Genomic DNA, 276,065 nt, shown 5'->3' with positions numbered 1-276,065 from the left:
CACAGCCTCTCCGCCCCCCTCCCCCCGGGACTGTGCTGTAGTCAGGGCCGGCTCTAGCTTTTTTGCTGCCCCAAACAGCAAAAGAAAGCGCCGCCCCCCAGCCCCCCCCCCCCAGCCGAGCGCCGCCGGAAACCCCCCCAGAGCGCCGCCCCACTGCCGAGCGCCGAGCCCCGCGACGCCGGAGCCCGCCCCCGCCCCCTGCCAAGCACCGCCGGAACCCCCCCTCCAGCGCCGCGCCTGCGCCGCTCCCCCCCCGAGCGCCGCCGGAGCCCGCCCCGCCCCCCGCCGAGCGCCGCTGGAACCCCCTTCCAGCGCCCGCGCCGCCCCTTCGCCGAGCCCCGCGCAACCGGAGCCCGCCCCCCAGCGCCGTGCCGCCGGAGCGGCCCCCCCCCGGAATGCCGCGCCGTGCTCCCCCCGCTGCCCCTTACCAGGTGCCGTCCCAAGCATGTGCTTGGGTGCCTGTTGCCGGCCCTGGCTGTAGTCCTCACTGGCTTCCCTAGCTTACCTTTATCAGGGTACAGGTTCTGCTCCAGGGAACTTCTCTCCAGCCTCCCCCCCCCCCCCCAATCTTTTTATCTGCTAATAATTGTAGGCATTTTATTAAAACACCTGGCCCCCATTCTGATGAAACACTTACCTTTAAAGAGGTTTACTTTGGCACAGGGGTTTGGCAGGCTCCTGGGCCTACCACCCCTTAAAGGGGACAGACCACATTGTTACAGTTAGGAAGAATCCTCTGCACGTGGCTGTAGACATGTAGGTGCACTGTAGTGGTTATATGCCTTCCTCTGAAGCATTGTCAACTATCTGGGTAGTATGCATTATTAAATGTATCATGTCTGTTCTAGTATGCCTTCTATTTGCTATCTATGGTGTTTATATAGCTCCCATTACTGTATGATCGGAGCACCTCATTGTCTGATGCATTTATCCTCAGTGCCTGGGAGACAGGAAAGTACTATTATCCCCATTTTACAAATGGGGAGAAGTCTGTGATGGAGCATGGAATTCATCTTAGGTCTCCCAAGTCCCAGGCTAGCACCCTATCCACGAGACAATCCATCCTCCTTTACTTCCACTTGGGCAGATGGACAGGATTTAGACCCAAAACATGACATTTTTCACTCTTCCAACATGTTGAGGAGTCTGGATTCTAGTATTGTCTGAGGTGGTCTCCCTTAGCCACATTGGGTTATTCCACCAAAATGCTAAATGTTGGGAACACATTGGTTAGGAGCGTCCAGAGATCTGTGGGCCTGCTTCCATTGACTTCAATGAGATCATGCCCCAGCAGAAAGAGGTTTCAATAATTTTGGGTGCATAGGTCATTAACTAGTTCAAAGGTGTAGAGTACAGGCTGCAGTTACTGTGTCATTCTGTGCCCAATTCATTCATCTGTGCCTCCAAGCTATTCACTCCCACCTACAAGCTGGTCTAATTTTGAGTGCACACACTTCACTGTGGATCAAATTAATGTAAGTGATTTATTTAGCCAGTTCATTACTTGCCCTCTCAGACCTCCCCAAAAGTTACCTTTTGTACACAAAGAGAAAGCTGTGTGTACCTCCTGAAAAGCAAATGCGGTAACAGTAATCACTGAAATCAGCATCCTCTGACAGGCATTAACATTTAGCTGTGATCGTGTGTCAAGTTGTCTCTTCTTTGTGGCAAAGGTCTAACTCTGATAGTAAGAACCACATTGTTCTGCCTGATTTTGCTTTTGAGCATTCCTGCAGTATGCAGGGGTGTGTACAATAAGTTTTTGTTTTTAAAGTGATTTTCAGGATCAAAATAGAAGTTAGATTTAAGCAGCCAGAGACAGAGTATTCCTACATGGTTAGTCTTCTCTCCCTCTCTGGGCCCCTCAATCCCCATTTTGTTGCAGCAACATTTACCCTAATGTGTACACTAAGAAGTTTTCCCTGATTTTTCCCATCAATGCTACCACCAATTCAGCTCTCACTATCCATAGACACGTTGCTGACAAATGCTGATGTTTAAAGCATCATGTCATGAAGACCATCCTGTACAGAATTAAGTGACATAGTGTTTAAATGCAGACTACTGCCTGTCTATACCGTCTGTCTCACTGGTGGATACTTTAAGACAAAGAGGGACTGTCGAGTCTAGGCTCCATATAGGCATATTTTATAGAGAGAAATGACCTTGCCTTGAGGCTCACATGTTGTGAAGCCTGAGAGATGAAGGAGAACTGATGGATTACTGGATCTGAACTCCTTCACCAATGAGAGTTGTCCATCATTACTACGTTGAAAGATGCAACTAGAACCACTGGGGAGTGATTCCAGACACAAACTTCCCTTCATCACCAAAGTACCACCACATGGTCCAGGGCTGGCCTTACCATGAGGCGAACTGAGGCAGCCACCTCAGGTGCCAGACTGTGGGGAGGTGCCACTAGGACCCAGAGTGTAGAAAATTGTGTCTGCTGCTGGTGCATGTATTCTCTCTGCTCTAGATGCACAGAGATGGTGGAGTGCTATGCTGGAGGAAGGAGGACACAAGAGACATAACAGGCAGGCAGGAGAAAAGGTGAGGGAATAACAGAAAGCAGCAGGAGCTGCAGGGAAAGAGGAGGAGCCGCCTCTTATGTACCTCTCTAGCACCCCCAGGAGCCTGGACTGATTAACACCATCTTCTCAGGGAGCTGTTTCCTGATACTTCCCTGAATCCACTTGAGGAGAACAGGCAGTCAACTGAAGTAGGAGCCAGTTAGGCCCTTAAGATGCTTATATGTTCCCTCACTTAGGCCCTGCTACTAGCCTGCTTATTTGTCCCCTTCAGTTGAGGGTTGAGAGCCACTATAGCTGGTATAGAACAGCAGTCATGAGTGAAAGAAGAAAACACCCCTGTGGGGCAGCATTCAGAAAAAGAAAGCAAGCAAAGGAAGCTTTTCTATCCAAGCAAAGGAAGCTTTTCTATCTAAGCAGGAAGGAGCTCTCCTGAGATACATAGACACAAGTGTTCACGGTGAGCCTTCCAGCCCCAGTGAGGATGAGAGTGGTAAGGAGATGCCTGATCTTCCACTTAGTCAGAGTGCAGGTGACCTGGCAGCTACTGCAGCATCCATATCTCCATCTCAAATGGATGTAACCATGCACATTCCTGAAGAAAAGTGTAGATCAGAGAAGAGTGTGGTGGAGGTGCAAGAAACAGCTGCTGCTGAGTTTAGTTCCTTAAGTCTAGATGATCCAGGACTGTGGACCCACTTGAGCAGTAGCCTGAGGGACTTCCTTGTACTGCCTGGGCCACAGCAAGTGAAAAACTTCCTGTACCCCAAAACAATGAAAATAGAAGTTTCCATCCAATATATTACTGACGTGAAATCCCCAATAGTGACAAAGTGGAGAGACCATGGCTTATGTACTCAAACTCAAAATGCTGCATACTGTTTTTGTTGCAAACTCTTCCAGTCTAGTGTTCCAGCCACATTAGGTTCTACAGGAACAAAGGACTGGAAAAATCTGGCATGCCATGAGAAGGCAGCAAATCACCAGAGAGCATTCTATAGGTGGAAAACTTGAGATGAGACACAGGTTAAAGGCCACCATTGATGATCAGCATCAAGAGAATATTGCATCAGAGTCTCTTTACTGGCAAAATGTTCTGAAAAGGCTCATTGCCATTAAGAGAATGCTTGCTACCCAAAACCTGGTACTGTGTGCCACTTCAGATCAGTTGTACGTGCCAACAATGGAAACAATTGTGGAGCTGATGGCGGAGTTTGATGCTGTACTCCAGGAGCATCTAAGAACAATCGCCACCCAAGAAATGTACACACACTACTACCTTGGAAAAACAATTCAAAATGAGATCATACAGTTCCTGGCAACAAAAGTCAAACAGAAGATTGTGGCAGATCTGAAGTCAGCAAGAGATTACTCTGTTATTCTGGACTGTACACCTGACATCAGCCATACAGAAAAATGACTTTAATGGTGCGTTTTGTAACAACAGAACCTAGTGAAAATGTCCCTGAAATGGTGTCTGTCAGAGCATTTTCTAGACTTTATTGACATTGATGATACTACAGGAGCTGGTATGACAAATGTGCTTCTTAAAAAGCTGGAAGATACGGGAATTGCGATAGCTGACATGAGAGGTCAGGGCTACGATAATGGTGCCAACATGAGAGGAAAGAACAAAGGAGTGCAGCCATGGATTGGAGAGTTAAACCCTCGAGCTTTTTGTCCCATGCAGTTCTCATTCATTGAACTCTGTGGTCAGTGATGCAGCATCAGCTTCTAGTGAGGCTGCTGAATTTTTTAATGTAATTCAAAGCATCTATGTATTTTTCTCTCCATCAATACATCAATGGCAAATTTTGAAGCAACATCTGGGAACATCCTCTCTGACACTGAAACCACTGAGTGCCACACGATGGGAAAGTTGAGTGGAGGCGATAAAGCCTATCAAACACTAAATTGGGAAGATAGATGATGCCATAGTTGCCATTATGGAGGATAATGCTATGACAGGAACTGTTCATGGGAGAACGGTGGCAGAGGGAAATGGAATCACCAGAAACATACATAACTCCAAATTTCTGTGTGGCTTAGTGTTGTGGCATGACATACTGTTTGAAATAAATGTTGTAAGCAAGAGACTCCAAGGTGTTGACCTCAATATATCTGGAGCAATGGAACAACTGGACAAAGCAAAGTCATACCTACAGTCTTACCGGTCAGATGAGAGATTTCAAAACGTTCTGAAGAGTGCACAGAAGTTGGCAGAGGAACTTCACACTGAAGCTATTTTCCCACCCATTCAAGAATACAAGAGTCACCGAAGAAGAAGACATTTTGATTATGAGGCACGGGATAATCCCATAAGAGACCCATGCTTTTTAAGGTCATAATCCATGCAGCTCTCCATGCTGGAATGACCATTCTGAAATTCTTTTGATCATAAAATCCTGACTTCTCCAATCTAAGTAAGGATATTCATATGTTCAATATTCTTCTTGAGCCAGTTAACATTTTATAATTTCTCTGCCAAGCTTTCTGAAGGAGCAAGCATGATGGGTCAAGAAATACCTGAGGATGCAGTTTACCCCCACCCCACACACGTGGGGCAAGAGAAGAGAATGGAACTTCTGTACCATCACCTTCTCTGCACCTTAGGCTGTAGAAACCTTTGCAATGTGCTTTGCTATGCCCGCCCTCAAATACTAGTCTTAGATTTCCTGGGGACTGATGATATTAAATGTGATCCAGAAATTTCACTGTGGATCCTACAGCTTCCCTTGTGCTTCTGGCAGCTCTAGTGGCTTAGAATCCTTTTGAGATACTAATGAAGGGGATGCTGACAGGCCCACAGCAGCTGAGAGGGTAATGGGGCGTTTTTCTTTTGGATAGCTTTTTTTTATTGATGTTTGCTCTCTGAAGAGCATTATTGTTGCTGGATAAGAGCCCAGCAGGGGCAAGAGTCCTTTCATCCTTATTTAAAAGGAAACAAACCTAAGCTTTCAAGTTAAATATTAATCCAAGTTTTACTCAAAATAAACCCCAGATTTTAATCACAAAATTTAAAAGTCAGCCTGTTTCTGCCGTGGCCCCAAAACTTGCAGTTGGTGGGTGGGTGGTGGTGGTGAACAAGTATAGGTCCCAATCCTGCAATGACCCTCAGCCTGCATGTAACCCCAGTGAGGCTCCAGATTTTTCCTGTTGGATATTTGGTGGTACTCTTTGTGATGTTATTGGACATGAACGGTCACTGTCTAGATCATTGTTGCAACCAAGGTCCAATAGTTGCACCAAATCTTGTACAAAGGAGGACAAGTAAGGTGTCTATAGTAAGGGTGTAATTTGCTGCTTATGATTATGCTCTCTGTATATGTGTATCATTTTTGTATTTGAAGTTATGAATATTGGCTATGTACTTGTATCTCAATGTGTTTGATTCTAAGTAGCCTCAGTGAAGCATTTGGTCAGCTTCTTGAGAAATGACTATTCTCAGTAAGTGCCCAATCAAGAAACATTTAACTGACAATGGACTTTGGGAGATGCCAATCCACATCTGAGCTTTCCTAGGAATGTTCAAACTAACATGCAAACAATGGCGTTGGCCTGCAAAAAGCTGAATCATTCATGGATGCATGACTTGCCCAGGTGGCTACAAACTCCATCTTGTTGCTGTGACTTTGCACAGAAGAACAAAGTTTTCCACCCACAAGAGAGAATATAAAAGGCCCTGGAAGCCTCTCCATTTTGATCTTCTGCTTGCTCAAGAAATGGCCTCTCCGCCCCAAAGAGATGACTGGAACAAAGGACAGTAACTATGCGGGGGGGTAAGTGATTGCTGGACCCAGGCCATAAGGCACAATGTTGATCTGAAAAGGATTGGGTCCAGACTAGGACGGAGTCTAGTCTGTGAAAGAAGCTTATTGGGACATCTCTGAGGGGGAGATTTACCTGTATTCAGTTTCCTATTATATTAGGCTTAGACTTGCATGTTTTGTTTTATTTTGCTTGGTAACTTACTTTATTCTGTCTGTTATTACTTGGAACCACTTAAATCCTACTTTTTATACTTAATAAAATCACTTTTGCTTATTAATTAACCCAGAGTTAGTGACTAATACCTGGGGAAGCAAACAGCAGTGCATCTCTCTCTATCAGTGTTAGAGAGGGCAGATAATTTATGAGTTTACCCTGTATAAGCTTTATACAGAGTATAACAGATTTATTTGGGATTTGGTCCCATTGGGAACTGGGTCTCTGAGTGCTAGAGACTGGAGCACTTGCTGAGCCGGTTTCAGTTACGTCTGCAGCTTTGGGGGTGTGGGTCAGACCCTGGATCTGTGTTGCAGCAGATTAGCATATCTGGCTCAACAAGATAGGGTTCTGGAGGCCCAAACTGGCAGAGAAAATGGGCTCAGAGATAGTCTCAGCATATCAGGTGACAGTCCCAAGGGGGTCTCTGTGACCGAACCCATCACTCTTCTCATACTGGAATTTTGAGATGTTTATACTATTTTACATTTGCTACCATTTCAGATTTTTTTATCATCCCAAAATAAAAATGAATAATACACATGATTTTAAAACACGAAGCAAAGTATTTATCATTTAGAAGTCAAAATTTTGATGCATACAATGTAGGCAACAAGATGACAGGTCTCAGCTTCCTAATTACTCACTGAGGAGCCAGAATAAGGTATAAGTTTAAGTGCACTTTCCATGTCAAAAAACCTCCATCACAACTGGTAATAACTGGCTCTTACCAGACTTGACTTTCCGTTACCAGGGCATAACTTATATCACACCTTACGCATCACCTTTACATAAGAACATAAGAATGGCCATACTGGGTCAGACCAAAGGTCCATCCAGCCCAGTATTCTGTCTACTGCAGTGGCCAATGCCAAGTACCCCAGAGGGAGCGAACTTAACAGGTAATGATCAAGTGATCTCTCTCCTGCCATCCATCTCCACCCTCTCACAAACAGAGGCTAGGGACACCATTCTTTACCCATCCTAGCTAATAGCCATTAATGGACTTAACCTCCATGAATTTATCTAGTTCTCTTTTAAACCCTGTTATAGTCCTAGCCTTCACAACCTCCTCCGGCAAGGAGTTCCACAGGTTGACTGTGCGCTGTGTGAAGAACTTCCTTTTATTTGTTTTAAACCTGCTGCCCATTCATTTCATTTGGTGACCCCTAGTTCTTATATTATGGGAACAAGTAAATAACTTCCTTATTCACTTTCTCCATAACACTCATAATTTTATACACCTCTATCATATCCCCCCTTAGTCTCCTCTTTTCCAAGCTGAAAAGTCCTAGCCTCTTTAATCTCTCCTCATATGGGAGGCATTCCAAACCCCTAACCATTTTAGTTGCCCTTTTCTGAACTTTTTCTAATGCCAATATATCTTTTTTGAGATGAGGAGACCACATCTGTATGCAGTATTCAAGATATGGGCATATCATGGATTTATATAAGGGCAATAAGATATTTGCCATCTTATTTTCTATCCCTTTTTTAATGATTTCCAACATCTTGTTTGCTTTTTTGACTGCCACCGCACACTGCGTGGATGTCTTCAGAGAACTATCCACGATGACTCCAAGATCTCTTTCCTGATTAGTTGTAGCTAAATTAGCCCCCCATCATATTGTTTGTATAGTTGGGGTTATTTTTTCCAATGTGCATTACTTTACATTTATCCACATTACATTTCATTTGTCATTTTGTTGCTCAATCACTTAGTTTTGTGAGATCTTTCTGAAGTTCTTCACAGTCTGCTTTGGTCTTAACTATCTTGAGGCATTTAGTATCATCTGGAAGCTTTGCCACCTCACTGTTTGCCCCTTTCTCCAGTTCATTTATGAATAAGTTGAACAGGATTGGTCCTAGGACTGACCCTTGGGGATCACCACTAGTTACCCCCTCCATTCGTTATATCTGGTCCACTAACTCAGAGGACAAGGGATCTAAATGGGTGATTAAGATTTCAATGCCTGAAGGAAGAAATGTAGCCAGGAGGAGAAGCAGCAAAACAAGAGTATAAGAAAGTGCACTTAAACTTCCAACTTCTTCTGGCTCCCCCACAAGTTACATTACACCAGTTTAGAGCCCCTTAGAGTTATGCATTGGTGAGTGGGTGCTAGTGAGACAAACTCTGAGGGAGGGATAGCTCAGTGGTTTGAGCATTGGCCTGTTAAACCCAGTATCATGAGTTCAATCCTTGAGGGGGCCACTTAGGGAATCTGGAGCAAAAATCAGTACTTGGTCCTGCTAGTCAAGGCTGGGGGCTGGTCTCGATGACCTTTCAAGGTCCCTTCCAGTTCTAGGAGATGGGATATCTCCATTATAAAAAAAAATTATTGTAAGGGAATCTAGTTTATAGCTTTTTGAACACCACTTCTGAATTTGGCTCATATTCTGGAGTGGTGTTGTGCTTATATCGGGCAATCCTTAGTGTCTCAGCCTGGCAGGTTGCTGTGCTCTCCTCAGCATGCCTTGGAGTGGTAGCAGCAGAGTCTGTGTTTAACTAGGAAGGTCTGTGACCTCACACCATCTTACAAACCAAACATTTTGGCACTTCTGCACATTAGTTACAGCACCTTAGACTAGTAAGCCAAATTTATAGATGCTACATAAGGAGTAAGAGCAGAGTAAGTTCTACATTTGTCAGGACCTGTAAACCTATGGGAATTTAAGTCAGTTTATAGGCTTCTGGAGGGGTCCTAAATTAGACACACTGAGAAGAGAAGAAGAAAGCATACATTACACTAACTTAGTTCTCCTCTAGATTTTCTTAGACTCCCCTCTAAATATGTCCCTGTAACAGGGTCCACAACCTGCCTCTTCCTGGAACCCTGGTGGGATAACGATCTATTTACAAGCTTTACAGGATTATTCAACCTCTTTTACATGCAGAGTCAGCCTTCAGCGAGAAGGCCTCAGTTCCCTCCCTGACTGACTTTTCCCTGGCTGCCCCCAGCCTTCTGGCTCCCCCCAGCCTTTATAGCCCTTGGCTTGTCAGGCCAGCATCAGGCCTTTTGCATCAGCCCCAATCGGTTTCCCCTGATTGGAGCTGACCAGGCAGGGGCTAATTAGGTGCTTTTGCACCAGCACCCTACTACATACCTCCCCCCTTAAGCCGATGCTGGGCCTGATCTTTCTTGGCCCCGCGTTCCTCGGTCTGGGGTTTTACTGTGGGGATGGCCCCCCTGCCCATCTGGGCGGTCCCCAGGCTCAATCCTGTGATGTTTTGGCATGCCCCATGGACAAAAAGTGCATTGGGTAGGGAGTGGGCCACTCCACAAGTCCACCTTCACCCAGAGGTTATCATACCAGTCGCAACCTTGGGCAGGTCGCCTCAGATGTTCTCTTTCCTTCCCTGGTGGGGGAGATGGATCAGAGCCAACTGCCCCGAGGCTACCCCCTGTCTCCGGTTCAGGCCCTCTACCCAGCGCCGTATTATTGCTTAGGCCGACAAATTTGCAGGGGCAGAAGCTCCCCTCTGCGCCCTGCCCCAGCTCACCTCCGCCTCCTCTGCAAGCACGCTGCCGCATCCTGTTTCTCTACCCTCCCAGCGCTTGCGCCGCGAAACAGCTGTTTCGTGGGGGAGGGAGGGGGGAGGAGGGGTAACGCCGTGCTGGGGGAAGAGGCGGGGCCAGGGGTGGGGATTTGGGAAAGGGATCCAATAGGGGAAGGGAGGGAGTTGGAATGGGGGCGGGAAAAGGGCGGAGTCAGGACAGGGCCAGGGTGGCAATTATTTCCCGGCCTAGGGGCGGCAAAATTATTAATCCACCACTGCCTCTACCTCCTGGAGTTTGGGCCTCCCCTTTTTGGGTTTCTACACTCTGATCTTTCTTTAGCTTCTCTGCCTCTATCACAGGGATTCCCTCCCCTGTGGGGTCCCATCCTGGGATGTTTGTTCCTTCATCGGTCTCTCCCGTAGGGTCCCTATCCTGCTTGTGTTGTCTAGGGTTTGCATCTTTCTCTCCTGGAGGTTGTGGGAACTCCCCTTTCTCAGGGTCCAACCCCGTAGGCGCCTGGCCCCCTCCCTCCAGAGTTCTCTCTCTCGTCTCTGTTGGTTTCCTCCCGGTGCCCTCTTTCCCTGTTGGGGAAGGGTTCCAGTCCAACCCCAGGGGGTAGGGCAACCCCTCTATTACCGCCACCCGCTTCCAGGCAAACCTTCCCTGCACCTCCAGGTGTACTTGGGCCACAGAACAATACTTCCCATCCCCGTGGATGCATTCCACCAGCATCCTTTCTCCAGGGATAAGTCAATGCGGCTTCACTAAGCACTGCTGTATGAGGGAGCAGGCTGAGGCCGTATCCACTAGAACGCTCTGGGGCTTTCTCCCCACCCGCATGGGGATGGTGGCTATTCCACACCTCTTCTTCTGCCCCCCCAACCTTGGTCCAACCACAGAATTTGGCCACCCCCCAGTCCATTGCCGGGCAGTCACAGCTCTTATGCCCTGGCTGTCCTCAGCACCAGCATACAAGCTAGGGGTTCCCTTGTGCTCCTCCCGATGTTTGTCTACCAGCTTCCCAGAGGGATGCTCATAGGGTTTCTTGCCTCCCTCTGTCTCTCGCAGGGTCCAATGCTCCCTCAGGGGGAAGTCTGCCTCTGCATATTCCTCCATCCTTTTGATGGCAGCTTCGACAGTGGCCGGCTGATGTCACTGCACCCAAACCCGCATGCTATCTGGGAGGCACTGCACAAATTGTTTGAGGATCACCTGATCCATGATCTGCCCCACAGTTTGGGCTTCGGGCCTCAACCACCGTGTCGCCAAGTCCATCAATCTCTGGGCAAAGGCCCAGGGCTGCATGCCCCCTGCCCACTGGGCTGCCCGAATCTTTTACCGGTATTTCTCTGATGAAAGCCCCAGGCGGTCCAAGATGGCTGCCTTCACTGTGTCATAGTCCCTAGCCTGGGCATCCATCAGGGCCATATATGCCACTTGAGCCTCCCCAGCAAGATATAGGGCTAGTCACAGGGCCCAGGTTGTACTGTCCCATCCCACACCCAGGGCCACCTGCTCAAAGGTGCCCAAAAAGGCATCAGGGTCATCCGCCAGGGCCTCTTACAGAGGCCGAGGCCCAGGTGCTATCCCCCCCACAGGGCTCACCAGTTTCTGCAGGAGCTGATGATGCACCCTCACCTGTTCCTTGATAAAGTCCTGCAAAGTCTGTTGTTGCTCAGCCTGCCAAGCCAGTAAAGGTTGCCTTTCCAGCTGCTGGGACTGCTGAAAGCCCTGCAGGGTCTTCTGCATCTCCCCACATTGCAGTGGCTCACAGAGCAGAGTGCCCTCTATCTCCAGGTTGCCAAACTGTGTCTCTGGCAAAGGATCCCAGACAAGCCCCCCACTTGTAACAGGGTCCATGACCTACCCCTCTTCCTGGGGTCTGCTTGCTGCCCCCAACAAGGTTCAGAGAGGTTTCAGGGTTGTCCAACACCTGTGTCTTTATTTACTTACAGTTATCCCACTACCAGTGGGTATCTATTTACAAGCTTTACGGGATTATTCAACCTCTTACAGGCAGAGTCAGCCTTCAGCAAGGAGACCTCCAGTTCACTATCTGACTTCTCCCTAGTTGGCCCCCAATCTTCTAGCTCCCTCCCAGGCTTTATAGTCCTTGGCTTGTCAGGCCAGCAGGTGTTGCCAATCCTCAGGCTGGCATCAGGCCTTTTCCATCAGTCCCAATCTGTTTCCCTTGATTGGAGCTGACCGGGCAGGGGCTAATTAGGTGCTTTTGCACCAGCACCCTGCTAAAGCCCCACTATTTACATTTTTTCACAGGTTTTGTTTTTTTTAAATATCTGAGTGCTCAGTTTTGTGCACTTTCTTCTGAGTTGATCGTTATTGTAGATGGGTGAGTGATTGGATACAGGAATTGGTGTGGGAGTGTCCAATTAGAGTTCATCTAGGTTTACATGGAGGCAATAATATTTAAACAGAAGAAGGGTGGAGGGCTAACTTTGGCTATCATACATTGCAGGTCCCTTTCAGCAGGCAATATCCATTCAGTGATTCTTGAGAAACATCTGTGCTCTCCACCTGTTCAGACACTGTGCTCTTTTCAAGAAAAGAAATGAGATCTCATCCCACAATCATCTGGAAAGCCAGGAGATTTAAAGTCATCATGTCTTCCTCCTCTTATGCAAACTCTGAAGTCATCTTGGTCTTTATGTCTACAAATGGTGAATTATTCAGAAATTTATCCTTCAGTGTCAAGTTCCTGAGGGGATAATGGTAGTTTCAATAAAGAAAACACCAACGGAAGAAAACATATTGACTTGTTTCTTTCTAATATCACCTGCTCTGAGCAATCGCTGTATTTTTTTGTCTTGTGGGAAATCCACTATCTAGGCTGTGTGATGTAGGCTGTCAGTAGGCAGCTGATACACTCTATTTTTTGGGATCAAGTGAGGACAGATCTTTGGCTGTCTGGGCAATTACTATATCCTTGTTAAACTTTCTCAGAAGGTTCTTCGGGAACCAATGCATCTATGATGGCTGTAAATAGTGACAAAGATTCTCTCTCTGCAAAAATATGTTTTTTCACTACGAAGGTCGACAGAAGTGTCCCCGTGGAAAAACAGGTACATTCAGTGCCGTCCTTACCCATATGCAAAGTACGCAGCTGCATAGGAGACCAGGAAATTTTGGGCCTCTTCCTCGCCCCCACCCTGCCTCTTTCTGCCCCTGCTCTGCCCCAGCCCCACCCCCACTCCCGTGAGGAATGCAGTAGGGTCAGGCCTGCACTCACAGGCGGTAGGAAGTGCAGCGGCCCATCCCCAGCTGCGCCACCAGTGAGTGCTGGGGGGTGGTTCCCCCCGTCTCCCAAGCCAGCCCCGCCCCCCCTCACAGAGGCCTGGGGCCAGCCCCACCCCCACGGAGGCCTGCCGCCCTCTCCCTTCCATCCCCCCCCCGTGGAGGGGCTGCATAGGGCCCTAGAATAGCTAGAGGCGGCCCTGGTTACATCTCAGGCCTTGTCTACACTACCACTTAAGTTGATGTAAGTTACGTAGCTCAGGGGTGTGAAAAAACCACCCCCCTGAGCAACATAACTTATGTCGTCTTAACGCAGTGTCTACAGCACGCTATGTCGGCAGGAGACGCTCCCTCGCCAGCTTCTGACTCTCATTGAGGTGGATTAATTACACCGATGGGAGAGCTTGCTCCTGTCCTGTCTTCACCAGATGCGCTAATCGTCACCACTGCATCAATCACCGTGGCGCCGATTTAGCGCGGTAGTGAAGACAAGCCCTCAGTCATTAGATCATTAAACAATTCACAACTTTTTTTAAATCTAGCATTTTGAAAAAACAGCAACTTTTCAAAACTACACTATCTACTGCCTCAGCACCCTCCACATGACTTGCTCAATATTTAGCCAGTCAGAGGCCATGTGATCTAATACAATGAAATCTTCTGCACCCATCCTTAGGAACAGCAAAAGTCAGTTGCCTCACTAAACTGAGTCTTCAACTGGATGGCAAAAAATTTGTACTGGAAATCATGAGTATATTTTAAAATGGTCTCTTAAGATAGGATATTGCCTTTTGGAAGTCATCTTAAGTGCAGGTCCCTAAGGTCTGTGCATTTTCATATACTCTGTATCATAATCCATACGTTAGGCCTTGTCTACACTACGAGAGTAGTTCGATTTTACTTAAATCGAATTTTTGGAATCGATATTGCAAAGTCGAACGTGTGTGTCCACACTAAGGACAGTAATTCGACTTTGTGAGTCCACACTAACGGGGAAAGCGTCGACATTGGAAGCTGTGCACTGTGGGCAGCTATCCCACAGTTCCTGGAGTCCCCGCTGCCCATTGGAATTCTGGGTGGAGCCGCAAATGCCTTCTGGGTAAAAAAAATGTGTCCAGGGTGCTTTTGGGTAACTGTCGTCATCCGTCCATCACTCCCGCCCTCCCTCCCTGAAAGCGCCGGCGGGAAATCAGTTTGCGCACTTTTCTAGTCAGTGACAGCGCGGACGCCACAGCACTGCGAGCATGGAGCACACTGCGACCATCGCTGCAGTTGTGGCCGCTCTCAACGCCTCGCAGCTTATCATACACCTTTCCCTGAGGCAGATGCAGATAAGTCAGGCGAGGAGGCTACGTCACCGCGGTGATGGCCTGAAGTCTGAGAGTAGCACAGACCTCTCAGAAAGCAGGGGACCCAGCGCCGAGGACATCACGGTGGCAATGGGTCATGTTGATGCCGTGGAACGGCGATTCTGGGCACGGGAAACAAGCACTGAGTGGTGGGACCGCATAGTGCTGCAGGTCTGGGATGAATCCCAGTGGCTGCGAAACTTTCGCATGCGGAAGGGAACTTTCCTGGAACTTTGTGAGTTGCTGCCCCTGCCCTGAAGCGCAATGACACCCGGATGCGAGCAGCCCTGACTGTCCAGAAGCGAGTGGCCATAGCCCTCTGGAAGCTTGCAACGCCAGACAGCTACCGGTCAGTCGCGAACCAGTTTGGGGTGGGCAAATCTACCGTGGGGGTTGTTGTGATGCAAGTAGCCAAGGCAATCGTTGATGTACTGCTGTCAAAGGTAGTGACCCTGGGAAACGTGGAGGCGATCATAGATGGCTTCGCAGCGATGGGATTCCCAAACTGCGGTGGGGCCATAGATGGAACTCACATCCCTATCCTGGCACCGGACCACCAGGCCAGCCAGTACATTAACAGAAAGGGCTACTTTTCCATGGTGCTGCAAGCACTGGTGGACCACAGGGGACGTTTTACCAACATCTACGTCGGATGGCCGGGCAAGGTTCATGACGCTCGTGTTTTCAGGAACTCTGGTCTGTTTAGACGGCTGCAGCAAGGTATTTACTTCCCGGACCACAAAATAACTGTTGGGGATGTGGAGATGCCTATAGTCATCCTCGGGGACCCAGCCTACCCGCTAATGCCCTGGCTCATGAAGCCCTATACTGGCGCCCTGGACAGTGAAAAAGAACTCTTCAACTACCGGCTGAGCAAGTGCAGAATGGTGGTGGAGTGTGCTTTTGGCCGTCTCAAGGGGAGATGGAGAAGCTTGCTGACTCGCTGTGATCTCAGCGAAACCAATATCCCCATTGTTATAGCAGCTTGCTGTGTGCTCCACAATCTCTGTGAGAGCAAGGGGGAGACCTTTATGGCGGGGTGGGAGGTTGAGGCAAATAGCCTGGCTTCTGATTACGCACAGCCAGACAGCCGGGCGATTAGAAGAGACCAGCGGGACGCGCTGTGCATCCGGGAGGCTTTGAAAGCTAGGTTCCTGAGTGAGCAGGGTAACCTGTGACTGTAAAGTTTGTGTACAGAGAAGCCGAACCTGCCCCCGTTTCTTTACCCAGTTAATGTTGACTATCCTCTCCAGTTACATACCCCCTTCACCCCCCCTTCCAACACACGTTTCGAAATAAAATCAGTTCTACTTTGTTAATGAACACCGTTTTCTTTACTACTGTTTTCGCGGGAATTTTTTAAAACTGGGACGCAGATTGTGGTGCGGAGCGGGTGTAGTGTAGTGACGCAAAGAAAGCTTCTAAACTCAAGGATTGACAGGCTCCGCTGTGGTGGGCTGGTTCTTTCAACGGAGCCTGTCACCCCTCCTGATCGGGACTGTGTGTATGGGGGGGCTATGTGACTTTGTGGCAGGGGGAGGACGGTTACAGATCTGCTGCGTGGCTCTGTGATCCTGCATAAGGACCGCCGCTTAAGATCTGTAACTGCCCTCCCCCGCCACAAAGTCACAGAGCAACCCACCCCCCACTACAGAACATGAAAACCACCTCCCAGACTGACCAGGGCAACTAGTCACTGCACTGTGTATGTGCCCTGCTGCTGTACCTGCCCCCGCCTATGTACCCTGCCAAAGGTGACTGTCCTGTCCAATTACCATCCCCCTTTCCCCCCCTCCTCCAAAAGAACATGATGGAAACATTAGTTAACAGAAACATATTTTTTATTATCAACTACACATGGAACTGGGAGGTGAAACTTGGACGGGGGCTTGTGTCAGGCGGGAAGGAAAGAACTTGTCAAATTTTGGGGAATGAGAGCCTTCTGCTACTAGAGCTCTCTGCAGGGGTGGAGTGAGAGTTTGCATGGACTCTGCCGCCTCTCCTTCTGTGCACTTTGGGTGAGGGGGGTATGGGACTTGGTGGTGGGGGAGGGCGGTTAGAGATGGACTGCAGTGGGGCTCTGTCCTCCTGCCTCCGTTCCTGCAGAACATCCACAAGGCGCCGGAGTGTGTCCGTTTGCTCCCTCAGTAGTCCAAGCAGGGTTTGAGTCGCCTGCTGGTCTTCCTGCCGCCACCTCTCCTCCCGATCCATGTTTGCTTGGTGCATTTGGGACAAGTTCTCCCACCACTGGGTCTGCTGTGCTGCCTGGGCTCGGGAGCAGGCCATAAGCTCTGAGAACATGTCCTCCCGTGTCCTCTTCTTCCTATGCCTAATCCTCGCTAGCCTCTGGGAGTGTGATGCCAGGCTAGGTTGTGAGACAGTCGCAGATGGGGCTGTGGGAATGGGAAAAAGGGAGTGAATTCCTCAGAAAGATAAATGTAGTTGTGAACAAAGAACATAGTCTTTCTCTGTGAACAAGACCATGCACAGCACCTATCACATGCGCACTCAGCACAAGGTCGAATTCTCGGCCTTTGCATTCAGTGCCTGGGGTCTTGCACAGCACATTTGAGAAGCGTGTCAGGACAACGGAATTTCTGTTGCAGGCAGACATGGTAAGCCGTAGACTTGTGGCAGCTTAAAACTTTAATATTAGCAATGGCCTCATTTCACATTGAAATCAATGTCGGTCCCTGCTGCCAGCAATCCGGCAAGCAGGAACTCTGCTCCTGTCCCACACCCTCGCGGCTGTCCCCGGGAACGATCCCTTTCAGCTGCCCCTCTCCCGCCTCCACCGCGTGGCTGCAAACCAGCGGTTACAGTTCTGTAAAGGAACGGTAAAGCAGTCCCAACACTAACATTCCCCTACCTCATTCAAAGCAGGTCACCATGAGCGACATCACCCTCATGAGGATCTCTGACAGCGAGAAAGAGAGAATGCTCCGGGAAAGCCTCCAAAGACCAGGGCCGTATGCCGCCCTGCTGTGCAGAGCAATGATTCCCGAGTACTTGCTTGTCTCGTGGCGCGGCAACGTGTCGTACTACGGAGGACCCAATAAGGCCGCTCTCCCCAGGAACCTAATGCAACGGATTTCCAATTACCTACAGGAGAGCTTCCTCGAGATGTCACAGGAGGATTTCTGCTCCATCCCCGGACATATAGACCGCATTTTACTCTAGCTGCTGTAGCAGTGACTAAACAGTAGAGCGGCTTGGGCAGGACAATCATGCAAAACTGGACATTGCTAGATTTTTTTTCAATAGTTGCACTGCCCATGACTGAACCGTTAAGCGCCTAGGGCAAACTAATCATGAGAAACCCATTTTTTTAATTGTTAATATTCCTGTTATGTTAAAAATAAATGTTTAGATGTTTACAACACTTACTGGCTGATCCTTCCCCAGATTCTGTGTCCGGGGTAACGGCTGGGGACGGTTGGTAGGGGATCTCTGTAAGGGTGATGAAGAGATCCTGGCTGTCGGGGAAATCAGCGTTGTGAGCGCTGTCGACTGCCTCGTCCTCCTCTTCTCCTTCCTCATCTTCCCCGTCCGCTAAAATGTCTGAGGATCCGGCCGTGGACAATATCCCATCCTCAGAGTCCACGGTCACTGGTGGGGTAGTGGTGGCGGCCGCACCTAGGATGGAATGCAGTGCCTCGTAGAAACGGGATGTCTGGGGATGGGATCCGGAGCATCCGTTTGCCTCTTTGGTCTTCTGGTAGCCTTGTCTCAGCTCCTTGATTTTCACGCGGCACTGCGTTGCATCCCGGCTGTATCCTCTCTCTGACATGTCTTTAGAGATCTTCTCGTAGATCTTTGCATTCTGTTTCTTGGAGCGCAGCTCGGAAAGCACGGACTCATCGCCCCACACAGCGATGAGATCCAAGACTTCCCGATCAGTCCATGCTGGGGCCCTCTTTCTATTCTGAGATTGCACGGCCATCACTGCTGGAGAGCTCTGCATCATTGCCAGTGCTGCTGAGCTCGCCACAATGTCCAGACAGGAAATGAGATTCAAACTGGCCAGACAGGAAAAGGAATTCAAATTCAAATTTTCCCAGGGCTTTTCCTGTGTGGCTGTTCAGAGCATCCGAGCTCGTACTGCTGTCCAGAGCGTCAACAGAGTGGTGCACTGTGGGATAGCTCCCGGAGCTATTAGCGTCGATTTCCATCCACACCTAGCCTAATTCGACATGGCCATGTCGAATTTAGCGCTACTCCCCTCGTCGGGGAGGAGTACAGAAGTCGAATTAAAGAGACCTCTATGTCGAACTAAATACCTTCGCGGTGTGGACGGGTGCAGGGTTAATTCGATGTAACGGCGCTAACTTCGACATAAACGCCTAGTGTAGACCAGGCCTTAGACACCCTGTGCCAAGTATTGCAATCCCATGCACTATCTTTGGGGATCATATTGTATTAAATTTGTGCATCTCTGTGAGTCAGGGATTGTATGCAACTCGATGGGGGGAAGGGGAAATGGTTATCACAGCTCCTCCAGGAACCAAAAAAACCCAGTGTGTTAGGGAGTGATTAAGGTGAGTCATTTAGGTTGTAACCACCTCCAGAGAGGTGCCCCTCCTTGCCCAGCTTGCATATACTGGTTCAAAGTGGGTTTTCCCAGACCAACACACAAAAAAAGAGTATTATATATATAAAAAGCTAGGTTTAAATGGACTCAGGCAAACAGACAGGACCTTCTGTGCAAGGGTGCTTCCCCAACCTTTGCAGAGGGATGGAAAAAATTTGGCCTGCTAGGGCCCCATAAGACTGAAGGGTGACTCCTAGTATGTTTAGTGTGTGGTTAAGGCTGTTTATTGTTTGTTTTCTCTGTAATGCTTTTACCTCAAGAATAAATGTGCTTGCTTGGAAAGAGCTGTGTGGGAACTTGCAACTGCTGGCAATACACTGTTCATAGCCCTCAGTGAGAAAGCAACAGATAAGCATGGACCTTTAGGCAGACTGACTTGCTGTGGATACTACAGAAGCCTTAAAACTTCCCGTTCAGAAAGGAATGAGAAAAACAGGTGATGGCTGGAGACCTGACTGGGCCCTCCTGGAGTGGAGCCAAGGGGAGGGAGAGAAGAGAGAAACAGAGAGATACAGATGCAGTTATCTTGAAACTATGACACAACCTTCCAGAAGAAGGGGCAGGACAGCCTGATGGTCAATAACCCCCTTCAGTTCTGATGTCTTTGGGAACCAATCTATCCTCATCTTATCTTCACAGGGGCCAAACAATAGACCTGTTGCTATCCACTCCTAATGCAGGAGAGGCTTTCTTAAAGGCAGGTGTTTTATGGGGTGTGAGGGGAGGGAGGTATAGGGGAAGGTGGGCAAGGGGAAGTAGAATTTATAAAAACAGGAAAAAAAGCCTTTTGCTGCCTGGGATCTTCTTTTCCAGTCTATCCTAGATAGAAAAAATTTCCGCATGTGCCTCAAACTCTTTACAAAGACAAGAAAAAATAAAACAAAAAACCAAAGCAAGTAGTTTCTCTTACCCACAGCTTCCAAGAAAGCCTATCAGCAGAGCCTGACCCCACTTCTGTTCAGTGGTAGTAACATAGCTGCTGAGGTTGATCTGATGCAAAAATCTTAGCTAACTGGAAAATTTATACCCTTCCCAGCATGCCTGGCCCTGGACTAGGTCTATGTTTCCTGGGATCTCAGGGAAGACACTAACTGGAAACTGAGGAGAGTCAGGAATGCCAGCCTACTGAATTCTAGCCTTTTGTCCTAAAAACAAAGGATCAGCACAAGCTGTTTTATGAACTCCACACTGCTTCCTCCTGACCACTTCCTCCCCATCAGTGTCCATATTCACATTCACACAGCTATTTGTCACAGGCTCACCTGAGCCAGTGGAGCATCTCCCAAAGTATGCTTCCCTAGTCATACAACAGTCAAATGAATATTCAACTCAGGATGGCACACCTAGGCCTTTCCTTCCACCAAGTAGTCTTTCACTGAATGAAACAAAGGTGCAGTCAGAGATTAGCCCTAACTAGGCCAGGCTTCTTTGGTTAATGGGGAACAAGCCTTCCTCCCTGGTCCTAGCTTTGCTGAGAACTCATCCCTTAGAAGAAGCAGCCAGCCCTTTTTATCCTGCATGCTGGGCCCTGATTGGCCTCTGCCTGCTCCCAGTCCTTCTAGTCCCTGGAGGACCAATTCTCATTGGTTCCACTTACATCTGTCCTGGGTGGCCTTCTTAGGCAACTCCTAAACTCAGGGAGTTTTCCCCCCTAAAAGACACTTTTGGGTAGGATGCATGAAGGGGAGGAAAGACACCTGGTAGATGGCATCACAATATTATTCTAGGAAAACCTAAGGCAGGGTGGTACTAGCTTAGGAGATTTCCCTTTATAACTCTGGGCTCATACACCTTATTAAAGGCAGGCCCACTAGTCATCCATAAGGCTCTAATATTTCCCACTCTTGCTCCTCTATTGATGGCTACCCCATTCTGAGGTCAAAGATGTCTCACACAAACTGCAACATTTGTGAGGTAGCTATCTCATGTGGTTGGGTTGTGGGGCTACCGTGCTGACATGGACTTGCACCTGTGATCACGCTAGTGTTCACACCTTGCCGCAAAAGTTGTGGGACCTGGAAAGGCAACTGTACCATGGCAGTCACACACATCTAGCCAGCAGTACTGGTAATGGAAATGCCAGTACTCGGCATAGAAGGAGGCCTGAGTGTTCAGTTCAGAAACACCACCAAGGAGGACAGCATAACAAGCTGGCCTTCTGCCCCACTGGCAAAGGGCCCAGTACCGTACCCAGAGTCTCTTTCCGTGCAGTTTTATTTTCCTCAATACAGGCAAAGTTAACAAGTTCCTCAGTCCACCCTGGGCTACGGCTCCCAGGAGGTTTTCCCTGTACCACTCAGCCCTTCCTGGAGGAAGTTTCAATGTTCTGTTCACACAGCCCCCATCCCCAGGGCTCTCCACCTAGAAGCTCCTTTCCCCCATTGCCTGAACTCCCTTCTGCTTCCTGCAGCAGCCTTCCTCTGATTCACCAGGTCTCTCTCAACAGGCTCCCACTGCTTCACCTCCCAGGGGGCTCTGGCAGTCACTTCAGGGAATTTTTCAGACCTGTCTCCCAATTCCCAGGGAGCTGGCAATTAGCAGCCCCTCAGCCACTCTCTCAGATATAATTCACCCACACTTCCCCTCTGCAAGGCCCAGATGCCTTCTCTTATAGCCCAACCAGGGATCAGCTGGCCAGGCACAGGAGTAGTATAAGGGCCCTACCATCAATCAAACCCTAACCCCGCCCCTTGACCCCTTGGCCCCTCCCATCTGTCACCGGAAATCCCACCCCATGGGGGTATTACTTCCGGGGTCGAGGTGCCACCTGGCCGGAAGCTAGGTGTGTCATGTGACCCCTCTAAGAACTCCCCCCACCACCCTCTACCAATCAGGAGGGGTTTCGTCCCGATAGGACCGCCCCGAGAGGAGATTTTGACCAATCAGAGGGACTTCCGGGGCGGGGGTGACCCGTCTGGAAGTGGGTCGTGTGACCCCTCTAAGAACTTCCCCCACTGCCCTCTACCAATTAGGAGGGGTTTTGTGCTGAAAGGACCGCCCCGAGAGGAGATTTTGACCAATTAGGGTGACTTTTGGGTTGGGGTGACCCCTCCGAAAGGGAGTTGTGTGACCCCGCTAAGAACGCCCCAAGGCCCTCCGCCAATCAGAGTGCAGCACCATTACCCCATAAGTTCCAGCACCAGACAGAGGAGGCGGCCATCTCTTACCAAGGACACGTGTTTTCGAAAGCGCGGAAAGGCTGCTGAGAGGAAACATGGACTCCTTTACCACTCCCGTGAGAACTTCGGACTTTGTTTTACCCCCGAGGGTCTTTGACCGTCCGCGGAGAAAGCGCTACATCAGCGACAGTTCCGAGGAGGAGGGAGCGACCGAAGGGAGCCCTTTGGCCCAGCCGTTGATGGATACGCCGGAACCCGACCCCGAAACCCTTGTGAGGCAGACCGGTGAGTGTGACGGCCTCTCTTTGTCCACCCCCTTAGAGGTGGAAGGCGATTGCGGCTCGGGGGAGTCACCGGCGGACAAAGCGAACGGAAAAGACGGCGCTCAGGTAAATGAATGCTTAAGAAGCGGCGGTCGAGGAGGGGTGGGTAATGGGTTAGGAACCGGGGTTGCGTAAATTAAAAAACAAGCAGCGGGGGTGCTTACACGTTTTCTTTTTTGAAAATTTTTAACAGCTCGACGATGCCTTTCTAGAGGACCCGGACAGCGATGCATCAAGCAGCGAAGATGAACTGGGCCCACCATGTTTTTGCTCAACGCCAATACGAGTTGTTGAAGAGGACTCTGAGGATGATGGCTATGAGGAGTTTAGGAGGCGGCTTGGCATAGAACTAATTGAGCCAGTGCCACATCGTGAGCGTAAAAAAGTCATGAGGACTATTGTACGCGTTGCTGTTTATGCTATCCTTAAACACTGCCTTAGGGAAAAGCTTTTTGAAGATTGTGAGGGCTGTGTCATAGATGCGCCAGGCCAAAGGCACCATGATTGTGTGACTTGGACTTCAGTGGATATAAACTGCAAGCTCCGGGGCCTGTGTGCTGAGCTGTGTTTGGAAAGCTTATTAAACACTGTTGTTGCCATAGGCTATGGTATGCAATGTTTGTGCCTAACCCAAGAACATTTAGCGCAAGGGGTGACCTTGATAAATGCTGTGCAATTTAGTGCAGACCCTGACCGTGTTCTAAGGAAAATGACCAAACCGGAAGATGCCTGCTTAGAGCGTTATATTGACCGTCTAGTTCGCACAAAGAGTTACAAAACCCTGCTTAAGAAAAAAACTCTTTGTAAGAAATCTAAAAGGATTAAGTTAGAGAATGGTGAGGGGACAAACATGCGGTATAAAACTTGGTAGCTGTAATTTTTTTTTTTAAAAGGGGGGGGCTCTAAGTTCCAGCGCCAGACAGAGGAGGCTTATACTCACAGGTGCAATGGCCCTGCTCCCTCTTACAGTGCCACTCCATGATAATTTACATGGGAGAAGAAAAACGGGGGTCAGGAATTGAAAGTAAGGGTCATACCTCTCCATTGCCTCCTGTTTTCCTGCCTGAGGTGACCCAAGGGTTAATGCAAGCAAAACTTGGCCTCCTGTTACCAGGATCAAGATTTAAATGTACAATCTGATATACCCCCATCCTTCACCCACTTGCCCTAAATGCCAATGCCAGCTGAGGAGTTTTAATCCCATGGGGGCAGGAACAGGGGGAGACAAGCTGCAATACGTGTCCAGCAGCATCTCTAGAGGAAAGGGCCCTGGATTATAAATCAGGAGACGTGGGTTCGGTGCCTGCCTCTGCTCCATGGTACTGTCTAACCTTTAGCAAATCACTGACTCTCTTTCCCTTCACTTTATCTTGTCTATTTAGACTCAAACCTCTTTGGGGCAGGGACTGTCTCTCACAGTGTGTGTACAGCGCCTAGCACGCTGAGGCCCCAATCTCAGGTGGGGTCACTGGGCGCTACCATAGCAAAATGTGTATGTGTGTTCATGGAACGAGCTGGGGTAGAGGTGAGGGCACTATACAGTTCCAGTTAAAAAGAAGGAGCAGCTGGGAAACCAGCAATAAAGGGGAAACTTTCCTCAGGGGTCTCAAATGATCCTCACAAAGCTCGCAGGCAAACCGTAGCAGCTTGTGCGCCACACCACACACCAATGGACCATGAGCAGTGACTCACAGCAGCATCAGCCTGCCCCTGATGGAGAGGGGCTATTTGGCTCCATGGGTCTGTACAACTGCAGGTATGGCAGCACTGTCTGAACAGGCTTGGCATGGCATTCTGCATCACTCCTGAATTGGTTTCTTTAGAAGCTGTGATTCTTGTATGGGATTAACAAGAGGAAAAGTTTCTGGAGGAGTGGTTTCTGTCATTTCTGGTGTCGCCAGCAGCATCTCTCCCGATTTCTGTCTCCTTGGATTTTACTCTGCCTCTAACCTCTTTTTGTCTTGCTTTGATATGTCCTCTCTTATCTCCTCCTCCAATTGCCACCTCACCTCACTACCTTGTCTCCAACCCATATAATGGGGGTGGCCAAACTTACTGACCCTACAAGCAGCATTCAACAATCTTCAGAAGTTTGAGAGCTGGGGCGTGCCCCATGAGGCTGAAGCCCCAATACCCCCCTCCCCACTGGGCAGAAGCCCCTACTCCACTACCCTGCTGCAAGGCAGAGGTCCTGAGCTCCCTTACCCCCAAGTCTGGTAGGTGGAGAATAGATGGGGGCCAGAGCAGCTCCAGGCACCAGCGCAGCAAGCGTGTGCCTGGGGCGGCAAGCCGCAGGGGGCGGTGTGCTGGTCACCGTGAGGCCTTCGGCAGCATGCCTGTGGGAGGCCCGCTGGTCTTGCGGCTTTGATGGCAATTCTGCGGCGAGTATGCTGAAGGCGCGGGACCGGCAGATCACCCGCAGAAACGCTGCCGAATCCGCATGATCAGCGGACTGCCTGAAGGCGTGCTGCCGAAGGCCACCTGACTGCCGTGCTTCGGACGGCAAAAAACATAGAGCAACCCCTAGTGGGGGCCCTCTCCGTGAGCCGCATTTTAACTGTAAAATAGCTACATGCGGCTCGCAAGTCACAGTTTGGACACCCCTGCCATATAATGTTAGTGGTGTTTTTAACAGCGGACAATAGCAGCACACTGCTGTCATCTCTCAGATTACATTGTATGCCAAGCTCGCCCAGAGGAACTGAATGTAAGTTCTGCACGGATGGCTGTGGCACAATCCAGTAGGCTGAAATGACCCAGTTCCTGTGACTGAGATCGCACACTCATAACCTGCAGGGATGCTCTGCATCACAGAGAGACATCTGTGAGCAGGCTGCCAAACATGTATATGCGTCTATCATGTCCAGAGCTGTACTAACATGCAGAGGCCTCCATCTCCTTGCCACCTCACATTGCTAGACCACATGGCAAATGTGCTGACCTAGAGAGCCAGCTGACACTTTTGGCATCTGCCACACTTAGCCTGCAGGACTTTTGTGCTGGCTCCAGCTAGCCTCAGTGTAGTGGCTGTCTCACATCATCATCTGCAGAGCCATTGGACAGGCAAGAAACTCAAACAAATGGGATTCTGTTCTCATTGTCTGACAGGACAACTATTACGGAGTGACAGCTATTCACTCCACAGTTATGGTTGCAGCTAAGTTTCTGTTTAAAGCTGAATTTTTGCACCCTCTCTCAAATCCACAGGAAATTTAAAATCAGCTTGAAAATTGGTAGGTCGGGTCTGGACCAAGGGAAACTTTGAAGTCCTTTGACCAAGAGGTTCCCAAGATAAGGCACCCTATAAATCAGCTGTTTATAGTTACAAAATTATTTGAACACTTTTTGTGAACAGCTATGGAAAAAACAATGAGTAGGAACACAGCAAACATATCTCATTAGATTCCCCTTGATACGATCCAGTGTGTGGTTGCAAAAGCAAGGTTTACCATTTGAAATATAAAAACCTATCAGACCTTGGTTTTGGAACTAAAAAGCAGCATAATTAGGGGAACTACACAAAAATGAGGAGGTTAGTGAAACAGAAATTAAAAGGTACAGCACCCAAAGTGAAATCCCTGCAAGCTGCATGGAAATGGTTTAAAGACACCATAATAGAGGCTCAATTTAAATGTATACCCCAAATTAAAAAAACATAGTAAGAGAACCAAAAAAGTGCCACCCTGGCTAAACAACAAAGTAAAAGATGAAGTGAAAGGCAAAAAGGCATCCTTTAAACAGTGGAAGTTAAGTCCTAGTGAGGTGCATAAACTCTGGCAAATGAAGTATAAAAATATAATTAGGAAGGCCAAAAAAGAATTTGAAGGACAGCTAGCCAAAGACTCAAAAAGTAATAGCAAACATTTTTTTAAGTACATCAGAAGCAAGAAGCCTGCTAACCAACCAGTGGGGCTACTGGACGATCAAGATGCTACAGGAGCACTCAAGGATGATAAGGCCATTGCAGAGAAACTAAATGAATTCTTTGCATCAGTCTTCACGGCTGAGGCTATGAGGGAGATTCCCAAACCTAAGGCATTCTTTTTAGGTGACATATCTGAGGAACTGTTCCAGACTGAGGTGTCATTAGAGGAATTTTTTGAACAAATTGATAAACTAAACAGTGGGGCTGTCAAGCAATTAAAAAAATGAATTGCACGATTAATCGCACTGTTAAACAATAACGGAATACCATTTATTTAAATATTTTTGGATGTTTTCTACATTTTCAAATATATTGATTTAAATTACAACACAGAATACAAAGTGTATAGTACTCACTTTATATTTATTTTTATTACAAGTATTTGCACTGGAAAAAACAAAAGAAATAGTATATTTCAATTCACCTAATACAAGTACTGTTGTGCAATCTCTTTGTAATAAAAGTTGAACTTACAAATGTAGAATTATGTACTACAAATAACTGCATTCAAAAATAAAACAACGTAAAACTTTAGAACCTACAAGTTCACTCAGTCCTTCTTCAGCCAATTGCTCAGACAAACAAGTTTCTTTATATTTGCAGGAGATAATGCTGCCCAAGTCTTTTGCATGGCGTTCGCGTGGCACTGTTGTAGCTGGCATTGCAAGATATTTACATGCCAGATGCACTAAAGATTCATATGTCCCTTCATCCTTTAACCACCTTTCCAGAATACATGCGTCCATGCTGATGACGGATTCTGCTCGATAACGATCCAAAGCAGAGCGGACTGACACATATTCATTTTCATCATCTGAATCAGATGCCACCAGGAGAAGGTTGATTTCTTTTTTGGTGGTTTGGGTTCTGTAGATTTGGCATCAGAGTGCTGCTCTTTTAAGACATTTGAAAGCATTCTCCACAACTCGTCACTCTGAGATTTTGGAAGGCACTTCAGATTCTTAAGCCTTGGGTCGAGTGCTGTATCTATCCTTAGAAATCTCACATTGGTACCTTCTTTGCATTTTGTCAAATCTGCTGTGAAAGTGTTCTTAAAACGAATATGTGCTGGGTCATCATCCGAGACTGCTATAACATGAAATATATGGCAGAATGCAGGTAAAACTGAACAGGAGACATACAATTCTCCCCCAAGGAGTTCGGTTACAAATTTAATTAATGCATTATTTTTTTAACGAGCATCATCAGCATGGAAGCATGTCCTCCGGAATGGTGGCTGAAGCATGAAGGGGCATATGAATGTTTAGCATATCTGGCACGAAAATACCTTGCAACACTGGCTACAAAAGTGCCATGCAAATGCCCGTTCTCACTTTCAGGTGACATTGTAAATAAGAAGCAGTCAGCAGTATCTCCCATAAATGTAAACAACCTTGTTTGTTTTAGCAATTGGCTGAACAAGAAGTAGGACTGAGTAGACTTGTAGGCTCTAAAGTTTTACATTGTTTTGTTTTTGAGTGCAGTTATTTAACAAAAAAAATCTTAATTTGTAAGTTACACTTTCACAATAAAGAGATTGCACTACAGTACTTGTATGAGGTGAAATGAAAAATACTATTTCTTTTGTTTATCATATTTACAGTGCAAATATTTGTAATAAAAAATAATGATATAAAGTGAGCACTGTACAGTTTGTATTCTGTGTTGTAATAGAAATCAATATATTTGAAAATGTAGAAAAACATCCAAAATATTTAATAAATTTAAATTGGTATTCTATTGTTTAACAGTGCGATTAACTGCAATTAATTGTTTTTAATCGAGGTTAATTTTTTGAGTTAATCGCATGAGTTAACTGTGATTAATCAACAGCCCTACTAGACAATAATAAGTTACCAAGACCAGATGGTATTCACCCAAGAATTCTGAAGGAACTCAAATGTGAAATTGCAGAACTACTAACTGTAGTCTGTAACCTATCATTTAAATCAGCTTCTGTACCAAATGACTGGAGGATGGCTAATGTGATGCCAATTTTTAAAAAGGTCTCCAGAGGTGACCCTGGCAATTACAGTAAGCCTGACTTCGGTAGCGGGCAAACTGGTTGAAATGATAGTAAAGAACAATATTGTCAGACACATAGATTAACATAATTTTGGGGGGAAGAGCCAACATGGTTTTTGTAAAGGGAAATCATGCCTCACCAATCTACTAGAATTCTTTGAGGGGGTCAACAAGCATGTGAACAAGAGGGATCCAGTGGATATAGTGTACTTAGATTTTCAGAAAACCTTTAACAAGTTCTCTCACCAAAGGCTCTTAAGAAAGTAAGCTGTCATGGGATAAGAGGGAAGGTCCTCTCATGGATCAGTAACTGGTTAAAAGATAGGAAACAAAGGGTAGGAATAAATGGTCAGTTTTCAGAATGGAGAGAGGTAAATCGTGGTGTCCCCCAGGGTTCTGTACTGGGCCCAGTCCTTTTCAATATATTCATAAATTATCTGGAAAAGGGGGTAAATAGTGAGGTGGCAAAATTTGCTGATGATACAAAATTGATCAAGATAGTTAAGTCCCAGGCAGACTGTGAAGAACAACAAAAGGGTCTCAAAATTGGGTGACGGGGCAACAAAATGGCAGATGAAATTCAATTTTGATAAATGCAAAATAATGTACACTGGAAAACATAATCCCAACGATATATATAAAATGATGGGGTCTAAACTGGCTGTTACAACTCAAGAAAGAGATCTTGGAGCATTGTGGATAGTTCTCTGAAAACATCCACTCAATGTGCAACAGCAGTCAAAAAAGCAAACAGAATGTTGGGAATCATTAAGAAAGGAATAGATAATAAGACAGAAAATATCATATTGCCTCTATATAAATCCATGGTACGCCCACATCTTGAATACTGTGCGCAGATGTGGTCGCCCCATCTCAAAAAAGATATATTGGACTTGGAAAAGGTTCAGAAAAGGGCAACAACTATGATTAGGGGTATGGAATGGCTGCGATAAGAGGAGAGCTTAATAAAACTGGGACTTTTCAGCTTGTAAAAGAGATGACTAAGGGGAAATATGATAGAGGGCTATAAAATCATGACTGGTGTGGAGAAAGTAAATAAGGTAGTGTTATTTCTCCTTCTCATAACACAAGAACTAGGGGTCACCAAATAAAATTAATAGGCAGCAAGTTTAAAACAAACAAAAGGAAGTAATTTTTCACACAATACACAGTCAACTTGTGGAACTCTTTGCCAGAACATAAGAACAGCCATACTGGGTCAGATCAAAAGTCCATGTAGCCCACTATCCTGTCTTCCGACAGTGGCCAATGCTTGGTGCCCCAGAGGGAATGAACAGAACAGGTAATCATCAAGTGATCCATCCCCTGTCGCCCATTCCCAGCTTCTGGCAAACAGAGGCTAGGGACACCATTCCTGTCCATCTTGGCTAATAGCCATTGATGGTCCTATCCAAAAGAGCTAGATAAGTTCACGTATTAAGTCAATGTTCAGTTGTAAACTTTGGAAAGAACAACCCTAATAATTTATTCAGAGTTATGAACATTTCAGAGTTATGAACAACCTCCATTCCCGGTTCTACTGTATATAAGAATGATATTATATGTGGTGCAAGCAGTGATGCCTATAGTTAAGGTTACCTGACACTTTCCATTTTAAGACCTCATTTTTCAAATCCTTATAATTTTGTTAAATTTAAACCATTCAGGCTCAAAGTTTCCATGCCAGGTGTCTGCCTAAGGCTGAATTTTTGGGGAAATTTTAAGCTAAAATGGTTCTGCCATATCTGAGAACGAAGTTAGGGAAAAATACATTATTTTGCCCACATGAAAATATCTTTACAACTGTTTAGCTGAGAAGATCTACCACCTCTATCCTTTGGCGTAGGGACTTGATATTTGGCATAGTGTCAGTTATATGCCTTTTGTCATCCCCATTAAAATTCATTACAGTAGGCCAAGTTATCAGCCTCTGAAAAATCTCAGCTTGCACATGCTCAGTAGAGACTCATTAGTTTGGCAGTTACATTCTCTAAAGATTCCACCTGCATGGAACATCCTCCCTCCCCTTGCATCTCTTACATACCAGCGGGACTGCACATGTGCCAAAAGTGCCATCCTTACACAGCGACTGAGTATGCTCCATCCTGGGACTGCAGGAACTTAGCAGGGCTTTCCCTGCAATTGATTCCACAGGCTGCCAGGCCTGCTGTGGCATCAGGCACCAGAACTGAGAGCAGGGAAACAAATCTCTTCTGTGCTCTTAATGCTCCCCCTGCTGGCACCCAGGTGGCATGGAGAAGGGGAATTCAGCCTGATTCCCTAATGCAGAGGAATGAAGAAGACGGTGACAAGGGTGAAGAAATGAGCGGGAGAGGCAGGAACGTGAACCCTGGGGGAGGAAGTAAGATAGGAATCTGGGGAAAGGGAGTTAGGAGCAGGAGGCAGGGACAGAAATTAGTGGGTGCTAAGCCAAGCTTCCCGCTCCTCACTCCCTCTCCTCCCAGCGCCTCTCCCCGGCCCACGTGATCAGCTGTTCCGCCGTGTGCAGGAGGTGCTGGGAGGAAGGGGAAGGAGCGGGGATGGGGCACACTCACAGGAGAGGGTGGAAAGAGGCAGGGCGGAGTGGGGGTGGGAAAGGTGGGGCATGGGCTTGAGGAAAGGGATGGACTGGGGCAGGGCCTGGGGCAGAGGGGAGGGGTCGAGCACCCTCCCCCCAGTAGAAAGGAAGTCAGTGCCTATGAGTACAGATACAAGGTAGCAGGGCCAGCTCTAACTTTTTTGTCGCCCCAGGCAAAAAAGAAGAGCACCGCCCCGCCGTAACACCCTCCCCTGAGCGCCGTGCCGCCAACCCGCCCCCCCAGTGCTGCGCCGCCGAAACCCCTGCCCCCCACCGAGCGCTGCACTGGGCTGACCAAACCCCACCCCCCTGAAGCGCCGCGCCGGACCGCCAAACCCCCGGAGTGCCGGGTCGGGCCGGCCAAACCTCCGCCCCCCCCCAAGCACCGGGCTGGGCTGGGCCCCCCAAACTCCCGGTGCGGCGCGCCGCACCAGGCCGCCGAAGCCCCCGCCCTCCTCCCCAGTGCCACGCTGCCGAAACACTCCCCGCGCTGCCCGGCCGAAACAAAACAAACAAACAAACAAAAAACCCCTCGAGTGGTGCCCCACCGAACAAAAAAACCAACAACAAAAACACCGTGAGCACCCCCCGCCACCTCAACATTTGCCACCCCTTCTAAGGTGCCGCCCCAAGCACGTGCTTGGTCGGCTGGTGCCTGGATCCCACCCTGAAAGGTAGAGAGAGGGGCAGGCGCAGAGGAAGGGAATAGGAGTCAGGTGAAGGGACAGAGGCAACTTTTCCTATGTCATATAATCCATATAGTCTAACTGAGTGCAGTATGATATATTTCTGTATCTGCTCATTGGTCACCCATATCTATAAGATAAACATTTGCTGACTAGCAGGTCAGCTTCCAAAGTGTTCTGTGGCCTTATTATTGAAACAATCCATCACAGCTCAAGCATAAGAATGGTCTTCCAACAATGGCTAGTGCCAGATGCTTCAGAGGGACTGAATAGAACAGGACAATTCTGAGTGATCCATCCCCTGTCGTCCAGTCCCAGCTTCTGGCAGTTGGAGGTGGGATTGCATCCCGGACCATCTTGGCTAACAGCCATTGATGGACCTATCCTCCATAAACTTAGCTAATATTTTTTTAAATCCAGTTATAGTTTTGGCCTTCACAACATCCCCTGGCAACAAGTTCCACAGGTTGACTGTGCATTGTGTGAAGAAATATTTCCTTTTGTTTGTTTTAAACCTGCTGCCTATTAATTTCATTTGGTGACCCCTAGTTCTTGTGTTATGAGAAGGGGTAAATAACACTTCCTTATTCACTTTCTCCACACCAGTCATAATTCTATAGCCCGCTCTCATATACCCCTTTAGTCATCTCTTTTCTAACCCAAATAGTCCAACTCTTTTTAATCTCTCCCCTTATGGAAGCTATTCCATAACCCTGATAATTTTTGTTGCCCTTCTCTGTACCTTTTCCAGTTCTAATATTTCTTTTTTGAGATGGGGTGACCAGAACTGCATGCAGCATTCAAGGTGTGGGTGTATCATGCATTTATACAATGGCATTATGATATTTACTGTCTTATCATTAAGGCTGCATGTCTGTCACCTAAAGGTTGCGGAACTCATGGATTCCATGACTTTCTGTGACCTCCGTGACCTCTGCAGCGGCCAGTGTGGCTTACCCCAGGGCTACCCAAGCAATTGGCCCTGGGGCCAGCTGATCAGGTGACCCCAGGGACAGCCACACAAGCCGCTGCTGGAGCGGTCCCGCAGCCAGCCATTCAGGTGGCCCCAGGCAGCTGGCCCTGGGGACCGCCCAAGCAGCGGCTGGTGCGGTCGGCCCTGGGGATCGCATGAGCAGTGGTCCCAGAGGTAGCCGGAGCAGTGGCCCCGAGGGCGGCAGCACCAGCCACTGCTCGGCAGCCTCTGGCTCCAGGGACTGCTCGAGTAGCAGTCAGTGGGGCTGGCCTTGGGGGCCTCCCAGAGCAGCGGCACCCAGGGGCCCCCCCAACTAAGATTTAGTCAGGGGTATTTCTAGTAAAGGTCACAAATCGGTCATGGGCCTTGAATTTTTGTTTATTGCCCATGACCTATCCATGACTTTTACTAGAAATACCCAGGACTAAATTGTAGCCTTACTTATCATCTGTATCTTTCCTAATGGTTGCTAACATTCTGTTAGTTTTTCTGACTGCTGCTGCACATTAAGCAGATGTTTTCAGAGAACTATCCATGATGACTCCAAGATTTGTTTCTTGAATGGTAACAGATAATTTACACCCCATCATTTTGCATGTATAGTTGGGATTATGTTTTCCGGTGTGCATTACTTTGCACTTACCAACATTGAATTTTACCAGCCATTTTGTTGCCCAGTCACCCAGTTTTGTGAGATCTCTTTGTAACTCCTTGCAATCAGCTTTGGACTTAAGTATCTTGAGTTATTTTGTATTGTCTGCAAACTTTGTCCCCTCACTGTTCACACCCTTTTCCAGATCATTTATGAATAGATGGAACAGCACAGGTCTCAATAAGGACCCCACTATATACCTCTCTGCAACTTGAAAACTGACCATTTATTCCGACCCTTTGTTTCCTATCTTTTAACGAGTTACTGGTCCATGAGAAGATGTTCCCTCTTAGCCCATGACTCCTTACTCTGCTTAAGAGCCTTTGGTGAGGGACCTTGTCAAAGGCTTTCTGAAAGTCCAAGTACACTATATCCACTATCAGAGAGGTAGCCGTGTTAGTCTGTATCTGTAGAAAGCGACAAAGAGTCCTGTGGCACCTTATAAACTAACAGACGTATTGGAGTATAAGTTTTCGTGGATGAATACTCACTTTGTCAGATGCAATACATCTGTTAGTCTATAAGGTGCCACAGGACTCTTTGTCACTTTCTACTATATCCACTGGATCACCTTTGTCCACATGTTTGTTGACACCCTCAAAGAATTCTAATAGATTGGTGAGGTATGATTTCCCTTTATAAAAGCTGGATTGACTCTTCCCCAACATATTGTGTTAATCTATGTGTCTGATAATTGTGTTCTTTCCTATAATTTCAACCAATGATCTGGAGAAAGGGGTAAAAAGTGAGGTGGCAAAGTTTGCAGATGATACTAAACTGCTCAAGATAGTTAAGACCAAAGCAGACTGTGAAAAACTTCAAAAAGATCTCACAAAACTAAGTGATTGGGCAACAAAATGGCAAATGAAATTTAATGTGGATAAATGTAAAGTAATGCACATTGGAAAAAATAACCCCAACTATACATACAATATGATGGGGGCTAATTTAGCTACAACTAATCAGGAAAAAGATCTTGGAGTCATCGTGGATAGTTCTCTGAAGACATCCATGCTGTGTGCAGCGGCAGTCAAAAAAGCAAACAGGATGTTAGAAATCATTAAAAAGGGGATAGAGAATAAGACCAAGAATATCTTATTGCCCTTATATAAATCCATGGTACGCCCACATCTTGAATACTGCATACAGATGTGGTCTCCTCATCTCAAAAAAGATATACTGGCATTAGAAAAGGTTCAGAGAAGGGCAACTAAAATGATTAGGGGTTTGGAACGGGTCCCATATGAGGAGAGATTAAAGAGGCTAGGACTTTTCCGCTTGGAAAAGAGGAGACTAAGGAGGGATATAATAGAGGTATATAAAATCATGAGTTATGTGGAGAAAGTGAGTAAGGAAAAGTTATTTACTTGTTCCCATAATATAAGAACTAGGGGCCACCAAATGAAATGAATGGGCAGCAGGTTTAAAACAAATAAAATAAAAGGAAGTTCTTCTTCACACAGCGCACAGTCAACTTGTGGAACTCCTTGCCTGAGGAGGTTGTGAAGGCTAGGACTATAACCGGAATTAAAAGAGAACTGGATAAATTCATGGAGGTTAAGCCATTAATGGCTATTACCAGGATGGGTAAAGAATGGTGTCCCTAGCCTCTGTCTGTCAGAGGGTGGTGTTGGACGGCAGGAGAGAGATGACTTGATCATTACCAGTTAGGTTCACTCCCTCTGGGGTACCTGGCATTGGCCACTGTCGGTAGACAGGATACTGGGCTGGATGGACCTTTGGTCTGACCCAGTACGGCCATTCTTACGTTCTTATGTACTGAAATTAGTCTTACCAGCCTATAACTGCCAGGATTGCCTCTGGAGCCTTTTTTAAAATTAGCTGTTACATTAGCTACCCTCCAGTCATCAGATAGAGGGGCTGATTTAAGTGATTGGTTACACACCACAATTAGTAGTTCTGCTATTTCATTTTTGAATTCCTTCAGAACTCTTGGGTGAATACCATCTGGCCCTGGTGACTTATTATTGTTTAATTTATCAATTTGTTCCAAAACCACCTCAATCTGGGCCAGTTCCTCAGATGTGTCACCTAAAAAGAATGGCTCAAGTTTGGGAATCTCCCTCAGATACTCTGCAGTGAAGACTGATGCAAAGAATTCATTTAGCTCTTAATCGGCTAGTGGCTCCACTGACTGGCTGGCTGGCTTCCTGCTCTTGATATACTTAAAAAAAAATTGCTGTTACTTTTTGTATCTTTTGCTACTTGATCTTCACATTCTTTTTTGGCCTGCCTAATTATACTTTACACTGGACTTGCCAGAGTTTATTCTATTTTCCTCGGTTGGCTTTGCCTTCCAATTTTTAAAGGATGACTTTTTGCCTCTAACCACCTCTTGTACTCTGTGATTTAGTCATAGTGGCATTTTTTTGATCCTCTTACAGTGTTTTTTTAATTTGGGGTAAATATTTAGTTTGAGTCCTAAATAGTTTCCATGCAGTTTTCAAACATTTCACCCTTGTGACTGTTCCTTCTAATTTCTGTTTAACTTGCTTCCTCATTTTTGTGTAGTTCCACTTTTTGAAGTGAAATGCTTGGTGAGTTTCTTTGGTATTTTCCGCCCCCCATAAGGATGTTAAATTTAATTACAATATAGTGGCTATAACTGAGTGGTTCCACTATATACACAATGTGGATCAGATCCTGCCCTTCACTTGGGAGTAAATCAAGAATTGTCTCTCCTCTTGTGGGTTCCAGGACAAGCTGCTCCAAGAAGCAGTCATTAATGGTGTCTAGAAATGTTATCTCTGCAACAGATATGGCAATAGTTGAAATCCCCTGTTATTACGGAGTTTTCAGTTTTTGTAGCCTCTCTAATTTCCCTGAGCATTTCACAATCACTGTCATCATCCTGGGCAGGTGGTCAGTAGTATATTCCTACTGCTATAGTCTTAATATTCAATCATGGAATTTCTATCTATACAGTTTGTATCGTACAGTTTGAGTCATTTAGGATTTTTACTATATTTGACTCTCTGCTTTCTTTCACGTACACCTCTAACCCGATATAACGCGACCCAATATAACATGATTCAGATATAACACAGTAAAGCAGCGCTCCGGGGGGCAGGGCTGTGCACTCCGGCAGATCAAAGCAAGTTCGATATAACGCAGTTTCACCTATAACACGGTAAGATTTTTTGGCTCCCGAGGACAGCGTTCTATCGGGATAGAGGTGTATAGTGTTACATTTCCCACCAGCGTGACCTACGCTGTCATTCTTACATATTTTGTACGCTGGTATTTCTGTGTCCCATTGATTATCATCATTCCACCAAGTTTCTTTGATACCTATTACATCCATATCCTCATTTTATACCAGGCACTCAAGTTCCTCCATCTTAGTATTTATATTTCTAGCATTTGAACACAAGTGCTTAGTTGTCTGCCTTCATGTGATGCAACTGAATTGGACTCTTTTTCATTTGACTGTTTCTCTTCAGTTCCTACTGTACTTTATCGACTTCCATTCTCTCCTCTTTACTAGGATACAGAGAATCCCCTTTAATAATTCCTCGCCTAAGGGATATGTCTGTCTGAACCATGGGCTCCTCCACACCAGTTGGCTTTCCCTCCACCCCTTAGTTTAAAAACTCCTCTATGACCGTCTCAAATTTACATGCCAGCCATCTAGTTTTGTTTTGTTTTAGGTGGAGCCTCTTTCCTGTACAGGCTCCTCCTTTCCCAAAAGGTTCCTAATAAACTTACATCATTCCTCTCAGCACCCCGTCTCATCCACACATTGAGACCCTGCTGTTCTGCCTGTTTAACTGGCTCTGCGCATGGGACTGGAAGCATTTCAGAGAATGCTACCATGGAGGTCCTGGACTTTAATCTCTTACCTAGCAGCCTAAATTTGGCCTCCACAACCTCTCTCCTAACTTTCCCTACATGTACCACAACCGCCAGCTCCTCCCCATCAGCACTACACATAAGTCTGTCCAGGTGCCTTGAGAGATCTACAACCTTCACACCTGGCAGGAAATTCACCATGTGGGTCTCCTGGTCATCATAAACCCAGCTATCTATATTTCTAATAATCGAATTCCCCGTTACTACTACCTGTCTCTTCCTAATAACTGGGGTTCCCTCCCCCAGGAGGAGAATCCTCAGTGCAAGAGGATACAATGACATCATCTGGGATCATTTCCCTCCGTGCCAGCTTGATGTTCTCCTTCCCTGAGACTTCCATTGTCCTCAACAGCAGAGAGGCTGTCAGACTGGGGGTCGGACCACTCTACTGTGTCCCTGAAAGTCTCATCTACGTGCATCTCTGTCTCCCTTAGCTCCTCCAGTTCAACCACTCTGGTCTCAAGAGCCAGTACTCAGTCTCTGAGGGCCATGAGTTGATCGCATCAAATGTTCACATATGCCACCTGCTCACAAGGCAGGAAATTGTACATGCTGCATTCGGTGCAATGAACTGGATAGCCCCCATCTGCTGTTGGATTTCTGCCTGCATTATTTTTACTATTGTGGGGTTTTTTTGTTTGTTCTTTGTTTTGGGGGGGATTATTGGCCTAAATTTAGAGTGTGTTTGTTGGACGTGTCTGGCTCTCATGCTCCCTCGCAAAACTCTGCTCTTTCCTGCTCCTGTTCGCTAGGTCCTCTGATGGCTTAGGAGGTGGCTTGTTAAACTTGAGTTCTCCCTCAGTTAGCTCTGCCCCCTTGTCGAGGGATCCTATAAGGATTAGGGATGAAATGATAGCAGACTTGAGCAGTTGGGTTAGACTTAAGGCTGTTGTGAAAACCTGACCTACGAATTTCCTGTCCTTTGTGGGTATAACATTTTACATTTTGGGGTAAATCTAGCACATGAAATATTTCTGGGCCTGATTCTCATTTACAATAAGGCCAATTTACACCCCTCTGGCAGTGTGAAGGGACTTTAAAGTGGGCAACAATTATATTTAAACCCACTTTAAGGGCCATTTGCACGACTAGTGAAAGTGTCAGTGAAAAGGAGCGTCAAGCCCATTTATCTTTTTGTATATACAGGCATTTACCAGTAGATGGTGATAGTGCATTGGTGGAATTTTGTAAGGGACGCTGTCATCTTATTCACTTCTATATTTTGTACTTCCCATTATCATTACTGTAAATCCTCCCAGAGCTTTGAAATCCTTTGAAATTCTCTCTTAAACAAATTCTCTTCCATTTGGTCAGCAGTAAGTAATGCTGTGTCTTTTAAGTCTCAATTCAAAGTCCTTCTTCTCCATTGACTTGTACCTTCTGCAGACATTTACACAGGGAACGCAAAGAGGATATAGAATGCTACCTACTCGGAATGGCAGTGGGTTTGCACAGGGTAGATGACTACACAAGGTGAAGGACAATGGTGAATCAGATGCTCTGTTTTGTTTATTATCTTTTTTGTGCATTGGTGCAAGCATCAGGGATGTCAGGAGTGGGAATGATAGGCAAGATTCTCAGCTGATGTACCATGATGTAGAGCTATTGAAGTCAATGGAACTTTGAGGCTCTGCCCCACCATCTGTAAGTTAAACACAGACAGAAGAAGAGTGTGTGTAGATCTGACTAAAATGTAGCTGTTCTCTTTCCATATTTCGGTGACAGGTTTTAGTAATAGATCCAGTACTTAGAAACAGGACATTCACTGGAACACATTCACCCACCACCTCTCAGGGGATTACCAAGCTGAGTTATATATACACACCAGTACACTTCTTTACTGATGTGCACACCACATACCACCACTCACTGAGTTATCGAATTGAGTGCATTTGTTGATTTTTGGCTTTTGCCACTCAGTACTTAGTTATGTACTCCTGCTCCTCGAAGAGAGAAGTGTTTTTCAGAAAATGACCACTAGATAGAGCCTGATTACAAATCTAAGAAATCTGTGAAGATGCCTTTTCCATGTCCCTACTGAGCTGCTGTGCTCCTGCCTAAGATATAATAACTCTATTACCTCAGTGAACTCCCCTTCATAACTGAAGAGGAAGATGCACTGTGAACGTAAAGGTTAATTAGCCATTGCCAGAGACTACTACCTGGAAAGTCAGGAAGATACACATGGAATTTTTTGGCAGCTTGTAGGGGTCCTGCTCTGTTCTCTCCTCCACACCCCCGCCCCACCCCACACCCCGAGGCCACATGTCTATGTAAAAGTGACTCTGAAGGTAGGGGGAATCACTGGTTTTATAAACCTTATCCAGAGGCTAGGATGGCCTTCAAAGACTAAGAGATTCCCAGGTTACGAGGGCACTTGGCCACCCTACATAGCCCAGTGTTTAGTGTTCAGCTGTCTTTCTGAGTATGAGATTCCTCACTGGCACTCTTGTAGACAGTCCCAGTGGTAGGGTTACCATACGTCCGGATTTTCCCGGACATGTCCGGCTTTTTGGGCTCCAAATCCCCGTCCGGGGGGAAATCCCAAAAAGCCGGACATGTCCGGGAAAATCGGGACATGCGGGGTTGGCGGTGCTGGGCCGGGGGCTGGGCCGGGGGCCGGCGGTGCCGAGCGCTGGGGGCCGGCAGTGCCGGGGGCCAGCGGTGCCGAGCGCCGGGGGCCGGCAGTGCCGAGCGCCGGGGGCCGGCGGTGCCGGGGGCTGGGGGCAGGGAGTGCCCAGGGCCGGGGGCCAGCGGTGCTGAGCGCCGGGGGCCGGCGGGGCCGGCGGGGCCGGGGCCGAGCGATGGGGGCCGGCGGGGCCGGGGGCCAGTGGGGCCGGCGGGGCCGGGGGATGCTGAGCGGCCGGGGGTGCTTGGCCGGGGGCCCGGAGGCTGGGCCGGGGACCGGCAGTGCTGGGCGGGCCAGGGGCCGGGGGGTGCTGAGCGGGCCGGGGGTGCTCGGCCGGGGGCCGGGCCCGGGCCCGGCACCCCAGGGCCCAAGCCGACCCAGGCTGGAGACGCCGGGGGAGGCCAGACTGGGCCGCGCCTCCTCCCCCCACAGCCCCCTTACCTGCTTCAGGCTTCCCACGAATCAAATGTTCGCGGGAAGCAGGGGAGGGGGCGGGGTGGGGGCGGGGCGGGGCCCCATGGACTGTCCTCCTTTTGGAGGCTCAAAATATGGTAACCCTACCCAGTGGAGGTTCCAAGGATTCCATTTCTCTAGAGCAGAGGTCCTCTGGGGGGCACGGAGGAACATTTGTGGGGGGGGGAGGGTGTGGCTGGGGCCAAGCCAGCCCTCACCGGGGGGGGGGGTGCACCACCTAGCTCCACTTCTAGCCCTGGCCCTGGTCCATGCCTGAGGCTACTCACCCTCCTTCACCCTCAGCTGTGGCCCCAGCCATGGCCCTCTTACTCCTGTCTGCTTCCTCCCCACCTCCAAGAGCTGTGGCCCCGCTCCCAGCCCTGGCCAGGCCCGGCTCTAGCGTTTTTGCCGCCCCATGCACGCGCGCGCACACACACACACACACACACACACAAGCTGCAATCAGCTGCAATTCGGTGGCAGGTCCTTCGCTCCAAGAGGGAGCGACGGCCCCGCCGCCGAATCGCTGCTGGACGTGCCGCCCCCTTCTTCATTGGCCGACCCAGGCACCTGCTTGCTACGCTGGTGCCTGGAGCCAGCCCTGGTCCTGGCTCTGGGGGAGGGGCGCAGACAGGAGTAAAGGGGAGCGTGAGGTAAAAAGTTTGGGGACCACTGCTCTAGAGCTCAGCCTGCTCACTGTCTTATCCCTTAAGGTGGTCCTTACAGGTCAGTGACTGAGATGCATTGGCCTGGGTGGTATGGAATTTATTCATTTACCCATTAATAAATCTAAGTGGGAAAATAGAAAAAGGTTTCTAACCATCAGAGGAGTGAGGCTCTGGAACAGCATCCCAGTAGGAGGAATGGGGGCAAACAACCTAACTAGTTTGAAGAGGGAACTTGATAAATTTATGAATGGGATTATAGGATGGGCTTGCCTGCAATAATAGGAACTGGACTCAATGACTCGGGAAGTCCCTTCCAGTCCTACCTTCCATGTTCCTTGGAAGGCGTTTGCTCAGCTGTTGCCCCTGCAGTCCTTGTTCTGTGAATTAAAGAGGAATTATCTCTGGGGCTCTCAACTCAGCACCTTTCACATTCACCAAATCCACTTGGAAAACCTGATTCTCAGTGTTGAAATCTCAGCCTGTCTGGCCAGACACTGCCGGGTTGGTGAGGAAAGGGAAAGATTGTTTATTTTTATGAGAAAGCAGGGGGAATTGGCAAGTTTGATGCTGCAAGTTAAAGCTAGAGGAGGGGAATTTCCTTTATCCCAGCCTTGTGGTACAAAGCCTAACAAGGAGGCCACTTGCTGATATTTGGAGCAGGGGTGCATTACAGCTGCTCTCTGGTTTCACATAGCCATCTGGGAATGGTCAGCGAGGTTTCTAATCTCGCTCTTTCCTAGTCACATGGTTAAAGGGCCCCTGGCGATTACAACTGCTGCCTGCATTTCCCTCCCTATTTTCTGACGTGTGCGTGTGTTTCTCTGTGGCTGTGGGGGCTGGGCTCATTGCAGCTTGCAGCGTCAGCCCAGCCTCATTCGCCTCTGATTGGCAGACCTCTGAGGTCCAGCCCAGCCTCGGTTTGCTCTGATTGGCAGAGCTCTGTGGTTCAGCCCAGCTTTCCTGGAAAGTTCTTGGAAATCTATCAAAGGTATTTCTTTGAACACACAGAGAGACAGCAGCCAAATGCTTTATAAAACAGAAAACAACTTACAACTTTTTAGCTGGGTCCCTGGAAGGAGATGACCAATCTGACCTGACCCTGCCTTTTTCCTTGGGGATTTTGGTATATTTTGGAGGGTCTTCCCCCCCCGCCCCCAAATTCTCTGGAGTGCAGTGCTGACATCAAGATGTCCATTATGGACACATCTATTTATACTTTTTGTTTTTTAATGTCAGAACAGTGATGTGAATACAATACAATTCCAGGAATCCGTCACTTCCTGGAACAGATTAAAAGGGACAAACAAAAGATTACTTAGTTGTGTTTTTTCCCAGAGCTTCATTACTCCTGGAGCCAGCGTCCAAGTAGGTTGCCGTTCTCCCAGCTCTACATTCAGGGAGAGATTATTTATTGATACCTATTTATTGTTATTTCGGAGGTGCTTTAAATCCTGACTTGAAAGGTCGTTCTGAAGGAGATTTCATTCCTTCTTTTAAAATCCTTTTTCCTTTTCTCTGGTCATTTTTATTTTATTTTATTTTTTTAATCAGAGCAAGAATATATTTTCTTATCTTCAAAAGCACCAAGACTGCGCACATTTTCCTAGCTAAAGTTGCTGAAAAATCTGTAAAGTCTTTCTCTGGGCAGCCTGATTTGCTTTCTGCTTGGCTTCTCCCGGTGTGTGAACTCCACAGTGCCGTGGAAGAGGTTTGTTGGGAGCAGTCCAGTCTTTTTCTTCCTGTGAATTCCTAACTAAAGATTTGTCCTAACTCCTCTGGGGAACAAAGAAGGCGGCAAGAAAAGGGGGAAGACCATTTTCCCATCCCATTGAAGACTTAATGCGTTTTTCTTGGTCCTGGAGTGACATGATCATCTGTGTTCAGGGGTAAGATTCCTTGCAGCCTTCATTTTAAACACGATTTGAGAATTGTCAATCACAGACTCTGGGGCAGATCCTCAGCTGGTATAAACTGGTGTAGGTCTATTCAGGTTAATGGGGCTATGCTGATTTACACCAGCTGAGTATCTGGCCCTCAGTACATGTGAGTGTCTTGTGTTTCTGGGGTTTTTATATCCTTTGTCCAAGAAGGGCATGAACAGACACCCTGATATCCATGCTCTCTCTATAGCTGAGAAATCACATGGCACTCAAGGTTCTTACAGGTCAAATTAGTTAGAGGAAAATTCTGTCTATGCTATACAATATATCATATGTAAAACTACAGAGGACAGAAGCACAGAATATTAGGAGCTATCCGATTTCTCCATAGAAACAAACTACTTACAGGGAAAAGCTTTCAGGAATTTTTTTTAAAACTGTCTATGTCTAATTCCAAATGAATGTATAGAATTAATGTATATTTCTTCTTGCATAGTTTTTCTGTACAAGATTATGTGTGTATGTGTGTACACATGCATGTGTATACTCACAGTGCATTATAAAAATTAAAGATGGGGAAAAGCCCTAGTGCCCCAGATATCCAATAAGGTGCAAATAAATTCTTCTGCATGCCTAATTGTATCATAATTAGTGCGTGCATATTGGCATTTGCATGCTCACATGGTCAGTTAGGCACTACATAGGTCTTCTACATATATACGGTACCTTATCTGCATGAATATATCAGGCATTTGTGCTCTTGGAAATATTTGCAAGCTCGCACCTTCATTAATGTCTGGCCATGATGTCATTTTAACCATCCTGTCTGCCACTAGAAGATTTTCCTCACAGTGTTATACTTCTGCTCTGTCTACTTTTAAGTGACTCAAGTGTGGGGATTTCCACCAGTTCCCCTGAGAGTCCCCAACATCTCATAGAACTCACTATTACAAATATTTTCCTGCTGCTCAACCTATGTCTTCTTTGCTTGGTTTCACCCATGTTTTCAGCCCACATGATAGTGCTCATAGCCAAGCTGCTTGGAATTAATTTTTCAGTTTAGGCTTTGCAGGACACTATCATATGCTTTACTGAAGTGCAAATATATCATATCTACAGCCTACCTATCATCCATTAATAACCTGTTCTTCATTCAAACGGGGGAATTTGTCCACTGTTTGTCTTTATAAAGCTGCTTGTTCCATTGTCCTCTAAGATTGTATGCATTTTGGACCCAATCCTGCCCTTCTTACTCAGGCAAAAGTCCTGTGGGAGCTGATGGGAGTTTGCCAATATAAGGAGTGTAGGACTGGACCCTTCTTCCTGTACTGTTTCACTATGTGTGTCATTATGAAGTTTGACTTATCACAGAGGAAATGGCAAAGATCACTCTACTTGGCACTGCCTGTGACTGCGCTCTTGTATCTTCTCAGTTTTCCAGGGCTTTTCTCGAGGGGTCAGAAAAAGTTTGCTTGCTGCTTCTTTTAGTACAAAAAGATGCACATCAACTGGACCTGCTGATTTTTATAAATACACTTTCTTCCACATAGTTCTTTATCTGGTTCATAATAGCAGCTATAGTCACACGTATTCTGTTCATTCCTGATCCTTGACCTCTTTTCTATATTTGTCTTGTTTAGTAGCTCAGGCACTTTTGAATCATCATTAATTAGACTCCATTAATGGGTCCACGTTCCTGCCACACACAGATTTTAAAACTTTCTTTCACTGCACTGTATTCATTAGAGGCTGTGTCACCCCAGGCTTGTTTATATGTATGAAAGGGGAGCAAAATCTATGCAGCATCCCCTGTGACCTTTCCCTGGATATTGTGGAAGAACCCCCACTGGAAATGCACGGGGGTTGGGCTCCACAGGTTTTAGGTGGCAGGATAGTCAGGGAGTATATGGGAGCCAGGGGATGACCACTGTAGGTGAACTCATCTTTCTCCTATCCACACTGGCCCCACTTCACAAGAGCTCTTGTGACTACGGAGAGGGGATTGTACACAGTGGTGCTGGAACAAGTTTTATAGTGGAGGTCCTGTCCTGAGAGCCATTGAACCGAACTGTAAATCCTGTATATAATGGAAACCACTTCAAGCCAGAGGGTGCGACAGCACCCCCTGCACTCCTAGTTCCAGCACCTATGATTGTACATAGAGTTTAAAGACTTGAGCCCTTTCTACATCTCTGAAGTGAAATGTGAATTGATTCACAGCTTCCTTTAGTGAAAGGGGAATGGCCTCACCAGGGTGGCTTCAAGATGAGTCCTGGAGGTTCCGAGACCGCATTCCATAAGACAATGGAAGTTACAGACGCAGCATAGTGAAAGCAGGAGCAGAACTTTCTAATAAATTATCAGTTAAGGTACCTAGTGATTGTCTAAAGATTCCATTCAAAACCGCTTCCTGGTCTCTCCATCTCCCCCAGACAAATCTTAATCCCCTTCCCAAATCAGGTGTCTAAAAAGCAAAATGGTTCTCATGCTAGCAACAAGAAAACATTTCTTTAAACAAGACTTTGCCTGAGGGCGTAGCAGAAACATTGCCAAGAAGCAGCAAGCTCAATTTTGGAATCCAAGCTGCAGCATTATTTTTCTCAAGCTGGGAATGAGACCTTTGCACCGTGGGACTCCTTCTCCCCTACCTTTCACCTTTGGCAGTCATTTATATCTGTGCAATGCAAACTGCTGGTGTTGAAAGCTACCAAAACTGAATCCTCCACTGAGGGCAGCATTTGACACCCACTTTGCACAGTGATTACACAAGGTGCAAGGCAGTGGAGGATCAGGCCCGTACTATCTCTTTTTGAAAAAGCACAGGCAGTGCCCAAAAGCTACTGAATATAACCCAGGTCAGACTTTCCTTGGAGAAAGTGTCTGGGCTTCCTTCACGACAGTGCTACCATGGAAGGGAATCTTATCCAGAACCGTTGCCTGCAAAGAAGAGCCACAGAGAAACGCTTTGTATACTAGATATCAGAGAATACTGGTGAAAACTAGGGGCTAGAACAAAGATTTAGCAGGTGAAGTCTTCTAGGATAGAAATTAATAGGCAGGATTCAAAGTCCCTGCATATCATATCTTGCTTTTCCTAAAGTAGGGATTGGCTGAAGAAGACCAGGGATGTATTTGGCTGATGTTTTAACTCACAACAGTCTCTTCTGAAAGTCTGTGGAGCATTTGATTTTGTGGGATCAGTGTGTCCTCCTTGACTGCCCTTCATTGTTTGAGAATACTGAGTGTCCCTCACTTTAGAGCCAGATTTACCTATGGCCCCATAAATGCAGAACCATGGAACTCTGACTGCAGCTTGCTCTTTCTCTTAAAGGAAAAACTCCCCTTCAATCTCCTCTGTGCTATTGTTCTTCATATGTCTCTCCTTTTGATGTCTTTGTCCCACAATTGGGACACAGCAGGGCGAGAGGGCTGGAGAGAGGAGTGGGCCAAGCCAGGGTAGGGTGGGGAAGATCAGTCTGTAACCTTATCCTTGCCTCATCCACATTTGTGTGCCCATTAAATGTCACTGTCTATACAAAGGACAAAGTTGATAAGATTGGAGGAGAAACGCCAGGGACATCCGTCTTCTCTCCCCCTCTTTTTCCTGTGACGTGGGAGAATGCTGCAGCTGCCTTTTTAATCTGCATTAGCTTCAGGCTGTCCCTAGGTCTCAAGTTGGGGATTGTATTGCATTTCCCTGGGAACACATTTACCTTATATTTTTTGACCCTAGAGAGATCACCTTGGTGCCAGGTGCAATAGGAATAAACATTTGAGATGTGCTGCAGCACAGGGTTGAGTGAAGGTGAAGAGTGTCAGAAGACGAAAGGCCTGAGCCAGGCCCAGTCAGACCATGCTGTGATGGCATTTCAAGATCAGCACACACTTAGCTTCTAACAGACATGACAAGATCAGGCCAACCTGTAGTGACAGGAGGATAACTTGGGGGGTCTGATTCTCCTCTCAGACACACTTTCATAAATCTGGAGTAACTCCACTGAAGTTTACACCAGTGAAACAGAATCAGGCCCACTGCATGTCATCAGGAATCCTATCTTTATCTCCTCCCCACAGCCTTATTAGAAATGCAGTATCCTATATATTAGAGCAGTGGCTCTCAACCTTTCCAGACTACTGTACCCCTTCCTTGAAGGAGTCTGATTTGTCTTGCATACCCTGAAGTTTCACCTCACTTAAAAACTACTTGCTTACAAAATCAGACATAAAAATGCCAAAGTGTCACAGCACATTACTACTGAAAAATTGCTGACTTTCTCATTTTTACCATATAATTATAAAATAAATCAACTGGAATATAAATATTGCACTTACATTACAGTGTATAGTATATAGAGCAGTATAAACAAGCCCTTGTCTGTATGAAATTGTAGTTTGTACTGACTTCGCTAGTGCTTTTTATGTAGCCTGGTGTAAAACTCGGCAAATATCTAGATGAGTTGATGTACCCCCTGGAAAACTCTGCGTATCCCTCAGAGGTATGCATACCCTGGATTGAGAACCAATGGATTAGAGGAATGTCAGACTCTTGGTGGAGTTACAAGGTGTTTGAACTAGTGTCCCTTCCAAGGTGGAAAAAGCCACCCATCCCTCCCTGCATCGAGGGGTTTATATTTAGCTCTGTGATGTTTGTTTCTTCCTTTTCTACTTCTGTTGGAAACATAACCATAGTGAGGATCTGTTTACAGAACACGTGCTGTAGCACAGCAGAGCAGACGCTGAGCTGATAATGCAACCCTAGGCAAGGCAAGCTAAAAATCATACAATACATCCTTCATTTCAGACCCCATCCTTTGCTGGCAGAGGAGAAGTTCAGGAGACAGTCGCTCAGAGGCATTGCAGTGGATTTGTCCGAGCAGATCATGCAACCTCGCTCCGTTACGGTCTTCCAGGGAGAATCTGCTCCTGCCTTCATGGCACCTGCTCCTGAGAATAACCTGCCTCGGATGCGAGATCCTGAAGAAGACCTGCTATGCATTGCAAAAACCTTCTCCTATCTGCGAGAATCTGGTAAGGCTCTACCCACTAGCATGAGGTCACTGGGTGAGGTGGCCACAGGATGTGGGGAAGAACTCTCTGTGAACCACCTCCAAGAAGAATCTCCTCTCCTAGGGAGGTCGCTGGGCACTAAAGGTTGGTCTGCTGTAAGTGTCTTGCCCCAGAAGCTGTTACAGCAGAAACTTATCAGTGCAAGGAGTGGTCCTGGTCTCAGCCACCACACAGCCAGTGTTTATATCACAAAGTAGCCTACTACTAGCATACACAGGAGCTTTGCCTTTAATAGCTCAATTGACAGAAAGGGGAACTGGCTCCTCTGTCTCTGTAAGCTCCACACACTGCAGCAGTGGCCTCCCCTCCCCCAGCCTAAGCACACTGATGAAAAACGTAGGCTGGAAACCCTGCAGGGCTTGGCTATGCTGTCTCTACTGTATTTCCCATGAAGCCTGCTCCTGCCTCCCTGATATGAGCAGCCTGTGTTTTCAGTCTTGTGATGATTCTTTCTTTCTAAATGAACTCTCTTTTTGGGATTACTTTCCAGGCTGGTATTGGGGGTCTATCACAGCTAGTGAGGCCAAGCAGCATCTTCAGAAGATGCCTGAGGGTACCTTCCTGGTACGGGACAGTACCCACCCCAGCTACCTGTTCACACTCTCCGTCAAGACCAACCGGGGTCCCACCAATGTGCGCATTGAATATGCCGACAGCAAGTTCCGGCTCGACTCAAACTGCCTGTCCAAACCCCGCATCCTGGCCTTCCCAGATGTGGTCAGCCTTATCCAGCACTACGTCATGTCCTGCACAGTGGAGAACAAGAATGAGGCCCCTTACACACCGCCCTCGCCCCTGTCCTCCATGCAAAAGGAGATGGTGGCTGCAGCAGTGCACTTGAAGCTGATACGGCCACTCAGCCGCAAGGACAGCGTCCCCAGCCTACAGCACCTGTGCCGGCTACAGATCAACAAGTCAACAGAGGAGGTGGACCAGCTGCCCCTGCCCAGGAGGATGGGGGACTATTTGAAGCAATATCCCTTCCAGCTCTGAGGTGCAGCCAACTGGCTTCAGACCAACAGACTAGAATCTTGATGTCTTTTTGTCTCGCTGAAGCATGGCATCAAGGGGGTACAGTAAAGACATGGTCATCAGCAGTGATTGCATCCACTTTTCCTCTCCCCTCCCCCAATTCCATGTCTACACCAGGGAGGGGCTGGTTGTACCTGTGAACTGTGGGACACAATCCGACTTCCGAGCCGCAGAGGCTTGAAGGAAATGCTCTTGACACGTGCACACTACTTGAATTTTAGAGCTGCCGTGACGTTAGGAGTATTACCAGTGTTTTCATCACTATTTATTTCCTTGGTAGCCTCTCTCCTGATATTTTAAAGCACCTTTTAGTCCATTGTTTTTGTTTCTTTTCCTTTCAAGAAATTAGGGATGGACCTGGGCTGGAATAAAGGATCCCAACCCAGACCAAACCCGAAACTCCAGGGCAGTTTGGATCTGGATTCAGATCTGGATTTGAGTGTCACCTCTTTGACCCTGTCTTTGTAGTAGGCCACTCTAAATTCAACATCCAAACACCCCTGGCAGCATGGGGGAAACTGAGATTCAGATGAGAGTTTGGATCCAAACTTTGGCACCTGGGCCCTATCTCTGAAACATATGGTCTATTTCCTTTCTTCACAAACTAAGAAAGGGCTGGAAATGCTGTGACCTCCGAGTGGTATGTATGGCAGGCATCTGTATATCTCACTGGGATGTCACCAAGGTTGGAAGAATTTTTGGACAAAAACACCTCTCCTCTGCAAATTCACAGGTTCTGGATGTTGAGTTTGGGATAAGGAAGCCCCGCTCTGTTCCCCTCTCTGCCCCCATACTCTTTCCCATTTCAAAAGGAAGTTCCCAGTAACACTTTAAAATCAAGTCCTTGGCAATCCAAGTCCCAGGCTGATTATTTTCAGGCAGTGGGGGGTCGTGGGCATCTCTCCCACATGGCTTGTTTTTTCTTTCCATCAATGTTAATCTCTTGACACTGCCCTTGCCTTGGTGAAGCAAGGAGAAGGTTGGTGGCATCCTGGCCTTGGCTCAAAGCTGGCTCTGCTGAGCTGCACTGATGACACATGGTTTGAGGTTATTTATTTATTTATTCTTTCAGCGGCACAGGAAAAAAAACACACCTGTCCCTGCTCCATCATCACCATGCTGCCAAATAACCAGCCCCTCTGCCCCATTCAGCACTAAATAACTAGCCAACCACCACCAGGCAGCTTCAATCAGAACTGGGTATGATATTATCCCCTGTTTAATTTGCTGGTAGCATCTTCTCACTTGAACAAGACTTAATCTAATTGACGCCAGTATTGCTTTTGCATCCTATAGTAGAAACAGCACTTGAGCTTCCTCCCCTTTGCCAGTATCCACACCCTACAGCCCTGCCTTCTCTCTCCCCCAGACCGCTATCTGTGGAATCTTTGATCAATGTCTGTTCTGACCCTTGGGTGCCAAAATGAAGCTGTTACCCCCCAGTCCCCTGCCTCTGCCCCCATACAGCAAATCGGTCACAATGGGCCACATCATCCCCTGCAGAAGGAGGAGACATAGAGTGGGTGGATTCTGCCCAGCAATGAGCATGGAAGGGGGAAGACTGCCTCCTCTGAACCATCATTATCTCCCACCACTTGCCCAACCTCATGGAGACCAGTCCACAGGGCTGTGTGGGGGTGTGTGTGAGGAAGATGCAGCTAGGCAGGGGACACATGGGTCTAGGGGGGCTTCTCCTCTCCACAGCATCTTCAATCACCGCTGAACCCTCAGGACTTTAGCAGGCAGTAGGCCCTGGCCTTCATAGGTCCCAGGGCTGGGTGTATTTGAGGAGAGAAATCCCAGCTTGTTCAGAGAGCTGGAAGGGGAGGAAGAGACAGGACAATGCCCCAGGGGATAATAGTCTGAAGGAAACCAGTGGAGTTTCCTCTCCCCTAGATAGGAGCATCCTGCCTAAGGGGCGACATGGCCCAGTTTATTTAGTCAACGCCCATTTCTTGTCACATTTTTACACACTGGTAGTATTGTTGGCTTTGTTTGCCATACTTTGATGATTGACAGCGTGCGTGTGTGAGGTCAGGTTTCCCTGTTACTGCACCCCTGCCCCCACACAGGGGCTGTGGAAAGGCAATCAAATGAGAATAGAAAATTAAAAAACAAATAGAAAATACATTAAAAAAACCCATAAGACCACTGAACAAGGCTTCCTTTTAGACAAGTTCATCTGTCTGCTGGGGGCGAGGGGGAGGGGAGATCAGGAAACCCCAGATATGAAACGCACAATAATGATCTTGGGACACCCATATGACTTGCCAAGCAGAGCTGTATATATGGCAGCTCTCTGGGAGAGACTCAATCACTATAGTAGTGTGTAGGGAGTGGGTAGGTGGCTCCGTTTTCTGAACCATCCCCTGGTGACCCCCATTCAACTGTGTCCCAACAGCCGACCTTTTTTCTTTGTGGGGCTGGTGCGGGAATTGAACCTGCAGGTTTCTGAGCTCTTGCCCAAAGAACTCCTGGGTAGGAAGAGTGGGTGGGAGACAAGGGTAACAATGTGGCATGCTTGATCTATCTGACAGTGAGTGGATGCACAGGGAGAGCTGGAGGCTGTAAGCTCTTATGGGCAACGGCTCTCTGTGATGTTTGTACAGCACCTAACACATGGGGCCTCTGGGTTCTACTGCAATATAAATAATAATATACATAGACTCCAAAAAGTCACTTCCTTCTACCTTGAAACAGTTTTTTTTTTAAATCATTTGACCCAGATTTTAAATAAAAGTCTGATATTTTAAAGCCATTCAATCTAAAAAATCTCTGGTCATATCCAAGTGAGATCATCAAACAGTGACTCTTCATTTAATCTTTTCAAAAACCGAGTCTGAGAACAAGGGTCAAGCTCTTAGGCAGCCTCCCCATCCTGCCAAATACACACAAACCCAAGTTTTTATTTTGTAGATCTCAGGAGAGTTCATAGTTTTAGAATATTCTGAGCTGAACATCACAATGTAGGTGAATAGGAATCTGATTGCTACTCCTTATACACTAGTTACGGGCAGCAAACTCACAGGTGTCCAGTTGCCATGGAGGGAAGGAACGCTCTCAAATAGTTTATGAAAGCATCTCACCCATCTTAATATTGCTAGTACCTGGGAGAGAAAACCCTCCAGAGGCTAAAATCTGGGTGTAAGTAGGTGCAATGCAACTAGAAGTCTTTTGAAGTGCACCTGTTTACACCAGTTTTGAATTTGGTCCTACTGTAGGCTATACACCTCTAGCACTCCCTTGGGGAGATGGTAGGCTCCTCTTCTGTATTGGAGTCTGGGGCATAGCCCTCTGGCAGTGCTGTCAGGGTCTCTGCTTCCTTGCAGGGGATCTAAAGTAATCCAAACAAAAAGTCATCATGCTTTCGCAGCCCACAGAGAGCAGAGTCCTAGGCCTTAGGGAAGCCAAAGAGGAAAAAAAAAAAAAAAAAAGCACCAGCCCTTCTTTCTGAGGTGGCCAATGCTCTCAAGGCGTTTCCCTTGTCAGCAACCCGTGCTTCCAGGGGCAGGGGGAGCTCTGACTTACAGTCCTGCTCCAGAGAGCTACCCTGCACCAAGCAGGGACCCTTCCTTTTAGGGTATGTCTACACTGCAGCTAGGCGGTGTTGTTCCTAGCATGGGTAGACAGACTCATGCTAGCTCAGATGGAGCTAGTGCACTAAAATAGCAGTGGGGACGTTGCAGTGCAAGTGCTGGCTCAGGCTAGCTGCCCAGGCTTGGCCCCAGGAGCCTGGCCAGGCTTGGGCTAGCTAGTCTGAGCCACAGCCCTTACCATAATGTCCGTACTGCTCTTCTCAATGCACTACCTTGAGCTGAAATGGCACACGTTTGCCTGCATCTGCTGGGAATCGCATCTCCCAACTGCAGTGCACACATACACTTCAGGACCTGCCCATCTCCAGGCTTGACAAGAGTCACAGGCATGCCGGGCTGAGACTGACTGTGCCTAGAGGAGCTTTTTAACTCCTTCCTGATGAGGGTGGGGACCTGCCCCACCACAGGCCCCAAGGATAAAACTCTGCTCTCAGTTACATTGATACTGATCTGGAATAGCTGCATGCACTTAAATGGAGTTACAGTAGAACCTCGCAACACCTCAGAATGGAGGTTGTTTGTAACTCTGACAAAACATTAGGGTTAGGGACAAAAGTTTACTACTGAACATTGACTTAATACATCTTTGAAACTTCACCATGCAGAAGAAAAATGCTGCTTTCCCTTTTTATTTTTAGTAGTTTACCTTTAACGCAGTACTGTACTGTATTTGCTTTTTTTTTTTTTTTTGGTCTGCTACCTGATTGTGTACTTCTGGTTCCAAATGAGGTGCGTGGTTGACTAGTTAGTTCATAACTCTGGTGTTCATAACTCTGAGGTTCTGTTGTACTCCAGATTCACCCCCGTGTAAGGGAGGAGAATTTGGATCTCAATCTGGGATTTTTTTCTTTTTAAAATCCACTGTTTGAAAGCCGAGAATATTGGCTTCAGTTTTCATGGGGCCCTGAAAATCCACACTTTATTCTCTCTACACTGGCCCTGGAATGGGCATTCACTAAAGAACACTCCTGCCAGTACCACACGCATGAGGAGACTTCCACCGCACACTGAGGATATGTGGGCAGGATAATGCTGCTTCTCAAGCTGAAGTTGTTGTTAAACACAAACAGACGTGTCTCTGTTGGTTCCATTGGAGGGATGGAGGGGTGGGGAAATCAAGGCAAGTCAAATGGAAAAATAAAATCAGTAGGGAAGTTGTGAACAGACTTGGAAGAAATATTTGCAAACAATGGAGAGCATTAAAAAGAAAGAAGAAAAGCGCTAAGAAATTACTTTAATATGATTTTAAATACTCTGAAGTCAAATTCTTCCCTCATTTACATGTATGCAACCCCTTGAAGTTGGAGGTAGGTCATCTGGAGTATGCATATGGCCAGCTAACACACAAAGGTAGTCATGGGTGGTTTTGCTGACAGGTGTTTTTACTGACACCCTATGTTATCGTAATTATTATTTCGCACTCCTGCATCTTCAGGACATTTTGCCAACGAAAATGTGTTCATGCTCTGAGAGCCTGGGTGCCAAGTTTCGACCCAGATTTAATATATTTTTACAGCTGAGTTATACATCTCTGAAAATAGGGGTGTGAATGAAAACACAGACAGCACTTTAATTATAACATCATGAAAAGCACTGCTTTAATATCTCTCCCTGAGATGCTTATGTAGTGTGCTAAGTATCATTGCTGCCGGGCCAGTGTACGGCATTCTTTCTGCATGCACGTTATTTCTGGCTAGATGCATACAAATGCACACAGAGCGTTTGAAGCAGACCTCTAAGCAGGCCGGAAGGGTATGTGACAGATCCTCCAATCCATGTCTGAAAATGTGCTACAGAGATGCCCTGCAGTGCTTCACAGTGAAATAAGCAGGTAAAGTGTGTTCCACACTAGCCCCTACAGTCTCACTTCATGCCTTAAGAAATCACCCTTCTGAGCAGACAGCATGTGTGTGTGAGCAAACGCCTTTCCCACCCTGCTCTCAAACGCAGTGAAATCTAACCCCTTCTCCTGGGGTTTAGCTTTATTATTAACCAGGGAGCCAATTATACATGAATGTGGTTTAGTTTCAACCTTCTTTCTGGGTTTCGCTGTTCAAGGGTTCCTTTCCCTGGACTGCTCAGCCCATGCCCAGGATCCTCTCTCTGAAGACGCACTCCCTTATAGTCAGATGGGTTAATTAGTCAGCAAAATTCTCAGTGAATCACCACAATCCACTTAACCCTTTTGCAGCAGAACCAACACCCGCAGATGTGGTGGGGTGTTTCTAGCAAACCTTGCTGGCCTGTTGCACTGCATTTCTGGGCCACTGTCCATCACTATTTTCACCAGTTATCAGAGGAAATGGAGACTCAAAAAGCAAAATAACTGGATACTCCACATACAGTTCTTCCACTTGGCCCAGCAATTTACTAATGCTCAAGTCCATGGAAAGCCTGTCTATCACTGCTGCTTCCCATATCCCCTTAGCCATCACTGGCAGATATACAATGGATGGCACCACCATTAATGTCTCCCTCCCCCACTTCACCTGCTGTCCAAGGGACTGGAATATGGGGGAGGGGAATAGAGAGTAGAAGTGGGTCTGAACAACCCCCAGCTTTGGATGAAGATCAGAATTTTGCATCTGATCTCTATCCTAATTGCAAAATTAAAATGTTTTATGCATCAACTTTAACAAGCCCTGCCCCCTAGCACCACAGGTGGGAATTTTTTAAAACCATTAAACTTGGCAGCCCCTAATTAGAGGAACCAGCCAAGAGCGAAAAATGAGAGATAATTAAAAAATAAGATCAAATCTTCCTAAATGTGTAATTATCCAAGGAATGGAGCCTTCCCATTGCAGCTCCTTGCCAGTGCTTCATTTCCAGGGCTACATTCCCAGAGTATGCCCTGCCATTCTGCAGAGCACCTGGGCACCTCTTGGCTTGTTAGATTAGCAGCAGCATGGTGTTTCATGTATAAGAGCCAGACAGGATGTGATTTGCAGCACAGGGAGAGCAGGGCAACCTGATGCTGCTGTCCTGCACCAAGTAACTTTTCCCTCATAACAGGATACCAAAAATGGGGCCATGGAGCTAAAGGTCTTGATAATACGTTGAGGATCCTGCTCAAACCCATTTTTTCTCAGACACATCCATTCTCCACCCACACCCCAGTCCCACATCTTTTTTACCAAGTGCACTTCAGTGTAGGGGAGCGGGAATGAAAGGAGGCTTGAAACATACTCTCAGTTACTGTGGAACATCATGGTTAACCTCACTTGAGCCTCATGTGGATCCTCCACTCACAACTGTGCTGGAACAACAAACCTTGTCCTTCATGCTGCATGCTAGGCAAGGAAAGAGGCCATTGGAAAGGGAGTAGGTGTGAAGTTGCAAAACAGCTGGAAGAGACAGAGGAGGAGAAAGACCTGGGTGTATTGGCTAATCAGAAGATGACTATGAGCCACCAGTGTGATGTGGCTTTGAAAAAAGGCTAATGTGATCCTAAGATGCATCAGGCAAGGTATTTCTGGTAGAGACAGGGAAGTGTTAGTACCATTATACAAGGCACTGGTGAGACCTCATCTGGAATACTTGTGCAATTCTGGTCTCCCATGTTTAAGAAAGATGAATTCAAACTGGAACATGTGCAGAGAAGGACTACTAGGATGATCAGAGGAATGTAGAACCTAGCTTACGAGAGGAGACTCAAGGAGCTTGGCTTGTTTAGCCTAACAAAACAAAGGCTGAAGGGAGATATGATTGCTCGCTATAGAAACATCGTAGGAATAAACATCAAGGAGGGAGAGGAGTTATTTAAGTTAAGCGCCAATGCTGACACAAGAACAAATGGATATAAACTGGCCATCAGCAAGTTTAGGTTTGAAATTAGATGAAAGTTTGTAACCATCAGAGAAGAGAAGTTCTGGAACAGCCTTCCAAGGGGAGCAGTGTGTGGGGGGGAGAACCCTAACTGGCTTCAAGACTGAGCTTGATAAGTTTATGGAGGGGATGGTATGATGGGACTGCCTATGATGGCATGTGGCTTATCGCTGACTGCTTGTAGCAATATCCCCACCGGCCAGAGATAGGACACTAGGTGGGGAGGACTCTAAGTTACTACAGAGAATTCTTTCCCAGCCCAGGTGACTGGCTGAAGGGTCTTGGCCACATGCTCAGGGTCCAACTGATCACCATATTGGGGTCGGGAAGGTATTTTCTATGGGGTCAGATTGCCAGACACCCTGGGGGATTTTCACCTTCCTCTGCAGGTCATGGGTCACTTGCAGGTTTAAAATGTAAATGGTGGATTCTCTGTCACTTGACGTCTTTAAATCATGATTTGAGGACTTCAGTAACTCAGCCAGAAGTTAGGGGTCTGTTACAGGTGAGGTTCTGTGGCCTGCAATGTGCAGGAGGTCAGACTAGATGATCATAATGGTCCCTTCTGGCATTAAAATCTATGAGTCTAAGGGCATGTCTACACTATGAAAGTAGGTCAATTTAATAGAAGTCAATTTTTTACAAATTCATTGGCCACTGGATGATTAAGGTGCTAAAGGAGCATTCAGAAAGACAAGGTGGTTGCAGAGAAACTAAACAAATTCTTTGAATCAGGTCTTCAATGCAGAGGATGTGAGGAAGATCCCACACTTGAGCCATTCTTTTTACATGAGAAATCTGAGGAACTATCCCAGACTGAGGTCAAAAAGGAGGTTTGGGAACAAATTGATAAATTCAACAGCAATAAGTCACCAGGACCAGATGGCATTCACCCAAGAGTTCTAAAGGAACTCAAATATGAAATTGTAGACTACTAACTGTGGTATGTAACCAATCACTTAAATCAGCCTCTCATAGAATCATAGAATATCAGGGTTGGAAAGGACCTCAGGAGGTCATCTAGTCCAATCCCCTGCTCAAAGCAGGACCAATTCCCAACTAAATCATCCCAGCCAGGGCTTTGTCAAGCCTGACCTTAAAAACCACTATGTACCAGAGGATTGGAGGACAGCTAATGTAACACCTAATTTAAAAAAAAAAGAGGCGATCCTGGCAGTTACAGGCTGGTAAGCCTAACTTCAGTAACAGGCAAACTGGTTGAAACTACATATATGAACACGATATGTTGGGGAAGAGTCAACATGTTTTTTGTAAAGGGAAATCATGCCTCGCCAACCTATTAAAATTATTTGAGGGGGGTCAACAAACATGTGGACAAGGGTGATCCAGTGGATATAGTGTACTTGGACTTTCAGAAAGCCTTTGACAAGGTCCCTCAACAAAAGCTCTTAAGCAAAGGAAGCAGTCTTGGGCTAAGAGGGAAGGGCCTCTTATGGATCAGCAACTGGTTAAAAGACAGGAAACAGAGAGTAGGGATAAACTATCAGAATGAAGATTTAAAAATAGCAATATCCTCCTCCCAGTGGCACATTAGAAAAAAAAAAGAGTACTGGATGCTACTGGATGTGCAGATCATCTGGCTACGTTCTGTGATTGTCTGGCACATAGATTCTCAATGCACAGCAAAACCTTGCTCTTAAAGCAGAGCCAAGCCAACAGACTGTGCCTGGATTGCTGCCTGGAGGTGCATGAAGGATTCAACATGTGTCAGATGGGTGTGAGCTGGGTGGAGCTGGGTAATAGGCAGTGCAGAGCGATTTGTGGAAGTAATTTATTAGATCTGGTCTGTGCCACCACAGTGATTGTCACCGAACGTGAAACGTAAAATAAATACGGTGCATCTTTTCAGCTGTGTATTTTACAACAACATCAACATCTTCTGTAACAGGGTGCTTCACTGCTACTTTAATGACCAAACTACTCTTCCCAGCTAGTTCACACACCCTGAGGCACTGAGGGTATTACATCAGCTCAGAACGCTATGTGAGCGCCCCGGGTCAAAAGCCTGTCACATCACTCTATAATACTCTGCCCTTCTGTAGTAAGGACTGGATGATAGATCCTTGCATACTGAGGAAGGACTTAGATGCTCTCTGTTAGCTTATTCCTCAGTGTCTAAAATGGATTAAAGGTAGTGTGGAGGCAGCATACTCAGCTGCCTCCACACTGGTGAGAACTTCACATTTCTTAGGGGTATTCTACCCAGCCCCACTGCGCCAGAAGGACAGCCTCCATGACACAGGGCGGGGAATAAGCTACAAGCAAATGGGAGGTGGGTGAAGGGCAAAAGGATCCTTGGGGTCTGGGAGGCATGTGAACAACAACCTGAAGACAAGAGTGTTAAAGCATTTGTTTTGAAACTACGCCCTGCCCCTTGTGCATCTTTCACATACCTTCATATAAAGCGTTACCTGGATTGTGCAAAAAAAGAGACAAGAAAATAATGAAAGTCAGTCACATTTTAGGTTTTCCCAGAAGGGCAGTGTCCCAGTCTGATAGGTACCACAACAGCGTGTTTGATAATAGTTAAGTATTTCAGACATATGCTCTCTAACACACACCACATCTGCTGTGCCAAGTGCCAGAAATAAGTGCATATGGGCTTACATGTAGCACTTTGAACTCTGTCTCTCCAAGGTTTAGCATCTGGCAATGAATGTTAAGAGGTTTACATGATGGGAGGGATAAATGTTTATTCTGATGTTCAGTGTATGTATTTGTGTAGCCACCGCTGTATTCCTGGCAAATTAACCCAGAGTAAAGAATAAACTACACACGGTAAAGAGATCATTTTTATCAGATTTCTGAATACCATGAGTCATAAGAACGTAACAACGGCCATACTGGGTCAGACCACTGGTCCATGTAGCCCAGTGTCCTGTATTCCAACAGTGGCCAGCACCAGAAGATTCAGAGAGAATGAACAGAATCAGGTGATCCAGCCCGTTGCCTATTACCAGCTTCTGGCAGTGGGGAGTTTAGGGACACTTAGAGCATGGGGTTGCGTTCCTGACCATCTTGGCTAACTGAACTAAGTTATAGCTTTGGCCTTCACAACATGCCATGGCAATGAGTTCCACAGGTTGACTGTGTGATGTGTGAAAAAATACTTCCTTTTGTTTCTTTTAAAATCAGCTACCTATTAATTTAATCAGGTGATATCTAGTTCTTGTGTTATGTCAATGGGCAAATAACACTTCTCTACTCACTTTTCCCATACCATAATGATTTTATAGCCCTCTATCATATCCCCCCTTAGTCATCTCTGTTCTAAGATGAACAGTCCCAGGCTTTTTAATCTCTTCTAGTATGAGCTGATGTTTTCAGAGAACCTTCTACGATGACTCCAAGATCTCTTTCTTGACTGGTAACAGCTAATTTAGACCTCATCATTTTGTACATATAGTTGGGATTATATTTTCCAATGTGCATTATTACTTTGTACTTATCAACACTGAATTTCATCTGCCATTTTGTTGCCCAGTCACCCAGTTTAGTGAGATCCCTTTGTAACTCTTCGCAGTCAGCTTTGAACGTAACTATCTTGAGTAATTGTGTATGGTCCGCAAATTTTGCCACCTCACAGTTCACCCCCTTCATAATATCATTTATTAATATGTTGAACAGTACAGGTCCCAGTACAGATCCTTCGGGGACCCTGCTATTTACCCCTCTCCGTTGTGGAAACTGACCATTTATTCCTACCCTTTGTTTCCTGTCTTTTAGTCAGTTACTGATCCATGAGAGGGCTTTCCCTCTTGTCCCATGACTGTTTAGTTTGCTTAAGAGCCTTTGATGTGGGACACCTGTCAACAGCTTTCTGAAAGTCCAAGTACACTATATCCACTGGATCAACCTTGTCCACATGTTTGCTGATACCCTCAATGACTTCTAATAGCTTGGTGAGACATGATTTCCTTTTATAAAAGCCATGTTGACTCTTCCCCAACATATCATATTCATATATGTGTCTGATAATCATGTTCTTTACTATAGTTTCAACCAAGTACGTTTTAAATCAATCCTATGTTGCAAGTGGATTAATCTGACACAGGTGTGTTTGGAGGGTAGAGGATAGAGGGGCCTGGATTTATATGATTCACACCTTTTAGCTACAAACAGAGGAAAAACTAAAAAAAATTTTAACGGGATGAGATCATGTCCTTTTCCAACTCTATCAGCATTGTGGCTACATGGTGTCCAGATTCTGCCGGGTCAACCTTCTCTAACTGACAGAACCTAACTCCTTAATGTGGAAGACCTCCATCCAAGCCAACAGTATGGATCTAGGAAACCAGTTACTCTTCCTGGAGGATCTCTTTGGCTTGAGTATACCTTCCAGGCCAGGCCCTAGCTGTTCTCTTGGGTCCCTGTGAGCAGAATGCCTGCTGAGAATAAGTGGGGATCTCACCTAGCTAGAGGGTGGCTGACAAAATACAACTAAGCTTCTTATGGCCTAGTTGAGAAAGGTAGACATCCTTACTGAATTAAATAAACCATCAAAATATATAAGTGATTGTCTCTCCTCTTAACAGCAGCAAAGAGGAGAAAGAGAAGGGTATGCTCTAGGAATTAATTCAGGGAAGTTCTATGGCCTGATTTATGCAGGAGGTCAGACAATATGATCACAATAATCTCTTCTGACTTTATAGTCTACAAATCTAGGGCATGGTTGATGAGCGATAAGTAGCAGGGGCAACTGTGTCTGCTAGTGTTAAAGAGGTGCTATTTGCATAAAGAAGAACCTAGCTTTGAGTCTTTGGACAAAAAATATTCTTAAAAATAGATTAAATAAGTAAATAAATAAAAATACCAGCAAAAATAAGCTTTCATTTCTGCACAGATGAGTGGTGCTTGGACCTTCTACAACTGAACAGGGTACACATTGCATCCCTTTGCATGTCCTGGAACTCAGGAATACCAATAGATAACAAAAGCTTGTTCCATTATCCATCGGAGTCAGAGTGATGCAGGAGCTTCAGTTGGGGAGATAAAAACCAATATGAGGATTGAATGTACATCTTCCACGTACTAATGTGAAGCGATGCAGAGATGGGGTGAGGTTTCATGTCATGCATTGTCCGTGTCTCCTGCACTGGTAATCTGTCTCTGCATTTTTAGAAAATGATCTGAGAGATTTACCCATCCAAATTTCTCATCTGGTGGCCTGCTTCATTTCAGCCTGACCTTGAGATGCTACAAAATTGAACAACTGAGAAGGAAGCAGAAATATTAAGGTGCCTAGAGTTACCAAGTATCAATTTAACAACATGTTTGCTTTAAAATGACAGCTCTCTCTGCAGAAAGTAGGTCATTTCTTCAACATCAATTTCAGTGCGACGCAGAGCATAGCTATGTTTGTTTTAACTGGTTATTCCAGTTACTAGGCAATTCCTATTTTGTTTTAAATAAAATAATCCTTTGCAGTGACTAATCCTGGAACAAAGGGTGCGGTTAAATCATTCCTTTACCTAAACAGGTAACATACGTCTAAGCTGGCAATTCATATTTCATCTATTTAATATAATACAGAACATAGACTAGGGCCAGTGAAAGGATTACAACCAGCACATTTCATATCCTACACCAATCACTACCAGCTGCAAAGGCCAGGAACCTCCAGATTCTTGATATATTGCACATTTGTCAGACACCAAACAAATGGATGGAGGGGACCTGGGGATGGCTAAAATATATGGGGGCATCTCCAGCCCCTGCAGCAGCTCAGGCTTGGGAGAGTTCCAGGGTGGCTTGAAGGCTCCCTATACCCTTACTCCTGGGCTATGAGTTCTGTGCTGTTCCGAGTCTAAGGGTATGTCTACACAGCAAATAAAAAACAAACCCCACAGCAGCAGATCTCAGTGCGTGGGTCAGCTGACTTGGGCTCGTGGGGCTCAAGCTGTGAGTCTAAATAGAGCAGTGTAGAGGTTTCCACTCGGGCTGGAGCCTGGGTTCTGAGACCCACCCCCTTTTACCGGGTTTCAGAGCCTGGGCCTCAGTCCAAGCCTGAACATCTACACTGCTATTTTTAGCCCTGCAGCACAAGTCCCGTGAACCCAAGTTCCTGCGGCAGGTTTGTTTGTTTTTTGGCTTTTTTTTTGGCTGTGTAGACGTACCCTAAGAAGCTCAGCACAGCATCCCACCCAGAGATTTGGGCTGGGAGCAAGATAAGAACTGAAGCAACTGGGACACTTTCTGAACATACTGGTCCAGATCTCTAGCTGGCATAAACCAGCCTGGCTCCTGTGAAGTCACTGAAGCTATATCAATGTACATCAGCTCAGGGTATGCCCCAGTGCAACCTAAAAACAATCTAATTCTCAAGGAAGGATTCAGTTTAGCAGAGTAAAACAGAGGGTCCAATATTCCACCTTGTTCCATTTGTTTTATGCCAATGGAACTCCACTGATATGAAATGGGCAAAAGACAGGGCAACAGGATGTAGAGTCAGGCATAAAGCATTCTACGTCAAGGTGAATACCTCTGTAGCCCTTTACCAAACGAACACCTAGGGCCACTGGCTCAGATCCTAGTGGGAATTATTCATTGTAGAACCTCTGGACCCCGTTTCTATCCTTGGTTACACCTGGTCCAAGCCCACTGAAGGGGAACAAGGGAGCAAAGGGACGGAAGAGGAAAGAGAGAGCACAAGGGACTTTGCTAAATTTTGTCCTCCCTTCTTGCTGAAGGAATCTGCTGCATATCACATGGAGAAAAAGTCACTCTCTCCAGCAATGGCTTTAGAATATTCATGCAGTAAAGCTGCCACAATGGCTTCCTTAAACACAGGGTTTGCTTCTGGTTCTTTCCCCTAGAATGGGGAGAAAAATCAGGTGGTGCCTCTCCTCTGTTAGGCAATCAGACCATGAGTTGCTATGATTACTTCATGAGCCCTTCTCTTAATTGAGTCTTAAACTCAGCCCTGCAATCCCCAATCTTTTGGCAGCTAAGAGCTGAATACAATAAAATGTAATTGCTGGTTGGTAATCCATTATTACACGAGGTGGCTGGAGCAGCACTCCCTGTTTACAGCAACAAAATTCCTGAACAGGGTTAATACGTATGCTGGCTAATGAGCTTTTCGTGGAAAACTGGTCCTAGCTACACCCTTTGGTCCTAGCTACACCCTTTTTATATGAGACAGAGAACACCTATTCCAACATGCCTTTAACTGCTAAATGGGATCACTGCAAGGTAGTCAGGTACACTGGAGTCTCTTCCTCCTGCTGTTTATGTTGCAACAGATTAGTTTCAATTAACTGAGGTGTTAAATGTCAACTTTGTTATTTACATATTTATATTTGGAGTCTCTGAGACCTGTTGCAATAGCCAGTAAAGAGACTTGGAATGAACATTTCTCTTTTTATTGTGTTTGACCTTGTCTACTTGGCAAACATTCTTTTTCTCTTTCTTATGGCATGGAAGCCTATTTTAATCCCCTGTTGAATACCTTGAACCTCAATCCCCTCTCATGTATACCAGTGTAAATCAGAAGCGGCTCCACAGAAGATGGTGGAGCTTCACGGATATGAAACTAGGGTGAGTGAGAGGCGAGTCAGTCCTCTGAGTATGCACCACAGTCAACAATGACTGTGGGAACAGGAGAGCCAGCAGGGTGAACTCATGCATTGCTGGGTGCTAGTGTAATCTATGGGAGAAAGAAGTGTGTACCTTTTTCAGATTTCTCAGTGGCTAAGTGGAGAATTAATATTTGGTATTGAGAAAATTTTTTGGCTTGACAGCCCTGAAGCTCTTTATCCATAAATGAGGTATAACATAAGTATTGGCATGTTGCTCACACTAAATCTGGAGGGAACACCTCTGGAGGCAAGAAGATAATTTCATCTTTTATTCCATTTAGTCCTTGACCAGAGACTAACAGCGACGATATTGACACCAGATTGCTAGGAATAGGAATGAGCTCACCAAGTAACTTCTGAAACAGCCTTTGCTCGGGTGGTGACAGCTTTCAGTCACTACCAGCCTAGTTGTGCTCTCCAGGAAAAATGCTTCATGCACCATAGCCTCAGAGCCAGAGAGTGCCTCAGTTTTGGTTTTGAAATACTGTACAATCAGTGAGCCAAATTAATCCCTGATATAACTTCACTGATGTCAATGGGAGGTTCACCAGGGATGAATATGACCTGCTGTATTTAGACTCCAGCTGGATTCCTAAAGTGAGTCTAAGTAAGGGAGCCCAAATTGTAGGTGCCAGCTGTTTGATCACTTCCTCATAAGCCACACAGCATTCTGAGTCATGACTCAAAAATGAGAGGAGTTTGCTTTGGAAGCAGGAGAAGAGAACGGCTTCCATCATTCCCTGTAGTTCCCCCACAGGGACTAGGGAAGATAAAGATGCAAGATGTGCTTGGCAAGAACATAAAGAGACAGCATGTAGGCTAGAGAGCAGGTTTCAGCTCCCCAATTCCATCTGCCTGTAATTCCAAAACCAGAGTGTATATTGCTTTGTTATTTAATGTTACATTTCACATACCTGCCCAGCCCTCAGATGAGGGGCTATTTCTCCATTCTCTGAAATGACAGGTGGAATTTGTCTCAACCCACCAGTTAAGAGACATTTGGATTTTAGAAACAAGAAACTTGATATGTGCCTGAACCATCCCTCGCCCCCCATATCCCAGCATTCATCAAAGTCTGGGTGCTGGTGAGGGTGGAAACCAAATCCTCTTTCCATAATGGGCCAGATTCAACCCTATGATCAGAACACCTCAAAAGTATAAGGACAGTAGGGGCTGAAAGTTGCAATTCAAAGTCTGTCTGTTAGCGAACCAAAGATAAACACGTGAAGAGAAATATCCCAAAGACAGGAACAAAATTGATGGTGTAGGTAAGAAAGAGAGAATGTGGGGTGGGGTAAGGAGTGTGTGACCTACAGGTTTAAGATGGTCAGAGCCAAGCTGAAGTATCTCTTGGATCCCCTCCAAGAATACCCCTGATACAATGTCTTTATTGAAACACGGAGTGGTTAGCTGGTGCCTTTGACAAGCAGGAGGCTGGGAGCTCCAGGAATCAGATGATGAGTGACCTGGCAGAAGCTGTGTGCAGCTTTCCTCTTCCCTCCCTTTCTCTGTCAGGCTGCAGAAAGGAAACAAAATGAGCTTCAAGATCTCTCTCCTCTCAGTCAGCTCTTTCTGCTACCGCCCATTCCTCCCTGGAGTCATTTTCACTGGCAACTCGGCTTATTCCAGGAACCCAGACATGCAGCAGGCCGAGTCACTCCTCTGCCAGCAGCCCAATCAGATGGCAGGGAGTGGAGATTTTTGAGAGGAAGCTAATTAAACATGTTTTATTAAAAAATCCTCTTGTTTTATGAGTGATTTAGGTGACGCATGAGAAACAAACACAATACAGGGAGTTGCCTGGGCATGAGGGTAGTGCAGGCATTGTTCTGATGAACAACGGTGCTCTCTCTTTCAGAAAGGGATTAGGGACATATTCTTGGCCTGCATTCTACAGCTCGTCTGTTGGATCTCAGTTGAAGACCTGGGAAAATGGTGGTGGAGTTTTACTTGTAGGCTTCATTGTGGACTTTCGGGGTGGGAATAATTCTTGAGTTCACACTGGGAGAGGGGTTGCTGTTGCACGTACACCTCAGTGGTGAGCACATCTCAGCCCCCACTCTCCCTGGGCTTAGAGGCACAGCACAGAATCGCACTCCTAATGTTTTGTCAGACACAAAAAGCAGCCATATACATTCAGTCTCAATGACTTCTTATTTGACATTAAGGTAAAACCAACAAAGGAAAATCTCTCTGAGACAGCAAAGTGTGCATCTCTCCAGGGGCGGCTCTAGCTTTTTTGCCGCCCCAAGCACAGCAGGCAGGCTGCCTTCGGCGGCATGCCTGAGGGAGGTCCCCGGTCCTGCAGATTCAGTGGCATGCCTGCAGGAGGTCCACTGCTGTTAACGCAGATTCGGCGGCATGCCTGCGGGAGGTCCGCCGGTCCCGAGGCTTCGGTGTACCTGCCGCCGAATTGCCGCTGAAACTGCGGGACCGGTGGACCTCCTGCAGGCAAGCCGCTGAAGCCTGCCTGACTGCCACCCTCGCAGGGACTGGCAGGATGCCCGCCGCGGTTTGCTGCCCCAGGCACGTGCTTGGGAGCACTGGTGCCTGGAGCCGCCACTGCATCTCTCCCCTCTGTAGCATGATGCATCTGGACTCAAAACAAAATAGCAGATGCCTGCTGGAGATACCTAGAAATATAAAGATGGAGTAGATAGGGCATATGGTCATAGCTATGATACACACCACATAGCTCATTCTAGTAGGGGGAGGTAGCTCCAGTGTCCTGGTCAAATTCCCCTGTACTTAATGTTCTGTCCTTCTATGGAGCCTTTCAGCTGAGGATCTCAAAAGGCTTCACAAAATATGGACCAAATTCATCCTTAATGTAACTCCTCCATAGTTTGAATGACCCAGCCAACCAGTTCAGGGGGTGGCACCTCTCTAGCACTGTTTTGTCTCAGTGACTCACCTTAATTACGCCCCACTGTTTTTAGCTCCTGTAGGTGCTATGGTAACCCCCTCTCCATGGAACAGAATGCAATTACATATTCATAGATTCCAAGGACAGAAGGGACCATTGTGACCTCCCGTATCACACAGATCATAGAATATCTCCAAGAACTGATCCCTGAGGGACCACACTGACAACATACCCACTCAATGATGATTCCTCATTTACAATTACACACTAAGACCCATCAGCCAGTTTTGAATCCATTAAAACCATTTTGAACCATTCATAACCGCAATATAGTTGGTCCCTAAAGACACTGCATGGGATTGCAACATCTGTCACATCGGCCCATAAAGAAGTGGGTGTAACTAGGGGGCTTGACTGCCAACCAAGGGGAACCCAGTGGTTTATTCCCTGGGTTGTGCGACAGCCAGCACCTTTTATAATTTCCAGTAACTACCAAGCAAGCAAATTGCAAAAGAATTTAAAATGTGCATGCAGGGGATGAGCCACTTCCTTATTTTGTGCTAATTTAAAATCAGATGGAAGCTTCATATGGCAGAACGGAGGGGGAAGCTCATGTTCCTTGCTCCTGGCATAGGTCACAACAAAGACAGGGGACTTTTCAGTGTTGTGCTGCCACCAATATTCACTTCTTTCTAGCTGCCAAAATTCCTCCCTGTGCCACCACTATGTTCACATTGTCAAGGGGTCCTGTCACCAGTGTGCAAGTGCCATTACACACATTGGGTGAAATTCTGTGTTGCGTCTCCTGCTATGCTCTAAGCAGAATGCAGAGCATAGCAGGAAGTAGGTCAAAGGCAGTGTCACTCCACATTTGATCCCTGTGCCCCACAAATTCCAGGCTGCTCCAGGGACTGAGAGGGTCCATGGAATACTTTAGTCAGCTCAAGGGGCTCCTCTGAGTTATGTAGCCCAACCCAGGTTGCCTACAGAATGTTACAGTGCCCATCCCCTATTCAATGCAATGCCAGTGAAAGAGGAATGCTCCCCTGGCTGCCCAAGGTGCTTTTATAACAGGGTAGAGGGTGAATCCTTGCCATTTCGAACATCTGTTCCTTGTAGGAAAGGACGCAAGCTCTCCTCTGCTTTCTCTGAGATTAAGCCATTTACTTTGGAGATGTTCACTCTGTAATCCCAGGAATCACTGCACAGCTCGTTGTAAGAACCTGCAGAAAGAGCAGAGTTTTGCTAAGTGCTCTGCACATCATCTCCTCCCAAAGCAGGCTACATATATCCTTCATACTGTATCCTTCCTATGAGGGACTCATGCATTTGGTGATATACGGTAAACATAAGAACAATCCCAGCTTTCCCTCTCCTGAGTGCGAGCCATATGCCAGGTTCAGGTGTCCATCCTGGCCTTCATCCCTGAGGGGGCCAAACTACCATCCTTTCAGTTAAGAGCCAACCGTGTAGAACAATTTCACCAATGCCATGTCCAAGATTTAGCACACTCGATTCATACAGAATTAAAGGAAGGTAATATAATTAATACCAATCAATATGGGTTTATGGAAAATAGATCCTGTCAAACTAATTTGATATCGTTTTTTGATGAGATTACAAGTTTGGCTGATAAAGGTTATAGTGTTGACATAATATACTTAGACTTGGTACCACATGCCATTTTGATTAAGAACCATGAAGATATAAAATAAACATGGCAGACATTATATGGATTAAAAGCTGGCTAACTGATGGCTCTCAAAATATAATTGCAAATGGCGAATCAGCATAGAATGAGTGTGTTTCTAATGGGGTCCCACAGAGATCAGTTCTTGGCCCTAGGCTATTTAACATTTTTATTAATGACCCGGAAGAAAACATAAAATCAACACTGATAAAGGTTGCAGATGACACAAAAATTGGGGAAATGGTAAATAGGAAGTTCACTGATTCAGAGCTATCTCAATTTCTTGGTAAACTTGGCACAAGCAAACAATTTTAATACGGCTAAATGTACATGTATACATCTAGAAACAAAGAATGTAGGTTACTTGCAAGATAGGGAACTCTGTCCTAGGAAGCAGTGACTCTGAAAAAGATTGGGGGTTGTGGTGGATCATCAGCTAAACACAAGCTCACAGTGCTATGCTGCAGCCAAAACGGTTAATGCGATCTGTGGATATATAAACAGGGGAATCTTGAGTGAGCAGCAGAACTGGACATAGTTCACTGGAGAGTAAACTGGAGAGGTTTCAGAGAAGAGCCATGAGACTGATTAAAGGATTAGAAAACATGCCTTATAGTGACACACTCTAAGAGCTCAATTTGGGTTAACAAAAATAAGGTTAAGGGGTGACTTGATTACAGGCTATATGTACCTACATGGGAAACAAGGATTTCATAATGGGCTCTTCAATCTAGCAGAGAAAGGTATAACATGATTTAATGGCTGGAAGTTGAAGCTAGCAAAATTCAGATTGGAAATAAGGTGTAAATTTTTAACAGCGAGGGTAATTAGCACTGGAAGAATTTATCAAGAGTTGTGGTGGATTTTCCATCACTTATAACTTTTAAATCAAGATTGAATGATTTCCTAAAAGATCTACTCTAGGAATTATTTTGGGGGAGTTCTATGGCCTGTGTTATACAGGAGGTCAGACTAGATGATCACACTGGTTCCTTCCAGCCTTGGAATATATGAATTCATCACACTGACTGTCACTTCATAGCTTCTATCTGTTTTTAGTTTGCCATAAAGGCAAAAAGTTTTCCTTTAAAAAAATCACTATTGGAGACTTTCTTGCATGTAAATATCTGAAGCCTTGATGGGCTCTTCACCAACATGAGCATTAGCTGCTAATAACTTTGCATTCTACTGAGCAGATTTGTAAAATGTGCCACCTGCACCTACTTACACTAGCAAAAGGAACTGAAACACAAAGAAACCTGGGTTTGGTTTGCTTTTAAACTCAGTATGAAATTGTTTGACTGGCCTGATCTCCATCCTGTTCTTTTCTCAAAAGGAAAGAAACAAGCAGCAAAGGCAAATTATTTTAAACACCCCCCCCCCCCACACACACACACAGGAGAAAAAAAGAGAAGAACAAAGAAAAGAGGGTGAGGGAAATGCAGAGAAAAAACTGGGGTAAGAAATGAAAATAAAGACGCTTGAAGCCAGGAGGATATGAAAGGAGATAGAGGAGAGGTTACAGATCTACAAATTAACAATTAAGGGGTAACTTTATGGGAGATATTCTTTCTCCTGCTTTGACCCATGTACACCATTACAGCCGCATACATGCACTGTGAGGGCCCTAGAAACAATTTCCCTAGCACGAGCATCCCTACTTGCCTGTCTCACAAACAGGAGTATCGGGGGTTTGCTGGGAGGGAGGGGCCATGCCAGGGATGGAATGAAGATTGTAGTCTAACACAGTCCACCAACAGCTTTTGTGATATAGGTGAAAGCAGCCCCTTATACTGGGCATTGCACCAACTCAGCAGCAGCACAGACTCGGGAGAGGTGTGCCACAAAGGAGGTGCGCCACAGCATCGTTATCAATCAAGCTCACATCACTGTGGTATCTGAGCACATTAGGGAGAAAATAATGAAGGGGAAAGAGTGAAGACCCAGAATGCATGAGCTGCTTCTCCTGACAGCAGCTCAGCATGGCTCCTGCTGGCTTGGCCAATGGGAGGGTGCCCTTTGGTTCACCTAGTAGAACTGCTGCCTAGGATGCCACAAGGAGCCTGGGTTCTCATTTAGCTGCAGTGAAATGCAATTCCAAGGCCAGAAGGGACCGCTCTGATCATCCAGTCTGACCTTCTGTATAGCACAGGACTTCCCCATAATAATTCATTTCAAACTAGAGCAGATCTTTTTTTTTTTTAAATCCAATTTTAATTTAAAAATTGCAAGTGATGGAGAATCCACCACGATCCTGGTTAAGTTGTTCCAATGATTAATTACCTTCACTGTTACAAATGTATACCTTATTTCCAGCCCGAGTTTGTCTAGTGTCAGTTGCCATCTCATAGCAAACCCATCCCATTATGTACAGACACACAATGAAATGCAAGAAGGGGGTTAAGGTCTCGGTTTGGATGTGAAGTCCCCAAAATCTATCATCTGACCCACAAAGGGTGACTGGGGGCAAATGTAAACTAAGGAACAAGTGCTGAGTGGAAACAGCCAGGTTAAATGAATAGATCCTTTGATATTAAGGCTGGAAGGGACTATTCTGAGCATCTAGTTTGACCTCTTGCATAACATAGGCCAGAGAATTTCAAACCGTAATTCCTGCCTCAAGCTCAATAACCTATGGCAGAGCTAAAGTATCTCTTTCAGAATCTGTTAAGAGGGGCTGCCGACCCTTTGGGAGTTAAAACTTGTAAGAGAAGAAAAATAGGTACTAATGTGTACACTTGTAACAGGGCTGCATGTAACCTATGACAGTGCTTTTGAGCTGAATGCCCACTTGTCAAACTTTTCCCCCCTAATGCCGCTGCTGATTTTAAGTCAAACATGGTGTCTACGTGGTGCTGCACAGAAGGGAGATGGACTATTAAAATAACTCAGGATGGTGAGAACACTCCTCCCCCAGACTGAGGAGCAGATGTGCGTATGGCTGCCGACAGTGAGGAAAACAGGGTTACTTTGTACATGCCATGCTGAGTCTGTTTCCTTAATTGCTCTGCACGGTTACTGGAGAAATCTCCCCATCATTTCCTGTTTGGAGAGAGCAAGTGACAAATCCCTGACTGGGCTCAGAATGGGTGAACAATTAACAGAGGCAACATAGTGCCAGGTGGCACCTGCTGTCTTGAGTTACAGCTTACACAACAGCACCATTTTCTGTTGGTGGCTTTCTGAGTCCTTTTATTCATGGCCCTGTGGTTGTGTGAGGTTGGTTATGGGTGTCTCCCAGGTCTGACACAGACACTGACCTTTCACAAAGAGGTTGTGGCTGATGACTGAAAACTCTGACCTTTTTACCGTACCTCCCTTTTAAAAATTCCTGTGGTCACTACAGCTATCTTCTTCTGTCTGTGGCGCGAGCTCTCTTGCTCGCTTTCTCATGCCAGTTGCCCTGACATTAAATAAAGTACAAAAGCCAAACAACCTACTGAATTACAGGAGAAAAATATTAACCCTTTCTATCTCTGCTGCCTCCAAACTCTTGCTCCTAAGTCTCTGGGAGTTTAAGGTCACTGAAATAGTTATTTTGCTTTCCTTCGAATGGCAGAGAGAATTCCAGGAAGTTTCCACCAGGACCCACAACTGCAATTCCTAGAACTGGAATTCACAGCTGCTGACTCGACTTGTACTTTTCCTAGAACAGCTGGGCCTCTCGTCGCCTCATTCTAAAGGAGGGAAGAAAAAAAAAAGATTTTAGAAGTCAGGGGCTCGGGGGCTGGAAGTGGAGACAGAGAAGAATGACAGAAAACAGGCAGCATTTCCCTTACCCCTTCACCACGCCATGTTCCAAGGATACCAGAACCTCTCTCTCCCTTTTTATTCAAATCCCAGCAGGATTATTTTCATTTTATTTTTAAATATCAGAGAGTGCATGAACCTGAGCAGTGAGCCCAGCTGTGGCCTGTCTGGGCCATCCGCTCATGCAGGCTGCCCCCCATTCCCACTCTTCCCATGCTGGAAGGAATTCCTCCAGTTGGCTTTGCTCCCCACTGCTGGCATGTCTTGGAGATTGCTTTCAGTAATCACGTCTCTCAAATTTAAGAATGACTAAGGGACAGGAGGCAGCAATATCTGGGTGTTGATGGCCTCTCAAACCAGATTTTATTCTCAGTGTTCAAAGGACATTATGCAAAGTGATGTCTTGGGTATGAATAGTTTTGGGTGAAACAGACCCCAATGAAGCAGGGTTTAAACTGTGTGTTCGGGCCTGTGTGGAAGATCTGCGCTGGGATGGATTTCCCGCAAGGGATGATATGCTTTATCAGCTTTCACTTGCTGGCATGTTTCATGGCTAATGCCTGTGATGTGTGTTAAAGGAAACCTGTGATTAACACATTGAAAATCAACTGTTTTATAGAACAAACTTCCTGGCTTTTTAAAGTAACCACTTTCCCATATTTTGTGTCTATATTGTGACAGATATGGCAATCTCCTGCAATATCCTCAGAAGACCTTATTGTATTAAGTTTATGTATTAAGGTGGGCCAGGATTGTATGTAACTTCCCTGGGGGGAGACGTGACAGATCTGGGAAGTGTAAAGGAGTTCAAAAAACTATTCTGAAAATGTGCCAGACAGGTGTGGGCTTCTGGGATAGTAAGTGTTAAGTGGATTTCCTGGGGAAGCCCCAGGGAGAGGTTAATGCAAATTCCCCAATTCCGGTGATGAAAAAACCTAGCTTTTTGAAGCTATACCATCAGGAGAGGGTCATTGTCTTCTGATTTACCTGTCACAAGAGGCCAAAATCAAAGGCCCAAGCAGTATAAAATAATGGCTGATCTGCCCAGCCTTTGCTCTGGTTGTGGATCTAAAACAGCTGAATTTGTAACCATGGGGAAAACCCAGCTGGGGGTTCTGAGGGACTAAAACTTACCAGAGCCCTAGATTGGAGATGGAAGTGACCTCTGGTAAGCCTTCTAGCATATGTGCAGGATCTTTTATTGTTTTAATGTTTTCTCTTTAATGCTTTTACCTTAAGAATATTAGAAGGAGCAGTGTGGTAACATATGACTACAGATCATACACTAGTCATAGCCCTTGGAAAGAAGGCAAAGTGCAGGCGCTAGCCATTTTAGGCAGTCTGGCTTGCTGGGGATATCACAGTATAAGGGAGGGAGCTGTGCAGACTTAAAATCCCCAATCAAGAGGGAGGGAGACATGGATTTATTCCGCCCAAGAGAGGTGAGAGCTGGGAGTCAGAGGAGTAAACTGGGTGCCCTTGGGGACCATGGACGGGGAAAATAAGTGCAGTTGCCCTGAGACTGTGACATACATATGTGTGAATCAGAAACCAACCCAATAGAATGCTGGGAAATAAACTGGACTGTGGGCCAAATTCTCTTCTCCACTACACTGGTACAACTTCATGAAAATGAGGGAGGGAGCATGTGAGAGCAAAGAGAAGAATTTGTCCCCAGATGTGACTGGCTAATGTTGTAGACATTTATTCCCTAGAAATGCACTTTACAGCCAAATGTATAATGGGATATACATCCAACTTCTATGAGTAGGGCTAAGAGGAGGCAGCTCCCATTTGAATATATTGGAAAGCATTTATATATATATATAGACAAAGTTCCTCCTCTATCTTGGTGGGTCCTGAGCTTTTTGGCGGATTTTCTTGCCTCAGAGATTCACCATGGGTTGGGGAACAGCCCAGAGACCTTCCCCTCTGGTAGAACCCACAGTCCAGGTCAACTGGGAGGTTTGCGGGGAACCCGGTCCCGCCCTCTACTCCAGGTTCCAGCCCAGGGCCCTGTGGACTGCAGCTGTCTAGAGTGCCTCCTGGAACAGCTGCACGACAGCTACAACTCCCTGGGCTACTTCCCCATGGCCTCCTCCCAACACCTTCTTTAGCCTCACCACAGGACCTTCCTCCTGATGTCTGTTAATGCTTATACTCCTCAGTCCTCCAGCAGCACATCCTCTCACTCCCAGCTCCTTACACCCACACCTCACTAACTGGAGTGAGATTCTTTTTATACCAGGTGACCTGATTAGCCAGTCTGTCCTAATTGATTCTAGCAGCTTCTTCTTAATTGGCTCCGGGTGTCCTAATTAGCCTGCCTGCCTTAATTGGTTCCAGCAAGCTCCTGCTTGTTCTGGAACTGCCCCTGTTACCTTACCCAGGGGAAAAGGGATCTACTTAATCTGGGACTAATATATCTGCCTTCTACCACTCTTCTGTAGCCATCTGGCCTGACCCTGTCACATATTCCCCCCACCCCCACACACACTCAACACTACAGGGTTGGGCAACTTGGGACTTCAGGCAGTGTACCCGCGACAAGCCATCTGCATTGCCATGGTGGCTTCCGGCCCGGTGTTGTATGGTGAATTGGAAAGGTTGTAGGGACAGGAACCATCTGGTCACTCTTGCATTCTTCTCTTTATTTCGCTGCATCCACTGAAGGGGTGCGTGGTCGGGCACAAGGGTAAACTGTCGTCCCAGTAGGTAATACCGAAGTGTTTCCATGGCCCATTTTACAGCAAGGCACTCTCTTTCAACCACTGCATACTTCTGCTCTCTCGGGAGGAGTTTCCTGCTGAGGTAGAGAATCGGGTGTTCTTCGCCTCCAATCATCTGCGAGAGGACAGCTCCCAATCCTACTTCAGATGCATCTGTTTGTAGAATAAACTCTTTGTTGAAGTCTGGGGCTATAAGCACGGGGTTACTGCAGACAGGGCTGGTGCTTCCATTTAGGTGATCTAGGCGGTTGCCTAGGGTGCCAGGATTTAGGGGGCAGCAATTCGGCGGCGGAGGGGTCCTTCCGCGCTCCGGGGTATGGAGTATGCATCGAATTTGGATATCTTGTTCAGTCGGCGAAAGTCATTACAAAACATAGTGGTGCCATCGGGTTTGGGCACCAACACAATCGGGCTCAACCATTGACTGTGGGACTCTTTGATGACTCCCAGCTCCAACATCCTTTTTACCTCCGCCTTGATCTCCTCCCTTTTCGCTGCTGGGACCCGGTAGGGTCTTAAAGTTACCTTTGCCCCAAGGTCTGTGATAATGTGGTGATATGTTTCAGTGGTCCGACCTGGTTTGATTGAAAACACGTCCTGGTATCGGTTGATCATCTCAGTTACTTCCTTCTTCTGGTTTGGTATCAGATCAGTGGATATCCTGATCTGGTCCAGCAGGTTATTTCCCTGGATTGGGGTCTCTTGGACCACTACACATGCCTCTCACTGGTGCCAAGGCTTTAAGAGGTTAATGTGATAGATCTGTTCCTGTTTCCGGTGTCCTGGCTGCCACACCTTGTACGTTACATCCCCCACGGGTTCAACCACCTCATAGGGCCCCTGCCATTGGGCCAAAAGCTTGCTTTCTGTCGTGGGTACCAACACCATCACCCGATTCCCTGGTTGGAACTGTTGGACTTTTGCCTGGTGATTGTAATGGATTCGCTGGGCCTCCTGAGTCTTTTCCAAATGTTCCCGTACAATAGGGGTGACCCGGGCAATCCAGTCTCGCATCTGCACTACATGCTCTATTAGATTTCTCCCCTCATTGGGTTCTTCTTCCCAGATCTCTTTGGCGATATCTAATATGCCACGGGGGTGGCACCCATATAATAATTCAAAGGGTGAAAGCCCAGGTGAGGGCTGAGGTACCTCCTGAGTGGCGAGCATAAGGTAAGGTAGTAGGGTGTCCCAATCCTTCCTGTCCCGACTTACCACCTTCCTTATCATAGCCTTGAGGGTTCGGTTAACCAGCCCATCGGTCTGCGGATGATAGACTGAAGTTCTGAGGGTGTGAATATGGAGCAGCGTACAGAGGTCCTTCATTAGCTTTGACATAAATGGGGTTCCTTGGTCTGTTAATATCTCCTTTGGTAGCCCCACGCGGGCAAAGATCCCTACCAGCTCTTTAGCTATTGTTTTAGAGGCTGTGTTCCGCAGGAGGACGGCTTCTGGGTAGCGAGTAGCATAGTACAAAACAACAAGTATATATTGGTGGCCCCGAGCTGTCTTCTCCAGGGGTCCCACTAGGTCCATCGCTATTCGCTCAAAGGGGACCTCTATGATGGGAAGGGGTACTAAAGGTGCCCTCAAGTGGGGACGGGGACTGTGCAGCTGACATTCCGGGCAGGAGGCACAGTACCTCCGCACTTCTTCATGTACTCCGGGCCAGAAGAACTGTCGAAGGACCCGTGCCAGGGTCTTCGCTACTCCCAAATGTCCCCCAAAAAGACGACTAAGGGCAAGACTTAATACAGCGTTCTGGTGTTTTTTAGGTACTAGGATCTGCTGTACTTTCTGCCCCTGTACTGGTGCAACCCGATATAAGAGATCCTTCTTCATTATGAAGTAGGGTCCTGGTCCCTGGGTTTTTCCTTCCACGGGGACCCCATCTATTTCGGTCACCTCCTTCCTAATGTTGTCGTACCTTGGGTCTTCAGCCTGGTCCCATCCAAAATTTACTCTTCCAGGGCTAATCTGCCCGAGAGCTAGAGGCCCAGTCTCTTTGCCTCTACTGGTCCAGAGGCGTTAGGGTGGGGGTCAGACTCGAGTGCTTCTCCCTCCTGGGCGGCCTCCTTTTCAGCTGCTCGGGTTCGCCTACTACGAGAGCGACCTTCTGGCTTTGGGTCAGTATTCAGGTTCCCAAGGCCTTAGCTGCCCTTCGTTCCCTTTTTGTCTTTCTACCCTGTCTGGCAGTGGAGAACAAACCTGGGGATATTTCAGAGAAGACTGGGGGTTGACAATCTACTGTGGATGCCTCATTAACTTCAGGGTTCTCCTCTTTCTCCAATCCTCCTACTGGGAGTAAGTCTCCAAACCCTGGGAAGTCCCTCCCTATGAGCACCGGGTATGGGAGTTTAGGGACTACACCTGCTGCTGCACCTCAGTAGTGTTCCCCTGGATTTCAATTTTTACTGGGATGGTCGGGTAGTAACTAACTGTCCCATGGACGCATGTTATCCCCGTATGTTTAGCCTTTAGCAGCGGACAACGCTTCACGAACTTCCCTGAGATAAGCATGATAGCACTCCCCGAATCAACCAGTGCCATGGTCTCTACCCAATTTAGTTTCACTGATCTGGTGTACATATGTGGGGTTAGCGAGATCCCTACAAGGTGGATTAGGGAGCATGGATCTGCCCAGTTCCCCAGGTTACACTGCATAGGCTCCTTGGCATTGGGACACTGTGCAGCTATGTGTTCCCACTCCCCACAGGCATAACATCTGTATGGAGCCCTAGGCGTTCCCCGGTCTCTTGGCTTGGGCAGTCTAACATCCCGATCCTCTTCTCCCTCAGTGCTCCGACTCTTTGTGGCTTCTGGTGGGCCTTCAGCTCCTCTCTTTTTCCACCTGGGCTCTCCTGGTGGCCCAGTCACCTGAGCTCTAGGGCTTGGTGCTGCTAGTTTAACTCAGGGTGCCTCTTCCTTAACTGGTCGGGTCAGCTCCCTTGCTGTCCTTCGCCTCTCTATCAGTGCGACAACCTCATCATAGGTGAAGGGTTCGTTCTGGCTTACCCAGGCACGAAAGTCTGGTGGTAGCCCCCTCATGTATCGGTCGATGACCAGAACTTCTAATATCTTTTCCAGACTCCAGGACTCAGTTTGCAACCACTTCCATGCGAGATGGATGAGGTCATACAATTGGGACTGCGGGGTTTTGTTTTCCTGGTACCTCCACTCGTGATACCGCTGGGCCCGCACTGCTGTCGTTACCCCAGATCTGGCCAGGATCTCTGCTTTCAGCTGGGGGTAGTCTGCCGCAGCCTCTTCAGGCAGATCACAGTAGGCCTTCTGGGAATGGGGCGAGGATGCCAGACCACTGATCTCGAGTCCAAGCCTCCCGTAGGGCTGTCCTCTCAAAGGCCAGAAGGTATGCCTCTACATCATCCTCCCGCGTCATTTTCTGCAGCCAATGGCTGACCCGTATGATCTGCATCCCATCATGGCCGCGGTTCAGCTCTGTAAAGGTCTTTACCTGGCTTACCAGTTCCCGCAACATAGCACGGTCCTGAGCAGCCTGGTCCATTAGCAAGCGATTAGTCTCTTGCTGCAGCCGTACTGCCTCCTGTTGGGAGGCTGCCTGGACACGGGTAGCCTCCTGCTGGGACGTCGTGGCTTGTATCAGTGCCCGCACTACGTCATCCATTGTGGTGAAAAAAATAAATAACCCCTCTCCTTTTTTTTTTTTTTTTTAATCACCCTCTTTCTTCCGCCACGCTGTACAAACCAAAATCCCACCCCCGACACCAGTTGTGACAAAGTTCCTCCTCTATCTTGGAGGGTCCTGAGCTTTTTGGCAGATTTTCTTGCCTCAGAGATTCACCATGTGGGTTGGGGAACAGCCCAGAGACCTTCCCCTCTGGTAGAACCCACAGTCCAGGTCAATTGGGAGGTTTGGGGGGAACCCAGTCCCGCCCTCTACTCCAGGTTCCAGCCCAGAGCCCTGTGGATTGCAGCTGTCTAGAGTGCCTCCTGGAATAGCTGCACGACAGCTACAACTCCCTGGGCTACTTCCCCATGGCCTCCTCCCAACACCTTCTTTAGCCTCACCACAGGACCTTCCTCCTGATGTCTGTTAATGCTTATACTCCTCAGTCCTCCAGCAACACGTCCTCTCACTCCCAGCTCCTTACACCCACACCTCACTAACTGGAGTGAGAGCCTTTTTATACCAGGTGACCTGATTAGCCAGTCTGTCCTAATTGATTCTAGCAGCTTCTTCTTAATTGGCTCCAGGTGTCCTAATTAGCCTACCTGCCTTAACTGGTTCCAGCAAGTTCCTGCTTGTTCTGGAACTGCCCTTGTTACCTTACCCAGGGAAAAGGGATCTAATTCATCTGGGACTAATATATCTGCCTTCTACCGCTCTTCTGTAGATCTTTTATTAGTTGTCCCCCGTAATTTTTTGGTCTCCAGGTCCTGTGGACCCCCCCACACACACTTAGGCTGGCGGGGGGATCCTTTAGCAGTGGGCAGGCAAAGCCCGCCCACTTCCTGGATCCCAATAGGACCACTCTTCTGTAGCCATCTGGCCTGACCCTGTCACAATACATATAAATACAAAAGCGTTGATGCACCTGCTGATGGGTTTGAGGTTACCAGAAAAAGGCAGTCTTGGAAGGGAAGAGCTTTTAAAATAATTAACTGACTGAAAAATAAAAGCAAAAGATGTGGGAGGAGCCAAGAAATTAGACTGGGAAAGACAGTAATAAGATAAATGGATTTCCTTGCCCCTCCATTACCAATTTCTCTTTCCAATTGTGTGCATGGTGGTGGAAGGTGACAATTCAGTTCCATTTCCTGGCCTGTCCCCAAGGTCACAATCCCGTGTGTTTATTTGGTTTACAAAAGGTTGAGAGAGGATGTTTGTGTAGCAGAGAGAAATTACTATGGACTTTCACCCTCAGGATCTCCAACTGAGTGTGCCAGTGTCCAGGAAAAATATTTATTGTTGCTCAAGTACATTGAACAGGGGCTATGAAAGGGGATAGGGAGGAGAGCTCTCATGCTCTCTCTCTAACTTCTCTCCTACCTGGGCCCTAGCCATTTGGTTTCTGCAGGGCCAGGGAAATGAAAAAAAGAAGAGGAAATTATTCCGATCTATAGCATGAGAATATTTTCAGGCCATGCTATTGAACCTATCCAGCCACTGGTGTTATAGACAACAGGGAAGTAGTCAGCAGTATGAATTATTATGTACCTAAAAGGCTAAATTGTGGCTTTGGCACAACTCTTGGGCAAGGAGCAGTACTTAGTTTCATTACCCTTAGTGTAGATCAGGAACCAGATAGTAACTCAGACAGTCACATTCTGGCCTCCAGTTCCCCTTTGCTCTGGGAGTTGCCATTATCCACTGTCAAATACTGACAAACGCTGAACCGTTGTAAATGCATTTTAGGCTTCAGAAAATAAATATACATTTTTAAAGACAGGAATCCAATGGCAATAACAACAACGAGAGGCTTCAAGATTATTTTGTGTATCCTAAAGCCTTTTAGGTCCAAAAGACAGGTCCTCTCCTCTCCCCACCAGACTCCCACTGCCAGTTTAGTTATAGTCCTTTGCCCATTTGGAGTGGCCACTGGGGTAGTCGACCATGAGAAGCAGGATTAGGAACCTGGCATTGCTCCACATCTAGTCCCCACTCTTCCTATGGGAACCAATGCAAAGTTAGTTTAAACCAACAGATGGAAAAGCCTGTACCCTTGGGCCTCCAGAGGCCAGTATCAGGTGACTTCCTGTAAGGGAAGAACATGTAGCCACATGCTGGTCCCAGAGCTTGAGTCATGTCCTCTCTGGGTAGAATGGCACTTCCACCTAACACAGGCCACTGCGGTCACTGTCAGGATGTGATGCAGACAAAGTTTTGGAGACTGAGTCACCTACTCCCCACCAGTCAATCCCCTCTCTTCATACAAAATGGAAGAGGGCAAAAGAGAAGGGGAACAGGAAACAGTGAAAAGCCACGCTGATGTCACCAGAGGCAGCATCAGACAGAATGAGCATCCCCCTGTCTGTAGCCTCTCTCACAGGTTCTGCTAAATGATGGAGCAAGACAGGACTTCCTACAGTCTATGCCCACAGTACTGGTGCTGGGTTTCCAGGAGGGTAGAGCTTAGCACATCTTCATCATCTCCTTACAATGAGACAGAATGATATAAACAACCCTTTTCTGGAGCAGCAAAAGGAGATTATCAGGAGGGCTGGTCTACGGTGTTACGAAGTTCCTTTACTCTACAGGGTACTACAATTGGCAGTGATCAGCTCTACCTACATATGCTGTTCTCTCTATGATCGGTCACCCTTACACAGCAAGTACTCCTTGCTTGGTTCCGCCACAGATTCAGACTGACATTGCCTCTTTAAGACCACATCCTTGAGCCTGTCTCCTTCCAGGGTTTTCCTGATTGTTACACATCTACAAACTAGATACAAATTAAGAATGTAAGAGCAAAATGAACCACACCTCAGGAAAATGGTTTCATCAGGTTGGCTGACTGAGGAGGAAAAGGATGGATGGGGCAGCCCAGAAATGATTATTCATCCATTGTAGAAAACAGCTATTTTTCTCACTCTTTGATCAGATTTGGCTTAAGTACTGAGTCCCAGCTGTAAAAGGCTCAGAAATACAAAACAGATTTTTTTTCATATGAAGCAAATTGCACAAACAAAACTGAAATCTGACCTTTCTGTAAAGAGCTCCTAATATGCTCTGTACAGCCCATTGCCAATACCAGTTCACCCAATCAACTCAACTTTTTGTGGAAGCTGCAGTCCTCCATAATCCCCTATTTCTGGCCTTTATTCCTTCTTATAGCCCTGGTAGCGGCAACACTCCTTCCAGACTCACACAACTGAACGGGCTTCCATTCTTAGCCTGTGCATGTGGTTCTGAGGGATTGGGCGAGATCCCTCTTTCCTTCCAGCTGGCACTGCATGTGCTGCTTCTGCAGCACTCCTAGCCCGGGATCAATATTTAATTCAAATCTACATGGCGGTGGCAGCATTGCCCATCTGCTACTACATGGTTGGGCCAACCAGAAACTTACATGTTATACCATTCCTACGGGAGTAAGATTCCCAGCAGTATGGAGATAGGAGAGCAGGTGCTTAAGGTTTATAGCAACAGAGGGTCCTGTGGCACCTTTGAGACTAACAGAAGAATTGGGAGCATAAGCTTTCGTGGGTAAGAATCTCACTTCTTCAGATGCAAGCCTTGCATCTGAAGAAGTGAGGTTCTTACCCACGAAAGCTTATGCTCCCAGTACTTCTGTTAGTCTCAAAGGTGCCACAGGACCCTCTGTTGCTTTTTACAGATTCAGACTAACACGGCTACCCCTCTGATACTTAAGGTTTATAGGTGGCTTTAAAGATCACACAATGAATTGTAGAAGCGATAGTCAAGATCTCATGGCCAAAGGGAGAGCATGGGAATACTCAGCCCTAACCCAGCACTGTACAGATCTGACATGTTTTAGGCAAAGGCTGTTTTTTCTATCCCTCTCCCACTTTCATTCTCTCCTTTCACTGTTTCTTTTTTCTTTCTTTGTTTATCACTCTCTGTACCATTTTCTCATTCTCTGGAAAGCAGTATCTCCTTCCCTCTTATTCTTTGCAGCCTTCCAGTCCTGTCTCTCAATTCTCTCCCTATGTGTACAATACCTCCTCAATTGCCCCATGTTTCATTCTCATCCCATCTTGCTTACCTCTGCCCTGGGATCTTCACCTTCTTCTATTTCCCCAGCCCTCTTTTCTTCTGGCCTTAACACATATGCACCCATCAGTGGAAAATGACTCATACATTTTAAATTAAGTTGAATAACAAGACAGCCATTTGCTTGACATCAGATGTACCTACAGAAAGATAGTGTCTGGACTGTAAAGAAGTATCTTTTCCCTTTTTTGCTGATTTCGCTTTCTTCTAAATGTTTCTGTAGAGCTCTCTTCTCCTTCACAGTATGGCCACAGGGCGGGACAGCACAATGCTTGGTCCAGCCAGCTACAGAGTCAGGGAGCTGTTTTTCGCCACCAAGATTGCCTTTACTACCACTCAGAGATTCTGTTTCCCTCTCACAGCTTAGTCTTCATCCTCTCCTGATTCTATTCAAGGCCTGTGTGTACCACAATCCTGCAGCCACAAAATTTGCCATCCAATCCACCCCCTCCCACAGAACTATGCGCCCAGATTTAAGCATTTATTAAAACAAAAGTGTTACTAGCCCCTATGGCTGAGAAGAAAATCTCAAAAACCATGAGCTAAGCGTAATCTGATGCAATGCTGTTTGTCTGAGTCTGCAGAGAGCCTGAAACAACAGTGTTGTAAACTGCAGTGTTCACACTGAAACTTAAATATGACAATGTAAATGCCAGTGGTAAATATCTCACTGTTGATGGTTTAAACAACCAGCTCATGTGTTCATCTCACAATCCCAAACTATGTCCCCAGGTGCCAAAAGCCCCAAATGTACCCTATCCAGCTGCCAAAACATCTGGATTTCCCCCCTTCCTTGATGGCAATATGGTCTGAGTTACATCAATGAGGGAAAGGTTTCAAAAGACAAGAATAAAATATGTGGGGCAGAGAAAACATAGTGAAAATGGAATGGGAGGCAGAGGGGTAATAGGTCCGTGACTTACAGTGTTGAAAGATGCCCAGAGCTGATGCCTTTAAGAGCCAGACTGGAGTGTCTCCTCCATGAGGATCCTCTGGTATAGATTCTCAAATGAGACTTGGAAGCCCTGAGCTAGTGCCTATTTGGGGAGACTGTAGGGGGCTCTAACAGTGTGATGATGAATGACCTAGCACAGCCTGTGTGCAGCATTCTTTCCCCTTTCTCCGTCAGACTGTGGCAATATAATGTAATGAGCTCTAAGAAATATGTCCTATCAGTCAGCCCCCGCTATGCCATCAGCTTTCTGCAGAACAACCTGTCCCTCCCCTCTTCTCCCCATAGTCATTTTAGCCAATAGCTGGAATCTTCCAGGAAATCAGACAAGACAAGAGCCGAGTCACTCCTCTGCCAGCTGCCCAATCACACAGAAGGATGAGGAGATTTTTAAGAGGAAACTTCAAAAAAAAACTTTTTTGAAAAAAAAAAAAAGCAGCTCTTTGCTTTTTCTCAGGACCTGGCTTCTGTGTAGCATGACACACACAAAAAAACAACCACTTGGATGACGCCATCCAAATGAAAACCAGGCAGAAGTAAGATGGGGGACAGGGTTGTGCAAAGCTCTGAATTAGGATTGGAACATGCACAGCCCAAAGTGCATGTCAGAACACGAGTTAAAGGCTTGCTTCAAGAACCCAAGAGAAATCCAGTCCCCTCCCCTGTCATGCTCCTGTTCTCAGACACAGACTGACTACAGAGCTTTTACTTCTACGGAAGATACATACCAGGCGTGTTCGTCATAAGATCCTTTAATGCTCTGCCAGGTATGGCTGAGGTTAGCTTAAATGAGGTATTTTACACACAGTGCCACCTAGTGGCTGAACAGTACAATACAGTTTCACATTCCATTACATCTCTCCATTTAAGTTCTACATTCCTACCATTTACAATATTTACACTATCACACTGTCTTTGAAGTTCAGGATATATCAGTCTGTTAAGTGTCTCTGAATTGTACTTGTTTTCCAATTAAACAACCTAAACACACAACCACTTAGCCATCTGGCTGTCCATTAGTTGCAATGACTGGCTGTGGTTGGTCCCGAATCCTTGAGTCTTCTTCTTCTGTTCTCCATCCACCATCTGTAGAGTTTGCTCTGTTCATTGTTCTCTCTGAGGAACAAACTGTAGATGTCAATGGTTTCCGTTTAACTCTCCACCATCAATCACATATGATCTGGGCACTGAATTCTTTTTCTTTACGACAGCTGGAGTTGTCCACACCTTTTCTCCACCCAATTTGATATGAACATAGTCACTAGGTTCTAGACCCAGCAGTTCTCTAACTGAATGAAATCTGTTGCAAAAGCATTCATAAGCTCTTTAAGCCTTTTTATCCAATTTGGCAACTCTCTTCGTGTCTGGCCACTTTGGAGCTGGATTCTTTTCCAAAGTTGGAACAGTAGTTCTGAGTTGTCTTCCCATCAGGAGTTGTGCTGGGTTATGCCCAGTAGCTGCTGTTGGTGTTGATCTGTAACTCAGAAGAGCAAGGAATGGATTTTCCTGTTGTAGGATTTTCTTGGCTGTCTATATAGCTCTCTCAGCCTCTCCATTTGCTTGTGGATAATGTGGGCTGTTAGTAATATGATCAAAATCTTATTTTGTTTGGAATGACAAATTCTGCTGCAATGAATTGTGGTCCATTGCCCACCACTAGCTGTTATGGAATAATGAAGCGTACTTCAGTTTCTCGGTAACACTGTGACATGTTATGTCTTTCAAGCACATTATTTCTATATACCTGGAAAAATAGTCCACGATGACCAGGTAATGATGATCTCTGAATTTGCATAAATCTGCAGCTAGTCTCTTTAAACATCTCTCTGGTAGAGGTGTTATTATTAAAGTTTCTTTGTGTTGTGTTGGTCTGTTAGTTCTGCAGTGTTCACATACAGATACTTTATTCTTTATATTTTTGCTGATTCCTAGCTACTACACTAACTAGTTGGTCCATTAGCAGCATTTAGTTAATCCTTGATGTCCTTCATGGATGAGGTTTAGGATTTCTCCTCTCATTTTGTTTGGAATTAAGATGCAATTGCCTTTAATTGTAAGTCCATTTTGATTCACTTAATTGTCCACGCATTGCAAAGCACTCTCTTGTCACTTCCTCATTGTCCTTTAGATAGTTGGGCCAGCTGGCTCTAATGTAACTTAGAACTTCCTAAAGTAGCGAGTCTGTCAAGGTTGTTTTCTATAGCTGGTGTAGTCTCTTTTCTGACACTGGTCTGTATGCATCCAGAGCATCCATGTAAGCCTTTATGTAATCTTCAAGCTCACAGGTAGATGAGTGTGATGCTGGGCTCCATGACAGAGTGTCTGCTACTACCAGATTTTTCCCAGGATCATATTTAGCAAAATTTAAATCACATTAACCCAAACAATAGATGTTATCATCTCAGTGGTGCTTGATTCAAGTCTTTTCCATTGTTGAGGGTTAAAAACGGCTAGTAGTCTATCATCAGTATAAACCAGGGATTCTCAAACTGGGGGTTGGGAACTCTCAGGGGGTCGTGAAGTTATTACATGGGGGGTAGTGAGCTGTCAGCCTCCACCCCAAACCCTGCTTTGCCTCCAGCATTTTTAATGGTGTTAAATATATTTAAAAGTGTTTTTAATTTATAAGGGGGGTCGCACTCAGAGGTTTTCTATGTGAAAGGGGTCATCAGTACAAAAGTTTGAGAACCACTGGTATAAATGAATCCAATCCACACAGATATCTGTAATGTATGCCCATACGCTTGCCAGGCACTCCTTTTCAGTCTGTGCATATCGTTTTTCTGCTTCTGTGAGTATGTGAAAGCAAAATGCAATTGGCTTCCACTCAGAGACATGTTGTTGCAACAATACACCCCCTGCTATGGCCTATAGCTGCTTGCACTTACATTGACCATGGTGGGTTTGTTCACAACATAATACTTAAGAGCTGGAGTTGCTGAGATAATTTCACTTACCCTTTTGAAGGCAATGTCTTGATTTGGCCCCCACACCCAAGATGTGTGGGACTTTAACCATTCATTCAATGGTTTTGTCACCATAGAAAGGTCTTGTGGGTATTGACCAAGGTAATTTACCATCCCCAGGATGTGTCTCAATTCTGGTACAACAGTTGGTGCATTCAATTCTCAAATTGCTTTTACTTTTTCAGGGCTGGTACTGATTCCATCTTTGTTTATTGTCTGTCCCAAAAAGTCGCTTTGGGGTAGGTGGAAAATGCATTTTTCCTGGTTTAGCTTCAGTCTACACTGACTGATTAGTCTTAGGACTTTGTTGATGGTTTTGTTATGTTTTTCCATCGAAGATCCATATAGCAAAATATCATCCATGAAAACTACAATTCCATTTGTGTCTGATAACAGTTCTGCCTTCATTCTTTGGAAAATGTCACGTGCACTGGTAATCCCAAATGGTGATCTTTGAAAGCAAACTCTCCCAAACGGTGTGATAAAGCACTAAACTGACTGCATTTCTTTGGCTAAAGGAATTTCTCAGAATCCACTTGAGGCATCCAGCTTGGAAAATACTGTAGCTCCTTTCACTTTGGGGAGGAAGTCGTCCAGTGTTGGGAGGATATAGCTTTCTCTCAAAACTGCTTCATTAAGTCTTTTAAGATCCACATAGATTTGTATTTTCCCATTTGTCTTTATAACTGGTACCATTGTGGCACTCTATGCTATTGGCAGAGATTTTCTCGATTATGCCAATCCATTCCATTCTCTTTAACTCAGTTTTTCTGCTTTATTAAGTACTGGGATTGAAGTCCTGTGAGGTATATGTACACTATATGATTCAGCATTGCCTCTTTAGGTTATTTGTACTGGATCTCCTTTCAAAAGTTCAATATCACTGAATATTTCATTGAGTTCTTCCACCTTTCTCACTAAGCCCATCATGGCTGCCACACTGTGTCTGAGAAGTCTGTTGTTTTAATCATAGAATTATAGAATATCAGGGTTGGAAGGGACCTGAGGAGGTCATCTAGTCCAGGGGTTCTCAAACTGGGGGTCAGGACCCCTCAGGGGGTTGCAAGGTTATTACATGGGGAGTCATAAGCTATCAGCCTCCACCGCAAACCCCACTACATGGCCAGCATTTATAATGGTGTTAAATATATTAAAAAGTGTTTTTAATTTATAAGGGGGGGGTCACACTCAGAGGCTTGCTATCTGAAAGGGATCACCAGTACAAAAGTTTGAGAACCACTGATCTAGTCTAACCCCCTGCTCAAAGCAGGACCAATCCCCAACTAAATCATCCCAGACAGGGCTTTGTCAAGCCTGACCTTAAAAACCTCTAAGAAAGGAGATTCCACCACCTCCCTAGGTAACCCATTCCAGTGCTTTACCACCTTCCTAATTTTTTTCCTAATATCCAACTGAAACCTTCCCCGCCCTCCCCGCCGCAACTTGAGACCATTACTCCTTGTTCTGTCATCTGCTGAGAACAGTCTAGATCTATCCTCTTTGGAACCCCCTTTCAGGTAGTTGAAAGCAGCTATCAAATCCCCCCTCATTCTTCTCTTTTGCAGACTAAATAATCCCAGTTCCCTCAGCCTCTCCTCATAAGCCCCCTAATAATTTTTGTTGCCTTTGCTGGACTCTTTCCAATTTTTCCACATCCTTCTTGTCGTGTGGGACCCATAACTGGACACAGTACTCCAGATGAGGCCTCACCAATGCCAAATAGAGGGGAATGATCATGTCCCTTGATCTGCTGACAATGCTCCTACTTATACAGCCCAAAATGCTGTTAGCCTTCTTGGCAACAAGGGCACACTGTTGACTCATATCCAGCTTCTCATCCACTGTAACCCCTAGTGTGGGGTTCCAGGCGGAGCGGATAAAGCACACGACCACTGTGGTTGCAGGCTGAATCCGAATCCTGTTTATTGCAAGCTTTCTTTTATAGTTTTTCTCAACATTACATAACACAATTAGGCTATAATAACACATCTACGGATTGGACAAGAAGGAGAATCATGTGTTTATCACATGTATAGCCCCACACCGATTGGTTCAACTGTTCCTTACATAAGGCCATGATTTATCACCTTGTTTACCTCATCTTATATAATCCTAGACCACCAGGGGGCCTTACATAAGGCCATGATCATCTTATATAATCCTAGACCACCAGTGGGTCTTACATAAGGCCATGATCATCTTATATAATCCTAGACCACCAGGGGGTCTTACATAAGGCCATGATCATCTTATATAATCCTAGACCACCAGGGGGTCTTACATAAGGCCATGATCATCTTATATAATCCTAGACCACCAGGGGGGCCTTACATAAGGCCATGATTTATTACCTTGCAAGTGTCCCATCGTGACCCTTACCTCCTCATGGAACTTTTCATTAGGTTGGTGTAGGGATAATACATCCCCACACCTCCCCCCTTTTTCTTAAATAAGGCCTATAGGAGGGTTCAACTAACATTAGGACAATTACTAGCCACCTGACTACTTTTTTTGAACCTATAAAACTGACGACAGGTGACATTTAACAACTGGGAAATATATGGAGAACTATTAAAAAACATAACATTACATAAATACCCACGAAAACCATTGGGGTGTAAATAAGGATAGCCAATAAGACATGTTCTAAAGGGATCCGATGGGGTGGCCATGGACAAGCAAAAAGGGCTTCTTGGCCAGTTTGGTTCGCCCAGGTGATCCAAACATTTTGTCGTGGGTTAACAAAAGGTACAGAGTTTGGACATACAAAGACCCCTGCTCCTATAATAAGGAGTCCGAACAAATAGAAGCACAGCATTATCAGGTGTCTAGGTTGTAGCAAACAACAAGTGCAGGTCCGGTGTTGCGGGGCCGTTGTTTGGCTTCTGTGTGGCGGCATGGTGTTCGGGTGGATCTTATCCGGTGGTTTTTTCCTATATGTCCTTTCAAAGTTAGATAAGCCTGGCTCCGCCATTCTTTCCAACCTATTCTGCAACTGCTTACCCTGCCCCGGGAACTCCGCCCAGAACTCTGGGGTACAAACATCATTGGTGACAGGAAAGCCGGGCTGGTTCAGGGCTCGCAATGTGTGGGACTGCGGGGGATGGCTCTCACCGGCCAAATGGGACAACTGATTCAGCATGTCCTGTAGCTGAAGGCCCTGTTTGTACATTCCCGCGTTTCTGCCCCCATTTCAACAAACGGGACAACGCGTCAGAGGGAAGCTTTTCTCCCCGCTTTTTAGCGATGCGTAATAAAAAATCATGCACCGTCTCCTCCTCTGCAGACAAAGCAGAGCCCATTTTATTAAAAGCAGCCGCTTACCTGTGAGCTCACGAACGTCTCTCTCGGACGACCAGGAGCCGGTATCCTCCGGTACCTCCTGCCGCGGCTGCCACCTCCGCCTTTTCTTACCGAACGCTTTAGTCGGCTGTGAGCTCACGAACGTCTCTCTCGGACGACCAGGAGCCGGTATTCTCCGGTACCTCCTGCCGCGGCTACCATCTCCGCCTTTCCTCACCGAACGCTTTCGTTGGCTGTGAGCTCACGAACGTCTCTCTCGGACGACCAGGAGCCGGTATCCTCCGGTACCTCCTGCCGCGGCTACCATCTCCGCCTTTCCTCACCGAACGCTTTAGTCGGCTGTGAGCTCACGAACGTCTCTCTCGGACGACCAGGAGCCGGTATCCTCTGGTACCTCCTGCCGCGGCTACCATCTCCGCCTTTCCTCACCGAACGCTTCCGTCGGCTGTGAGCTCACGAACGTCTCTCTCGGACGACCAGGAGCCGGTATCCTCCGGTACCTCCTGCCGCGGCTGCCACCTCCGCCTTTTCTCAAACCATGTTCAGTTTTTGGTCGTGCTCCAGTTGACACTGAGCTTGGCAAACCATTTAAATCTTGGTACCCTGCCCTCTTATTCCCACAGATTCCCTTTATCTCTGTGAAGAAGGCCTGTCTCCACCTTAACAGGGCATGGCTGTTTGCGCTTTTTGGAAGAAGGAGTTCTGGAAGGAGAAGAGCCAGCACTGAGAGCCTCTTCAATATCTAAATTCAATTGTTCCAGTTTCTTCATGAGAGATGACATAGAGTCTGACCTCTCAGATCCTTTTTCTGGTTGGATCTGCTTTCTCTTTGCTTAGCTTCTGAGACAACACCTGTTGGGTCTACTGTCTGAGAACATTGATCCCTTCTCCACTGGCGGCTGTGTCTAGTATGATTTCTGCTAGCTTACTCTGGGCAAAGTCCTAGCTGCCTTGATGTTCAAGCCGAATCACGTCAGGGTCACCATTTGTGGGGTTCCAGGCGGAGCAGATAAAACGCACGACCAATGTGGTTGCAGGCTGAATCCGAATCCTGTTTATTGCAAGCTTTCTTTTATAGTTTTTCTCAACATTACATAACACAATTAGGCTATAATAACACATCTACGGATTGGACAAGAAGGAGAATCATGTGTTTATCACATGTATAGCCCCACACCGATTGGTTCAACTGTTCCTTACATAAGGCCATGATTTATCACCTTGTTTACCTCATCTTATATAATCCTAGACCACCAGGGGGCCTTACATAAGGCCATGATCATCTTATATAATCCTAGACCACCAGTGGGTCTTACATAAGGCCATGATCATCTTATATAATCCTAGACCACCAGGGGGGCCTTACATAAGGCCATGATTTATTACCTTGCAAGTGTCCCATCGTGACCCTTACCTCCTCATGGAACTTTTCATTAGGTTGGTGTAGGGATGATACATCCCCACACCCTAGGTCCTTCTCTGCTGAACTGCTGCCTAGCCACTCGGTCCTTAGTCTGTAGCAGTGCATGGGATTCTTCCATCCTAAGTGCAGGACTCTGTGCGCCTTGTTGAACCTTATCTGATTTCTTTTGGCCCAATCCTCTAATTTGTCTAGGTCCCTCTGTATCCTATCTCTACCCTCCAGCATATCTACCATTCCTCCCAGTTTAGCGTCATCTGCAAACTTGCTGAGGCTGCAATCCACACCATCCTCCAGATCATTAATGAAAATACTGAACAAAACCGACCCCAGAACTGACCCTTGGGACATTCCGCTTGATACCAGCTGCCAACTAGACATGGAGCCATTGATCACTACCCGTTGAGCCCAATGATCTAGCCAGCTTTCTATCCACCTTATAGTCCATTCCTCCAGCCCATACTTCTTTAACTTGCTGACAAGAATACTGTGGGAGACCATATCGAAAGCTTTGCTAAAGTCAAGGAATAACACGTCCACTGCTTTCCCCTCATCCACAGAGCCAGTTATCTCATCATAGAAGGCAATTAGGTTAGTCAGGCATGACTTGCCCTTGGTGAATCCATGCTGACTGTTCATGATCACTTTCCTCTCCTTAAAGTGCTTCAAAATTGATTTCTTGAGGACTTGCTCTATGATTTTTCCAGGGACTGAGGTGAGGCTAACTGGTCTGTAGTTCCCCGGATCCTCCTCCTTCCCTTTTTTAAAGATGGGCACTACATTAGCCTTTTTCCAGTCATCCGGGACCTCCCCCGATCGCCATGAGTTTTCAAAGATCCTTTGATCATGTACACTCTGAATGCATAGCTTTTGCAAGTTGTTTCTGTGATGAACTGGCCCACACAGTTCAGGATACGTCCAGGGCTAGTCAGAGCTGTATTAGGTGACTTCAGCTCTAGGAGGGGTTGATGATTATTGTAAGTCCCGTTTGAGATGACTGTTAAATTTGCTCCTGAGCCAATTTTAAAGTCAATAATCTTGCCATGAGTATTCAGTTTCACTCTCCAGGCAGGCTCTGTGTCATTGCAAGTGACAGATCGCAGAAAAAATGGCTCTTGATTGTCTGTAATATGAGTCAACTTCCTGACTGCTTCAGTGCAGCAAACAGCTGAAAAATGTCCATATTTCATTCATTTATTACACTGTGTATCTCTGGCTGAACATGCATCATCTCTGGGGGCATGACCTCTTCCATACCTTGTGCATGTAGGGTGAAATTTGTCCCTATTAGTCTGGGCAGTCTCTCTTCTTGCCTCAGGGATTTTATGATAATGTCTTTTAACACTCAAATATCTGTTTATAGCATCTAAGCTAGTTTCAGGTTTTTCAAGTTGCTCCTGCCTTTTGTTCTGTTGTTTGACTAATTCAGACTGCTTTTCTTTCTGTACTTCTGTGGCTAGGATTAAGTCTGACTTCAATTGTAACTGCTGTGAAAGATTTTTATATGTTAACCCAATAACTAGCCTGTCTCTTATATTTTCATAATTTGCATTCCCAAAAATCACAGTTTTCAGCCAATGTATGCAGAGCTCTTATAAACATTCATTATTTCCCCTGGTTCTTGAATTCTCTGGTGAAAACATGCTTTTTCACAGACCAAATTTCTCTGAGGTACAAAGCATGCATCAAACACAACCAAAACCCTTTCAAAGTCATCTTTGTGACTGTCTTCTGTAAAGTCAAAGAATTCAAAGATATGCACTGCCTGCTTCTGCATAGCATAAATTAAAGAATACAGCCATATATTTCCAGTTTCTTTGTGGAGCTTATTTGCAATGTGAAACCTTGAAATCTTGCTTCCAGTATGTTCATTGAGAAAGTTTGTCAATGCTGAAATTCTCTGGATCACTGAAGAATGGCATGCTGATGAGATCCGGCAACCTTTGTTGCTTTGTTCCTCCTGTTTGCAACCTTTGTTGCTGTTTTCCTTCTGTTTCTCTTCTTAGTTTACTTCTGACACCATGCCATGCTCTTGTATCAGATACAGACTGGCTACAGAGCTTACTTCTGAGGGAGATATGCATCAGATGTGTTTATCATAAGATTCTTTAGTGCTCTGCTAGGTGTGGCTGAGGTTAGTTTAAATAAGGTATTTTACACACAGCACTATCCAGTGGCCAAATACAGTTATACAGTAAATACTATACAGTTTAGCATTCCAATCTACTTGAAGAGTTGTAGAACTCCCAGTCAAGAGCCTGATTGGCCTATGCTTTTAAAATATGTACACTCCATAAACTTACCTTAAATTCAGCCCTGACACTGGCACCAGAACCCTTTCCCTTGGGGCAAGAGGAGAAGGTGCCTCTAAACAAAGAAGGCCTGATTCTGATCCCACCAGAGTGAATGTGGAATGACTCCACTGAAGACAATGGTGTAAATCCAATGCAAGTGAGAGCAGAAACAGGTCCAATATTTTTAAGGGAGGCATTTGGCTCTAAAGGGGCTATAGGTCCCTAAATATGCCACCTGTTCCTTATGGCCCATATGGGTGTAGGTAGCACTGTGGCTCATGCTCCACTGAAACTATTAAAAGACAGAACCTATTTTCAGCATTTCTCATTGGTGGTATACATGTTCATGTGAAGGCAGCAGTAGAGAACTACTATGATTCTTTAAGGTTAGGGAAGTTAGATAAAAGCTAGTGAGAAAATGCTTAATTATAGCGGTATGAGCAGTGCTGCTACCATGCACAGTGCTGTGTGTGTAGATCTCTATCTAGAGATGGTGTTGTCTGCTGCTGAGAGCAAGGGCTTGTGGATTATGACTCCTGGAATGTATTTATAGATTCTAAGGCCAGAAGTAATCAGTGTGATCATCTATTCTAGTCTGTCCCCCTGCATAATATGGGCCATAAAAATTCCCTGAATTACCTCCTGTTTGAACTAGATCAGATCTTTTAGAAGACCATCCAATTCTGATTTAAAAATTGCCAGTGATGGAGAATCCACCACAACCCTTGGTAAATTGTACCAGTGGTTAATCTGTTAATATATGCACTTTACGTCTGGTCCAAATTTATCTAGCTTCAACCTCCAGTCATCGGATCTTGTTATATCTTTGTCTACTAAATTAAATAGCCCAATAGCAAATATTTGTTCCCCAAGTAGGCACTTGTAGATTGAGATCAAGTCACCCCTTATATGCTTCTGTTTAAGATAAACAGATTGCACTCCTTGAGTTTATCATTAGTTTTAAGACATCTTTTCCAATCCTTTAATCATTTCCCATGGCTCTTCTCTAACCCTCTCCAATTTGTCAATATCTTTTTTGAATTGTGGACACCAGAACTGGACACAGTATTCCAACAGCATTCCAACCAGTGCCAAAAACAGAGGTAAAAGAACCTCTCTACTACTCCTACTCATTTATGCATCTAGGATTGCATTAACCCTTTTGACCTCAGCATTACACTGGGAGCTCATGTTTAACTGATTATCCCCCATGATTCCCAAATCTTTTTCAGAGTCACTACTTCCCAGAATAATTCAACCCCCCACATCCCATCCTGTAAGTGTGGCCTGCATTCTTTGTTCCTAGATGTCTGACTTCACATTTAGCTGTATTCAAATTCATATTGTTTGTCTGCACCCAGTTAATCAAGTGATCCAGATCGCTCTGTATCAGTGACCTGTCCTCTTTCTTATTTACCACTCCCCCAATTTTTGCGTAATCTGCAAACTTCATCAATGATGATTTTATGTTTTCTTCCAGATCATCCATAAAAATGTTAAATAGCATAGGATCAAGAACCTATCCCCGTGGGACCCCACTAGAAACACATTTATTTGATGAGTCTCCATTTACAGTTATATTTTGAGATCAGTTAGCCAGCTTTTAATCAATTTTCTGCCATGTTTATTTTATATCTTTCTAGCTTTTTAATCAAGATGTCATGCACTATGAAGTCTAATGCTTTACAGAAGTCTAAGTGTATTACCTCAACACCATTATCTTTTATCAACCAAATTTGTAATTTCATTAAAAAAAGGTATTTTGAAAATATTTTCCCTTATAATGTGTTATAGTAGTTAAGAATGGCTGAGAGACCTACCCTTAATTCACAGAGTAAGCCACAATGTTCTCACTGATGAAGGTTCCACCGCCTCTTTGGTCCTATATGGACTAAAATAGTAATCTCACATTACTAATCTAAAAAGCAGTAACAGTCAAACAGGATGGAACTGGTGAGTTCTCATGGCAAGGGAAACTCAAGATCAGAGTACAAAATAGAATACATGACAGGACAGTATATTCATCACCATTCCAAGAATACTAGGGAGAGTGGGCCAAACTATACCTACTTCTACTAATTTCAATACATAAATTCAGCCAATGGCAGTGCTCAGCCCAGAACATTTATCTTGTCAAATATATCACCAGCATCAATCCAGTATGTATTCTATTTGCTACCCAAGATCCATAAACCTGGAAATCCTGGACGCCCCATCATCTCAGGCATTGACACCCTAACATCAGGCTTGTCTGGTTATGTAGACTCTCTCCTCAGACCCTACACTACCAGCACTCCTAGCTATCTTCGAGACACCACTGACTTCCTGAGGAAACTACAATCCATCGGTGATCTTCCAGAAAACACCATCCTGGCCACTATGGACATAGAAGCCCTCTACACCAACATTCCACACAAAGATGGACTACAAGCTATCAGGAACAGTATCCCCGATAATGTCACAGCTAACCTGGTGACTGAACTCTGTGACTTTGTCCTCACCCACAACTATTTCACATTTGGGGACAATATATACCTTCAAGTCAGCGGCACTGCTATGGGTACCCGCATGGCCCCACAATATGCCAACATTTTTATGGCTGACTTAGAACAACGCTTCCTTAGCTCTCGTCCCCTAACACCCCTACTCTACTTGCGCTACATTGATGACATCTTCATCATCTGGACCCATGGAAAAGAAGCCCTTGAGGAATTCCACCATGATTTCAATAATTTCCATCCCACCATCAACCTCAGCCTAGATCAATCCACACAAGCGGTCCATTTCCTGGACACTACTGTGCTAATAAGCGATGGTCACATAAATACCACCCTATACTGGAAACCTACTGACCGCTACATTTACCTACATGCCTCCAGCTTCCATCCAGGACACACCACACGGTCCATTGTCTACAGCCAAGCTCTAAGATATAACCGCATTTGCTCTAATCCCTCAGATAGAGACAAGCACCTACAAGATCTCTATCAAGCATTCTTAAAACTACAATACCCACCTGCTGAAGTGAAAAAACAGATTGACAGAGCCAGACGAGTACCCAGAAGTCACCTCCTACAAAGACAGGGCCAACAAAGAAAATAACAGAACACCACTAGCTGTCACCTTCAGCCCCCAACTAAAACCTCTCCAGCGCATCATCAGAGAACTACAACCTATCCTGAAAAATGATCCTTTACTCTCACAGATCTTGGGAGACAGACCTGTCCTCGCTTACAGACAACCCCCCAACCTAAAGCAAATACTCACCAGTAACCACACATCACTGAACAAAGACACTGACCCAGGAACCTATCCTTGTAACAAAGCCCGATGTCAACTCTGTCCACATATCTATTCAAGTGACATCATCATAGGGCCTAATCACATCAGCCATACCATCAGGGGCTCGTTCACCTGCACATCTACCAATGTGATATATGCCATCATGTGCCAGCAATGCCCCTCTGCCATGTACATTGGCCAAACCGGACAGTCTCTACGCAAAAGAATTAATGGACACAAATCTGACATCAGGAATCATAATACTCAAAAACCAGTGGGAGAACACTTTAACCTGTCTGGTCATTCTATGACAGATCTGCGGGTGGCTATCTTAAAACAGAAAAACTTCAAAAACAGACTCCAACGAGAGACTGCTGAGCTGGAATTGATATGCAAACTAGACACAATCAACTCAGGATTAAATAAGGACTGGGAATGGCTGAGCCATTACAAACATTGAATCTATCTCTCCTTGTAAGTATTCTCACACTTGCTTCTTATCAAACTGTCTGTACTGAGCTACCTTGATTATCACTTCAAAAGTTTTTTTCTCTTACTTAATTGGCCTCTCAGAGTTGGTAAGACAACTCCCACCTGTTCATGCTCTCTGTATGTGTGTATATATTTCTCCTCAATATATGTTTCACTCTATATGCATCCGAAGAAGTGGGTTGTAGCTCACGAAAGCTTATGCTCTAATAAATTTGTTAGTCTCTAAGGTGCCACAAGTACTCCTGTTCTTTTTCCAGTATGTATGTTTCATTAAAAATGGTGCAGCCATTTGTCCAATATAACTTCTCGGTTTTGCTCTGTGCTAGAACATAGGTTAGGAACATTTTACATCCTTACAGTACAGCTAGCAGTGCGTCCCCACTGGGTACTTTGAATATCTATCCTTAGAATTAAAAAAAAAAAAATTTTTTTTACCTCAACAAATATTGCTGAGTCCATGACATTGGCCAATCAGAGCCACCACTGGGAGTTCTCTAACTATTCAAATAGACAGGCAAGTTCATCTATGGTTAGGGGACACTTCCTTTCAATAATGCCGATGGCAATTTTATGGATTTTTTTGACCGTGTCATATCAGCTATTTAAGGGCAAACATTAAGTAAATAAATGAAAAATGCACTTGTTTTTCCTCCTGGCCCAAAATCAAAAGGCAGGAAATTCCCAGGGAAGAACAACCTTAGCTTGCTCCCCTTTACCTATATACAGCACTGGACTGGGTAAACATGTGAGGAGGGTCTGCATACTATCTTTATTCTATACTTAGAATCAACAAAGTGAATTGAGGACAGGGTAGCAGTGAGTGAACAACAGACTCCGGGTTTAACCTTAAATATCCTGGCTTCCATGCAGCCATGCAGAATTGCATCTTAAGGTGCCTTTGCCATATGGTGGCAGATTCTAAAGTGCAGTGGGCCTGAACCATGGAGTTCAGATTCAGGGCATCTTGTCCAGGGGGACCGGACAGGGAACCATTATTCACTGATTCTCAGGGATCTGTGCAGAGATGGGAAAGGAAAGTACGAAACAAACTACACTCCAGCTTCATGAGGGTTTGGTCCAGCCTTAGTAATTTTAAAGTTTGCCTGAGAGTGGCAGGGTGAGAGTGGCAGGGACTTTTCAACTGCATTTTAATGTAAAGCAGTACATGTACTGTAACAAATCCACAGCTTCCCATAACTTCAGTATTGTCACTGTGTTACACAGTGGCCATTCGGAACTTCGCAAGGACAAAACTCTCGTCCACAGGGCACTGCCATTTGAGTTAAGAGAGAATCTCCTTTAGCTGTTAGCAGTACAGGGACAACATACACGCAACTGAACAGTTCTGATTCTATCCAGCAGAGAGCTGTTGTACACACATGTGCACTGCAGTTCATTACAACACATTCTTCCAACAAAAGCTCGATTGAGATAATGCTACAATCACGTCAAACAAACTGATCAAAGCCAGGAAAGGAACAATGACATGCACAGTTGCTTAGTGGAAAGGAGTGTGGGGGATGGGGGATGTGGGTTAGAGCGGTGGTTCTCAACCTTTCCAGATTACTGTACCCCTTTCAGGAGTCTGATTTGTCTGGTGTATTCCCCAAGTTTCACCTCCCTTAAAAACTACTTGCTTACAAAATCAGGCATAAAAATACAAGTGTCACAGCACGCTATTACTGAAAAATTGCTGACTTTCCATATAATTTTACCATATAATTATAAAATAAATCAATTGGAACATAAATATTGTGAAAAGCAACAGAGGGTCCTGTGGCACCTTTGAGACTAACAGAAGTACTGGGAGCATAAGCTTTCGTGGGTAAGAACCTCACTTCTTCAGATGCAAGTAATGGAAATCTCCAGAGGCAGGTATATATATTGTGTTTACATTTCAGTGTATAGTATATAGAGCAGTATAAACAAGTCATTGTCTGCATGAAATTTTAGTTTGTACTGACTTTGCTAGTGCTTTTTATGTAGCCTGTTGTAAAACTAGACAAATATCTAGATGAGTTGATGTACCCCCTGGAAGACCTCTGCATACCCCCAGGGGTATGCGTACCACTGGGAGTTTGGAAATACAAAGCAGGGTTCTCAACCTTTTTGGGCTTAGGACCCATTTGTCTATGTTTATGGCCTGTCACAATCAGTAAATAGTCTGGGGGTGGAGGCCCTGGGGTGGTTTCAGTCAGGTCCTGTCCCCCGAGGGGGTTGGGCCCTGCCCAGCACTCCCCCCACAGTGACAGCTCCTGTGCCGCGGGGCCAGCTGGGCTTGGATCTCCACTCTGAGCATTGCAACCTCCAGGGTTGCAGCACTGCTCAGGTTTGGTCCCACCCTCAGACTGGACCAGATTTGTGAGAGTGGAGTTTTGACCTGGCTCATGGGGTTGCAGTGCCATTCTCTCAAATTTGGCCTATCCGGACTCTTGTCATCATGACATCTGGGCTAAACCTCAGTGGTGCTGAGACCCCAGAGGTTGCAGTGCCTGGAGCAAGGAGGAAAGCCCAGCCAGCCCTGTGGGACAGGAGTCACAGGAGCTGCCACACCACCCTTTGAAACATTCTAGCAACCCAATTTTGGGTCCCGACTTACAGGTTGAGAAACCTGAGGTTAGAGCTTGCCAGGACTACTGACTTTATTGTGGGGGCAGGTGAATTGAAACTTGATCCAGGGAAAATTATAAATAATAATAGGAGATATCCTATCTCCTGGAACTGGAATGGACCTTGAAAGGTCATTGAGTCTAGCCCTCTGCCTTCACTAGCAGGACCAAGTACTGATTTTGCCCCAGATCCCTAAGTGGCCCCCTTAAGGATTGAATTCATAACCCTGGGTTTAGCAGGCCAATGCTCAAACCACTGAGCTATCCCTCCCCCAAAAGTAACACAGAAATAATCTATTATTCCTAGAAACTAGGGGCAATTGCTGTCCTTCTGCCAAAGTACACTCCAGTCCAGAGCCTATTAACTGCAGATTCCTTCCCCTGCTCCACCTTCCATTGTCAGGGCAACACTCCCCGGCGTTGACGTCAAAGCTGCCTTTTGTTCGCTTGAACAGTCTTTCCCTTCTGCTGGCTTGTCGGGCTGAGACACAGAGACAGCTGTGCAGCAAACTCTAATTTGGATTGTATTTCCAAACACATCCCAGTGCTTGGGAGAAAAGTCTCCTTCCCACCCCAAGAATTTCAAGATTTCCAATTGAAAATTCGAAGTGTCTCTCCACCTGTATAAATGATCTCCCACCCGCTCTTTGCAACTTTAATCATCCCCTTACCACCCCCTCCTGTATTCTTGCCCTGTATCTTATCTAGTGTTCATTTGTCTTGAATTATTTAGATGGCAAGATCTGCAGGGCAGGAACGGTCTCTCTTTCCTGGCGTGTGACATACAGCATAAACCTATTGCTATGTCAGGGATACTAGGAGAGAAAAAACCCTGCCCATCTGCAGAGACAATGTTGCATTTGGGGATGGATCTCCAGGTGTGCCAGTGTAACACTCAGGGTACATCTACCCTACAGGGGGGAGTCGATTTAAGATACGCAAATTCAGCTACGTGAATAGCGTAGCTGAATTCGACGTATTGCAGCCGACTTACCCCGTTGTGAGGACGGCGGCAAAATCGACTTCTGCGGCTTTTTGTCGGCGGCGCTTACTACCACCTCCGCTGGTGGAGTTAGAGCGCCGATCCCCGAGAGGTCGATTTCTACCCGCCGATTCAGGCGGGTAGTATAGACCTAGCCTCAGTGATACTGGCGAAGTGCAGGAGGGAGGAGATTAGGTGGTATTATGGCACCTTTCCAACTCCTTCAACCTGATGCAGCCAGAGGCCAAACTGGTTTAGGAGACTAAACTCAGCAGGACTGCTGTGCCACTGAGGATCACAACTGAGCACATTGTGCTTCACTCTTTCCCGTCTTGCTGTTCTCATACTCACCTCCCCTGGAATGTTTCTTACGTTAGGGGAGATAGGGGAATGGGCTGGGCTGGCTATGCCAACTCGGGATAGCCTCAGTTTCTGCCTTAACTAGGGCACTTGGGAGGGGGCCCAGGATCTGGCCCTTTAAGTTCAGGTTAGTGCAGGCAGAATAAGGCTATAGACACACATTACAAGCTGGAATCAAATAATTGCAACTTCTAACTTTTGCCGTTAAATGCCCAAGGCTCACAAAGGAATCAGAGTGAAGTGCAATGACAGCGTCACATACGCATGTAGGGATTGACAGGATAACTAGCTGTTGAGAGCTCTCCCAGTTTGAGACGCCTACAGTCACTGGCTATTGGAATTAGAATCTGCCTACATTTGGAATGCTCCACTCTCAGGTGTACCACAATGACTCTTCTACTCTTGCAGTGCGATACAAGGCTCTGGGTTCCATTCTCCAAATATAGGAGTATATAAGACAGAAGTTGGGGGTGACTTTACCCTTCTTAGGAATCTGAAATTAATATATGGCTTCATAGAAAATGACTCCCAAGGGCAGGGCTACTTTTGTTTGAACACTTCCGTGAAGGCCCTGCTTACTTTGTAAAACTGTAACTGGATGGAATGCAGGACAATTATCTCCATACTGAGACACGGGGTCATCACCACTGGCTAGTGGAGTTTTTGAGCTATTAGCAGTTACCAAGTCAGAGAAGAACACACTCCTGCTGGCTGGCAAATAGCCCTTTCCTCTATCATCTCTGCTGCCAGAGTGGCAGAACACCATAACCTCACCTTAGGCCAAAGTCTACTCCGATTCCCAGTAACATGTAATCTGCAAGTGAGAATAGGACTGCCAGTACTTAAACTCACAGCTTGGTCACCACACTTAAATAGAGAAAGCTGAACTTCCTGGAAAACGAAACCAGGTCACTACTTATTACCTGGGCAGTGTGAGGAAATCTTTACTCAAGAACATGCTCTTCTGAGGCTGGAAAAAAAAAAGTAATCAATGAAGATTCTGAATATAATGCTTCTACCTGCTCATGTTCTTCAGCCAAAATACAAGCAAACTCACAAAAGAAGCAGCCGGGCATGTTGTTCATTCTCCAGCTTTCCTTGAGATCCTTCCAATGTTCTCAGATAAGTACTGAATGTACTCCCTCCTGCTCTGTTAAGTTAGACTTCAACCCATCAGAAAGGACGGTCCATTTTGCCAACTCTCTTATAATGAATTCTGAAACAGGAAGAACTGAACTACCCTGAGCCCTGGCTTCATGATGCAAAATTTACAAGAACACCTGGGCTGTGTCTATAGTGACAATTGTTGGGAAATCTCCTGCTACAGCCTATGCTCTGATAGCAGTAGTGCTATGCAGTGTGCTATGCAGACAGGTTTTAGGAGATTTTATCATGTTTCATATATTCCAAGGCAAGGAGGGATGATTGTGCTCATCTAGTCTGATGTCCTGTATCGCACAGGCTGTAGGACTTCCTCACAATAACTCCTAGAGCAAATCTTTTAGAAAAACATCCAGTCTCGTTTTAAAAATTGTTAGTGATGAAGAATCCACCACGAACCTTGTAAATTGTTCCAATGGCTAATTACTCTAATTGTTAAAAATGTGTGCCTTATTTCCAGCCTGAATTTGCCAGGCTTCTCAAAGCAGGTCTGGATAACATGATGGCAAAAACACCAGGGGCCTCCCTGTACTACTGTTTTCACTGGTGGGAGATTCCACAAAACTGCCAGTGTAAACAACACATGTAGGCCCCACCCAGGTTCTTCCTGCAATACAAAGCCATCACACAGCCATGCCTACATGCTTTTCTCTGCAATCATAACAGCTTGAAATATCTTTATATATATACAATATAGTATATATGATAAAAATGAAAGCTGAGATTCTCACCTAATCACATGAGTCCAGGAGCTGGGGCTTTAAGAAAAATACCAAAGAGCAACAGCAACTCCAACAGACACTGCACCACTCACTGTGTCAATGCTAGGCACTTGCACATGCTGTGTCGACAGAGACAGCGGTGTAGGAAGGTGCTCTTTGCTGACCATACATAGAAGCCATTATTACACCTCTACCCCGATATAACGCTGTTCTCGGGAGCCAAAAAATCTTACTGCGTTATAGGTGAAACTGCGTTATATCGAACTTGCTTTGATCCACCGAAGCACACAGACCCCACCCCCCCGCAGCGCTGCTTTACCACGTTATATCCGAATTCGTGTTATATCGGGTCGTGTTATATCAGGGTAGAGCCCCTGCTGTACCTGCTGAGAGGTGTGTGTGTCTGGCAAGAGCCTGGCTCAGTTTGCATGCCTGATCCCCTGGTATCACACCAAATGCAGTCCCTCGTGGAACCTGACCCTCTTTCTCCAGTTCCACTCATCATGCTATATCCAGATTATGCAAGATGATGACTCTGTTAATAAACTTCCTGTCCTAAAGTCTGTGCCTTTGTGTGCATTATCATTTTGGGGTGTGTAAAGGGCTATTTCCTAGTAAAAAGCATAGCAGAAAATTTTCAGCTAACTCCTCTTAGTTCCCATAGGCTGACCAACAATCTTTATCGCCTTCCACAACATGAGATCAATGAACGGGTCTGTTGTGTACTGGCTCCCGGGGGACTGGTTCTCGACTTAAAATCAATGGGGACAAATAGGAGCCTTTACTTCTCTGTCTCTGTTGTGCTTGCACTGGGGCATCTGGCTACAGAGATGTAAGAAAGCAGCGCTCCTGTGAGAGGATGTGAGTCAAGGAACTTGCACTGTTTCAGGGGGAAGTGTGACTCAGTGCATGCAGTGCTAGCCTTGTTCTCCAAGGCCTTGCAGGAGGTGATAAGATTGTGTAATCCCCAAGACAGCTCACTTGAACATCTTAATTCTGCTGATCCTCCCAGGGGAGGGGTGCCTCTACTGAGTACTGTATGTTAGCTGATTTCTTAGAATAAACTACCACAGCTCCTGGTGAGCTCATCAAGTGGGAGGCAGGATGCTGGGCTGCCTGCCATGCTGCCAGACGAACAAGGAGCAGCAGAAGTGCTGAATTTATCAAGAGCTCTGCAATGATTTGGCAGAAGCCTCTTGTTTAGTCTACTTGCTCCTTCTTCATTGCGCAGGGGACACAAGTGCAAAGGCCATAGTGAAAAGCAGGCGGAAGGGGGGCTAAGGGGAGAGAGCAGAGAGACTGCTGAGGGAGTGGGGGAGAAAGGGAAAAGTGAGGGAACAAGAGACTATTCAAGGGGGTGAGGCATGAAAGGGATGAAAAGGAAAGACAGGGAGCAAGGGACATCCGGAGTGGTTGGGAGAGATGGGAGAGCGGGGAGAAAAGGGGAACTAGGTGAGGGGGAGAGAGATGGGAAGCACTGAAGGGGATTCATGGAAGAAGAAAATATTAGAGGGAGCAAGAGAAACTCTGGAGGGAAGCAGGGAGGGGATGAGGAGAGGCCAAAAGAGAGGAGGGGGGAAATGAAGGAAACATCTGAGGGTTTTGAAAGGTGGAGGGAAAATAGAAACAGAAATTGTCTGCTGAGGACAGGCAGAGAAAGAGCAGGAAGGGAACAGGCAGCTGCCTGAGGGAGGGCCCCTCTTCATTCTCAGCACAGTCCTAAAGCCAGGGAGGGAGCTTGGGTTTCTATGTACTTCATGCCGGTTCACCACAAAGGTGGGCACTGGGGGAATCTCACATGGTATTACTAGCATCAGGAAGGTTCCCCATCTGGTGCCAGAGACAGTTCTCTGGGCTTGTGCTGCGTTTGTGCAGCACCTACCACAGCAGGGTATTGGCCCATGATTGGGGCTCCTGGATGCTACAGTATCACTAATCTTACTACTACTAACTGGTGCAAGAAGCTCTCAGACATCTTCACAAGCTCAAAACTGACAGACCATGTTTCCATCATTAAAAACAAAACAACCAACCAACCATCTCCTCCCACAAACTATTCTCCTCTGGGCCAAGACCAGGCCAGGAAAGTTCCTGCCCCAAAGGAATCTGAGCAATGTCTGAGCAATTGAAAAGAGAGATTGGTTGTGAAACTTGTCAAGTGCTCACTACCCTTGAACACAGTAATATTCCTGTGCTGGTGAGAATGCAAGTATGTTTCTGCTATAACTGGGTGCTTTCCCAGCAGCTGCCCCAAATCTGTCACTAGCACTTTTATAAAGGCATCTTTTATTCTCTTTCCCAGCTCATCTGTCTTAAAACCCACAGGAAAACCCATGATACAGTGGGAGGTGGGAAAATCCAGATCCTGCTGCATGGAAAGTTAGCTTTTAATAGGTATATTTTCTAGAGAGGTCTTCCCAGAGAGCATGGCTTTGCTATAGATTTTCAAAGAGTGGTGTGCACAAGTGGTCTCTAGCTCAAGCTGTAGAAGGGTTGTGCCTTTTGGAACTGGAGGGCTGAGTTCTTTGCCCCACTTGCCCTGGAGTTCTGAGTGCTTGTGATATGCCGGTGAGCGGCTGTCGCGAAGACTGATGTCTGCAGATTTGCTACAATATTTATGCCTTGAGGTGGGAGGAGATGAATCTTCAGTTTCTGTGCTCTTTGGAAACACACTCTAACTCTACATTGAGAGGTGGTTTTGATGCTAAACTGGCTGGTTCTCTGGAGACCTGGGTTCTAGTCCTGTTTCTGCCACTAGTCTGCTGTATGACCTCAGGCAAATAGCTTCACTTCTTAGGGCTATGGGGAGCAAACCTTCGAGTCTGGGGAGACAGGCTCAAGCTATTATGCTACAAATAGCAGCAGTGGATAGTTAACCAGAGTGATGGCTCTGGCTAACCACTGGTGTTCAGACCCACCTGTCCCGCTGGGTCTGAGGTCAGGTGGCTAGTCAGTGCTGCAATGGCCACATTTCTGTTTTTAGCACTAGTCTGTCTACTTGGTTCCCAGCTGCAGAGTAGACATACCCCAACTGCCTTGTTTCCCTTCCCACCATTTCTTTGTCTTGCCTATTTAGAATGTAAGCGCTTTGGGCACAGTATGTGTCTATGGAGCATGGAGCCCCAGTCTCTGTAGAGTACTGTAGGTGCTCCTCTAATATCAGTCATAATAAAAACTCTCTACCTGGTATTGCTAAGATTCATTTCTTGGCAGTATGAAAGAGGTTCTTCTGTACTAGCATTATGGGGTCATGCTTTCTATGAAAGAGAATACTGTAGCAGGGTTTTAGTCTCAGCAGGGAGCAACTGATTCCAGAATTTCTATTAACAAAAAAACAAAAAAAGTTGGTTTTAAGCCACATACCCATCCACCCCTGAAAAATGAGAAATGACAACTCATTCATAACTCTATAGGCATTTCAATTGGCTGGAATTCTTTGCTCGGTTTTGTGAACAGTGTCACTGGTTTAGTGGTGTGGTGAGTGCATGTGTGCATGTCTAGCTCTAGCTAACTGGCAAAAGAGCAAGCAGAGGTCAGACTGTTACTCAGCAATAAGGAGCAGCAACAGGTTGTTACCATAGGCAACATGTGAGATCACAGACCTGCAGGGAAATCCTAGTTGGTATGCTACTTTGGACAGGCACTGTCATGCTGCCCCCTACCTCTCCCTCCCCTTCCCATGATAATAGCATATGGATGAAGCTGCCTCTGGAGCAGTGTGTAGGGATGGGTTGGTTTTTCTGAGTTAGCTGAGTTCTGTGAGTTTGACTCAGCTGCCAGCACCTCTTCACCACACAGGATGTCTCAGCTCTTCTGCACTGCTCTGGTTTTCCCTTTGCAGCAACGTTTATAGGAACGCATCAAGTGGAAGGGTGTTTATTTTTCTGGTTACTGTTTTTTCAAGCTGCTGCCTGGCCCGAGCCGATTCCAGGAATCGAGGCAACCGAAGAGAGAAACTTGAAAGGCTCCTCAACACCACAGTCAGTGCTGTGTCAGGGTCCCAACGAAGCGCATCAAGAGCAAGAATTCACACAGACGCAGAGGAGGCTGCACGTAACAGGAGGGCTGAACCATACAGTCAAAGAACAACCAGAGCCTGAGACCAAGCCCGGTCTGACATGGCACCTTCTCAGCTGCTCAGTGGAACCCAAGTACGGCAGCAACAGCAGATGTTTGAGGCGGTCGGCATCGTAATGCAAATGCCACTGGCTGGGCCATACACACATCCCCAGAACACAGGGAAGGGCAGAGTTTGCTATTACCCTAGCCCACAGAGCCTGCTCTCTGGTAATGGACCGTACAGAAGGCAGGAGGAGAAAGGGGTATGCCTGCAGCTGGTTCTCTGTGTTCTGGGGAAGGGCTTCCAGAGCACAGAGAATGTTTGTATGGTGCAGCTTTACACCATCAGGTTTGGGGACTGCTGAAAGTAGAGCCTTAACTTGAATGTCTGCAAGTTCCCATGTTGACATTGTGTATGTGTGTGTGGAGGGGCAGGGAGCGAGGTATTAAGCATATAAAATTAAACCAGAGTGGGTTTTCTCCCTCCTGAACATGGACTTTCCCATCAACTAATCCCAGAGTGAATGATATAACAATACCTCCTGAGCTCTTCTTCTGCAGACCAGTTACACCAAGGAAGGCAGCAATGAGAGTATCCACAGATGGTCCCTCATTCCATACCACAGCTAACCAAGACAGGGCATCTGCCATTGTTTGCCCCAGAGCAATTTTCAGCCATCAGTCCCCCCAGCTGGCCTGAATGCCCTAAGCTTAGATGTCTGGAAAGCCATACACTTCAGCAGGGCTCTCTCTGGCTTTCCCGTCCTTGGCTCTTCTTGACCTTCCATCAAAGACTAGCCTTCCCAACAGAAGACACAATTTTTTGTCTTTAGTCTGTCTCTGGGTTTTGTACTGCCCATCCATCACTGCAGTATCTGCGTGCCAGATTCTCCTGTCCATCAGGACTTGTTGCAGACTCTCTACCTTAGGAAAAATGTCCTCATACCCCAACTACTAGACCTGTTCCTGCCAGACTCTGTTCCAGGAACTAAGGAATCTATTGCTCTAGCTTTAACTTCCTCACTGATCACTTCTTTTAAAGCTTTCTCTGCTACTGCTCTGTATTGAAGCTAAAAGGAGCAACAAACCCTTTTTTGGTATGAAACCATCCCGTACAATTTTTTCTGCTGTTTCCACTTTTCTGCTATGTCAGTGGCTTTCAACTTTTTTTCATTTTCGGAAAAAATGTTGAATGTGGTGTGGACCCCTTTGGAAATCTTAGACATAGTCTGCAGACCCTCAAGGGTCCAGGGACTGCAGGTTGAAAACCACTGTGCTGTCATTTTCTCCTTGCTTACAGTTTTCCTTGGCTGCTTCTCTGGTTTTTGCAGCTGCTATATTAATGGTCACCCGGGGCACTCTTTTTTCCTAGACCCAGTTGGATTCTTTGCAGCCATTAAACTCAGGGACAGTGTGTGGGACTGGACTGCAGATCCCTCACGCGGCTGCTCAATTAGAGCACTAGGCCAGCCTGAAGAGACAGCTCTTCTATCCCTGACTCTGAACTGAGCAGCCCTGCAGAGCGCACCTCCCAAGTGGCATAGTAATAATTTGTATTTCTATAGTGCTTTCCCCCGAGGACCTTCCAGACATTAATAAATCCTCACTGTCCCCCCTGTAAGGTAGTTCTGTATCATTATGCCCATATTACAAATGGGGAAACTGAAGCAACAGGTGGTGCTATGATTTGCCCAAGGTCACACAGGAAATCTGTGGCAAAGCCAGGAAACAAACCCAGCTCACATGACTCCCCAAACCATCCACCTATCTATGGGCCAAATTCAGACCTGATAGAAATGACTACAACTTCATTTGATTCAATGGAGTTTGCAGTGAGTCACTCACTCACACCAGGTCTGGATTTGGCCCTAATAGCCTGGTATGAAGTAGCATTAATATCTTTTGTGTCCTCAAGTAGCATTAACATTTGAATACCCCCCTCTCCAGTACCCCCAGGGCATAGTCACAATGGAACTGTCTGTTACAGGAGGAGTCCACCTCCTGGGGTAGTCGCATTCAAATGGCCCCTTGCTCCACCTGTTCTGTGTTGCAAGGCACCGTCTCTCTTCAAACACAGACTTTGTGGAATAGTTGGTTAGTAGATCATGTGGACTGGCTGAACAGCTGACGGTACTTCAATTTGCTGAACAAAGAAAAAAAAATTGGCCCTGGTGGAACTCTACTGAACTCGCTGGAGTTACCCCAGAGATGAATTGAGTCCATCATGTTAGATTATAATCTGAATATGCTAATTGCTCCCAAATTCCAGGCTTATGGGAGAGAGCCCTGTGCATTTTGGGAGGACCCTGAGAACAGCTACGTGGTCTCTTTTGATGCAGAGTTTTATACGTGCACTAGTGAGGGAGAAGGATTCAGAGTTGCTCGTTTTTTCTGTGCAAGCAGTTCCTGACGGCAGAGAACGCTCAGAATCTCAGTTACTTCCAGGAACAATGAGCTAAACTCAGCTGCTCTTCCCAGCACCAGCTGAGGGGGCGGCAGGCAATGGAACACAGTGTTGTTCTTGGAAGGCAGAGGAAAATAAGGCGTTGGCAGGGCTGTATGAGCACTCCTTCCCTGCCAGCTCTGCATCTCCCTGCTGTAAAGCTGGGCTCGTTCTTTTTATCAAATAACTTCCTGGACATTGTAAGCAGCTCACAAGCAGAAAGAGGCTGAATTCATCAAACCACCAAAGATTAGATCACTGGGTGAGTGATCATTCCCCCCGTTCCGTTCTCCCCTACACCACATGGACTGTTCAGTTACAGTGTGACCTACTGTATTTTTTAAACTTTTCCCAGAAATAAACACAGAACCCTCCAACATCACCCAGCCTCTGGAAGCTATTTGGGACTATTTTATCAACATGCAATACAAATTCCAAAAGCTGACTGGATATTGGGATCATTCCCAGCAGAGCTGCCCATGGAGGGAGTTTACAATAACCCAATGGAAATGTCTATAGGAAGGGACGTCTCCATTTTTAAAGGCAATAATCTGGTTCATAGGTGAAGTATGCTGAGAGTGACACAGAGCAAGTGACTGCCCACGGAACCATTCAGAGCAGAGACAGATAGCAGCGCTCAGCATAAGAGTGGGAGAGACACAAAGGGAAAATAAAAATCAGATTGAGTCTACTTTACTCTTCCGGGAACTGGCTATGAAACTCAGGGGGGTGGTAATGAGCCGAGAAAAAAGGGAGCTCTGTTGGAGAGGCTAGTGTCTGGGCAGCTTGCCAGGATGATGCATTATGCTGCCTTTCACCTTAAAGCCCTGGTTCAACCCCAACCTTGGCTAGCAGTGACTGCAAGTCATTATTGGCTGAAAGTTATTAGTCAATGTGAACTGAGTTAGTGGGTCTCAACAGGGTTCCTAGTAGACCAGTGTCCTTCTTGGGAGTTTCAGCAGAGAGGCCAATGACTGAATGGTCCTTAGAGCACATCAGTCCTACAAGTGACCACCTGGTCAGGGCCAAGACAATTTGCTACTGGGGGAGGTGTAGGAGAAGCTTACATTGCTGTTCGCTATCATGTATAGTAGCTGGTCAGTTGGCAAATTAGAAGACTTCAGGTTCCAGGGTTATTGGTCCACCACAAGTGCTAGTCACAAAACATTTCCTTAGCTCCAAGGGAGCAGGGTATAAATGAGTCTGGTCATGAGGCTTCTGCAGAGTTCTCTGCACTGCCAGGTCCCAATCTCTCAGGTTTCACAGCTTGAGGGGAATTTATTATTATTACCTTTAACTGGCTTCAGCATTGCTCTGTTGCAAAAAGCAGGTCAGCACAGATATAGCAACATCTCCAGCAGAGTGAGCAATGCCAAGTCAACAGCAAACCACTGGGCTGGTTTGCATGTAAATGAACATTTTCAACTTACCCAAATTACGATTTCAGAGTTCTCATACACCAAACTCCACCCAAAGGTTTAATTGCTCTGCAGCTCCTTAGAGAGTTCTATTCCCCATTGACCTGAGGCCTTATTCAGTATTGCCATCTTAAAACTGGAATCAGGAACTGAAGAACTAGAAGAGGCTTTTTGCAGCCACTCAGATTGCCATTGGACCAAATTGGTGTAAATGCTGAGGTATGTCAGGTGAGAATCTGGCCCATTAGCTTTAATTAGAGATGGGCCCAAGCAACAAAATTTAAATTTGGACAAGGATCTAAAGCACCCCCATAACCTGGGATCTAGGGTTTTGATTTGGGGTCATGTCTATATTCAGTATACTGTACTGTAACTGAAGCACTAAAAATAGATTAGTTTCTGAGCATTTAATCAAGGACCTATTCCTAGAATTGCAGAGAGCTAAAATGAAGGCAGTGGAATTCATAGTAATCAGCCTGATGGAAGAAGAAGGAACCTCACATCAGTTTAAACTGCAAACATGGTCAGCTAAACATATTTCAGTTTCAGCCAGATGTAGCTGCACCATGGACCAAAGATCTAGAATTGCATGAAACACTTGTGAGCTATCACAACAGTAAACTCAGAAGGCTGCAGTTAATGCACAAGGAATTACTGAGCGTGGTCTAATTCCAAAAGGACTAACTGTACTTGGCAAACTTTCAATCAGTTTGAAGAACACTGATCCCCCCAGGCTCAGAGGCTGTGGTCACTTTGTCCCATAACTCCTTCCAGGTTTACTGGAACACTCCATGGACGGATTGTACTGTAAACTGGCAGGCACAGCATGTCCTTTTAATGTTATGTCATGGTAGTCAGTCATATTTTTGAGTATTTATAGCTAATGCTCAGGCTTTCCCATCTGAGTGGGTCTCCTGAGATCCCAGGCCCTCTCGGTCATGATGCAGTTTCGATGTACGGATCTTCATTTCCTCTCCTAAACCTCTAGGTAACTATGATGCCGACAGACCAGCCACCAACTCATGCCAAGGCCCCCAGGCCTCACTGAACTAGGGTGACCAGATGTCCTGATTTTATAGGGACAGTCCTGATTTTTGGGTCTTTTTTTTATATAGACTCCTATTACCCCCACCCCCGTCCCGATTTTTCACACTTGCTGTCTGGTCACCCTACACTGAACACTGATAAAAGTGTGGGGGAGGGATAGCTCAGTGGTTTGAGCATTGGCCTGCTAAACCCAGGGTTGTGAGTTCAATCCTTGAGGGGGCCACTTGGGGATCTGGGGCAAAATCAGTACTTGGTCCTGCTAGTGAAGGCAGGGGGCTGGACTCGATGACCTTGCAAGGTCCCTTCCAGTTCTAGGAGATGGGATATCTCCATTAATTATTAATTATTATTATAGCTAGAAACCAGTCTGGCTCACCTGTGTGCTAGCATTGTTAGCATAGATGTTAATTTGCTAAGAATATGTTGAGTGTTTAGATTTGATGAAATGCTTGTAGGATGCTGCATATATTGATCTCACTTATAACATCTGTAGCCCATGGTATGAAGTTATATGGAGTGTTTGCTTTATAAAGCTCTGTAATTGTGTAGCTCACCAAACAGGAAAGAAGTGTTAACTAATGTAAAGTGCTGGTCATGCACACAAGAAGGCCAACTGAAACCCAATGAGCCATTGGGTGTGCGGGGATGGGAGCGCAATCTTCACTGCCGTTGACCTTTGATGTTTCACTAAACATCAAAGGACAACGGCAGTGAAGATTGCGCTCCCACCCCCGCACACCCATGAAAAGGAGGCAGGCACCAACACTTGCTGCATCTGTGAGAGCTCTGGGAGATGGGAATAAAAGTCCCTGACCAGACGGAACCGTATCACTGTGGAATTTGGAGAAGGCAATATTTCTAAGCATAAGCAAGGGATCCCCAAGCCACTCAGCTTGGGTTAGCTGTAAGGGACATATAGAGTTTGCATATTACAGCAGCTTCTATTGCCTTTTGAAACCTAAGATTGTAACTCATTTGTATGTGTATATATGTTTACCTGCTTTAACTTTGTAATTAACTCTCATTTCTTTTTCCTAGTTAACAAATCTTTAGTTGGTTTATTAGAGGATTGGCTACAGGTGCTGTCTTTGTGGAGAGAGATAAGGTACAACTGACCTGGGGTAAGTGACTGGGAGTAACCTGAATATTGTTGTCATTTTTGGTGTAACGGACCATCTATCACAAAGGCAAGTTTGCATAGGTGGCTAGAGAGACCCGAGTGCCAAAAGGGACTGTCTGTGACTCCATGTTAACAGCTGTTGTAGTGCTTGAGGAGTTCACACTTGATACTTCATTGGTGAAACCTAAATGTAGAACACACAACCAGTTTGGGGTTTGTACCCTGTTTCTTAACAGTCTGTGCTGAGCTTGGCACTCATGGTAATAAGCCACTCTAGTTAGCTTGACAGTAACATTACTGTAATGATTTTTCTAGCCCAATGGTGACTGTGTTCAGTGTTGGTTGAAGTGACCTTTGTGAACATGTACAGAGCAAAAATTCTCTCCTGAGACTTGAGATCGTGCTATGGCATTAAATATAGCTGTATGGATGTTGTGGGTCAGACTGGAGCTCAGGTTCTGAAGCCCAGGATGGGGGGTGGCATCCCTCACCATAGGCTTCAGAACCGAAGCTCCGCCTGAGCCGCAATTTAAAAGAGTTGTCTACACAGCTATTTTTACTGCAAGCCTCAGTCTGTCGATCTAGACTTGGAGGGTCACGACACCTGGCTGTGTAGACACACCCAGTGAGTACTCAGCACTTCTGAAAACTTAGTTAGGGGGTAAAAATTTCCAAAGCACCTAACTGACTCAGGAGCCTATGTCCCACTGAAAGGCTCCTAAGTAAGTTGGGCTCTTGGTGAATTTTACTCTAGGAGCCTAAATGTAAGCCTCTCTTTTTGAAAAGCATGGCCAACTGGCCCATGTGATTCTCTGCAGACTTCTCTCCCTCAACTTGTTACTCAGCCTCTTTAGAACAAGATGAAAGTTTCTCTACACTGATACTAGGGTGGTGAGAACAGTATAAAAACCTAGATATACCAATTGGTATCAGCTGGGGGACTATGCCAGCCACGTCTCTCTTTGCTTTGCACTGGGTTCTCTATTCTACCCCGTAACACAGGCAGCCCTCGAATACTCTCCTCCAGTGGGAATGTGACCTGTTCTTAGCACTGCTCACAATTGAGGTGCCGAGCCTCTTTTCTAAACCTCCCACCTATGGAGGCCTCAGGTGGGACAGAAACACAGAGCAGGTGCCGCTGTTTAAACAGCAGTTGAGTGGGTGCAGTTCCAGCTCCACCAGCAGGAATCTTGTTAGAGCAAGATAATGCAGTCACCCCTGGTATACATACTAGGAGGCTCCTGGGAGCTCTCTTGGTACACTTGGTATGAATCCTGTTGACTCAGCTCACCATAAAAGACACTCAGCAAGAACGAGCACCAGGAGAGGTGTCTGTCTCAGCTGCTGCCAAGCTCCTAGGGTGCTTCATTGTTTGCTTTATGCAACAGTCATAAAAAGCCTCAGTCTGTGAATATATAATTAGATATTTTACATCTTTTCTGCCTCTTTAATTTAGGATGAAACACAGTGAGACTTTCATGTAATAGAACAGGGAAGGAGAGGATTGTGCTTACAGACCACATTTAGCGCAAGATCATTCAGTGTAAACCCAGTGCATGTGCTTCAGAGGGCTCCATGCAAAAAGCAAGAGTTCTGAAACAGCACATGCTTAGCCCACTGGTCTGGAGCTATACGCCCTTGCTTCTGTCCTCTCAGGAGCTACACTCAGCATTGTTTCCAGGAGCACCCTGACCAGGTACTTTTCCTCTCAGAAGCTGCACCCAGAACCCATTCAGTTCCTGTTCTTCTCCAAACAGGATGGGTCATTCCAGAATGAATCACTTAATGCAAACACATTTGAAAAAAAAACCTATTAAGCGGAAGAGAAATAGAGAGAAACACTTAAAAGCCTTAGTGATAAATTTAGCTCTGTCTTCCTTAACCGGCTTCAATTTAAATGTAAGCCCTTGAAGATTTATACAGTACGTGGTGCTGTAGCGTCCAGTCAGAGACTTATTAGCACAAGTTTAGGATGGCTGCATTACTCACAAACATCAAAGCCACAAGAGAATGCGTTATGCAAATCATCCCAAACGAATGCTGAGACAACCTTTATCCCACTCTACCACATTGTGTGCATATACCACATTTTACAAATGAGCTAGTTTAGAAATATTTGAGAGAGGTATTTTTGTTAGACTGTTTTTTAACTCCCTCTGCAGATAAAGCTAAGGGGCTTTAATACCCCATGGGCAATTGTAGAGGGCTTGGAGGTAGAGGAAAAGGATAATTTTAGAAACCTGTAAAAATACCGTTGGTGGTGGTCTGCCTGTATTTGTACTTGTACAGCTCCCTGGCATGAACAATAGCTGGAGAACATAGAAGGATTCTCTGGATGGCATGTGGTGGCAGAGAGTGGTCAACTGACCATTATGAATGTCCTGGAAAATTAGGGTGAAATGCCCAATCCTCCTTACTTCACTCATCAGGTTTACCATCTGCTGCCTATCAGGGAGGCTAGATGAGTTTGGTTGATTGATAATCAGTCACAGAGCACACTCACTTGTAGAGCACCAGAACAAATCTGGCCTCAGTTTATGGTGACATTTAATGCCACCTAATTTGCCATCTAATGGCTACCCAGTGACCTCTCTGAAAGGAGCTGGTCTCAGCCCTAGAGGATAGTCCAGTTAAAAAAGCTCCTTTTCCAGGTGGCCAAACAGGTTTTGAACAAGCTAAATGGGCCTGTTTGTCTTCCACTGAATTGTTCAATGGAAGCCAAATGAACAATTCAAAAAGAACCTATGTGAATTTCCACTAGGGTATCCATTTTCTTGTGGACAGAAGCCAGCATTACAAAAGTGGACCAGTCAAATCATTGTTGGCAAACTCAGTAGGAAGGCAGAAGACCGAATGGACTTGGAAAGTGAATAACACTCTGTCTCCTAAAGCAGTGGTTCTCAACCAGGGGTACATGTACCCTTGGAGGTATGCAGAGGTCTTCCAGGGGATACATCAACTTATCTAGATATTTGCCTAGTTTTACAACAGGTGGCATAAAAAGCACTAGCGAAGTCAGTATAAACTAAAATTTCATACAGAAAATGACTTAATACTGCTCTATATACTATACACTGAATTGTAAGTACAATATTTATATTCCAATTGATTTATTGTATAATTATATGGTAAACATGAGAAAGTCAGCAAGTTTTCAGTAGTAATGTGCTGTGACACTTTTGTATTTTTATGTCTGATTTTGTAAGCAAGACAAATCAGACTCCTAAAAGGGGTACGATAGTCTGGAAAGATTGAGAACCACTGCCCTAGAGAAGATTCCTGAAGGTTCAAGGCACCTCGGCAATGTGGTGCAGACACGCCTGGACTGTTGCTGCTCATGCTATACTTACTTTGCGGGGATAGATAGAGGGCTGCAGTCACAAGAGCTGTTCATCTGCAAGAAGAAAAAGAAAAAAAAAAAGAGCTCAGAAATCCACATTCTAGCACAGATACATGTGGTATTATTTGCAACCTGTGTGGGATCCCCCTTCTGACCAGAATATGCTTAACTTGGAAATCCGGGGCTATCATTCAAGAGAGAGAATATCGGTTTTTATTTGGACTCCATAGCACACAGTGAATACGCTAGGGGGTGAATTTGGCACATTGCCTTGAAACCCTAACCCATATTTACTTTTACAGAGATTTTGCTTTTCCCAATACTCTCAGAGCTGCTGACTTTTTACATCTCTGTTGTAATTTGATCCTGTTCGTGCCTGTCATGTGACTGGCTCAATTTTTGTTATTTAAAGTACAAAAGACTAGTATTTTCCACTCTCTTGTACCTCTTATTAGATTAAAAAAAATAGAGTGGAGATCTTATCTTAACTAACCATTGCCACTCTGAAATGGGTAGTGAAGCACAGAGACTATATAACTTTTAGCTCCTCTCTGAAGGATCTATTCCAGGGGTTCCCAAACTTCATTGCATCACGGCCCCCTTCTGACAACAAAAATTACTACGCAACCCCAGGAGGGGAGACGGAAGCCTGAGCCTGTCCAAACCCCGCCACCCCTGGTGTGGGGGGCCAAAGCCTAAGCCCAAGAGCTTCAGCCCTAGGCATGGGACCTGTAACCTGAGCCCCGCCATCCCAGCAAATTTAAACCAGCCCTGGTGACCCCATTAAAACAGGGTCATGACCCACTTAGGGTCCCAACCCACAGTTTGAGAACTGCTGATCTATTATTCCACAGTAACTAACTCACACGTATTAGGCACTCATAGTGCCTACTATGCTGCTAGAGCGACACACAATTAATGAGGAGCAGAGCTACGAAATGAAAAATAAAAATGATCAAAATGTAAAATTTTCGGGGGGGGTTTTTTGGTTGATTTGTTTTCAGTTTTTTTGCAAGGGAAAAAATGGCATTTTTAACTTGGTCTAATAAGGACCTTCCCTTCTTATATCTATCAAAATGAACATTTTTATATTACTTTGGGGTTACATTTTTCAAAAGCAGTCAGTTTTGGTCTAACTTTGCTCCCATGGAAATGAAGGGGAGTTTTATCACTGATTTCACTGGGATTAGAGTTAAGCCAATGGTAAGTGCATTCAAAATCCCATTTTTAGCACACATCAGCCAGCAAGACTATTTTTATTAAACACATGATCTAAAGACAGACAAAGCAAAAAGTCTCCCATGTTGACACTGCCATCCTGTCAAGCTCACAGTTTATTCATACATATTGACATAATAAAGCAGCAGGAAAAGTTGGATGCAGGGGGAAGTTATTTCTGCACTCGTAGTGTTTCGGAATGTTGTGCAATTAACCACAACTTTAAAAAAAAAGAAAGTTATGCACAATTCTACGCTTTTCACTCCTTGGCTCTTTATACATGATGGGACTACCATAGGAAGAGTTAGGAATACAGTTCAACAAACTTAGTATAGCCTCTATTATCACCTGGATCAGTCTGTATCTCTTTGTGCGGACTCCAATCTGTGATGGCAACTGCTGAAGCTGAAGTGCTGTTAAGTGACTGGTCATTATCCCTAGCTCTGGGTCTCGCAGGCAAGCGCCCAGATACACAGCCCAGTGTCTGAGACCCTTCTTGGATAGTGGGACCCCGCAGCCCAGCTGCTAAGATCCTGGAACCAGTATCTCAGCCCTCCTCAGCCTCCAGTTGCTTAGGCATGTTCCTTCCAGTGTTCACCTGGCTATACGAGCTATATTTTTCTCAACTAATCCCTTCAGTAAAGCCAGGAAACACTAGGGTTACCATATTTCCACAAGCAAAAAAGAGGACACTGGGGACGGGGGGAAGAGCCCCGCTCTAGCCTCACCCCCATCCACTCCCTCCCACTTCCCACCCCGATTGCCCCCCTCAGAACTCCCAACCCCCCCGCTCCTTGTCCCCTGACTGCCCCCTCTCCACACCCCTGTCCCCCGACCCATCTAACCCCCCCTGCTCCCTGTCCCTGACTGTCCCTGACTGTCCCAACCCCTCTCCACACCCCTGCCCCCGACAGCCCCCCCAGAACCCCAAACCCATCTAACCCCCCCTGCTCCCTGTCCCTGACTGTCCCAACCCCTCTCCACACCCCTGCTCCCCTGACAGCCCTCCCCCCGCAACTCTCGACCCATCCAACCTCCCCCCACCTGTCCCCTGACCAGGGCCGGCTTTAAAGAGCCCAGGAATCGGGCTGCACTCCGGCCGGGGTTGCGGGGCTTGGGGCTGGCCGGAGGTGCTCAGCCGGTGTGCTCGACCGGAACCAGGGCCGGTGCTGCTGGGGCCCGGGCCGGAGCCGCTGGAGCCGGGACCGGTGCTGCTGGGGTCAGAGCTGGGCCGAAGCCGCCGGAGCCGGGGCTGGCACTGCTGGGGCCCGAGCCGGCGCTGCTGGGGCCCGAGCCAGGCTGGGGGTGCTTGGCTGGCGCCGAGCTGGCTCGCTCGGCCGGAACCGGGGCCAGAGCCATTGGGGCCAGAACCGGGGCCGGAGCCACTGGGCGCCGCTCGGCCCAGGCCAGAGGGAGCTGCTTGGTCAGGGCCGCGCCTCCCCGGAGCTCTCCTCCTCGCGCCCCCCCGCCCCAGCTTACCTGCTGCTGCCTCCCGCTTGCCCCTGCTTCTTTTCAGACTTCCCGGGAAGTAGGGGAGGGGGAGGAGCAGGTGGGCGGAGCGTTCAGGGGAGTGGAGGAGGGGGAAGACAGCTGCGGGGCCGGACAGCGTGGTAAGGCTGCAGGGGATGGGGGGAGCCGGGAAGGGGCCTTGGGTGCCCAGCGGCACTTGGCCGCCGCTTTTCTGTCTATAAATAGCTGACCGGGGGGAAATCCCAGACATTTTTAGATTTTTAAAAATCCCCCCCCGGACGGCTATTTATATACTGAAAAGCCGGACATGTCCGGGGAAATCTGGACATATGGTAGCCCTAGGAAACACAGGCTTAGCAAAGGAATTTCCTAAACACACACACTTTAGTCTTAGATTGCTCAGAAGAGTTACAGATCTGTAGAAAACAACACATTCTTGAATTTAATATCCTTGGTCTGATCTTTTGTGAGTCTTTGGGTTTGGTAGATCCTTTAATGGGGGGAGGGGCAAGGCCTTCCTGCCTTCACTTCCTCCAGCTAGGTCTTCTGTTTCTGGTGGTAAGATGGCTCGTTTTGCTGAGGAAGTATGCCTCTTCTCAGCTTCTGACACCTTTTCTGTCCTCATTCTTCTCTGGCCTTGCAGGGGATTTTCCATGCACCAACCCCACAATCCCACGACCAAACTTCTGGGAAGAGTCATTCAAAGTCAGCAGCCCTGCCAGTTGAAACCCCACTGCTCAGTACAGAAGAGTTGTTGACGTTGATGCTCTGGATTGCTCTGTCACCACTTTCCAGGCACAGTCTCTGCACTAGGGGTCAAGTTCCAACTACAGCATGAATGCTCAAAGTCCACTAAATATAACAGTCAAAATAGAGGCTGAAATACAACAGACATTCACAAAATAAAAATGAAATTCATAAGTTGACACAGACATAGCCCCTGGGCTGTCACAGCTCCATCTTATTAGCACATTAATGCCCCAGTTCAATCACTATGATGTTCAGCCTGATTCCTGTTTACATTAAGGCCCTTTTACGCTGCTCTGGCAATGCAAAGGTTGCACCGTAAAGTGGGTACAAATTTAATTTGTGACCTGACAGAGGGGTGTGATGCAGCCTTAATGCAAATGAGAATCAGCCCCAGGTTACTTTATGTGCTCTTAATGGAGACATACATCTGATTTCTCTCTCTAACATACCATTAGATTCTGAATGACTCAAGCAGCAAGTGTAAGATGGACATTTGGCATCCCACACCAGACAAACAGGGCCATTTGTCATGTGATTCATAGATTCCAGCCTCAGCCATTTAAAATGCGCTATAGACCACTCACTAGCTCCTGGTTCACTACAATGTCCCAGCATGCACCATGTTAAATAACCATGGAGCCTTGCTGGTGACAGCCTACCGGGACTCAGGAAATGGGGTATTCTCATGTGATTGGTTGTTTTTAAGATTGTTTGATATTCTTAGAGATACAACACAGGAAACATAAGAGACCATTAAATACAACAAGCAAAACACCGCTAAGTACAGCCCCTATGGGTTGTTCTCTGCTCTTGTGGTAGGTGTGATGTCACAGGATGGGGCAGGGTCTGATATGTTCCAGCCAGACCTCCCAACAAGATGTCAATAATCACTAGCAGACACAAGTGTAAAAAGAAAGAGCATCCACATTTTGAGGAATTATGCAGATAACATAGCAGCAGCCCTCCAAATTCTTCCTTACAGAGAATCTATCAGAACTGGTCCAGCAAACAAGGTGGTCACTAATCACTTATTAGTGATTTTCATTCCAACAGCCAACCTCCTTTAAACCCATTCTAGAAGCAACACGTTCAACCCAGAATTGTGAGAAATTGTGAGCAAGGGGTGAGAGGCAACAGATCAATCTGTGACAGTACACATTTCAGGTTCAATGGTTACAGTCTGGCAATGTTATAAGCAGTTGGAAAAAGTGATCATAGTGGGAAGTGTTAGGCAACCTCAGTAACAGGCATTGCTACATGTGCACATTATAATAAATATTAGAAAAAATATTGCTGATATACATATTTAGATAAAAAATTGGTTTTATTTTATTGTGTTCTTCTCCCCCACACCTCTTAGATTGGAAACTCTTCAGGGCAGAGCCAATGTCTTCATATGTCTTTGTGCACAAAGGGATCAGGGCCTCTAGGCTCTCCTCTAATGTAAATATTAAATAATAACAACAGACCATTGTCTCACATGGAAATCCAGAATTAATAAATGGGTAAGAAAGATAACCTAGTGCAGACTGGAGAAGTGGCAGTAGCAATAGCCCAACTTCTGCTATGGCTCAAGAAGTAGAGCCAGAATGGGGACTCGAAAGGTAGTGTAAAAGAGAAGGGCAGATAGTAAACATATGAGGGAAATGGTGGGGTTGGGTGCAGAACAGAGAATTGGAAACTTGATCACATTTGGCTGTGAAGAAATGTGTCCAGTGAGGCCCTCATCTGGCAGTGAGCTACAAAAGGCTGCATTGTGTTGTCTACACAGCGAAGATCTGAGTGGGGGATGATACCTGCCATGGGTGAAATTCTGGCCTCTTGAAATAAATGGAAAAACTCCCACTGATTTCAATGGTGGCTAGGATTTCACTCCATGTACATTGGCAGCACGGGAAGGGTTAAAGACAGAGTGGCAGCCCTGACTCTATTTCCTGACTTGTGGGGTTTATCTCAGAAGCTTACATTGTTTTCGTTGACTTCTGCTGTGCCTGATCTCCTCTCCATTGCCAGGCACCGCCCTCAGCTCCAAACCCAGACCCTTCCTGGTCTCCACCGCCACGTCCCCCCCTTCCACTGTGCATCTATTTGTCAGTATAATTTTAGTGCAGTGAGAAGCCTGTGATCCTAGCTTCACTTGCCCTAAGATATTAAAAGGAAATCTGGTCATTTTTGGGACATGCCTGTTGCCAGCAGGGGCATCCATCCTCATCACAGGTCTCCTAACACCAATCACCAGTGTGCCTCTGCGGTAAGACAGCTTCTCCAGTCAGTCCTTTGGCGAGCCAGACACAGGGGTAAGAGGACACTCAGGGTCAAATCCAGTGCAAGTATCTTGTCTGGGCACTGGGACTCTCTGCTGGGGATGGTGGTTGTCAGGTTTCCTCCAATCCATGAGAAGAGCAGGGTAACCTTAGTGGGCCTAGCACCCCTTACTCAGTTCATTTTGTCAGCTCACCCCCCCACCCCCTTGGTCTATTCTGTCCACCTCTTGAGTCCAATCAGACACCCTATGCTGTGAGCGTTCCGGGGATCCTGATTGAACTGATTCTGCTACCAACCATCCCTCCACATCAAGCAAGCTATGGGCAGAATCTGCCCCTCCAGGCCAGACTCTGCTCCTAGCCATGGTGGAATCTGGCCCTCTGTTGTGAGCAAAAGGTGAAATGACTAAAGGATAGCATCATGTCACTTGATGCTGAGCCAAGCTAAAGGGATTGGGTTTGGATGTTGCTGTGTTCCCTCCCCTGCAGGAGCAATAAAAGGGGTATTTATAACCTGTTGTGGCTGGCTCATCTTTCAGGAAAGGCTGCAAGATCCAGTCCGCTAGTCCTTTGAGTTCTGCAAGGAAGGAGAGACAGGAGGAGAGGCACAAAGCGTCTCGTGCCTTCCTGATGATGGCAGAGCTCCTTTTCAGCCATAACCTTTTCTCCAGGACAGCAGGGTGCCTGGCTCTCTGCAAGCAATCACACTGTAGTGATCTCCCTCTGAAAGTGGCCTCAGCTGCTAGGGCTGACAGAGGTGACATTCAGCAAATGCAAAGGGTATTAGAATGATAGAATGGAAAGAGGGGTTCTCTCAAATCAATGTGCATTCAAATCTGGCTTCTCATGTCCTGTCTATCAGTGGTTGCCCAGCACCACCTGGGGGGACAGCCTCTCCTGGGTGAAGAGAGGAATTCTCTCTTTGGGGTTACTCAACACAGGGCTTCCCCTTGACTGTTCTACAAGTAAAGCTCCAACTGAGACTAGGAGAGTGTCATACTCTCTCAAGGCGTGAGAAGGAGAGGAATTTAGTCTTACCTTCATAGGCTAGGGTGTTGTCTCATGCCACATCCTGAGGGGGTAAGACTGCACTTGTGTGTGGGAAAACTCATTTGTTGATTTTAAAAACCTCCTTATTTCTTTCAACATGAACATCTTGGCTAGTTACCAAATAGCTCCCAGTTTCCTTTTATTGGAGAAAACTGACCAGGTAGCTCCAGGAACACCTATTCTTCCAACAGCTTGGGGGTGAGGGCTGACACCATGCCATCATGTCGCTGGGACAGCTCTGGTGAACGTGGTCCTGTAATTGATTGTGTTGCCACTTGCCTGCATTAGCCTACTCTGCACTGAGCATCTGAGGAACCCTGGGCACCACAAAGGAGAAGTTACCATTTTTGTGACTATTTCATCAACCTAAAGTGGGAAAACAAAGCCATACAAGAACGTGTTAATAGGAGATCTAGCTAAGCCCATTGCTCTGTCTCAGATGAAGTCTGGTCCTGCGGCTAAAGCACACAATCAGTAGCCAGAAGATGCGAGTTTTATTCCTGGCTCTGACATTGACTTTGGATAAGACACTTGAGATATTTTCCAAGTAGCTATGATTTGGGGGAATTGTTGTGTTTGGTGCCCAATCTGAGCTCTACTGAGCATGAGTTACAGGATTGCTGAGCATGGGCAACTTCCACTGACTTCAAGTAGTAGCAGACTTGTAATTGTGGAAGCTCAGCACGCGTGAAAAGCAGCTGCATGGTGCTCAGGCACTCTGCAGGAACTTATGCGCAAAAGTGGGCACGGGGCTTAGGAAAAATAAAAAGGGAATGATATTTTTTCTTAAAGCTCACTTAAAGTTTCCTCTCAAAGTACTGCCTATTGGCTGGATCCTGCGCACCACTGAAATCGAGTGTTGCCAATTACTTAAATGGAAGCAGGGTCAGGTTTTCAGAGCAAACATACATTCTGACCTTTGTGGATTACTCTGAAGCCGTTTCTAAACCTTTATAAGGAGTGAGTACAGAAGCGGAAACATCAGCTAAGTGCAAACTAAAAAACAACAACACTCAATACACTGGAAGGGCAAAGAGTGGCATATACATAGCCAAAGACAACCGACACTAACACAACAGACAAGTGGAGCAGGTGCCATACTAATGACTCTGTGCCTGCTTCTCCATTGCACAGATGTAAAGAACTGCCCAAGGGGCAGGGCAAAGGGGATGTGAAAAATAACCATTCTGATTGGGTGTAAATAGCTACACGAAGTGTAGGACAACTGAGAATTGGGCCTTCTGTCTTCACCATTGCTATTTGCTGGGCTACTGAAGCAGGTGCCAGGAGGATACGTAAGGGTTTGTCTACATACAGAAGTTCAACAATTTAACTAACAGAGTTTACAATCCAATTTGGTTGAATCTGTACTTCAATATAAGACACTCAAACTGGTTTAACTTAAGCTGTCAGAGAGAGTAGAGCAGCAAAGGAAGAGAAAGAAATAGAAAGGTTAAGTGGATAGAGCGCTAAAGAAGTGTGATTTCGCTACTCCTTGGTAGACGCTGTACCGACTACATTGTGAAAGTTTGTAGAAGCTCTTAGGAGAGAGAGAATTCCTCTAGGTTACTTTTTCTTACCTATGAGGAAAATGTTCTCTATTCGAAGTATTGAGTAGATTCTCTGCTCCCATTCACTTAAAGAGAGGATCTTGATCTTTCCTATGGCATGTAAACTCACTGCTGCTCAGGCAGGTTTTCTAAACTACACTGGAACGGGGTAATAGGCACCATTTGGCCAAGTGGATGAGGGGGCAGTATCTTCTGATACAGAGGCAAACAAAATTAAATAATTCTGAAAGAGAGCAAACTGTTAGCACCTTTCAAATGAAGCTAAAATGAAATCCCTGCTACCGAAGGATTACAGATCCAGGCCCACCACACATGAATCTCATCTGTGAACGTCTTGCAAGCAGACAGAAATGCACCCAGTCTCCATATCTTGGCATCTTGGTATCTAGAATGCTTAGACTACAAAGGTGAGATAATGTTGTGGGAATTATTCTCTCTTGACAAATTCAGAGCTGTTAGAGTTGACAGTCTCCAGCTGGTGAGGAACACTCCTTGTCTTTCAGTAACTGTTAATACTGCTGGTGACAGGGCTGTGAGATGCAGGGCTGTGACGACTGCTCTCAATAGGCTGTGCTCATTGGCTCCTTGCTCATCTTTGTGTGCGTAAAATGAGACTTAGGCTTCAGTTCTGTGTCTTTCCCTTTACAGTATGCAGAAGAGGGCACTGGGGAGATCACAGAGAAACACGGGAGAATGTTTCTAAAAGCCTGACAGCTGGAGAGGGTACTACAAAGAGGCAGCCAGCAGGGGCAAGCAATGCTCTGGAAGGTACCGGAGCTCCTCACCAATGTCTAGCTTCCCCACGTCACTCATGCACAACCACAGTAATATGATGGAGGGGAAAGAATTGTAGAGAAACCAAAGGATCAAATCGATATCTGCCTTGAGAGTGAACTTCACTCCAACAGGGAGAAGTGCTCCAAGGTCTCTGGGCCCTAAAGTGTGTGCTTCCTGGGAGTGGGGGTAAGGGAGATGGACCTTTGGTTGAAGAGGAGAGCAGTTTGTTAACTGGCGGAGCCTCTATCAGATCATGCTGGGCTCAGCCCCCAGGATTCCCTCCCAATGAAATTTCTGCTTCTAATAGAAAGAGCTTTTGAAAACATGGAGACAGTATGACTCAGGGAGGTGGCAAAAAGCAAGACTGACCAGGCCAGATTACCCTTCCCCCTGAAAAGTTATTACCAGAATTCTTGGGTTCCACCCAAGCCTCCTGGGAGGTGTGGAATTTTTCCTAGTCACTTTATCCCTTAGCATCTCTCCCTCTGGCTTGTATCAACCATTAATGGCAACTTTTAAGCTGCTTTGCTTATGCAATTTGTCTTATGGCCAAGCCAGCATCAGGCATGAGACCAAATACCTTGTGTCTGCTCATGAGTCACAGAGAAAGCACGCAAGGAAGTGAAAATTAAGCAGAGCTGCATAATGGACATTTTAGCAGGAACCAAGAGAAAAGCAGATTGTTGCCAGATGAGCAACTTTTTTCTCCAGCCTCCCTTGAGATGCTCCTGACACCCTCTGGGTCAACTCTTGGTTGCCCATCCCTTTACAATCTTCGGGGTCAGAATCCCACCCACCCATCAAGAGGCTCCTCCTGTGAGGTGCTGAGCATCCTCAACTCCAGTTGACTTCAATGGGAGATGAGAGGCACTCAGCACTCTGCAGTATTTTGTACTAGATACTTGGAGGGAACGGGCAGCAAAGTATTTGTCCTGGACACTAAAATTTGTCATGGGGAACTGAGGCAGCCACCTGCTCCATATACTGTTTCTTCCTCCACTCCCCATGTTCTTCTCCCAGTCACATATGGGGACAGTGCTTCCTTCTTGCAACCCGTCTATTTCTGAGCTAATTCTGTCTCCTAACAAATTTGTCTGCATTCTCAAAAACACCTCTTTACCTTTTTGTACTGGGAGCTAGTTTTTCTGGCTTGGCTGTTCACATTACCCTTCCATTTTCTGTCATCTAAAGGTTCAGATTATCCTACAGGAGAAGGTTTGTGGCACTCAAAGCTCCACCCAGGAACCCCCATATTCAACACTGTCATATAATTATGATGTTTTGTATGCAGTATGTCTTGTGAGGTATCATTTTAAAAGTCTTGATTTGTTGAACATTAATATCCTGTTGGATTGTATGTGCTATCATTGTATGTGAGGTTAAAATATTGCTGCATATGTTACTGAAATATGTTGAGGTTGGGAACAGCCACATCCAGCCTTTCAGGTACAACAATAGAGTAGCCAGATGTGCTGATGGCCCATTAAAGAGAATCCACTATCCCAGGAACTGTCTACAATGGAAACTTCTCAGGGAGAGCACGTAGACAATGGAGACTGCTTGACCTCATAGCAAAACATCTTTCCAACAAACTGGAAGAAATTATAAAGAGGGGAAACGACATCATGACTTGGCCTCACTCCCCCCACAACACCTAGAAACACATCTGGAGGACAAAGACTGAACTGGAGAGGGTGGTCCCGGGCTGGAAGGCAGTTCCAGCCTGTGTATTGAAGATCAATGACCTGTTTGTACCATCTATCAGGGTGACACACTGCTTGATTCAAATCCTGTTTAGTTTATAGAACTCAGACTGTGGATTTACTTTTATTTTTTAGGTAACCAACTTGGATTTCTATGCTTACTACCTATAATCAGTTAAAATCTAACTTTCTGTAGTTAGTAAATCTGTTATATTTTACCTAAAACAGTGTCTTTTGGTTGAAGTGCAAAGGCTAGTGTGTGTCCACTCTACATCGAAGGAGGGGCAGACTGGGTAATGAACTTACACTGGTCAGGCTTCTGACCAGTGCAAAACAGTACAGTTCTGGGGTGCAAGACTGTGGAGAAGTGCCTGGAGCCTCTCTATTGTTGGTTCATGAGTGGCTGGGAGAAGCATGCATGTAACTCAGTTGGGTGTGTCCCTGCCTGTGGCTGGCTGTGAAAGTGCAGCACCTGTCAGAGATTTGTAGCTTGGCAACAGCATCACAGTGTGAGAGGCAGCCCAGATTGGTGGGACAGAGGGCTCGGTGGCGACACAGTCCAAGTTGCACGCCAGGAACCCCGTCACAGTGTTCCTAAACCCAAGCTGAGGTAGAACATTGTGCAGAAAGAAAACTTCAAGGAACAATTTTTTCAATTGCCCACAAACCCCAAAACCTCCCCAGATGATTCTTTCAGCCAAGCTTCTGCTTTCAGCCAACGTGTGGGTTTTTGTGAAGGGCTTAGCCTCTCTTCTCAGGAATCTCTAACACATGCTCTTTTACATCCTCACTTTCCCCTTTTATCATCATACTTTGTTTCACTACAGGAGATTGCCACTGAGGAATGGTGAAAATCGGGCAAACTGCAAAAAGTTTCAGAGTAACAGCCGTGTTAGTCTGTATCCGCAAAAAGAAGAACAGGAGTACTTGTGGCACCTTAGAGACTAACAAATTTATTAGAACATAAGCTTTCGTGGACTACAGCCCACTTCTTCGGATGCATATAGAATACAGAAAAACTTCAAAAACAGACTCCAAAGAGAGACTGCTGAGCTAGAATTGATATGCAAACTAGACACAATCAACTCCGGTTTGAATAAGGACTGGGAATGGCTGAGCCATTACAAACATTGACTCTATCTCCCTGTGACATTGTGCAGTCTATATGGTTTTATAAAAACTTGATAATAAGTCAATATAATGTAACTGAGCTGGTTTTAGAGAAAATACGGTAATAAGTGAATGTAACGTAACTGGGATATGCTTCATGCAAAAGGTCTCTTGTAAGGTATCATTACAAAGCTTATAATCTACTGAGTATGATCATCTGATTTGTATAAATGTACCACTCTTGTATCTAAAACTAGAAATATAAAATGTAACTCTGAGGGCCTATTGTAATTGTGTAAAGTGTGGACCATTAATGATGGTTTGGAATCTTGATGACTCCCATTGTCTGCAGATGGCTGTATTTACCTGTGAGTCTTCCTGTATATGTGTGTGCTGGCAAGTGAGTAATGAAGTCTTGCAGTGACATGTGATCATGTCACCTGAACTGGAATCCATCTTTAACCTGGTGCTTTTCCAGTGAGGGGGGGTGGAAACCCAGAGAGACAAAGAGTTCCCGCCTTATGCAAAAGATATATAAAGGGGGGAAGAGAAGAGAGAGGGAGAGGAGCCATCATGAAGAATCCCCTAGCTACCACCTGAGCTGCAACAAGAGCTGTACCGGGGGAAAGGATTGTGCCCAGGCCTGGAAGATGTCCAGCCTGAGAAAAACTTACTGAAGCATCTCTGAGGGTGAGATTATCTGTATTCAGTTTGATTAGGCATAGATTTGCGCATTTTATTTTATTTTGCTTGGTGACTTACTTTGTTCTGTCTGTTACTACTTTGAACCACTTAAATCCTACTGTCTGTATTTAATAAAATCACTTTCTATTTAGTAATTCACTCAGAGTATGTATTAATACCTGGGGGAGCAAACAACTGTGCATCTCTCTCTATCAGTGTTATAGAGGGCGAACAATTTATGAGTTTGCCCTGCATAAGCTTTATGCAGGGTAAAACGGATTTATCTGGGTTTAGACCCCATTGGGAGTTGGGCATCTGAGTGCTAAAGACATCAAAAACAGACTCCAAAGAGAGACTGCTGAGCTAGAATTGATATGCAAACTAGACACAATCAACTCCGGTTTGAATAAGGACTGGGAATGGCTGAGCCATTACAAACATTGACTCTATCTCCCCTTGTAAGTATTCTCACACTTCTTATCAAACTGTCTGTACTGGGCTAGCTTGATTATCACTTCAAAAGTTTTTTTTCTCTTAATTAATTGGCCTCTCAGAGTTGGTAAGACAACTCCCACCTGTTTATGCTCTCTGTATGTGTGTATATATATCTCCTCAATATATGTTCCATTCTATATGCATCCGAAGAAGTGGGCTGTAGTCCACGAAAGCTTATGCTCTAATAAATTTGTTAGTCTCTAAGGCCTTGGCTACACTTACCAGGTAGTTCGACGGCTGGAAATCGAAGTTCTGGGTTCGACTTATCGCGTCTAGTCTGGACGCGATAAGTCGAACCCGGAAGTGCTCGCCGTCGACTGCGGTACTCCAGCTCGGCGAGAGGAGTACCGCGGAGTCGACGGGGGAGCCTGCCTGCCGCGTGTGGACCAAGGTAAGTTCGAACTAAGGTACTTCGACTTCAGCTACGTTATTCACGTAGCTGAAGTTGCGTACCTTAGTTCGAATTGGGGGGGGTAGTGTAGACCAAGCCTAAGGTGCCACAAGTACTCCTGTTCTTCTTTTTGCAAAAAGTTTGAAGATTCCACTGGAACCCCAAGTGTGGGTGTTTAGCTGAACCACATCTAGGCATCTTAGGTCTGCAATCGCACGCCAACAGGCTCTCGTAACATTCCCAGCCCCTCTAATTTTGCTCCCAGCATTTATAGTACACCACCTTTCATCCACAGATTTCAAAATGCTTCACAAAGGTGGGTAAGTATCAGTCTCCTAAACCATTATAGATGGGGAAATGGGGGCACAGAGAGGTAGAGTGACATTCCCAATGTCACGCTGCAGATCAGCACCAGAACAGAACAGAAACCAGGGGTGAATCCTGGCCCCATTGAAGTCAGTGATGTAAGAGCATGTATGGGGGTGGAGGGTGTCAATCTATCACAGTGACAAAATTCCCATTGACTACATTGGAGCCAGAGTTTTACCCCAGGTTTCCTGAATTTCAGTCCCATGTCCTCTGCACTTAACCTCCGAGAATTGGTTTTCTACTGATGTTTGAAACTTCTGCTTTTAGCCAAAACCCAAAGAAAAATGGTGCAATAAACAAACACATACCTACAGTGGATGCTGCTTAACAGCAGTCCTAATATTAGCAACTTTTACCAGGAACTTATCTAATGTTAATGGGATTCACAAAGATTTTTTGGAAGAAAGGTCCCAGCAGGAGGCAGGTTTGTGGGGCTGCCACCAGGACAAGAAATGCTAGGACGTGCAGACCAAACACGTCCCAGGGCTTTCTTCCCTGGCCGCAGCCCCACAAACATAACTTTCACTTATTGGCAACTCTTCAATAATAGCAACTTTCTGCTGGGAACTGAAAGGCTGCTACTAAATGCAATCTACTGTAGTTTAAAGACAAGTGAAAATATTTTCCTTTTTGGATGTGGTTAAATTCTGAACAAAGGTCTGGGGAGAAAAAAATTCTTATATTATCCAAACCCCAATTTGCGCTCATGAAAAAGGCAACAAAGAACATATGCTGTTTTGTGGAAAGTGAATCTGGTTGAGCACACTCCTGGAAACAGGTCCTTGGCTATTTTATTAGCATAGGTTCAGCAGCTGCTCCTATAGGCTGGCTCCCCCCATGCACGTCTCCCTGGTGGCAGTGGAACCAGGTTTTTATGTTATAAGAATACACTAGCCTTGACTCAAATGCTGCTATCTTTTTCCTCCTCCTATGTGCCAGGTCTTGCTGTTACCAGGTCTTTAACTGGGGCTCATTCCTGTCTAGCTGTTGGCATTTCCATTCCTCCTTGTTGCAGGTCTTTGCCTGATGAATCAGCCCTCTCTCTAGCACAATAGAGTCCCCTATGCTGGTACCATTGAAAAAGCTTTTCAAATATTTATAGCATTGAGAAACTGGCAACCCTGGCTGGATAAGGCCAGGCCAGCACAAGCAGGCACAATGCAAGATTTACCCAAGATTCTTTATAGCTTTAAAATACTGGTGTGCTGCAATGTATTATGCAAAAGGAGACAAGAAATGGAATGGTTTTTCACTACAAAATCCTAGTCTGCCCAACCCTGCTGCCATCCCAGTCCTGAGCCATAGCATAGCACTGTCAAAGCACCTGCAGCCCTGTGCTATTTTAGTCTTGGTGCCAATGCACCTCAGTCCAGACCTGCTGTTCCACCAGCTATTCCAGTCCTGGGCGTTTCTTGAATAAAAGTGATAATCACTGAAAGGTAACTTCATAAAGAGCTCCCACCAGATCAGCAGCAAATAAGTGACCCAATAGCCAAGCATCAAATTACAACACATTCACCCCAAGGCATGATGGGAAAGGAAAATCTTTGGTCTATCAATTACTGAAGCATCCAAACCGTGTGTGGCATCCCCAACTTTCTGGCCGCCCTTGTATTTCATTTTCTGGAACGCATTTGTCTTGCTTGTTTGGGCAGTACCTGTAAGTGGCCTGGAAAAAGAGGGACAGAGTCTTCTAAGTTTTCTACCTTCCTGAGTTCTGAGATACCATGATTATGAAACATACCTGGGGGGGTGAGAGCATGCAGTTCCCTCTCCAAGTTAGGGGCACAAAGAATCTGAACAGCATGCTTCTGCCCCAGGATAAGAAGAGTTTATCTCACAGGAACCAATGCCAGGGCAGACATGAGACATTACAAGCATCACTAAAACACATTGTGGAGGACAGAGGAAAGATATGACTGATGCAGTGGGTGAGTGCACTAGCCCTTCACTAGAATCCAGGCTTACATCCTGACTCAGACCAGAAATGAAAATCTGACTGGTTGTCTAGGTCCGGTATGTTCATATCACAAACCCTCTGTGGCACAATTCTCAGTGCCTTTGCTGGAGGGGCCCAGGAGCTAGAATGACATTGGTTAGCAGTGAGGAGCACTGGCCGAACGTTTCTAAGGACACATGACAGGAACTAATAAGTGATGCTGAGGATCAGGACTGAGGTATTTATGTAGGGATCCAAGACTTGAATACCAAGGGTTGTTACAGCGCAGGTAGAAGTGAATTAGCAGAGCAGATGGAGGAGGGTGAGAGGGCAAGGACTGGACTAGCAGGGAACCTACAGGTCAGGACTGAAGTGCATTAGCAGAGCTTTATGGTGGGGGTGGGGGGAAGATCCCAGGACTAGAGCAGCAGTTGGAGATGCTAGTCAAGATGGAGCTGCAGTGGCAAAGCTGTGTGGCACTATGTCCGTCTCAAACCAGCACTGAGAGTGTCACTCTTTCACAAGCACTAAAGTTACCCCCACATTAGCAGCAGCTGGAGTAATTTGTAGCCATTGATGAGGGTAGGTTTTTGTGACGCTGGGGAGGTCACCCGGTGTATCCCCTTTCAGTCAGGCATGGCCCTGCAGGTGAGCCCTGCCAACATTTCTCCTCACAGGAAGCCAATAACTCCACTTTGGGCCCTCTTGATATTACCCTCCTTGGGGCTGGTTTATTACAAACCCCCATACAAAACAGTCCTGGAAAGTCCCAAATAACCAAAAGGTCCTTGTGGCTTTCAGGGCTCCTCGGAAGCCTGCCCTCTGAGCTCTGTTCCCAGCCCTCTGTCTCTCCTTCAGGCAGGAGTCCCAGCCCTCCTGGAGCGGGGCAATTATTATCCCCCTCCTTAAACCACAAATCTCCAGCTCACCTTCTGGAGCTGTACTGTTATTTCGCCCACTGTAGGGCTTTAGCCAGCTTCTCTCTAGCTAGCCCTTTCTTCCCTCATTAGTCCTCAGGGTGCACAGCAGGCCCATCTTCTCCTGCTGGTGTCTGCCTCACTACGAAGGAGGCAGCATTTATGCTGATCCCTGTCTCCCAGCTCATCCCCAGTTGGTTGGGGGAGAGGAGAACCTTGCCCCATGCTCTCTGCAAGGCTACTGGCTCCAGCTCCTTAAAGAAGCAGGAACAGAATTTTTCTTCCGAACACTTCTTACTCCTGGGACCACTTCCTCTCTCCCAATATTTCCCAGCTCTTTATTATGTAGTCGAATCATCCAGCCTCTTAAAGGGCCATAGCACATGATGGGGTGGGCTGACCATTAGGCTCCACCACCCGTAAGGGGCAGACTACCCCATCACAGTTTTATTCTGCCTTTCTCCCCTGCAGGCAAACCAGCAGCCTTCTCTGTTCTCCCAACCACCATCAAAGCAGCAGCAACTCTGAGCTCCCTTTACACAGGAAAGGTCACACCCTTTGTGTGGGAGACGGCACATTTCATCTGTGTCATGTGCCTGAAACTAAAATGTTAAATGCCCACACACGCCTCTGCAAAACAGACCTATCCTCTTCAGGGGTGGGCAGGAATCCCTCCTCCTCATCAGCACACAGACAGTACCTCTCTCCCTGATGATTTCCACCTGTCCTGCTTCTGTCTGGGACATTAGGTATAGGCTATGAGCAATGGTAAATACATAGGCAAAATGCAGCATCTACCAGTGCACAGCCTGGAGACCAGCAGCTCACACTGTAGGATCAGAGAAGGTCTTGAGTTCCAGACTTGAACGAGGAACTAGAGGATGTTGTGTCGCTAGAGGTGCTTGCCCTTTTAACCCACCCCTTATCCCTGGCTCTCCCCTTGTAAAAGAGGGAAGAACTTACTATTGCCACAAGCCTTGGCTGGGAAGAAGGCAACCTTTTCCAAAGAGAAGGAGTCTACTCTCCCCCTTTCTGCCACATTGGCTTCTACCCCTTATCACAGTCAGTCCAAACGGAGGGACATGCTCTGGGACAGTCACCTCTGTTCTCCTGGCATTGCCATTACCGACCAACACATACCACACGCTCAAGCAGTGCCTTAAATTGCACAAGTTACAGAATCACACAGCTTAAGGCACTACTGGAATGAAAACTGTGGATTTTGCTGGTACAAGTAAACAAACACACAAACACAAAAGCACAACACCTGTTCGCAGCCTGAGTAATCCTGCCCATGTGGATGGATGGAAGAGATCTCATTCAAGCAAGGTATGATCTTAATCTGCTATGTCTGAGCGTGAAGAGCATGAGTGCTGGTAAACTGTTAGCAGCACAGCTCCAATCCCAGGAAGCCACATCCCTAGCATAACCACATCAAGAGCAATGCAATGCTTTCTTTGGTAGAGCTTTTCGTACAAAAGCTTTTCAAATTATCTAGGGTTAAATGATACACTTATCCAGTCCAATCATAAACAGTGAGAGCAGGGGAGATACAAGAGGAGATACTGGCAAGGGAGAAATGACAAGTCTCTTCTGGAAACTTGAAGAAAAATGGAAGGGGAACAAAGAGGAGAGAGCTAGGAAGGCAATTCCAGATGTCAGGAGCCACAGAGAAGGATCTTACAGCAGCAGCAGGAAACAGGCTGTCCAAAGGGAGAGAAAAGAAGCCATGTCTAGATAAGCATAGAGAGTGTGGAAAGGAGAGAGAATGTCTGAGAGGTCAGTTGTGGCAAGTCACCAGACGTGTTCAAAAACAATAGCAGGGTGGTTATGTCATCCTGCTGGGGGCCAAATTCAAATGTGGAGTAGGAGGATGCAGCTCCACTGAAGGCAATGGAGTTGTACCCCCTTACACCCGCTCTGAATTTGGTCCTGGAAAATCAAAGGCACCATGCAAACATCACTAATTAACCATAACCCAAATGACAGCTGGGAATGTTGCAATTTCTGCAAACATCTCTATACACCAGAGTGAGGAAACAACGCCAACAGTCTTGTTAATGGCACTCAGACAAACCTCTGTAACAGACACTGAGAAGCTACAGCGGAGAAGCTGGTCTTCTGTTGGTTATCATTATTTACTATTTCTCTGATGGCTCAGCCTGAGGATCCCAGCAGAGGCATGAGGCCCCATCGTACTAGGCATGATGCAAACAAACCACCACACAGAGAGTCTGTGCCCCAGAAAGCTCACAATATAGCTTTTACACAAGACACAAGTGGTGCAGAAACTGACAAAGGGAGTGTAGAGGGAGGAAACAAAGTAACCTAAGGACAGGTGTGTTTGCATAACACTTAGTAATCATAGCAGTCTGCCAGGAAGAGATTGCTCAAGACACCACATCACTAAGTACAGGGTGGTCCCTAGTGAGGAAAGGTTACCCACTGAGTCCCATACAGCCTGCCAAGAACCAATGCCGACAACGCAATCGCTGCTTACAGAAATGAAACACATACTTTAAACAGTGCTCCCATGCCTTCGCCGATTCCAGGGGAGTAGCAGATACCAAACCCCATGATGTTGCGCTGTCTGCCATAGGGCTCTCTCCCGGTTTAAAACCTAGGCCAAGCTGCCAGTCTAACAGGACAAGGGGACTGGTTCCCTCCTTTGCACACCCTTCCCCAGGAGGGGTTAATGGGGTAGGACACTCATCTACAATATGTGGTCTGCAGTTTGTGGGACCCAGAGCCCTCCCTCCGTCATCTCTGGGAAGCAGAGAAGGAATACATTCTAAGTTTGCCAATTTTGGTTGGACATATTCCTGGGGGTTTCATCACATGATAGTCCTGGAAGGTTGGCAACCCTAAATAAATTAGCGGGGGATACCTCTTCCAAACCCCTAAAACATCACATCAGCCAGCATTTCCTAAAGTGGCTTGGCCTTCTCCATTCTGTCCATGTGCCTTGTTCTTACCATCAGTTCCTTTCCCCTTCTATCATATGACTAAATGATGAAGCCTGCTCTTCCCATTTTTGTCTGTTTAGATACGGGGTATTTGGCAGTGGCTCTCATAGCAATCCATGCTGCGAAAGACATTCTTATGACAAATACTGAGAGTAAGTGATGCAATGATACTCGACGTGTCTTTGAGTGATAAATTCTCCCATTTTCCCTAAATAAAGAGGAGTAAGAATGAGATTCTCCTGCTTCCACAGCACTATCATCGTCCCAGAATAGCAGGTCCCGGATGACAAATGACAAGGAATACCCGGATGCACTGCTTTAACAAAGGACTTGAAAATACCATAGAAGGTGATCCAGGAGGTAGGACACTAGATTGGCAGTGCTCTGTTCCGAGCCGCGAACCTCTTGGGTGACTTTGGGCAAGTCACTTCCCTTTGCAGTGCCATCCCACTCTTTGTTTGTCTTATCTATTTAGATTGTACAACTCTTTAGGTCAGGGATCACCTCTAATTACATGTTTGTACAGTGCCTAGCGCAGCTGGGACCTGCTCTTGATTGGAACCTTCAGGCACTATTCTAGACCACACCATAATGAGGCATCAAACCTTCGCAACAGTATTTACACACTGTAAAATGCACATGAACGCCTGTATGTGGCTGTATATTTATTTGCTTATGCCAGATCTAATCTCCTGCATATAAGTCAGGTGACAGATATTCTAATTGACAGCGGGGCAGATCCAAACCTGGGATTTGACAATCCCCCGGGTTGTCTGTCTGTCTCTTATATCCTCACCAATAATGCAGATTGTGGAACTGGCATTCAGCTGATGCTTTTGTTGATTACAATGCATAAGGCAGAATAGAGACTAGCTCACTGTCCCATCACTGGGCTGCATGGGCAACAAAAGGCACCGTTTTTGTAGGTAAGCAGGGAGACACTCAGAGTCAGAAGGTACCACTTTAACATTGTTACTTTTCTGACTATAACCACACACGCGTGCTAGACAGACCACACTGTGTACCAGCACTTCTCTCAACTGTTATTTATACCAATGAGATATTAGACAAACCGGCTTATGTACTGTAAAAACACCACTGTTTTTGAGAACAGGATGTAGGCTCAACTTTCTCAGCACTCGGCAGTAGGCTGGTTTATGTCTGCATGTTGTGTTCTCATGCACTTACAGAAAGATAATTGTTTTAGAAAAGCAAGTGGTGACAAGACAACTTGCTCCCACATCCTTTGGTTTTGCATTGGCATACAAACATTTCTTGGAATTAGCACAGCAATAATGATGTACCATTCATGACCCCATCTCTGCAGCTGGGCATGCACTGGGCAGCACAGGAGACATTTCTTTAATGAGGGGTAGATTATGCCCAGCCCTGTAAGGACGAGCAGTAAGGGAGGGTGGTTAAAAGGTATGGTCATGGCCCTTTCGGTCTGTCTATATACGGTACTTACGTGCCCCTTGTTATCGTAGTAACTGACCGCTTTCCAATCGTTAATGTATTTACCCTCACAATATCCCTGTATGGCAGGGCAGAGCTATTATCCCCACAGTATAGATGGGGACATTGTGGCACAGAAAGGTTAAGTGACTTACCCAAGGTCACACAGGAAGTCTCTGGAATAGCAAGCAACTGAACCCAGATTTGCTGAGTGCCAGGCTAGCACACTAACCATCATCCCTCTCACCTTGATCTCGCCACCTGAAGTCTGTCAAGTTTAGGGCAGATAGCAGAGTTGAATTTCACAACAGAAACAAAGAAGGGCCAATGGCCATGCCTCCCTTCTGCACCATCTGGTGGGGTCGGGGAGTGCAAGCTACACTCTCTTACTGGCTGTAGCAAGGCCCACTCAGGCACAAGTTGCTCATGTCAGGGAGCTGCTGCCAGTGGGTAATGGCTTAAAGCCACAATCTTTTCTCCAGCATATTACTTGTCTGAGCACTGAAACACAGCAATATGTGCTGAACTGAAAAACAAACTGCCACTCAGAAAAAGACTGGACTTTTAAAAAAAGGCTCAGAACTAGCAGTTATCAGGATGGAACTGCAAGCTAGGCATTTAAATGGGACAGGGGCCCTGTCTCATTACAAACACTGATGTTTAGCATTCTTTAACCAGAACTTTAGTTACCTGACACTTACCTGATTGGGATAGCATGTGTTTTGGTCCCCATCTTTTCAGGTACACATTATTTTTGTAAGCCAATATTGTTGATATGTTGTCATTTACGTAGAAGAACAAGTCAAGAGCTAATAGAATGGCATGAAAGAAATTAATAAACAACTAATTAAAAATTCAGCAACTGGCTCGTGCTATTCTAGCTCCTTCTGAATGCAGCTCGGGTGATCACAGCTTGTCAATCACACACAGAAGCTACTACAGATAGACATTTTAAAAAGACAAGGTGGGTGATCTAAACATTTTTAAATCTGTGGGGCCAGATAACTTGCATCCAAGAGTTTTAAAAGACCTGACTGAGGAGCTCGCTGGACGATTAATGTTGATTTTCAATAAGAAAGCTAAAGTTGTGCCAATTTTTGAAAAGGGTAAACTGCGTGACTCAGGTAAATATAGGCCTGTCAGCCTGACAATGATCCCAGGCAAGATAATGGAGTGGCTGACAGAGCACTCGATTAATAGAACTAAGAAGAACTAAAGGAGGGTAAAGTAATTAATGCAAATCAACAAGGGTTTATGGAAAATACATCCTGTCAAACTAACTTGATATCTTTGTTTGATGAGATTACAAGCTTGGTTGATAAAGGTAATAGTATTGACACAACATACTTTGACTTAGTACCACACAACATTTTGATTAAAAAAACTAGAACGATATAAAGTTAACATGCCACACATTAAATGGATTAAAAAGTGGCTAACTGATAAATCTCAAAATATAACTATAAATGGGGAATCATCTATCGAGTCGGTGTATTTTCAGTGGGGTCCTGGAGGGATTGGTTCTTGGCCCTATGCTAAGTACCATTTTTATTAATGATCTGGAAGAAAACAAACTCATCAATGATAAAGTTTGCAGATTATAAAAATTGGGGAAGTGGTAAATAACGAAGAGGGCAAGTTACTGATTCTGAGCCATCTGGATTGCTTGGTAAACTGGGCATAAGCAAACAATGTGTGTTTTAATATGGCTAAATGTAAATGTATGTATCTAGAAAAAGATTTGGGGGTAAATAATCAGCTGAACAAGAGCTCCCAGGGTGACACTGTGGCGATTCTGGCATAGATAAACAGGGGAATCTCAAGTAGGTGTAGAGAGATTATTTTACGTGTGGCTTTGGCACTGGTGCAACCGCTGCCAGAATACTGTGTCTGGTTCTGGGGCTCACAAATCAAGAAGGATATTGATGAATTGGAGATGGTTCAGAGAAGAGCCACAAGAATGGTTAAAGGATTAGAAAACCTGCCTTATAGTGATAGACTCAAGGCGTTCAATCTGTATGGCTTAACAAAGAGAAGGTTAAGCGATGACTTGATTGTAGTCTTTAAGTACCAACATGGGGAACAAACATTTAATAATGGGCTCTTCAGTCTAGCAGAGAAATGTGTAACATGATTAATGACTAAAAGTTGAAGCTAGACAAATTCAAACTGGAAACAAAGCGTAAATTTTTAACGGTGAGAGTGACAAACATTGGAACTTACCAAGAGTCGTGGCGAATTCTCCATCACTGACAATGTTTAAAACAAGACGATGTTTTTCTAAAAGCTCTGCTCTAGGGATTATTTTGGAGAAGTTCTCTGGCCTGTGCTATGCAGGTCAGACTAGATGATCACAATGATCTCTTCTGGCCTTGGAATCTAGGAATCTGTGTGTTCTCAGGGCCCAGCAGCAGCCATCACATCAAGAGCAGTAACCTGTAAACCCTCTCACCACCGGCAGGTGCAGATGAAAGAGACAAGCCTCTGACAAAGGGCAAACCTCAAAATGGTTCAAGACCCAGATTCTCCGCTGTAGCCAAAAACTGCTTGGTATAATTAGGGATTCAGGGTGTGTGGCCGCTGGTTATTGTTCTTTGGGTCCCTACCAGGCTTCATCCCAGCCACAGCACATGCTAGAGTGCCCTGGAGGTCACAGTAGCCACCTGGCAAGCCTCAGAAGGACAGCCTGCGAGTGGGGACAGCATGTGCACAGCATGTTCTGGCCATGTTCACAACACCTGGGCTGCAAGAAGTGGGTGTGGTAAGAGTGACTATGCCAGCCCTATGCCCTCTGGGGATTCCTCCAAGCTGGGGAGATGCAGGCCGTTTCAACTATAAGGGACTGGAGCGGGACTGTACCTTTGGCCCTCCTCAGGTTGGAGAAGCATCTGAAAGTCCGGTGCCCATCCAAAGAGCATCCGAACCTCTCTGAAAGAGCCATTGGGCTTGAAGTCTGGCCAGATCAGACTTGAGATTTCCAGCACTCCCTGGTTTGGCCATGCAAGGGCAGCTTACCTCACTGTATTTCAGTATTCCAGCCTCTGGATGCAGCCTGGAGCACAAGCAGGGCACAGAAATTATCTTTTAAACAAAATTAAACACAACTTTTCAAACCTCAAAGAAAAAGCAGCGTGAGTTTGGGGTTGGCTCTTACTGTTCATGAAATGGCTCATCCCTAAGGCTAAGATTCTGTCTTGGATATTTTTAGTAAAAGTCACAGACAGGTCACTGGCAATAAACAAAAATTCACAGAAGCCTGTGACCTGTCCATGACATTTACTAAAACTAACTGTGCCAAAATAGGGAGGGAGGAGGGTCCAGCACCCACCATTGTTAGGGCTCCGGGGTCCCTGCTGCTACCTACAGTGGCTGAGAGCCCCGGATTAAGGACTATCAGGTGTTCAAATAGCCCTCATCACCATAGTATCTAGATTAGAATCCTATAAACAAAGATAGTGTCTGTATTTCAGAACAGACTTTTCAGAAAACCAGGTGACTCTGAAACAAACAACAATCCTATAGTGAGGGTTGCCAGTGTTGGTTGGATGTATTCCTGGAGGTTTCATCACATGGCATAACTTTTAATTAAATAATCTTTAATTCCTGGAGACTCCAGGACAATCCTGGAAGGTTGGCAACCATACCTGTAGCCAGAACGGTTCTCTGTCTCTACATCTATATCTTCCTGCTTAAGAGCAGTAGCCAACACCAATGCAGCTGAGACTGGGATCACAGCACCACCTAATGGGCCATGTGGTTTGCAACCCCTTTTCCAGGAAATGGTCCTAGCAGATACATCAACAGCCCCTAAAAACACAACCTCCAACCCCACAGAAAAAAACAAACCTCTTCAAGTGTTGTTTCAGAAAAATAAGCCATCTCCTTGATAAGACTCCATGGAATTAAAGCATGTGCCAAGTAACAGAGAATGAGCCCCAATAAGTTATTTGATTGTGTAAAATGTAAGCAGAAATGTTAGTCTTCTTGCAGCTTCATTAATCAATTGTAAACTTCTCAGAGAGCTAATCTCAAATCCTATAGTTTACATGTTAGCATCGTCCCTAACTGCCCAGTCTTCTGGGAAAGCAGGAATTCTGGGAGTGTCAGTGGCTCCTTCACAGCTGTTTTGAAAAGTTTCTGCACCAAAGAGAGTTTGGCCAAAGGTATATCAGACACTATGGAACACACTAGACAAACACGTTCCCTGAGCTGGGAAATGCTGCCCAGCCACAAGGGGGAGAGAACAGGATTTTCCCTCACTCCTGTCCTTAAGAGAAGATCAGCAGTGTTGCATGATCTTCTGTACCACGGAATCACAGTACAGCACAATGGCTGTAATGTAATCAGTTTTCTAAAAAAGAGAGACGAATGTTGGAAGACAGTAGTTGCTCTGCTGGATTAGACCATGACCCTGCCTAGTACAGTATCCTGCTCTTGGCTGAGGCCAATAATCAATGATTCAGAGGAAAATTATAATGCTCCTTGCCACCCGTTCATTTAACTGCACAGGGGCAGTTTGTTCTAGACTGCTGCAGGTGACCACTTATGTCTTGAAGAATGCAGTATGATGACATTGAAACCTCATCTAATCATTAATTTACCCAGTCATTAAATCATGCTTTTAAAAATCCTGCTAGAGTGAGTTACAGGTTGTCTATATGCTCCAAAGATAAGTACCATTTAGTAGCTGCACCCATTGCTGAGTCGGGGAACTCGGTTTAAACTCAGTTTAAAAAGACAGTTCTAGCTTTCAGTTTAGGTGGATGTGTTGTTTTGTTGTTGTTGTTTTTTAAAGTTCTCTGAACAGCTTGGTCTCTCCCTCACTGGCCTGCAAAACTGCTGGGAATCATCTCAGCTGGAATGTGGGTAAAACTAAGACAAAACATGGTTCCCCAACTCACAAACCCAGGGGGAGCATCACTGCAGATGGAGCCTGAGTCCCACCCTCCCTGTTGCTCTTTTGTTAAATTTCTCTTAGCATGTTCACATGAAGGAGGGTTCTTTTTTGTTTTTAAGGCTTTTGGATACCGGAGGGGCCACTTCCAGTGGTGGGGCAGGCCCACAGGATGTACTTTTGGGGGGAGGAGGGGACAGGGACATGATTGTGCAATAGGCAACAATGGGACCAAGGTAAAGGCTGGGTTGTGAGTGATGGTGGGGTGGGCTCTGGATGGGATCCAGGCTGGGGTCTGGGTGTTGGCACATCAGTCAGGGTTGAGGTGACTTGCAAAGTTGTGTGCAAGGCTCCAGAGGAAAAATGAGAATGAAGGAGTGGGCAAGAGTGAAAGAGTGATTATGAAAGCAGTGGAGAGAGAGAGAGAGGGAGTGTGAGAGTGTGCTGCTGTTTAGTAAAGCCCTTGGAATCTGGTGGTGCTTTCTAAACAGCCCCACATGTATATGCCGAAGCTTGATGTGGGCAGCACTGACGCAGGCCCCAACTAAATGTCTGAGTAGGCACTCACAGCCCAGCCTTGGAGGATATCCCAGCAGCACGTCCTGCTGTGCTCAGAGACCGCAGAGGTCACCAAATGGATATTTCCATCCCACAAGTGTGCGGTCCATTCTGATGACTTCTCGCAGCTTTCCTCTGAGATCAGCTCAGACTCCTTGGCTTGGCTATTCCTTCCTGCTGGCCAAAGCTGGCCAGGAGAGGAGCTACCAACTGCAAAACAAGAAAGCAACTTGGCTTTAAATCCTCCCATTACTTATAACAGACTGCTCTGGCTCTCCACTCCAGTGAATTCTCCCCTTGCTCTTTCAGGCATCTCTATTGCCTGAGTCACTTCCCCCGATAAAACAGAACAAGGAACTAAACCTTCGCTATTCCAGCTGCACTGTTGAGGAGCCAGGAGTCCTGGCTGCTATCCCAGGCTAAGCCACTAGCCTGCTGCATGACCTTGGGAAAATCACTTCTCCCCGTGACTCAGTTTCCCCATCTGTAAAATGGGGATAATGCTTGTGACCCCCTCTTGGTAAAGTGCTTTGAGATCTATGGGTAAAACATGCTACATTGGAGCTAGGTATTATTATCTGACGGGGAGCGTGGAGGAGGGTTTTGATTTGGGCCCACTGCAATACGCAAAATAATTATTTTACTCTTTACACAGCAATTCTTGTGTGAGCTGGTTTGAACTGAGGCTCATTTCCATCTACAGAACATGCAGCACTGTTTTATTATGTTTTTATATGTTACCTGTAACATTCACAATGTGCTAGGTGCTGTATAAACAGAAAGCTCAAACGGAATATCAGAAGCTTTTCTCCCACTCCTCTAGAGCAGTTGTCACCAACCCGTCGATCCTAGAGGATTTCCCAGTCGATCGCGATCTCCAGCGGCAGTGTGGTGTGGCTGCCGCTAAAGCAGACTCCCTGCCTACTCCGGCCCCACACCGCTCCCAGAACCGGCCATTGCAGCCCCATGGCCCCGGGGGCGCGTGCGCAGGGGTCTCCCTCTGTGTGCTGCTCCTGCCTGCAAACATTGCCCCCACAGCTCCCATTGGCCGGGAGAGCTGCGGGGGCAGTGCTTGCAGAGATGGGCAGCATGCGGAGCCACGTGCCCCCCGCATCCTCCACCCCAGGGGCTGCAGGGGTGCGTTGGCACCTTCTGGGAGCAGTGTGGGGCCGGGAGAGGCAGGGAGCCTGCCTTAGCCTCGCTGCACCCGCCGCCGACCAGGAGCCACTGGAGGTAAGTGCTGCCAGGCGGTAGGCCGCACCCCAACCCCCATCCCTGAGCCGCCTCCCAGAGCCAGCACCGCATACTCCCTCCTGCACCCCAACACTCTGCCCCAGTCTGGAGCCTCCTCCTGCACCCAAACTCTCTCCTAAAGCTTGCACTCCTCACCCCCTCCTGCACCCCAACCCCCTGCCCGACGCTTAGCCCAGAGCCCCACCCACACTACAACCCCCCCAGCCCAGAGCCTGCACCCCCTTCCAAACCCCAAATCCCAACCTGGTGAAAGTGAATGAGGGTGGCTGAGTGAGTGGGGTGGGGCTTTGGGGAAGGGGCAAGGCCTCGGGGAAGGGGCGGGGTAGATCCTGGGTTGCCCGTAGATTCAAAAAGTGATCTTTGGCGTAAAAAGGTTGGAGACCACTGCTCTGGAGCTAAAACAACAGGACCTAAAATAACAGGACTCTGGAAATAAGCCAAGGATGCCAGAAAGAGCTACTCTTTCTAAACACAGTCCTCAAGGCTCAGATACAAAGCTTTCCCCGTTCTGTCTGAAACTAGATTTGCCAAAGAAAGGAGTCGATTACCAGGGCTGGCTTTAGCAAGAGCGGGGCCCGATTCCTGGCGGTGGGGCTTGCTGCAAGCCCCGCCCCCAGGAATCGAGCCGCGCTCCGGCCGGGGTTGCCGGGCTTGGGTCCGACCCGGAGCCGCGCCGCGGGAGCCGGGCCGGACCCGAGCCGCGGGGGCCGCGCCGGGGCCGGACCCGAGCCGCGGGGGCCGAGCCGCGGAGGGGGGGGGCTGGACCCAAGCAGCGCCGCGGGGGCCGGGCCGAGACGGAGCAGGGCCGCGCTGCGGGGGCTGGAGCCGCGCCGCGGGGGCCGGGCTGGGGCTGAGCCGGACCCGGGCCGCGGGGACCGGGCCGGGCCGGACCCAGGCCATGCCGCGGGGACCGGGCCGGAGCTGCGCCGACCGGGCCAGGGCCGGGCTGGACCCGAGCAGCGCCACGGGGGCCGGGCCGGACCCGAGCAGCGCCGCGGGGGCCGGGCCGAGCCGGACCCGAGCAGCGCCGCGGGGGCCGGGCCGAGCTGGAGCAGGGCCGCGCCGCGGGGGCCGGGCCAAGCCGGAGCAGGGCCGCGCCGCGGGGGCTGGGCCGGACGCGAGCCGGGCCAGAGCCGCTGGGGCCTGCGTGCTTGGCGGGAACGTGCGGCGCCTCCCCGGAGCCCTTCTCGCGCCCCCACCACCCCAGCTTACCTTGTGCTGCTGGCCCGCCCCTGCTTCTTTTCAGACTTCCCGCGAATCTCTGATTCGCGGGAAGCAGGGGAGGGGGCAGAGCGTTCAGGGGAGGGGAGAAGGGAGAAGTGAGCTGGGAGCGGGGTGGAGAGCTGCAGCGCGGGGCCCTCTTGGCACAGGGCCCAATTCAGCCGAATCGGCTGAATCGGCCTAAAGCCGGCCCTGTCGATTACCACTAAATTCCGGTTTAAACCCATCCCACATCTTCCTCACAAAGCATTCCATTGTGAATCCCATTGTCTGAGCTGTAGAATACTGCCCATTTGGGAATAATGGCTGCAAATGTGCTGGTTTGTTACTGAAAGGTCGCTCAGGAGAGCAAGACTGTGCATGCTGGCTTGTTGTTGGAGGGCTGCTCAGAAGCGACAGGCTGCACTCGGTGCTTTGTCATGGTAGGATCACTCAGGAACACTGGGAGCTGCGGGGACAGAATTGAATCTGAAGCATTAGTTCTGGAATCTCCGAGCATACCCGCCAAAAGAATTCATAGGCTTTGAAAGTGGAGGTTTAAAAAATAATAATTAAAAAGAAACAGACCTACCAACAATCTTAAGTTCTTTTTCCAGGGCAAGACCTATGCTGTTCATTACGAACTAAAAGTGCCATTTGATGCATGGAGAAGTTGTATTTTTATCATATGTATTTGCAGCTTCAACAAAATGAGATGCTTGGAATTGAGATTCCCTCTATGCCAGGTTCTCATACCTATGTCTTGCTTTAGCTGACTGAGCTAATAATCTGTGTCCGACCATCTGTGGGAGCTGAAACCTCTGCAGACTCGGTCACTGGTGCATCCATTGCTGACAGAGAATTTCACTTGGAGGATCACTAGAAAGGAGGTGGGGCAGGGGTCCATCGGAAGAGATCAGAATGCTGGGAAATGCAGTGGAGGGCCAGGTTCCTGTTGCTGTGCAGGGATCCAACAGACGACTCAGCAAGAAACTCCAGGGAGATGAACGCTCGGACAAGCAAAGCTGTTCTTGTTGATGCGGTCACCTGCTTTATGCTTTTGGATGTGTAGGAACCTTGGCCTGTTGGGGATAAGAATGAACACGGCATTACATTTTGCCAGGGAGAATATGAATCCACACCCATCATGTAAAGCCACAATTTTCCATGAAGGATAATCCCATCAGATAATGTCAACACTAAGATGAGTCAGGAATGCTTGGCACTACTCCCACTTCAAGATAAATTAGAAGTTTGAGGAGTTCAAAGGATGCAGGTGTTTAGGAAGGGGGTGCACTAATTAGTGACTGAGTCCCTCTGAGTTTAACCTCAAGACACGAGGGTGCAGAGGGAGACTGTACCCAGGGCTGGATGCAATTGCATACAGTTGAAGGGAACAGTCGGAGGAAGAGAAAACACTTACTTTCCAAAGAAGTCCTTGTGGGTGGCAGAGACGGAGAGGGACAGATCAGGGTAATTCTGCAGCCAGTTCTCCACCATCTCTGGGTGTCTGGGATCAACTTCTAGAAACACACTCCTGAAAACACAAGTGTGGGGATGTGGAGGGGAAACAAACACATTTTGTTTGACCAGCTTGGAAATATCAGACTCTCTTTCCTAGGATGCCAGATAATTCCGTGGAAGGATCCAGCTGACCAGCTTGTTTGGCCTGTGAAATTCTGGAACCCAGTGACCGAACAACCAACCGCACTGGACTGTCCAAGCAAAGTGGTCATGGAGCTAACAAATGTAAGATACTAAAGGAACCTTTACTTACAGTGAGTAAAGGCTGAGTTCAATAGGACTCCTCATAGAGTAAGGTTCTACTCAACCTGCGTAATTAAACCATGGCCACTGAGATGCAGGCTTGGGATTATGGCCTGTGAATCAGTAAACCTATAATAGAGACAGCACTAGCCATGGACTCCAAAGATTTAAGGTAAAGGCAGGCTGACGGTGAAGGGCAAGCTCTAGGCTACAATTGTAACTCAATGATGGCAGTAACAATTCTCCTCTTGCATCAGTTGGGTGGCACCAACTCCCCATGGGAGATAATCATAAAAAATAATTGTATCTGCAAAGCATCCCCACCAAGCTGCTTGGAGCCTTGCACAGGAAATGTCTTCATAACTCAGCCTGATAGAATCACCCTCATAAAACGACCAATCATAAGAACAGCCATACTGCGTCAGAGCAAATATCCATCTAGCCCAGTATCCTGTCTTACAACAGTGGCCAATACCAGGTGCTTCAGAGGGAATGAACAGAAGAGGTAATTATCAAGTGATCCATCCCGTCGCCCATTCCCAGCTTCTGGCAAACCAAGGCTAGGGACACCATACCTGTCAACCCTGGCTAATAGCCACTGATGGACCTATCCTCCAGGAGTTTATCTTGTTCTTTTTCTAACCCTGTTATAGTCTTGGCCTTCACAACATCCTCTGGCAAAGAGTTCCACAGGTTGAACATATAGCAGGGGATCGTACAAAAGAGAGGGGGACGGGGAAAGGATCTAGATAGGAGGAAGGATGGTCTGGGGGTTAGGCGCTAGCCTGGGACTTGGGAGACTGCGGAAAATTCCCTTCTTTGCCACAGACTCTGTGTGACATTGGGCAAGTCTCTCTGGGACTCAGTCCCTTCTCTAAAAAGGGGATGGGAGCCCTGCCCTGCCTCACTAGCACTCAGATACTATGGTAGTGGGGGTCATCTAAGTACCTAATATAGACAGAGATGAGGCTAACAGGGAGTGGGTGATGACGGAGGCCATTGCAGTATGAACGACTGTGAGCCTGAGGCACTAGGATGAGGGGAGAGGGCTGGCCGGACCTGAGGTACACAGGGGTCGAGTCCCCTCTCACAGCACCTTCACATCAGGGTAGCCGCACTGAAGGCAATGCTGTTAGCTCCTAAGGTACACCACCAGTGTGACAGGAGCCTTTATCTCCAGGCTGCTTGTCTGAATCTGGTCACCTGACAAGTGGTGCTGGTCTCAGTCCAGTTCCTACTGGACAGGGACCCAACCCAAAAAAGCCACCACCTTGCCAGATGTCTCAACAGAGAGGCCAAAGACTAGCTGGGCCTGGACTCTATACTCTGTTTTGCATTCATTGATGTAGGTACTGCAGGTTGCGCATGACTCACATCAGCAGGGAAGGTGGTTGGAGGTTTGTGCTGCTGCTGCTCATACTGTTCTAGCTCGGTGAATACTTAGGGCACGTCAGTTTCCAGAACTGTCAACTCAGCAGCTTTCAGCAGCTGTAAATTCACTCCGGTATCAAAGAGACCTTGGAATATAAAGCTCTCCATGTACACAGGTAGTGTGTTTACAGCTATCACTGAACTATCTGAATTCACTCCTAGTTTTCTGAAACTGATTGCAGCCACTGACAGTTTTGTAGGCTACACCAAACTGCAAAAAAAGAGCCAAACCCTAACTATATGCCCCTTTGAAAATCCCCAAACATTCCCGCACTGAACACTTTCTTTACCTCAGCCAAATTAATTACATGCCTGGATTTGGATCTCATTCCTGACCTTAAAAACTCTCTCCCATCAACATGGGCTCCACCTTAAAATACAAAATAAGCACTCTACAGAGCTTAATCCTGGGAAACTCTGAAGAAGATTTTGTGCTTCAGTGGTCAACCAAAGCTCTAAGAACGAATATGACTCCATGTCTGCACCCCTGTAGCACAATGACACTGAATATTCCTGTTCCAATGTCACAAAACAGGAGATTTTCAATTACTTCTCTTGAACTGGTAAAAAGTCAGGACTGTCACACTAGACACTTAGGGCTGGTCTACACTAGAGGGGAGGGGTCGATGTAAGATACGCAAACTTCAGCTACGCGAATAGCGTGGCTGAAGTCGAAGTATCCGATTCAGCTTACCCCGCTGTGAGGACGGCGGCAAATGGACCGCTGCGGCTCCCCCATCGACGCCGCTTACTCCTCCTGATGAGGTGGAGTACACGCGACGATTTGGGGATCGATTTCTACCCGCCGATTCGGGCGGGTAGTGAAGACATGCCCTTAGAACGTCCTGACTAAGTTGAGGGCTACAGTGCTGATCTCTAGTATCCCATGAGGGACATCACAAGGTAGTGAATGGAAGCAGGGAATCTCCTGGTCATTTATCATGGAGAAGATTAATCCCTCAAGAAACAATCCCTGGGATGTTTCCCCCCCTGGGATGTTTTATAAGATATCTTACCACAGTCCATAAATATCACCGACCCAGGGGTATCTACAGTGCTTCTCTCTCCAGATATCTCTCCACTTAAGTGTTTTCTTCTTTTCTGCTCTCCCTTTTCATCTCTTCCCCTGCTATTCTCTTCTCTCTGCTTTTCCTCATTTCTTTAAGATCTAGGTACCCACTTAAATAATCAAGTATCAGAGGGGTAGCCGTGTTAGTCTGAATCTGTAAAAAGCAACAGAGGGTCCTGTGGCACCTTTGAGACTAACAGAAGTACTGGGAGCATAAGCTTTCGTGGGTAAGAACCTCACTTCTTCAGATGCAAGTAATGGAAATCTCCAGAGGCAGGTATATATCAGTGTGGAGATAACGAGGTTAGTTCAGTCAGGGTGGGTGAGGTGCTCTGCTAGCAGTTGAGGTGTGAACACCAAGGGAGGAGAAACTATTTCTGTAGTTGGATAGCCATTCACAGTCTTTGTTTAATCCTGATCTGATGGTGTCAAATTTGCAAATGAATTGGAGCTCAGTAGTTTCTCTTTGGAGTCTGGAGTCACTTAAATAATGACCAGGCAACAATACCAAGCATCACCAGTGTGATGCATAATCCCCTGGCTGATTGTATTAATATCAGTAATTCTTTACTAATGCATGTGACATTCTTATGTTAAGAGGGAATGGCTTTTTTCCCCTCTTCTCTTATGTGCATTCGACTCCCCCTCGTATTTGCTTATATTTCTGATCATAAAAAATATGAGGTGGGAATAGGCAGAAGATATGAAAAGTCAAATGTAGATAGGCATTAGGATTTTAGTACAGCATCAGCGCTTACCCATGATCCTTCAGGATACAAGGAGCCAGAGCCAGAATTTTTTTGATCACTCTCATCCCATCATTTCCCCCATCCAGGGCACCAAGGTCCTCGTAGCTGAAGGTTGAAGACAAGGGATGAAATCTCTCCATTACCCACCATTACAGACAGCAGTAAAATGTGTTGTTAGTAGCATCTCCCACTGGGAACAAGTACTAGAGGGGTCTCTTGGCACATGGCACATGAAAGCGATGGCTTGTGGGGCTGTGTCCCAGTGGAAAGGTCACAGTAACTTTGGAATCTGTAAAGGTTTGTAAGATCCCTCTGGCGACCCAGATGGGTGGTATGTGTAATAGAGGAAGTTATTCGGAGATTGCCACTGAGACTAGTCTGAGAGAGCCTTGGGGCAAACATAATCAGGCATTCCTGATCTCCTGTTGACAGCTATAGCACTGCTCCTGCCAGTCACGTTTAATAATAATAGTACAGTAACTCCTCGCTTAATATTGTAGTTATGTTCCTGAAAAATGCAACTTTAAGTGAAACAATGTTAAACAAATCCAATTTTCCCATAAGATTTAATGTAAATGTGGGGGGTTAGGTTCTAAGGAAATTTTTGGGGGGCAGACAAAAGGCATTATATACTATACAGTACTGTACTGTGGTGGGGAGGTGCCCCTGGCTTATCTCTGGGGCTCAGGGCTGGAGGTGCAGGGTCTGGGAGGGAGTTAGGGTGCAGGTGTGGGTGGAGGCTCAGGGCTGGGGCAGGCAGGAAGTGCAGAGCACTTACCTGGGGCAGCTCCTGTTTGGTGCAGAAGGTGTGCAAGTGGCTCTGCGCAGCGTGGCACTGCCCCCATGGCCGCGATTCTGGGAGTTGCCCCTCCCCCCCCGGCAGGGAGGGCCACCCGGAATGCAGGGGCTGCAGGGCCCTGGGCTAAGGGGGCCCCGGGGCCCTGGCCTGCAGCTCTAAAGTCCCTTTCAGAATGTGGCCCTGCGAGCACGGGCCGGAGGATTCAGGAGGAGCAGGGGCAGCCGCGCAGCCAGCGGCTGGAGAGAAGCGGCGCTTTCCCCTTCAAAGCACCGCTTCTCTCTGGCCGCTGGCTGCGCGGCTGCCCCTGCTCCTCCGGCCCATGCTCGCAGGGCCGCATTCCAAAAGGGGCTTTAGAGCTGCAGGCCAGGGCCCCAGGGCCCCCTTAGCCCAGGGCCCTGCAGCCCTTAAAGCCCCTGCGTTGCGGGTGGCCCTGCCTGCTCCGGGGGTGGGGGGGGGGGGAGGCGGGAGGAAAACGGGACAGCTACCCGCTCACTCACTCCCTGCCTGACCCCCCAGAAAGTCCTAAGGGGGAAGCGCTGGGAGGGAGGGAGGAAGGGGAGGGGGAGGAGGCAGAGAAGAGGAACTTGTGCAATGCTCCTTTGTAAAGTCAGCCAAACGACATTATAAGGGAGCACTGCACAACTTTAATCGAGTATGTTCCCTAATGGAGCAGCGACGTAACTTCGAAACAACGTTAAGCGGGAGGACGTTAAGTGAGGAGTTACTGTAATAGTAATTCTTAGCTCTGGCACAGGCCTTTTCCTTTCAGAGTGCTGCACAAAGGTGGATAAATGTTTTACCCCCATTTTACTGTGAGTAAACTGAGGGGGGAGAAGTTAAATGATTTGTTTCCAGTGCCACAGAATATTCAGGGCAGAACGTGGACTAGAACCCAGGTCTCCTCACTTGCCATCTGGTGCCCACCACACTGCCTTCTCAGCCTAAGGGCACTCACCAGAACTACAACTCACTTGGCCAGTAGGTGGCATTATTATTATTCAGTGCTTTAATTGGGCCGCTAGGAAGGTGCAATTATGTCACTGGTGCAAAAGTGAGTAGGTAGCAGGACAACGTATCACTTTTTCTCCTGGCTCAAGCACTGCCAACAGCCAAGTTGAGCTGCCATCTAACCTAACACACTGTGGGGTACAATACAGAAGGATCTACCTAGTTCAGAAAAGTTTGAATTTGCACATCATTACAACAGGAAGTTTCCACCTTTCAGGGACGGGGGTGTTTTGTTCTGTTTTTGGGGAGGGGGCGGGGGGAGGAGGGGCGGATGTGGCAGACTAGCATCATGCCAGATGTTGGACTCAGGAACCAGTTCTAACCTCCAGTTCAATCAGTTTTGTGGGAAACTAACAGGCAAAGAGGAAGGTGATGCATCAGATCACTGGTCCAACTACTGTCCCCAAATGGCCTTACTCAGAGCTTTTTCATTAGACAAAAGCCTTGTAACTGATGGTGGCTCTTGTTATAGCTATCAATGGAAAGCAAGTCAGTTCTAAGCTCCGCCCCTCTGAGCTGCAGCTTGATTACTACAGCTGCTCCATTCAACCCTGGGGGTATCACTACCCAGGAGACATTCAGGAGCGTACTACAGTGAGTTAGCATGGGAACGTGCCAGGCATTCAACACCACTCCTGCTCTCCCAGAAACAAGGGAAAGTGTTTCCAGCTCACAGATCCCTTCTCTAAGTCATGTAGCGTTTTCACATGTCTTCTGCCCAATTCCTCATGGTATCAGAAGTAGGCAAGCTCACCAGGGAACAAATGGGCCAAGAGGGAATCTCTGAACTAGGTCTGAAGGAGAGAAAATACCAAGATCCTGTTTGTGCAGGAATGAAAGGGACGGGCTTCCAAATAAGTGTATTGTCAGGTGGTTGCCCTTCTTGGACTGCATTCCACCACTCCCCATCCCCGACGGATATCTCCTAACTTGTTGGTACTAGACCCCTGAAACTTCTCTACAGAGAACAGAGAAGGATGAAATAATGCATGGGAAAGAGAAAGATAGAAAGGTCTTATCTGATCACCTGAGGATCTCTTCAGCCAGGTGAGTCATGTCTCCATGGAAGACATAAGGTGGGTTACTGACTATAGTGTCCACATGACCCCAGGGGAGGAGCTGCTCCCGGGAACCTACAGCAGAAAAAGAATGAAAACCAAATATCAGCCATACCTATATACCTTCAAAGCTCATTACCCAAGTAAGATCTTGATAACAGCAACTCTATAGGTACAGGTTTCTCTCTCTCTCTGTGGATAGGATTTAATTTCACATTTTGTTAGGCTAACCTGAATTGGTCCACCTTCCCACCTTAATTTAAAGAGCATGTCTACATTGCAATCCCAAATGATGGCATCTTGGGGGGACAAGTCTGTGCTTGCTTCATCTATGTTAGCACTGCTAAAAATGGAAGTGTAGACATGGCGGCATGGACTTAAGTGCAGGCTAGCAATGAGAATACGTCCCCAAGGTCCTGGGCGGGCTTGGACAACCTATGCTGAAGCCCATGCCATCATGTCTAGCCTGCTATTTTTAGCAATGCTAGAGCGGGTCTGTCCACCCAAGCTGTAAATGCACCTCAGGCTGCTGTGCAGACATACCCACAGAATACGATAACAGAGCTAAGCACATGGTAACCAATCATTCACACAAACAATGTGCTGCAACACAATGCCTTGATGTAGTGGAGGATACCGAATCTACCTGGATCCAGAGTGAAGAATACCGTATCCATCTGGATCCACAAATAGAATTTTAGGCTACACAGAATTACTACAGTTTGAATTTGGACAGAACACCGGGGAGAACACCCCTACTCTTCCTTAAAGAGCTATGGGAGCACAAATGGTCAGCACCTTGGTTACATGCGTATGTATGAGACACCACCCCCCACAGCACAATGCTTCCCACTGCCCAAGTGGGGCAAGTTCCAGGGAGAAGAGTGTCACATACTGACTCATGAACCCCACTTCCTGCAGCACCCTGGTTTTCTTTATACATCTCCAGAGGTGGATTTACCATTCAACAAACAGTGCAGTGGCACGGGGCTCCCAACGACGGGGGCCCCCAAAACGCAGGACAAATCTCATCTGACAACCTGCCCCCAAGTTCCGGCCGGTGGCACAACAGGGCTCAGGCAGGCAGGCTGCCTGCATTCCGCGGCCGGTGACCCCACGTCGCTCCCGGAAGCCGACGGCTGCTGGCACAACTCTGCGTGCCCTTGGCGGGGGGGAGGCAGCTCTGCACGCTGCCCCTGCCCCAGGCAGCACACGGAGACCCGCTGTCCCCCTCCCCCAAAAGGGCATGCAGAGATGTGTCAGCAGGAGTGCAGCAGGGCTAAGGCATCTCCCTGCCCGCGCTGCCTGCCTCCCTCCCTCCATGCCGCTCCTGGAAGCGGCCAGCATGTCCCTGCTGGGAACTGCAGCCAATGGGAGCTGCAGGAGCGGCGCCTGCAGGCAGCAGTGCGCACAGACCCCCTGATCCCCCGTCCTCGCCTAGGAGCTGCTGCCAGAGGGGTGTGCCGATCACTTTGGGAGCTGTGCCACCCAAGGTAAGCCTCGCCCGCCCGATCCCTCTTGCACCCCAACCCCCAGCCCAGAGCCCACAGCCTGCACCCAAACTTCCTCCCAGAGCCCGCACCCCTCACCCCCTCCTACCCTCCAACCCTCTGCCCCAGCCCAGAGCCCGCACCCCAACCCCAGTCAAGGTACCTCACTTTATTTTCATTTATTTCTTATTACTTATAATATAGGAGTAGGATGAAGAAAAAAAGAATGAAAAACGGTGGGGGGGGGGGATAAGAGAGAATGTTCTTTTTCTTGGCTGGGTCCCAAGGGGGGCCCCCGAAAATGAAGCTGCGTACAAGGCCCCACTAACTCTAAATCCACCACTGCACATCTCCCAGCCAGGCAGTGACCAGGCCCAACCCAGCTTATCTGACAAAGCTGCAGACAATATGGATATGAAGGAGTGGAAGAAAAGGGAAGGAGTTGGGAGCTAGGGAAGATGTTTGTGTAGGGTTACCATTCGTCCGGATTTCCCCCGGACACGTCCGGCTTTTCTCAGTTAAAAATAGTGTCCGGGGGGAATTTGTAAATGTCTGGACTTCCCCCCCATGCAGAGCATGCGCGTGGCTGACAGGGCAGCTGGCCAGATGGTGCCACTTGCATGGGGCTCTGGCAGCCAGAGAGAGCCCCTCCTCCGCTTCCCCCTTCTCTCCCCTGCAGCTGAGTTCACTCCCCTCCTCTCTCTCCCTCCCTCCCCCTCCCTGCATTCGCAGCCGGCTGGCCGTTCGCAACAGGCCTCTGGCAGTCTGGAGCTCCTCCTGCTGCCCAGCGTGCCGCTCTGCAGCACTCTGCGAGGGTGGGAACCGGGCTTTGCACTCCATGGGGGAGCGCGGCAGCGTGTGGGGCTGCGTGTGGAGCCCGACACGCTGTTCTGAGCGGCACGGTAAGGGGGCCAGAGGGTCGGAGAAGGGGCAGGGAGGTTCTGGAGGGGGCAGTCAAGAGAGAGGGAGCAGGGGGAGGGTTGGATGGGTCAGGAGTTCGGAGGGGGCTGTAAGGTTTTGGGCAGTCAGGGTACAGGTAGGGGGTAGGGTCCTAGGGGGGCAGTTGGGGGGGTGTCTCAGGAGGGGGCAGTTAGGGGACATGAACAGGGAGGATTAGGTAGGGGGTGGAGTTCTGGAGGGCAGTTAGGAGAAGGGGTCCCAGGAGGGGACAGGGAGCAGAGGGGTTTAGATGGGTCGGGAGTTCTGGGGGGGGGGGGCTGTCAGGGGGTGGGGAGTGGTTGGATGGGGCATGGGAGTCCCTGGTGTCTGTCTGGGGATGGGGGGTGTGGATAAGGGTTGGGGCAGTCAGGGGACAGGTAGGGGGTAGGGTCCTAGGGGGCCAGTTAGGATGAGGGGAAGGTCTCAGGAGGGGGCAGTCAGGGGACAAGGAGCAGGGAGGCTTAGGTAGGGGATGGAGTCCTGGGGGGCAGTTAGGTAGGGTTACCATACGTCCGGTTTTTCCTGGACATGTCTGGCTTTTTGGTCCTTGTAGTGAGTCGGTGTGGCTCCCCTCCTGCCCGGAAGAGGGAGCCCACGTGCAGGCACCAGAGTGGGTGGGACCACCACCGCCTGTCCCCGCCCCCCGGAAGTCAAGGGGCGGGACAGGAAGTATAAAGGCCGGCCGCCAGAGCTCAGTCGGCGGCCAGCCACCACAGGGAGCAGACGTGCGGCCGGGAGCTCCCGGCCAGGAGACCGTCGAAGACCGAGGCCTGGACCCTAGCTGGCCTGAGCTACCCCGGGCCCGCTACGAGGAGGAGCCGCCGGAGCCCGTGCACGCCCGCCACTGGGAGAGTCCCTGGGAACCGCACCCCACTAACCCTGAGGGTGAGACTGGACCCGAACCCCTTCGCCCCTGTTGCTATCCAGAGGAGCCGCCTGAGGACCATTGGCCGGACTTCCCGGCAGAGCTACCGGACTTGCCGCCGAGCCCGGGCAGAGAGGAGCCCATGCAGATGGACTGGCCTGATCCCGGCGCAACGAACGAGGTAGGCTTTGAGGGGGATCACGGAAGTAGCCCGGGGGTAGCCGACCCCGGTCCGGCTGCAACTGAGTGTGAGCCTATGTCAGTGTGTTGCGGTCTGGATACCCCACTGACCAGCAGCGGCAGCAACCGCTGTTAGGGCCCCGGGCTGGAACGCAGTGGAGTGGGTGGGCCTGCATTCCCCCCTGCCACCCTCCGCACGGGTGGCAGGCTTCCCCCTCACCCAACGCTCGGCTACAGAAAGCCTAGGCATATCTTACCTGAACTATTTGCTCGCTCAGCCCCTGCAAACAAGGGCCTGAGCCTAACTGTGTTTGCCCCGCCCTGATCCAGGGCCTGGGCTCTGAACTATTTGCTCGCTCAGCCCCTGCAAACAAGGGCCTGAGCCTAACTGTGTTTGCCCCACCCTGATCCAGGGCCTGGGCTTTGAACTATTTGCTCGCTCAGCCCCTGCAAACAAGGGCCTGAGCCTAACTGTGTTTGCCCCGCCCTGATCCAGGGCCTGGGCTTTGAACTATTCGCTCGCTCAGCCCCTGCAAACAAGGGCCTGAGCCTAACTGTGTTTGCCCCGCCCTGATCCAGGGCCCGGGCTTTGAACTATTTGCCTGCTCAGCCCTTGCAAACAAGGGCCTGAGCCTAACTGTGTTTGCCCCACCCTGATCCAGGGCCTGGACTTTGAACTATTTGCTCGCTCAGCCCCTGCAAACAAGGGCCTGAGCCTAACTGTGTTTGCCCCGCCCTGATCCAGGGCCTGGGCTTTGAACTATTCGCTCGCTCAGCCCCTGCAAACAAGGGCCTGAGCCTAACTGTGTTTGCCCCGCCCTGATCCAGGGCCCGGGCTTTGAACTATTTGCCTGCTCAGCCCTTGCAAACAAGGGCCTGAGCCTAACTGTGTTTGCCCCGCCCTGACCCAGGGCCTGGGCTCCTGAACTACTTGCTCGCTCAGGCCCCTGCAGTCAAGGGCCTGAGCTTTAACTGTGGTTGCTCCGACTCTGCACCAAAGAGCCGGAGTTTCGGGACTAACTGACTGCTTGTTCCCACAGTAGTGAGTCGGTGTGGCTCCCCTCCTGCCCGGAAGGGTCGAGCCCCGGCTAGGACCTACTACATTTGGCGCCCAACGTGGGGCACGAGCCCCTGCCCCTGTGAGAAGGGGCTAGAGGGGGAGTGGCCATTGCCCCCCCCCCCGTTCTAAGGAATGGATATGGAGCGGCTGTTTCAGCTGCTCACGGAGAGCCAGGAGCGGCAGCAGACGGCCCAGCTGCAGCAGCAACAGCAACAGCAGGCCGCTCAGCTCGCGCAGCAACAGCAGCGAGATGCCGCCCAACTCCAGCTGCAGCAGGAGCAGCACACCGCCCAGCTCGAGCAACAGCAACAGCTGGTGCGGCAGTTGGGAGTCCAGCTGCAGCAGCTGCTGGTCACGCTCCCTCGCCCCGCGCCGGGGCCGGCAGGGGAGGCTGCGGAGATGCCGCGGTTAGCTGCCCCCCTTCGCTTGACTAAGATGAGCCCAGACGACGACCCGGAGGCGTTCCTGGTCACGTTCGAGCGGGTAGCCCTCGTCGCCGGGTGGCCCAGGGACCAGTGGGCTACCCTCTTAGCCCCCTACCTGACGGGGGCGGCCCAGGTGGCCTATCGTGGATTGGCGGCTGAGGAAGCACGGGACTACGACCTGGTGAAGGCCGCGATATTGGACGCCCTCGACGTCAGTCCCGAGACTTTCCGACAAAGGTTTCGGGGCCAGACTTACCCCACCGGGGCCCGACCGCGGGTAGTGGCCCAAACCTTAAAAGAGGCTTGCCGACGGTGGCTACAGCCCGGCACCCGGACGGCGGAGGAGGTAACCGAGCAGGTGGTGTTGGAACAGTTCGTGCACACCCTACCCTCCCGAGGGCGCGCCTGGGTGCTTCGCCACCGGCCGACGACGCTGGCCCAGGCAGTGTCGCTAATGGAGGACTTCCTGGCCGCCGAAGATGCAGTAGGGCCCACCTTCCGCCGCCCCGGGCCCGAACCAGTCCGCGGCGAAAGGAAAGGGGAACCCCCGAGCGGACCACGACACCCCGCACCGAGGCCCGACCCCCGCCGCGAGACCCGGACCCGGCACGCGGACCCGGCTCCTCGGACCGGACCAGTGGCCCCGGGCCAGGGGCCCCCAAGGGCTCGGCGAAGCCCCCCCCGGAGCCCAAGCCGAGAAGGCCCCAGGAGCAGACGACCTGAACTCGGACCCTGCTTCAGTTGTGGGAAGATGGGGCACCTCCGGCGAGACTGTCCGGAGATGGATTGCAGCTATGGGCAAGTGTGGGCGGGCCACACTCGAGCCAGGCCAGCCATGAACCCCAAGCTGACCGTCCCGGCGGCCGTCGGAGGACGGACTACGCGGGCCTTGATCGACTCGGGTTGTGGCCAGACGTTGGTCCGTAAGGACCTGGTACCGCCGGGTGATACCCGCCTCGGATGTATTCATCTACAATGCATCCATGGGGATGTCCGATCATACCCCAGCGCCCGGGTCCCCCTAACCATCGCGGGGATCACCCGACACCTGGTGGTTGGGGTAGCTCCCCATCTTGCATATCCTGTGATCCTCGGTCGGGACTGGCCGGCCTTTGAGGAAGTCCTACGGTCCACGCCGGCCCTGGAGGCTGATCGGTTGGGGTCCTCATCCGAGACCCCCGAGCAGGGTCCGGCGACCGAGATAGACGACACGGACGCAGCGGGACCGCCACCGGAGCCGGCCCCTCAGCCCCGCTTCGATACCGATTTCTGTCGGGACCAGCGAGAGGATCCCACCCTTAGCCGCTTCTACGAGCAGCTCGCGGCAGTAGACGGGAGTGTTGTGGACCCCCAGCGGGCCACCCTGTGGCCCCACTTTGAGCTGCGCCGGGACCGGCTCTACCGCGTGGACCGTGACCCCCGCACCCAGGAACCACAAACCCAACTGTTAGTGCCCCTGTGTCACCGGCGGGCGGTAATGAAGTTGGCCCACGATGTGCCAGCCGCCGGGCACCTGGGGTGAGAGAAGACGCTCGCTCGAATCCTGGCGCGCTTCTTTTGGCCAGGAATCTCTCAGGAGGTGAAAGAATATTGCGCCTCCTGCCCAGACTGTCAGAGGGTCGCCCCGCCCGGGATCCCCAAGGCACCCCTGGTCCCCATGCCAGTGATGGAGACGCCCTTTGAACGGGTCGCCATGGACCTCGTGGGCCCCCTCCCAAAAAGTGCCGCGGGGTTTCAATACATCCTGGTTTTGGTGGACTATGCCTCTCGGTTCCCCGAAGCCATCCCCCTGCGAAGTATTACCGCCCGGACTATCACGGGGGAATTGCTGAAAATCTTCGCCCGAGTAGGACTGCCTAGAGAGATCCTGACCGACCAGGGAACGAACTTCACGTCCCAATTGTTGCGACAGGTCTGTGCCCTCTTAGGCATCAAACAACTCCGGACGTCTGTGTACCACCCGCAGACGGACGGGTTGGTGGAGCGGTTTAACCGCACTTTGAAAAGCATGTTGCGGAAATTCCCCGCAGAGGACCTCCGCCACTGGGACCAATTCCTTCCACCCTTGCTGCTAGCCATCCGAGAAGTCCCGCAGACCTCAACGAAATTTTCCCCTTTCGAGCTGCTGTATGGACGCAGACCACGGGGCCTCTTAGACCTGATGAGAGAGACCTGGGAACAGTCAGCGTCCCCAGCCCAGGGCCTCCTGAAATATGTCACCCAGTTACAGGAATACCTTGCCCAGGCCGGAGCCCTGGCCCGCGAAAATTTGAAGACGGCGCAGGAGCGGCAGAAACGAACCTACGATCAGGGAGCCCAAGTCCGGGAGTTCCAACCAGGAGACCGTGTCCTACTCCTCCTCCCGTCCAGTGAGTCAAAATTGTTAGCCCGGTGGCAGGGACCTTACGATGTCGTGCGTAAGGTCGGTCCCGTCACCTACGAGGTGCGGCAACCGGACAAGCGGAAGGGAACCCAGCGGTATCACGTAAACCTGCTGAAACGGTGGCAGGACCGGGAGGGCCTCTTAATTAACCCATGCCCGCCCGAGCCGGAATTGGGACCCCACGTACCCTCGACGGATGACCCCCCGGCACCCCAATTAGGACAATCGCTCACGGAAGAGCAATGTAAACAGACTAACTGCCTGCTGCAGGCCTTCAAGCGAACCTTCACGGCCGTACCGGGCTACACGTCCCTGGTCAAACACTCCATCCAGACCGAGCCGGGGAAAGTGGTTCGAGAGATGACCCGGCCCCTGCCCTATCGGATGCGGGATGCGGTCGAGGAGGAAGTAAGAGCCATGCTGGCTCTGGGCGTCATTGAGCCGTCCCAGAGCGAGTGGCGTAGTCTGGTGGTCCTGGTGCCCAAGCCGGACGGTACCCGCCCTTCTGCATCGACTTTCGGAGGGTAAACGCCATCTCGCACTTCGATGCCTACCCGATGCCCCGTGTGGACGAGTTACTGGGCCGCCTGGGGGAGGCCCAGTATATCACCACCTTGGATCTCAGCAAAGGCTACTGGCAGATCCCCCTCGAGGAGACCTCAAAGGAGAAAACCGCCTTTGCCACTCCAACGGGGCTGTACCAATTCACGCGGATGCCATTCGGTCTCCATGGAGCCCCAGCCACCTTCCAGCGGCTGATGGACCAACTTCTGCAGCCCCATCAGGACTATGCGGCAGCGTACCTAGACGACGTGGTCATCTATAGCCGCGGCTGGGAGGACCATCTGCCCCGGGTTGCGGCGGTCCTAAGGTCCCTACGACAGGCGGGCCTGACCGCCAACCCCAAAAAGTGCCGTATTGCCTGGCAGGAGACCAACTACCTCGGCTATACCGTCGGGGGCGGGCGGGTCAAGCCCCTCGTCGGGAAAGTCCAGGCCCTCCTGGACTGTCCCACCCCGTCGACCAAACGGCATGTTCGGCAGTTTCTGGGCCTCGTTGGGTATTACAGACGGTTCATCCCCCAGTTCGCGACCATCGCAGCACCCTTAACTGGGCTTCTGACGAAGGATAGCCCCCGGCAGGTACGATGGTCCCCCGAATGTGAGGCGGCCTTCCGGACACTGCAGAAGTGCCTCTGCCAGGAGCCGGTTCTCTATAGCCCAGACTTTAAACGCCCATTCATCCTGCAGACCGACGCCTCCGGCGTAGGGTTAGGGGCAGTCTTGTCCCAAGACGTGGAGGGAAAGGACCACCCTGTATTATATCTCAGCCGGAAGCTGTTCCCCCGTGAGAGGAATTACGCAGTGGTGGAAAAAGAGGCCCTCGCGGTGAAGTGGGCCTGCGATGCCCTGCGCTTCTACCTCCTCGGGGCCCCGTTCACCCTCGTCACAGACCACGCCCCCCCACGGTGGCTAATGCGGATGAAAGATAATAACGCCCGCATTATGCGGTGGTACCTCGCCTTACAACCCTACGCATTTATGGTCCAGCATCGAGCTGGTAAGGACCATACGAATGCGGACTTCCTATCCCGCATGGGGGAGATGGAAGGACCTGGCCCCGACATGCGGGAGCCAGTCTTAAGGGGGGGTGTGTGTAGTGAGTCGGTGTGGCTCCCCTCCTGCCCGGAAGAGGGAGCCCACGTGCAGGCACCAGAGTGGGTGGGACCACCACCGCCTGTCCCCGCCCCCCGGAAGTCAAGGGGCGGGACAGGAAGTATAAAGGCCGGCCGCCAGAGCTCAGTCGGCGGCCAGCCACCACAGGGAGCAGACGTGCGGCCGGGAGCTCCCGGCCAGGAGACCGTCGAAGACCGAGGCCTGGACCCTAGCTGGCCTGAGCTACCCCGGGCCCGCTACGAGGAGGAGCCGCCGGAGCCCGTTCACGCCCGCCACTGGGAGAGTCCCTGGGAACCGCACCCCACTAACCCTGAGGGTGAGACTGGACCCGAACCCCTTCGCCCCTGCTGCTATCCAGAGGAGCCGCCTGAGGATCATTGGCCGGACTTCCCGGCAGAGCTACCGGACTTGCCGCCGAGCCCGGGCAGAGAGGAGCCCATGCAGATGGACTGGCCCGATCCCGGCGCAACGAACGAGGTAGGCTTTGAGGGGGATCACGGAAGTAGCCCGGGGGTAGCCGACCCCGGTCCGGCTGCAACTGAGTGTGAGCCTATGTCAGTGTGTTGCGGTCTGGATACCCCACTGACCAGCAGCGGCAGCAACCGCTGTTAGGGCCCCGGGCTGGAACGCAATGGAGTGGGTGGGCCTGCGTTCCCCCCTGCCACCCTCCGCACGGGTGGCAGGCTTCCCCCTCACCCAACGCTCGGCTACAGAAAGCCTAGGCGTATCTTACCTGAACTATTTGCTCGCTCAGCCCCTGCAACAAGGGCCTGATCCTAACTGTGTTTGCCCCGCCCTGATCCAGGGCCTGGGCTCTGAACTATTTGCTCGCTCAGCCCCTGCAAACAAGGGCCTGAGCCTAACTGTGTTTGCCCCGCCCTGATCCAGGGCCTGGGCTCTGAACTATTTGCTCGCTCAGCCCCTGCAAACAAGGGCCTGAGCCTAACTGTGTTTGCCCCGCCCTGATCCAGGGCCTGGGCTCTGAACTATTTGCTCGCTCAGCCCCTGCAAACAAGGGCCTGAGCCTAACTGTGTTTGCCCCGCCCTGATCCAGGGCCCGGGCTTTGAACTATTTGCCCGCTCAGCCCCTGCAAGCAAGGGTCTGAGCTAACTGTGTTTGCCCCGCCCTGACCCAGGGCCTGGGCTCCTGAACTACTTGCTCGCTCAGGCCCCTGCAGTCAAGGGCCTGAGCTTTAACTGTGGTTGCTCCGACTCTGCACCAAAGAGCCAGAGTTTCGGGACTAACTGACTGCTTGTTCCCACAGTAGTGAGTCGGTGTGGCTCCCCTCCTGCCCGGAAGGGTCGAGCCCCGGCTAGGACCTACTACAGTCCTCAAATCCCCGTCCGGGGGGAATTGCCAAAAAGCTGAACATGTCCGGGAAAATAGCTTTGCCGGCATCCCTGTCCCAGTCCCCTGCTTACCTTGTGGCTCCCGCAGGCTGCGAGCTGCAGGCGGATTCCCCCGCGACAGCTGCTGCTGCTCCCCCCAGACACCTCAGCTCTGTGTAGCTGAAGAGCCGAGCTGCCCCAGTGCTACCGGCTTCACAGTTTGCCGGGCAGCCTCCAGACCTCCGGACCCTGCACCTCCGGCCGGGCGCTTCCTCTCCTGGGCTCCGGCTACGCTGGGGAAGCAAACCGTGAAGCTGGTAGCGCTCGGGCAGCTGTTTCGCGGCTGGGAGGGAGGAGGGGGAATGCGGGGCACTCAGGGGAGGGGGCGGAGTTGGGTCAGGGACTTTGGGGGAAGGGGCAGAGTTGGGGCGGGGAAGGGGCCAGAGCCCCGTGGAGTGTCCTCTTTTTTTAATGAGGAAATAGGTTTGTGGGACTGGGGGGAGCCGAAGAAGGGACAGAGGATGGGCACTGAGCTGGAAAGAAGGGAAAGAGGTGCACATGGACAGATTTGCCCTTGGGGAAAAATATCAGATTTGTTTTTTTAAAGCTGAAGCAAATTCCTGGAACCCCTCCCTGCATATCCCGGCACAGAGACTGTGTATCTGACACAAAGGGCCACATTTTGAGAAAGGGAGGCTCGAAGTCCAAATATAGCTATGTGCACTTACCCCTACATATGCAATCACCACAACTGTATGCACAATGAATGCTACTGCACACACAAAAAGGCATCCATTTTCCCACAGGGTTACCCATCTCCAGCAACTGCATCTGCAAATGTTAAGCGCACAGTTGTGCACACATTCTCCTCTGTGCACTGGTGCCTCTGCAAACTGAAAGTCCGGCCAGGAGAGCTTTGAAGATACAAACTTGCACTGAAGAGGCTGATTCTCATACAGTTCTCACAGTATGTTTCCTGCTACTCCAATACTGTACTGACACCTGATATTCTACAGCAGCGTAGGGACCTGTGCCCCTCTCATGTGCACAGTGTGTTAGTGGCTTGCAGTCAGCCATATGCACATTAATACTGGTCTACAATTTTTGAGAAGTCGTCTGCTTCAGAGATAAAATGTACTATTTTGATGTGCTGAATTCAAATATGACAATTAAAACAACTGATTGGCTACTGTTTCTAAGATATTTAAGTTTTTACATTTTACGTCTATGTATACTGTGTAGATAGTAGAGTTTTAATCATAAATTGTAAACCTAGGTCTTTTCATGTGTTTATAGTTGCTTTACATGATAACATTTCACCTGTCCTGTTTATGTAACATTTTAAAAATCAGCAAAAGGGTTATATAAATAAAATGTATTATGAAACAAAAAGGCAAAAAAGTATTATGTACATAGTTTAGTCCTATTCAGTGTCTACTCGGCGCTTTTTGGCTTGTCTCTTGTATTCATTAAATGGAGCATCTCTTGTCACTGTCCAGCAATAGTCTGCAAGCATTGATGGGCTCCATTTGCCCTGATAGCGTTTCTCTATTGTTGCAATGTCCTGGTGAAATCACTCGCCATGCTCGTGGCTCACTGCTCCGCAGTTTGGTGGAAAAAAATCTAGATGAGAGTGCAAAAAATGTATCTTTAATGACATGTTACAACCAAGGCTTTTGTATGCCTTAAGGAGGTCTTCCACCAACAACCTGTAGTTGTCTGCCTTGTTGTTTCCGAGAAAATTTATTGCCACTAACTGGAAGGCTTTCCATGCCGTCTTTTCCTTGCCACGCAGTGCATGGTCAAATGCATCATCTCGAAGAAGTTCACGAATCTAAGGACCAACAAAGACACCTTCCTTTATCTTAGCTTCACTTAACCTTGGAAATTTTCCACGGAGGTACTTGAAAGCTGCTTGTGTTTTGTCAATGGCCTTGACAAAGTTCTTCATCAGACCCAGCTTGATGTGGAAGGGTGGTAACAAAATCTTCCTTGAGTCAATAAGTGGTGGATGCTGAACATTTTTCCTCCCAGGCTCCAATGACTTTCGGAGTGGCCAATCTTTTTTGATGTAGTGGGAATCTCTTGCACGACTATCCCATTCGCAGAGAAAACAGCAGTACTTTGTGTATCCAGTCTGCAGACCAAGCAAGAGAGCAACAACCTTCAAATCGCCACAAAGCTGCCACTGATGTTGGTCATAGTTTATGCACCTCAAAAGTTGTTTCATGTTGTCATAGGTTTCCTTCATATGGACTGCATGACCAACTGGAATTGATGGCAAAACATTGCCAGTAGGCAATAAAACAGCTTTAAGACTCGTCTTCAATGAACAGTCTCCACTCATCTGGATTGTGAACGATGTTGAGGGCTGCCATCACACCATCTATGTTGTTGCAGGCTACAAGATCACCTTCCATGAAGAAGAATGGGACAAGATCCTTTTGACGGTCACGGAACATGGAAACCCTAACATCACCTGCCAGGAGATTCCACTGCTGTAGTCTGGAGCCCAACAGCTCTGCCTTACTCTTGAGTAGTTCCAAATCCCTGACAAGGTCATTCAGTTCACCTTGTGTTATGAGGTGTGGTTCAGAGGAGGAGGATGGGAGAAAATGTGGGTCCTGTGACATTGATGGTTCAGGACCAGAAGTTTCATCCTCTTCCTCTTCCTCATCTGACTCAAGTGAGAATGATTCTGGTGCATCAGGAACCAGCAGTCCTTCTCCGTGGAGTACTGAGCGTATAGCTGATGGAATGTTTGGATAAATGCACAGTCCACTTTTTCTTCTTTGACACACCTTTCCCAACTGGAGGCACCATGCAGAAGTAACAATTGCTGGTATGATTTGTTGGATCTCTCCAAATCATTGGCACTGCAAAAGGCATAGATTTCCTTTTCCTGTTCAACCACTGGCGAAGATTTGTTGCACAAGTGTTGCAGCATATGTGTGGGGCCCACCTCTTGTCCTGATCTCCAATTTTGCAGCCAAAATAAAGGTGATAGGCTTTCTTAACCATAGTGGTTATACTGCGCTTTTGTGATGCAAAAGTCACTTCACCACAAACATAGCAAAAGTTATCTGCAGTGTTCACACAAGTACGAGGCATCTCTGCTCACTTTGGCTAAACAGAAATGTGTCCCTTTGCAAAATCAAACACTGCCAAATAAGAGAGCACGACACTGTATGATTTCTAGAGCTGATATAGGGCAATTTGTTCAGCAGGGTGATGTAAGCTTCGCTATGATTGCATCATCCATGACTTCTAGGAATAACATGATGCAATTCATATCATGTATGACGCAATACCAGCTTCAGATTGCATCATTCATTGTTTTGCCTAAAAAGCAAGTACTGTCCAAACCCAGTCATAGATTTATTCATAGATCCAGTCAAAGATGTATTTTAGTCATTTCTGGTTTAAATTGAGATCCCTTCCCTTTATAACTCACTTATCCTCTGCCATTCCCAAGTCAAGGGTCGTATATACTGACCCAATAGCATATCTTGAAAACTAGAGCCAATCAACAATTTTAAGCATCATTTTCGTTCTCAGTGACCCAGAATTAATAAAGTTTGACTACATTTATTTCAGAAGCATTTTGGCTGTAGAGCAGTGTAATGTGAGGTGAGATCTAAGCATAGCAACAATCAGAAACATGCACATGCCACAGCTGTCTCCTGAGTTACCCATCAGCCAGGATTAGGTCATTCCTGCCCCAGTTGCCTATTGTTTTCATGTCCACCTCCCCTCAGTAAAGTAAAATGGAGAAAACATCAGGGGAGGTAGAAATATGAAAGGAAATTACCGGAGAAGACATTGTAGCGAAGAATTCTTATCCTGTCCTGTAGCTGCAACCTGCAGGCCCAAGAACAGAGAAAGGTGAGTGTAAGAGATACACACAATACCACACTCAGGTCATTCAATGGCACATAATTAAGGCTAAGATTTTGTCACGGAAATTTTTAGTAAAAGTCAAGGATAGGTCGTCAGGCTTTCGTGAATTTTTCTTTATTGCCTGTGACCTGTCCCTGACTTTTACTAAAAATATCCCTGACAAAATAGGGAGCTCAGCTGTGGGCTCCCCACACTGCCTGCAGAGGTTCATAGAATCATAGAATATCAGGGTTGGAAGGGACCTCAAGAGGTCATCTAGTCCAACCCCCTGCTCAAAGCAGGACCAATTCCCAACTAAATCATCCCAGCCAGGGCTTTGTCAAGCCGGGCCTTAAAAATCTCCAAGGAAGGAGACTCCACCACCTCCCTAGGTAACCCATTCCAGTGCTTCACCACCCTCCTAGTGAAATAGTGTTTCCTAATATCCAACCTGGACTTCCCCCACTGCAACTTGAGACCATTGCTCCTTGTTCTGTCATCTGCCACCACTGAGAACAGCCGAGCTCCATCCTCTTTGGAACCCCTCTTCAGGTAGTTGAAGGCTGCTATCAAATCCCACCTCATTCTTCTCTTCTACAGACTAAACAATCCCAGTTCCCTCAGCCTCTCCTCATAAGTCATCTGCTCCAGACCCCTAATCATTTTTGTTGCCCTCCGCTGGACTCTTTCCAATTTTTCCACATCCTTCTTGTAGTGTGGGGCCCAAAACTGGACACAGTATTCTAGATGTCACCAATGTCGAATAAAGGGGAACGATCACGTTCCTCGATCTGCTGTTAATGCCCCTACTTATACAGCCCAAAATGCCGTTAGCCTTCTTGGCAACAAGAGCACACTTTGACTCATATCCAGCTTCTCGTCCACTGTGACCCCTAGGTCCTTTTCTGCAGAACTGCTACCTAGCCATTCAGTCCCTAGTCTATAGCAGTGCATGGGATTCTTCTGTCCTAAGTGCAGGACTCTGCACTTGTCCTTGTTGAACCTCGTCAGGTGTTTTTTGGCCCAATCCTCTAATTTGTCTATGTCCCTCTGTATCCGATCCCTACCCTCTAGTGTATCTACCACGCCTCCTAGTTTAGTGTCATCTGCAAACTTGCTGAGAGTGCAGTCCACACCATCCTCCAGATCATTAATAAAGATATTAAACTAAACCGGCCCCAGGACCAACCCTTGGGGCACTCCGCTTGAAACCGGCTGCAGGGGGCAGCTGCAAGGGCCTCTCCAAGCACTGGGGCTTTGAAGAACCCCCAGTGGCTTGGAACTCCAGGGGCCTGGCTCAGAGCTCTGGGTACCCTCGCCGTCTGCAGTAGCTGGGACTTTTGGGGTATGCCCGTAGCGGCTCAGAGCTCCTAGGTCCCTTGTCCCGCATGTCCACCAGGAGCTGCAGGGGGGCCCTGCTGCCTGCGGCAGCCAGGAACTGTGGCCCTGCCACCCGCAGCAGCTCGGAGCTGCGGGGGGCCCCCAGTGCCTGGGAGATGTGGGGGGTCCATGCTGCCCGAGGCAGCCAGGAGCTGCAGCTCTGCCGTCCCTGCCAGCTGGGAGCTCCAAGGGTGTCCCCAGGGTCCATGTTCACTGGGAGCTGCGGGAGGCCCACAATGCCCGCTGCATTCCTACAGCAGCTGGGCACTCCGGGGGGCCAGAGAGGGGTGACCCTGCAGTTCCTGGCTGACAGGGCTGAATTCACGGAGGTCACTGGAAGTCATGGATTCCGTGACTTCTGCAACCTCCATGAAAAAATCATAGCCTTGCACATAATTAAGGATTACCACTCAGCACAAAATCTGAGGGAAGTCACGAGTCTGTTCTTTGCTTGCAAAACAATTAGGTGCAAGTATTCAAAGCAGAGCACACCCTGTGCACCCACAAACACCTGTGTGCACGCCCACTGTTTCCTTTCAAACCCCTGTGCATACCCTTTTGTAATAAAACGGGAATCTTTTGTAATATTTGTGTGACCCCTATGCATGCCTCAGTTTCCCCAATATGTTGGCGGGGGAAAGGAGTGTTTGCTCTCAGAGAGACAGGGCAGGTTTGGAGACATAAGTGTGTGTGCTGCCTAGCTCTCTGAGCCTGAATGGGTCATTACAAAGGACTGGTCAAGGCTGATCCCAGTCGCCAGAAACAACCCAGAGGGAGATGGATTTCCCCACTTCTCAGCAGGGAAGCTAAGCAGGTACCCCAGCTCAAGAACAAAGGACTGGGAAAGTATGAGGTGGGGGATCGGAGTCAGCTCTGGAAAGAGTCAGGACTCTCACCTGGGAACTGACCCAGGGGGTCAGACAGAGAGAGGCAGACAGAGCCTGAAATGGGGTTCACTTTCACTCCAGCTTAGTCGGGCTTTGGCTAACCACACTGGACTATATTTTAACCTTCAATTCTCTGTGCTAAACTGAGGACTTCCTGTGCTGTGTTCCAGCTGACTAATAAACCCTATTGTTCTGATAACGCTGCCTGAGTGGTGCTGTAAATATTTGGCAACATGCGTTAATCCCCGAAGAGTGTACGTCTCTACCAGGAGTCTACTTCAGTTGGACTCTCCGAACAGAGCTCACAGTGTGAAGCAGGAGCACTGAAGCCCCAGAGGTTCAGTCCAGGAGGTGGTGAGGCTGCATCGCCTATTCTGGAGGAAGGGTGAGACCCCTTGGGGGTCCGGCACATTGAAGGGGTTCCTCCTAGAGACTGTTGCAAAACTGTGGGTGTAGCACCGATCCTATGGATCCGTGACACCTTTATAGCCTCATCCTCTCCTTGTGCATGCATACACATACGTATTCACCTAGTGCACTCGCCACCTCACCTCATCTGTACATTAATTATGCCTGCAAAACCTCCTATGTGCAAACCCACCACACCTGAAAAAACAAAACAAAACAAAAAAAAACCCTCAATTGCTGGCTTCAGACATGCAAAAATGGAGTTCTGTGGTGAGAGGGGCTCGCACACATTTTTCTGCATGCCTCTTCTAGCCTGCTTTGAAAACCTGGCCCTTGCAAGAGTCGTGAAATGTGAACGTATTTGGCTCTAAGGCCACAATGACGTTTGGGTGTTTGTATCTGACATGCAGTGTCATGGTGACATGATAATATCATGTACCCATGTGAGGCAGGGTGTGAAAACGAAAGCATCACAATGCAGCTGATTCACCAGGCAGGACACATACTAAGAGGGTGGGACCTATTTAGGATTAGGTCCATTATGGTGCAATGCTACAGAAAGAGGCTTTAGGGCTTCTGAGGTACAATATCCTTATGTGGGCGCTCCCTCCACCCCTGGCACCTCTAAGAGAACACACAACTGTACTAGTGCCTCTCAGCTTGAACCATACCTCACTGGACTCTGCATTACTTAGATTCCCTAGGGAACCAGGAGATGTGGGCACTTCTCTCTTGCTGGAAAAGAACAAGAGATTAAACACATGGCACGGGGAAAGAGAGGCCCATGTAACTTTCTGATACATTTCTGAGCCCTCTGATCCTGGAGGCTGCCAGAGGCCAGACCACTTCCTTAGCTGCTGCAAGTCAGAGCAGACTTGGGCTGCCAGGGGATGTACAAGGCATTATGCTCCAGTCCCACCCTGTCACCCTGCCATGCCCACTCCAAACCTGCTCCATAATGTCCCCCATGCTAGGGGGCAGGGGCCAGATGAGGATTCCTCTTACCTAGGGGAACCCTTAGCTGTGGCCTTCACAACCACTATAAATCCCCTTTGTGCTTCTGGGGTGGAGCATGGGGGGTCCAGGCGTGGGAAAGCTATGATTAAATTAGCCTGCTATCTTGGCAGTAACCCCATTTCACAGAAGGAGCCATTGAGGCATAGTGCAATGAAGTGACAAGCTCCAGGTTGCAGAGTGAGACCAGGTCTACCCTACAGATTTCTGCCGGCATAGCTCTGTCTGTCAGGGGGGGTGAGGAGATGTGATCCCTGACTGACAGAGCTGGGCCAGCAAAAGAGCTAGTGTAGATGCAGTTATACCAGTAGAACTGTGATTTTACCAGTCTAGCTTGTTTTGTTTGGGGGGGAGGGGGAGAGGGCAGGGTGGATGTCGGTGATGGAAAATAAGCTACACCAGCCAAAGCACAGCCAGGTTAAGCTGCATCCACACTAGGAGTGCTTTGTGGGTATAGTATAGTGGTATGGCTATCCCTGGCAAAGTGCTCCCGAAGAAGTGGGCTGTAGTCCACGAAAGCTTATGCTCTAATAAATTTGTTAGTCTCTAAGGTGCCACAAGTACTCCTGTTCTTCTTTTTATAGGGTAGACGTGGCCTGAGATAGTGGCCCTAAGGAATTGAACCCAGCAGTCCTGATGCCTCCTGGCGGTCTGCCTTAATCACAAAATCACCTCTCTCTTCTGAACACCAGACGATCACTTCTTTGCAAAGCCACAGGATTTCTCAGGGTTTGCTGGAGGAATGAGACCCAGGCAAGTGGTGACATCCAGGTCAGCATGTTCCTGAGAGCATTCTGTGATGATTCCAAAGACACTCCCCATTCTCCTACACTCTATTATACACTGAATTAGAGGCAGCTTTTCAAAAACCATCCAGCTCCTCCCAATACACACTCTCTCTCCATGCAGAATAACTTACATAGCAGACTAAAACCCAGTCAAAGGAGTACAGCATCCAGGATTTTCCTCCCCAACTTTTTTATCCAATGCACTAGTGAATTTGGGACACATAGGGGGCCTCATTCGCCACATGGTGAGAAAGAGTCTTGTTCCAATTCCTAGACCCCAGCTTGTGGTCTGAAACACCAGCACACATTGGCAGTGGGGAACAAAGGGAGTGTAACGTCTATCTGCAGCGCACCCCTCTGGGTGACATGGGAGCGACATGATTAGCTGACAATGATTCTCATCCAAGCCCCCCTTCCTTTTAGGCAAGTTAGCTGTGACATGGGGCTTTAAAAGGAGGGTGAGCACAACAGTGGCTTTGATCAGACAACAGGATGCATTCTTTCAAAACCGAGGCAGGTTTGCGCATATGAGAGATTGTTTGGCTCCATGTTTACTACTCCTGATTGAATTAGCACAGTAAACCAGTGAGGAGATATGTTCTCTGTCAGAGCTACAAACTCAGTCATGGAGATGAAAATCTAGCTGCTGTTCTTCCTATTACAACATCAACCCATTGTAAGAGTGTCTGACGGTTGGGCAGAGGTCGATTCTACTCTACCTCATTTGCCCCCTCCCCTCCCCCCAGAACAGCACTGGGATATGCTGGTTGTGTGAGTGAAGAAACAGCGTGGGGGGGTGCAGTGGACATGGCGGGACTGACTTAGTTCTGTGCTCTAGCCCCTATACTCACTCCAAACTGTATTGCAAGGAGCTGGGGCAGAATTCCCCATTGCATAGGGCCACTTAAGCAGCCCTATGTTGCACCGCCCGCTCCCCCTCCCCCCACTTTGTTAGTCTCTGTGCGAAGAGGCGGGGGTGGGCGGCACATAGAGGGTAGGGAATCGCTACAGTGCACACCACTACGAAGATTCGGGACTGCTCCAGACTGTGGAACAGCCCTCTGGGAATTCTCAGGAAGCTGCTGTAAATCAGAGCACCTTTGAGGCTGCTCTAATCTACGCCAAGGGCCATTTCAGCCCCTAGGGCAGCCCAGAATCCTGGGGATGCAAGGGAATGATCAAACCACCTGTCCTCCTCTCCCCCTGCATTGTAGTTCCTGCAGGTGCCACATAGGACAGGTCCCAGGATGCAGAGACACATAAGGAAGCCAGATTCTGGTGTCAGTTACAACCTGTATTAACTCACGTGGAGTCACGCTGGATTTCCACGGGTGTAACAGAGAGCAGAGTTGGCACAAGGAGCTGAGGGGTAAATGAGACAGTGTCATTCTGACACCAGCACTGTCCTGACCACAATTTCATTGTCAAGTGACAGTTATGGGAGAGCGCATTGTGACAGACAGAGCGGAGCTGATTCTGAAGCCCTTAAAACCAAGCCACAGCACAGGTGGCTGCTGTGGATTATAGTTCATTTGGTTACAAGACAGTGCTAGCGACAGCCCAGAGAGGAAGAAGGATGCTGTGGGACACCACACCGACACACCCAGAAGTCTAGGTGCTGCCTGAGGAGCAAGATAAAATCTAGAAGTAAGAACTTCTGTCTGAAGACAGCAAGACCCTGTCAATATGGTGTAGTGAGTCAGAGGGAGCCAGGCGTTCTGGATTCTGTTATTGGCTTTGTCACTGACTCACTTTGTGACATGATGTGAACCATGCGGCAATTTTCTGTAATATTTTTATTATGCCTTTGTGTTCCTCAGTTTCCCCATGTACTTTGCATTGCTACCCAATGGTTGCAAAAAGGGTTAGAATGTGGCTTTTGGGGCAGAGCAGGGGACATGAGATGCTGTGTTACTTCACTGTCGGATGAAATGAATGGATCGTTAGAGGACTGGCTGTAAGTCACCCGTATCAATGGAGGTTCCAGAAAGACAAAGGGAGCTGCACCTACTGAACGACTGACCCTATCCCAGGAACATGTGAGCTCAGCATGGGTCGGCAGGAAGGGGATAAGTTTGAGTTCTTGGAGGGACTCAGCAGCTCTCTCCAAGGACTGTCAGAGAGCCTGGAATGGAGTCTATGACAGCTTGGCTGGCTGACTGGTTTGGCCAGTATGGACCATGTCTTAATCTGAGATTCTCTACACTCACCTCAGGACTAGCCAATGCTGTGTTCCAGTCAACTAATAAACCCTACACTGTTTTAGAAAAGGCTGCCTGGTGTCACTGCAAATCCTCACAGAAAGCCCTGAATGATTACAGTACAAGCCTCCTGCAGGAATCCTGCTTGGCTAGACTTGCTGCAGGGAGCCATGGAAGAAGACAGAGTTCGCTGGTGCCCGAAGATCCAGTTTTGGAGTTTCTGAGGCTGAAGCCCTGCCCTGTGGAATTGTGTGGGTCCTTGGGGCCCAGCACACTAAAGGGGTCACTCTCAAGGCACTGGTAATAGCCTGTGGCATGGACCAGACTCTGTGAATCTGAGACATTCACTAGGTCTCAGCTTTCCCATTCACAAAACAGGGACAAGTCTACTGACCCAAATTTGGTCTCCTTGCAAGAAAGGTGCGACATAAGTACAAAACATCACTATTATTTCATTTCCTTCCCAGCTGGTGGGAAAGGGGATTCACAGGTCAGAGAATGGTAAAAAAAAACCCTAAGTAAAAATTCAGGGAAAATTTGTTCCAAAAATTCCTAATTTTCTCTGGATTTTCCAGAGGTTCAAAGCATTTAACGCACCCTAGCACCTGATGGTGATGAACATGATATCCAGTCTGGGGCTGAGACACTGGGCATATTTGAGAATCATAAGCCAGGACTTTGGTGGCTATTCACTTGTCTCAGGGATCAGTGTGAGGGGTTCTAGGAAGCAATGGGCACTCAAAGAGAGAAAAAATGAGCAATGCATGTGTTCCTACCTCTGAGCATTCTCTCTGGTGAGATTCACAGCAGCTTCCTCTTTATCCACAGCTATTACCCGGCTCTGGCACAGAAGGAAACAAAACACACATTATATCACCAACTTTACTGCTGTTGGCTGATGACTGGACATACAGGCTGTGGCAAAAGGGGCCAACAAGACAGATGATGCCAATATAAGATATTGGAAAGGGTCCCTCTGTCGTTCTAACACCAAAATCAGAAATAGCCCCTGAAGAATCCATCTTAGGACTTCCTTGGGAGCAGGACACTTTGGGGTTGTATAGTCGCTTGTAGCTAGGCCATCAGGATAACTGAATATTTTCATTACCATTGCTAGCATTTTACCTTAATAAGAAGTCTTAGGGCCAGACCTTCTGCTGGTTTGAATCAGCTGGAGTCAGAAGAGCTACACTGATTTGCATCAGCTAACGATCTAGTCCTAAACCTATCTGTGATGCTGGCAGGCTAGGTGCCAACTCATGCCAAGACCCCTAGGCCACACTGAACATTGACAAATGCAGAGCTGGAAACCAGTCTGGCTCACCTGTGTATTAGCATTGTTAAAACAGATGTTAAGTTTTTACAAATGTATTGAGTGTTTGGACTTAATGAAATGCTTATGAGTTGCTGCCTGCATTAATCTCACTTACAATAGCTATTATTTGGGAGATGGTAATAGTTAAGTGTTTGCTATGAAGCTGGAAACCCCCACTGTCAGAAGAGAAGCCTTACCAAGTGTGAGATACCTTTTATCACAAGAGGTGTGATCTCCTGCCCAACAAAAGAAGGCCTATAGACACCAGACGAACCACTGTGGAACATAAGCAGATAAAAAGACTTTCCTGATTGCTCCCCCCACACCCAGGAAGAAGGGACATATACAAACCCTCATCCCGTAACAGTTTGAACTCTGGGGAAGGGAATAAAAATCTCTGGCCAGAAGGGTCTGTGTCCCTATGCTGTTTGGACTTCAGGGAGGAGGCAACACTTCCAAGCATAAGCAAGAGATCCCCAGCTGTTTAGCTTGGGTAAGCCCTAAAGGACATTTGGAGCTTGCAAATTACAGCAGCTTCTATTGCCTTTTGAAACTTAAGACTGTAACTCATATGTGTGTGTTTAACTGCTTTAATCTTGTAAATAATTCATTTATTTTTCCTAGTTAATAAATCTGTAGTTAGTTTATCACAGGATTGGCTACAAGCGCTGTCTTTAGGTAGGGATATAAGATACAATCAACCTGGGGTAAGTGTCTGGGACCAGAAGTAACCTGAATATTGTTGTGAGTTTTGGTGTAAGAGACCATCTATCACAATGACAGGCTTGTCTGGGAGGCAAGAGTGCCCAAGGGGAACAGTCTGTGACTCCAGAATAAGGCTGTTATAGTGCTTTAGGAGTTCACAGTTGATACTCTGTTGGCAAAATCTAATTATACAACATATAACCAGTTTGGGGTTTGTGCCCCGATTTGTAAGGCTGCCTTGAGGCTAGCACCCATGTTTGTGAGCCACTCCAGACAGCTTGACAGTATCAACTGGTAACCTGGGACAGAGCAGCCCAGCAGAACAGAGAGTGAGGAGTAGAGAGAGAAGAGCTTCATGGGTTCCTCATCTCTAATACAGAGAGAATCCATGCCCTAAGGAATCCACACAAGCTTTACAAGGAGACACACTCTATGCTGGGACAGGGGACCTGGGTTCACAGTCTGTTCTGCAGAGAGCTCTATCCTCGCTGTAACCATACATGACAAGTTGCTAGTTCTTTATTTTAATGCAGCACTTTAGGGCCAAATTCTGTCTTGATGTAGATGTCATAGACACTAGTATTGTTGTGGGGTGCATAAGCCAGCACAGATTTAAGCTGGTCTATTCACTCAAGGCTCATGCATGTTGGCCATTTGGGGAAGGGCTGACATAACATACAAGGACAGACTGACACAGTCGTTTATGTCTGAAAGGCAAGGAGAGCAGCGTAGTGATTGAGTAGGGAAACGAGCAATTTATAATTTGGCCTAGTGAAAACTAAACATCAGCCCAACAGGTCACTGGGCAAAGGGACGCGAGCTACAGGCATGACCCTCCATAGACCTTACACACCAACACTCGATGCTTCTTCTCAGTGGCATGCCAGGACAGTTTTATTAAGGCATGCAACAACTCACTGACATGCCTTAGGCATCCAAAATAGCGTCCTCCTTGCAGCGTGACCTTGCACGTACCGATGGGCCAAGATGATGCTGTGTGGAGGACGCCATTTTGTTCTACCAAATGGTGTCCTCCATCATGCGAGCTGGACGGAGTTATTCTGCAGGCCGGATGCGGCCCACGGGCTACCAGTTGGACAACACATAGTCGGTTGGCATGCAAAGCATGCCTAGTATACATAGACGGCATAGCACTGATTCTTCTCCCAGGGTCGTTATCAGCCTGGATGAGTCTGAGGGATGAACTGATCTCCGGATCTGGAGCAAGGGAAGGCCTTTTTCTCCCCACGACATGTGGGCAGGGATCTTGGGTCATTCTCCCCCTCCTGAAGCACTGAGCAGGGATTATCCATTGCGGTCTGAGTTGGGGGCGGGATATACCCCACATGATTGATAATCTGAAACTGAAGGGGGCTTTAGTCACTTATAGATCCCAGTCCTTCCTGTGACTTTGTTTCCTCCTTTACCAGTGAGGGATTATGTTACTGGGGAAGGGACAGGCACCAAAATGGGCTCTTAGCAGTGATCAGGGTAGCTGGTGAACTGTGACTACTGCTCACTGCATTGCTCACAAATGCCTCATTCTTTCCTTGTGCTCTTTTGTCTGTCTGTATCACCTGTTGTCTCTTGTCTTATACCTAGACTGTCAGCTCTTTGGGGACAGGGACCATCTTTTTGCTGCATGTCAGTACAACACCTGGCGCAATGGGACTCAGTTCTACCATAATACAAAGGATGAAAAGCTCACTCACCTTGGGCAGTTTGCTCAGTAAACTCAGTGCAATAGCCCCTGAGCCACAGCCGATCTCCAGGATCACAGGGTGAGGGACAACGGTGGGGCACTGGTGACCCGCAATAACTGCAGGGCTCCCACTCCTCTGTAATTCTTCTTCCAACACCAAGGAGACAAGCTCCTAGCAGAAAAGGGATAGTGAGCTATTTCTGTGGGGGTCCGATGAGGACTCTAACACCCGAGAGCTTGGGAAGGGAAGGTGAAAGAGCCCCATTTCTCACCTTTGTAAACAAATACATCTCTGTATTTTAAAAAAAGCAACACATGGCAGTAGCAGGATTGAGATCCCAGAAACAGCTTCAGCTCCACATAGTTCTTTGACTATAACCAAATCTGCAGGTGCCCTACAGATCCTTTTATATCTTTTAGGACATTTGAAAAGAATAAGCAGCTAGAACACACACATTCTCCCCCCCCTTTCTTTTGCCACAATCATTAACTTTTATCTCTGAAAGCCTCACTACTCACCAGTCTTAGCCTTGCCATGTCTGAAACTCTACTCATGCTTTGAAATAGTTTGGTGGCGAGCATGAAACTCCCTAAGACCAACCCCTAAAGCACTAGGCCAACCAGCAGATGGACAAGAAATACAGTAAATGGCCCAATCAAGTGGGCTTCCTGTGTTGGCTTGCAATGCACAACTACACATGCTGGTTTGTTATTGTACGGTCACACTCAGGAATGGCTGGCTGCTAGCATGGATTTTTATTTTATTTTGACAAGTCAGCACAGGAATCTTTATTGTCAATCACATATAAAAAAACACAACAAAGAATTGCATGGATTTTGCCAACAGGTATACGAGCAGAAAGATGCTCCAGGGTAAATTACAGGCCTCCCATTCTTACTAGCAGCATTCTATGTCAATCCATAAAGTAACAATGCATGACTGGTGGGTAGGTCAAAATCCTTTATGTAAAACGCTAGATTTTTCTCAGGAGCCAGCATTAAGCTGCCTGCAGAGTGAACCCTATTTGCATGGACATCCCAGCATTTTCCCACACCCTGCTTTGGAAATCGGGCCTAAAGTGGATTAGAGAGCACAGGAGGCCTCAGGCAAAACTGCTTGGTTCCTCCGCCTCTGCTGGTTATTCCACACCACAGACCAGTTTGTGGCATCACAGCAAGCTAGTGTGGAAACAATTAAGATGTTGCAAACAGGTGAAGAAATAAGGAGTTGTAGCAGACGAGCCCTTAAGAAACAAAGATCCTATTTCCATACAAAGAGCTATCCCTAGCAATAGAGGAAGACAAGCAGGTGAAATACCTGGGAGAGGTCAGTTGACTTCCTAAGAAACCTCCAGAAACATTTTGTACAAGGCATGAGCTGCTCTTCAACCCATTAAAGAAAAAATCCACATACACTCCGTCCCAAGCAAGAACTGGAGCCAGGGCCGGCTCCAGGCACCAGCTGAGCAAGCTGATGCTTGGGGCGGCAGATTGTTCGAGGCGGCATTCTGCCAATCCTAGGGCGGCACGGCCGCTTTTTTTTGTTGGTTGGTTGGTTGGTTGTTTTTGTTCTTGTTCCGCTCCGGCTGCCCTGTAGGGGGCGGCGGCGGCGCGGAGAACCAGAGCACCCTGCAAGGCAGTCCTCTTCCTTCCCTCCCCGCCGACCAGAGCGGAGCCCTCGCGGCAGGCGGCGGCACAGCGGGAGGCCCCTTCTCTCTCTCTCCCGCCCGCTCCCTCTCTCCCCCCCCCCCCAGCCGGTCCCCCTGCACCCGCGCTCCAGCCGCACCGCAGGTTTTTTTTTTTTTGGCTTGGGGTGGCCAAAAAGCCAGAGCTGGCCCTGACTGGAGCTTGCAGTTGTTGAGCAGCCTGGTTTATTTCAATGTTCCCCTGACCTGGACCTGTCTGTGGGAAAGGCAGTTTGACTGGCCCATTTTTAAGGGGAGCTCCTTGTCTGTGGATTCCTCCTGCAGCAGGGTCAGAGCACAGGCAGGTGAACTCAGGACGCAGTGTATGGTGTTCTAGCATGCCTCTGGCCAGGTCTACACTACAAAGTGCTGTTGGCATAGCTACATTCATCAGCAGTGTGAAAAAAACTGCCCCCCGGTCAACAGGAAAACTCACCCAGTGTAGACGCAACTTGGCTGACATCTTGGCTCCTGTCAACCTAGCTAACATCATTCAGGGAGGTGGTGTAAATATGTTGCCAGAAAAACTTCTGTCGGCATAAGCTGCACCTTCATTAGGGGACTCTGCCAATATACTTAGTCCAGCAAAGCATGTGTTGTGCAGACAAGGCCCCTCTCTTGGAGCAGAATCAGCTGGTTTTAGGGAGGCTGGCTGCAGACATGAAGCAGCACTCTTCCTCACATCCTCAGAAGGGGTTAGTACCCAGAAAGTTTGGTCAGCAAGGGTGCCCTTGCATTCTAGCCATCTCTGATCACTTACGAAAGGGCGATGCTTACAGGAACACTCTAGTGTGACACAGAGGAGACAATCACAAGGAGTGAGTACAGAGCAATAGTTTCTTCTTAATCTATGCCTCAATGAAGCTCTTCCAGGTCTCTCTCCAACAACAAATGCTATTGCTCACTGTTTTCGTCTTTTGCCCTCAGGCGGGCATATTCCTGGTCCAGTTTTATGGACTGAGCCAAGACACTGTCCCTGGAGAAACGTATCTCTTCCAACTTGGCCTGCAAATCTGTCTAGACATGGCTGATCTGAAGACTTATTTCCTTGAGTCGGCTGTTTACTATCTCATTGTGTCTCTGCTTCTCCACCGGCACTGCTTCTTCTCTAGGTCCAGTGCTCCTTGATCCAAGGAACTAGCAGTCCCCGCTATCAGACCATCTATGTCATGCAGTGCCTAGCATTTGCCATATTTATGAGCTGCAAGTTTCTCTAGTTAGGTCAATTTCCTAGAGCCTGAGCAGAAACAACTCCACCGCCCTCCTGAAGCCTGTATGGCTTCCGCTTCTCTCTCTCTTGCTCTGCTTCCTCTTCCTGTTTACGTAGCCCAGCCCTAGGGTGGGGAAAAGCTCCTGGATTACCTCAGGCTGCCCCAGCTGTAAGTTCCAGCCTGTCCCTCAAAGGCATAGTATTCTCCTTCACAGACCCCATCCCAGGGCAAGCACCCTGATATTTCACTTAGGAAATATGCTCACCTGGGAGAAATCAGCTCTCATGTGACTACACAGCCAGGAGACTAAGGGCTTGTCTACACAGGGAAATTGATCATTATTGCTGTACCAGAATAAGGGTATGCCTACATGACAATTAAACATGCGTGGCTGACCCATGTCAGCTGACTCAGGCTCATGGGGCTCAGGATACAGGACTGTACAATTGCAATAGAGATGTTTGAGCTCAGGCTGGAACCCGAGCTTTGGGACCCCGCAAGGGGGGAGGGTCCAGAGCCCGGACTCCAGCCCAAATCTGAATATCTACACTGCAATTTTAAAGCTCCACAGCCTGAGCCCTGCGAGTCCGTGTCAGCTGACATGGGCCAGCGGTGGCTGTTGAACTGCAGTGTCACCATACGCTAATTGTTCCGCTATAGTTGTGTCAATATAACACCCCCCTGCGGACACTCTATTCCAGAATAAAAGTGACTTTATTCTAGAATTCCAGAATAGTGTGTCCACAAATGGGAGTTATACCAGGATAGCTATAGCAGGATATTTCACTACAGCTCTGCCGGTCAATTTCCCCAAGCAGACAAACCCTTGGCAAATAGGCTTGTATTCAGATGGGAACTTCATTCCCGAGATCCTACTCTACAGCATCAGACTGGAGCTTCCGGCTGGGGAGTAGCAATAAAATGGAAGTATTAGAGACACCAGTACTTGACATAACCATAGAGAAACTGAGCACAAACCTCACCACCTTGCACTCCAAGTACAAGCCACATTTCTTTGACCTTGCATTCCCGAACATAAATATACAGCCAAATGTATACTAACTCCTGCCCTCCTAAACCGTATCAAAAACCCCTCTCCACTGCACATGCTGCTCCCCCTGGGGAGAGGCTGAGAGAACAAACAACATGTGACAGGTTTTAGGTTGCTTAATGAAATACTGGAAAGTGCTCAAATACTATGGTGATGAGCATGATATAAGAAATATAGACTAGAAATAGAGGTTTCTAAAATGGCTTTACATATTAATTATACAATACACCTCTACCCCGATATAACGCGGTCCTCGGGAGCCAAAAATCCCTTCCCCCGTTATAGGTGAAACCCTGTTATATCGGGGTAGCGCCGGCAGGGCTCCAGCGGTGATTTAAAGAGCTCCGGGCTCCGGCCGCTGCAGGGAGCCCGGGCCCTTTAAATCGCCGGCCGAGCCCCGCTGCCACAGCTCCGGGATAGCAACGGCAGGGCTCCAGCAGTGATTTAAAGGGCCCAGGGCTCCCCGCAGCAGCAGGAGCCCCGGGCCCTTTAAATTGCCGCCCGAGCCCCACTGCCGGAGCCCTGGGGTTACCGCACTATATGCGAACCCGTGTTATATCGGGTTGCGTTATATTGGGGTAGAGGTGTATGTAGTATATATTCTCATATTGAGAATATTCACTGAGCTAATTACTGCTATAGAATGCAGATTTCCTTTCAGTAATCTCAATCCACTAATCTAGTAGACAAAGGCATAACAAGATCCAAGGGCTGGAAAATGAAGTTATGAAAATTCTAACTGGAAATCACAGGAAACATTTTAACAGTCAAAGTAAGTAACCTTTGGAACAGATTATCAAGGAACGTGGTGCATTCTCCATCATTTGCTGTCTTTAAACTGATTGCATTGGATGCCTTTCTAAAAAATATGCTCTAGTTCAGACACAATTTATTGGGCTCAGTAGTGCCAATTACATAAAAAGGAACAGCAATTCCCTCTACTGCAGGAACTACATGCAGTACGTCAGACCAAATAATCATAGTGCTCTTAAATTCTACAAAAATTGGATATCTAGTCATCCTATTTAGCTTAGGTGTTTATATGTCCCCATTAACTACAATATGGTGAGCACCTATCACTATTTAATGTATTTATCCTCACAACACCCCTGTGAAGTAGGCAAGTGCTATTATCCCCATTGTAAAGATAGCAAACTGAGGCAAAGAGAGACTGAGGCCTTGTCTACACTACGAGAGTAGTTCGATTTTACTTAAATCGAATTTTTGGAATCGATATTGCAAAGTCGAACGTGTGTGTCCACACTAAGGACAGTAATTCGACTTTGTGAGTCCACACTAACGGGGAAAGCGTCGACATTGGAAGCTGTGCACTGTGGGCAGCTATCCCACAGTTCCCGGAGTCCCCGCTGCCCATTGGAATTCTGGGTGGAGCCGCAAATGCCTTCTGGGTAAAAAAAAATGTGTCCAGGGTGCTTTTGGGTAACTGTCGTCATCCGTCCATCACTCCCGCCCTCCCTCCCTGAAAGCGCCGGCGGGAAATCAGTTCGCGCACTTTTCTAGTCAGTGACAGCGCGGACGCCACAGCACTGCGAGCATGGAGCACACTGCGACCATCGCTGCAGTTGTGGCCGCTCTCAACGCCTCGCAGCTTATCATACACCTTTCCCTGAGGCAGATGCAGATAAGTCAGGCGAGGAGGCTACGTCACCGCGGTGATGGCCTGAAGTCTGAGAGTAGCACAGACCTCTCAGAAAGCAGGGGACCCAGCGCCGAGGACATCACGGTGGCAATGGGTCATGTTGATGCCGTGGAACGGCGATTCTGGGCACGGGAAACAAGCACTGAGTGGTGGGACCGCATAGTGCTGCAGGTCTGGGATGAATCCCAGTGGCTGCGAAACTTTCGCATGCGGAAGGGAACTTTCCTGGAACTTTGTGAGTTGCTGTCCCCTGCCCTGAAGCACAAGGACACCCGGATGCGAGCAGCTCTGACTGTCCAGAAGCGAGTGGCCATAGCCCTCTGGAAGCTTGCAACGCCAGACAGCTACCGGTCAGTCGCGAACCAGTTTGGGGTGGGCAAATCTACCGTGGGGGTTGTTGTGATGCAAGTAGCCAAGGCAATCGTTGATGTACTGCTGTCAAAGGTAGTGACCCTGGGAAACGTGGAGGCGATCATAGATGGCTTCACAGCGATGGGATTCCCAAACTGAGGTGGGGCCATAGATGGAACTCACATCCCTATCCTGGCACCGGACCACCAGGCCAGCCAGTACATTAACAGAAAGGGCTACTTTTCCATGGTGCTGCAAGCACTGGTGGACCACGGGGGACGTTTTACCAACATCTACGTCGGATGGCCGGGCAAGGTTCATGACGCTCGTGTTTTCAGGAACTCTGGTCTGTTTAGACGGCTGCAGCAAGGTATTTACTTCCCGGACCACAAAATAACTGTTGGGGATGTGGAGATGCCTATAGTCATCCTCGGGGACCCAGCCTACCCGCTAATGCCCTGGCTCATGAAGCCCTATACTGGCGCCCTGGACAGTGAAAAAGAACTCTTCAACTACCGGCTGAGCAAGTGCAGAATGGTGGTGGAGTGTGCTTTTGGCCGTCTCAAGGGGAGATGGAGAAGCTTGCTGACTCGCTGTGATCTCAGCGAAACCAATATCCCCATTGTTATAGCAGCTTGCTGTGTGCTCCACAATCTCTGTGAGAGCAAGGGGGAGACCTTTATGGCAGGGTGGGAGGTTGAGGCAAATAGCCTGGCTTCTGATTACGCACAGCCAGACAGCCGGGCGATTAGAAGAGACCAGCGGGACGCGCTGTGCATCCGGGAGGCTTTGAAAGCTAGGTTCCTGAGTGAGCAGGGTAACCTGTGACTATAAAGTTTGTGTACAGAGAAGCCGAACCTGCCCCCGTTTCTTTACCCAGTTAATGTTGACTATCCTCTCCAGTTACATACCCCCTTCACCCCCCCTTCCAACACACGTTTCGAAATAAAATCAGTTCTACTTTGTTAATGAACACCGTTTTCTTTACTACTGTTTTCGCGGGAATTTTTTAAAACTGGGACGCAGATTGTGGTGCGGAGCGGGTGTAGTGTAGTGACGCAAAGAAAGCTTCTAAACTCAAGGATTGACAGGCTCCGCTGTGGTGGGCTGGTTCTTTCAACGGAGCCTGTCACCCCTCCTGATCGGGACTGTGTGTATGGGGGGGCTATGTGACTTTGTGGCAGGGGGAGGACGGTTACAGATCTCCTGCTGCGTGGCTCTGTGATCCTGCATAAGGACCGCCGCTTAAGATCTGTAACTGCCCTCCCCCGCCACAAAGTCACAGAGCAACCCACCCCCCACTACAGAACATGAAAACCACCTCCCAGACTGACCAGGGCAACTAGTCACTGCACTGTGTATGTGCCCTGCTGCTGTACCTGCCCCCGCCTATGTACCCTGCCAAAGGTGACTGTCCTGTCCAATTACCATCCCCCTTTCCCCCCCTCCTCCAAAAGAACATGATGGAAACATTAGTTAACAGAAACGTATTTTTTATTATCAACTACACATGGAACTGGGAGGTGAAACTTGGACGGGGGCTTGTGTCAGGCGGGAAGGAAAGAACTTGTCAAATTTTGGGGAATGAGAGCCTTCTGCTACTAGAGCTCTCTGCAGGGGTGGAGTGAGAGTTTGCGTGGACTCTGCCGCCTCTCCTTCTGTGCACTTTGGGTGAGGGGGGTATGGGACTTGGTGGCGGGGGAGGGCGGTTAGAGATGGACTGCAGTGGGGCTCTGTCCTCCTGCCTCCGTTCCTGCAGAACATCCACAAGGCGCCGGAGCGTGTCCGCTTGCTCCCTCAGTAGTCCAAGCAGGGTTTGAGTCGCCTGCTGGTCTTCCTGCCGCCACCTCTCCTCCCGATCCATGTTTGCTTGCTGCATTTGGGACAAGTTCTCCCGCCACTGGGTCTGCTGTGCTGCCTGGGCTCGGGAGCAGGCCATAAGCTCTGAGAACATGTCCTCCCGTGTCCTCTTCTTCCTATGCCTAATCCTCGCTAGCCTCTGGAAGTGTGATGCCAGGCTAGGTTGTGAGACAGTCGCAGATGGGGCTGTGGGAATGGGAAAAAGGGAGTGAATTCCTCAGAAAGATAAATGTAGTTGTGAACAAAGAACATAGTCTTTCTCTGTGAACAAGACCATGCACAGCACCTATCACATGCGCACTCAGCACAAGGTCGAATTCTCGGCCTTCGCATTCAGTGCCTGGGGTCTTGCACAGCACATTTGAGAAGCGTGTCAGGACAACGGAATTTCTGTTGCAGGCAGACATGGTAAGCCGTAGACTTGTGGCAGCTTAAAACTTTAATATTAGCAATGGCCTCATTTCACATTGAAATCAATGTCGGTCCCTGCTGCCAGCAATCCGGCAAGCAGGAACTCTGCTCCTGTCCCACACCCTCGCGGCTGTCCCCGGGAACGATCCCTTTCGGCTGCCCCTCTCCCGCCTCCACCGCGTGGCTGCAAACCAGCGGTTACAGTTCTGTAAAGGAACGGTAAAGCAGTCCCAACACTAACATTCCCCTACCTCATTCAAAGCAGGTCACCATGAGCGACATCACCCTCATGAGGATCTCTGACAGCGAGAAAGAGAGAATGCTCCGGGAAAGCCTCCAAAGACCAGGGCCGTATGCCGCCCTGCTGTGCAGAGCAATGATTCCCGAGTACTTGCTTGTCTCGTGGCGTGGCAACATGTCGTACTACGGAGGACCCAATAAGGCCGCTCTCCCCAGGAACCTAATGCAACGGATTTCCAATTACCTCCAGGAGAGCTTCCTCGAGATGTCACAGGAGGATTTCTGCTCCATCCCCGGACATATAGACCGCATTTTACTCTAGCTGCTGTAGCAGTGACTAAACAGTAGAGCGGCTTGGGCAGGACAATCATGCAAAACTGGACATTGCTAGATTTTTTTTCAATAGTTGCACTGCCCATGACTGAACCGTTAAGCGCCTAGGGCAAACTAATCATGAGAAACCCATTTTTTTAATTGTTAATATTCCTGTTCTGTTAAAAATAAATGTTTAGATGTTTACAACACTTACTGGCTGATCCTTCCCCAGATTCTGTGTCCGGGGTAACGGCTGGGGACGGTTGGTAGGGGATCTCTGTAAGGGTGATGAAGAGATCCTGGCTGTCGGGGAAATCAGCGTTGTGAGCGCTGTCGACTGCCTCGTCCTCCTCTTCTCCTTCCTCATCTTCCCCGTCCGCTAACATGTCCGAGGATCCGGCCGTGGACAATATCCCATCCTCAGAGTCCACGGTCACTGGTGGGGTAGTGGTGGCGGCCGCACCTAGGATGGAATGCAGTGCCTCGTAGAAACGGGATGTCTGGGGTTGGGATCCGGAGCGTTCGTTTGCCTCTTTGGTCTTCTGGTAGCCTTGTCTCAGCTCCTTGATTTTCACGCGGCACTGCGTTGCATCCCGGCTGTATCCTCTCTCTGACATGTCTTTAGAGATCTTCTCGTAGATCTTTGCATTCCGTTTCTTGGAGCGCAGCTCGGAAAGCACGGACTCATCGCCCCACACAGCGATGAGATCCAAGACTTCCCGATCAGTCCATGCTGGGGCCCTCTTTCTATTCTGAGATTGCACGGCCATCACTGCTGGAGAGCTCTGCATCATTGCCAGTGCTGCTGAGCTCGCCACAATGTCCAGACAGGAAATGAGATTCAAACTGGCCAGACAGGAAAAGGAATTCAAATTCAAATTTTCCCGGGGTTTTTCCTGTGTGGCTGTTCAGAGCATCCGAGCTCGTACTGCTGTCCAGAGCGTCAACAGAGTGGTGCACTGTGGGATAGCTCCCGGAGCTATTAGCGTCGATTTCCATCCACACCTAGCCTAATTCGATATGGCCATGTCGAATTTAGCGCTACTCCCCTCGTCGGGGAGGAGTACAGAAGTCGAATTAAAGAGACCTCTATGTCGAACTAAATACCTTCGCGGTGTGGACGGGTGCAGGGTTAATTCGATGTAACGGCGCTAACTTCGACATAAACGCCTAGTGTAGACCAGGCCTGAGGCCATGTCTACGCTATGGGCGGTAAAGTGGCACAGTTGTAGCTATGCTCTGGTAGCGCCATAGCATAGATGCTTCCTATGTTGCTGGATAGGGCTTTTCCATCAACGTAGGTAATCCACCTCCCTAAGCGGTGGTAGCTAGATCAATGGAAGAATGCTTCTATTCTGGGGGCTAGGTCAGCTTAACTAAGCAACTGAGCAACACCACTTGGTTGATCTAAATGTAAGTGTAGACCAGCCCTGAGTGACTTGTCATACAAGAAGTCTGTGACAAAAAAGGGAAGTGAATTTGGGTCTCCCATGCCCCAGGCTAGGCCATTTTCCCCCTTTTGGCATAGCTCTGAAAACTTGTGCTGAGTGTCTCTAGCTCAGGCAGCTGGGAAAAGTGAAGATCAGAAAGGTCAGAATCAGATGGTGCACATCATGTCAACACAGTGCTTGGTTACCACCAAACTAGTTTTTTGTTTTGCTTTTACTGCTGCATATTAAAAACCTAAGACAAACATTAACAATTCACCTTAGATATTCAACCTAGTTAGATATTTATCACTGGGCACTGGAGAGGTGTGTTATCCACTTGATGGAGAAATGCTCAATTATGGGGCTATTAAAATGCAAATTATTGCTTACAATAAATGTCAGAGCCAGTGTGCGTGCAGCCCACACGCTCAAAATCCTGCTGACCTGAGTCACCGCTACAGATAGTAGCAGAGCTGCTGGATTTATGCTCCTTTCTATGCAACCGAGTGTGTTCGAGGGAAGGTTGTTTAAAAGAAAATTCCTCATTTAATCCCAAGAATAACCCCTACCAGCACCTTTTCTCTGGCATGCAGTAGTCTTTAGGGGGTGAGGGAACAGGGGGAGGGGAGACGGACTGTGAGATCATCCTCTTCTTTCGCCAGTGGAAATGGGACCCGGGCACACTTTGGCATGACCCACAAAGCCATTAACAGCCTTCAAGGAGAGATTGTACATTTCTCCCAGAGGCTGGATACCTAAAGGTGACCCACAGCAGAAGGGAAGGATGCAGAAAGGAGGGAGAGAAGAGGATGGTGACCCTAGAGTGTAGCAGATGGAGTAAGGCAAGGGCAGGATACTGACCCCAGGAGGGAAAGAGTGACAAGGGGATAGAGTGGAGATGATGGGCTGGACCAGTGGTGCATTTAGTGTGCGAGTTTCACTACCAGAACGAAAGCTTGGAATTTCCCTCCCAGACGAGGATGCCAGTTTCCTCCAGCCCCACCCAGGGGGGGCAGGAGCAGAGGTTATTGCCCCAAATCTGCAGCGCTCCTATCCTTGCCCACATAAGGAGTGCCCATCTGCTTCACTCTAAGTCCAGCAAGCAGGGGCACGGCCCACCTTCATGCTGTCTATCGTCCAGCACAGCTTTGCTCTATGCCTTTGCTTAGCATGCGAAGGATGGATGGTGTTGCAGCAGGGCTCTTGGCTGAGACTCAGGAGACCAGGGTTTAATTCCTAGCTCTGACACAGAATGAGAAAGTCATGTTCTTTTTTTGTGCCTCAGGCTCCCGCCTGTACAGTGCTGACAATGATAATTCCTCATCTCACAGGGGCAGTGTGGGGATAAATCCACAAATATTTGGGAGGCTCTCAGAGCCTGTGATGATCCATACATAATACCTGTGATCCAGATGCTGTGTAATCATCTATATCTATAGGATGATGGGCTGGGGATGTAGGAAAAGGGCAAAGGGTTGGCTATGTGTGGGGATCTGAATTTGGCACCCCCATTGAACCAGGCTAGGAGAACTTCAGGGGCCCTGGGCTCAGTGAGTATATTGCTTTAGTGACCCTCTTTGGTAGACAAATGGAATGCTGTTCGCAGCCTCTGCAGGCAGCGATTTCCAGCCCCTCTTTATCTTTGGCACAGGGAGGGAATTTAAGAGGAGACTGGAAAAGGAATAGAACAGGGCATCCTTGGAGTTTGGGGGGAGGGAAAGAGCTTTCCAAACAATCTCCTTTACCACACAGAAAAAAAAATGTGGATCCATTGTTGCTTGATTCCCATCATTCTGAGGTTCTCAAACTTTCACCTGCCTTAACAAAGCAGCCCACCGACCCTCAGCTGCTTTTCCACAGTGACTTGTTTGACTTCACTGTCTGAATCCAGCTAACTTCATGCTATCGTTTATTTTTCTATTTTCCGAGCTAATTGTGAAATAAACGTGCACATTTGCAAACACCCTCAGTTCCCCATGAACCCTGACTCCACCCCTCCAGCACACACATTCTCACAGGTTCTCGGTATTAGCTCCCCCTCCCTGTGGCCGGGTCTCTTGTTCACTGTGTTTCTTGGAACTGCAGCTGCACAAAGAGAAAGTCAGGGCACTGCTCGCCAGAACCCAAACCGCAAGCTCTCCACCTGTGCAGCTCCATCCGGCAGGCAGTATATGGCCAGGCAGCTTGTAATGCAAAGATGGGGAAGTGGAAATACACTTGAGAGTCTCATGACTAGAGCTGAGCAAATACCTACAAAAAATCACCTTACCCTGTTTGTTACTATTAGCTAGAAACAAAATGCTGAATCTGAACTGGCCAGGTTCACACCCCTTTCCACTGTCTTCTAGAGAGATGCTTACATATGCCCCGGGATATCTGACCTCCTTGCAGTCATTAATGGGTTTATTCTCACCACACTCCCGTAAGAAATTCGACCCCCATGTGACAGAGAGGGAACTGAAGGATAGGAAATCTGTTGCTGAACCCAGCTCTCCATTGTCCCAGTCCCCTGTCCCATTCACCGAACGTCCTCTCTCTACTCACTTTCCAACAGCAAAAACATTCACGTCAGCAGCAAATCTAAGATTCAAAGTACAAGCATCCACCTCGGAAACTTGATTCCTAGGCCTGGACTACACTTAAAATGTTGATCAATCCAGCTACATCGCTCAGGGGCATGAAAAATTCACACCCGAGAGTTGTAGCTCTGCTGACCTACCCCCCCCCAGTATACAGGCTGGTAGGTCAATGGAAGAATGCTTCTGTCAACCTAGTTTCAGCCACTCGGGGAGATGGATTACTTACACTGTGGGAAAAAACCTTCCATTGCTGTAGGAAGCACCTACACTATGGCTTGATCTACACTAACCCCCCAAATCGAACTAAGGTACGCAACTTCAGCTACGTGAATAACGTAGCTGAAGTTCGAAGTACCTTAGTTCGATCTTACCTCGGTCCACACGCGGCAGGCAGGCTCCCCCGTCGACTCCGCGGTACTCCTCTCGTCTAGCTGGAGTACCGCAGTCGACGGCGAGCACTTCCGGGTTCGACTTATCACGTCCAGACAAGACGCAATAAGTCGAACCCAGAAGTTCGATCGCTCACCGCCGAACTACCGGGTAAGTGTAGACATACCCTATGATGCTAAACGGCTGTAGCTGTGCCACTGTAGCACCCACAGTGAGTCAAGCCCTAAGAGTTAATGGTAATCCACTCTGGGAACAGAAACCACAGGGTGTGATGTGTGTTTCCAATCAAAATGAACCAATGTTTCAAATGTATGGAAGATCACACTGAACTGTTAGTGAATGTTTCGAGGGCCAGGATTGTTCAGGAAAATTATTTGACAGATTAATAGAATTTTACAAGCCGTTCACAGGAAATTTGTGAATTAAATAAAAAAAGTGAATTTCATGGAATAAGTTATTCATCACAAACTATTCACTGAGTCCAGGCTCATTACAAGAACAAATTATTTGAAAAACATCTTCCTCAAGAAACTAGTTAAATGCTGAAAATCTCCTGTGTAATTAACCTCTTCACCCCAACCACTTCTCTGCCTCCCAGGGTGGAACACAGTGTGAACTTTGGACAAGCACTGCTGTGCTGATGTCATCCTACCTCCCATTTGCATTAGGAGACTGCCGTGCGAAAGCTGTCTGCAGAGGTATAGAGAGCAATTCATCTTAGGCTTTGGTGGGGGGCTCATGCAATCTCTTATGGGTACAAGAGAAAAGAGCCTGCTGATATCCAGTTGTCCTCCAGTGGCTGTATAATGGTACCACAGAAACCCTGCACAGTTTGGTGCTGCTGGCAGCCTTTGTGCTTAATAGACATAGGACAGGGGTGCTGCAGTTCAATACTGTGCATACAGGAGGGCAGGATAGGTACCACAGGGTGGGCTGTAGGCCAGGGCTGAGGTGCAGTGGCAGAGCTGTGTGTGGGCCCAGCAGTGGGATGACAGAGTATTACAGGTTGGAAGCTCATTGGAACAAGGGACTGCCTTTCCCAATGTTCTGTGTTTGTACAGCGTCTAGCACAGGGGTAGGCAACCTATGGCACACGAGCTGATTTTCAGTGGCACTTTCACTGCCTGGGTCCTGGCCACCGATCTGGGGGGCTCTGCATTTTAATTTAATTTTAAATGAAGCTTCTTAAACATTTTAAAACCCTTATTTACTTTACATACAACAATAGTTTAGGTATATATTATAGACTTATAGAAAGAGACCTTCTAAAAATGTTAAAATGTATTACTGGCACGTGAAACCTTAAATGAGAGTAAATAAATGAAGACTCAGCATACCACTTCTGAAAGGTTGCCTACCCCTGGTCTAGCACAATCAGTTCCTGGTCTATGACTGGGGCTCCTATACGCTAGGATAGCACAGATAATAAATATTAATAATAATCAGTACTGTCAGAAAAACTGGAGAGTAACCCCACGTTTTTCTTTCACATAACACAAAATACAAAATTAACAGCTGCAGGGGCAGGGAGATAGCATGTTAACCCTCTTAGCACCCCAAACTCTTCCTTCAGGCTCTGACTCTGACGCTTCTCAGCACTCCCTGGGAGCATACCTTTGCGTCATGCCATTCCTGGCTCAAGTGTCCTGAGGCAGCAGGGAAGATGAAGTTTGAGGGTCAACAGCCCGGGTGGTGTGCTGCCTGTGAATCTCTCAGGTTAGAGTTGGGAAGCAGAGGGAGACAGTGAGGGATACAGAAGGCTGGGTGTACACTCCTGTCCAAACACCCAGAGACACAGACTGTCGCTTCCTGGGAATGTTTTCACATGTGTTGTTTTTTTTCCCCAGAAACCGCACTTCCCAGAATCCAGGACTCTCTGCAGAGCCTAATCTGATCGCCCCCTTCCTGTCTGTTTGTCCACTGGCTCCCAATCGATCTGCAGCAGGGCACATGGAGGCCAAGCAGGAAACGTGAGCATATGGAAGCCATGGAAAATTCCCTCCTGCCCCTTTTAAACACTAGGCCTCCAGGCCAGCTCCATGTTCAGATGGCAGCACAGCTCACAGCAATCCCAGTTCACCTACTGGCTGGCAGCGTGGGGAAAGGTACACATCTCACATACCCATGAGCCTCCCACACAGACCCTAGACAACCCCATGCCAATGAGGCGCTGAGGCAGCCATACTAGTGCTTTCGGGGCAGCAGCCCAACACAAGGCCACTGAGGGGGACCTTTGATCCCAAACAGACCAGGAGGCAGCTACATGGATGCCTCCAGCATTAATCTTCATCCCCTCATCCCCTGAACATTCGCAAAATGCTGGCTTCCTCTGGACAGGGCCGGCTCTAACTTTTTTGCCGCCCCAGGCAAAAAAGAAGAGCACCGCACCGCCGTAACACCCCCCTCCCGCGCCGCCCAACCCCCCCAGGCCGCCCAACCCCCCGAGCGCCGCGCCGCCCAACCCCCCACTCCCTGAGCGCTGCGCCGGGCCGACAAACCCCCACCGCCGCGCCGCCCAAACCCCCGGAGCATCGGGCCGGGCCGCCGAAGCCCCCGTCCCCCCCAGCGCCGCACCGCCAAAACACCTCCCGTGCTGCCCGGCCGAAACAAAACAAAAAAAACCCTTGAGCGCCACCCCGCCAAACAAACAAAAAAAACACCACGAGCACCCTCCGCCAGCCCAAGATTGGCCGCCCCTTCTAAAGTGCTGCCCCAAGCACGTGCTTGGTCGGCTGGTGCCTGCCTCTGGAGCTGCAAGTACTGGCCATTGTCAAAGACAGAATCCCAGACGACATGAACCACTGATCCAATCCTGTCTGGCAATTCCTGTGTTCCTAAAACCCCATTTAGGCTAATGTTGGCTAGGGGCAAAGGAAATGGGTCGTGGATTCTGTCCAAGCTAATCTGCAGACTTTATTCAAATGACTCTCCCCAATTACTCTTCTGCAGTAGTTTCACACAGCTCTAGTCCTGACTTCCCATCCTGTGCTTCAACTGCTAAACCACACTGCTTCTCAGCTAAGAACCTGAAAAACATGGACCTGAGATCCCAGTCTCAAACAGAACAGGATTCCAAAGGAGCAGAGGCTTGGAAGGCAGGAAAGTAAGAGCCCATGTGTGGTATGAGAGCTGAGAGATACAAGAAACAACTAGTATGGTGGAGAGGTGATAACCAGAGCATACATTAAGTCAATTCATTCCAAGCATGTCCAGGTCCATGTTGTGACGTTGTGCAGTCTATATGGTTTTATAAAAACTTGATAATAAGTCAATATAATGTAACAGATAGTTTTAGAGAAAATACGGTAATAAGTGAATGTAACGTAACTGGGATATGCTTCATGCAAAAGGTCTCTTGTAAGGTATCATTACAAAGCTTATAAGCTACTGAGTATGATCATCTGATTTGTATGAATGTACCACTCTTGTATCTAAAACTAGAAATATAAAATGTAACTCTGAGGGCCTATTGTAATTGTGTAAAGTGTGGACCATTAATGATGGTTTGGAATCTTGATGACTCCCATTGTCTGCAGATGGCTGTATTTACCTGTGAGTCTTCCTGTATATGTGTGTGCTGGCAAGTGAGTAATGAAGTCTTGCAGTGACATGTGATCATGTCACCTGAACTGGAATCCATCTTTAACCTGGTGCTTTTCCAGTGAGGGGGGGTGGAAACCCAGAGGGACAAAGAGTTCCCGCCTTATGCAAAAGATATATAAGGGGGAGGAGCCATCATGAAGAATCCCCTAGCTACCACCTGAGCTGCAACAAGAGCTGTACCAGGGGAAAGAATTGTGCCCAGGCCTGGAAGATGTCCAGTCTGAGAAAAACTTACTGAAGCATCTCTGAGGGTGAGATTATCTGTATTCAGTTTGATTAGGCATAGATTTGCGCATTTTATTTTATTTTGCTTGGTGACTTACTTTGTTCTGTCTGTTACTACTTTGAACCACTTAAATCCTACTGTCTGTAGTTAATAAAATCACTTTCTATTTAGTAATTCACTCAGAGTATGTATTAATACCCGGGGGAGCAAACAACTGTGTATATCTCTCTCTCTGTGTTATAGAGGGCGAACAATTTATGAGTTTGCCCTGCATAAGCTTTATGCAGGGTAAAACGGATTTATCTGGGTTTAGACCCCATTGGGAGTTGGGCATCTGAGTGCTAAAGACAAGCACACTACTGTGAGCTGTTTTCAGGTAAACTTGCAGCTTTGGGACAGGAGATTCAGACCCTGGATCTGTGTCTGGAACCAAACAGGAGTGTCTGGCTCAGCAAGACAGGGTGCTGGAGTCCTGAGCTGGCAGGGAAAACAGGAGCAGGGGTAGTCTTTGCACATCGGGTGGCAGCTCCCAAGGGGGTTTCTGTGATCCAACCCGTCACACATGTGTGCCCTTAAAGGAAAGCTGCCTCCTCTCTGCCCAGCACCGAGGGGAGCGAATTGTGTTTGCAAAGAAAGGTTGGGGATTTTTAATAAAAAATTGACGTTTTCAAGTCTCTTTTGGTACTCCCCAGCTGCCCTAGCATAGCTCCTTTTATCAAAGGATCCCAAAGCCCTTTCCAAAGGTGGGCAAGATTTGGCATCTCCACCTCATACACAGGAAAGTCAGAGGCACAGAGGCGGGGAGTGATTTGCCATGGGCCACAGAGCAGCTCACTGGCAAAACTGGGAAGAGGATTCAAGTCTCCTGGCTCCCAATCCATGGCTCTAACCACTAGACTACATGGCCTTCTGCAATTGCTGAAACGTGATGTAATTTGTGGCATTAACAAGGACTCTGAGGAATAAAAACAGAGGCTTCGATCCATCCAGCATCGATAATGGCTTCTCAAGCAGATGAACATAATGCCACTTACACATAAAATAGTGGAGAAATCCCCCATCTTGCAATCTATTTAAATACACAGATTAATGAATCCAGATCTTTCTTGTTCTTCTCCCTTTTGTATGGCTTTGAAGAAATTAAAAAGTTCATAATTAAGGTTAACTAAAAGTTCAGTTATAATCCATGAAAGCCCTCTTTGAGTCAAACTTAGATCACATGCTTGTATAACATATTTCAGCACGAACAAAATGTCACTCAGGCAAAGCCTACACTTGAAGGTAGGGGTGTGATTCCCAGCTCGCATAGCTATACTCCCACTAGCTCGATGGCTGTAGTCACAGTAACATGGGCAGTGGTTAGCAGCGGCACTGGCTAGTTACCATGAGTACAAACCCACTTGGACACTGTGGGTACGTAATCAGGGCAGCTGGATCATGATACCATTCCCCAGGTTACTGTGGCTACAATACTCTTTCGAGCTAATGTGAGTCTCTCTCTGCAATCTAGGAATCACACCGCTAGCTGAAGGGGGCAAGTAGACAGCAGTGGTTTTAGTGCATACTCCCATTCAAGAACATCAGAGTTATAAATAAAACACAATACCCCTGCTCTTGCCAGAACAAAAGAGTCAGAAACCTAATAAATGCACAACTAAGGATGCACATTCTCCAAAACAAACTTAACTCTGCAATGCTAGCCAGCCGGTCATCCTTTTTTCTGTCTTTGTACGTAGAGTATCAGAAACATGCACCACAGAAGATGGGGTTTACAATTTTTCATACACACACCTCTCTCATGCTGAATATGCTGAATGTGCCTCTTAGGGCATGGCTATACTTGCAGATGTAGAGCGCTTTGAGTTAAACCAGCCTTCGTAGAGCGCAGTAGGGAAAACGCTGCAGTCTGTCCACACTGACAGCTGACAGTGCACTGGCGTGGCCACATTAGCAGCTCTTGCAACGGCCACAGAGAGCAATGCATTGTGGTAGCTATCCCAGCATGCAAGTGGCTGCAACGTGCGTTTCAAATGTGGGGGTGGGGTGGAGTGTGACAGGGAGTGTGTTGTGTGTATGTGGGGGGAGAGAGAATGGGTTTTGGGGGGGCTGAGAGCATGTCAGCATGTAGGTTCAGGCAGCAACAGGACCCCGACCCCCCCCCCCCCCCCCCCCGCCTCTCTCTCTCTCTCTCACACACAGCATTCCACAGTAATGGTTGCTTTGTCTCGGAGCAGATAAGCAGCCGGCTGTCAAATGGAGCTTTCAAAGGGCATATCCAAAACAATGACAAGAGTGGCCACTTGACTTAAGGGGATTATGGGACATTTCCGGACGCTGATGAGAGTGCAATAATGCAACACCTCGTTCACACTGACGCTGGGGCACATCAAACGTTATTTCTACTCGCTGAGGTGGAGTACCAAGAGCGCTCTAACCATGGAGTCAGAGCGCTCTACGTGCCGTGCCAGTGTGGACAGGTAGTGAGCTAGTTCACCCGGGGCTCCTTTAACACGCTGTAACTTGGAAGTGTGGCCAAGCTCTTAGTCCTGACTCCATCTTTTCCTCTTTACAGGTCAGTGATTTATTTCTATGATCTAGCCCCCACAACCAATCTAAGACAGGCTTGTCTGGGATTAAAAAGCCTCCTACAGCTCTGAAATGGTGCTGAAATCCCAGCGAGCCACAGGGCTGTGGAGGTGTCAAAGATTGCTGCGATGAATCCCCTAAGGCTCAAGGTGGGGCAGTGAGCCCTGACAAGGCCTAAGGGGAGGGTCAGAGGTAGTGCTAGTTAACCATTCTGCGGCTCAGGGAGCAAAGCCTCCTAAGGATTACTGGAAGTTGTCCCTTCCTGTGGCTCTCCGTTCAGCAAGTCCACAGGAAGGCATTTCAGAAGGTTCTGACTGGACCGAACTGTCCCTCTCTGGCAGCAAAGCCATCTCCAGGGGAGAGGGATTTGGAGGGAGACAATGTTTACTTTTAAAAGCGAGCCTTCATTTGCCTAAAAATATAGCCTCACTCAGGGAGGAAAACAGACACCAGAAACCCTGTTAATCATCAGCTACAGGAAAATAATTCCTGGAAGTCAAAGGAACCTAGGGAGCGGGGAGTGAATCTGAGCCTGGAGTGCCCTCTAGGGGTGAGATATGTGTTACCAAAATAATCTAGGAGGTAAACAATAGGACCAAATTAAAAACTCCTATGTGTGAAATTATGATGAGGCTTAATTTAGCCTGAGGTTACACATGTAAGATAATATCTGGTTTGCCTCTGGTTTGAGACATCCTTCACATGATTTTGTTTCTCTATTCCATAAGAGGCTAAAACACCTGTAGACTATGCAGAAGAACAGCACACAATCTAGCCTGGGAATTTGTGGAAGGTGTTTCCCCAAAAGACCAAGGACCCATTGTGGAATTATACTCTATCTAGACTGTAAATTCTTTGGGGTAGGGACTGTATTTTTGTGTTTCTACAGAACCTACGACAATGGGTCCTGGTCCATGATGGCACCACTTCAATCCAAAAAATAAGATACATAACAATAACAATACACGAAAAGTAGAGAAGAGCCAACCTTTGGCAAGAAAATCTCCACCCATGAAAACTGCTAATACAGGTAAATCTGGGGTGTAAATACAGAAATAAAGCCAACCACCTTGCTTGCAAAAGGTTTTTGGTGTCTTAAGCCTTTCACTTTGATACTCAGAAATCTTATGCAGCCCTTGAATAGGCAGAAATTTTCTGAGACAGTTTAGTATCGGTTTCTTAAAGAAATCTGGCAAGGATCTGAACTGAACGAGCACTCATGGACCCAAAGTCAATGATTAGAGCTTAAAAGAACTCTGATTCACATGAAATTTCAGCTTCACCCTGATGGGTTTCAAAGAAATCCAAATGCTAATGTAAAATACAAGAAAGGGTGTGAAACCGTATGAGCTGAAATGAATGCAAAAAATTTTGGGTTGAGAGTTTACACACCATGGAGATGGGCACAGCGTAAGAACTTGAATAGACTAGAAAGTGATGAATTTCACACAGGTGAAAAAGAAAACCAGAAAAAGGAGTTTATTTTTCATTTATATATTCACTCATACAATCAAATATGATTTTGCTGGTTTCACACTCCTTACGTGTCTGTTTCCTTATTCTTTTTTGTACTAATGTAGCACCTTGGGGCCCCAATCAAGAACCAGGACCCCATTGTACTAGGTGCAATACAAATGTGTAATAAAGACAGCTCCTTCTCCTAGCTTGTGCCCACGTTTACAGGCAGGAACATTTGTGGAAGCAGCAAAGTTTCACCGAATAGCAACAGGAAGCACATTTTGTACTTGTAAATATATCTGCATCAGAGTCTCAATAGTAAGAATTACACTCAGCCAATCAGGGAACAGAAACATGCCAGATGACTTGCGTGCAATCAGAATGAACCAGTTCAAATATGGGATAACAATTACTGGCAGTGAGCTGCCTGTGGATGATCTACAGACCAAGAATTATTCAGACGTTATCTGGTGAATGGTTTCTAACCACCAATCACTATGAGAACATTGCAAACTGCTTGCAGACAAATCACAAGCAGGAAGACAGCTCAAATGTACTGACTACATTATTTGGTCAAAAAATAAATTAGAAATTTTCCTGTTGCATTTTTAAAGTAAAATGGAATTCCTGAAAAGTTACATTGGCGACATATGCAAAGCAACACCCACCCTTGAAACACACCACACAGAGCTCAATGTCCGAAGCAGCAGAGTGAAAGGAGCTGGACACCCACTCAGTTTGTGCAACAGATTATACACAGTACGTAGTGCTTGGAAAGAGTACATGCACAAAGCATCATCCAGCTGGATGGTGCTCAATATCTGGACCTGTCCCCACCCACTTCCTATCCAGCTATCCTCCCCCAAAGCTGGCCCATGAGTGCTACCACATAGTGTCAACGGCCTGATAACTAGGCCACTTGTTTGGTGTGATTGTGATGTAAATGGTCTTGTCCACACACCTTCTCAAGACAACAAACAACTGAGTTCCGAATGTTTTTGTCAGCTTGACATTAAACTAGAGGGCATGGCTGGGAATGGTGACAGGGTAGGATGGGATTAAGGCCAGGCAGAAAGAACACACAGATCTTCAGTCGTCTCTGCATCAGATACCAGAAGTGGCTGGCTCAAAATACAGCAGCTTCATCAGAGCCAGCAGCAGGTGCTCCCATTATTTAATGTACAATCAACAGAATCAGACCTGAGAAATACACAGACTTACACAGCAGCAAGAGTGAAGCTCAGCATACCTCACCATCTCTCGCCACGCCACTGCTGACCAGCATATGACGTGACAGAAATTATGATGAGACAACAGAAAGCCAAGAAACAGCAACAGCTACAAGAGAAGCAGCAGCAGCCTGGGGCATATGCTGCTGCTGCTCTGCTTTCTGAATAAGACAGATACTTACTCTGCCACAGGGTAGGTTCTCCTCTAACCCCTACTCATCAGCACCCTCCCACTACTCCTCCCTATCACTCTCACTCATCAGATCCTTTGTTATTTCCACTTATATTTCCAGATGAAATGATACATAGGACAACTCCTCTGTCCTCCTAAACTCAGCAACAGCACAGACCACCTGCCTGCCAGCCTCTGGCCTCTCACAAGTGCCTGCCTGATTTCTTCCTCCTTCCAGTTAGGCTTGGCAAATTAGATCTAAATTAGTGGGTGGCAAGACATGCCATGTCTCTCTACAAAGGAATTCGCTGACATAAGAAACATTCCCAGGAACCTCAACAAAGGGGAAATGTAAAGCCTTTTGAATTTCTAGGAGTGCACCAACAAAGGGTTCGGCGCCCACATGCAGAAGAGGGGTGACCCTGAGGAGATGTCAGCTGGGATCCACTCGGTGGAATGAAGGAATGTGGCTGCATTTTGTTGGTTAAAAAGGCACTGTGGCTGGGATGTCTAGGGCCTTGTCTGCATGGGCAAGATCTTTTGTTATAACCTAAGGTGTGAATCACTGTAGTTATACCAGGATCAACTCCTATGTGGGCAGTCTTATTCCAGTTTACAGTGACCTCCTTTACGTTTAATTTATGTCACTTGTGAAGGGATTCAACTATACCAAAAAAAAAAAAAAAAAAAAAAAAAGCCACTCTTATACTGGAATAGGAGTGTCCCACAGTGGGTTATAGTGGTCTAACTTGTAGAAATTTCCCTTGTAGACAGGGTTCCTGCCTGCGCTGAACACCTTTAAATGTAGCATGTTCCAGCACACTGCATTGTAATTTGGGCCAGTGGAGATGCATTTACCAAACCATGCAAGCACATGGGCACAACCAGCAATGCTCTCTTGCATTGACAATCATGGCCTGCTCTGTATGCAATAGACCTTTGTTTAAGGACTGGCGGGGCTGGTGTTGCATGGAAAGAATTAGAGCATAGCACCGAAGGAAGCCTCATCAGCAAATGTTTTAACTTTCAGAACATACAGGCTCCCTCTGGCATTTGTTCCAACATTGCAGCCATGAATTAGAAGAGGGTCAGAGGCCGGAAATGTTCTCTGAAGTTGACAGGAACAGGACTACCTGTGCAATACAGCTACTAGAAACTCTCCTTTTTGGCTGTTGATTTTGGATGTAGCTGTTGAGGGGCAGCTTTCTAATTAAGAAAACAATCATCATTCAGGGCACCTGCTCCAAACTGGATCATCATAACCAGCATGATAAAAGCGAGGTATTAGACACAACTCGGGCAGTCTCCACTCTTGGATGCGAGCACTACATTTAGAGAAAGCAATCTTGGTGCAATTTTGCCTAGTAGGTAGAACTCTGCATGGATAAAAAATTTGTATCTGCATCCAATCCACGATCTGCAAACATGGTCCAAGGATGCAGACATCCACAGATTTCCAGGGCTCTATTAGTAGGAAATTAATGAGGTTGTGCTGATGTCACAGTCCTGACTGGGACTCTAGTGCTGAACATTCATACTGTCACTGTACAAGCTAGAGTAATGGGATTCTTCACCTAGGGCCTGCTCGTCCTCCCATTAAAATCAATGGGAGCTTTGCCACTGACTTCAGGAAGAGCTGGATCGGACTCCTATACTCTTGCCTGACCAAATAATATAAATGTTTTTTTCTCAAATATTTTATTTTTGATTAATGAAAGAAGCAGGATGGACAACCTTGGGGACTGGAGGTCCTCTCTTTATCTACAGATCAGGTACAGTACATCTAGGTGCTTTCCACACAGTCTCCCCCCCATCCCCAATACATCTCACCCGTGAGCTAGCAGATCCGTCCTATATGGGTTACGTATTTCAGTCTCCATGACTCCTCCTGCCTTGGGCATCTCTGAGACTACCAGCAAGGAGGCTAATTGTATCAGTCACTTTTGTGACGTGGGCACCTGCCTAGGAGGAACTGAGCAGTGACCCATCAATTTAGTTCATAATGGCCATCAAGCTGTAGTCAAATGGTAAAAGCACTTAGTTACTAACCAGTTGGGAGCAGATTTGAGCCAGAGATGAAAAGCTCCATGGCCAATCCTCTTAGCCATCCAGTTTCCTTACTTATCCACCTGGAATGGTGACAGAGGAACACATGGGTGACTCAAGGGATCGGTATGACCCCACCATGTCTAGACACTGGTTCAAATCCAGTCCATGCCAGAAATGACCTGTTTGGTGGCCTAGGGAATGAGTCAGTGATCTGAGTCCAGTTTCTTCAGTGCTTGTCCTGCAGAAGCTACCCAAAGGGAACAGCTTCCATCCTCTACCAAACCAGGCTCAATCTGAAGCAGCAAAGACACAAATAGGCTCCAGGTATCCCACTACCAATATCCTGAGATTTCAAGAAGAGTGATTGCTACCTTCAACCACAGGCTGATTTTGTTAACATAAGCTCTGAATAGCTGCAGGCTTCTTATTCTGGTATCAAAGTAGCAAGCCATTGGGCTCTATTAACGATGTCCTTAGCCTATGGAGAAAGCCATTACCATAGCAGAAAAAAAGGAAAATACTCCAACTACTTCCACTTGGGGTTTCCTTGTGACTAGCCAAGGTGAAATAGATTCGCTATTAAAGTCTGCCCTAGTGTGGGGCTGGGAGAAACACAGTTTATCACCCAACAGCATGGGCCAGGAAGCAAAGTTCGCCTACAACAGTCTCATAACTCCTTTCTGCCTCCTCTCCACCCTCCACCCCCCCACACACCTCCCCAAGGAAGCGTGAGGTGGTCGGTCTGGGCAACTCATCACCTATAGACAGACTCTCATACAGTACAGGGCACATCTGTAGCAATTCAGTGCATGGAAGAGCAGTTTAAACGCCTCCTTTCCAAGGTCTTACCTCTGTCTCAGGCCGAGGAATGAAGACTGGGGGTCTCATCTTGAGGGTCAGTTCCCGGAAATCCCACTCACCAAGGATGTACTGCACAGGCATCCTGCAACAGGACGGGGTGGGTTACGCATCACATTAGGAGTAGGCTCCCCTGTTACAGACAAGCCCTCAATCACCTTCTTATCAACCTCCAAGCCATGGGCATTGTCATTGCCAGCACCTTCGCTTCAGGGGATGGAGGGCAATGCCTGGCACTGCTAAAGATCCTTGGATGTGGAACTGAAGGGGTCTAACAAGATGATCCATGAGCACATGGGCAGTGAGGAGATAATACATGAAGCCCAGCATCCACTGCTGACACACAATGCCTCTTCTAGAATCCCCTACATACTCCCCTGTCATGCATCGCAGAGGTAACCCTCACTGCAGGACACAAGCATGTTCCATAACCACCGGTCACATGGATAATTGGGAGGATGTATGTCTGCAGTAGCCAAAGGGTTAAGTTTTTTTCCATATCTCCTCTAGGCTCACTCCAGATGCCTTCCTGGAGGTCTCAGTTTTCTCAATGATTCAAGTCCCTAAGCATTTCCTCTCCTCACAGACTGCCCCATCATCTCCAATTCCAGGTGACTTGCAGACACCAGGCCCAATTCACCCTGTACTGAGAGATCCTGTGGGGAGGGAGGGAGGGGAATACTGGGTTTTGCCAACTCTACAACAGCCAGGGAGACCCCAACATCAGGAAAATTCCCCAGAGGCTGGATCTGCCATCTCTGGGGTGGAACGTGACAACTATTTAACACTGCACGGCAACACTGCACAACAGTTGAGGTCAGGGAGCTGAGAAGAGGACCATAGCCAGTGGAAACTGACAGGGGAGTGGCAGCACAAGGCACTACTGGTAGTTTCTCTAATGGACTCAGAGCCAACATCCAACTGGGCCTGGCCTCTTTTGTAAAGTTTCACCCCATGCATCCTCCTTGTTCTAATGGCAAACTCCTATTACCGCCGCTCCCTGGTCATCCAACAACAACACGGCGCTAGCATCTGCTCTAGCATGTTGAGCGTGAACACAACCCCCCTCGCTCTGTTTGTTTCCTCCATGCTACTTGCTTCCCACTAGAAGGAAGAGATGCTGGATGATTTTAAAAGGGGACGCTCCTACCTTTGTAGCCGCTTCATACTCAGCTGCTGAATCTGCTGCCGCTGCTCCAATGTGAGCGGGGTGGAGAGGCTGCCAGCACCCAATCTGTGAAACTGAAGAGGAAATCACTTTAATACCTGCCCAACTGTGCAGCTTGCTCACCTCTTTCTCCTGTCCCCGAACATTCACCAATAAATAACACCCCAGACTCTTTGAGATCCCAAATCGTTAGCAGAATCTACATAGAGACTTAGAAGTCACTGATTCAAACAGTTCCTCTGCATTTACCTGCTAAGTTCTGGGGTTCAGGAGAGTGGGCCAAATTCAAGGCCACACAGCCACAGGTCCGGGCACAATCTGGGTGCCTGTTTCCCAGTATAGAAATCATTAGAGGAGGGCAAAATACTTTACAAAAATTAATGAATTTAGCCTCACCCCCATCCCTGTATGAGACAGGAAAGTGTCAGTCTCCCCATTTCATAGCTACGGAAACAGAGGCACAGAGAGATTAAACAATCTAGTCAAGATCACCAAGTTTGCTGATGAATCAGGAGTGCTCTGACCACACAATCATAATTCCTTCTGCACCACTTAACTGTCTTTGCTCCCAGGACGTAGGAAACGATATACTCGCTGGATTCCTGTGCTTCAGGGATCCCATTCGCCTCAAACACACCTCGCCAGTAGCTGACCAGCTCAATGGCTGTCACTTTAGCACTGAAATTCTCCCTCCGAAGCAGGAGGTGGGGGTTTAGGACACAGCATTTGGCAGGACTCCCTCCTTCTCCTTCACAGAGATTCTGGAGGCCCAACAGCATCCGGCGCAACGGGCTGGTGAGGAGCCTCATCTCATCAGAGGCCACTTATGGTTTCCAAGCTGCCAAGCGTGTCCTTCCTTCCCGGGCCACCTTCACCAGACCTAGTCAATCTCAAGCCTCGGCAGGCCAGCGGCATGGTCTCCTCACCACCTGACACTCCCACATCATGGCTGCTAAATGCCCACCAGACACTCTGCTGCTGCGGGAGTCTTCTCATGCCCACGGGCGTTGTGAAAGGCATCCTGCGGGCATCTCCTCACAGCAAGGCACCAGCTCAGGGCACCATTCCTCTGCTGAGAGAGAGAGGGAGAGAGAGGGAGCGCGTGCACATGTGGCTTATGGGCTAGTGAGTCAAAGGGAATCCACCCACCAGAGAGCAGGGTGCTTTCCCCACTCCCAGCCAGAAAGGCACTCATGGTGCACAGGAAAACACAAACAATCATTCATGCTATCACAAAATGCATCTATGTTTAAAGGATTGAGATTAAACAGCAGGGAACTAGTAGGGGCAGGACACTGGGAATGGGGAGCAGGAAACAGGGCTTTTCGCCTCTCAGTCACCAGCTCTGTTTCGCCTTGGACAGTAGCAACTGAGAGTTACAGTCCAAAGGGTGACTCCCATGTGAAATGAGTCCATGGTCTCAGCCCCCTACCCTGTGGGCAAACATCCACACACCAAACCACTGCCATAACTGGCTCAAAGTGCTCCCCACCCTCTTGCTGGCATTACAGAAGAGGCAGCGAATAGATGCAGAGTCCAGACTCCCCTGTCACTCCTGTAGGTGGTCGCTGCTGGGTTGAGGCACGTTGCTGGTGGTCTGTGGGGACCATGGCATGCTGTTGCTTGTGCTGTGGATAAACAGACTCCTGGCTCCGGCACCTCTCCTTAGTATCAAAACTTGCTTACAAGGTGTAAAATGATTCCACAAACACAATGACTCATGAAATCTAACTGGGAGCACATTAGTCTCTCTCCCGGAGAGCGCTGCCTCTGGAGTCCATATCATAGTAATGCTGCTCAGCTTTGCAGGCCTGTCCCTCTAAGGATGGGCCAGTCAACACATTTGGTTGAGGAGAAGCCAGTACACAGCTATGGTTAAACAGCCATCACTTCTTGGTCTTGGACCTTTTGTCCCACAATGCACCTGAGATGGCTGCATTGGACAGCGTGTCCTGCTGCCTCGGTTGTATTCTCCCCAATGCACCATCTCTGTATCCCGCCACCCTTGTTCTATTTCCAGTCTGTCCCAAATTCTTCATCTTAATGTGAGCTCATGATACTTGGAGTGAAAGAGTGAGAGCCTCGCAAATTCACTGCCAGTCACCCTTCAAAACACTCTCATCAGCTGCATTGGAGAGTGAGCAGTAGTTGGGCTCTGGTCTCCATGTGAAGAGGTTGGGCATGGGAAAGGAGAGAGGACAGACAGGTGGGGAAGAGGGGATAGAAGGTAGATTGGCTCATGAAGGATAGGAATGGGGGGGGGGGGGAGAGAAACACGCTAAAGTGGAGAAAGGCCAGGTCAGGACAGGAAAATCTGCCAGAGGGAAGCCCTGGACATCTTGGGGAGAGAACAGCTGCATCCATGCAAGGAATGAAGAGAAATAAACAGGAAGACCATATCCATGTCATATCCCCCCTCCGTGCAGCATTTGCATCCCCAGCGCGGCAACAGACCTGGGGGGAACTGACTAGAAGCAGGAAGAACCAGACAGACTCCATGGATTTTATCCCGCTGTGCTGAGGAAAACGCAAAACAAACAAACAAACAAACAACAACCCCAGAAACAACCAGCCAGAGGGGGGAGGGGAGTTATTTGGGGTTTCCCTCCTGTTCCGGAGCCTAGGTGCTGGGACAGAAAAGCCACCAGGTTATTTACAACATACCAGCGACCCAGACTCCTGGCAGCCGCTGCTGCCTTTTCCCCTGTGCGGGACCCGAGCCCGCCCAGCGGGTTTGAGTCCGGGACTCCCCGGGAAAAGCCGGTGCCTGCAGCGCGCGCCGCAGCGGCACGTTCTATCGACTAGCACTCAGGGCACTTCCTGCTGGGGCTGCAGGCAACGCAACCCAGGGTGCAACCGCGACCTCCGTGCACAGTTCCCCTCGCTGCACTGTTCCGCACCCAGCAGGACTCCAGGGAGAGCGGCGGCGGGTGGGGGGAGAAAAGGAAGAGCTCAGGGCGGCTGCAGCAGCTCGAACAGTCCCACCCCGTAGCGGGGAGGAGGCCGCTTCTCCACCAACCCCGGCGGCCCCGCCCTTGCGCCCTGGAAAAATGGTCCCAGTGCAGAGGTGGATGATAAGGGAGCGTCCCCGAACAGTGCCGCTTGCACTAGAGTGACTGCCAGGTCCCGGCTGGGGTATTTTCAGGAGTTCAGAACAGATATTCCTCAGTTTCATTAAACCCCATTATGCAATTAACAGTGCCCTTCCTTGGAAGACTCAGGCAGCCAACTTTGAAGACTGGACCCCGTGCCTCATGATCCAGACATAGGATCTAATGGGATCTGTTCTACTTAGACTGGAAGACCTTTGGGGGCAGGGACTGTCCTTTGGTGGTTACACGTGTGCACAATTCCAATCCTCAGCCGTCCATGAAATCTCCAGTGGCAGTCACAATGCAAACAACCAACATAATTCAGGGGACTGGTTTCAGCCAAAAGAAGAACAGGAGTACTTGTGGCACCTTAGAGACTAACAAATTTATTAGAGCATAAGCTTTCGTGGACTACAGCCCACTTCTTCGGATGCATATAGAATGGAACATATATTGAGGAGATATATATACACACATACAGAGAGCATAAACAGGTGGGAGTTGTCTTACCAACTCTGAGAGGCCAATTAATTAAGAGAAAAAAAACTTTTGAAGTGATAATCAAGCTAGCCCAGTACAGACAGTTTGATAAAAAGTGTGAGAATACTTACAAGGGGAGATAGATTCAATGTTTGTAATGGCTCAGCCATTCCCAGTCCTTATTCAAGTGGTTTCAGCCACTAACACAAGGGTCTCTTCTCTGTGGAACCTGGAAAGTTTCTCTCTCTCACCAACAGAAGTTAGTCCAATAAAAGGTTTAATTTTTTTTATTAAAGCTAATGTTAAAATTATCAAATACACAGGTTAAGCAAAGAGTGACTATACATCTGAATGTAATGCTTGAATTGTCCAAAAGTACAAAGTTTGGTTTAAAAGTCATAATATATATATATATATATATATATATATATATATATATATATATATATATTAGTACCCAATCTGCAATATCCCAAATTAAGGTTAATAAATTTAACAAAACAGTTTAGATATTAACATCCAGATACATCACTCATAAAAGGTTATACCAAGAGTAGCTTGTGGAAAGCAAATATAGCAATGAGTGTAGATTGTCCCTCAGTAATTGAGAATTTAGGATGGATTGTATTTACTGAGGGACAACCTATCAGATAAGTATTTCAGTTACTTTCCCGACATCGCTTCTCAAAGGCACTCCAGCTCCTCTCTCCTCGTATTGCCAATGTCCAGTGATGTTTTCTAAATAGACAGGTGAGCAACATGCATGCATCTGATGCCGATGCTGCTTCCACTTAGAGCAGGTTGATTTTATGCTGGTGAAATGTCATAAAGCCGCTCCTGGCTGACCCCAGTGTAAAGGAGCTCAATTTCCACTGCCTCTATCTTCCAAATTCCTTCCCACAGACAGAGGCTGAAACTACAAGATTGGATATGAGGCACCAGTTAAAGTTGTGTGTGTGTCTCACTTTGAGATCCTCAGATGAAAGATGCAAGACACAGGGGTGCTGGAAGTAGGGATGGCACCCCCTTGCTTGAAGGAGTAATAACAAAATACATGGTTTCTGATTTCAACACATCCACTGTAAAAATTGTTCCAGCACCCCTGGAAAGACAATAGGGCAAAGTACCAATTGTCATGAGCATCACTGGCAGAGAGGTGAGGCAATTGCACTGGGTAAAAGGCACAGTGGTTATGGGTGGGGACAAATGCCCTCTTGGTGGATTTCCCCTGAGAAGACTTGGACAAGGCTGGAATTCCATATAACCAAGCCCGATGGGAGCACTGCAAAGCGAAACACAATCCTAAAGGTTATATAGGAGCTAAAATCTCCCCTCTCCACCTCCGCCAATTCTGTGGGGCAATGGCATGTGGCATCCTTCCAGACTGAGAGTGCATAGTGCTAAAATCCCAGCTTCCCACTGTTTAACCTCAATCTCCCTGCAGCAGCAAAAGCTCATGAGTGACAAACAGGCTGGCCAACCCAGAGCCAGAGCCCCATCCTCTCCCCGCCAATCCCTGGCAAAAAGGAGATCAAAGCAGGAGATCAGAGAAAGGGGAGGAGGGGTTGGCAGCTCCTGGCATCTTGGAAAATACAATGGCAAGTAGAGCAATAACAGCAGCCGCGGGTCCTCTATCTCCAGCACAAGCAATCTGAGTTCCATTGCCAAAGGCGGCTCGTCAGCCCTGTCTCCACCAAACCAAGAATTATCCATCTGCTAAGGTCGCTCTCTGCTGTCCATTGGAAGCAGCTTTCTGTATGAGAGAGCAATTTGCTTCTATCCCCTAGCGTGCACGCACTCACACACACACACATCACCCAACCTTTTGCACTTGTGCTCTTGTCCCAGTTGTGGTAGGAGACGACGAGGTTAGACAGACAGCAGCTCTCCGGGGACAAGGCCAGCGGCTACTGTGTCTGTGTGGGCTGTGGGTATTCCCCCTGCCTGCCGGCTCGGGAGGCTTGGCCTGGGCTACTCTTCCAGTCTGAGACGGACGACTGGAACCAGAAGGGGACTCGATTCCTCATCTAGGAGGAATTAAGTAAGTGCTGATGTCACGGCTTTGTTCAGGCGGTTGGAGGGGCATGCACCAGCTTGTTACAGTGAAAGTAGGTGGGAGGGGGATGAATCCAGAGCAGGCGACTGGGACTGAAAGCTGGTGTGAGAAGCAGTAGCATCAGCCTGGCTGGAAACAGTGAAAGCATATTGCTGTGTGAATATGGATCACCCAGCAGGGAAATGCAGCTACTTCTGGGGTGGAATTTGGCAGCCACCCTGTACAAGCAATACTGTAAAAAGATATTTTTAGAAGAGGGAGTGAAGAATAACTTTAATTGAAAATGCAGGGGGTGCAGGCTATTTTATGTAGGGAAAATAGAAGTGATGGAGTTGGAATTTGGCCAGGACATTGAGGTTAATATAGGCAGGCAATGAATTTCCCCCATCCATCCCCCTTATTCTAGTATGTCAAATCCCACCCAAGACTGAATGAAACCAAGAGTGAAAGGAGAGCTCTGCAGATGTTCCCTGCCTCAATTTCCTCCTTAGAGGCAGATCCCCTCAGCCTTCCCCACACAGGGTGGAGTTAGTGATGTGGCTTAGCCCTCCATCCAAGTCACTAACCAAACTTAACCTGGGTAACAAGAGTCCATACAAACAAAAAGTTCTTCTGCCCCCCTGGGACTCCTCTCCAGCCTGCCCTCTGGGCTCAGTTCCCAGTCTCTTCTGGGCTCTTTTTAACTCTCTCTGCAATGATGCCCTGACTCCCTTGCTCCTTCCAGCCCCTTCCATGGGCACCCAACTTTTTCCCTATGGTTCCTCCTCTAAAGTGCATTCTCTGCCCTTTGAGGCCCATGTATTCATCAGATTGTCACTTGACCACAATTAATCCTCTCTCCTTCAGCTGGGAGGTAGCTAATTATGGCATAGGCAGGGCTGGTCCCATTGCCCTTGTGACACCCTCTCATACAGCAGCCAGACTTGTCTTCAGGGACATTTAGAGGAGTCAGGTTTGAAATTCAGCAGTCATGGATAATCCTGATAGAACTGCAATGTTGAGTAACAGTCTCTCCTCCAGGAGAGACATGTCCCAGCCTCTGCACAAGAGAATCTCTTAAGGCCCCAAAATGGTTCAGGCTGGGAAGGTTTGGCTCATTGGAAAAGTCTGAAGGGACACTTCCCAGTGCTCGGGAAAGTGACTGTCCATGAAGCTAACTCCCTGAAACCCTCTCTGCTCAGACCCCATCACCTTGCTGTAGCAGCCAGCTCTGTAGAATTCAGTTGTCTCCTCTAGTCCTTGAAATGAACTTTGCTAGCTCAAATGCATCTCCCAGACCAATCAATTATCCAACTTTTGTGAGCCTTTGCAGGATAGGGTTTGGGCAGATGCCATCCAACCACCTTCTAAGGGAGATCCTGTTATACCTCAGGACAGAGAGTGAGCAAATAGTAACCCCAGGGCAGTCCCTCTCCTGCCTGCTGCCCCACACACAATGGGGAGAGATGTCAAGGTGAATTTTCTCAACAAGGTGCAATGAATGTTCCTGAGACCAGTGGATGAAAGAGCAGACAACATGGCAGTCCTGGAGTGGGGGAGTAGGAGGAGGGGTAGGATAGAAGTCTGCTCAAGGGATGGATTCTCTCTCTCTCTCTCTCTCTCTCTCTCTGCGGAAGGATGGTAACCAGAGCGGCAAGGGGCCTGTGGGAGTCAGGCTGTGCCACAGAGGACTACATAGGAGGCTGAGGGGCCAGCCACCTATAGGGTGGTTTAGGAGGAAACCGCAAAGTTTCACTCTGAAAACCCACATCCCATGAGGCTGCAATGGCCAAATACCACTTGTTAGAGATGGTGGTTGATATTGAATATACCTCTCTTGGGTGATAGTAGTTCCAGCCAGAGTAATAATGAACATCCTAATAAATCCTTGTCCTTTTTATCCAGACATCCTAAAGCCCTTCGGTAATATCAGAGATATTAAAACTAAAATTGTCAAACCTGCATAGGTGCTGACTCCGTGGGTGTTCTGGGGCTGACGCACCCCTGGAAAAAAATAGTGGGTGCTCAGCACGCACGAGCCAGATCTTGAGTGTGGAATGCGATACAAAATTACTCAAAAACAATGAGGAGTCCTTGTGGCACCTTAGAGACTAACAAATTTATTTGGGCATAAGCTTTCCTGGGCTAGAACCCACTTCCTCAGGTGCATGGAGTGGAAAATACAGGAGCAGATATAAATACATGAAACGATGGGAGTTGCCTTACCAAATGTGAGGTCAATCTAACGAGACAATTGAATTAACAGCAGGATACCAAGGGAGGCAAAATAACTTTTGAAGTGGTAATGAGAGTGGCCCATTTCAGACAGTTGACAACAAGGTGTGAGTAATAGTAGGGGGAAATTAGTATTGGGGAAATTAGGTTTAGGTTTTTAATGACCCAACCACTCCCAGTCTTTATTCAGGCCTAATCTGATGGTGTCCAGTTTGCAAATCAATTCCAGTTCTGCAGTTTCATGTTGGAGTCTGTTTTTGAATTTTGGTTGTTGAAGAATTGCCACTTTTAGGTCTGTTATTGAATGACCAGAGAGACTGAAGTGTTCGCCGACTGGTTTTTGAATGTTATGATTCCTGATGTCAGATTAGTGTCCATTTATTCTTTTGCATAGAGACTGTCCAGTTTGGCCAATGTACATGGCAGAGGGGCATTGCTGGCACATATCACATTGGTAGAGGTGCAGGTGAACGAGCCCCTGATGGTGTGGCTGATGTGGTTAGGTCCTATCATGGTGTCCCTTGAATAGATATGTGGACAGAGTTGGCACCGGGGTTTGTTGCAGGGTTTGGTTCCTGGGTTGGTGTTTTTGTTGCTGGTGAGTATTTGCTTCAGGTTGGGGGGCTGTCTGTAAGCGAGGACTGGTCTGTCTCCCTACTGTTACTCACACCTTCTTGTCAACTGTCTGAAATGGGCCACTCTCATTACCACTTCAAAAGTGGTAATTACTCAAGATTGCAGCCTGCTTTGGACTTAATTAAGAGTTACAAAGGGATCTCACAAAACTGGGTGCTTTGGCAACAAAATGGCAGATGAAATTCAATGTTAAATGCAAAGTAATACACATGGCAAAATATAATCCCAACTATACCTACAAAATGATGATTCCTAAATTAGCTGTTGCCCATCAAGAAAGAGAGCTTGGAGTCATCTGCAAATTTATAAGAATCCTTCTCACTGTGCAGGTATCTCCCTGAATTCATTCTCCAGCTTGAAAAGATCTAAAAATCATCTCCAATCATCAATGGGACAGACACAACTGAATAATGTAGCTGTCCTTAATGTGCATCAAGACAATACCAGGGAACTAGATGTAAATAAGATTGCTGACAGTTTCATCCAGAAAGCTACAGTGAGACATGATGTCTTTAAACTGTTAGCAGTGGTGCAAGTAGAAATAATATCTTGCTGGTACTGCACTCATGGGAGGGACACAAGGGGGGGCATGTGACCTCCTCATGTGACCCCTACCCACCGCCAGCCTGGGGCCCACACGCTCTCCCTGTCCCCTGCAACACTCCCCTTTGTATATACAAACATCAATATGCTTAACTATTCACTTTCCCCCAAAATATGTAGTATTTCAGTCTGTTTATATGGAATATGGGAGTTGGGTGCGGAGCCATTTCAGCATATGTATGACTTATTAAAAGACAAATTTTAAGTAGAACTGTATCCTAAACTGCTTTATGGTATTGTACCCAAACATTTCATTTCAATGGGGGATTCAACTTCCTTTATAGGAACAGGCTTCTGAAACTCTTACCATTCCACAAAAGTGGTCCATAGTCATGCAAATACTCCCATTGTCTTCAATGGGATTGATCAAATGATTAAGAGTTTACAGGCTTAGGTTCCAAGTTTGTAAATTGTTCTGGATGAAACTGACAATGCCTGAGCTGTCAGATCAGAAGGAACTTCATTAAAATAAAGGTGGGCAGGTGTGTGATAAGTCTTAGCTCTGTTGCTAAGATGAGTAACATATTTTCAGCAAAGTTCTTGGCAGATTCCTGAGGCAGCTGGTTTAAGGCCATCAGTGTCCATCATTATAATCTTCACTTACAGTTCGCTCACCCACAAAGCTGGAAAATGAGGCATTTGTTTTCTTTGTTTTGCTGCTCCAGTTCCAGTTAACAAAATGCATGTTAGACTATTTTGGCTGCAAAGAAGAATTCTATGTACACTGGGGACAACACCTGATTCCCATAAGGCTGCAGAACTGGGCTGACATCAGAATCCAAACATACTCTGGTCAGTACAAGCAGAGGCATTCCTCTAATGATTTGGACTTGATGTGATGCAGTATGAATGTCTTGGATAATTCAGACCAGTGGGGAGAAACAGAATCAAAAACACTGTTTAAACACCTTCCGTCCCTCCCACCCCTCCCCTCTTGAGGACTCCTGACCAACTTCCAAACTTAAACAAAGCCTTTGTTTAAGTTTGTTAGCATATGTATTGTGCTGTTAAAGCCACTTAAAGAATGAATGCCCTCCCTAGCCACATTCTGCTCCTTTAAGGAGCAGAGTGCAAACCCACCCACCCCCTCCCCCACCGGAGTGGGGAGCTAGTCCCAAGTCTTTCCAGTACCCCGTACCCGCTAAAAATCTCTTGCCAGTACTGCGTACTGGAGGGTACTGCTCTACTGGCACTCCTGGAGGTTAGTGAAGACAGCTTGTAGGTGATTGCAATGATTTTAATATACTGTAATTCATGATAATGTAATTATGTAATTCATAAAAATTTAATCATTATTAAAATAGTAAAGATACCAATATAGATGCATTCAATAACTAAAATATGAAATAAGTATATAAATATGCTGAAAATAGCATCCCCCCCAAACTGGCTGACACACACACCTCCTCAAAAGTACCCACTGGCAAAAACAAGTCAGCGCCTATGCAAATCTGGGTGTCTGAAATTAGGCACGTAAATCAATGGTCTGATTTTAAGAGGTGTTGATCACCCACAGCTCCTAATCAAGGCAAATTTGAAAGTGTTGGCATAAGAGAAAGAACCAGGCTCTCCTGACTCTCAGCCCCCTAGACCTCAGCACAAATGTGGCAATTGATTTTGGATGCCTTAGGTTTTGGAAGCTCAGCTTGAGAATCTCATGGCCTGATTTTGACATGCCCAGATCCCACTAACTTCAACTGGAGTTGGAGGCGCTCAGCATCTCTGAAAAGTCAGCCACTTTCTATCTCAGGTTGAGCACCCAAAAATACTCTCTAAGCCTCCCCTCTCCTCCAAAATTATATCTAATTTATCTCATACTGAGAAACAGTTGCCATTTCAGAAAATGTTGGGTCTTGTATCTTTAGGACTGTCACCTCATGCATCTGTGACTTATAAAGCTTCTGCTTATCTCTCTCAAACACAGGGAGAAGCAACAGGATTCTCTCAGAGAAGGGCCAACAAGGAAGATGTTGCACAACAGCGCTCACAGGAGGGTCCTTGACAGAAGGGGAGACCCTATGACTTTGTAGCAGAAATCGAGGAGTCCTGAGTGGGTGGAGACAGTTCAGTAAGAGAGGACGTGGGGCCCTTGTCCAGGATGAGTTACAGCACGCCCTCTGAACACGATTTGTACCGCAGCACCACTACCACCTCCGAGCCAGACCCAGGGTCAACCATGGACAGGGCTCTACCAGAAACTGCTACCGTAAGCTCTGAAACCACCAGCTTTAACAGCACCAAAATTCCAGACATGGTCAGCAGTGGGCCTGGCCTGAGCACAATGCTCCTCTCATTTGGAATCATTACTATGATTGGGTTGGCTGTAGCAATGGTAAGAGAGACCTACTCCATCGGGCATTCTAAATACTTCTCTTTCTAAAGTAGGAAGGGTGGGTGTGATTTATTAACATCAGTTTTAGTCCCAATAACTTGATTGAACCAAGAAAGAGCCACCACGCTGGACAACCATACAAAAGTTATGGGCACCGAAAGTCTCTGAGATCCACAACTTTTAACTGTCTTTATCCAGTGCTCAGAACCAACCAAGTGTGGGAGGTATGCGTAGGCTCCCAGTAGGAACCCAAATCGCAGCACAATGATCAGTGCTGCTGGGATCTCCCAGGACTGGGTGCCCAGTAGTTTTGAGGATGCCAGGAACCAGTTCCCATATGTGGTATCAGCTTTTTTAAAAATAACTGAGGAGTTTATTTAAAAGAAAATGGGGCAGATTCTGCTCTGAGTTGCTCTATTCTGTCCTATGTAGGTTTTTATACCATGCTTATCACTGTGGCATCTAAGCACCTTCCAGTAGTTCATTAAGCCACATGACTATCCATCTGTTGTTTATCCTCCCCCAAGAGGAACATGCATGTGCAGTGGAAAGTCTTGGTCTGGTAGGGTGTCTGGTTTTTTAACAAAAATATACCTGTTACTAAGTGTGTGTTAGAAGGGGCAAGCTCAGAGAAATGTGCCTTGCACTTGGAGCAGATAGTGAGGTTTGTGATGGCTCTTAGTTCCTGGGGAAGTTCATTTCACAGTCTCTGCCCCTGCAGAAAGTTCTGTTTCCCTTGACTGAGGGGGAGTTAGGGGGGCCTGTCTAGCTTCCTGTGATATGACTGGACACAGCATAAGTGGGTCAGCACTTCAGATAACATGTGGTGATGCATTGTTAGGCAGTGAAGTATTAAGAGGGGAATGATCTCCCCTCCCCTTCTTCCCCCCATTGTCATGTTTCCTTTCAAGGCCAGCTCCTGAGTAGATCCCTTGGCAATTTGGAAGTCAAAAGACTTCTGAATGTGTGGTGGGTTTCCTACATAATACCTAACCCATCTCACATATGGAGAGTTAAAGAAAGGAGGAAGGTTCTGTGTTTGTACAAAGATGCTGTTATCCATATAACAACTGGCATGTCCATTGACGTGTGGTGTGGAGTCTGTCACACTCTTCCCACAGGATATTGAACAAACGCTTAAAATTCCCCGAGCTGCTCCACAGAGCCAACCTTTCCATCTCCGCTATAGGTAGTGGCTTTCTAAACCTTTCTTCTCACCGACCCCTGAATAGGTGTGTCACTTACGAAGAGTGCAGCACAAAAGGCTGTCGTCCTTCTCTAGTAGAATGAGCTAGTTTACCTTTCAGCAGAAGATGGTGGAAACAACAAGCAGGGCCAGCACAACCCATTAGGCGACCTAGGCGGTCACCTAGGGACTACAATTTGGGGGGCAGCGACCGCTGGCAGCGCTCCTGACAACAAGAATCAGTTCTTAGGGTCAGCTTCCCTTACAAACTGCAACAAGTTAATTTGTGGAACTTGCTGCTGCAGAATTTTCTTGCAGACTTTGGGTAAAGTTTCCAAAAGTGCCTAAGTGCAAAGACAAAAAGCAAGTCAACCTAGACCAGTGGTTCTTAACCTTTCCAGACTACTGTACCCCTTCCCTTTCAGAGTCTGATTTGTTTTTGTACCCCTAATTTCATCTAAAAACTACTTGCTTACAAAATCAGATATAAAAATACAAAAGTGTCACAGCACCTTACTGCTGAAAAATTGCTACTTTCTCATTTTTACCATATAATTATAAAATAAATCAATTGGGATATAAATATTGTACTTACATTTCAGTGTATAGTATATAGAACAGTATAAACAAGTCATATGAAATTTTTGCTTGTACTGATTTCACTAGTGCTTTTTATGTAGCCCTTTGTAAAACTAGGCAAATATCTAGGTGAGTTGATGTACCCCCAGAAGACCTCTGCATACCCCCAGGGGTACATGTACCCTGATTGAGAACCTCTGATCTAGACCATCCCTGACAGGTGTTTATCCAACCATCTCTTAAAAACGTCCAGTGATGAGGATTCCACAACCTCCCTTGGACGCCTGTTCCAGAACTTATCAACCATTATGGTTAGATATTAGGAAAAACTTTCTAACTAATCTCGCTCTTGCTGCAGATTAAGCCCATTACTTCTTGTCCCACCTTCAATTAACATGGAGAACAGTTGATCACCATCCTCTTTATAACAATCCTTAACATATTTGAAGACTTATCAGGTCCTCCCTTCCATCCCCCGTTTTCTTTTCTCAAGACTAAACATGCCCAGCTTGTTGTGTGGTTTTTTTAAACTTTTCCTCATAGGTCAGGTTTTCTAAACCTTTCGTTATTTTTGTTGCTCTCCTCTGGACTCTCTTCAGTTTGTCCACATTGTGATGGGTTAGATCACAGAAACCCCCTTAGGAGCTGCCAAGTGATGTGCCAAGACTACTTCTGCCCCTGCTTTCCCTGACAGCTTGGGACTCCAGCACACCGTCTTGCTGAGCCAGACATGCCCGTCTGCTCCAGCACAGACCCAGGGTCTGAATTACTTGTCCCAAAGCTGCAGACTTAACTGAAAGCAGCTTACAGAAGTGTTCCTGCCTTTAACACTCAGATGCCCAACGCCCAATGGGGTCTAAACCCAAATAAATCCGTTTTACCCTGTATAAAGCTTATACAGGGTAAACTCATAAACTGTTCACCCCCTATAACACTGATGGAAAGATATGCACAGCTGTTTGCCCTCCCCCAGGTATTAACACATACTCTGGGTTAATTAATAAGTAAAAAGTGATTTTATTAAATACAGAAAGTAGGGTTTAAGTGGTTCCAAGTAGTAACAGAGAGAACAAAGTGAATTACCAAGCAAAATGAAATAAAACATGCAAATCCAAGCCTAATACAGTAATACAACTGAGTACAGATAATATCTCACCCTGAAAGATGTTTCAATACGTTTCTTTCACAGACTGGACGCCTTCCTAGTCTGGGCACAATCCTTTCCCCTGGTACAGCCCTTGTTCCAGCTCAGGTGGTAGCTAGGGGATTCCTCATGATGGCCGCCCCCTTTGTTCTGTTCCACCCATTTATATGTCTTTTGCATAAGGCGGGAATCCTTTGTCCCTCTCTGGGTTCCTACCCCCTCCTTCTCAATGGAAAAGCACCAGGTTAAAGATGGATTCCAGTTCAGGTGACTTCATTACCCACTTGCCAGCACACACGTATACAAGAAGACTTACAGGTAAAACAGAGCCATCTACAGTCAATTGTCCTGGGAGCCATCAAGATTCCAAACCACCATTAATGGCCCACACTTTGCATAATTACAATAGGACCTCAGAGTTATAGTTCATATTTCTAGTTTCAGATACAAGAGTGGAACATTTATACAAATAGGATGATCACACTTAGTAGATTATAAGCTTTGTAATGATACATTACAAGAGACCTTTTGCATGAAGCATATTCCAGTTATATTAGCATATTTTCATAAAATCATATAGAGTGTGTCACACACATCTTTTCTTAAAGTGTGGCACCCGGAACTCGACACAATACTCCAGCAGAGGCCTCACCAATGCTTAGTAGAGCGAGACAGTTACCTCCCATGTTTTACATACAACATTCCTGTTAATACACCCCAGGATGATATTATCTTTTTTGCAACTACTTCTCATTGTTGACTCATTCCATTTGTGATCCACTATAGCCCCCAGATCCTTTTCAGCAGTGCTAACACCTAGCCAGTTATTCCCCATTTTGTAGCCATAAATTTGATTTTTTTTCTTTCTAAGTGAAGTACTTTGCACTTGTCTTTACTGAAGTTCATCTTGTTCAAATCAGACCAATCCTCTAATTTGTCAAGTATCAGGGGGTAGCCGTGTTAGTCTGTATCTACAAAAAGAACAAGGAGTCTGGTGGCACCTTAAAGACTAACAGATTTATTTGGGCATAAGCTTTCGTGAGTAAAAACCTCACTTCTTCGGATGCATAGAGTGAAAGTTACAAATGCAGGCATTATATACTGACACATGGAGAGCAGGGAGTTACTTCACAAGTGGAGAACCAGTGTTGACAGGGCCAATTCAATCAGGGTGGATGTAGTCCACTCCCAATAATAGATGAGGAGGTGTCAATTCCAGGAGAGGAAAAGCTGCTTCTGTAGTGAGCCAGCCACTCCCAGTCCCTATTCAAGCCCAGATTAATGGTGTTGAATTTGCAAATGAATTTTAGTTCTGCTGTTTCTCTTTGAAGTCTGTTTCTGAAGTTTTTTGTTCAATGATAGTGACTTTTAAATCTGTAATAGAATGACCAGGGAGATTGAAGTGTTCACTTACTGGCTTATGTATGTTACCATTCCTGATGTCCGATTTGTGTCCATTTATTCTTTTGCGGAGGGACTGTCCCTTTTGGCCAATGTACATGGCAGAGGGGCATTGCTGACACATGATGGCATATATGACATTAGAGGATGTGCAGGTGAATGAGCCCCTGATGGTGTGGCTGATGTGGTTGGGTCCTCTGATGCTGTTGCCAGAGTAGATATGGGGACAGAGTGGGCAACGAGGTTTGCTACAGGGATAGGTTCCTGGGTTGGTGTTTCTGTGGTGTGGTGTGTAGTTGCTGGTGAGTATTTGCTTCAGGTTGGGGGGTTGTCTGTAAGCGAGGACTGGCCTGCCTCCCAAGGTCTGTGAGAGTGAGGGATCATTTTCCAGGATAGGTTGTAGATCGTGGATAATGCGCTGGAGAGGTTTTAGCTGGGGGTTGTATGTGATGGCCAGTGGTGTTCTGTTATTGTCCTTGTTGGGCCTGTCCTGCAGTAGGTGATTTCTGGGTACCCGTCTTGCTCTGTCAATCTGTTTCCTCACTTCCCCAGGTGGGTATTGTAGTTTTACGAATGCTTGATAAAGATCTTGTAGGTGTTTGTCTCTGTCTGAGGGGTTGGAGCAAATTCGGTTGTATCTTAGGGCTTGGCTCTGATCCCACTGAGGAATACCAAAAGAAACTACACCATCTGCTCAAGAAACTCCCAGCTACAGTACGGGAACAAATCTACGTGGACACACCCGCAGAACCCCGACCAGGGGTATTCTATCTGCTACCCAAGATCCATAAACCCGGAAACCCTGGACGCCCCATCATCTCAGGCATTGGCACTCTGACAGCAGGATTATCTGGCTATTTGTACTCTCTCCTCAGACCCTATGCTACCAGCACTCCCAGCTATCTTCGAGACACCACCGACTTCCTAAGGAAACTACAATGCATTGATGTTCTTCCTGAAAACACCATCCTGGCCACCATGGATGTAGAAGCACTTTATACCAATATTCCACATGAGGATGGACTACAAGCTGTCAGGAACAGTATCCCTGATGAGGCCACAGCAAGCCTGGTGGCTGAGCTTTGTGACTTTGTCCTCACCCACAACCACTTCAGATTTGGGGACAACTTATACCTTCAAGTCAGTGGCACTGCTATGGGTACTCGCATGGCCCCACAGTATGCCAACATTTTTATGGCTGACTTAGAACAACACTTCCTCAGCTCTCGTCCCCTAATGCCCCTCCTCTACTTGCGCTATATTGATGACATCTTCATCATATGGACCCACGGAAAGGAGGCCCTTGAAGAATTCCACCTGGACTTCAACAATTTCCACCCCACCATCAACCTCAGCCTGGACCAGTCCACACAAGAGATCCACTTCCTGGACACTACAGTACAAATAATTGATGGTCACATAAACACCACCCTATACCGGAAACCTACTGACCGCTATACGTACCTACATGCCTCCAGCTTCCATCCAAGACACATCACACGATCCATTGTCTACAGCCAAGCCCTAAGATACAACCGAATTTGCTCCAACCCCTCAGACAGAGACAAACACCTACAAGATCTTTATCAAGCATTCGTAAAACTACAATACCCACCTGGGGAAGTGAGGAAACAGATTGACAGAGCAAGACGGGTACCCAGAAATCACCTACTGCAGGACAGGCCCAACAAGGACAATAACAGAACACCACTGGCCATCACATACAACCCCCAGCTAAAACCTCTCCAGCGCATTATCCACGATCTACAACCTATCCTGGAAAATGATCCCTCACTCTCACAGACCTTGGGAGGCAGGCCAGTCCTCGCTTACAGACAACCCCCCAACCTGAAGCAAATACTCACCAGCAACTACACACCACACCACAGAAACACCAACCCAGGAACCTATCCCTGTAGCAAACCTCGTTGCCTACTCTGTCCCCATATCTACTCTGGCAACAGCATCAGAGGACCCAACCACATCAGCCACACCATCAGGGGCTCATTCACCTGCACATCCTCTAATGTCATATATGCCATCATGTGCCAGCAATGCCCCTCTGCCATGTACATTGGCCAAACCGGACAGTCCCTCCGCAAAAGAATAAATGGACACAAATCGGACATCAGGAATGGTAACATACATAAGCCAGTAAGTGAACACTTCAATCTCCCTGGTCATTCTATTACAGATTTAAAAGTCACTATCATTGAACAAAAAAACTTCAGAAACAGACTTCAAAGAGAAACAGCAGAACTAAAATTCATTTGCAAATTCAACACCATTAATCTGGGCTTGAATAGGGACTGGGAGTGGCTGGCTCACTACAGAAGCAGCTTTTCCTCTCCTGGAATTGACACCTCCTCATCTATTATTGGGAGTGGACTACATCCACCCTGATTGAATTGGCCCTGTCAACACTGGTTCTCCACTTGTGAAGTAACTCCCTGCTCTCCATGTGTCAGTATTTAATGCCTGCATCTGTAACTTTCACTCTATGCATCCGAAGAAGTGAGGTTTTTACTCACGAAAGCTTATGCCCAAATAAATCTGTTAGTCTTTAAGGTGCCACCAGACTCCTTGTTGTTTTTCTAATTTGTCAAGGTTGTTTTGAATTCTAATTCTGTCCTCTAAAGTGCTTGCAACCCCACTCAGCTTGTTGTCACCCGAAGATTGTATAAGCACACTCTCCATTCCATTATCCAAGTCATTAATGAAAATATTGATTAGTACCAGCCCCAGGGCGGACCCTTGCAGGCCCTTCTAGATACACCCTCCCAGATTGACAGCAAACCATAACTACTCCGAGTATGGTCTTTCAAGCTGTTGTAAACCCACCTTATAGTAATTTCATCTGGACCCCATTACCCTACTCCTCTTATGAGAATGTCACCTGGGACTGTGTCAAAAGTCTTACTAAAATTGAGATATACCACATCTACTATTTCACCCATCCGCTAGGCCAGTAACCCCGTTAAAAGAAGAAAATTAGTTTGGCTTGGCATAGTTTGTTCTTGACAAATCCATATTGGCTATTCCTTATAACCCTATTATCCTCTATGTGCTTACAAATTGATTATTTCATAATTTGTTCCAGTATTTTTCCAGGTTTCAAAGTTAGGGTGACTGGTCTATAATTCCCCAGGTCCTCCTTGTTCCCCTTTTTAAAGATAGGCACTATCTCCTGCTCCTCTCCTCACTGGGACTGTTTCAATGGTGTTTCTCTTTCTCCTCTAGGTTCTCTATATCAGGAAGAGGAAGAGGTAAGTGCAGTCTGCTTTTGGGGAGTCTCAATGCTTCAAAACTAAGGCAAAGGCCAGGAAATCTCTAGCAGACAGGGAAGCCAGGGGAAAGGAGTCAGATGGGAATGCAGAGTTCCCTCTCTTTCTTCCCCCCATTGTAGATTTCCTTTCCAAAGCCAGCTCCTTGCCATTTTGGAAGCCGAAAGTCCTTTGAATGCATGGTAGGTTTCCTACACAACACCTAACCCATCTCACATACGGTGGGTTAAAGAGAGAGGGTTTGTACAAAGAAGCTGTTATCCATATAACAGGCATATCCTATGACCTGTGGAGTCTGTCACATTTTAGCCAATCCCAAATGCTACGGTTACAGGCAGGGCTCTTCTGCTCCAGCAGCCTTACGTAATGAGGTTTGCCTGGCAAGGCTATGTCTGCCAGACCCCAGTTCTCCAAAGCTTTTGCTTAGCTTGACAAGGGCAGTGGGCCTACCTTTCCCCCTGCTTTCCTCTGTGTTTATGGCAGTGCTGCTGGGCGAAATGCTGGACTCCACGCTTTCCAGGGCAATTTCCCCTGGATCCTGTTTTGCAAGATACTAAGTTTCCTAGCTCAAGACTTAGTGGTCTCCCCCTCATCCACCCACCCATTAAGCTTGCTGCTGAAAATCAGGAGAAGAATGGCAAACAGGGAAAGACATCTCTCCTTGATTTGCCTGCTATTTTGAAATGGACACAGACATAGATGGATTTCTGTGTCATGGACTGTGCCTCACTTACTGATTGCTGTGGGCAATGCTAGGCTACACACAGCCTGCAGGATACATTGCTACTAGCCAGAAATCTTACAAGCTGGTTCCCAAAGCAGAGACTTGAGAGAAACAGAAGAGGCTAAAGGGAGAGCTGAAACATTTAGCCTGTAAATACACTGATGGTTTAGTGGACAGAACCCAGCCAGAGGCAGGCAAGGGTCATGCAGAGAACATGTCATCTGAGCCTTGGCCAAAAAGGACCCTGATCCTGCCTGGAACAGGTCATGAATCTCTTCCTCCCCACAAAACAACACCCACATCATATGCTGGGGCTTCGACAGCTACACACAAGTATGCCTGTTTGGTGGAGTCAGCAGTCCCTCTCATCACTGCTTTGTCTAGGCCAGCATGAAGGGAGACCCTTTGCGGGGTCAGGCTGCATTGTTAGGGTGAAAGTAGGTAAGCCACACAGAACTACAAAGTGTTTGTGTGTCCATCAGCTCCCTCCAGAGCTCCTTTTAGATTTTATATACCAATCCCACGTTCCTCCTTCCCAGGTTATTGGCAGAGATTGAACCCAGAACCAGACACAGGCCTCTGCCATTTGAGCTGAAGATGTAATTCTGCCAGCAGTAGGAGGTTTTTATCCAAAGTGTGGACTAGCCACTGCTGAGTGTGTGGGGGGTGTACATCACACTGAGCCAGCGTGTTACATGCTCCCCCTGCCACATAAAGCTCATCCTGAGATTCTAGCTCAGTTTAAATCCCCACATGGGCCTCTGCTGTGCAGCCACAGGTTACCGGGGGTAACTGAACCCTGCACATTCAGTACTGGCCTCTTCCACTTTGTCTAAAAAAGCGACCTAGTTAGCTGGTAGCAGTTGGATCTTATCCTTGCCCCTGGACAGGGATATATCACTTAGTGAGTTACCGCCAAATACTCTCTTAACAGCAAGAAGCACCCTTGAATAGAAAATACACCCCTACACACAGGCCTCCACTCACATCCATACACACGCTTCAGCAGCTGCCCGGCAATGGAGTGGGGAAGGAAGACTAACTGTTTGTTTCACTCTCCCTCTTTCCTCGGCCACAGGTTTTGATGCTGCACTTTGCTCTTCTTTCCGTTGGCAGGTTAGAGAAGCTGCGGCACCAGCTCATGCCCATGTACAATTTCGACCCCACGGAAGAACAGGACGAGCTGGAACAAGAGCTGCTGGAGCATGGAAGAGATGCTGCATCTTCCCAAGCCACCCAGAGCAAGGTAGTAGTTGCCTCCCACAGTCATATCACCCTTCTTTCTGCCCAACCCATTCAGAGATGTGCAGGCCTGTTATTACTGAGCTTGGCAAATGCATTGGAGGTAGTCTTGTAATGAACACTGCATGTGGAGTAAGCCACACAGAGCTTCCGGGGACTTCACTAGCCACATGGCACAGGTTGGGGTGGAAGGCCAGAGCAGCTTGGAGGGTAACAGGGAAAGGGGGAGGTCACAGGGTTGTCATTACAGAGAGATGGTGGGAGGGAAAATGCAGAATTTGGCAAGCTAGAAGAGGGGGAAAGGAGGGTTTCAGCAATTAGGGGATAGGTTACCTATAGCTAATCTCTCAACATGCTGCAAGGGCCCAGTAGAGCATCAAGTGGAGTTGGAGCCAGTATGTGGGAGCTGACAAAGAGCCCAGCACATACATGGCCAAGTGTGCAGCCCTTACACAGGCCATGGAGTAGGGCATCCTCACCTCATGAGCACCCTCTCCTCTCTAGTGACAGCACTGCAGGGGGTCCTGGTCTCTAGCATTTCCCCTTCTGGGCTCTCCCGGGGGCTGCAATAGCCTGTCTCAGGCCGCATCTTCTCCTGACTCCCTCTCTGAGGTTCTGCAGGTTGGTCATCCAGCCAAACCAGATAGAGTCTAAACCCCCTTCACGGGAGCACAAACAAAATCTAAGTAAAAGTCCAAACAAATCTTCATGCTAATGGCCCTTCTGCCCCCTCAGGCTTCAGTGTAGTTCCCTTATTTTCCTTTACCTCAAAGGTTCCCTTGTAGGAACCTAACCTGCTCCTATAGCCTACAGTTCTTCTACCATTGTTTTCTGCCTATTAAACCCTATCCCAGAGCACCTCTCCACCAGCATCTGCCATCTCAGCAGTCTCTCCCAACCTAAGCGCTGCAGACTACACCTCTACCCCGATAGAACGCTGTCTTCAGGAGCCAAAAAATCTTACCGCATTATAGGTGAAACCGCGTTATATCGAACTTGCTTTGATCCGCCGGAGTGCGCAGCCCCGCCCCCCTGGAGTGCTGCTTCACCGCGTTATATCCGAATTCGTGTTATATCGGGTCGCGTTATATAGGGGTAGAGGTATATTTATGAGGTCTAGTTCCGGCCAGGAGGCAATTAGTAGAGGCATGCCTACTTGCAGTTCTGTCTCTTACTTTGCAGCTGATGGGGGTTAAACCCCATCAAAAGGAGCAACCAATTTTTCTTCTGCATGAAGGAATCTAACTCTCAGGCTGGCTCACAAGGCAGCTGTGGAGAAGTGTGTCTCAGCAGGGGGCTTGCTATGGAGGGCAGAGGTGCAGCTTCCTGTGAGTTTCCAACCATAGCAGTTAGTGCACATGGCATCTCTGAGTAGACGAGTGATGGTGAAGTATGCGCGGACTTGGCTAAACATGTTACCTCAGTGCTACTGCATACAAGGCTTTAGAAGAAAGACTGGGAGGCGAGTTTCTCCTTTAGCTCAAGTGGGACAGGCTTGTGCTTTTTCAGCAGAAGCGCCCAGGCTCTACATTTGACAGCTGCTGCAGACCTCTGAATGGTCACGGCATGCGCCACAATGACAACTGCAAAGTCCCACAATGCTGCCGATTTGCTACACTGGAGTGCTTTGAGAAGAGGCCGGGTCTCCACTAGTGGTTTTCAGTTGCTATTGGTATAGCTTTTTCAGTATCTCAGCCAAGATGTTAGCTCTGTGCCAATTTGCCCAGAGCACCAGGTTGTGGGAGGAGCAGGGAAAGGGGCTACTTACCACAGTCAGCCAGTTTCACAATGTTCTTTGTTTTCTTTGTGGGGGGAAAAAGTTCTTATGAAATACAGAGGCATCAGGGACGGCTGGAACGGGTATGTCTCGGAGTGAGTGATGTGAGGGTGCAGCCCCTCTGTAGAGTAGACAGCTCCCCTTCCTTAGATTCCTCTTCAACTGGACCAACCAGCCCACATATTCCTTTCCATTTCCTATGGAGCTTTTCTTTAGGGGCGGGAAGTGCTCTTGTTTTCACACACATACTTCACTTTATATACTTAACTAATTGGCAGCAGATTAATGGGGGTGGGGAGGGAGAGAGGAAAAATAAGTAGAAGCTGTAACTGTAAAGCCGTTTCCCCAAAGGAACCTCCCCCATTGCCTAAGCACACAGGTAAAAATGTAGCAGCAAACTGTAATGTGGGCAGGTAGAGACACCTGAGGTAACAAGTAAACAATGGCAGCCTTTGCTTCTGTATCTTCTCCTTCACAGAGTCACTATCTTAAAATTCTGCTTCCAGAACTAACAAAGCGTCCCTGACAATACACACTTGACATAGGCACAAGCTACAATACTTTGATCTTCAGGCTGACTGCCCTGAAATTCACAGGGCTTTTGGATAAGGGGTTTTGATAGCTCCATTGTTGGAATAAAGGGCAGTGGCAAAATTTGGACCCAAGTCTGGATTTAGATTCCAGTTGCCTGCCCCAAAATGTGGGATGTTTCTTCAAACCCAACTCTGCTTGACAGGATGGAGCAGGGAGTTGGGTTACTGCATTTGAGGTGACCGGTTCTTCTGGGATCACTTACTCACAAGCAATGATACAAGGGGTATGTTTTAGAGGGATTGTTGGTGGTAGAGGGTTGTGTGTTTAACATGTTGATTTTTGAAAAGAAGAGGAATAATATATAAAGTAGGGATTCTGACTAAAATGCTACTAAGAAGAAATACAGGATGCATGGAGAGATGCATAAGGAAGAGCTCATTGAGGTAATAAAGTGGGGGAGGGAGGGAAACAATGGCACAGTAGCAATGCCAAAGGCCTGCCCAGGACAGACTGTGCTGCTGGACTCCTCAGATTCCCATGGGGCCCGCTATCTCGCAGATGCCTCTGATGATAAATGGCAATTTTAAAGATTTAAAAGAGTAAGAGAGAACATCCAAAATGGAGCCACTGTTCAGCGTGTGGCAGGTTTCATAGGTCCCATGGTGCAAGAGCCAAGGGCTGCAACAGTTTGGAAGTGACTGCCTTATACATACAAATTTTGATAAAGAGATAAGCCATTCAAAGGGTGCAGGGAGAGAAAGTGTTACATGTTGCTAATCCATGCAACCTGGATAAATTACATCTAAGGTTCCAGATTGTCTGATGGTGTAAATTGACTTGGTCTCCATTGACTTCAATATCTGGCCCAATATATATTTGGGTCACAGACTTGTTAAACCCAGTGTTTTCTAATCAGACTAACACTAGTGATGAATGTAGGTAAGATACAGTATGTAAGTTTATGGACAGACATGTGGGTTTGCATATATCCCTGCAGATCCTTGCCTTGTCTCATCTCTCACTGCTTCATTTTTGCAGATCCTCCTGACGAGCCAGGGAACTGTCCAGAGACCCAGCCGTCTTGTGTTCACAGATGTCGCTAACGCTATCAATGCATGAACGACACCTGCCCCTGCTTTGGATCACTCTGAGATCAGGGAAGATGGAGCCAACCAGTTACATACCACAAGCATGGATGAGGATACCAAGCCTACTGACCACCCCATCCGTTTGTACTGCGACTGGGGAGCAGTTCTGGGCATTTACACACTTCAGGCAGCAAATGCTTGGTGGTGGCTGGCTGCAGCAACTTTTGGTACATCCATCGCTACCAAAGGGCTCTGAGCTGCCATACTCAGATTTCAGGAGCGATCCTGGTTAGTGCCATCTTACCAAGCTGTGCAGGGATGAAGATAAACTGTCTTGAAGCTAAATCGGTCAGAATGCACGACCCTACCGAGTCATGGGATCGTGGTGGGGGTGGGAGCACTTGTTTTGAAGGGCTTTCCCAGTGGTTTTTTACCATAACATCTCACGATTGGAGTCCTGCATTGTAATCTTAATGGTTTCCACAGAGCTTAGGCAGGTGCTGGGGGTGACTTAAGCCCCCTTGAGCTGGGAGGCAGGTCAACTGTGCCTGCCTCTTCAGCAGTGCCCATGAGCACATGATGTTATTCCCGGGGCAAACTCATCCATCTTGTCTCTTGTGCTGCCTAGATTGTTCATAAACACACTCACGGGGTAGCACTCAAGGATTCCTTGTGGGCTTCCAATGGGTTTCTGCAGCACGGGTGTTTCACTAGTTTTAAAGGTGAACCAAAGAGCTTTGGAGGAACAAATTAATTAAATAAATCTAAAGCGAGGAAATGGTTGAATGTCCCAGATCAGTGATGTAATAAGAATGTAGGGACAAGCCACTCAGCTCCTAGAAGCTGGGCCCTCTCATCTCCCTCTGGCTTAGCTAGGAGTGGCAGTGATTGGTGACCGGATACCACAGTGGTAGAATTAATATAATAAAAATAAATGGGCTCGGATGTAGTCCCATCCACTCTTGTGCTCCGGCCAAGGAAGATGGTTCTTACCGAGTAAAGTTTTATGAGGGAAGAACACTTTGAGAGAGAGTGAGTGTGAGTGAATATATAGGATAAATAAATTTCAGTACAAAATAGTCAAAAGTCTGATCCTTACTTATTTACCTGCCAGAACCTGCATTCAGGATTCTTTGCTTCTCCTGCTGAAATAGGTGTCCCCATCTAAAGCAGCGTACAGAGTATAAGAAAATGCTCTGCTTTATGTCCCAGTTACATCAGCCAACAATGCAGAAGAAATGCAAAATCTTGAACTCGGGGCTTGGTAGGTAAAAACAAATCCTTTCGGTTCACCTTTATCACTGGTGCACTTCTCTCTCAGCTGTATTGTTAACTGACATGGTGAGTGATGAGTGCTGAAGAGGAAACCCCTGGGCAAGAGTAGTGTTATGGGGCCTGTCAGGCCCTTACTGCGACTGGCCACCTTGGTACACTGCAGTATGAAGCTGGCACTGTAATGAGCAGAGCTTTCTGGCAGTCACTAAGAACAAGTGCAATATGGCCAGGCACTGCAGGGAGAACATCAAAAGCAAGTAGCAGGACCTAAGCAATGATAGTAGGAAAATATAAATACAGGCTGTTTGTAAGTTTTCCTTCACCCATGTTCCCCAACATAGCCAGATAATAAGACAACTACCCTATCTTTCCTGCTCCATTCTCCAAGCCTGAAATTGAAATGGGAAACTGGAGGAACCTAGCAAATCAGAGAGCCCCTGCCTGTCCATGATATTCTAACCTCAGTGATTCCCTCCACTCCCTGGGCAAAAGTCCTGATTGATATATTCATGCCAAAGGTAGATTGTAATACCAGGCGATGGGTTTGTACCTATGGATCTATATAGATATATTCAAGAGATCCAGCTGTCCCACCAATAAGTTTGAGACCTGATGTATGCAGCACATGCACGTGTCCATCACAGTTGATGCACTGATTATCTATTGGTTTTCTTTTAGCACATGCATTTGTCAAGCAGAACTCCCTTCTGCCCAGGAGCTCCAGTGCAGAGAGAGCCAACTACATGACTCTCAAAGTAAAGAGCTCTCTTTAAATTGACAGCCAAAATCTGAATGCATACCTATATTTAGAAAGTGGGCATTATGCAAAGAGGCAGGTGACTGGCTGGCAAAAATGTCCAGCAGTTTGAGTATTCAGTAGAACTGCACAAGTCGGGACTTGCTGGCCAGTGTACCCTCCCTCAAATCATTTTCCTACAAATTTCCCCCTTTCATATGTACAAATACCTTTCCTGCTTATGGGCCCAATCCTGTAGCCCCTTCTCATGCAACTTGTCCTTACCCACCAGAGTATTCACTGACACTACTCACCTGCATAAGATTTTGCAGGACTGAGCCTTTTTGGGGCTTTATTTTTTTAAACTTCCCCTCCCAGGTAAAGCTTGAGAATTCTTGGAACCTGTTTGATCCTGGAGTCTGTAGCTGCCCTTGGGAAAATGGCCCTTAGTGTATAGCCAGAAGACAACTGGAATCTACAAAAAGGCATCCCAGCACCTCAGCTACAGGCTGCCATTAGTGTTCCCACTCCAAAAGGATTGCTCACAACAGGGTGTGGTGTATGGAAATAAGCTTGATCCTCAGCTGGTGTAATACAGCCTAGCTCCACTTTGAGGTTTTGAGCCCTGGAGGCTTCAATGCAGCTACACTGATTTTACCCCAGGTGAGAATCTGAACCAAACACATCACACACTTTACTCTGCTTTGGGAGAACCAGCATCTCTTTCCATTTGCTCAGAGATGGCTGCCAGCAACTGAGTTGTCAGATTTCTCCCCTGTAGATTTCAGCTGTTGCTGTAAGGCCCACTGGGGCTTGGCAGGCCTTAGGGCTTCTGAACGATTTTAAACCTAAACAACATTGGCTTTTTCTTTTTAGGGGAACCTTTTTCAAGACTCCTTATCACTGAAGTGAATTTTTTTAATTCTTTGATTCAATACACAAAACTGTAACAAAGAGAATTTCCTAAAAGCAACAATATGCTTTGCAAAGCTCTGTGAACCCCATCCTTGCACTTCTCAGGCAGTTGCTGAGTGATGCACTTGCTGTGTATCTGGAACCAAACCCATACCTTGCCATGTATTAGGGGTAAGACCTATATTATATAATGAATGGACAGAATTCCTTTCAGATTCAAACAGTTCTCTTATATAAGGGGATTCTGTCCTGTGCTGGGGGCCCTTAAATCAATGTAATACAGATAACGAGACTAAAAGAATATTACCACTATTGGCTGGGCTTTAGCATTCTTTTAGTGTAATAGCACCTCCTTACAGGGTACTGGACGTATACGTATAATTTAGTAGATGTGTTATGGTGTAATTTAACTCAAGTTTTAAGCATTCAGATGTAATTAAAGTATTTACATGAAATCTGGCATGATTTTTAGTCTTTTTTTCTTTCCTTTTCATTTTTCAAGAAAAATGGCTGAGCACATATACCCAATGCATACTGAATCATCATGTTCCAAGCACTGTACTAGACACTGAATACTTGACCAGAAACACTCCTCCTCCATGAGAAAAAATATCAACAAGTTGGGATGGACAAAATCGACAAGATTGGACTTGCAGAGTTTCTCCTGTATGCTTTTCTCTGGGGGAGAGCAAACAGTGGGGTGAGACATCCCACATTGCAGATCACAAGGATGCATGATCAAGGAGTGTAGAAGCCAGGGCTTCTGTGGTTGGAGCTGTGTGCTCTGCAGCCCAGCTTCTGGAAAAGCCACATTCTCACTGACATCCCCACCCATAGCAATAATAAATCCCTCTGAGATTGCAAAAAAAGTGGGGATGAATACTGCTTGAAGAAGCACTGAGAGTCCCTTGCTGATATACACTAGACTACCAGGGTTGTAGAGACCATAGGAATTGTAGAAAATTGATAAGGGAAGCAAAAGGATACAAGGCGAACTCTACAGCCAGCAGAGTTAAGGACAACAAGGAGGGTTTTTTAACTATATTAGTAACAAAATGAATCTTAATATATTTGTCTATTACTAGATGGAAATGATAGAATTATCAATAACAACATAGACTAGGCAGAAGTGTTTAATAAATATTTCTGTTCTGTATTTGGGGAAAAAACAGATTGTCATGTCATCTGATGATGATATTCTTTCCATTCCTGTAGTATCTCATGGGGATATTAAACAGCAGCTACTAAAGTTAAATATTTTTAAAATCAGCAAGTCCAGCTAACTTTCATCCAAGAGTTTTAAAGAACGCTGGCTGAGAAGCTTGTTGGACTGCTAATGTTGATTTTCAATAAGTCTCCAAACACTGGGGAAGTTCCAGAAGACTGGAAGAAAGCAAATGTTTTATTAATATTTAAAAAGGGTAAATAGGGTGACCTGGGTAATTATAGGCCTATCAATCTGACATCAATCCCAGGCAAGATAATGGATTGGCTGTTAGAGGACTCCATTAACTAAGAATGAAGGTACTATAATTAATGCCAATAAACATGGGTTTACAGAAAGTAGAGCCTGTTTAAAACTTACATATTTTTGACAAGATTACAAGTTTGGTTGATAAAGGTAATAGTATTGATGTAATAGACTTCTGTAAGCCATTTGGCTTGGTACAGCATGACATTTTGATAAAAAAATCAAAGCGATATAAAATTGGTACACACTAAATAGACTAAAAGCTGGTTAACGGAGAGATCTCAAAATGTAAATGTAAATTGGAATTATCATTGAGTGGATATGTTTCGAATGGAGTCCTGCAGGGATTGGTTCTTGGCACTACGCTATTTAACATTTTTACTTAACACGTTATGACCTGGAAGAAAATATAAACTAACTGATAATGTTTGCAGATAACACAAACATTGGGGGGAGTGGTTAAATAATGAAGAGGACAGGTCACTAACGCATAGTCAGCTGATTCTCTTGGTAAGCATAGCACAAGAAAACAATATGTGGTTTAATATGGCTGAATATAAACGTTTACATCTAGGACAGTGATTCTCAAACTGTGGATCAGGACCTTGTTTTAATGGGGTCGCCAGGGCTGGTATTAGACTTGCGGGGGGTGGGGCTGAAGCCCAAGCCCCACTGCCCAGGGCCAAAGCCCAAGCCCAACAGCTTCAGCCCTGGGTGGTGGGGCTCAGATTACAGGCCCCCTGCCTGGGGCTGAAGCCCTTGGGCTTTGACTTTGGCCTTAGCCTCCCTGCCTGCGGCAGCAGGGCTCAGGCTTTAGTTTGGCCCCCTAACCCTGGGCAGTGGGGCTTGGGCAGGCTCAGGCTTCAGCCCCCACTCCTGGGATTGTGGAGTAATTTTTGTTGTCAGAAGGGGGTCGCAGTGCAATGTAGTTTGAGAACCCCTGATCTAGGTACAATAAATGTAGGCCATACAGGATGGTGGAGTCTATCCTGGCGTGCAGTGACTCTGAAAAAGATTTGGGGGTTGTGGTGGAGAATCAGCTGAATATGTGCTCCCAGTGCAATGCTGTGACTAAAAGGACTAATGCAATCCTTGGTTGCATAAAAAGGTGTGTCACAGGGTCCACTCATGGCTGGTGGCATCTCCTCCTGGCCGTCCTGGGGATTAGCTCTGGCCAGGCATTGTGCCCTCCTCCTGTGGTGTCTCTCCCGGTGTTCTCTCGCCATCTGCCCCTCAAGAGGCTCTCTCTTCGTGACTTGGCCCTGCAGCCAGGTCACCACATGTGTTTCCCCTTGCAGATGTGGGGAGTAACAAAGTCTTTCCAGGACAAATTGTTCCAGTGTGACATTCCCCTCTGGTGTTATCCGGACTGGTGATCTGCTAGGTCACTCCAATCCTTGACTCTGGGAGCCAGCCTTACCCTGCTCTGCTGTGAGAACAGCGGCACATATACTAAAATTGGAATGACACAGAGAAGATTAGCATGGCCCCAGCGCAAGGATGACATGCAAATTCATGAAGCATTCCATATTTTTTGCGGGGGAGGGATAGCTCAGGTTTGAGCATAGGCCTGCTAAACCCAGGGTTGTGAGTTCAGTCCTTGAGGGGGCCATTTAGGGATCTGGGGCAAAAATCTGTCTGGGGGTTGGTCCTGCTTTGAGCAGGGAGTTGGACTAGATGACTTCCTGAGGTCCTGTCCAACCCTCATATTCTATGATTCTATTCTATGATTCTATGAACACCCGCTCCTGGACTGTCCACATACAGCCTCTAGCATGTAAGCTGCTCCCAGCTACTTGCAACCAAATGACACTAGCCAATATCTCCAGTCCCAGACACAACCCTAGGAACCTCCATCTTGCAGTTATGCCCCCTGGGCACTGCAAGCTTATATAAGTTCATCAGTTAACAAAGAAATTGATATGTACCAGGCTTGTTATCCCAAGGGGAGCCTCTGACATGCTTCAAACCAAACACACTGCTTCAAGTAGAATAAACAAACAACTTATTAACTATAAAGATAGATTTTAAGTGATTATAAGTCAAAGAGTAACAAGTTGGATTTGGTCAAATGAAATAAAAGCAAAATGCATTCTAAGCTGATCTTAACACTTTCAGTGCCCTTACAAACTTAGATGCTTTTCACCGCTGGTTGCTCTTCAGCCAGGCTCTCCCCTTTGATCAGCACTCCAGTCTACTGTGGTTTCTGTAGACATAAGTGGAAGAGAGAGAGAGCATGCCAAATGTCTCCCTATTTTATCATGTCCTTTCTTCCCTCTTGGCTTTACACCATCAGGTGAGCATTACTGAGTTTCTCCAAGCAAGGTTGAGCAATTCCCCTAGTGTGGCCTCATGCAGGTGAGTCATTGCATTGCAACTCCCTTGTTGGACAATGGCTGTTGATGGGTTGTTTGACACCCTGCCCAGGCGTTGGTTACTTTCCTTGCTGTTGCCTCTGGGGAGCTAATATCTGGCTGATTCCCCCAACTTACAGCATGTTTTAGTGACAACCATATTACACAATTCTTGCATCTGAAGAAGTGAGGTTCTTACCCACGAAAGCTTATGCTCCCAATACTTCTGTTAGTCTTAAAGGTGCCACAGGACCCTCTGTTGCTTTTTACAGATTCAGACTAACACAGCTACCCCTCTGATACTTGATTTTTAACATTGAGAATAATTAATCTTTGGAGCAATTTGCCAAGGGTTGATGTGGATTCTCCATCACTGGCAATTTTGAAATCAAGATTGGCTGTTTTTCTAAGAGCTCTGCTCTAGGGATTATTTTTGATAAATTCTCCAGTCTATGTTACACAGCAGGTCAGACTAGATGATCACAATGGTTGCATCTGACCTTAGAATCCATGAAGGCTGCATCCCGCAGTGGCTCCCCTTGCCCTTCCACCATATTTGCAGCCCTTCCTGACCCAGGCAGCCCAAACCCTGCAGAGGTATAGCTGACAAGCTCCCGCTGAGCTGTGAATCAGGGCTCGGGGGGAGAATGCTGCAGAGTTACTGGTCCCTTTTCTGCTCTACCTCCCACTCCAGCTTTAGGTCCCCCTGACTTGTGCAGAAATGAAGGGCAGACCTATGCAGGGACGGAAGATGTTCATAGTAGGCATAAAACCAAGCTGGGCTTCAGGGTGTACAGGGAAAACTCTAAATCTAAGGGGAAAATCCCCATACAATTGGCTCTCTGCCCTATTTCCCTGCCTTTTGGGGAATGACAGCCAATCAGAGCTGCTGTACATACTTAGGGACCAGCTTGTCTATTAGCATGAGAAACAGGCATTGCTCTTGCCAGCACAGGGCTGGAGCTTTCCTGGAATGCTCAAGCCTTGGGAACAAACAGCCTGTCCTGGCAGAGGGGGAAGAAGCAGCTCTCCTCTCCCAGGGCTTCAGTTGCAGCCCCATATCACCACCTCTTTCCGGGAGGATGGTGAAGAGCCCTCCAGGGCTGCTGCCACTCCGTCAGCCACAGACCCTGTAAAGAGATATGTTTGGGAACAGGATTGATTAGGATGAAGGATAGCGTATGGGGGCAGAACTGATGGAGAGGAAGGACTGACTGGGGACACATGCTTTGTTGGGGAGTTGTGTGGGGGTGACGGACTGATCAGCAGGCTGTGGAATTAACTGGTGAGCCTGTGTGTGTATGTGAGCAGAATTAGTTGTACAAAGAGCTACAGAATTACTTGTATTGTGGGACGTGTGCAGTATGCAATGAATTGTGGGAAGCGTGCATTTGTTCAGGGGAAAGCAGAATTAATTGTTACTCTGATTAAACCAATTCCAGTTTATGCACCTTTAAAATTACTGTCTTTTTATCAGAAGATGTTGATAAATAAGGATTTAGGTGTCTAACTTTAGGCACCCGACTTTGAAAATTTGGCTTAAGTGACTTGCCTATTCGTTCTTATGCTGCATTCCCTCGAGTTCATTATCTATCATTTTTGTGTAGACCCAAGGGTTTGTGCCATACAGACCAATTATTATTTTATAATCTTTGTTTAAGGTGAAGGAAGAAAAGCTCAGATGTCCTGTGGTTTGCAAATGCCATGTATTCTCCCTGGGTTTATCACTCAAAGAGAAAGCACAAAGAACACGAAAGCTGAACCCAGAGGTGCTGTGTGACTTACATCTTTATTAACAAAATTAAAAGCTAATCCCAAATTAACATTATCTTTATCCATGGGCCAAAACCAGAACCATTTATCTGATCCTACCAAACTTTAGAGCACAGATAAAATGGGATGTGGATTTTTTATTCTCAATTTTTATTCTGCAAAATCATAACCTGGCTAATGAGATTTTGCAAAATGAACCTGTCTTTCTTGTAGTTATTTTGATTTGATTGCAAAACTTGATATATTTAATCTGATTGCATTGCAAAGATGACAAATTCATATGTTTAGATGCAGGGTTTTGGTTCAGGCCCATTGTTTTGCATAGACTGAAAAGTCAAACATGGGGAATAAAAAGCATTCTATTTTTTTTCTAAGAACTAATAAAGCTATAGGGTGAAATCCTGGCCCCATTAAAGACAACAGCAATTTTGCTATTAACTTCAGCTGGGCCAGGTTTTCACCCTCAGTCTCTGCATGAACATTGAAACAAAAAGTACAGGTAGGTTTTTCACAGCACCCAACTCTTAAAAGGAGCAGACACAGATTATCTCCCAACAATATAGAATTCTGCTTGTTGGTCCCAATATAGCCATGCTTTTATGGTGACTTTTTCTGTTGTGGTTGCTGAGTGAGACAGCAAGAGGTAGCAAAGATTGACCCGTTTTACAAGACAGAGGACATTGATGTGGCCCAACGGGAGCTGCCCTCCCCACCTGAAACTAACCAGATTTCTCAGTCATTTGTGTTAAAACAAAAGCCAGCCTCCTTTCCTTGTCTTTGTGCATGCCTACCAACTGAGGAAGATCTAGATAATGTATTGAGAAATGCCTGAACATCAATCATGACACAATAATTAACCAGACCACATATTGTACAAGTTCTTACCCCAAATCCATTTCAGATGAAGAGAAAATCCCAGTCTGGTATTTTGCCTATCACACTCACAGATGAAAAATATTAGCTAAATCAGCATTTAGAGTCTGGCAGACAGAGAACTCCTACAGTCTGTTAATTCACTTGTAGTCAAGAACTTGAAATGGATTTCTGTGTCCATTCAGCACAGCCTTTGAAATGTGAGATGAGCCACAGCCGGATGATTGTATCCACCTGATATGAAGCCCAGCTCCAGTACCTGAACTCAGAAGAACATGGAATGTACCAAAAATATGAATCTCACCCATTATGCCACTGAAGCCAGGTTTGGGAATAGTTAAAAGTGGTAAGCAGTGAATGTATCTAAAAAAGATTAAGGAAAATGCAGCAGGAAACATGCTCACCCTTCCCCTTCCAATGCCCCCATCATTGCACTCAGGGAGAGGGATGGTGGAAAGCACAAATGTTATTTTGTCCAGCTGGGGAAGATGGACAATTTCAGCAAGAATACCTTCAAGAAAAATATGGGTGAGTGAAATATTATTCCTTCCTTTCTCATCAGTTTGCATCAGCATCATAGTCCAGGGCAGTATTTGTGCCTGTGCTGATAAATTTTCATGGCAACTTTGCAAGGCTAAAATTTTCTCACTGTATATCTGGGAGCAGATTTCTTGCTGAGGAAAGACATCACATTGTCATCCCTGGGACCTGATTTCCTCTACTTATCTATAGAACAGGGATAACATAAGTAGCAGTGCAATCTTTCCCAACCCTCACCCACATGCCTCATTCTTGACTAGGGGATGACCACTGCATTGATAAAGTAATTCAGTATCTGTACCACTTCAGCCTTGCCTTCTCTGATAAGACAGTCAGAAGAGCGGAAATGGTAATTGTGATGTGGGAGGCAGGCCAGTCCTCGCTTACAGACAAACCCCCAACCTGAAGCAAATACTCACTAGCAACTACACACCACGCCACAGAAACACCAACCCAGGAACCAATCCCTGTAGCAAACCTCGTTGCCTGCTCTGTCCCCATATCTACTCTGGCGACACCATCAGAGGACCCAACCACATCAGCCACACCATCAAGGGCTCATTCACCTGCACATCCACTAATGTTATATATGTCATCATGTGCCAGCAATGCCCCTCTGCCATGTACATTGGCCAAACCGGACAGTCCCTCCGCAAAAGAATAAATGGACACAAATCGGACATCAGGAATGGTAACATACATAAGCCAGTAAGTGAACACTTCAATCTCCCTGGTCATTCTATTACAGATTTAAAAGTCACTATCATTGAACAAAAAAACTTCAGAAACAGACTTCAAAGAGAAACAGCAGAACTAAAATTCATTTGCAAATTTAACACCATTAATCTGGGCTTGAATAAGGGACGGGGAGTGGCTGGCTCACTACAGAAGCAGCTTTTCCTCTCCTGGAATTGACACCTCCTCATCTATTATTGGGAGTGGACTACATCCACCCTGATTGAATTGGCCCTGTCAACACTGGTTCTCCACTTGCTAAGTAACTCCCTGCTCTCCATGTGTCAGTATATAATGCCTGCATCTGTAACTTTCACTCTATGCATCTGAAGAAGTGCGTTTTTTACCCACGAAAGCTTATGCCCAAATAAATCTGTTAGTCTTTAAGGTGCCACCAGACTCCTTGTTTTTGTAGATACAGACTAACACGGCTACCCCCTGATACTTGACATGTGATGTGGTGTTCCACTAGCAACTCAGTTGAGTCCATCTAATTCATTTCAAATAGACTACCATAAAGCAACCATTAGACAGAAACAACTATTAGAAGAAGGGAGTTAACTACAGGATCAGGGTCTTAGGCCCAGTTCCAAAGGTATTTAGGTGCCAAACTTCCATTAACTTCTATTATGTTGGATTTGATTTGATCTCAGGACCTAGAGGTGAAAGGCCCCACATTCTGTTATTCATTCCTCCTAAAAAGCTACAGGGATTTTCCTATATGAAATAATTACCTGCTAAAGGAACAGATCTTTGGTAAAAGATTAACATTTGAGCTCAATAAATCCAGTCATTTCACAGGTTTCTGCTGTTGCTTCCCTACATATATAGCCAATTATGTCCTATTAAATATTTTTTGAGTGTAAAAGCTGTCCAGTTTTATATCTTGTCCCATATAATTGAAATATCTACTCCGCCTATTTTATGAGGCAGGCATCTATTCCAATGGATGGAAAATATCAGTGGGTTTCCACTGGGTGGGATTGGATATTAAAAACACCCTGAACCCCAAGAATTAGATCAAATCTGGCACAGAAGCATGAGACCAACAGTCACTTGCAATAACCCAAAACTGATTAGCTATCATTATGTCCCAAGGCACTCCTGAAATTTGAGTTGTATTAAGATATTTTCATATGCACAATTGCAACACCAGAGGATGCCACACGTTTAGTTTCTAAACAGGCAGACACAACAGTGGGTGACTGAATTTACAAGGTGTTTTTGGAGTTGGTAACACCAATCATGAGGCTCAATAAAGAAGCAACCCTTTTCTTGCAGACATGCCTGTTAAGAATCCAGGGGTCTTTACTCTGGCCTTGGCTACACTTGGGGATTCACAGTGCTGCCGCGGCAGCACTGTGAAGCGCGAGTGTAGTCGCGCTGCCAGCGCTGCGAGAGTTCTCTCGCAGCGCTGCAAGTACTCCACCTCTCCGAGGGGAATAGCTTGCAGTGCTGCGAGCGAGCGCGCAGCGCTGCAGGCACTGATTATACTGGCGTTTTACAGCGCTGCATTTGCTGCGCTCGGGGGGGGGGGGGGGGCGTTTTCACACCCCTGAGCGCAGCAAGTTGCAGCGCTGTACAGCGCCAGTGTAGCCAAGGCCTCTGTGTTTATCTAGTACTCACTCAGGAAATATTCTCATTGACTTCACTGAGAGTTGTTCCTGGGTGTGGACTGGTTGTGGGGATATGGCCCCCCAAATAATTCCTGGACTGACACTAGCTAGGATAAAAAATAAGGTTCATCAACCCAAATGCTTCAGGGAGCAAGATTATCAACAGGGGAGGAAGACCTCCTCCCCGGCTCAGCAGTCCACCTGAGTCAAGTCTTACACTTTCCTCCAATGTCTCTAGACTGCTGAAGCAAGGATAACTGACGAGATGAAGCACTGGCCCATGGCAGTACGGCAATTCCCATTGTTTTTTTCTATTTGGGGAGAGAGGGAGAAAGGATTCTTCACTGCCCAAGAAAATGAGCAGCAACCTAATCCAGGAACTGGTCCCAAGGACTTTCTTGCTGCTCTCCTGAAAATAGAAGCGTATGCCCCATTCCCCCTGATGGTGTTACTAGGTGAGCTCAAAAAGTGGCAGTGTTATTAGGTCACCTGCACTGTGTTTGCAGGTATTAAGTCAGCTTCCCTTCCCTGTGGGACTATAGCCATTCCTGACAGCACAAGTTACAAGTTGTAAAGGCTTTTTAAGAGCTTAATGTAACCCTAATTCCTTGCGAAGGTCTAATACAAACCAGGTGAGGGAATCCCCTTCACAAGGAGGCTGCTGTTTTTCTGTGGCTCCAGTGCCACATGCGGCTCTTCAGAAGTGAATATGCGGCTCCTTGTTTGGGCACTGACTCCAGGGCTGGAGCTACAGGCACCAACTTTCCAATATGCCAGGGTGTGCTCACTGCTCAACCCCTGGCTCTGCCCCTCCCCTGATCCTGCTATGCCCTTGCTCCTCCCCCCCAGAGCCTCCTGCATGCCACAAAACAGCTGGGAGGGGGAGGTGCTGATTGGTGGGGCTGCCAGTGAGCGGGAGGTGCTGGGAGTGGTGGGCAGGGAGCTGATGATGTATTACTGTGACTCTTTGGCAATTTCCATTGGTAAATTCTGGCTCCTTCTCAGGCTCAGGTTGACCACCCCTGCAATACAGCTTTCTGGCTGTCATGCCAGAGATTGCTGTCTGGGGTGAGCAGGAGGGCAGCAGGGGCTCAGGCTTTGCCAAAGTTATGGTGGGGGGAGAATTTTAAGTGTGAAATTAAGATTGGTTGGTTGGTTGGTTTTCCTAATCCTTGTGGCTTCAGTACGACATCAGCAGGCAGGGTGCTACTGTGGTGCAGCTGGGGTGGTGCTCAGAGATCTCCTGAGGCCTGTAGTCCTGCCCGTCCTACGAGAATCTTTTCCAGGAGCGCCTAAAGGGAGATAGCATGAGAAAGGGGGGGTTAGAGCTCTGGAGTCCCACACACCTCCCCGTTACAGCGACAGCACTAGGTTAAAGAATTCCAAGCACCATGTGTGATGGGGTAGACCCTGAGCATCATGCAGCCTTGAGGCACTCCTTCCAAATCCCCAAGGCACAAAGATCTGAACTACAGTAGTTAGGTGCACCTGGGCAGCAATGCTTAGGGGTGGTTTCAGTGGCCTGTGCCAGGCTTTCACTGGAGGGACATCAGGAGAGATTGGAAGGACTGGGAGGGTGTAGGGAGAATATGGAGTGGGAGTCGCACAGCTGTTTGAGGTTGCTGAGGAGGAGGGGAGGAAGGAAAGGGAGAGTCAGAAAGTGAATGGAGGATTGTGAGGCGGAAGGTTGAAGGGAACTCAAAAAGGGCTCGATCCCCGGATCAGTGAAGTCAATGGCAGCACGCTTAGTGACTGCAGTGGGTAGCGGATCAGAACCAGAGTCCACATAAACATCTGAACCTTGTAGTGGTTACTTGAATGTGTGCTCAGAAAGGTCAGAAGTTATGGGCTGGATGCAGGAGTCCCTGGGTGAAGTTTTCCATCTGGTGTTATCTGGTCTGATCTCCTGCATGATTAGGGAGCTCCCCCGATCTGCACCTGGCTCCCTGCTTCAGGGAAAGCTGGGATGACTATTGGGCTTGGTCCTGGGAAAGGAGTGGCCCAACAGTTTGCCAGTGGGCTGAACTCTCATACCACCAGCCAGACTGAAGGGAGGAGGCGAACGGTGGGAGAAGGGCAAGGAGGAAACAAAATACAAATTTCCCTCCTGCTTCTGGCAGGTCCTGGCAGCACTGATTGCGGAGTTGGGGGTTTCTCTTGCTCCCCTATGTTTCACTAGAAAAGATGATTTATTATTGAAATAAAAAAATAAAACAGTCCAAGGCTTCCTCTGTGGTTTTGGGGAAGTAGGTGATGTCAGGCTCATTAATCATGCATTGGCAGCAGCACTCTGTCATGAGGGGTGTGGCAGGAACACCCAGCCTGGGCAACTAGCGAAACTTCAGTGGTTGAGCTGCAGTTGGTGTCATCACAAGAAATAGGCAACTGAAAATTAATGAAATCTATGCAAAGCAAAATCTATGAGCTGTTAGGAAACTCCAGAATCAGCACCCTGGGAATATCACAGAAAGAAGGGGTTCAGGCTGCACAGGCCCAGGAAACAAATAGCTTTCTGGAACAGTTCTCCCAACTCTTCGCCATTGCCTCGTCCACAGCACTTTTGCAGGAGCCCCTCCTCTCTGATTCTCCCCCTCCACTTCCCTCTCCCTCCTCCAAGCTCTCATTAAGGAGACCAGCAAGGAGTAAGGCCAGACCACATCCATTTGGATATTTCCAGGTTTGTTTTTTGAATTTGTGTTTTAATACAGTGATCACGACGCAAGGGACCATCAGCCCCAGTTAGAGCTGTGCATAGGGCAGTTCCTAGAAGGTGCAAGCTTCCTGATACGTTCCTATCACAGCATCTCAGTCCCATCCTGCAAAAGCCCAATAAAGACAATAGACATCTAGGTGATTGTAATCTTTTCTGTGGCAAATCAGAGAGTGCAGAGCTGCGCTAGAGCCGTCACACTCTGTGTGGAGAATGCAAATCCTGTCAGCAGCACAGCACCCAGTTTTTAAGTTAGTTGCAGGTGCGTGGAACTGGCTCACATTCAGAAACTAACGGTTTGGAAGCAGCTATCACTGCATCACACTCCTGAATGAATCTGGAATCTATAAAGTCTCCAGCAAGGCAGAGCCAGTGACTCTTATCCAATCACCAGCTTAAAGATTCCACATACAAGACTGCATCCCAGATTCATTTTTAGGCTATTGTTTGAATCAAAATTATTAAGAATTACTCCTGAGAGGAGGAGTATTAGATTTCATACTATGTGTGCTTTTGTATTACCTTCCACACTTCATTCCAGGACACAGCAGCTTTCCTGTCTCCAGTGCTACAAATCTCTGTACCTCCAGGAAGTGAAATGCACACACTAGAAGAAAGCATCCCCATCTCTGTAGCAGAAAGTACAGAAGTAACTAGCTGGTTGTGTTACAGTACCACGTGCTACATTGCCATCTCACACTCACTGCAGCATCTGGTTATCCTAATGCATCTGTGCCTGCCTGTCTGTGTAACAGGAGGGAAATGTATTCCACATGCCACTGCCCTCAGTCCTGCTCAAACTGAAAGGAAGAGGAAAGTACCCACCTAGGTTGCAGTTTTGGGTGATGCTAACAGCTCTATGAAAAGCAGAAATAAGACAGAGAATTGGGCAGGAAGTGAGGTCATCACGTATAAGCCTGTGGCTGCACTGATGTCATCATGCAACTTAGTGGCAGGAAGTGATATGGGACCAGGAGTCAAAGAGGAAACCGAATCAAACAACTGAGGTTAACAAACTTGGCATTCATCATGTGGCATCTCCAGGGACTTTCTAAGAAACCAAGATTGGGTTTGGCTCCCCGACGTCAGTTAGCTTGCTTTGCACACCAGGTTAAACGACACCAACGGTAAAGGGATGAGGGTGCAGCTGTGCTGACCGCATGTCAGTGTTAATGACAACTTCTACCTCTTGCTGGTTCCCTTTCCTACCCACTCAAGGGAAAGCATTAAAGGACCAGCTTCCTGCAAACTTCATTCTGCACAAGTCTTTGTGCGAGAAATGGGCTCAAGCTGCAAAGATCAAATCTGGATTCAAACTTTTCCAAGGGTCTGGTGTATTCAGAACCAGGGTTTTAGCTGTTGCCCATCTCTAGTTTTTTATGACAATGGTATTACTTTTACCTAGCACCATTCATCCTGGAGAATCTCAAAGCACTTTACAATCAGATATACACACTAAATTCTGTTGTCATTTCATCCACCACTAAAATGTTAGCATCTCTGGTGAAATCCCAGCAACCGTTTAACAGCACTCAATACTAACCTAGAGCTTAGCACTGGAAGAGGAGAGGAATAGTGTACTGGAGGCAGCATGGAATTATCCAGAATGGAATTTATCCATGACAATAACAACTTCCACACTCTCCTGAAAAGAGCAGAGGAGTCTTCACTCCTATTTTTAAGGCCAGAAGGGACTTCATCTAGTCTGACTTCTTGCATAACACAGCCCAGAGAATTTTATCCAGTGATTCATGCATCAAGCCCATAATTTCTGATTGATCTTAAGTACATCCAAAGTGGCCAAAACCTCAGTCTCATAATTTGTTGGAAAACCAGAAGTACAATGCTTCCTCTCCCGGCCTGTAACAGCATCCTGGAATATTCAGTACTGATACAGAGGGAAGTGTCATATACTGGTTTGCTAAACCTACATGATGCAGTGTTCCTTGGAGGTCTCGCATTCAAGTACTGACACACCCAACACTGCTTAGTTTCTTCTAAGATCCAGCAGAGTCCCAGTATTTGGTGTTATAGATGCTGGGATATATGCATGGTTTACTGTTAGGATGGTTGTATATTTTAACCCTGTGATAATTCTGTTTATCTAATCCCAAACCTCCTGTGGCAGGCGGTGAAATCGAATTCAGGTCACTGCTCTCTTGGAGATATCCTTCCTGGGTTTCTTTCTCCTGGACCAGTAGCTGAGGCTGTAAAGAAAAAAAAAAAAAACCACCAACAAACAACACAGAAATCATGTCAGAGAAGATAAAATACAAATCAACCCAACCAAACGAATTAGATCCAAACAAAAAAATCTTTAATTAGTGCCTTTTAAATGATTAGCTGTGCAGGAGTGAGGACAGGCCCATCTTCTCAGCCTGTGCCCGTGTTGGCTGTACGTGCGCATGTGCTCAATGTGTATTGTGTGTGGTGTCCGGATGTGTTCCTGTGGTGTATGCGTATGTGATGTGTGAGAGTGTGGCAATAGTTGTTGAAGGCGTTCAGTTATTACGATATTTGTGAGGAAGGCAGCCCCGCAGCCTATGCAATGTTGGCTTAATGGGGAACACTCTCCCCTATGATGCAGGTGCACAAGACAGCAAATCCCAGTAAATCCCATAGCCTGCCTGTGGAATATCAGAAATAGAAATCGATTGCAGTCTATGAAATGAGAGGGTAGCCATTCAGCTCTACTCTCGTCTCATTTCTAGCCCATTTAACCCATTTGCAGATGGAAAATAAAGAGGATCTTATGTGCACTAGTGTGCTGGATATACAGAAAGTTTGATACTCATGTCAATTTGCCATAGGTCCTGAAACTATCAAAATAAACCCATTGGTCTACTATCCTCAGTGTGATATAAAAGCATCAAGGAGGAATAAAGGAGGGCATCACAATGGGACACAAGCCATTTGTCAGATTTCACCATCGGTATGCATAGATTCCAAGTCCAGAAGGGACCATTGTGATCATCTAGTCCAGGAGTGGGCAAACTTTTTGGCTTGAGGGCCACATCTGGGTATGGACATTGTATGGCGGGCCATGAATGCTCACGAAATTGGGGGTTGGGATGTGGGAGGGGGTGAGGGCTCTGCCTGGGAGTGTAGGCTATGGGATGGGGCCAGAAATGAGGAGTTCAGGGTGAGGGAGAGGGCTCCGGGTTGGGGCGGGGGGTTGGGATGTGGGAGGGGGTGAGGGCTCTGGCTGGAGGTGCAGACTCTAGGGTAGGGCCAACGATGAGGGTTTGGGATCCAGGAGGGGGCTGCAGGCTGGGGGTGGAGCAGGGGGGTTCAGAGTACGGGAGGGGGCTCCAGGATGAGGCAGAGGGTTGGGGTGTGGGAGGGGGTATGGGCTCTGGGGTTCCAGGGTGGGGCCAGAAATGAGGGGTCAGGGTGCAGGAGGGGGCTCTGGGCTGGGGCAGGGAGTTGGGGGTCAGGGGAGGGGACTCTGGGCTGGGGCTGAGGAGTTTGGAGTGCAGGAGGGGGCTCCGGGATGGGGGAGGGGTTGGGATCTGGGGTGGGGGTGAGGGCTCCAGCTGGGAGTGCGGGCTCTGGGGTGGGGCTGGGGATGAGGGGTTTGGGGTGCAGGAAGGTGCTCCGGGCTGGGATCAAGGGGTTCGGAGGGTGAGAGGGGGATCAGGGCTGGGGCAGGGGGTTGGGGCGTGGGAGAGGTCAGAGGTGCAGGCTCCGGGCGGCATTTACAGGACGCAGCGGTATGTCTGCCCTCTGGCTCCTATGCAGAGGCATGGCCAGGCAGCTCTGCGCGCTGCCTGGTCTGTGGGTGCCACTCCCGCAGCTCCCATTGACAGGGAACCGTGGCCAATGGGAGTGGCAGAGCTGGTGCTTGTGGTGTGGGCAGTGTGCGGAGTCCCTGGCTGCCCCTATGCGTAGGAGCCTGAATGGGGACATGCTGCTGCTTCTGGGAGCTGCATGGAGCCACAGCGCATGCAGAGGGGGAAAGCCCCAAATCCCACTCCCCGGCCGGAGCGCCAGAGCGGGGCAAGCCCCCGACCCTGCTCCCTGGCGGGAGCTTAAGAACTAGATTAAAAGGTCTGACGGGCTGGACGCAGCCCGCGGGCCGTACATTGCCTACCCCTGATCTACTTTGACCTTCTGAACAACATAGGCCACAGAGCTCCCCCAAAATAATCCCTTTTGAACTAGAACATGTCCTCTTTTTTTTTTTTAAAGGCATCCAATCTTGATTTAAAAATTGCCAGTGATGGAGAATCCATCATGACATTTGGCACATTGTTCCAATTATCCTCACTTAAAAATGTATACCTTATTTCTAGCTTCAATTTCTCCATTGGATTATGTTATACCTTTGCCTGCTAGATTATAGAGCCCATTATCAAATATTTGTTCCCCATGTAGGTACATATGGAGTGATAACATTCTCTTATGAATTGGTTGACTTGCACCTGTGCTCTAGTTTCCTCCCTTGCTGGTTCTTCTGTGCACCATGGTACTCTAACTACTAAGGATGCTTCATGGAAAGAGGGCTCCTAGATACCACTATGTCAGGGGCTTAGGTCCAAACATCAGGCTAACTCCAGCTCCTGGAGTCCTATTAGTGTTTTACAGGTGTATGTTAAACACCAAAAGACGTTGTGTTTTACCCATCTGGGCTGTAATTTAATCCGTTTTCATAAGCTAAGGAAGATTTGGGCCAGAACAGTATGTGGAAAGGTGACCTCCAAGGAAGAAACAGGAGATGGAGGAAGTAGTATTGGTGGCTCAGTAAGGATTTCTGTCAATACTAAGCCAGTGGCCCCGTCTGGCACCAGGGAGAGCTGCGCTGCAGGTTAAGATGTAAAACTGAGGTCCTGGCCAATTGTGGTCATTAAACATCCCATGGCATTTTTTTCAAGAGCAGTGGTGTAAGCCACAAATTCCATCTTGGGAAATTATATTTTACCTCCCTGGATTGCCCTTGTAGTTTCATATGCATAAAATGTCTTTCATTTTCTCCTCTCCTAAAACTCTTGTGTAATGTTGCTGTGTTCTGTTAAATACCTGCTCTATTCCACCCAACCTCATCCTAGGCATTGAATGAGACAGGGGTCCTGTAGAAAAAAAGAGTATGGGACCATATAATTAAAGACTGTATCATAATGCATCAGCACAAAGGAATGAAATTATAGTTGCACAGGCATCCTTAATGCTGGCATTCCTAATTTTTGAGTGTTTGACTTTGCAGCTTTAATGTTCTTATAACTAGAGCTGGTTAAAATCAGAATTTCTGTCCTATGGAAATGGCGATATTGTGAAATTTGGTTTTGGTCTGAATTGAGACAGAAAAGTGAAATATCAATATTTTTCACAGAACAATAAGTGCAAAAAAACAAAAAAAGGTTGATTCAAAACCTTTCATTTCAACATTGCTGAATCAAACTCTTTCATTCTGGTTTGTTGAGCCCATTGAAATGTTTTGTTTGAGGCTGGTTCAACATTAATTAGTGCCTGCATAAGCTGCTATGGTGTCTCATAGAAGTTTCAATTCAAGGTCCCCCTATTCTCCCCTGTGGGCTGGCGCTCCCTGGTTGGACCACATCTTCATGATGCAGATACATGGTTATGTTAACTCCCATGATGCATCACATGATTTCAACCAGAGAGGAGACCATGGTGCATAATGGGAGATGCAGTCTAGTCAGGGAGTCTGGCCCATAGAGAAGAACACGGGCAGGAAGCACCTGAACTACCATCTCCCATGAGGCACTGCATTAGCTCAGATGGACACAGACTAACGTCAAACTGCTCTGAAACAAAACTTTTTGATTCAATTTGATCTGAAAATGTTCTAATTTGGGTCAACCCAACCCAAAATGATCTACTTTGTTTAGATTTTTCTGATGGGAAATAAAAGAAATTTCCTGTGGGAAAAAATTTAATGTTATGAAAACTGCAATTTCCAGTGAAAAAACATTGATGGAAAATTCCCAACCAGTTCTACTTTTTAATGTAGTTTTTTGGGATGTAATATATAAAAATGTGACAGGATGTTTTAGCTGTGAAAGGACAGTGCAAGGTTATGCCCCATAGGACAATTCTTATTTTACTTGGTTTTGTGTTCAAGAACCCTCGGTAACTGTATTTGGATACTCACTGCCTTTTCATGCCTTTTCTGTCTGTCTGAGGTAGTTAGTTATATGGTCCTCATTCACATAGTATCTTAGTGTCTCACAATCTTTGATATATTTATCCTCATAACACCCCTGGAAGGCAGGGCAGGGCTGTTATCCCCATTGTATAGATAGGGAAACCGAGGCACAGAGAGACAGACTGATTACCCAAAGTCATACAGGAAGTTTGTGGCAGAGCAGAGAAATCAAGCCCCAGACTAGTACCCTAACTGCTGGACAATACTTCCTCTGCTGGAACAGCCTTTTCTGCCTAGCTCAATTATTTCATGTTTGGAGAATCTCTTAGTCCTTCTCTCTCAGTTCTTCCTACTCCTCCTCACCTCACTTCCTCTTTAGAGCCTCAGGGAGGTATCTGCATGCCTTTAAACTCATGCTTGGCTGCTCCCCCCCTCCACACATTGCACTTCAAATGCCACCTGGGGTGATCCTGGTCTCTACCCATGTCAGGCACACTGAACAGTTGCGAAGTGGGCTGAAAGTCATGGCTGAGCCAGTCTTCTTCCTACATGTTAGTGTCAGTTTAACCACAGGGCAGACTGTGCCAACAGGTGTTTGATAGCTGGTTAGTGCTCTGAATCTAGCACAACATTTCTCTCCCCCCAGTCATGCTCTTTAGGGAGCCTCAGCTTTCTGTATATTTACTTGCTTAGATTTCTGCAGCTCTATAATAATAATGCACCCAACCTAGGCTTTCCAACTGCTACTAAACTCATTGTTCAGATAAACAGAGGCATCACTGCCACGATGACAATGTTTCATGCACTCATCCCAACAGAGACCCCACCAGAGCTCCGCTCACACAAGTATCCGGCCTCACCCATCTCCTTACTGGCCTGGGAGAAAAGATGGGTCTTGCGGTAATAACTAGAGATGAACAAACTCAGATTATTACAGACCATTGGGTAAATTTATCAGGAGTATAAACCAACCACCACTGCCAACTCTCATTGAGGATTGGCAGCTTCTTCCTTTGCATACACCTACTGTAGCTTAATGGTAACACAATTCACTGGCATAGGACACGTCTGTCTATCCCCCTTGACTGAGATGGGTGACTGAGACCCCTTTTGCCCCCTATACCTCTTAGAAGTTCAAGTTTGCTGCCTCCAAGGCCAGACTGCTTGGAACACCCATATGACAGCAGATCTCCTTAAAACTACAAGTGGTGAGAATAAAAACAGAGAAAATGGAATTTAAGCAAAAGAAGTGTTTTGCTTAACAACCCTCAATTTACACTTCTCATAAGCTGAACTAGCTGCTGCTTTCTCAGCTCAGTTACAGAGAAGAAAAGGCACTCCCATGTGTTTGAAGAGCAATTATCTTCTCTGGCCTCCCCTGTCATGCTGGACCCAGAAAGAGAATTTCCCACCACCCTGTTTATCAAGTACCCTGAGGTCATCTTCTCTCCTCCCCCACCCCAAACCATTTTTTTTCTGCCAACCTCCCCAGCCAGGTTAACCCTCAGGGGAATCTCTCTCTTCCCAAGCTTCAAGTTCAGCAGCTCACAGATCATTCTGAAGTTCCTACCTGACCGTGTTTGTACAGCACCTAGCAAAAGGGGAACCAGGTCCATGACTAGGACTCTTAAGCACTACAATAATCACCTCTCACCCGCCCCCCAGACCTTTCATCTGTCCCAGAAGGACTGTGGATGTACTCCTCAGCTAATCTGCTTCCCATGTACCGAGTTTTGGGATTCCGATCCATGAGTCACACTTTCAACTCCTGAGTGCACAGCATATAAAACTGTCCCATTCCCATCAGCCCAAAGGCCTCTTCTGTTGTGAAGTCTCCTCCAAGCTGAGTAGCAACTTCGGAATAACCCTTAATACACTGCTTCTAAGCTCCCTGAAATTTCTTTCTGTATGAATCACAGGTCTCTTCAAATTTCTGCAGCAAAGTGATTTTAAACTCGTCATTCAAACACTCTTCACTGGCCATTGAGATCATGCTGTTAATATTAACCATTCGGTAAGGGGGCTAGAAACTGCATCTTATCCACAGCAGCTACCCAGTTCCGTGTGCGCCTCCATTCACAAGCCTTTAGAAAACATAGATGGTACCACCTTCTTTATGTATAGGACACAGTTCAAGAGCTACACTGCCTGTGGAATAAGATGGGTGATTTCTATCTCCACTTACCCAATACCTTAGCCTCTGGCTGTGCAACCACTTAGTGCCCACTTCATGATAATGCTGTCTGTCATGCTCTCCATTCTTATGTTGGCATTTTAATTCCTACTCAACATATTATCTTTCCTGCAGCTGCAGTCTCTTTGTCTCCAGCTGGTGTTTCTTCCACTCCCAGACCCATTTGCCCTGGGCACTCTGCCCAGGCGATGCTCTGCGGTTCTTCCTGTCACTGCAGACATTCCATTCATCCTCCAAGCTCCACACTAAGGTCTCATCCTCCACCTTGGATTCTCCAGCTTCTCCTGGTCTGCTGTGGCCCTGGTCTCCCTCAACTTCCTCAGGCCCTGACTGGCTCCTGGCACTGGCTGTGCCTGGTTCCTCCCTTGCTAGGTTTCTCCATTCTCTGCAGTTCTTGAGCCCCCATTTGGCTGCATGTGACCACACTGGTCATGATCCCATGAATACAACACTTGTTTTTGTTGATTGTTAAAGTTGCTAAAGCAGTTTTCTTTCCCCACACAGCTCTATTGCTACTCCTCCTTTAACATCTCATAGCTCACCTCCTCCTTCTGCCTTTTCTTAATCTTAACCCAAAAAGAAAATAAGTATAGAACAGATTTTCTCCTCTATAATTCTTGTTTTTCCAACGGTTGCTTCTTATGAGTTTTCACCACAGCCAGACCCAATATGCTGCTAGCACTGCAAACCAAACACCACCACCAACTCCCATCTCCTAGGACGGTCCTTCAGCCACACCCCTTGTGTTTGCCTACCATAGCCTGATGGCCACACTACTCACTGGGATAGGACAACTTTGTCCATGGCCCTTGACCAAGACTGGGAGGAGAGCATAAGCTCCAGAACTCCTTTCGCCTTCTGTACTCTCCTTAGAGATTGTTCCCTTCAAGGCCGGACTGCTTAAAAATCCCATGCAACAGTGGATTTCCTTAGAATTAGAGGCATTGAAAGTAGAAAGAGAGAAGATGGAATTAAAACAGAAGAGGTGTTTAGAGTATCGTCTCTGGATTTACAGTTCTCACAGGCTGAACTAGATGTGGCCTTTTCTCAGCTGGATGCCAGAGAAGAAAAGGCCATTTGATATGTAAATAGCATTTCTCTTCTCTGGCCTTCCCTGTGGGAGTTTCAATCCTGAGCTGTGTCCAGAGGACATTCCCCCCTCACCAACTGTTTGTCAAGTGCTCGCTCCTCCTAGGAGTACTGTATTAGGGGATCTCACCATGCAACCCCTCCAAGCCGTGGCACTTCCCCCATGGGAACTCTCTCCCTCCAAGCTTCAAGTGCAGCCCTTCATTGGTTGCTCTGAGAGAAGCCAATGAACCTATCTGGCTGATAGGTTTATCATGGGTCTATCCATTGTTCTGGGGATAGGTATCAGAGCATGACTTCAGTCTGGCTTGGGTGGAGGTTTTTAATCCTATTCTCCCCTCCGTATTTATCTTCCTAGGTTATAAATATATATTATTGATGAATCAGATCATCTGTCACAGGAAGGATCTCAACTTGGACCAGTCTGGTCAAAGCCATCAGAAGGCTTGGGAGTGGGAAGCTTGCAGAACTGATTTAACGCGGCATTAGTTTCTGACACAAGTTCCCACTGATGCCTGTGGGTTCCCCGAGCTCCAACTCCCATCTCCCACAGCCCTCTTGCTTAAGGGAGGAATTCCATGGGCATCATCTTCTGAGTTCATAGATTTTAAGGCCGGAAGGATGCACTGTGATCATAGAGTCCAGTGGTCTCCAAACTTTTTACGCCCAAGATCACTTTTTCAATTTAAGGGCAACTCAGGATCTACTCCGCCCCTTCCCTGAGGCCCCACCCCTTCTCCAAAGCCCCACCCCACTCACTCCATCCCCCTCCTCTCCATCACTTGATCTTCCCCACCCTCACTTTCACCGGGCTGGGGTAGAGATTTGGTGTTTGGGAGGGGGTGCACACTCTGGGCTGGGGCCTAGGGATTTGCAGTGTGGGAGAGGGGTCTGGGCTGAACCTGGAGCAGGGGGTTGGGGTACTGGAGGGGATGAGAAGTGCAAGCTCTGGGAGGGAATTTGGGTGCAGGAGGGGGCTCTGGGTTGGGGCAGAGTGTTGAGGTGCAGGAGAGGGTACAGGCTGCTGGCTCTGAGAGGGGGGTCAGGGCTGGGGCAGGGGGTTGGGATGTAGGAAGGAGTATGGGGTGCTGGATCTGGGAGGGGGTCAGGGATGGGGCAGAGTGTTGGGGTGCAGGAGGGGGTTTGGGGTGCTTCCTCTGGGAGGGGGCTCAGGGATGGGGGTTGGGGTGCGGCCTCCTGTTGGGCAGCACTTACCTCTGGTGACTCCCAGTCGGTGGCGGGTGCAGCAAGGCTAAGGCTGGCTCCCTGCCTACCCCGGCCCCACACTGTTCCTGGAAGGGGCCAACATGCCCCTGTGGCCCCTGGGGTGGGGTGGGGGGCGGGGAGCATGTGGCTCAGAGCACTGCCCCTCTCTGCAAGAACCGCCCCTGCAGCTCCTATTGGCCACAGCTCCCCGTTCATGGCCAATGGGAGCTGCAGGGCCGGTGCTTGCAGGCAGGAGCAGCATGCGGAGGGAGACTTCTGCCTCACCACCCCCAGGGCCATGGGGTGCGCTGGCTGCTTCTGGGAGCAGTGTGGGCCCAGGGCAGGCAGAGAGCCTGTCTTAGCAGCAGCCACACTGTGCTGCTCAAGATCGCGTTCGACTGGGAGGTGCTCTAGGATTGACCAGTCGATCACGATCGACCAGTCTAGTCTGACCTCCTGCATAACAGATTACAGAATTTCACTCACAGATTCCGGCAACTAGCCCATATCTTGTGGTTGAGCTAGATCATTCTCTTTAGAAAGACACCTTATCTTTACTTAAAGACTTAAAGTGACAGAGAATCCACCATATTCCTTGGTAAATTGTTCCAACAGCTAATTACCCTCTCTGTTAAAAAGACACACCTTCGGGCTAGAAATAAGGCATCTAACTTCATCTTCCAGCCCTTGGATCTCTTTATGTCTTTGTCTGCTAGATTAATGAACCCTCTGCTATCAGAGTTCTAGGTTTCTCACTCCAGTGACCTTCTCTTTTCCTTGAATTCTAAAATTCCCCTTTTGAAATGAACCTGAGATCTAGGAATCCCTCTTACTCCATCAGAATTCCCAAGGAAAGCACCGCTCTTGCAGAGAAGCTCAGGAATCTTTGCTTTTGAAGTGTTGGAAATAGGGAGTGGAAGAGAGTTGCTTCCTGAATTAAGTGTAACATATTGCCAGAGGTTCTTGGATAAGAGAGTGTTTTTGCAGAATGTTCAACGCTGGGGTGCGCGAGGAGGGAGGAAGGAGGAAGAATCTTGCTCTCCTATCTGGCCAGATCAGTGCTCAAGACCCAAAGAAGGTTGCATCCAGGCCTCCTAGGCTGAAAGAGCATCAGCACAGCTAATGATCTTGAGAAGAGGAGCAGACCAGAAAGATGGGGGATCCTCTGGGCTTTGAGAGAAGGAACTCAAGGAGAGGGAACAAAAGACGATTTTGATGTCATTGTACTTACCCACTTTCGGGGTCTCCCTCTTGGTCTTTTCTCAGCTGAAGATTCTACCTTTAATTAAAACAAAAGACATGATCTAGTCCTCTTTCATAACTTATTGCACTTGTGATCAACACACTAAAGCCATGTCCGCATTACAGTGGCACAGCTACAACATTGTAGTGCCATGGTGTAGATGCTTCCTACAGCAATGGAAAGGGTTTTTCCATCACCCCACCTCCCCAAGTGATGGTAGTTGGGTCGACAGAAGCATTCTTCAATTGATCTAGCTGCATCTCCACCATGCGTTAGATCAGTATGAGTACGGCACTTGGGGGGGGGGGGGGGAGGGTGAATTTTTCATAGTGACAGGGCTCAGATATGTGGATTTTTTAACACTCCATAACACTGTATCTATGTTGCCCTAACTTTTAAGTGTAGGCCAGGCCTAAACTTGGTCGGGGTGGCTTCATTTTAAGATCTTCCTATGTGACTGTGGATTATGATTAAGAGTATAACAACTAGGAGGAGGCGGCGGGGTCTTAGGAGGAAAAGGAGTAGGGAAAGAGTGGAGAGGCAGAGGAAGAAGAGGAGGTTGCTGGCCAGGCATCAGAGAGGAGGAGGACAAGCAGATGTGGATTAGGAGCAGGCAAACTAGGATTAAGACTAGGACACCGAGAAGGAGGAGCTCTATGGGAAGGAGAACTTGGGAGATGACTAAACAGATGAAGCAGAAGACTGAGGCAGCCTAGAGGAGGATATCAACCAGGCAGAATTGGAGGATGTCAGAGGAGGAGTAGGCAAATTAGGATGAAAACAAAAACAACTAGGAGGAGGAGGAACCAGGAGGTGGAGATTTAGGAGAAATACTGGGCAGAGGAAGCAGAGGTAGTGGACTGAGGAAAGGAGGAACATGATTAGGAGGCAGAGAGTGCCAGATGAGGACTATGTGATGATGGTGGAGGAGAAGCACTAGGAGGAGGAAAGATACAATGGAAGAGGAGGAGAAGGATGAGGTGGAGGACCAACCACTAGGAGGAGTAGGGTGAGGAGGAGGAGGACTATGGCTAGGAGGACAATTAGGATGAGGAGGAACATGATGCTGAGGCTGATGATGACTAGGACGATGGGCAGGATAAAGATGAGAAGGAGGCAGCCCTTTAGGTGCCGTTGTGAAAAGACTTAGGATGACTACAAAGAGGACTAGGCAGGGCTGATAATGAGGGAGAAGAATGAAGGCGACTAGGCAGCAGCAGATGATAGAGGACAATCAGTGGTGGCAGACAGAGGACAGAGGGTGATGATCAGGGGTGGCACCAGGGCTTTTGCTGCCCTAGGCGGCAGCGCTCCTCCTCAGAGCATTCGGTGGCGGGGGTCCTTCCGCTCCATGTCTTCGGGGCGCTTTGGCGGCGGGTCCCGGAGCGAGTGAAGGACCCGCTGCCGAAGCGCCCCGAAGACGTGGAGCGGAAGGACCCCCGCCACCAAATTGCAGCCGAGGACGGCAAAATGCCGCCCCCCAAATCCTGCCGCCCTAGGCGACTGCCTAGGGTCGCCTAGTGGAAGCGCCGGCCCTGGTGATGATGTAATGGTAACAGTGGGAGAGGAGTGTAAAGTTTGTCAGAGCTTAAAGACTTAAACAAAAATTAAAAAGGAGACAACACAAACTGCCTGTCTTTTAATGAAAGAGGGCATCTCTCGTGCTCCCCCAGCAAAAGCCTGGAGGAGAGGAGGGTTTGCTTGCCAGTGAGCTCGGCATCCTCCCATAAGCTGAGCATGTGCCATGGTCTCTTACCGTCTGCCCACCACTGGCACTCAGTTTTTTGCTTCCTTTTGGCCTTCCTCGTGGTTTCTTTAGGGGCAAAGGTCCCAGAAGCTCCTGCTTGAACAAAAAGAGGGTAACTGTTACTCTGACACTCTGAACACCTAGCAGTCAAATGATAACTTCCAAGTATGTAGCCCAGTGTATTTTCTGCTGTGGCCTGTGGACCAAGAGTGGCACCCAACACACTTGCTAGTCACATGACACTGGCTCTGCTCCTTGTTTCTGGTGGCTAAACTGCATTAGAAGACAGCTAAAGTACATTTGCCGAACATACAATATCCAAAGAGGAAGGAGGGTCCAGTGATGAGGGTGTTAGCCTAGGACCTGACCACAGGGGTTCAATTCCCTGCTCTACCACTGGCCTGGGGCAAGACACAGTCTCTCTGTGCCCCAGTTCCCCAACCTACCTCACATGGTGGTTGTGAGGCGCTCCGATACTACAGCAATGGGAGTCAGAGACATTCCCAAGATTCCCAAGAGACATTCCCTCTACCCCAATATAACGCGACCCGATATAACACAAATTCGGATGTAACGCAGTAAAGCAGTGCTCCAGGGGGGCGGGGCTGTGCACTCCAATGGATCAAAGCAAGTTTGATATAACGTGGTTTCACCAAAATGCAGTAAGATTTTTTGGCTCCTGAGGACAGCGTTATATCGGGGTAGAGATGTACATACTTTCCTGTGCTAATAATTGCTAAAGGGATGTTATGCCCCTGGGAATAGTAGGTGTCCATTGTGGCCCCCCCCTGTGAAAACATGATAGAACTCCTGATGTAACCCCTAAAGGTTCCTAGGAAAGTATACAGATTATACCGGCTGCAAGGGATCACACATTCTAGAGCCAAAATGCAGCCGCTGCTGGGTATGGAATACGGCAGCACTACAGAACAGTGCAGGACAGCAAGCAAAGAACACCTGCTCCAATTTAATCTGCCGAGGGAGTTCAGGAAGTAATTACCTGAACTGGAATTTTGCCAACACACCAGGGTTAACACATCAACTCTTGCTGAAAGTACCAAAGGACCACAAGTGGTTAGGAAGCCCTTGATTTTATGTCACCTCTGAAAGACAGCACATCTAAGCAGCACAGTGCCACCTATTCAGTGCTGACTCAGAAGGAATCTTGCTTTCACTGGATCAGTACCCACAGGAGAATAAAGCTTTATAGAAGCATAGAAAAGGAAGAAGGAAGAAAAAGTATTTGGTGGCATAAAGCAAACCTATATGAATTGGCACATGCACAGTGGCTCACATTCTGTGGGTTCCTTATTTAAACTCTGATGGAAAAAAGTAAAAACAAGCAGAGTTCTTTTGTTTTAAGTTTGTAAATGAGGAGAGTGAGAGATGTGTTATGTTGAAAGCCCTGGAGGCAGAAGTCCTCTGTTTATCCTTAGGACAGAAGCTGTACAAGCTCTCTCTTTCCCTCCCTACTAACATGCCTTGGTCCTGCCCTGAAAGGCTGACCTCTATGGAGAGAAAGCAGTTCAGCTATGTGATGCATGATGATGTTATGGTCCACTAAGAAATGGATTTAGGCTTCAGACTCATTTCACACAAGCTACCAAACAGCCACTAGGTGCTACTGGCTTTCCATCACTCCTGACCTGATCTCAGTTGGAACCGCCATGACCAAGAAATGAAAGGATCTATACACATCTCATTCTGAGTCTTCTAGGAGCCACCTGCCAACAGAGATAGCTATAGGGAATTCACAATGTGTCAACTCAGTCATCAATTTAAAACAATCCTTTTCAATAATTTCACTGTTTGTGTATGTGAAACTGAAGTCCTGCCCCTGTGGCCTGGCTCACTAACATCTCTCTCCAGAATTCACCCTGTGTATGAAATTTACAAAAATATCAGATGTTTGCCTTTCTGACCTATTGTTGGATTCCTAGTCTTAAAAAAAAAGTCTCATTCATGCCTAAGTATAATATCAGTTTGTATACAGGGCTCACAAATGAGGGATGATAAGTTTATCCAGCAACGACGAGGACTTTTTCTTTTAAAAGGGGAAGAAAGGGGAAAAAGGAAAATAAATACAAGAGCTATCAGGAAAGTGACCAATAGGAAAGTGACACAAATAAAAACAATGAAGATGATATCAGAAGGCACGTGTTGATTACAGTTCCATGTTTTCAGTTGTCAATGTTCTGGAACCTTACTCACTATCTGAACATGCTGAGGGTCCTATTCTTAACTTGTGCACTCAAAGTGACTTTCAAATTCATAATGGTGCTGCACCAGATTTTACCTTTGATTTGTCCATTATACCTGAGACAATCCTATTTTTGGAGGGTTGCATGGATTAACATTTCTCTATATCTGCTTCATCAGGGTTATTCTGAGAGCACACTAGGAGCTTAGCAGAGTATACAGCTGGTGAGGTGGGGGAACAGGCTGCATATATGTAGACTTGGTAGAATTCTTTTTGTGTATGTAATTTTGATGACTATATCAATATTTATTTTTAAGCATTTTCATAGTTGTGGGAAATAATGGGGGGTCTGACCATAATTATTTAATGACCGTCAATGTTGAGATTCAAAAAGTTAAAGCTTTATAACTATTCAAACACAAATTGCATGGCAAACTATACCAAGTTTATATAAATATATATAAATATCCTTAAGTCAAACACTAATAAATTCTTGAGCAGCATTTTTCTTACTTTGCCTATCTGTAAATTTCAATGATCATTGATGGAAATATTTTTTCATTGATTTGTGTGTGTAGGGTGAAATCAACATTTACTGACATTTACCAATAAAAATCTAATCCTTCCAAGCCTACATATAGGTGTATGCATAGACAGAAGGATGCCTTAGCATATGTGGGTGTCACAGACTCACAGGACTCATGCTGTCTCTCGGCTCCATACAGTTCCTGGGAGGAATCCCCTTCCGTGTGACAACCCTTCTCAGGGGTCCACTCTCTCTCTAGGGGCTTAAGCCATAGGCCCCTCTGCCTCCTGGAACTGCACTTCTCTGAACCTTCAGCAACCTGTCTCTCACTGTGTGCCCCCTCTGGGAGTCCATTCACTCTGGACCCCCAGGGTCTCCACCTCCAGAGGGAATGATGCAACCCTGATCTCTAGACTGGAGTGACTCTCAGCCAGCATAAAACAGAAGGGTTTATTGAGCATCTGAACCCAGCACAGGAAACTCCCTGGGCCCTTGGGCCTAGCAACCCAACACAATACATCTAGGTCTCTTCTGCATCCAGGTGGGCTCTGGCTGCTCTCCCTCCCCGGTCCAGAAGCCCCCTCCTTCCAGCCAGTCATCCTATATCATCTCCTGCAACAGCTCCTCCCCTGTCCTTTGTCTTTGGTCCTAGGTAAACATATCGCCTGGGCCCTCTCTTTCCGTCCTTTGTCCTCCCACTGGCCAGAACTGGCTGACTGCCAAGCTGGGGTGGGCCTCCTGGTCACCAGGTCACCAGTTGCTAGGGTCCCCCATATCTAGGCAATTGTCTGGGGTCCTGGCTGTTAGGTGAGGTCATACCTGGTCCTCTGTAACAACAAACTCCCTCTCCCACCACCTCGTTAAACACACAGCACACAGGGAAACTAAGACCCACACAGTATTCATGCAAAACACTAAGAAAATCCTCCATTTCATCGCAGTGGGTATGTCCGTGTGTTGCTTTGCACACGTTTCATTACATGGAGGTGCATATGCTGATGCATATATTTATTAATTTATCTGCATTCTATCTATATATTGGTGCATATATGAACACAAATACATGTATTTGGTTTTGTAGGCATATGAACGTGAGTACATTGTGTATCTATATAGGACAAAATTTTGTTCATTCCAGCTGTGATGCATGGAATGAGGAGTGAAAGAGCATATATCCTCTTCCTCCCACCCCCAAATCACCCACAAAAGCAAAACAGTAGTAGAGCTTGGGGAATAACTGATTTTTCAGTTCAGTGGATGAACCAAAAAAATCGACCCTGAAATTTGTTTTGGGTCAAATAAATATTGTGTTCCATCTGAAACGAAACACATCATTTCATTTTCAAGTGTTTTTCACCCTTGTGTGTGATTTTTTAGTAAAGATAGCTGAATTTTGAAACAAAGTGTCAAAATATTTTGTGTAAACTCTTTTTAAAAACAAAACATTTCAATTTGTCTGGAAGTTCCTTCCCTTTTTCTGCCGCCAAAACGATTCACCATATTCAACCTGATTTGCAAACAATTTCGGTCGACCCCAATTTGCATTGTTCAGCGAATAAACTATTCACCAAAAAAATTGCACCCAGCTCTATTCCCCAGCATTCTTGAGTGCTAGAATAGGGCAGTGATTAACTCTCCTGATGAGGCTCCATGGCCCAGGTGGGTGTGGGCTGCCAATTTAGAGACATGGTTGAGACAACTAGGTACTTGCCATTGGTGGCAGATAACACGTAGTGTACCATGCTGTCCCTTTCTTGAGCAGCATGGTACTTATTAGTCTAACCACACAGCATTCTCCATTGTCTTCTTAAGGCCTTGGGCACTCACCTGTGGCTGCTTCTTTGGTCTTCCCCTCTTCCTCTTTGGTGGCTCAGGCAGAGGGGATGAGTCAGGGTCCATTTGCTTCTCATTGCTGCTCATGGTGCCCCTTGCCACGTCTTCCAGATGATGGCCTGACAGGCTATTTTTCCATGGGCAACTGATGCAATGGGAATGAAAATCGCACCTCCTTGCTCTCTTTCTCTTCTGTTGCAAGCAGACCCCGTCTCCACCTGCAGGGACTGAAGTGAAGATAGAGTCAGGCACAACAGCATGTCATCATGCTTGCTCATGAGGAGGTTCTGAGGACCCAGCTGCCTTCTAGAAGCACAAGAACATTTTGTGAGCAGTTATTTGTTCTCCCCACCCTCTACTCTGACATGAAAGCCTTGCGCTGCTATTTATTTTTAGGAGGTGAATGCGGTGCTGGTGTTAGCCCTTAAGGCAGAAGTTCTCTAATTATTCATGCAATGGGTATCATATGGACAGCGACAGCAGAGGGGTAGACTCAGCCCAGGGACTGTAGAACATTTAGCTCCTTTGGATGACAGGTGCTGTATCAGCGTTACTGTTTCCAGTAGGATGGGGTAGCCTTTGAAGGACACAGCAAGGATGTACAACCCACGGCCAGGTCTCTCTCTGGTGGGTTTTCATTTGAACACATTATTTTGTTTGGCTCCTGTATAACTACTTTAGACAAACTAACATTGAGGGAAAGATGTCAGAATAGCAGAACTGTTTAATGTCTACTCCATCCCTTCCCATCTGCTCCTTCTCTCCCCAAGTCCCATTGAGAGCCCTCTGTGGTTGGAATCAGCTCTGGTCTTAGGACGTATATGGTTCCAAGAAGTAACTCAGGCCATGAGCTGTTGAGAGCACAGAGAGGGACCAGTTATTTTTATTGCTCATGCTTGGTCTCCTCCAGTGCTGTTGCCAGAGAGAAGAAGGAAGTCAGAAGTGAAGCTCCTCACCCTCTGACCCCAGTGCTGGTGATGGGAGATTGGGTCAATGGACCTTCTCCCTGGGTTCTGTTGTCAGAAGAGGGTGGTGGAAGTGGAATAAATCTCGCCTTGAGTTGAGGCAGATAGGTGAAGCCCCCAGCAGTTACTTGTGCTGGTTATGTGTCAGACCATCCCTGGTGGAGGACTGAGCAGCCAGTGCCTGCCTGGTTCTCAGCACAGGTTCCAGTTTGCTGCTCTGCCTGGGAAGGACGCTTACTGTACTTGCTATCTGACCTGTCAGATCTCTGCTCTTCATTTCTTACTGCACTGAATACAGAAAGCATCTCGAAGACTATGCTAAGCCTAGCGAACTGAGCCCTGCTGGAGTGACTAGGCAGATGGAGATTGCAGCCTCAACTGAATCCCCTTTGGGCAGTAATTCTGATCACAAAATAAATAGTCAACAATAGCATGGCCGGGGAACCAAAACCATTCTCTGCTCAGGAATCACAGCACTGAATATGCATCGACAATGTGTCTCTCTCCCCCCTACATAGAGCGCTTAGCTCTTTCTCCTCTTCTTGCCAGTCTCAAGACTCCTAGTCCATTTAATCTCTCCTCCTGTGAAGCTCCATCCCTGCCTCAACCAAGGATCATTGTTATTGCCCTTTTCAGGGCCAACTTCTTTCTCCCTTTCCTGAATGAGGGATTGGAATGGTGAGTGCTCACCACCAGTGTGCTCCCTTGCATCAGGGTGTGATGTTGCAGGGGTTTTCGTCTCCAGAATGCCCATCGGGTTGTCTGTCTTTGCACACCACTCAGCTCTCCAGCTGAGAACAGGCTAGTCCAAACCCCTTTGGAGGTAACACCCCTGTGCTCAACCCTTGCCTGGGGTTCCACTGCCTTCCCCAGCTCTGGTATCCCACACTGTTCCACCCCACCTTTGTCTTCCTGAGGGCTCTATCTGCCAACAGCCTCTGGTGCTTCATCCCTTCACAGGAGCAAGCCAGCCCACTGCTTCTCCCTGAGTCTGAACACTCTCAACTTATTTATAAGGCCAAGGTATCTGCTAGCACTTGATCTGTCTTTAAGTCCTGCTCCTTCTGGCTGACAAGTAGCTATCTAACCACCACCCAGGTGGAGTGAATGTTCCTAAGTGACCTTTAACCTTTTCTCACCCACAATTGGGTTCCCCTCATCACAGGGGTAACATTTTTGAAAGAATGCCCCTAAGTCACTTAGGTGAATCCCATTTTCAAAAGTGATGTAGGTACTTAGGAGCCGATGTCCCACTGACTTTCAATGAGATTTAGGCTGCTGAATGCTTGAATCATTATAGAAGATTTTACCTGAGGTGACTAAAGCGGAACACGGTATCCCAGGTGATGGTGCACTGTCGATTTATAGAATAGCATAAGATTTTCTGTATTGTTCTAAAATAATGCCTAGAGGGAATACGCTGGATCCAGTTCCTGTTCACTCCTGAACGGCAGTGTTTGTTAAATTCTACCCAGCTGCACCTTTGGAAACTGGGTTGCACAGGTGTCCCGGAGGGCCTAGTTTTTCCCTCAGTTTCTTGTGGCTTTGAGACTTCTAGAATAGGGGTGAAGAGTGGGTTGTGGAGGCTGCTTGTGGCATACATAGAAGAGAAGATGAGTAAGCAGGTAGAATGGACATGACTATAGCGTGTAAATGTGAAGTGCATGACAAGACATTAGTGAAGCCAGCTTGCTGAGTAAAGCAGTGGTGAAGAAACTGTGGTCGTGCAGGTAGCCCGTGGGGAATGGGTACCTAATATATTTGCAGAAATGCTACTTAGACAATTAAAACAATTTAGTTTCGATGGACATTTTTGGACAACCTCTAATGCAGAAGGAGAGTATTACTGATGGGGCGTGGCTGACATTGCCAATGAAATAATTATAATTCCTAGCCTTTATATTGCTCTTTTCATCAGTAGCTCTCAACGGGCTTTACAAAGGAGATCAGTGTCATTATCTGCATTTCACAGATGGGCAAACTTAGGCCCAGAGCAGTGAAATGATTTGCCCAAGGTCACCTAGTAGGCCATTGGCTGGCCAGACTGGGAATACAATGTAAAGGATGTGTTTGGAGGGGGAGTGTGCAGGGAAAGGGGGCAGAATTAAGGTTGTTATGGTACCTTAATTCTGCACTTCCATATTTTTAATTGTTTGGGTTTTATTTTTAAATTGTGCCGGCTTAACTTAGAATTTTGTGACCTTCCAACATTTGTTTATTGTAAAACTACAATGACCTAATAGGATTTTATCTTACGTATTGATATGATCTTTCAACCTTAATCCTAGCTCAACCAAGCTTTAGCATGGGGAATTTCCATTCCCCTCTGCCACAGCCTGCTCTATATTTGTATGGATTGATCTGACACACCTCGGGGTTGCAATCAGAACTTTGAGTCTAATGAAGGTAGTAGTGAGTGCTGGATCCAACAAAGGACTTGACAAACCCCTGAAACTGGAGCTCTGGGTCTAGTGCTGGATCTGTCAATGAAATTTACAAATCCCTCCAGCTTTCCCTCTGAGTTCTAGCAAACGTCCCAGGGGATGTGTGCATGCAGGGAAACTATCCCCCCTGATTGTAGCCTTTCCCAGATGAGTAGTTTAGGGGTGGACTAACCCCAGACTTTGTGTGTTGGGTGTAATGTTCAAGCTCAGCAGGCATAGCAGTGTTTTCCTTTGTACAGACTCAGAGGGCCTAGTCCCTGTACGGGGGCCACTTTCTAAATCCTACCAGACCGATGGCAAACTTTATAGTGTCTGGCAAGCTTTAAAAAGTCTATCAGGCCTGCAGAAAAATGTATGAAGGTCAGCTGGAGCTGACAGTGTGTTCATACATTTTTTTCCCCAGAGGTGTGTATTTGTTGGGGCCCGGGGATTAGAAGAGACTTGTAAGCAAAAGTCCTTGGAGGGATGGGGGTGGCTTCTAAATACCACAGGAGTCAATGCTAGGCTTGTACAAGACAGCAGCACTTGTAACAGTCATAGTTCTTACATAGCACTTGTCATCGGTAGATCTCTGGGATTTACAAAGGAGGTATCCTCATTCATGTTATATTGGTGGGGAAACCAAGGCACAGATAAGCAAAGTGACTTGCTCAAGGTCACCCAGCAGGCTACTAGTAGACATGGGACTAGAACCCAGCTGTCCTGAGTTCCAAGACAGCACTCTAGCCACTACACCATGGGATTTATAAATGCCACAAGAGACTTTGTGGACCTGTGATGAATTTTGCAAACTGCACATAACCTTTTTTAAAGGACTATCAAGGGGGTAGATAATGGAGCCCTTGTTATAGCCTTGACTCTAAAACTGCGGCTGTCTCTTTAAAAGGAAACATTCACAGAGCAAAACTCTCATTCCACAAAAAAAGAGCCATAGTCCACTCTCATTTATGATGATGTAAATTCAGAGTAACTCTATTGACATCAATATGGTCAGGCGTGATTCACACCGGTAGCTGTGAGAGCAGAATTTGACCCAAGCCCTGCATCAAACTGAGGAGGATAGAATACTGAATACACAGGGACTGAGAAGGCAAGGCAAAGAGAAACCTTTCTTTTTAACAACTGTAGCAACAATGATCGGTTTTCACCTTATGGGAAATTACTTTCACCTTCCGAGAAACACTCATGTCTCTACAGACACTGCTCACAGATTAAGAGATATCGGAGCTCACTGTCGTTTCCTATGAACTCTTCAGCCAGTGCACTAGGCTGTCTGGGAAGTTAAATGTTCTCTCTAGGAGAAGGGGACAGTGGCAAGAGTTTGGAAAACATCCCCTCCCTGGAAGATTCCTATATGGAAATGAAGCCATCCTGCCTAGCCTGTCCCTGACATGTCAGAGAAATACGCTTGCAGAAACAGTGCACCACCAAATCACCTGGGAAAATTCCGCCCTTGTGCAACGTTAACAAGGTGAGTTTCCAAGTGGGTATAACCAGCGCCCCAGGAACCTACAGAGATGGGTACCAGTTCTGCGTTTTCTGTGCCCATCATTGACAACAGAACCCTTTGCTTTCAGGGGAGGGAGAAGTGGGCTGCTTCTAAAGCAAACCATTGACCAGGTATTTTATAGTGGTGGTGAAAGGTTCCCAACTCACAGTCCAGGAAACTGGAATCTTCTCTTTAGCCCCATAAGGTACAAAGACTGCAGGTGTGCAAGCTTCCCTGCTTCACACATGTACTGAGAAGGCCAATTCAGGGGCTGAGGGAGAAGCTCTATTTGGGTTCTGAGGGTTCAGTTCCTGACAGTACCATAGATTCTCCTGTGCATCCCTGGGGAAGTCACTTAGTCTCTCTCTGTGCTTCAGTTTCCCCAACCAGAAAATGGGAATAATCCTTTAGGTGCTCAGAAACCATGGTGATGGTCATGGGGTAAGTATCTGAATAAGCCAGGGGGGAAATGTTTTACTCTGTCCATTCAGTCCCTCCATAGCCAGCAAGGCTGCTGAGTCCTGCCAGTTGTGATGATGGCTTTCAGGATCAAAGGTCTGTCTGCTAAGAAACAGACTAGTGCCACCAGCTCATTTCACATAGGGGCCACCAGACAGCTACCTCCGCAAAAGGACTATTTACTACTGACCTCGGCTGGGTTTCAACCAGTGATGTAGGTGCAAATGTCTCTATTTCCCATTATTCAACTCCTGAATCATTCAGTTTCAATCCGTTGTAAGAGGGATTTCTAGACAGAAAACCCATGTTTAGTGCCATTCCAGTCAATCTATTTGTCTGCCCAGCCACCTGGGTGCCAATGAGAGTAGTGTCTAGGTGCAAAATTCATGAAGATAATCATATAAATCATCACAGCGGGTTCTGCTCTTGCTATCTCAGAGTCCAGCCACTCAGTCTAGAATTCTCCCTCTCTCCCTGCCCTGCTCCTGGGAAAGGGCAGGTTTCCCCCCTGCCTCTAAAAACAGACAGACTAGGTGTGAAATCCTGGCTCCACTAAAGCCAATGGAAGTTTTGCCACTGACTTCAGTAGTGCCAGGATTTACCCTAGAACCCTTCCAGTAGGAGGTTCCACAGGCAAGGACCCAGCATGAAGAATGCCTTGACTCCAGCTTGTGCCAGTTTCACTGTAGCCCCTTCTAGTTTGTGTTCCCAGTGAGCACCATCTTGCTGGAACATATATGGAGAGGAGGTCCCTGACATACCCTGATCCAAGACCATGGAGGACTTTGGGCAAGATTTTCAAAGGCATTAGGCACTTAAAGATACAGATAGGCCCCAAGTGTGATTTTCAAAAGTGCCTAGGCACCTAACTCTGACTGAAATCAATGGGACTTAGTTTTTATCAAACACCCCTCTGAATGTTTAGACTCTTAAATACCTTTGAAAATCTGGTGCCTTGAAGATTAGGACTAAGTCCTTGAACTAGATGATTTAGAAGCAATCAGGGAACTGGTGGAAAACATGCGGAACTGATCTGATGAGCTCACAGCTGCCAGTCACATTCACACCACAGCCCACAGGCTGGAGTCTGACAGGCCTTGGCTGGCTGCCTTAGGCAGCAGGGGTTACAGTAGCACAGTCTTGTGGAGATGAGCACATGGGTCACGGGTGCTAGGCTTTCATCTGAAAGGAATGGGACTGCTGGAGCCTGGTCATTGCCACTTTTCCAATGAATTTGCCTAGGAAAGGTACTTTGGGGCAGGTTAACATTCCAGGTCACACTGCCTGTCAACCCAACCTTGTGTGTAGCAGGGAGGTGCCATTAATCTGAAAGCTGACATGGGGTGGTGGAATTGGAGGCACACACTTTTTTCCTTTTTATTCTTCCATTGCCTCAGTCTCTGTCTTCTCCCCTCTCCCCCCAAGGGGCTGAGTGTGTGCTCCCAGGTGTACACTGTCATCTCTAACAGTATCTTGCAGTAGGAGCTGTCCCTGGCCCTCAGGATTCTGTACACAGGAGGACTGGTGGTATTTAGGACTGACTATTCAAAAGTAGTTAAAAGCCTAAATAAAACTTAGGAACCTAACTTCTAATGAAGTCAATGGAAGTTAGGCACCTTACTCCTTTTGCGCATTCAGCCCTTAGTTCCTAGCAGCTATAAGTCCCCAGGGTGTCTTCCTAGGAGTATGGGCACAGGAGGGCATGTGCCATCACATGGAATTACTAATTTCCTGGAGTGTGGATGGCTACATTTCTTACAGTGACTGGTAGGCTCCAACAGCCCCGCCCCCAACATCTACCAGGGTCCTAGAGCCTTCACAATCAGGATTCTGACCAGGCAGAGCATGGAGGAACCTTGAGTAACACTGCTGGGTGATGGATATGAACAGAGGTCAAATGTCAATACTCACACAAGGGAGCTCTGCCCAGTGGTTAGAACGGGGAAAGGCGCTCAGGAGAACTGGGATCTATTCCTGTGGCTCTCCCACAGCCTCTGTAGCTGCTTTGTGCCTCAGTTTCCCTGTCTAAAATTATGGCATAGGTAATAATTCAGATATTAATAGTCATCCACCTCCAGGGAGTGGGGGAAATGGAGGATTAATTCACTACAGTTTGTAAAGCACTTTGGGATCCTCAGGGCGAGGGAGCTAAAGAAGGAGGCCGTGATTATACCTGATAGCTCACTGCACTTGCTGTGTTAATGAGCACAAGAGCAAGCGCTGGCTTAGGAGATGATGGGGAGGCACCAAGGAAGGGTGTGCTACAGCCCAGGATTTGCGGGCACATGTAGGAATTGCTTGCTACACCCTGCTGTGAGGTGAAGGCAGCCTTGTTGCTCCCAAGGGGCCAGGTTGGCAGGAGATATGTTGGCAAAAGTCATGAGTTAGAGTCCCCCCCGAAATCCTGGGGCCATGGCAGCAGCTTGAGTACAGGCTGGGGCTGTTGGGAGCTGCAGGGTATTGCTGAAATGCTCAGCTAATCAGGGTGTCTGAGCCATGTCCAGCCCCAAGCCAGAGAGGAAAGGTGCGGTCAGAGCCCAGCTCAGGGAGATTCACATACATAGGTGGTCCTGAGGTCGAGGACATGGTCCTAGGTCCCAGACTCCCCCAGCGCCCTCCCACCAAAAGTACCAAGGTCCATGTCTGGATCCAAGACACCTGAAGTGCCTCCCAGGTTGCAGACCCCCTAATCTAATCAGCAGATCCCTTTTAGAATCTTTGTCCCAGGTCCCAGATTCCCCTACTAACCTCGTTCCCTAGCTCTTAGTCCTAATTTCCCTGTCTGGACACCTCTCCCCAAAATCCACCTCTCCCCATGGAAATCCAGAGCAGACCCAGTGGGAATAATCCAGAACCAGGAGAGAAATAAGAGAATAAAGAAAAACCTATTAGCACAAACTAAAAAAATCCTATGCTTCTCTTATCCCAAATAGCATCCAGCCCCTATGCAAAGCTCCAACCCTCAGCAGTCACTGGGGCACCCAAATCCAGTAACTGGCATTTACTATGTGGTATCCTCATGCACACACCCAGGAGAAGGTCCTCTGCACGAACAGTGAGCAAAGACGCCTCAGAGACCTGGCAGAGGGATGGACTAAGACCAGATGTTGCTCCATGACCTATTTCTATGCAGTGCTTTCAGGTTCCCAAGATGCAATTAACAATCATTGCTTTCCCAGATCTAGGTGATCTTCCCATTTCTAACACATGAGCTGTGCACATGCATTTCAAATGCAGGCTCGGTAACGCGATAAGAAAGAAGCAAAATTACCTGTCAAGAACTTGGACAGCTTCACTTGACCTGGCCCCAGTAGAGCTAATGGTGAAAACCAGGGAGAAAGAGACAGAGATCTCCAGTGACTGACACTCCTCCTGCACTGGGGAGAGGGACCTAGCTTAGGTCTCTGCACACATTCATTTCAGGAGCCTTACAATGAGCCGAGCGCTATTTATTTCACTCCCAGTTAGTGATATGGAAAGCAGCGCAAGCGTTGCCTGTGATCTCCTTCTGATGGCAGTCCTGAGTAGTGACAGCAAGTGAAACTGAAAAAAAGTTCACTTTAACTCAGCTGGAATCTTGCAGTAAATTGACCAAAAAATAAAAATAAAAAAGTCCCCAACTAAACCACTGAGCCAGGCAGCCCTTACAACTGCCCTGCTTACTAAAAATAAGAATAGAAGGGACAGATCACTTCACAAATTCCCCACTTCCAACAGGGGTGGGTTATATTTACTCTGACCTTATTTTACAACCGTTAGAGAAGAAAAAAAACAAGGGTAGCATCAGTCTGGCTTGAGATGAGACAAAGTGGTTACTATGCTGGGTCCAAAATAATTTTAGGGACTTTTGCCATGAGCCATAGTTAACACCCAGGGTTGGAAAGTGGCCCAGGTTAGGGTTAGGTGTGCTTTGATGGAGTTTAAAAAAGTGATACTGTCTTGCTATGTACGTATCATATTGATGTGAGTGTTAATCATGGCTGCTGTGAGTATTTTGCAGAGGAGAATGCAGACTTTTAATATGCATGGTTTGGTTTCTGGCATACTGGTGTGTATTTCAGTGTCAATTAAAACAGGGAGTTTGAGTAAGAGCCAAATTCTACCTGCACTCCACTCCCTCTGTAACCCAACTGAGGTACCTAAGAACCAGACTCTGGTACCCTCAAGGCAAGTAGTAACCTACACAAACAATACATTGAAATGAACCAGCAGCCTAATAACTCTCTTTCAAAATGGTGCATAAAGACTTTCCTTGAGACTTAGATTCTTGAGTCGCTATGAAAATGGAACTTAGGTTCTTCTTGAAAATGTTACCCTTGAACTTATTTGTACAGGAAAATTGGCCTGGTGATTAAGGCACTTGACTGGGATTCAGAAGATCTGCGTTCAATTCTTGCCTCTGCCACATAGAGTTTAAGGCTGGAAGGGACCATCAGATCATCTAGTCCAGGGGTTCTCAAATATCATTGCACCTTGACCCCCTTCTGACAACAAAAATTACTACATGACCCCAAGAGGGAGGACTGAAACCTAAGCCCACCTGAGCCCTACTGCTCTAGGTGGGGCAAAGCCAAAGCCTAAGACCCACCCTACCCCCGGGCAGACAGCCAAAGCCCAAGGGCTTCAGCCCCAGGTGGTGGGGTTCAGGCTCGGGCTTCAGCCCAGGGCGGTGGGGCTTGGGCTTCAGCCCCAGGTTCCAGCAAGTCTAATGCCAGCCCTGGCAACCCCATTAAAATGGGGTCCCGACCCACAATTTGAGAACCGCTGCTCTAGTCTGACCTCCTGTATAGCACAGGCCACCCCAGCCACCTCCACACCAAGGCTAACCACCAAAATTAGTGCAAAGCATTACAGCCCTCAGGACACTAAACTATGGTGTGCCACAGGCAGAGAACAGGAGGGACAGAGGTGTGCCAATGCCCAAGATTCCTGCCAATCTGACCTAGATGAAAATTCATTCCCACATCCTGTGACCAGTTAGACACTAAGCATGTGAGCAAGACACACCAGACAGCGCCCAGGAAAGAATTCTCAGTGCCACCTCCAAGTACTGCCCACGCTGTCCTGTGTCCCTTCTTCAGCTGTGGCCATCTCTGCTGCTTCAGAGGAAGGAGACAAAAATCAAACTGGAACAATCACACACCATAATACATTTTGGGGGAGGATCCCTTCTAGACTTTACAGGTGACAACCTGAAGCATGAGATTTTAGGATCAGAAGACATGAACTGGAAAGGATCCCATGGCTGCCATGTCCAGTGATACATACAATCCCACTCAGATATGTATCAAGCTCTAGCCTAAAATGAATTAGGTTGTTTGCCCCCACAACTCTTAGCGGGAGGCTGTTCCAGAACCTCATTCCTCTGATGATTACAAACCTTCCGGCAAATCACATTCTCCATCTGTAAAATGAGGATAATAATACTTCTTTTGTCTGCCTTGCCTATTTATGCTGTAAACTTTTTGGGGCACAGACCATCTCTCACTAAGCATTTGCACAATGCTTAGCACAGTAGGGTTGCCACCTGTCCATGTTTTCCCAGGATTGTCCCTTTTTGGAGGCAGCTGTCCTGGGAAATCTGCAAGCGTGCTCAGTATGCATTGCCAGCTGTCCAGTTTTATGGGCTCAGGAGCATCCCAGGTGTCCTGGTTTTTTGTGGCTCAGAGGTGCCAACCCTATAGCACAATGGGGCCCTGATCCTGGCTGGGGCCCCTAGATGCTAATATAATCAAAATAATAATAATACATATGTTATAAAAAGATTGATCTTTCATGCAACCATAGTCATCCACAAAATCAAAAATACTTTGAGTTTAAGGCTACCAGAATCTAACTAATTAGAAATTGCTTATAGCACCTAACACTCAAATTGCTTATATACCCAAACTGTAATCTTTTTAAGGAGAAAAATAATTGCATGTGCTCCTAATTAGATAAATACCATTAGAGATGAAGTAACTGTGCAAACATAGAATAACCATAATGCGTGGGCCAGAACATAAAACGACACCCATTATATTAAACCAGGAACTCTTCATGATACAGCAAACCATCAGACAAAAGAAATATAATACACAGTTCATTATCCTGCTTTATAAACATTAGTTACACACAAAAGAACTATGTTAAAAGAACATTATTGATGCTGTAAATTCAAGCCCACAAAAGTTAGGAAATGAGAGTTACAAGGTTAGCAAATACAATCTTAGTTCAGTTCTCTTGTGTGTACACATTATGAGACAGTCTTTAATTCCATGATCACATACTTTGTAGTTTCACAGTTTAATGCAAGAAGGGACCATAGATCATCTAGTCTGACCTCCCGTGTATCAGAGGCAATTCAATTTCACCCAGTTACCCCCTTATTAAGCTAGATAACTTGAGCTTGGCTAAAGCCTATCTTCCACAAAGCCATCCAGAGTTGACATCAAGATAACCCCTTGGAGGACATCAAGAGAGGGAGGATCTAGCACTTCCCTTAGTAGTATGTTCCAATGGTTAATCACCCTCACTGTTAAAAATATGTGCCTAATTTTTCATTTAAATTTGACTGGCTTCAGCTTTCAGCCGTTGGCTCTTGTTCTGCCTTTTCCCGCTAGATTAGAGAGTCCTTTAGAACCTGGCATTTTCTCTCCATGAAAGAACTAATGCACTTTACTGCTCTCCGTTTTCTTTTTTGATAAACTAATCAGAATAAGCTCTTCAAGTCTCTCGCTGTAAGGCATTCCCCAGCCCTCAAATCAGTGTTGTGACTCTTTCTGCAGCCTCTCCAATTTTTCAACATCCTTTTTGAAATGTGGCCACCAGAACTATCAGCAGGATTCCAGTATTGGTCTCGCAAATGCTGTAAACAGAGATGAAATCAGCTCTGTCCTCCTCCTCACTGCTCCCCTGTTTACACATTCAAGGATTGCATTAGCCCGTTTTTCCACTGCTTTGCATTGTTGTTTTTCCACAGGACCCCTGCATCATTCAGCGCACAGGGTGGATGGTGCTCAGTGAATGATCAGCTAGTCAAACTTTGTTTTATCCTTATAGTTCAATGTGTGGCCTAGGCTTTGTTTACTGCACACTATTCAAACCCTGTTCTGAAGACAGAATTATTAATTTCCTTGTAACAGAGCTGGCCACTTCCCAAGCACCTCCTCATGGCCAGGAGTGGCTCCAACACACCCTGCCTCGGTTTCCCTTTGTTTGGACTCCTCCATAGCTCAAAAAAAGCTTTCACAAGTCCAGTAACACCCCTCCTTAGGGTCTAGGTTTATAAACAAAAAGTTTAAAATTTCAAACCATCCTCAAAGCCCCAAAATAATTCAAGTGGCCTTTCCTAGGCTTCTCCTACCTGGAGTCGTTCCACCAGCCTCTGCTGCTTTCCTGGTTTCTCAGGATACCTGCAGCATCTTTCCACCAGTTTCCAACTGGGCTTAGCTTCTCCTTCCTGAGGAGCCTGTTCTTTGCTCCAGCTCTCAGCCTGTCCCCCCGTGATTGTCCACAAGCCTCTCTTTCTCTAACACTCCCTCCACCCCCAAGGCTTGGTTTAGTCACATAACCATCTGTCGCACATCTCAATTCATTTCCTCCATCTGGGGAGGCAAATAGCCTGTGTCACAGGTGGGCAGGGCCCATCTCCTCTTGAGGGGCCAGCCACCCTGTGACATTCTGTGTGGGCTTTTTTATGGCACTTCATAAACATTGATTAATCTATCCTCACAACATGCCTGGGGAGGGCGTGGGATCTCCATTTTACAGATGGCAACCTGAGGCACAGAGATTAAGGTCAAAAGTAGAGGTGGTCAAAAGTTGTCTGATGGAAAAGGTTTCCATCTGAAAATGCTGATTTGATGGAATCTAAATGTTCTGCAGGAATGCCTATTTTGGCTGAAATTTTCAGAACCATGCCAGCCTGAGGCAGACAGCTAGCATGGAAATTTCACCTGGAGAGTTAAAGCTTGGCAAAGTTACAAGCAACTAAAACCAAGGTTTTCTAATGGGAAGTATCAGGCAACCTTAATACTAGGTAGAGGAGCTACCGGTCTGGCCTGTAATAAGACATATAAAAACCAGTTAACATTAAAGCCAAAGGAAGGACTACCACTGACTTCAATGGAAGCTGGATCCAGCCCCAAAATAATTGAATTGGGCCCTAAAAGTAGGGACTGAGTTCAGACTGTTTGAGTGCTGATTACTGAGATGGTTTCTGGAGTAGTAGTGTATGCGCATGAACTGAGCTATAAGGCATGTGTAACTCTCGCTTGTGCTTTCCATGGGCCTGGGTTTTTCATCAAG

At 47.2% G+C, this 276,065-nt stretch overlaps 4 protein-coding genes, 3 long non-coding RNA genes and 1 other non-coding gene across 10 annotated transcripts; 4 read left to right on the top strand and 4 right to left on the bottom strand.

Moving 5' to 3' along the window:
- The first annotated feature begins 42,129 nt into the window (after positions 1–42,129).
- Positions 42,130–49,406, top strand: CISH (cytokine inducible SH2 containing protein). The gene is made up of 3 exons (XM_054035443.1): positions 42,130–42,997; positions 47,793–48,019; positions 48,549–49,406. The coding sequence occupies exons 1-3, from the start codon at positions 42,951–42,953 to the stop codon at positions 49,049–49,051; spliced, it is 777 nt and encodes a 258-aa protein (XP_053891418.1). The 5' UTR covers positions 42,130–42,950; the 3' UTR covers positions 49,052–49,406.
- Positions 49,407–64,153: 14,747 nt separating this feature from the next.
- On the bottom strand, positions 64,154–83,867 carry LOC128840032 (uncharacterized). 2 transcript variants are annotated; one of them, XR_008445594.1, is made up of 3 exons: positions 83,785–83,867; positions 69,033–72,345; positions 64,154–65,628 (listed from the first exon to the last, which is right to left on the bottom strand). It is a non-coding gene; the product is annotated as an uncharacterized LOC128840032 (long non-coding RNA). The 2 variants fall into 2 exon arrangements; XR_008445593.1 differs by lacking the exon at positions 64,154–65,628 and adding an exon at positions 67,523–68,201.
- A 28,371-nt stretch (positions 83,868–112,238) lies between these two features.
- On the top strand, positions 112,239–129,579 carry LOC128841290 (uncharacterized). Its single transcript, XR_008445793.1, has 3 exons — positions 112,239–112,312; positions 113,410–113,492; positions 128,462–129,579. It is a non-coding gene; the product is annotated as an uncharacterized LOC128841290 (long non-coding RNA).
- Positions 129,580–146,522: 16,943 nt separating this feature from the next.
- HEMK1 (HemK methyltransferase family member 1) lies at positions 146,523–207,785 on the bottom strand. Of its 2 annotated transcripts, XM_054036075.1 has the most exons (11): positions 207,570–207,785; positions 205,463–205,977; positions 204,888–204,979; positions 203,729–203,822; positions 178,384–178,545; positions 175,428–175,492; positions 167,906–167,955; positions 153,717–153,822; positions 150,892–150,987; positions 147,290–147,403; positions 146,523–146,948 (listed from the first exon to the last, which is right to left on the bottom strand). In XM_054036075.1, the coding sequence occupies exons 2-11, from the start codon at positions 205,712–205,714 to the stop codon at positions 146,849–146,851; spliced, it is 1,131 nt and encodes a 376-aa protein (XP_053892050.1). In that variant the 5' UTR covers positions 205,715–205,977; positions 207,570–207,785; the 3' UTR covers positions 146,523–146,848. The 2 variants fall into 2 exon arrangements, with proteins under 2 accessions (XP_053892050.1, XP_053892051.1); XM_054036076.1 differs by lacking the exon at positions 205,463–205,977.
- On the bottom strand, positions 185,808–187,357 carry LOC128841226 (uncharacterized). The gene is made up of 2 exons (XR_008445783.1): positions 186,854–187,357; positions 185,808–186,377 (listed from the first exon to the last, which is right to left on the bottom strand). It is a non-coding gene; the product is annotated as an uncharacterized LOC128841226 (long non-coding RNA).
- A 2,283-nt stretch (positions 207,786–210,068) lies between the features above and the next one.
- On the top strand, positions 210,069–232,646 carry C7H3orf18 (chromosome 7 C3orf18 homolog). Its single transcript, XM_054034936.1, has 5 exons — positions 210,069–210,518; positions 215,911–216,318; positions 223,869–223,894; positions 225,753–225,882; positions 229,228–232,646. The coding sequence occupies exons 2-5, from the start codon at positions 216,085–216,087 to the stop codon at positions 229,306–229,308; spliced, it is 471 nt and encodes a 156-aa protein (XP_053890911.1). The 5' UTR covers positions 210,069–210,518; positions 215,911–216,084; the 3' UTR covers positions 229,309–232,646.
- Positions 232,647–235,105: 2,459 nt separating this feature from the next.
- On the top strand, positions 235,106–235,209 carry LOC128841363 (U6 spliceosomal RNA). The gene has a single exon (XR_008445805.1). It is a non-coding gene; the product is annotated as a U6 spliceosomal RNA (small nuclear RNA).
- Positions 235,210–242,534: 7,325 nt separating this feature from the next.
- LOC128840006 (high mobility group protein HMGI-C-like) lies at positions 242,535–275,244 on the bottom strand. Its single transcript, XM_054033427.1, has 6 exons — positions 275,122–275,244; positions 262,414–262,646; positions 257,870–257,953; positions 256,102–256,149; positions 246,392–246,482; positions 242,535–242,857 (listed from the first exon to the last, which is right to left on the bottom strand). Exons 2-6 carry the CDS (start codon positions 262,504–262,506, stop codon positions 242,772–242,774), a joined length of 402 nt encoding a protein of 133 aa, XP_053889402.1. The 5' UTR covers positions 262,507–262,646; positions 275,122–275,244; the 3' UTR covers positions 242,535–242,771.
- Between the last annotated feature and the right edge of the window lie 821 nt (positions 275,245–276,065).

The sequence above is a fragment of the Malaclemys terrapin genome, chromosome 7, assembly GCF_027887155.1.
Source record: "Malaclemys terrapin pileata isolate rMalTer1 chromosome 7, rMalTer1.hap1, whole genome shotgun sequence".
Taxonomy (NCBI): Eukaryota; Metazoa; Chordata; order Testudines; family Emydidae; genus Malaclemys; species Malaclemys terrapin.
This window is presented reverse-complemented; position numbering and strand designations above follow the sequence as displayed.

Excerpts from the sequence above, each read along its gene's own strand:
- CISH (XM_054035443.1), top strand. The coding sequence starts at position 42,951 with ATGCGTTTTTCTTGGTCCTGGAGTGACATGATCATCTGTGTTCAGGG. Across the intron at positions 42,998-47,792 it reads ATGATCATCTGTGTTCAGGG|ACCCCATCCTTTGCTGGCAG; the intron begins GTAAGATTCCTT and ends CCTTCATTTCAG. Across the intron at positions 48,020-48,548 it reads CTCCTATCTGCGAGAATCTG|GCTGGTATTGGGGGTCTATC; the intron begins GTAAGGCTCTAC and ends ATTACTTTCCAG.
- HEMK1 (XM_054036075.1), bottom strand. The coding sequence starts at position 205,714 with ATGAGGCTCCTCACCAGCCCGTTGCGCCGGATGCTGTTGGGCCTCCAG. Across the intron at positions 204,980-205,462 it reads ACGTCCTGGGAGCAAAGACA|TTTCACAGATTGGGTGCTGG; the intron begins GTTAAGTGGTGC and ends TTTCCTCTTCAG. Across the intron at positions 175,493-178,383 it reads TACTGAGCAAACTGCCCAAG|AGCCGGGTAATAGCTGTGGA; the intron begins GTGAGTGAGCTT and ends CTTCTGTGCCAG.
- C7H3orf18 (XM_054034936.1), top strand. The coding sequence starts at position 216,085 with ATGAGTTACAGCACGCCCTCTGAACACGATTTGTACCGCAGCACCACT. Across the intron at positions 223,895-225,752 it reads TATATCAGGAAGAGGAAGAG|GTTAGAGAAGCTGCGGCACC; the intron begins GTAAGTGCAGTC and ends TTCCGTTGGCAG. Across the intron at positions 225,883-229,227 it reads CCCAAGCCACCCAGAGCAAG|ATCCTCCTGACGAGCCAGGG; the intron begins GTAGTAGTTGCC and ends TCATTTTTGCAG.
- LOC128840006 (XM_054033427.1), bottom strand. The coding sequence starts at position 262,506 with ATGAGCAGCAATGAGAAGCAAATGGACCCTGACTCATCCCCTCTGCCT. Across the intron at positions 257,954-262,413 it reads GACCAAAGAAGCAGCCACAG|GAGCTTCTGGGACCTTTGCC; the intron begins GTGAGTGCCCAA and ends TTGTTCAAGCAG. Across the intron at positions 256,150-257,869 it reads GTGCCAGTGGTGGGCAGACG|GTAGAATCTTCAGCTGAGAA; the intron begins GTAAGAGACCAT and ends TTTTAATTAAAG.